General features: G+C 32.7%; 8 protein-coding genes across 16 annotated transcripts; 5 read left to right on the top strand and 3 right to left on the bottom strand.

Moving 5' to 3' along the window:
• The first annotated feature begins 11558 nt into the window (after positions 1–11558).
• On the top strand, positions 11559–51805 carry LOC132757506 (uncharacterized). The gene is made up of 14 exons (XM_060748812.1): positions 11559–11881; positions 14184–14430; positions 15432–15613; positions 15735–15906; positions 35520–35642; positions 39241–39363; positions 40757–40968; positions 41561–41606; positions 42026–42159; positions 42944–43069; positions 43870–43984; positions 44793–44927; positions 45766–45891; positions 47198–51805. Exons 1-14 carry the CDS (start codon positions 11834–11836, stop codon positions 47356–47358), a joined length of 1950 nt encoding a protein of 649 aa, XP_060604795.1. The 5' UTR covers positions 11559–11833; the 3' UTR covers positions 47359–51805.
• Positions 51806–53699: 1894 nt separating this feature from the next.
• Positions 53700–62057, bottom strand: LOC132757495 (F-box only protein 16-like). The gene is made up of 8 exons (XM_060748792.1): positions 61854–62057; positions 60100–60135; positions 59518–59724; positions 58288–58452; positions 57712–57878; positions 57192–57309; positions 55792–55960; positions 53700–55157 (listed from the first exon to the last, which is right to left on the bottom strand). Exons 1-8 carry the CDS (start codon positions 61923–61925, stop codon positions 55096–55098), a joined length of 996 nt encoding a protein of 331 aa, XP_060604775.1. The 5' UTR covers positions 61926–62057; the 3' UTR covers positions 53700–55095.
• A 15331-nt stretch (positions 62058–77388) lies between these two features.
• Positions 77389–78958, top strand: LOC132757505 (uncharacterized). Its single transcript, XM_060748811.1, has 2 exons — positions 77389–77556; positions 77861–78958. Exons 1-2 carry the CDS (start codon positions 77470–77472, stop codon positions 78956–78958), a joined length of 1185 nt encoding a protein of 394 aa, XP_060604794.1. The 5' UTR covers positions 77389–77469.
• A 6890-nt stretch (positions 78959–85848) lies between these two features.
• Positions 85849–104318, top strand: LOC132757494 (double-stranded RNA-binding protein Staufen homolog). 3 transcript variants are annotated; one of them, XM_060748790.1, is made up of 13 exons: positions 85849–86145; positions 86648–86858; positions 87979–88132; positions 88983–89203; positions 90211–90281; positions 90995–91219; positions 91806–91952; positions 92273–92419; positions 92946–92997; positions 94305–94394; positions 95243–95364; positions 96405–96586; positions 99137–104318. In XM_060748790.1, the coding sequence occupies exons 1-13, from the start codon at positions 85864–85866 to the stop codon at positions 99153–99155; spliced, it is 1923 nt and encodes a 640-aa protein (XP_060604773.1). In that variant the 5' UTR covers positions 85849–85863; the 3' UTR covers positions 99156–104318. The 3 variants fall into 3 exon arrangements, with proteins under 3 accessions (XP_060604773.1, XP_060604771.1, XP_060604774.1); XM_060748788.1 differs by having other exon boundaries at positions 91803–91952; XM_060748791.1 differs by lacking the exon at positions 99137–104318 and having other exon boundaries at positions 91803–91952; positions 95203–95364; positions 96405–96546.
• A 12587-nt stretch (positions 104319–116905) lies between these two features.
• LOC132757493 (innexin unc-9-like) lies at positions 116906–130961 on the top strand. 3 transcript variants are annotated; one of them, XM_060748787.1, is made up of 6 exons: positions 116906–117064; positions 120794–121094; positions 121556–122088; positions 122590–122701; positions 124937–125064; positions 130913–130961. In XM_060748787.1, the coding sequence occupies exons 2-6, from the start codon at positions 120795–120797 to the stop codon at positions 130944–130946; spliced, it is 1107 nt and encodes a 368-aa protein (XP_060604770.1). In that variant the 5' UTR covers positions 116906–117064; position 120794; the 3' UTR covers positions 130947–130961. The 3 variants fall into 3 exon arrangements, with proteins under 3 accessions (XP_060604770.1, XP_060604768.1, XP_060604769.1); XM_060748785.1 differs by lacking the exon at positions 130913–130961 and adding an exon at positions 127573–129035; XM_060748786.1 differs by lacking the exons at positions 116906–117064; positions 130913–130961 and adding exons at positions 117615–117754; positions 127573–129035.
• Positions 130962–132392: 1431 nt separating this feature from the next.
• LOC132757492 (uncharacterized) lies at positions 132393–148076 on the bottom strand. 2 transcript variants are annotated; one of them, XM_060748784.1, is made up of 2 exons: positions 147981–148076; positions 132393–134867 (listed from the first exon to the last, which is right to left on the bottom strand). In XM_060748784.1, the coding sequence occupies exon 2, from the start codon at positions 134677–134679 to the stop codon at positions 133078–133080; it is 1602 nt and encodes a 533-aa protein (XP_060604767.1). In that variant the 5' UTR covers positions 134680–134867; positions 147981–148076; the 3' UTR covers positions 132393–133077. The 2 variants fall into 2 exon arrangements, with proteins under 2 accessions (XP_060604767.1, XP_060604766.1); XM_060748783.1 differs by lacking the exon at positions 147981–148076 and adding an exon at positions 138924–139100.
• Positions 148077–154982: 6906 nt separating this feature from the next.
• LOC132757491 (solute carrier organic anion transporter family member 5A1-like) lies at positions 154983–251177 on the top strand. Of its 3 annotated transcripts, XM_060748781.1 has the most exons (14): positions 154983–155043; positions 168167–168217; positions 206965–207866; positions 217660–217980; positions 228328–228492; positions 229294–229374; positions 232536–232653; positions 234306–234498; positions 239810–239994; positions 241132–241196; positions 241642–241770; positions 243093–243202; positions 243859–249842; positions 250033–251177. In XM_060748781.1, exons 3-13 carry the CDS (start codon positions 207044–207046, stop codon positions 244102–244104), a joined length of 2436 nt encoding a protein of 811 aa, XP_060604764.1. In that variant the 5' UTR covers positions 154983–155043; positions 168167–168217; positions 206965–207043; the 3' UTR covers positions 244105–249842; positions 250033–251177. The 3 variants fall into 3 exon arrangements, with proteins under 3 accessions (XP_060604764.1, XP_060604762.1, XP_060604765.1); XM_060748779.1 differs by lacking the exons at positions 154983–155043; positions 168167–168217 and adding an exon at positions 172923–173169; XM_060748782.1 differs by lacking the exons at positions 154983–155043; positions 168167–168217 and adding an exon at positions 175745–175887.
• Positions 251178–253204: 2027 nt separating this feature from the next.
• LOC132757490 (uncharacterized) lies at positions 253205–269672 on the bottom strand. Of its 2 annotated transcripts, none has more exons than XM_060748778.1 (10): positions 269284–269672; positions 268145–268240; positions 266475–266653; positions 259810–260594; positions 259382–259511; positions 257485–258832; positions 256832–256983; positions 256153–256307; positions 255724–255833; positions 253205–255406 (listed from the first exon to the last, which is right to left on the bottom strand). In XM_060748778.1, exons 1-10 carry the CDS (start codon positions 269519–269521, stop codon positions 255252–255254), a joined length of 3348 nt encoding a protein of 1115 aa, XP_060604761.1. In that variant the 5' UTR covers positions 269522–269672; the 3' UTR covers positions 253205–255251. The 2 variants fall into 2 exon arrangements, with proteins under 2 accessions (XP_060604761.1, XP_060604760.1); XM_060748777.1 differs by lacking the exon at positions 266475–266653 and adding an exon at positions 264520–264698 and having other exon boundaries at positions 269284–269671.
• Between the last annotated feature and the right edge of the window lie 698 nt (positions 269673–270370).

Raw genomic sequence — 270370 nt, 5'->3', positions numbered from 1 at the left:
TAACAAGTGAATAAAATTTTGATAACTGAATATTCTCTCCATGAGTGCCCATGTGAAGTATTGGTAAGCACTATATGTATGACTAAGTGCTTGTATTATAACTAGTTTACTAGTATAGATTTTATGTTAATGTACATAATATTTAATTAAATGTTATTTTATATAGTTGTTACAGGATCATATATATTTGCATAAGTAAATGGACCATGAGGCCCTGTATGGGTGTCACTTCTTTTAGTTTTATGTCCCCTGCCGAATAAGAGATAGAATGTCATAATTCTTGTAAAGTGGTCAGTGTAAGAGATAACTCTGTTATGCATAATACCATATATGTCTGATGTAGTGGTCTCCCTTTTAATAACGCTACACACACGGTGATATGTCCATAATGGGGTACATGTGTATTACTATAATATACAGATTTACAGCTATACTACCCTATTTAACTGATGAGCAGGGGTAAAGTTTTGATCAAAAAAATTTTTTTTGTCCCAGATGTCTCCATCAGTATAGCATTTGCAATGAGATCGATGTTTATGTAATGTAGGATAGTCGGTCTAGCTATAATTGGCTGAAGTTTTAGATGCAATTTCAATTTTCCTTTACCCGCATCTCTTGCATGAATGTTTGCTGAATTGTACCTCTGATTAAGCCATTATTCATTTTTCGGGCCGATTCTCACCTTCCGGTCCAACTCTGTCGTGTAGTAATGTCTTATTACCGACGTTCACCGGCCCGGCTATATTAATGAGAAAGACTACATGGAAACATGTTCGCCGTGTCTTGACATGTGTCTATACTATAATTTTGTTTCATATTATATCTTTTTGTGCCCCACTTTAGGGGGGTGGGAGATTTAGATTTACCTTTGTCCATCCATCCTTCCGTCCGTCCGTTCTCTTTTGTGTCGCACATAACTCAAAAAGTATTTGACCTAGATTCATGAAACTTCGTGTTACTAAGTATTACAGCAATCATGGCAATAATCAATGTACAGTACAAACGCTATTACGAAAGATGACAGATAAGTTCACTGAATTGCTTTATTCGGAATATCAGTGAAATAACCGATCTCAGAGTCCATATAGTTTCTAATGGAGATTTTTGGTGGTCTACTACGACGTTAAGATGACCTGGGATATGTTTTCTAAGTGAAAACGAAGGAAAATCACAAAGATATATGATCATTAAAAAGTTTCTTTTGATCAGAGCTCAAAAACTATTTACATATTAAAATTGAACTAAACATTGATCAAAATCACTATGTACATGTAGTACTTAAAGCACGCCGACGCCGACTCTGTGTTACGTCGACGTTAACTTTCTCAATGTAAATCATCACATGTGCCGGTGGTAATTACCCATATTTAGCTTGTCCTTAAAACGTTACACAAAACTGTGCAAATGTTTATATTACATGTGAATACAGACCCAGATGCACACATAACAGTCGTAAAGTGTATCGGTCCAAAATAAAAGGTCTGTAATATACCATAAAAATATCTTGATATTATTTATTATCTTATCATACGTGATAATAAACCACGAACGGATTATACAAGAATGTTTGTTGTTGGTAAGTGTTAGCACTACATATCTACATGTATATACAAAGGATAATAAACTGTTCTGGAATAAATTAGTATTATTCATCATATAAATGTTCTTATAAAATCACTTAAAACTCTAATCGACTTTTTTCATACAAAAGTTCTATAAGAATATCCAAATGGTACATTTCTAATTTTATTTATTGATATTTGAAATAATTACGAATAATGTGCCAATCCACTAGCTCTGAATTATAATAGCCGTGCCTGTCAATCTCTTCTGTCATCTATTCTCCTTAAATGACTCTTACCAGTGGTAGATTTTTTTACAACAAATTAAAATATTTTCGAATTCTTAATTTGTTTTAATGCTTCCACACCTGTTAACCGGTTGCATGTAGAACGTCCAAAAGTGTTGCAGACTCTGTTCATGGACGGTACTGGAAAGTGCTATCAACCTATATACCGTCTACAAATTTAGAAAATATGCAGATGTGTTCATACAGCGGTCAACATATATATAGACACGCTGGTGACATTCCATGAAAAGCGGCTTGTGGCCCCCAAATAAATTCGTGTTCTTCGACTTGAACTTGAAAAGGTGAACATAATGCGCCACTTTAGAAAAAAACAAATTAAATAGCTAAACTAAACAAAATAGAATTTCGGAACATAACATGTGGCATCTTGAGCAGACTGAGACTTTTGCAGAATTTTTCTCAAATGCAAAATTAATTTACCGCAGACAAGGCACGTACATATATGATAAATTAATTCATATTTCATCTAGCTTGTAATTATAACCAGAGACGTCTGCACTGGGACCAGGTCTGCATGAGCCAATGAAATAGAAAGATGTTTACAAATTGTTATAAAATCATCAATAAAATCACGGAATTGAAGTCCGTGATAAAATGCTTTAAACGACTTTTTTTTTAAAAATGCTCGTGCTTAAAACATAGCTAACACATTACATTGTATATCACGGCTTACTATATGTCTCTGATATCAAAACCGTGATTATATTTCCATTTTAAAATATACAGATCCGAGACACATTCAACATTAATATAAATCTCTGAGGAAACAAACTGCACATTATTTTTTGTCCGATTTTTTTTTTTTTTTTTTTTTTTATTAACACTTTACCATTTTTCAATTTCATGATAAACCAATTATTGAAAGAAAATTATCATGTACCCTCGAGAATAGTCCAACTAATTAGACTTGTCAAGGAGACACCGAGATAATTTTGGACGGGCGCTGTCTTTAACGGTTTGACAGTAAGAAAAAAAAAGTCTGTAAAATGGGTCAAACCGTTCACGCCAAATTAATTAGGCTACCTCGAGAAGAACCTCAAACCGGATAAAATGAAAATATCCGTGATATCCCAAATAAGATGGAATGCAAAACTTGACACGATTGGGTCAGCTTGTTTGTATTGCGGATTTTCATTGGAGAATGGATCTGTCCCATTTGTTTACATAATAAATACATGTACACAGTAATGTGTAATTTGATGTAAGAAGTTGCCGAAAGAACGGATTAGATGAATGGATCTTTGATATTAATGTAGCGTTGGCTTTACACATTTACACTATGGACAAAAGACTGAAGGAAGGCGAGGTAAGACGTCCATTTTATTTATTACAATGATTAAAAATACGCCTTTTGCCGTTTTGGCACCGGCGAATGCTGGTTTGGAATTGTTTTAGGCTTTGTACACTCTAATTGATAAGATATGTACTTAGGTATTGTTCATATGCTGTACACTCCTCAGAAGATACAGGGGAATGAGAAAGATGATAGCCTTGTTAATGTATGTTTAGTTGTGGACATCTAAGCTCCGTTTCAATATTTCTTTTGTATGACTAGTTATCCGATAGATCATTGATTTTAATTCTCAAAGAAAAGTAAATTGTTCAAGTCATATATATTATGTATATGCTTGGTTAATGTAATGGTTTTGTTATGGCACCATGGATAATGGTCAGGGGTTTGTCTATGCTACCACCAGTATAATATACTGGAACTAGTCTTTGCTACCACCAGTATAATATATGGAACTAGTCTTTGCTACCACCAGTATAATATATGGAACTAGTCTTTGCTACCACCAGTATAATATATGAAACTAGTCTTTGCTACCACCAGTATAATATATGGAACTAGTCTTTATTTGCTACCACCAGTAAAATATATGGAACTAGTCTTTGCTACCACCAGTATAATATATGGAACTAGTCTTTGCTACCACCAGTAAAATATATATGGAACTAGTCTTTGCTACCACCAGTATAATATATGGAACTAGTCTTTGCTACCACCAGTATAATATATGGAATTAGTCTTGCTACCACCAGTATAATATATGGAACTAGTCTTTGCTACCACCAGTATAATATACTGCAACTAGTCTTTGCTACCACCAGTATAATATATGGAACTAGTCTTTGCTACCACCAGTATAATATACTGCAACTAGTCTTTGCTACCACCAGTATAATATATGGAACTAGTCTTTGCTACAACCAGTATAATATATGGAACTAGTCTTTGCTACCACCAGTATAATATATGGAACTAGTCTTTCACTCTTTGCTACTACCAGTATAATATACTGCAACTAGTCTTTGCTACCACCAGTATAATATATGGAACTAGTCTTTGCTACCACCAGTAAAATATACTGCAACTAGTCTTGCTACCACCAGTATAATATATGGAACTAGTCTTTGCTACCACCAGTATAATATATGGAACTAGTCTTTGCTACCACCAGTATAATATACTGCAACTAGTCTTTGCTACCACCAGTATAATATATGGAACTAGTCTTTGCTACCACCAGTATAATATACTGCAACTAGTCTTTGCTACCACCAGTATAATATATGGAACTAGTCTTTGCTACCACCAGTATAATATACTGGAACTAGTCTTTGCTACCACCAGTATAATATATGGAACTAGTCTTTGCTACCACCAGTATAATATACTGGAACTAGTCTTTGCTACCACCAGTATAATATACTGGAACTAGTCTTTGCTACCACCAGTATAATATACTGGAACTAGTCTTTGCTACCACCAGTATAATATATGGAACTAGTCTTTGCTACCACCAGTATAATATACTGAAACTAGTCTTTGCTACCACCAGTATAATATACTGGAACTAGTCTTTGCTACCACCAGTATAATATACTGCAACTAGTCTTTGCTACCACCAGTATAATTTATGGAACTAGTCTTTGCTACCACCAATATAATATACTGCAACTAGTCTTGCTACCACCAGTATAATATATGGAACTAGTCTTTGCTACCACCAGTATAATTTATGGAACTAGTCTTTGCTACCACCAATATAATATACTGCAACTAGTCTTGCTACCACCAGTATAATATACTGCAACTAGTCTTTGCTACCACCAGTATAATTTATGGAACTAGTCTTTGCTACCACCAATATAATATACTGCAACTAGTCTTGCTACCACCAGTATAATATATGGAACTAGTCTTTGCTACCACCCAAGTATAATATACTGGAAATTAGAAAAGTCCTTTTAAGCAATTAAGCAAGTTTAAGGTAAAAGTTATCGTTTCCTCAGACTACATGTGAGTTGTTCAATTCATCAAATTCAGTTCAAGAGGCAATTGTGAACAAACATCTATTATTTAACATAATTGCTTTTTTCACCTGTCCTTTGATTAGTTATAAGGAATCAACAAAGAGAAAAAGTTTTAAACACAAGAATTTCCTATTCCCATAGTACAACCCAGTCTTTGTGTATTTGCTTTTGTTACTATTGTATGAAATATAGAAATATATATTATAGTTAGAATGACTTAATTTTAATGACCGAGTCGTACTTACTTTATGGATTCTAATTTCTGGGCCAATTTGTTTGATTTATCTCAAAATGAAAAAAAAAAGGTTAATAATTCTTATCTAATCAGAGACTATTCACTGGACAATCTAGTATATGTACTGATCGAAGCTTAACTGATCAATACCAGATAGAGGTAAAGGTTAATTAGTAATTATCCATAAAAGATACTTGTCACAGATTTGATCCGTACAAGGAAATTGCTGTAATGGGCAATGTCATAGTTTGGATTTCTAACATCTTTTGTAAGTTTGATAGATTTCAGTATCATGCAGGGCTTCTATCAGGTTCCAAAATTTGGAACCTGATAGAAGCCCTGCATGATCCAAACTATGACATTGCAAATGTCTGACACTGAAAGTCATATTTATATAGGTAAAGAAGGAATAACATAATATTTTGGAAGTCACATCCAAAACCAAGGAGTAAATGACTCCCAAACTTCTACTGAAAGTCCTGATCATGATAATAGAATAGCCATTCTGGAGTCAGATTGTGTGAGTTGCTGACAATGCATTTTAGTATACTGGAAGTATCATAGGCAATTCAGTATAGCAGTCTAGCATTTAAAGTGTAAAGAGTCTGGGATGAAGACTTATAAATTGATTATAAAACAGAGTTATATACATTATAAATGGTTTTATTGTAGAGGTGTCTGCTATTGTATTTACATATCAGAAATCATAGGGGCCATCCTTGTCCATCAACAGTCTGTAGGTTTTACATGCCCCAAGAAACATAATTGGGACATATTTTGGTATGGTGTTGTCTGTCTGTTTGTCCATAGGTTGCCATAAGGGGAGCATTTACCTTAGGTAGTTTTTAGGTGTCTGCCTCTCAACCCTGGCATTGTGTGTTCAAGCCCTACTGGGTTCATATCCAATTGTTTCCTCAAATGTCACGAGAAACTGGTTCAAAGAAACATATTTAACCGTGGTTCAAATAAGCTAAAAACGTTTTACATAATCATTTAATGAATAATGTTGCAATTAAAGTATCACAAACTGTTACTCAAAGGCATATTTAATGCCCAAGAAACAAAATTCCTTCTTTAGAAAGGGCAAGCATGGGTTTTATAACATTATGGTTTTAGAGCATATTACATGCTTATTAGCTAATGATGTAGTTAGAACTGAATGTGAAATTATTTGTAATAAAAGTAGCAAAATCAAAATTAACAAAGTAGTATTTTATGACTGTCATACAAAATACTTATTCACCATTACTGTACTAATTGCCAAAAAAAGCAACAAAAGCAATAAATGGTTAAGCTAATTGGCAAATTAGTAACTTTTTTTGGAACTTTAAAAGGACACCAAAAGTAAAAGCTTGGAGAATTAAAAATAAAAGGCATTTCTAGAACATAATGAGCCTTTAAAGCTAAAAGCAAGTAATATACTCAACATCACTAATTCCGCGTCATCACTTATTTTACGGTAATGGCAATTATTTTTAGGTGACCAGTGTTAAAATTGTTCAGAATTGACATATTTTATTCAAACACCTTAACAACAAAATTTTTGTGTAAAATATTTTAAATCTATACATTTTTACATAAAACAGAACAACATTTTACAAACTTCTGCAAAAAGCAGAAATAGTCCGTTAAATTTGTGCATACGTCTGAAACAATCATCATTTTCTAAATGTTCTTGTTAAGTTACAATGTAAAGATACTTTAAATATTTAAAATTATGCAAACTAACATGACTGTAGAAATTTTTACTGAAACATAAAAAAGCTGAAATAAAAGACCATTGATGACATACAGTTTTTAAAACGGCCAACACATGGTCTACGTCTGGCTCATATAAACTGATTTTGACTAAATATATTGTTGTTTCCTTGTGTCATACAGTAGAAAATACATATATGTTACAGCTTATGACAATTTTTGTAATTAAGTTTTATGTGTTGTTTTCTTTCTTACTTCAAAGCTTTAAGTACCGTGAACTAAGAGGAGCACAGTATAAACAAAAGTTTCAAACTACAGAGAGAAAAAATTACAGAAAAAAACATTGATTCAGACGTCTATATATGATAAGCTTGCCTGACAACAAGTGATATAATACCTAAATTGAGGTCATTGACCAGCCAGGATATATGAGATATTGCCTTAAAGGATAAAAGGACACAATTTGTCCTACCAATTGAGGTCAATATAATGATGATTATCATGACAATTTATACAATCAATAATTTCTTTTAAGGACAAAGAATTCTTTTTTCTTGCACTAAAATAAAGTACTGGAACATAAAATTATAGACAAGTTTTGATACCAGATTTCTCGTTACAAATTAAAGTACATCCAGGCTGCTAATTTTATAAGAGTTTAAATTTGAAGTTGCAATCCCCCAGGAACTATAAATGGGCAACTCCAAATTTAGGAAACTAGTCCATTTTAAGAATTGAGGTTAAGCAACTCATTGGTGTCAGTGGATTAAATGGTATAACAGTTTACCTGATGAAATGAAAGAAAAAATCTTGTGAAAATCAGGAAACAGAAAATCCATGGCAGAATAATTATGTTTACGAACGTCAATGGTTCAGTTTCATCAGATACATTGTGCATGTACTTTAAAATTTTCTCAACACGTTAGATTTTATAGGCTCACTTTAGGTCTGTGAAGGTTTTGATGATAACTTATGATGTTCACAAAAATGGAAGAAAGTGCTGTGTAATTTTATATAGGAAGAGAATTATGGCTTCGTAACAACATAATTCTGTTACCAGGAAACAAAATATACCTCAAGTCTGACACTGTGAAAAATTAATTTTCACCGTCTTTATAAATTGGATCACACCCATTTTCCATAGGACTATTTGCCCTGCCACTCAGCAGATTCAATACTTTTCATTTATTAAATAAGTGTGAGGACTAATTTATCTACCGACAAGCATTTTCTCCCGTTTTTCTTCTTCATTTAATCAATCTATCAAATTACTGCAAAACCAAGAGAGACTTTTTGTGTTCTCACTAGCGAGGGTCTGTTACTGTATTCTCTTAAATCAATATGGAGGCCTCCGATTTCTTTATCCCCCCATAAAGAGGTGATAAAACTTCGTGGTCTTATATCTTTTGTTTAATTTTATGATAAGGTTTAAAGATACAGACAAAAACTGGGGAAATTAGTCAATAGGGAGTTTTAGGAAATGCTATAATTAGTTGTTGTATTTCTCTAAGACAAAAGACTTTGTTCTTGTAGCAAGAGACAAAAACTTAACAAATTCCAAGAGCAGTATATGATACATATGAGCTGCGTCACGACACAACCAACATAATGGGTTTGCGACCAGCATGGATCCAGACCAGCCTGCGCAGTCTGATCAGGATCCATGCTGTTCGCTATCAGTTTCTCTACTTGTTATGGGGTTGGTAAGCGAACAGCATGGATCCTGATCAGACTGCGCGGATGCGTAGGCTGGTCTGGATCCATGCTGGTCGCAAACCCATTATGTTGGTTTTGTCATATATATAGTTCCTTGGTATTGTAACAACTCTTAATCTGAAGACTAATATAATCCTCTGATCTACAACATTACGATATGTACCTGAAATTTTAAAATGATTGAATTCGATATAAGGTATACTTTAACACTGGTCATGATTTGGTTAAACCCTTAGAATATATTTCAAAAATGACATGCTTAATTTTTGGTAGTATCACTCAGGGTGGCTACCGGTATTCCATTGACTTTTGGACTAAGAGCATAAAGTTGCCAAGATTTGTAGTCCAGATTTTTGTCAATATCTGAATATGGAATATTATTTGATTTAACTAAACTGCTTTAAACCTTATGAAGAAATTTTTTTTGACTGGGTTTAACGTTGCACCAACACAGTATGGGTCATATGGTGACTACAGCTTTATTAGTGGAGGAAGACCTGAGGTGCCCCTCTGTACATTACTTCAGGCACAAACGGGAACCTGAGTAGAACCACCAATGTTCTGTAACCTAGCTGGATAGTTTTCTCACCAGAAGAATCCATAGAGGCCTAAGCGTGGCTCGAACCTAGAGCCACTTGGCCACATCTCTCCACCTTTATGAATGAAGCTCTTTTCTTGGGCTACCAATTTTATGTGATTATGTCTCCAAATTAAAGCTTTTACAGCTATATAGCTTAAGTACCAGTGTTTTTTTATAAAAAAATGGAAAGAAATAAATGTAGATCAGGCAAATTACTTGAACTACATGTACATTAAAAGCAGAATTGCTATTATGCATTATTAATAGATGTCTACACTTGCTGGTGTAATTGAATATATATTTGTCAAGAAATGGTGAATTTTGTGTTGTTGTTTTTTTCCCATTGAATGTCCTTTTAGATATTTATTATTTACGGACAATAAGTTACTGAATTGTTCATTTTCATTGCAATTACATATCTAGCTAGGGTTGTTATTGGGCCAAACCTCTAGCCCATTTTAAGGATTTTCTTTTCACATGAAAATGCTGCTTTGGCTGATTTAGCATATTATAAATTATTTAAAGCTGTGCAATATTGTTTTTAAGGAGTCGCAAAATCAGCATGGGTATCTGATAATATAAATTATTAAGCTCTTGCTTACCACATTGTAACATTTTGAGCTTTAATGACCTTTAATTCAAGCACATAATGACCTTTAGTTGAAGCACATAAATAGCTTCAGTCGGAGCACATAAAGAGTTTTATGTCAAGAAAATTTTGAGCTTGACACTGTACATGTAATTGACAAAATTAGCAGATGAAATGTTTGATCATTCAGGGATTTTTTCCAGGATTTTGGGAACATGACCTAAACCCATGGTATTGGGAATTTCAGTGGTGTTTTGTTAAAAATTTTGTAACTTTCAATTGGGAATTATTTCCTGTGGATTGGGAAAATAATATACTATTTTCAATTGGGAATATGACCCAATAACGGCTATAAAATCAGCCAAAAAAATTCCCTGGATCATTAGCACTGGTTACAATGTAGCTTTACCTAAGAAAACTTTGGGTTGTAAATTTAAATAACTTATTTATTACAGATCTGTCAAAATAAAATTGATTAAAATATGACAAAAAAAACCAACAAACAACAAAAGCCAATTCGCACATGAGGTGAAGGAAATCAGCTGGGAAGAAGTTTGTTTTTATAACTGGTCTGAGTGTCACAGCTTGTTTTATGCTACAAGAAATTCTCCTTTCTTTCACCATTTAAGTACAAGTGTTCCATTGAACCCCTGTAAGTTATGTTATAAAACAGAATATTGACTGGTGGCAGACTGTCACAGCTTGTCTTGGCTTACATCATCACATAACATTGGTTCTATTTAACTTGACATCTACCATTTTTGAGGATTAGCATAATTTGTAAGTGGTACCGTAACTATACTATTTAACTAAATTGAAATCTCCTGGTAAAAAGAATTTATAAGCTTTTGACTTTGTGGTTCAAGTCAACTTGACATCTACCATTTAAGAGTTTTGTAAGTCAAGTTTCATTGACTTGGCATGGAAAATAAGCATTTGTTTAAAAAAGGTTACATTTTACTGTGACTTAGTCATAGACATTTTGATGCAAAAATTTGTCTGCCAGTATTATAAGAGCCTGATCAAACTGCATGGATGTTATAGTGCAGGCTGATCTGGCTTACACTATACTGGTGGCAAAGACCGACCACTTTTGGTTCCTGAGATGGGTAAGCGCAAATGTTTGTTTACTTCATGCTGTCAACCAATCCAGAACAAAACCAATCAAAATGAGTCTGCAACATTTTTGGTTTACACAAATTCAACAGGTTAATGGTTAGGATTCCTGCTCATTTCTGACTTTATATGACTGTGCATTAATCTGACGTGAGCTTTTTATGTGACATCTAGCACATTTTGGTTTATACAGAATTTATTTTAGTTTGATTATATAGGAAGCTATAAGCTTATTGACACACTTTCAAATTCCTTCCTGGAACCAACCAGTACCTAGTTATGAGTGTAAAGTTTCTTTCTCAACAAAACAAAAACTTGCCCCTGATGGGGTTTGAACTCAAGCAGCTAGCGATCATTAGATTACTAATCCAGTGTGTTGTTACCACTGGGCCATTCTGCCACATTTTGACTCTTGTTTGATTTAGGTCTCCTAACATCACTCTCGTTTCTACAACCTGGTACAATACCCTTTGACGGGTTTATAAAAGCATGTTTGTAAAGTTATAGATTATAGATATTTCCTGACACAGGCAGGATTTCTTGTTGCAGTATAAAACAGTTAGCTATAATAGAGTGTAAGAAGTGTTCAATAGAAGAGAAGAGTTTCTTTCAACTGGATTGTTGGATTTTCAAAACATTAGTTTTAATGAATGTAGTACTTATACAATTCTCTTTGTGATAAACGTGTTTGGAATATTAATGAATTAAAATATGGCTGCACATTTTCACAAAAAAGGTGACATATTTGAAGAAGATGATGTAAGTTTTAGTCTAATGGTATATTGTAATAATATAAAGTATGGTTTTAACTTTTAAGCCCCCACTATATAAGTGTTAAGTTTAAGTGTCGTATTATAATTGCAATTAAACTTTGAATAGACCATTGTTATTTTAAGGGAATCCTATTGAACATTGAACTATAAATAGACCATTGTTATTTTAAGGGAATCATATTGAACATTGAACTATAAATAGACCATTGTTATTTTAAGGGAATCATATTGAACATTGAACTATAAATAGACCATTGTTATTTTAAGGGAATCATATTGAACATTGAACTATAAATAGACCATTGTTATTTTAAGGGAATCCTATTGAACATTGAACTATAAATAGACCATTTTTATTTTAAGGGAATCATATTGAACATTGAACTATAAATAGTTAATTTATTTTAAGGGAACTCTTCTGTACAGACCATCGTTATTTTAAGGGAACTCTACTGTACAGACCATTGTTATTTTAAGAGAAACTCTACTGTACAGACCATTGTTATTTTAAGAAGAACTCTACTGTACAGACCATTGTTATTTTAAGAGAACTCTACTGTACAGACCATTGTTATTTTAAGGGAACTCTAACTGTACAGACTTTATTTTTAAGGGAACTCTACTGTACAGACCATTGTTATTTTAAGGGAACTCTACTGTACACGACCATTGTTATTTTAAGGGAACTCTACTGTACAGACCATTGTTATTTTAAGGGAAATCTACTGTACAGACCATTGTTATTTTAAGGGAACTCTACTGTACAGACCATTGTTATTTTAAGGGAACTCTACTGTACAGACCATCGTTATTTTAAGGGAACTCTACTGTACAGACCATTGTTATTTTAAGGGAACTCTACTGTACAGACCATTGTTATTTTAAGCGGAACTCTACTGTGACAGACCATTGTTATATTTAAGGGAAAACTCTACTGTACAGACCATTGTTATTTTAAGAGAACTCTACTGTACAGACCATTGTTATTTTTAAGGAACTCTACTGTACAGACCATTGTTATTTTAAGGGAACTCTACTGTACAGACCATTGTTATTTTAAGGGAACCCTCTACTGTACAGGACCATTGTTATTTTAAGGGAACTCTACTGTACAGACTATTGTTATTTTAAGAGAACTCTACTGTACAGACCATTGTTATTTTAAGGGAACTCTTCTGAACAGACCATTGTTATTTAAGGGAACTCTACTGTACAGACTATTGTTATTTTAAGAAGAACTCTACTGTACAGACTTATTGTTATTTTAAGAGAACTCTAACTGTACCAGACCATTGTTATTTTACTGGAACTCTATGTACAGACCATTGTTATTGTAAGGGGAATCCTAATCAACCCATTTATAAGGAATCAAACGACAGTTTTAAGGGAACTAAAAGACACCTTGAACTTTATTTTCCTGCGAACATTTGTTCTATTAAGTTTGGTCAGGAAATATGGGTGTGCAGTAATGGCCCAGTAAAATAATTACTCTATTATGACAATTGTCATTGCTTAAAATTCGAAACAGAGTCAGTTTATAGCAGAAATAATAAGATATAATTTCATAGCTAAATGAAAGGTATCAGACAATGAAAATATCAAGGTCGAGAAATATTTCTGAAGATTCAAAAGTCTTATTGAAAAGAGATTACATAAGGTCAGCTGTTTTAAATTGCAGCTTTAGAATCTTCAAAAAATATAGTGATAAAATTTTCAGTTTTATGTAATTTTTTTTTAAGCAATTACTCAGTACTTCACAAAATTTGCCAGCTCAAGGGTGTCAGCTTTATGCACAAATCATTTTGAGATAGTTATCTGAATAATTAATTAAAACAAGTAACCCACAGGGATATGTCATGTTAAACAATCATAGTAAATGGTGAGAAAAAAAACACCATTAAACATTATAAGTTCAATACCATTGATATACAGGGGCTATAGTACTGAAACGCTGTAAAAGTGTGTTATTTTTTGTTTATATTTTCTCAGAACTTGTTCAGTCAGTATATAATTGTAACCAATTTAGTATACATTTTAATGAGGCATGAAATAATTATAAAGCAGTTATAAAGCAATTATGTACAAAGAAGGATAATAAAACACACTTGGATGAACTTATTAGTTCTTTTTTATTTTTCCAGATTGTAATTTCTTTTGAAATTGGTACATTGAGAATTGATTTTAATGAAAGTTAATAAATATGAGTGAACCATACTGTTGTGGTTAAACGTTTATAATCTAATCATCCGAACTGAATAGGAACATATTTTTATATAATGTTATTTCAGACATCTGCAGTCATGGAGAAGTTTGAAATTAAGATTGAACGCCCGAAGCCGGATCCTATTGATGAGATAATCAAACTTCTAAAGAGGATTCTAGAGTGTTGTTTATGTTGTGTGACCTGCGGGTGTTACCCTGGCAACAGCTCAAGCCGGAGGTCAAGTACGTTCAACGGAGATTCTGAGTTTAGTTCTGTTTTGATGGACAATGAAAGACAGGCTGTTCAAAATCTACTACTGTATTTAGAAGATGGTAGGTAACAATTTTCATCAGACTGATCCATGCATCAAGCTTAATTTAATTTATTTATTTGTTTGTTTGAAAATTGTTAATTGGCTATGACTTGTGTATGATCAAATATCAACAAAAAAATTGATTAAGACTCACGGTTGCCATATTGTGTGCGTAATATATTTGTCTGTTAAATTGTATGTTGCTTGACAACTCACTATTATTATTAAAGCAGAAATAAAATAAAAACGTCATAGAATAATCATTTTACTGAAGTTTTGGGTAAAACTTTTATGACTCATAAAATGAAAGACAGAAAATCTTCTAATTGTATATTAGACCCTAGTTCTGATAAAGATAATACAGCAATTTATCTACATCAGCCAAATCTTTTTGAAGAAAATTCTGCAAGAGATACAAATTAATTGAATTTGCTTTTTTAAGTTTTTTAAAATCTGCAAGAGATACAAATTAATTGAATTTGCTATTATATTAAGTGTTTTGTATGTACGTTATTATTGTTTTTGCGAGGAAAAAAGGGAAACCTTAATGGATTGAAAAATCTTTTTCGTGACTCGGCTTCTTACTTTCCTCTACAATTGGGGAACCCCAGAAAATCAGCTGCAAGTGTTTCTTTCCGAAAATCAGTAAAAAAAGTAAGTTTATATGTGGATATAAAAATATTGTTTAATGTTAAAGAGGGTTTTACCCTTTTCCCTTTTAAATATAGCAATGTTCAATGTCAACTGGCATTCCTTTAAGTGTATAAAGCTACTTTGTATTTTATATGTTGCAAAAATCATTATTTGAATTTTAATGTAGAATTCTTCCAAAATGCCTGTATGAAAAAAATATGTTTGTATATTTCCTTAATAGGGAATGACGTATGCAAAAAATGGTAACAAAACAATTAAAAACCCTTCTAAAAAAGCAGTGTGTTAATATTCCTGTATTCTAAGATTTAACTAACTCATTTTATACCCTTGTTATTAACCTTAATAATCTTATGTTAACAATTATAGGGTTTGGTGCAGTATCGCCAGTTATGTGTCAATGTGCCGTTAAACCAAAACAAAATTATTTCATGGAGACATTCTGTGTTACAACTTTTTCCACAAACGACCTTAATATTTCATTTAGGAGTGAGGGAGAAAATACTGATCGCAATCTGTTAACATCAATGTTATCCGAGGCCAAAATGATGGCAAGGATAAGAAAAGACAATAGCCTGTTATTCTATTCATTTATACAACTAAAAAATAAAGCCTGAAGGGAAAAATTTTGGTCAATGATTTAGTATGTGATATATTTGAAAGTTACAATAGAGAAACAGTCACTTTGAAATAATAATGATAAAATCATCATTTTACATTTCAGTGCAAATACCAATAACAAATGCCCTGGCAGCACCCCTCGTAGCCCTGCTGAAATCTTCAGATCCCGAAATCCTCAAAGCTGCAACTCTTGCCATCAGTAACTTTACTCTAAATGGACCAGGTAGATTAAAGTTTTTTATTTAATTTTAAGTGATACTTACAGCCATAAGGTTATAGTTTTGGCATTTTTCTACATCTTACATAATTTACCCCTTAACTGCTTTTTGGCACCAACTGCTTCTTGTATCCATGGGACAGAGTTGTCTGATCTTGCTCTGTACTGTATTCTATTCCCTAAAACTGATGAATCATTTTGTCCAAATTGAAAGATGATCTAGTCCATTTAAGATAATTATGTACCAGGTTAAGGATTAAGGTGAGTACTCCAGATGCTGTGCATGCATTATAATACAGACTTATGTGATCTAAGCAGAACCATTGTTGTAACTAACTGGGCAACTTCCCCACATGAAAGAATGAAACACCCCACAGTAAGGATTATAACAGGATGTATGACCATTACAGTACATGTGTGCCTTAAAACCACACACCAAAAAAAATTGTTCTTGTTCTTGTTTCTAAGTTTTTAGAAGAAAAATTTATCTTTTCAGAATTGATAAAATTTGATGCTTGATTGTTGTATTAAATGATTAGGCACTGGGCCTTTTTCACGTTGTTCAAACTACACTTCATCTCATTTTTGAGTACAACAATTACAGGAAATATTGGGAAAATTGTGTCAATTCAATGGAATCTATAAAAAACAATCTAAGTGAGGTGCAACAGCTTTAAAATCATAGTTTATTTGACATAAGGTATGCACATGTTTTTTGTAAAAATAAGTTTCTGCCTTATAAAAACGCTAATATGTTTATCTCGACATTTCGTTATCTCGATATTTTTAAGACGGTCCCGATGACTTCGAGATAACGAGAGTCGACTGTACTTATTTCAGTTGGGATTCCACATTAGTTACATTTAGGTAATTTTCTGTGTTCTTGTTTTTTCCCCTAATTCTCTATTGATTTATCAAATTGTCTGTGACTGCAATTGATTACTAAAGTTGCAAGATAATTGGTCAAACTATGTTGTTTTCCAGTTTCTGCTTGATTAAATTGTAATTAGACGAAAACCAAGAGAAAAAATTTGCTCCTTATCGATTTACTTCAGAAATGAAAATTTAGCTTACATGTATAAAGTGATTATAATAACAGTCTTCAAAAGGTAAAGTAAATTATGGAAAATTGAGGACTAAGAGATTAGCTTAAAAAGCTTTAAAAGAAAAGTTTCTCTGATGGAATAGAAATAGAGAATACATCCATGGTTGATTTCAGGATGAAGAAGAATTATCCGGTGAGCGAGAAAGTGTATCTTGGCGAGTATTAGCAAGCCAAGATTCAGTTTCGCAGCAAACCGGATAAACCTTATCCTATCCCGACATCAACTATGTATTTGATTTATCCTGCTTTTGTCTACTTTGATCAAATTGTAAGGTTATTTAAATGGTATCATTCATTACTTTTCGCCATTATTATTATATGATGTAATGAATGGAGATAGATAAGTTTATCCGGCAAGGCTTTATCCAGCTGATAATAAAGAGAGTAGCAGGATAAATATGATTAGCCTTTGCCTCCAGTATAAAGCCAGACCATTTAGAAAATACTAAAGAAATTATCTCATTATTCTCTAACAAAAATTCATTATGTGTTTTCTAATTGATAGTGACACAATAGTAAGTATATAGAGGATATTTGTTTAGTTCAGTGTAAGATCGGAATATATTTCACCAAGTGAGCACCAAAAGGTATATTTCACGAGTGGCGCAGCCACGAGTGAAATATGAACTTTTGGTGTTCACAAGGTGAAATATATTTCAATCTTACACTAAACTAAACAAATTTTCTTTTTATTGTGCCCCCACGTTAGTGGCGGGCATTTAGATTTACCCTTGTCCGTCCGTCCATCCGTCCGTCCGTCTGTCCGTCCGTCCTTCCGTCCGTCCGTCCGTCCGTTCACTTTTGTGTCGCACGTAACTCAAAAAGTATTTGACCTAGAGTCATGAAACTTTACAGGAATGTTGATCAGCATGTGTAGTTGTGCACCTGGGTATTTTCGTCTGGATATTTTTAGTATTTTCAGAGTTATTGCCCTTGACTTAGTTAAATTTTGCAATTTTCAACTTGTGTCGCATGTAACTCAAAAAGTATTTGACCTAGAGTCATGAAACTTTACAGGAATGTTGATCAGCATGTGTAGTTGTGCACCTGGGTATTTTCGTCTGGATATTTTTAGTATTTTCAGAGTTATTGCCCTTGACGTAGTAAAATTTTGCAATTTTCAACTTGTGTCGCATGTAACTCAAAAATTATTTGACCTAGAGTCATGAAACTTTACAGGAATGTTGATCAGCATGTGTAGTTGTGCACCTGGGTATTTTCGTCTGGATATTTTTAGTATTTTCATAGTTATTGCCCTTGAATTAGTAAAATTTTGCAATTTTCAACTTGTGTCGCACGTAACTCAAAAAGTATTTGACCTAGAGTCATGAAACTTTACAGGAATGTTGATCAGCATGTGTAGTTGTGCACCTGGGTATTTTCGTCTGGATATTTTTAGTATTTTCAGAGTTATTGCCCTTGAGTTAGTAAAATTTGGCAATTTTCAACATGTGTCGCTCGTAGCTCAAAAAGTATTTGACCTAGAGTCATGAAACTTTACAGGAATATTGATCAGCATGTGCAGTTGTGCACCAGGTATTTTCGTCTGGATTTATTAAGTATTTTTAGAGTAATTGCCCTTCACTTAGTTTCTCAAAAAGGATTTGACATAGTTATTAAACCTTATGGGCAGGTTGCTCAGCATATTTTAGATTTGCACCTGGGGTTTCGCTTGTGGATTTATCCAGTATTTGTAGAGTTATTTCCCTTGACTTAGTAAAAAGATTGACAGAACAGTGGCGCGGTGGGGGCACCCGTGTCCTATGGACACATTTCTAGTTATATATGCAAAGAAACGTTTTAAAAAGACATTTAACCTAATACTGAATGAAAAGCGTGCCAAATAATAATATAACGTGACGTCATTTACGACGTCACGTCATTAAGTTGGTTCCCAGTACTGTGCACGCTGGTATTTTACTGAAATAACGTAAGGGGCTTAAATTCAAAACAGTGAAATTATCAAAGTGGTAATTTCACTGTTTCAAACAGTGAAATTACCATTTTTATATCACTGATATATTTCTATAAACCACCGAAAAGCATGCAATAAAACCAGTATAACCAGTGTTTCTTTACGTTATAAAGCACCTTATTTTAATTTTAAAAAAACTTGATTGTACAACAAATTTTATGTTTGAATTTGATATATATATAATACAAAACTAAATTAAGATATACATTTAATGTAAGAAATTAACATTGCCGTTGCTTTATTATTTATGTGGCATCAGATGTCTAAGATGGTTTTGTGACGCTGTTATAGCTATTAAATGTCAGCGTGTAAAATTTGTCAACTCATGCTTGCAAAATCATTTTTGAACACCAGTTTTTGTTTAAATTTATGAGTGCTCTATTTTAACCCTTTTTAATGTCTTGTAATTATTTGCAAGTGTTATATAAACATGACTGTGTGAATCTGAAGTAGTTGCAGATTTTATTTATGTTTAAAATTATTTATACATGCATCATGCTCAAATTATTTTAATCATATAGTATGCAACATAAGAAAACATAGGCAGTTTATATAAAGACCACAGGATAAAGTCTTAAATACAAAATGTATTAATTTTTATTTTGAAATAACTTGACATGTCAAAAATTATTCAATTTATGTGATGAAATTCAAAGTAAATTAATGTTTTGGCCTTAATAACATTATTTTCATGCACCAGTTGATATTGTAACATGCAAATTACATTGGTTTTTGATAGTTTAAAGTTTTATCACATAAATTATATCAAAATATGACAGAGATTCCATTGAATCCTTTGAGAAAGTAAGCATGCTTAAATTGCTGAAAATACTTGCCCTTCTTAAATTATTATTCAAACCAGATGAAAGCATTTATGACATCTGTATGAAATTTTTCAAAATATGGACATCAACTGACTGAATAGCAAACAGTGCAAACCATACTCAGATGGCATCAGTATGCCAGCTAATCTTGGTCTACACTGAGTATTATTTGTTGCTGCCCGTGTGTAGACTATACAGAGTTAAATGTCATTTCACACATCCTGACGATGAGGCTTATGCTTTATCTGATGATTATGGTGAGCTTAAAGGGCCATGTAGTGATTTACTGGGTTTTTTTTTAAACATGACTTAGTGATCATTCAAGTATGCTGCAACCCTGTTTTAACGCTCATTTTAACCACATTATAGCAAGGTTTGATAAAATTACTGCATTACCCCACCCACCACCAATTCATATAACGCTGAGGATTTTTGCTTACCGTTCATTGAATATTGACATGTAGTCTTGTTTTTTCATGACTTTGCTTTTTAATGTGTTTCTGAATTTTCAACTGCTATTTGTGTTGCTTATTTACCATATTACACTCATTCAATTAAAGATTTATTGGGTTATATCAGTTAACTATAGTGTATCTCCACATCTCGGTTGTTTATTGAACAAGAGAAGTTTCCATGTAAAAGGAAATTAACAAATAAATCAAGCAATAAAAGATATGTAAAACAGAAAAAAACAAAAACAGTTTCTTTCACAGAAGTTATCGACAAAAGCTCAAACAAAATTGATAGATCAGTCACTACATTGCTTGGGTATTTTTGTCTTAATATTTATCATGGGTGTCTTTTAGTATCTTAGGCCGGTGCCACTGGGGTGTGAGAGACATTAATGTACCTTTTCATTATCAGACTCTATCAAACAGAGTCTGCAATCTTCATGTAATTTTGTTGTGAGGGATCACACTTTATACAGATTTTAATATCTGTTTAACATATTATTAATGTTTATTTAACAAATCTCTTAGGTTATATACTGAGTGTCTGAATCACTTGGTCCTAACCACAGTATGAGTTTGAATCCTGCCTGATACATGTACTTTGAATTCTTTCATTGGAGGAAACCATTTAGCTTATTTATGGAAGTTTGATGTTTATATCTAGGTGCGTGCCCGCTCATTCTTGAGATAATTCATGGAGCTGACAATGTACTGAAACAAATTCCAATCATTTGACCTTGATGACTAGTCCTGAGGGTTCCACTACAATCATTTCAAAGTAATAATGACTAGTGATGTTCCGATTGTCGCAAGTCGCCGATAATCAGTTACTGTTATGTAAAGCGACAATAATCAATTCACAAAAATTTGTTCCGCGACGTCGTCAAAAATGTTAAAGTGTCAAAGGGAATTAATTCTGACGGTAATTTTCTTTTAGGAACACCTCTCCGATTGCAAAAAAATTATCTCAGAGACAATTTGGAGTTATATAGGATCAATACGTGATGTAAACAATAGTAATATAATGTGATGTGAATGTTATTATTTGACATCCATTGGAAAATTAAAATCTATTTTGTAAAATTATAATTACATGTATATAGGGTTAAACCTGTGTTGAAAAGTGTTAAATGAAGTTCATATTACTGAATATAATCAATTGCCTTGGGAAGAAATGTTTCTTCCCTATTTCTTTTTAACACGACTTTAATCGAAAAGTTAACAATTATGTCCCATCCAATTGAACCAATGATCGATTGGGACAAATTTCATCTGATTTCCATCACTAATAATGACTATAAATTTGAATGTCAATGTCACTGGTAAAATCTCAGGCCAGCCTGCAGTACCATATATAATTCTTCTCAATCTTAACCTTTATTAAATTGACCTTTACCCGATGATCAAGGTCAAATTATTGAAATTAATGCGTAAATTGTCATATTATTTATAATTTATTACTAAATTTGATTTATTCTTGGACAAAGGAACACATATATAACAAAACTGACATGATGATAGATTCATATGTGACTTGACCTTTAATTGACCTTGACCTACAAGGTCAAATATTAAATTAGAATTTTATTTGTTACAAGAAAATTATGTTTTGTAGGAATACTCTTACTATTATAATATTCTTCCTCTGATGTGTTTGACGTACGTCACAAAAAAATGTAAAAAAGTAAAGTGTGGCTCCCTGCCAGGCAATGGCTTTTTAGCTCACCTTGCACAAAGTGCAGGTGAGCTTTAAGGATGGCCAACCAAATGGCGTCCGTCGTCCGTCCACATTTTAAATATTCTAAGGACATCTTCTATGATACCGCAAGGCCAATGTTAATGAAACTTGGCAGGAATACTCTTTGTATGAAGCTCTATCAAGATTGTTCAAAGAATTCCATTTCATGCAGAACTCTGGTTGCCATGGCAACCGAAAGAAAAATCTTTAAATATCTTCTTTTAAAGAACCGTAAGAGCTAGAGCTTAGATATTTGGCATGAAACATCTTCTAATGAGTGTCTACCAAGTTTGTTCAAATAAAAGCCCTAGGGTCAAAATTGGCCCCGCCCCAGGGGGTCATTGATTTTCCCTATATGCATATATTAAAAAGTTAAAAAATCTTCTTTTAAAGAACCCAAAGAGCTAGAGCTAAGCTATTTGGCATGAAACATCTTCTACTGAGTGTCTACCAAGTTTGTTCAAATAAAAGCCCTGGGGTCAAAATTGGCCCCGCCCCGGGGGGTCATTGATTTTCCCTATATGCATATAGTAAAAACTTAAAAAATCTTCTTTTAAAGAACCCTAAGAGCTAGAGCTTAAATATTTGGCATGAAACATCTTCTAGTGAATGTCTACCAAGTTTGTTCAAATAAAAGCCCTGGGGTCAAAATTGGCCCCGTCCCAGGGGGTCATAAATTTTCCCTATATGCATATAGTAAAAACTTAAAAAATCTTCTCTTAAAGAACCAAAGAGCTAGAGCTAAGATATTTAGCATGAAACATCTTCTAATGAGTGTCTACCAAGTTTGTTCAAATAAAAGCCCTGGGGTCAAAATTGGCCCGCCCCAGGGGGTCATTGATTTTCCCCTATATGCATATAGTAAAAACTTAAAAAATCTTCTTTTAAAGAACTCAAAGAGCTAGAGCTAAGATATTTAGCATGAAACATGTTCTAATGGGTGTCTACCAAGTACGTTCAAATAAAACCCTGGGGTCAAAACTGGCCCCGCCCCAGGGGGTCATTGATTTTCCTTATATGTGTATAGCAAAAACTTAAAAATCTTCTTTGAAAAAACCCAAATAGCTTGAGTTTAGATATTATACATGAAACATCTTTAAGTAAATATCTACAAAGTTTGTTCAAATAAAAGCCCGGGGGTCAAAACTGGCCCTGCCCCAGGGGTGTCATTGTTTTTAACTATATGTGTATAGTAAAAACTTAAAAAATCTTCTTTTAAAAAACCCAATGAGCTAGAACTTAGATGTTTAACATGAAACATCTTCTTATGGGTGTCTACCAAGTCTGTTCAAATTAAAGCCCTTGGGTAAAAATTGGCCCGGGGGGGGGGGGGGGGGGGGGGGGGGCTATATACAGGTGAGCGACCTCAGGGCCATCAGGGCCATCATGGCCCTCTTGTAATTGTTTATGAATGCATTTATTTATGCATAGAAATTACATTCAGCTTGTCAAAATAAATATGCAAAAATAGCTTCTTTAATATGCTAGTATAAGTTGTAAATGCAGTTATATTTTGCATTAAAATTGCAAAATGTCATAAAGATTGTGAGAATATTTATTAATTTATCACATTGAAGGTTGTGCACATTACCTGTAATGCAAAAAATAAAATGCACAAGCATATTTTTTTTTATTGAAATACACTCAGAGGCACGTATAATACTATAACCAACACTCACATTTTTCTGTATAAATTGGTTATTTGTGGACGGATTTTGTTCAAATTTGGACCATACAAATTTCAACATTTCATACTTACAACTTAGAATCTTATTTCATTGACAAGCAAATAGAAATAAAAATAACAAAACAAATACATTGTAGGCTACAGTAAAATGAAAAATCACAGAATGGTTGTAAAAATCGTTACAAAATGAATAATCTCTGAATCACACTAAATCTATGTTTTAATTGGTTATTATATGTTGTATGTCCTCCCATGATTTTTAACAATGTGTTAACACCTCTGTCTCATGGAAATGATGTTGTTTCTCATGAAGGTTTAGGGAATACTTCTCCATTCCTGAACAAGGGCTTGCTTGAGTTCCAGCAAAATTGCGAGGGGCTATACTGGTTGCTTTCTCACATGCCTGTTCAATGCATCCCACATTCGATGATGTTTAGATCTGGTGGCTTGGGAGGCAGAAGGAGTTGTTGACCATTCTTTCGCTGCAATAACTATCATGATGTTTGTCCTGTATGTTCTGTGCACCATCATTGAAGAATACCATTTTTCCTCCCAAGTCGCTAGAAAATCATAGAAAATGGACAATAAAGAAGAACATACATGTTTATCACTGTAAATTGGTTTAAAACTGACATTTATATAGTAAGTTCTACCAGCATCAAGCTTTCCTAACTCACAACATGTTCACAGTTGTGATAAAAAGGGTTGTTTATATCTGTGTCAAGTGAAACAACAACAACAAAACAACTGCAACTTTTACTTCTATGCATATTTAATAACTGTAAACAAATATGTTGATGTTTTTAGACCCATTTTGTGTGGGAGTAAGCTTTAAAGGATAAGATCAGGTTATATTATATTATATATGGATTGTGAAATATTATATCGTTTAATTTATGAAACCTACTGTAATTGGTCTGCATTTGATATGCCAATAAAGTTGCAAATGGCAATTTACTACAGAAGATCTAATATAAAGTTATAGATATAAAATGTGTAGGAAAATTAGGAAATGATTGTATTTGTGCAGTGCAACAGCAGGTCAGATTGGCATCATTTCTATAATACATGTACATGTGCATATATATTTCCATTCTATAAATGATAGCTGTGACAATTATATTGTCTTTGCCCACAGCAATATTTAAAATTTTCTGAAAGTGTTCACTTTAAACAGAAAATACTACATTATGTTTTTTTGATCAATATATGGAAGTCACTTTTCCAAAAGTCTTACATTAAATTTAAGTGGCATTGAAAGTCACTTAATTTCTATAAACCATAAAACTGACATGGATTTTGAATGTGAAATGAAAGAATATGAGTCATGATGAACTATGAAACATTTTCCTTTGTATATTCATACATCTAGGTCCAGAGCACAGTTCTGCTAGCTGACAGCTTTTATCAGTCTGTAAACCTATGGTGACTTTTTTGAGCCATTTGGTTGCAACCCTATGTCTGCTTGTGGCAACTAATTCTACCCATGTGACCAGTGCAGACAAAAACGTCACATCTGTGCCATCAGAATATGGTCTGCAATATTTGCTATTCCGTCACTTCATATACATGTTATTAATTATTTCAATTTTAAAAATTTCTCTAAATGTAATAAAAGGTTATATCCAGAGTAAAAGATGGACAAAACCATTTAAGATATTTGGCATTGTCATGGTAATAATTTCATGTCTTAAAGTTGAAAGAAGATGCTGCAAGACAAAAAGACAAATTTACATGGCTGCAAACAGCTTCGGTATATTACACAATTTTATAGATAAAAGTGACATTATTGATAAACTGTCTTATAAAATTTTCAAGATACCAGTATTTTCCGGTAGTATTAAATATTAATATCCAGATAAACTTATTACGGGTAATGTATTGTAATCATATAGAAAGATTAATGAGTTGATTAAGTACATGTACTTATAGTTGTCACTGTCATAACCATGGCCTATTTTGTTTGTGATCTGTATAAGTCTGTAGCCAGTGTTATTTGCTTGGTAAATTTTCGAATTTCTTGATACAAAAAGCTCTGTTTCACTAATTAAACAACTTACAAGTTACATGCTCTGCAACTGTATTTACAACTGTTACCAATAACTAAAATGATGTTTAAACAACAACACATACAGTTTTTCAAAATATTATTATTTCGTCATCGGTGCATTTCGGTGAACAACACCTTCATCAGGATAATAATAATAATGATGTAATAATTATCGGCGGAAAAATAACTAAAAACATTAAGATCATTATTAATATATTATTACTATATATAATACATTGTCTGATATTATAGTAATTTCAAAATACCATCTGCAAAAGCTGACATTTTATATCCATGTTATATGACTTGCAAGCATTACTATGCATGGAAACCTCAATAAAATTGCCACAGTAACAGTTGCTAGTAACAGATTGTCCTTTCAAATGTTTCTGAGTTAATTAACTGTAATTAAAGAATGAAAAAACTTCTATATTTATATGACTCATGGAACAGATGTGTACAGATATCATGCATGTAATTTTATGTTACTGAGTGCATTTCCTTAGATATTGTATCATGTACACCGGCAAGACTGACTGACTGTTTGACTTTGCTGATTTTTTTAACCCTTGACCTCCTGTAATTGTAAGATGGATAAGCCTTGCTTTTTGGAAGTTTTGGAGTCATATAGTAGTCCAGTAATTTCAGCATTAAAACTATTTTACACACCTCCTCTATTGTTTGTAATAAGTCTATATTTTTCGGATAGACCTGTTTAAACAAAAGAAAGTCCGTTATGAGGTCTATCTTTTGCACGTGCGCAGGTCTGTTCTAGTCAGAAAGACCTGGTCATGAAATGCACGTGAAAAAATAGACCTGCCTATGCGCAGACAAAGAAAACATGAAATGCAACAGAAATTAAAATCCTTTTAACTAAGCAATGATTCCAGCATCCCTATATTAAATCTGTCAATAAAAATAATGGATAGCATGTCAAAGTTAGGACACATTTAACATTTATTTCATCGCGTCATTTTTTTAAAGTAATAGTAATTCTGTCATTAAGTTCATAAAATAACAAAGTGGACGCTTTAAGTTTATATCTATGAAACTATATAGCAAAAAATCACAGCATTCTCTATAAATGAAGTTATAAGTGATTTAGTTTAAAACATTTTATGATGAACGATCATATTTTATTCTAGAACACTTTATATTCTGCTATAAAAAATATAGTTTCGGTTCATGTATCTCACACTTGCCAACAATATACATGTACATATGTAGGTCTTTCGTGGTCTGCTGGGTATCCACACATTGCCCTTCGGACAGTTGCCACCTCGGAAGTTTGCCTCCCTTTTATGCAATGGCAGTCTTTGACCCCTCATATCTTTGGAAGGGGTGGACATTTGCCCCCCCCCCCTCGCTGTTTTAAAAAATATTTTATTGTTGAATTGTTTGCTACCATAATTCATCGCCTATTGTCGAAATTTCGTTGTGCTGAAATACACAAAAACTCTCGCGCAAATTTGTGAAAGTCAAAATAGCATCCATAAATAAATAAAACTAATTGTTTCCATTGGCATACATAAAATCTGTACACGAGATGACAAGTGACAAGTCACAACGGCAAAAAAAAGGGGGGCATACGTCCGGGAGGCAATTGTCCGAGGGCAAATGTCCTAGAATCTGCATTGTCTGATACGAAATACTATCAACATAATTATTCATTCTTTAACATACCTTCTATTACAGATCTATTCACTTTATGAATGACAAATTGCACAATTAGCTTTTTTAAAAAATTTTATTTTAAAGGGGAAAGCAAAGTATATATTGTATGTAAGCAGAACGTTGATAAAAGCTTACCTGTATATGCGTTGTGTTAAAAATAATATTTGTGCATTTCATCAAATGCTTCAGATCAGCCATTGCTCAACCCAATACAGTTTAAACGGTGTGTAAGTTGGATATCGGCCTCGTACATCGATCTTTCTGTTTAGGAAAGACCTCGTACTCGGTCGATATCCTATACATATTTTGTCATAAACCAACATAAGTCTGACTGAATTATGTGCAGGGAGACTTTGTTCCACATAAGTTGCATAGTTTTGTTAAAAATTGTAACTAACATTGATCAACATTTCTTAATATAATGTTTCAAAATCTTAAATCATATTGTTTAAAACCACTTAACTCATATTGTTTTCTAAGATGCTCTTTGGCTTCAAAGATTTCTATAAATGTTTCTTGTTTGTTTCACTGATGCTCTTTGGCTTCAAGGATTTCTATAAATATTTATTTTTTGTTTCACCAATTCTCTTTGTCTTCAATGATTTCTTTAAATGTTTCTTTTTTGTTTCACCAATGCTCTTTGGCTCCATTATGATCTCTATAAATGTTTCTTTTTTGTTTCACCAATGCTCTTCGACTTCAATGATTTCATAACACATGTATAACACATAACTTATTGTACCTATCAGATAAATTGCATAAATAATGCAAAGAAAGGTTTTTTTCTGACACCAGAAGGATATAGTTACTGTCTTTCTGAATCTAGAGGATAAAGCTACAATCAGTGACTAAATAGCTCTTTTATCATTATTAACTTGAGATACAATCACTAAGAAGCTTACTATAAAGACAGTAAAATCTCCTGTGAAAGTTATACTTGAGCCATTTAAAAGACAAGACACAAATCATGAAGCCAGTAAGTAGTTACTGCTCAGTCAGCTTGATTGATTGTAACACTCTAGAACATGTTCTGCTAGGAAAGTGTTGATTGAGTATACTTCAAACTGATTGATTAAAATGTTCCTCTTGGTATAGGTAATTACTTGATTAATTAGGATGCTCTAGAACATGTTTCTCTTAACTTATTTAATATATGATTCATTAAAATACTGTATGGTATACATGTTCTGTTGACAAGCATTGTTTGAATACTCTAGAACATGATCCTCTTGTTATACCTTTAACTGATAAACAATACTTGGGATGGGGGACTTGTTTTGCTTGGCATAAGCACTGATTATTTTAAATATTAATATGATTTATTAATAATATATGACACTTTCCACTAGGATTTAAAATTTGACTGATTTGAATATTGTAGAACACTTTCAACTAGGCATCATAAATTGATTGATTTCTATATATGCCCGAAAAACTGTTGGCGAATATAATTGTTAAACATAATATACATAAATTGCATAGATTCTCATTTCTTAAACTACGCCTTTTTTGCCATGAATTTCATTCAAAAGTTCATAAATATTCAGCATCAAGCATAGTACTTTTTTAGCTCGACTATTCGATAAGAATAAGTAGAGCTATTGCAGTCACCCGAGCGTCGGCGTCGGCGTAACCACTTATGTTAAAGTTTTTGTAATAGTTCAAATATTTTCAAAGTCCATTGACATATGGCTTTGAAACTTTGCACACTTGTTCACCATCATGACCCCAACCTGTAGACAGGAGGAGGTAACTCTATCAAGCATTTTGACAGAATTATGCCCCTTTTTCGACTTAGAATTTACGTTAAAGTTTTTGTAATAGTTCAAATATTTTCAAAGTCCATTGACATATGGCTTTGAAACTTTGCACACTTGTTCACCATCATGACCCCAACCTGTAGACAGGAGGAGGTAACTCTATCAAGTATTTTGACAGAATTATGCCCCTTTTTCGACTTAGAATTTACGTTAAAGTTTTTGTAATAGTTCAAATATTTTCAAAGTCCATTGACATACGGCTTTAGACAGGAGGAGGTAACTCTATCAAGCATTTTGACAGAATTATGCCCCTTTTTTCGACTTAGAATTTACGTTAAAGTTTTTGTAATAGTTCAAATATTTTCAAAGTCCATAGACATATGGCTTTGAAACTTTGCACACTTGTTCAACATCATGACCCCAACCTGTAGACAGCAGGAGGTAACTCTATTAAGCATTTTGACAGAATTATGCCCCTTTTTCGACTTAGAATTTACGTTAAAGTTTTTGTAATAGTTCAAATATTTTCAAAGTTCATTGACATATGGCTTTGAAACTTTGCACACTAGTTCACCATCATGACCCCAACCTGTAAACAGGAGGTAACTGTATCAGGCATTTTTTTTACTATCAAGCACTAAGAATAGTCGAGCATGCTGTCCTACCGACAGCTCTTGTTAGTCGCCGGTAGAAACCGGCGACTATATTTGTAACAGTTTAATATTATACCTATGGTAGGAGAAGGCCTTAAAATCTGAATATAAAAGCAAATCAATTACTGAACAATTAAGGACCACAATTATTTTTCATAATCTTAAAAATTCAAAAATAAAGTAACATTGCTAAATGAAATGAAATATACAAATATTGACATCTTAAAAAGCAACATTACAATTTTCATAAAATGAATTAATAACGTATCCCTATGGACCAGTCATTGAATTTAGGGATACTTTTACTTTTTTTCTAAGTGTCTAGCGTTGCTATTTTATGATTGATAAATCATGAATGATATTTGAAATGACACATTTAAATTATTTGGTTGTTTATATCTTATAAGACCTATTATATTTCATTATTTTATCTAATTATAAACAGATTCTCCCTGTTCTATTGTAAGAATCACGTGACTACACGTTGTATGTCAGTGTTATAGAATCTATTAATAGTAACAGATTGCTGATAAGACATATGTAAGTAACTTGTGATTAGTTGTAAAACGGTATGGCGTCTGATTAGATGCATATGTATAAATAATTACAAAGTTATCTTTCATTAATCAGTTTCATATTTTATATCATTAGAAAGGTCTGTATACAATGTACTCATAATATTTGCACATTAAAGAATTAAATAAGTTTTCAAAACCTTTTCCTTTTTTTCTTGGTAAAGGGTTAAACTTGGCCCTTTCTGTCAACGTTCAATTAGTTTAGTTTAGGTTGATCATCACAAAATAGATTAATTCGAAAGAGGCACATTTATTGAAATAAATAGTGGTAATCGTCGTCTTCGTTATATTCCGTCCTTTTCCGTCGCGCAGGTTACCAAAACGGTATGACGGATGAATTAGATACATAATTAAGGGAACTAATAAAATATCTTTTTGTTAATATTTTTTCGAACTGAAAGGCAATTAAACGTTTACTATATCGTATGTAACGACAGGAATATTGATTTCAACTAAATAATTTATTTTTTTCGATAGCGCAAAAAAAAAAAAAAATAAAAAAAAATATGCAGATACCACTTTTACGGTAGAATTGCATTGTTTCATGCAATAATTAAAACATATATATTTTCAAATATTCGATGACCGTTGATTATTTGGCAGTAATTATCGGATTCTGAACTATACAAAACGGATTTCGATGTCTGGTATAACGGTATATGTATAAGGTAGAATTACAAGTAGAATTACAAGAATATCACTCACCTTACAAAATTAATCAAAATTATGAAATAAAAAAAGATGCTAGAAATGAAACACGATTTTTGATTTAATATCGAGATATATACTATCAATAAAATCTTTAGCATAAATCATAATAAGTTACGTAAACTAACGAAACACCTCCCGAAAATTAATGAGTCTCAGGCCAATATTGCCAGACAATACTTGCTTATTTAATAATCATTGCAGTTCCTTGACAATATTGCTAAGCAAGTTTGCTTTATATATGATGCTTTATTGTGAATAAACAGTTACTCAACATATTGTTCCTCTTTTCTTTATACTTGAACCATTACTTAAACTGATATTTTCTTATATTTATGATAATACAGTCATTTTCTATCCGGCGACTTGATGCTTTAGCATCAAAATCTCTACTTGTTTCTCTTGTAACTAATTCTGTTATTGTGGGCAACCAAGGGCAAATAACTGTTGTTAAGTACCACTAAAGCAAACTTGATTGGTTAAAACTTGAATACTGTTGCTAGAACATGTTCCACATGGCACAACTTTATTTTCTGTATATTAAAAATACTGAATTAATAGGTCTTGCCAAACTTAGTACAATTTAATACTTCCTTATAATGAAATTATGCAGTTATTGAAACTGTCAGTAAGTGTACTCTGAATAATTTCTTCTTTTTTTATAGTTATTGCCAAAACCATTTTTGAATTTTTTTCTGTTTTTGAAATTTTAAGCTAAATTGTACTTGAATTTCTGAATTCGTTTTTCAGTTTAATTTGATTCTGTCCGCAGCACGTCTTATCAGGAAGGCTGGAAGCTTTTTAAGCTAATTTAAGGGAGAAGATTCCTTGGAATCTTCAAGATTTATTGCTATTGTCTTTTTTTCTTAGCTAGTAAACACAATATTTCTTGTCAAGATACAAGGGGAAAAATATCACCTCTTCTTGATTCATTACATTGTTCATACAGTGTGCAACTTTTGATGTAATGTTTTATCAAGGGTATATAGATCAGAAAATTGTTTTTATTCTCCAGAAACCATTGCAATTTTGCTAAAAACACAGTAACAGTTGTCCAGAAATAATTTAGCAATTGATAGATTTTATTTGAAAGACAGGGTACAGACTGTTTATTAGAAGGATTTTATAATATCATTTTGTCAGGAGTGAAATAATTCAACATTTCTGACAGTGTAATTATAACAATATTGATTCTCATTGATAGTACAGAAGTAATCAAAACTATTAAAGAGAAAAAGAGAAAATGAGTGAACCATTAACCTATATAGGACACCAGTTTATTGATCAAATTTAAATAACATTTTAGTTCCTTTTTGTCTTAGTAAAATGTGCCCTAAATTAAACATTTTCAGTGTTTGTTATCTATACTGCCCTTCAAAGAAGTGGGGGTATTTTGTTTTGCTAATGTCGGTTTGTAGGTCTGTCTGTCAGTAGACCACATAGTGATTGGTCATAACTAGTAGATAACCCCTATTGATATCAGGGTCACTATGTCAAAGGTCAAGGTCAAAGGGGTGTTAAATGTCAGAATGGTTTTCGCTCATTATCAGAAAAAGTATTTATCACAAAGTCTTCATATTTCACATATTGATAAGTCATTATAAATGGGGTCACTAGTTAAAAGGTCAAGGTCTTTATATTTCAAATATTGATTGGTTAAAAGTAGTAGGTCATTATTTTTCTTTTTTCATAACTGAACACTTCCATGTACCTATCTATGGCAAGTTTCTATAACAAAATTACCAATAATGAGTCAAGGGCTAGAAAGGGGGGCATATGTGTCTTTCAACATTTCTTCTTTTTTTGTCAATATCCATGTTTTTCAAAAACCATCAAAGTTGTTCATTTAAACTTTTCAACTCTGTGCGATGCTCTTGTTTCAACTTAGAATCTTATCAACTTTGGTTAAATTTTGTGGTCCAGTAAATCAAAGATGGACTTCTAATTGGATGGGGTTTCAGACTCACTTACTTATGGTCAAGATCAATTAAATTAAGAATAGATTTTACCGCCTTTTGCTGCATTAGTAATATGTTAAACATTTAGTTGAACAACATTGTTAAGCATCTTTTAGTGTTAAAGTGCTAATATTGGTGTTAATTCTGATGAGTGCTATAGGGTCAACCATGACTCTCTTACATTAAATAGTCTGTAATGTTACCACTGAAATAGAAACTGTGACACGACATGTTAAGATATTGTTAGAAGATGAATCTGAAAATACTGTCAAAAATCAATATAGCTGTTTTAAGTTTTGTATTTTGTGATGCTAGACAAAAATTTCCATTTAAAGACTTAAGACATGGGTGCCTATTGAATATTTTATGGAGTCTAATATGCATAAAGGAAAACATGTCTTTGCTAACATAATGATAGAATTGCTGATATACAATGATAGAATTGCTTATGAACTTTGTTGATAAACTTGTAAAAGATGGAAATGTTTTAGACAATATTTTAGCTTCAGAGTTAAACCGAAAATCTAAGTGTCTGCAAATACCAAATCTATTTGTTTGTTTGTTTTGTTTTTTGTTGGGAGGGTGGGGGGGTGGGTTTGATGTTGCACCAATACAGTATAGATAGGTCATATGGCGACTTTCCAGCTTTACTGGTAGAGCTTCCAAAGACCTCAGCTGCCCTTCCGTACATTATTTCAGACAGGAACGGGTACCTGAGTAGAACTACCAATGTTCCATAATAACCTAACTGGATAGCTTCCTAGCTTGAAAGTCTCTGACGGAAGGGATTTGAACCCTCTGCAGTGGATGAGATGCAAATGGTTTGAAGTCAATGACCTTAACAACTCGGCCATAGACTTACCATAGCAATCATATACACTACTTTGGTATTGCATACACAATGTTAACAGGTCATAATAGCTCAAGTCACCTCATTATTGTAAACATCTACCCTGCAAAAGCTATATATTATGAATTGCTTTGAATTTGAAACTGTTTATTATGATTTTTATCTGTATAAAAATAACTGAATTTGCAATCCAGCAGTATAGAGCCTCTGATAAAATTGCATAGATATTAGGGCAAGCCTAACTTTAAACAGGTAGCATAGCTTTCTTTACCTGCTTTCATCAGTTGAGAGCATCAGGTCATTCACTAAGATTTGATCCTTTGGCCATGCTCAATTTCTCTGCAGTAAATGACCTTTGATATTTTGATATTAAGTCTAATGGTGATTTGTCTCTTTCACCACTGACTAAGAAATATAATGGACAACTGGAACTTCGGGAGAAATTGGTAATTACTGGGTAGTTATCCAGGAAAGTCAGTTAAGTTGACCAACCTCTGAGATATTGACCAAAAAAAGTGATAAAAACAACTTTAAACCAGACTAGCAGAAACAAACAATATTAACTAACTGTTTATGTTGGAAGGCAGTTCAAGGCGTCAGAAATGCAGCCAGTGTTTAAACCTTGAGTGATTGTAAGAGGCGAACATAATGGGTACTAATTACTTGAGTGTATGAAGTCTATGCATCTTTTAGCTCCAGAAGGTGAGGTAGTTTTGACCTTCTTGTGTTGCATTTAGTTTGTAACACTGCATAAGGTATAGCCAAAATCATCTTTCCTGTTTTGACATATGACCTGAGTAAATTGTGTTACTTTGACATAAAACCAAACAAATACATGTATTGTCCTTGCAATAATTTTTGAAAAGTAAAGAATCGTCTATAGAAGTCAAGTTGAATTTATTTTGCATTTTTTATATTAGTAATCTTCATTTATTGTATAAACACCTCATTTTTATAAGGTTTCCTGAGTGACACAATTTTCCTACTTCCTTGATGAAAACAAAACAAGACCAAAAAATTTAAATTAACTTTGTTTTGTGTCCTTGGGGATGTTAATTTCCTATCTTCCTTAGGCGTTTAGTTATGTTGCCCTTAATTATGTCATTATGTGCGTGTATTTTACAAAGTATTTCTAAGAACTGAGCTATCTATATATAAATACAACATATGTGTGACATAAATGTTTGCAATTTTCAACCATCAAGATGTATATTTAATTAATATTATAAAAACTGCAGCATATTCAATGTTAGCTAATTTGTGTTTTAATGCAGAATAAAATAGAAAAAAATGTACAGTCCCTAATTATAAGAAAACGGAACAATGGAAAATGTTGCAGGCTCAGTTTCAGATTTAGCTGGGTGAATAATTTCGATGTGTTTCAGTGCTGTTGGTCAATATGGCGGAACATTGTTGAGGATTGTCTTTGGGTTATAATCACTATATCTTGTTCTTTCCTGTCATGTGTCTGAGGCTTTAACCTACCACCAGTTATATTTGGCTGAAAAACTACAAGTAATATTTGGCTGAAAAAACATTCAAAGATCTTATGTATTTTTTCAAATTTAAAAAAACAAAATTATAATGTATGTATTTATTTTGTATTTCAGCTATTAATAGACTGATTTTGGTGGACAGCGGAGCTCTGAAATTGTTATTACCTTTATTGTACAGTAATTTAGTGGAGGTACAATGTAACGCATGTGGATGTATAACAACACTGGCAACAACTGGTAAGATTATCTGCTAATTATCCCCCGCCGATGGAATCGGGAGGGGGATATAGTTCTGGCGTTGTCTGGCGTTGTCCGACTGAAATGACGATGTGGGGTGAATATCCATGTTCAATCCGTACAGACGGTACTTGTGGGGAAAAAGGTTGCTTATGGGGTGCAAATACGTTGCTTATGGGGTTTTAGAGATCAAAGGAGATCAAAGAAAAAACCCCATAATGTCAACTCAGTAGGAACGTCCGTCCGTCCGCACTCGCAGGAGAGTAATTATGTGGCTAGAGGGACAATAGGTAACTGTTCTTTCTCTTTGATGTCATTCATTCCGTAATGCTTTTATGTGGCTATTTTCTTTTGTGTGGCTAAAAAGAACAATAGAGAGAACAATAGAGTAGCCACATAATTACTCTCCTGTTAGAACGTCTGTCCGTCCATCCGTCAGTCCGAATTTCGTTTCCGGAGTTGTTCTCTGCAACTACTGGCTGGAATTCAACGAAACTTTATGGGAATCATCAATACCAAGAGGAGATGCGCATATCGTCAGCTTGTTCCGGTCAGACACTTTAACTCAGAGTTATGGCCCTTGATTAGTTATGCAGTATGCATATAGAGTAAAATTTCGTTTCCGGAGTAGTTCTCTGCAACTACTGGCTGGAATTCAACGAAACTTTAGGGGAATCATCAATATCAAGAGGAGATGCGCATATCGTCAGCTTGTTCCGGTCAGACCATTTGACTCAGAGTTATGGCCCTTGATTAGTTATGTAGTATGCATGTAGAGTAAAAATCGTTTCCGCACTACTTCTCTGCAACTACTGGCTGGAATTCAAAGAAACTTTATGGGAACCTTCAATACCAAGAGGAGATGTGCATATCGTCAGCTTGTTCCGGTCAGACACTTTAACTCAGAGTTATGGCCCTTGATTAGTTATGCAGTATGCATATAGAGAAAAAATTATTTCCGCGCTACTTCTCTGCAACTACTGGCTGGAATTCAACGGAACTTTATGGGAACCTTCAATACCAAGAGGAGATGCGCATATCGTCGCCTTGTTCCGGTCAGACACTTTAACTCAGAGTTATGGCAATTGATTAGTTATGCAGTATGCATATAGAGCAAAAATCTTTACGGCGCTACTTCTCTGCAACTTCTGGCTGGAATTCAATGAAACTTTATGGGAACCTTCAATACCAAGAGAAGATGCGCATATCATTGCCTTGTTGGGGTCAGACACTTTAACTCAGAGTTAAGGCCCTTGATAAGTTATGCAGTATCCATATAGAAAAATATTAGTTTCCTCGCTACTTCTCTGCAACTACTGGCTGGAATTCAATGAAACTTTATTGGAACCTTCAATACCAAGAGGAGATGTGCATATTGTAGCCTTGTTCAGACATTTAAACTTAGAGTTATGACCCTTGATAACTTAGGCAGTATACAACCAGAGCAATAATAGTTTCCGTGCTACTGGCTGGAATTCAATGAAACTTTATGGGATACTAAAAGGAGATGTGCATATAGTCGCCTTGTTCCGGTCAGATACTTATAACTCAGATTTATGACCCTTGATTAGTTATGTAGTATGCATACATCTCATTGGCATTTCCAGATATTACTATTTAACACAAAGTTATGGCTCTGTTATTGCCCTGAATATTTATCAAGTTCAAAGAATATTACTGTTTATGCCATGATAAATATATAAATAAAGCCTCATTTTTTCAGTTGTTGTGTTAATAAAAACCAGTACTCGGCGGGGGATATAAATTCAACGAATTTGCTTGTTATCATTACACTGGTAACAACTGGTGAGATTTTCCCCTAATTTTCAAAACACTGGCAACAACTGGTGAGATTATCTGCTAATTATCATTACACTGGAAACAACTGGTGAGATTTTCCCCTAATTTTCAAAACACTGGCAACAACTGGTGAGATTATCTGCTAATTATCATTACACTGGAAACAACTGGTGAGATTTTCCCCTAATTATCAAAACACTGGCAACAACTGGTGAGATTATCTGCTAATTATCATTACACTGGCAACAACTGGTGAGATTTTCCCCTAATTATCAAAACACTGGCAACAACTGGTGAGATTATCTGCTAATTATCATTACACTGGCAACAACTGGTGAGATTTTCCCCTAATTATCAAAACACTGGTAACAACTGGTGAGATTATCTGCTTATTATCATTACACTGGTAACAACTGGTGAGATTATCCCCTAATTATCAAAACACTGGCAACAACTGGTGAGATTATCTGCTAATTATCATTGCACTGGTAACAACTGGTGAGATTATCTGCTAATTATCATTACACTGGTAACAACTGGTGAGAGTATCTGCTAATTATCATTACACTGACAACAACTGGTGAGATTATCTGCTAATTATCATTACACTGGTAACAACTGGTGAGATTTTCCCCTAATTATCAAAACACTGGTAACAACTGGTAAGATTATCTGCTAATTATCAGCGTGAGCCCTGTCTTAACAGAAAAGAGATTTGCTAGATTGCACAGACATTAAACATTTGTGGCATAGATAATTCTTTATAATTGTCACAAGCAGTCAGTTCAAAGTAAATGAGGTTTAACAGCAATCACTTATCAACACCACTTGGTCACCCTCTACCATGCAATGCTCTATTTTATTATTATAATATTGTATTTTGTTCATTGAAATTTCATCCAGACTGTACTGTTATAAGTTATGTTGATATCTTGTTGTTTGATCTTTATTCAGAATATTCATATCTACAACATGTGCATTAAAAGTCAGGGATTTTCATATGATTGTGAGATATATATTTCACAGTAGGTTTATTTGAAAGGATGATCACAATTATAGACAAATGAAGGAACTGTACAGTCTCATTGTTTTCAATCATATTCCATAGCCATATCTTGGCAGTGTTATAGAAAAAAACCCACCAGCAGTCGACTTATTACAGACAACCCTAATATAGCTTTATACCCTTTAAAGTGTACTTCTGTCATGAAGTAAGTGATGTATTTACGCTAAATCTTCTGTCAGACAAGAAACTTGTTACGTTGGAAGGTGATAAAACACTTCCAAGAAACAGGAGATATTGTGAAAATATACTCTCAACATGATGATATTTACCACTGGATTTTTCAGGATTTTAAGCATGACAACAAAGTATATAGTTTATCAGTTGAACTTCTTGAAAGATTACTGGCCCTAACATAGAACGCACTCTAACATAGAATATAATGTTGAAAGCACATTTTCACTGTTGAAGGCATTATGACTATTTTGTTACTTTAAAATTATGGATAGTTTAATAGCAAATATTTCTGACCAGAGTAAGTTTAGTTTGTATAATACTATTGAATAACATAGCAAAGTCACCTCCCTATTATAATGTCCAACATTTGTCCTGTCTTTACTTAACAGGAGAATACATACATGTATTTCAATTTTTCATTTTATAAACCAATGAGGATTTCTTTTCAGTAAAATTTAACATCTAAAAAGCTCTAACATGAGAATTAGGTTAGAAATTTCATATAAATATACTGTATATTATATGAAAATGTTATTTTTTGTTGAACTACAATTTCAGACACAAGTAAAAGATTGATTGCTACAGAAAATGGAATTCCAGCTCTTTTATTACTCCTGCAGTCAACAGATCTCAGAGTACAACGAAACGCAGCAGGATCTCTTCTCAATCTCACTCATATACGTAAGATTTTCTTCACTTTTTACCTTGATTGTAATATAATTATAGCCTTGAAAGGTGTGATTGGGTTTGGAACTTCTTTAATGCTTGAGAGGGAATTTAGCACTGTTATTGTGGAATAATTCAGATAAATTACTGTGTTTGAAAGAGAATTTTATGGCTACTATTGTATTTGAGAGGGAATTGAGAGGTATTATTATATTTGAGAGGGAATTGAAAGTTATTATTTATTTAAGAAGAAATTGAGAGGGAGAGGTATTTATTTTTTTTTGAGAGAGAATTTAGAGGTATTGTATTTGAGAGGGAATTGGGAGGTATTTTTGTATTTGAGAGGGAATTTAGGAGTGACAGAATCATGCTAATTTTACAACATCTACTTGTTTCTTATGAAATCATATTTATTGTTCAGGCTTTTTATTTTAAACATTATATTCATATTTAATAATACATCAAGATAAGGTAACATTTTATTTTTTAAAAAACATATCAAATTTCACATTTCATGAAAATTTGATACCCCCATCAAGATCAAGTTATATATAATTCCTAAAAAAAATTCAATCACTACTCATTAAGTGGTACTGATATAGACTTCGAAATATAGGTAATTGCTATCTAATTCTTGTTGCCATGGAGTTATTTGATTTGATGGATTTCAAAAATCAGATTTCAAATTAGTCAGTTTTTTACAAAAAAAAAAGTATGTGACATTAAAATGTTTTTTACCGGATCCCATAAAATATTTTTTTCAGTGACTAGATCAAAGTAGTCAGAAACTAAAACTTTCTTTACATGAAAAGTCACCTCTGCTTTAAAATAAGAGACATCCAAGGCAATTATTTGCATGACATCAGTCTTTCATGTCAATAGAAATTTAATAATTTTGTTAATTTGTGAAGTGATATTATGCACATCCATTAGGGTATGTAATGAGTGAACAGGTGAAAATCAGAATAAGTTTACATTTTACATTTTCCCCTTATATTTTATAGCTGAATAAGGGTTGTTTCCCCCAGCCCAAAATAGGTATATTTTTCCTTAATATGTTAAATTTCCCCTTTAATGCCCTGTACACATTCTTCGCCAGAACCATAACTTAACAACAGGTGATTTATATCAGCTAGTTAATAACTTCAATTGACTGTAAGACAGAAAATTGTCCCAAATAGATAGCCTCTGTTATGTACTATACATAATAAATTTAATTGAAATTGGAAATTTTGAAAAATATATCTGTAAATTCCATTATCAGTTGTTAGAATTTAATTTCAAGTTTTCCCCCTTTTCTGATGTATCGTGCTATATTGTCCCCCTTCAGAAAGCCACAAGTTGTTTTGAAAATTGGAAGAAAAAACATCATAATGTCACTTTAACAAATGTTTTACAATTGTTGCAGAGGAGAACCGGAATGATCTTGTCAATGATGGGGCAATCCCGATTTTGATCGGGGTTTTACAGCACACAAATGATAACGACTTACAGTATTATTGTAGTGCAGCTCTCAGTAATTTAGCGATCAACGAGAAACATCGAGCCATGATGGTTGCTGTCGGCTGCCACGATATTATTGAGCAAATGATTCGTCTTTTGATGACAAAATCAGAAAGGGTAACATATTTTATAGATTTGATGAAGGTTTTGCTTTATAACTGCTGTATGTTGATTTGAAATGGCTTAAAGACAAATCAATACAAAAAACAATAACTTTTGTTTAATCGTTATTGTTTAGATAATTACGTTTAATCATTGAATAACCAATATAAATTACGTATAATTGTTCAGTCTTTTAATTGAAAACAGATTACAATTTATGTAATAGGATTCAGGGGTTCTTAAATTTTGCTTAAGTTAACTTGCCTATAGACAAGTAACAGCTTTGATTTTACTTGCCTGTAACAATTATTTACATGTCCAGACAGTTTTAAGCATAAAAAACCAGGCAAGTTAGAAAGAAATATTTGCTTGCCCATACAGCAAAATGTACAACATGGACAACTCATATAAGTCTCTGGGATTGCTACTATACTAGTGTATAAGTTTTTATGTTTAAGACAATATTTACATTAGATGTCCAAAGGAATTTCAGCACCAAAACCCAGTGTCTTAATCAAGAAAGTATTATTATTTCTTTATTATTATTTTTTTAAGAACTATGTATGATAAACTGAAATATGATTTTATAATGTATCACTTTTGCTAGGTGAAGTGTCAAGCATGTTTTGTCTTGAGAAATTTAGCATCTGATGGTAAGTTGAAAACTACTAAATGTTTTCACACTAGATATTTCATAGCAGTCTCAACTCTAGCATCTAATTGGCTGATTTTGAAAATTTATTGAAAATTGTCAAAAAGGAGGGATTTGAGTCCAAAATGTTTAAAAGTGGGTGGGGTGTTTCATGTCTCAAAGGCCGAATGCTATTATGATATAATGTAGTATCAGTTTGAAATTTACTGGTGTAGGAAGACCCCGCAATGCCTGGCTTAATTGACTTTGTTCATAAAGATGCAGAACTTCAACAGATTGATCTCAGACATTGAGTCTAATGGTCATTTGTCTCTCATTACTTAAATAAAATATATATTGTCATTAAAAAAAGTTGTCATACATTTAAAAAGAGTTTGTTTAAAGTGACAAATTTATGTTTCTAATTTTTTCTATTTTCAGTTGACAATCAGAGTTTGATAGTTCAATATAAGGCATTACCTGCCTTACACAGGTGTATCAAACATTCTAAACGTGAAACGAAGTCTGCAGCGATGGCATGTATCAGAAACCTCTCCATTCATAAAGCTAATGAGGTAAAATTCTAAGCATTCTTAATGAGGTAACATTCTGAACATTCATAAAGCTAATGGGGTAACATTCTAAACATCCATCATGAGGTAACATTCTGAACATTCATAAAGCTAATGAGGTAACATTCTAAACATGCATAAAGCAAATGAGGTAACACTCTTTATTTCATAAAGCTTATAAGGTAATGAGGTAACACTCTAAATGTTCATGAAGCTAATGAGGTAAATCTCTAAACATCCATAAAGCTAATGAGATAACACTCTATATTTCATAAAGCTAATGAGGTAACACTCTAAATGTTCATGAAGCTAATGAAGTAAATCTCTATATTTCATAAAGCTTATGAGGTAACCCTCTATATTTCATAAAGCTAATGAGGTAACACTCTAAATGTTCATGAAGCTAATGAGTTTAATCTCTAAAGATCCATAAAGCTAATGAGGTAACACACTGTAAGTATATCCCTGTATAAACTTAGAATTCCATGCTGTTTGTTTATTTTTCTGGTTTTATGCTGATTCTAATGCAACTAATTGGCTTTTCTGGATAACAAACTATTAATTACTAATTCTTCTGTAAGTGACTGACTACTAATCCCTGTAAAGCACTTATGCAGAATTATGCTCTATTTTCTATGCTGCATTTATTTAACTTATCAGCACTGAGAGAAGTGGAACATTCTGTCCATGGACACGTCTTGTGTGTAATGTACTTTTAACATATGTGCAGCGTTTTTTTGTGTGCAGAAATAACAGATTTTTTTTTCTTTTCATACATTTTTTAAAGGGTCCAATATTATCTACAGAGATTTTGGGAGACATGTTTGATATTTTAACTGACTCTTCAATGCCGGAGGCACAAAGACATGCTGCTGGCACCATACGTAATCTTTCTGTGGGAAACCATATAAGGGTAGGTAACCTATAATGCATTCATAAAAGGAAGTAGATTCCATGGTATTTTCTTACCTGAAATTTCAATAATTTCATGGAATCAATCTTTAATTTATTTTGGTTAGATATTAATGCAATGTTATTTAGAATAAGTTATAAATCTTGATAAAAGTTACAAAAATGTTTCTCTAGAGGCACCTCTGTTGTTCAGTTTTGCCCACGGAAGTAAACCGGAAGTCTTTCAGCCGCAAAGGATTATGGTTTATTCGAAAGTCAAGAATTTAGCTTTACCATACTTGTGTAATAGATTGGCCCTGCTTTGGATGTTGGCTATACGTTGTGTGGAAAGAAAAGGGATTCATTAGAGACTGCATGACACTTATGTCATTAGCCCTCTTATAAGAGCCGTGTCACGACAAAACCAACATAATGGGTTTGCGACCAGCATGGATCCAGACCAGCCTGCGCATCCGCGCAGTCTGATCAGGATCCATGCTGTTGGCTTACAAACCCTATAACAAGTAGAGAAACTGATAGTGAACTGATCAGACTGTGCAGATGCGCAGGCTGGTTTGGATCCATGTTGGTCGCAAACGCACTATGTTAGTTTTGTCATGACGCGGCTCATATGTCATTGATATCCATAAATATATGGACCCTTGCAGTGTATGTATCACTGTAGGGAGGATGTTATCTCACTATGTTTCTATTGTAGAGAAGATTTTCAAATGGATTAAAAAAAAAGAAAATAACAAAGAGAATATTATTTTCTTTGTAAGAGGAAACTGGTATGTATAATAAATCCTGTTTTGTTGGCAGGAACTTGCAGAACATGGTTGTGTAGAGAAACTTGCGACAGTGTTACTGGATATAGAAACACGGATATTAGTTCTTACAGAAGTTACGGCAGCTCTGGCAGTCATGGCTGATGATGGTGAGTCTTAATTTGTTAAAAAAACTGAATTTTATGTATGTCAGTTAAACAGGAATTAATAATTGATATCTGTCTGAGTGGTGTTGGCTATTTAACATGAGTTTGGAGTTTTGCTGTGTAGGAATTGACCACAAAGGCTGTAGGCATTCTTAGTATGTTGTCATTATGCTGCTAAAGAATTGGTGCCAAATTTTCTTACATAATTTAATCAACTGATATGGATAAAACCTGTGGCGATGTGAGATGTTATTTAATCATCATATTATGAAAAGAAAACATAATAAGAATGAAAAATGTCAATAAAAATGTGTTATGATTGTTGCCTTTAAGATGCTTTGTCAACTATCTTATCAGAGGGTGAAAAAAACCCAACAAAAAAGAGTCACACCATACATGTAGTCCCGAACATGTGTTAATTGGCAGATTAACAACATTTTTTTTACTTCTTTATGTATAGTGACAAAATTACTAGGCCTGTTAGAATATAAATAAGAAATAAGATAACTAGTGTAAACAGCTACTTCAGAATATCACTGTTATTTCTACACTTTTTCAGTAAACTTCTGTTGCCACAAATTGTAATTTTTTTTTCTTGCTGGAAAACCTGTGAAAGAAATTGGGAAATTTCCATATGATCATCAAAGCTATTTTGATATATTTGAAAGTTTTAGTGCAGAGAAGTTTTGGTATACAGAAGAACATTAATTTCATATTTCTGCAGTATCTTAACAAGGATCAAAATTACAAGATGCAGATCTTATGTTTTTCTACAAATAATTCTTGTTTTATTTTGATTTTTTTTTTCCAGATCATGTTAAGCATCAGTTACTACTTATATTTGATGGAAAAATCTTTGTTAAACTGGTTACCATGGCAACGCTTTCAACAAATACTGAAGTCCAATACAACAGTGCGGGTATTCTCGGACAGTTGGCTTTGACAGGTAATCATTGCAACAAGTAGTGTATCTTTGTGATGGTAGTTTACCTTCCAGTAAGCCACATTGAATTTACCGAAGTTTAAGTCAGCCACCACATACTTTTTGGGGAAGCTTTCAAGCAGTTTAATAGTGCTAGTTGCATTTCCTTTCACAAGGAACTGATAACTTCTGTTCATGGCACAGCAGAGGTACAGTGTGAATGACAGTAGAAAGGATTTCATAATCAGTTACTACGAAAATGACCTGCACTGTCCGAGAATCAAATTAGGGTAGCCTGATTCACAGTGAAACAGAGTGTTTGACTGTGAATCAGGCTACCCTCTTGAACTAGTCAGATGGTCTTGACCATGTGATTATCTGTATCATTGCCTATATAAATTGTTGGTCAAAGTAAAGTTCAAGATCATGATTCTGGCATGATCTGCAATGACTATATTGCAAGGGAAACCCCAAGAGCTAGTTAAGGGCCTTGATTCTGTGATTAATGGCCTCTGATCCCTAACACACATTGATACCATCCATAAACAGAACTAAATGTTTTGGAAAAAAAAATATGATGCTATATTGGGGTGTTAACCATTATGCAGTCATTTTGTGCATGGGCAATTTGTTTTATATGCAATTTATTACCATATTTCTTTCATACAAACAATTTCAAAATATTCTTTCTTAAAGCTCAAACAATAAGTTTTGCAGGAGATAATAACTTTATTCTTTAAGTGATGTTAATTCATGAAGTAATAATCTTTTCCTCAAATAAAACAATATGTTATGTGTGTTTTACATATAACTTTGACTGATATATATGGTACATGTACTTAAAGAATGTGTTTATTTTCAGAAATTCCATCCCAGCTGAAAGTTGACAATATTCAGGGTATATTATTGTACATTGACAAATTCCTCAAATCAGATGACTCAAATTTTGTTCATATAGCATTATGGACTTTAGTGCAATTTTTAAAAGGTAGGTCAGATTTGATTTTCTACCAGTAAAATTATGTTGAAAACAAGTTTAAAAATCTGTTGTGTATTTGTATTTTCTGATCAAAGATCAGGAAATACAATGCTGACATTCAATCTCTGGCACAGCGCTTCCCGACAAACCTAACAACAAGTAGTTCTCAAAACACCTTAAAACTAGCAATGAAAAAGAAGGAAATATTTTTATTTTGTTACAAATATCCAACAAATTAGTGAAATTACAAGGCATTCAAAGTTTAAAAGTAGCTTTGGCTTATAGAATTGTCAATAATTGCACAATAAAAAATTACGCGGATGAATATCATTTTAATCAATGAAAATTGCTCAGCTATTTCCGTAAAGCTTCAGATTATTGTAATCAGAATTAATGAACATTTGTTATTTAGACTTTCTGAAAAATAAAGTAAGGCTGTTGACTCTTGGAAGGGACGAATTTAGGGCAGTCAACATCGATAATCAATTTCTACCATAAGTTAAGCACCCGATAATTAAATCCACATATACAAAATGCTATTTTTAGCGCTGTCGATTACCGAGGACCTATGCGCATATCACACAAATAAATCTGACTGTCAAGTAGTGAAATATATACATAAATTTAGAATAATATGGTTTTAATCAGACTGATTTCATATAACATCACCGTGGCCCAGGGGTTACACACTTATTTACAATGTGAGAGGTCTGAAGTTCAAATCCCAGTCGTGGCAACTAATTTTTTATTTAAGTGTCTTTTTAGCCTTTTTAACATTCTTTCTTAGAAATTAGCCAGGATATGCAAGGATTAAGTGTGGCTGTCAAAAAATCTAAAGGCAGTCAATGCAACTCGTTGCCCTGCAAGACGAATTGTAGTATTCCAAAATAAAACTTATACATACAGATAGACAGTACGGTTTTGATTGCAAAGATCAGAAAATACCACAGAGCTTGTAGCCCTTTGGTTTTTCTCTCTATTTCATTGAAGAAGAAAAAAATGGGGCTATTGTCATGACTCATCAGCTTTGATGTTGGTCAATCTTTTAGTTAAGGTCCATTTTGTCAGAAACTATTAAAAGTTTTAAATCTGTTGATGTTGATGTTTTTAGACATATTCTGTGTATGAGAGTAACTTTTAAGTTATAAAAATGAAATATTCCACATCAAATGCAAAAAGACGAAACATAAAAAAGTAACTAGAGACTATAGGTTTTGACAAATGTAGAAAAAAGTGCACTATAGGGCAGTTAGGGCCCGTTTGCTTCTTTTATAGATATGTAAAATTTAATTTTTGTCCTCCTTTCTTATTTCAGATCCATTATTTTTACAAGCTTTTAGAGAACATGGAATTGAGCATATTGTCAACAAACTGACAAGTTTGGATAATCTGGTCACAGTGCAAGAACTTGCTTCCAAAGTATTGATGAAATTAACAGGAGAATCTGAATCAAGCAACGCATCTAGCAGTGAATGAATCAAGTGGAGCCCCTTCCAAAATTGTTACTTTATTTAAATATTTATTCCTAAATGTGTAAGGAATTATTCATTATCTGAAACAGTTGATGGGATTTTGAAGATTGAGACATTATTTTGTAGTAATTTAAATGTATAAAAAATACTTGATTTTTAAAAACAAAGGTGGTGAGATCACACTTATGTTAAAGTATAGTGTATTAATTAATGCTTAAACTTTAAAAGTGACATTATGTCCATCCAAGGGTATATAGTGAGTGAACAGGTGAAAGTTAAAATGTGAAAAATTTCCTTTCAATCTTATAATTTTGAAAGACAAAAAACTCACATACTCCAAGGAAATTTCTAAAATTGTCCATCAGAATTCAATTTAAAAAGAGTGGGACTTTTTATATTTTTCGGCAAATTACTATTTCCTCAGAAACACTTTCCAATATCAACAGCTGGTCATTCAACATTATAATAGTCAATCTTTTGAAATATATTGTGAATTTATCTCCACCTGACAAAGAAAAAATTAGTATGATGTCACTTTAAACTTGATGAAAAAAAAATACTGTGATTAACCCTTGACTTGCCTGACACTATACTGGTGGGAAAGGCTCATCACAACAGGCTTCAGCAGAGCAAGGGTTAAATATACAGGTTGTCACCTTAGTGCTATAATTTGTTAACTCCTAGTAAATTTAGGACTTAACCCGGCTGCACTATGGTGGTGAGGTTCATTATATATTTGAATGAAGAAAAAATCTATAACAGGAAGAGGTTATTTTATTTTTTGTCTGACAGAACATTATTGCGTATGATTGTTAAGTATTGGTTAATATTTGTGTAACTATGTAATTTGTCACCTTAGTGCAGTAACGGTTTAACTCTTTATAGAATGTAATACCAGTTAACCAGTTAGTTCACTTAGGTGACAATATAGTTACAAATCATAAAATGATGACTTTTTTGTGTCTTAATAGGACTCCATGTAATTCAACTTTTACTCAATGTTGTGAACAGCGCTTTACATTATCAGTGCATTATTTGAAACTTTGCGCTCTTAAATTGAATTTCCAACAAAATATTTTGTTCCATTAATTCTATGTGTCAAACAATATACAAATGTGTGTATGTTTTACTGAAAGTGAATTATTTTATTATCAGAAGACCAGTTTTCACATTTGACTGAAGTGTTTGCTGTTGTCATAATCATATTATATTGAATGAAAGTAATCAGATAAAAAAAAATGGAAAAAAGGGAAGAAAAATGATGCTGAATTTTCCATACGGTTAACATGTAAATTTGCTGTGTGCTCTACTCAGATAATATTACTGCTTTGTGGGGGTAGGGGCCTTTAATGTTAGAAATATTATGTGCAGAAATAACAGGGGCAATATAAAGATCTGATGATGGTGATTGTATGGGTGTGATGGTAGAGGAGATATATAATGCACAAATGACAGAAGGAAAATGTTGGTCTGGGCAAAGATTACAAAAGTCATATGAAGTATGGTCATAGAGGTCAGACAACAGGGTAGTTTTGTAAGCTTTATGACATAGGGGTTATTTGGGTGTAGTTATAGAGGGGGTTATGCTGGTAATTTGAAATAGAGTGTGTATGACAAGATTGGTTATATAGATGTAATAACATAGCAGTTATGTGGGTCTAACAGAGATGTAATGTGGGTGTAATAACACAAGGGTTATGTAGGTTTATGTGAGATGTAATGTGGGTGTAATAACACAAGGGTTATGTGGGTCTATTGATAAAGGTGGAAATGCAGGTCATTTCATTAAGAGATAGGGTATGAGGATTTATAACTGATTAGTTGTGTGGCTGTAATGATATTGCAGATACTTGGGTGTAATGATAAATGGGGATATATAGATTATATCAAAAAAAAGTATGTGAATATTTGACTGATAATTCAGATAAAATGATAGAGGGATGATATGGGTTCAAAATGAAAGTCGTAATGCAAATTTTAAGTTAAATGGTTTATGTAGGGTCTAATCATGGGAAAGTAAGGCAAACCTGATTGACATGGAAATTATGCAGATTAACTTCAATAAAAATGTATAATACATTACAAAAAGATTCATTTAAGTTTCACTTTCCTGGTATATATGAACAATTTTTTCTTCCAATACTCATTTATAATTAGGAATCATCTCATCTTATAACATTCCTTTTGTTTTGATATTCTAACCAGTTTTGTTTTACATTCCTATATCATATACCAGTGATAATAAGGTTGTATTTTAGAATGTTTTTATAAGAAGATCTGACAATAATTGTTCATGCATTTTTTGTGTTCATTTTTACATATTTTTATACTTGAGTGTATACCTGATTATTTCCTGCACATTAAACCAGTTGCCTCCATTGTTTCCATTTATAGTAAACTCCATTTATAACGACATCGCTTATAACAATACACTAGTTATAACTTTATACCTCCTATAACGATGCTGTTGCCATGGTCCCGACTCCTGTTTTCAAATTAGTTGCATCTTGGACTTAATGGTAACTGCATATAACAATGTAAATTCTGCAGTCCTAAGAATGTCCTTATAAGCGGAGTTTACTGTACTATTATTTCTTATTTTTATTATTAGTGTGTATATTTTAAAACGTAACATACCTTCATGACTTTTTCTCTTTTTTTTTTTAAGAAATATATTTGTATATATATTATTAAGCGCAGAAAGTGTTCAAACATTTTTTTTTACCAAACCATTTTTTTTTTACATTTTTCATCTCTTATTTTTACATTTTTCTCCTTTTATTTTTAGCTCACCTGTCACAAAGTGACAGGGTGAGCTTTTGTGATCGCTTTTCGTCCGGCGGGCGGCCGTCGTCCATAAACTTTTGCTTCAAATGACATCTCCTCATAAACCACTAAGCCAATTTCGTCCAAACTTCACAGGAATGTTCCTTTGGTGGTCACCTTTAAAAATTGTTCAAAGAACTCTGGTTGCCATGGCAACCGAAAGAAAAAACTTTAAATATCTTCTTTTAAAGAACCCAAAGAGCTAGAGCTTAGATATTTGGCATGAAACATCTTCTAATTAGTGTCTACCAAGTTTGTTCAAATAAAAGCCCTGGGGTCAAAATTGGCCCCGCCCCAGGGGGTCATTGATTTTCCCTATATGCATATAGTAAAAACTTAAAAAAAATTCTTTTAAAGAACCCAAAGAGCTAGAGCTAAGATATTTAGCATGAAACTTCTTCTAGTGAGTGTCTACCAAGTTTGTTCAAATAAAAGCCCTGGGGTCAAAATTGGCCCTGCACCAAAGGGGTCATTGATTTTCCCTATATGCATATAGTAAAACTTAAAAAATCTTCTTTTAAAGAACTCAAAGAGCTAGAGCTAAGATATTTAGCATGAAACATGTTCTAATGGGTGTCTACTAAGTTTGTTCAAATAAAAGCCCTGGGGACAAAATTGGCCCCGCCCCGGGGGTCATTGATTTTTCCTATATGTGTATAGCAAAACTTAAAATACCTTCTTTGAAAAAATCCCAAATAGCTAGAGTTTAGATATTAAGCATGAAACCTCTTCTAGTGAGTGTCTACAAAGTTTGTTCAAATTAAAGCCCTGGGGTCAAAATTGGCCCCGCCCCGGGGGTCATTGATTTCCTTATATGTGTATAGCAAAAACTTAAAAAATCTTCTTTGAAAAAACCCAAATAGCTAGAGTTTAGATATTAAGCATGAAACATCTTCTAATAAGTGTCTACAAAGTTTGTTCAAATAAAAGCCCTGGGGTCAAAACTGGCCCCGCCCCAGGGGTGTCATTGTTTTTAACTATATGTGTATAGTAAAAACTTAAAAAATCTTCTTTTAAAAAACCCAATGAGCTAGAGCTTAGATGTTTAGCATGAAACATCTTCTTATGGATGTCTACCAAGTTTGTTCAAATAAAAGCCCTTGGGTTAAAATTCACTCTGCCGGGGGGGGGGGGGGGGTGAGAAGGTCATTGTTTTTCCTTATATGTGTATAGCAAAAACTTAACATCATGAAACATCTTCTAATGGGTGTCTTAATTCCAAGTTTGTTCAAATAAAAGCCCTGGGGTTTAAACTGGCCCCGCTTCGGGGCCTATATACAGGTGAGCGACCTCAGGGCCATCATGGCCCTCTTGTTACATTTTTCTGGTTTTTATTAACAATTTATCAACTTAACCTTTCACCTTCTAGATTAACCTTTACCAACAGTATATAGAGTAAGGCCATCTTTTCATACAGCCTGAAGAGACTATAAACTGTTGGTAGCGCAATCTTTGAATTTTGACATTAAAATCCGTTATAATGAACTCCACTGAGGAGCTGAAAATAGTGAGAGGGTAAATCTATAATAGGAATTTAGTAGGTTATAGGTAAAATTCATTGTGATTGTGTCTTAAATATCATATATTTTTTTCTTTTTCAAGATCTCATTTATTTATAGAAAATGAACATGACAATTGTGATTTTTACCCCAAATGGAATAGTTATGTTACTTTGGTATCATGTGATGATTGGAATGTTGTAATTCAATCACTGTTTGTCTGTATAGAACTTTTTGAGTTGTAGAAATATAAGCTTGTCCTTTAGATTGTAGAGGTCAATGCATATTTTCAAAATTTCTAAAAATTTATCGAAGCTTTTTATCTTCTTTATTTATCAACAGAATTGGTATTAAGGATTGGGAGTGTTTCTTGAGTTTTATGAACTGAACTGAACTCGTCTTGATAAAAAGTTATATTTATGACCTTCTATTTCTACATATTTTTGATAATGGCGATATTAGGATACTTACCGGTACACTACAAAAATTATGTAATCAAGGACAAAAGTGAAAAAATTTTTGTTGAATTTTATCATTATGTTGATTTTTCAATTAAACTGTTGGTATATCGATGATATATTTTTCTAGGAAAAAAACTTTCTTTTTATTAAAAGTAAAGATTTGTATTTCTTCCACAAGGAATGTTAAATCAAACATTTTGACTTGGTAATATGACCTGTTATATAAGTTTGTAACTTTATTTAATAAATGGCAAATACATGTATCTATAAATATATGTATAAGGCAATGGTACTTGTCGAATGGCTTAAAAACAAATTAATTATACTCAATTTTTTTTTTATTTAAACAAACATTAATTCACAAATTTTCAACCTATTGGTTATAATTATCTTTATATTCACTTCTGTCCAACAAAAATGGGTGTTTCAAATATGCAGTATTTTATGATAATTTAATAAATTAATGTATAAAATTTGAGAAAATGAGATTTATTTTTATGCAACAGAACTTTAATTCAGGTATGACTTTTGGTTAGTGCAATGTATTTTATATGTAGATGTAACTGTAGTCAGATAAATATTGTGATAATAGTATCATGTTTTATATGTAAAAATAAAAGATGTCCCAGATATCTTATATACTCTTTGTTTTTTATATCATGTTGTCCACATCCCAAAACCTGTATACTTGTTGACAAATTTTAGTGGGGGCATGGCCAAGTGGTTAACGCATCTGACTTGTAATTTTATGATCGCTACCAGCATGGGTTTAAACCCTGTCAGGAACAAGTCTTTGTTTTCTTGAATAAAAAACTTGACACTCATTTAAGCTCAGCACTGGTTAGTCCCAGGAACAGATTCAAGAGTGTGTCTTTAAGTTTATAGCTTCCTGCACAATCAAACTAAAATTTCGTTTTAGCAAAATAAGAATTTCCATATGGTTTCAGTAAAGTTTTGACAGTAGTATGATCAATATTTGTGGGTATACCAAGTTATGTAAATTTTGAAACTGGCATAATTATGCATCAATATGAAGCATCGCATAACTTGTAAATAATACCCATGTCATCCAAGCTTCAACATACAAAGTCACAGTAAGAAAGAAGATATTGTTTTGATGATGTTTAATCCGGTATTATTTGATGTAAACCTGTGAATTCTTGTAGGATTAAGTACTATTTTGAGGGGGGAGGGGTCATAAGTTGATGGTCAGTGTCACCAAAACCTAAATTGTGTTTCATAAAAAAAATATAAAAAATGAGGGAAAAAACTGTACACATCTGTCAATATTCTAATTACTGATATTAAGAATCTCTTGTCAGCTAACTGCCCTCCGGTATAGAACTGAAATACTGTTGTACTAAAAATTAACCCAAAAAAAGGCACAAAAATTTTCAATTGAGGAAGCTATTTGAGAGCTTCTCATATCTGAATAAAATGTACAAAGGGGCACCTGAAATCTTCCTTCACCATTAAAGCTGGAAAGCTGCCTGATGATCTTTATAGTGTCCTTGTGATTTTTTTTAACCCAAGGAAACCAACCAAACAAGAAGACAATATAAGTTTTAAAGCTTTTATAATTCCATCTACAAGTACAATGTAATATAAAATATACAGTTAAATAGTCAATGTGTATATCTGAATGACTTACTAAATCTATATACATGTACAAGAAAAAACAGCATGTAAAATATCACATTAAAAACCTTATTACATGTACACAAAATCCATACTTTACTACAAAATTAATGTATTAAAATAAAGCTATCCTTAAACTATATGCTTCCATAAGATTAAAATAATTTTTGAAAAGACACCAAAGACACCATAAAAATATATAAAAAGCCTAATAAATATTCCATATATCCAATCTATGCAACATTTTGCATGATTATGAAAAATATGCCTAATAATTGATTTATTTTTGTACCTTTACCCTGTGACTAATGCTTAGGGCTAGTTTTTAACATATTTTGACAACAACAAAAAAATAAAGTAATTTTAGAGAAAAGTAAATACCTAGAATCACTATTTGTATAATTTTTTTTGACATTGAAATACACAAACTCTTACAATGGACAGTTCTGAAGCCAGAACAAGTGATTTACACAGTTTCAACAACGACTGGGTTGTGACAGCCTAGTGCATAATGTTTAAATTCAAAGAAAAACAAAGTATATTCTGCCGAGGCCTTTGTTCACTTGCACTCTATCAGGATGGACAGATTATTTTAATGAAATATTAAAGGTTATAAAGCTTAATCTGATGAAATATTTTCATAAAATTGATAAATCATAAAATTGTATAGTCCGTTGATTCTCACAAGAGTTGTAACACACATGAATATTGAACATGTACATAAACAGAATAAAATGTTTCAGAACAAAGTAATATGCTGCTAATTCAAGTAGGGTTTTAACCGTTTAGCAATGACTTTGTGCATGCTTTACCGATCACTTTTAAAGAAATATATAAACATAATTATTTCTTTCATACAAGTATTTTGGATTTTTTTTAAAATTCAAACAAAAAATTGTGTATTAACTACAGACAGCCGATATATACTTTTATACATTTTAAAAACTCATTAACCTGTATAAAAAATACACAATGACTTTGAATGTAAATAAAACTCATATTATTGTGCACAACAATGAAATAAACAGTATAAAACTGGACCCATCTTTTTTATATAGACATTTTAAAATTCACTGAAACTTCTATTTATAGTTCACAAAAACATCTTTTTCATATGAAAAAGTAATTTATGCTGTACATTGAGTAAGGTTCTTTAAAACAAAAATTAAACTTTCAAACAAAATTTTTAAAATTAAACATAAGGTCATGAGTAATTTTTTTTTCTGACTGGTTCTATGTTGTTTATTTTTTTTTACAACATTTTAGATTCATCTAGAATAAATCACAGTCTGCTTCACAAAATTTGTGTACAGGGGGTCAAAGTTCATCATCTGAATCTTTTGGAACAGTCCATGGTTGCTTAGGAAACAGATCTTTTGCTGCAAAACAAAAGAAAACACATAAATAGGTAAGTCATGGAAACAAATTCTTAATCATCTACAAATTTGCAAGAGAAAATAAACAAGAGAGTCGTAATAATCCTTATATCACACATCTGATTATAAACTTATAAAGGCTCAGATTAGAAGACTTTTTTTACAATTTTACTACATATGTATACATATAAGGGAAACCTATATGCCCCAGTTTGGGGCTAATTTTGACCAAAGGGCAATAATTAAAACAACTTTGGTAGCAGTCCACTAAAATATAAATAACCTTTCACCATTTTGATTTCTGAGAAGTTCTTTACTTCATACAATTTAATAAAAATCCTCAAAATGGTTTAGGAAAAGATTTTGTTTATAGAAGTTGTGGATAATGACTGACTACCGTGGTTTAACAACTATACTTTATAAAATGCTGCAAAATATACAAATAATTGGCAACTAATTTTATGGAAAAAATGAAATCATGATCAATTTTGTTTTACATTTATATTCAATTTGAAATAAGACTACAAATTTTATCAACATAAATGATTAAACAATCAAATTTGTCTATAAAAAGTAATGATTCATAAGAGATCGAATTGTATATATTAGTGTTTTACAATGTAAGAAATAACCATACTGGGAGGGTCCCTTGGTGTTCTGGCTGAAATCGGTTGCCGCTTTGCTGGTACTGGGTGAGGTGGAGAATATACAGGAGCTGGGCGCATGACCCCTGTCGTCATGTCAACAGGCAAGGTGTTAAAACCATTCCAGTTGTTCAAAGGATCTGGTGAGCTTGCGATAAGTTTCTGTAAAAAATTCCGCATTTTTTTAAAATTAATTCAATGATATATCAATAAACATTTCTCAGAAAGATAAAACAATGATGTCAGCTTTATTAACATTAACCACTTATTCCTACCACAATGCTAACATGGACTTGTCCAGGTTCCCTCTTTGGAACTGTTTATTATCTATTTTGGCGATGTCAAGGGTAAAATTTGAAGTTATCAAATTATCAATATAGAGCCTGATAAACAGGCTGGCTTGTTGGCTATTTACCATACTGGTGACAAAAGCTCTTCATTTTCAGTTCCAACATTCCAAAGAGTTAAGTGCCAATGTGTAGTTATTGTAGTTATTTGCCAGCAGTCAGTGAACCAAGCACCCTAATTGTTATACCTTTTAGTATTCTTAATTTAGAGTTTCATTTTCCATGGAATGCATGCCTATCTTCAGTTGTATATAGGCAGTAACTTCTTATACATTTTAGTAAAATTTACTTTAGGAATTATCTGTTACTTCTGACAAGCAACATATCTAAGATCATAGACTTGGTTTAAATCCAGTCTATTTTCACCACCTTGAAACTATTTGCTTTCTGCAGGTACTTAGGTATTATCATTCTTATGTATAGAAACATGTTTGTTTGTTTTCTTTTCCTGATTTTTATTCAGATTTTAACACATTTTTGGTCTTATTTTGGCTGCCGATCCACCTAACCAGCTTTCCTGGATAACTAATATTTAAAAATTTCTCAGCATGATTTCTAAATCAGCAGTGAGATACAAATGACCATAAGACTCAAAGTCTGATATCAATTGTCAAAGAAATTTTGCTTTGCCCAAAGATTGAACCAGCCATTCATGGATAACTAGTCCAATGTTCTCCCTATTGAGCTAAGTGGGTCAACTACAGATTTAGAAATATGTTAATAGGTAATAATATAAAGAATGGATTACAGTAAGTATATACAGTAAATGCTTGTTTATCTTGTAATTAAGTATAATTATGATCTTCATAAAAATTAAACATACATAGTCATACTTTAAAGGATACAAATGTACATAGTGGTTTACATATAACATGTACCCTGAAATGTTGCCTAAAACTAGGAAAGGCAATCTTACATAGAAGTAGGAAAGGAAATCTTGCATAGAAGTAGGAAAGGCAATCTTGCAATATGCTAGACTTACAACTGTCGACAAAGGCCATTTTAAATTTGAATTATTGTATACATTTGTATATTTGGATACTTACTGTGTATGACTGAGATCTTCGAATTTCTGTATTATGAATATGTTGTCCCGTTTTAACCTTGCTTCTAGAATTACTAGAAATTTTCTTCCCTTCTGTTGCGTAAGATTTCTTCTTTCGTCTAAAAATTTTGATAAAAACTTTGATGTTATATATGTCATCATATGTTTAACACAATTTATATTTTAAAATGATGAATAGTTTACCATACATAAGCAATGCAAAACATTCTAGTAGAATGAGATACAAGATAAATGACTGAAATTTTAAATTGGTGATCCAACCCTTTTAAACTAAAGCACTGAGAATAGTGTGCACAGTGATAATTACTGCCTGGCTGTTTGTGTGCTACCAATGTCTAAATTAGAACACTGTAAGATTTCATAAAAAAATCAACACTTATCTTTAAACCCCATGGATACTGACAACTTATTTTGCCGATAAATTACATTCATACAGAGCATTTAGGAACAAGTAAATGACCCAAGAACTTGAAGAAGTTGACAAACAAATCATTACTTACTCTTTATTTACATCGGATACCACATCATCATTTTCCAGTACGTTGTATCTCCAGGTATCCTTGGGTACTGGGTCCGAGCCTCGCCATGGCGTCGTTTTTGGCTGCTTGGCAGACTTTGGGGGTCGTTTGTGCTCATTCACTTTTGACAGGTCTAATCTTGTATGTTTCTAAAATTATGATAAAAAAAACAAGAACAGTTCATTTCTACAAAATTAAAGATATTACAGAGACTTTTCAGTTAAATATAGAAATAAAATTAAAAGCATGTACATGGCTCAACCAAGCACATATGTACCATCATCATTCTGTGACCTTGCTTTCATGTTTTCAGCAAACTAACATGAGTTTTAGTAAAACTTAATAACTGCAAAAAAAAAATCTAGTTTAAAACAAGAAACTGTCACAATGTCTAAACCCTTACTCTGTTTAATTATGTAATGTAATTACTCTAGTACTACAATAAATTTAAAATATATTAGTGGATGAAGTGCAGGCTGCCTTGTGGTATATGTGCATTACTATTGGTTTTAGCACTGAAAGTGTTCATATAGGTTTTATCTACAGTAATAGAATTACTTTTGGAAACATTATCTGGAGTGTTTTGATATTTTCTATGTAGTTCCGTTTCCATACGCCCACTTCATACTGGCCAGGCATTAATGGTAAGCTCCATCCGAGTTTTACACACTTTGGCATCCACAACTGGTCTAATTCTGTCAAATATTTCCAATGCCAACACACCTATAAAAGAATGTAAGAAACAAAATAAATACAGCTGATGTAAATTACAAGAGACAATTAAATAATTATTAGTTACAATTAAAGATATACTATGCTCAAATTGATATTACATGATATTGTTAATTGCTTCACAGTCTCTTTGTAAATAATATAAGATAAACATGTTTTTACTTCACACAAAGTATATATGTTATGTTTTCAACTCTACACACTATAGGTGGTCACAATATGAATATATAGTGTCATTAAAAAAACTGGCAGCTTTTTCTAAGAAAAGACCAATTAGCTTTATTCATTCATTCTTTTATTTAAATTAGACAAATTCAGTAAGAATTATGAAGATTTCAATAAATTTATGTGGTAAAAATATTTTACTAAAGGATGAGCATTGCATATCTTTAAAGACTCTTTTTACCAATTAATACCTTTGAGTGATATATTACAACATCAAATACCATATACATTGTATACTTATATAGCAATTCTAAGACCAGACAACAGACAGTTCTCTGAATTTAAAACACACATAGCTCATTCACTGCATACTGGGATCAGTGTCCCTGTAAAAAACCATGATTTGAATAACCAAGGATACAACCTATTAACTTATGTTCTTCCATTAAGTTAAAAAAATTTGGAAATCAGAGACTGCAAAATGTTTGGCAGTGGAAGTCACATTATATAGGTAAAGAAGGAAAGGAATTGCATATTGTCAGTCACAAGCCAAAGTCAAGGAGTAAATTACTCCCAAACTTCCACTAACGGAAGCCCTGTCGAAGAACTACAATATATATTCTTTATTGCTTAACTTTAACCAAGTGTAAATCAGAAACTGAAAGAGCAGTATTATTTTGTTTCATCCATAATCTGGGCTGCCATTAGCAGAGTGAGAGACATGCATACCTGTTACCTGATGACCCAGAGTAAAGCTGTAAAGTTGGTAAACATGCATGCCAACAAAATTTGTAGGACTATACAGCATGTAGTATAAAATGTGTTTACATTATTTTAATCATCTTAAATAGGTGCTACTATGTGAATGACAAGAAACTAATTAATAATTACCTGTGAACATCTACTTAGACTTCTGGGATCTAAGAATGAGAAAATATAAATGGAAATAACTCTAGGCAGATGACGAGTGAAATCTCTTTTTAAGGCGGGAACATGTTCCTTTACGTAGTCCCGTATAAATCCTTTCTCTCGGATCTTTGATTTATGTATCAAATCTTCCAGTATCTGTTTCCTCTGATCGTGTGTCCATTTCTCAAACTGTAATAAGTTTTCATTTACAAAATAGCATTAAATTAAGTTTAAAAGGGGAATAACACCAAAATATAGCTTTCAGAGTAATGTCCCTTGTCTTACAACTGCACATTATCATAATAAATAAGTATTCCAATTCTTTTGATGCAAAATAATCAACACTGACAATCCAAGTTTGTGATAAAGAGTAATAGCCAAATTAAAGTAACTGATGGTAATGATTAAAAATCATTAATTTTAGTTTCATAGTAACTGTTAATTATAACCTGACTGAGAATGTTTGGCTACTTTATATCCAGATCAAGCCCTTCTTAATAGGTAATTTATAAAAACCTGAAGTCGATAAAAAGCTACTCAACAGAATGTAATATTTCTACATACCCACTTATTTATAAGAACTCTTCTTTCCTCAAATATCTGTAAATAAAACAAAACATTTTGAATATGCAGAAAAGGAAAGAACAAAAGCATGCCACATTTTTTTTTCATAAATTTATAAAAGATTTAAAAAAGGTCACGACTGAAAAATAACTCAATCTAGCTCTTTAATTTTTGCCCATAAGAAGTAATTACAGTAAAATCAACCATGCCATATTGCTTGCATAAGTCATGCTGTTATTTTTGATACATTGACTAAGCATTCAAAAGATAAATAATGCATTACAGAGTTCCCGACACTACTAAATTGGAGCTACCCTTCTCATTTCACAAAAACATTTACAAAGAAAATATAACTTTTATTTATTCAGTCAAAGAAATTAAGGCTAGAAAACCACAAGCCATTCCAGCTTGTGTTTCATATCTACTAGTAACAACAGGTATTTTAAGACCTAAAAATGTTAAACTTTTAAAGTGAAAATTTAAGACAAGAATTATGATTAATACATTGATGCAAATAGTCAACGCTCTGAGATGAGCATTTTTATGTCACTGATAGGTGACCTTTTTTAAAAATAGCCACATTGATAAGTTTCAGGCAAAAAAATCTGGATTAATGGACATGTAGATTATACAAGATAATGGCCAGGAGTTCTTTAATTCATGTTTCTCTCAATGAAAATCCGCGAAGTGGCCCCGATCTTTGATTTACCAGGCTATAGACTTCACATGTATAATTAAATGGAAATCAAATTTAAAAAAACAATGAAAATTATAGAGAGTTCTATACCTATCAATGAAATTTTAACTTAAGTGTCATATCTGGTTGGGTGCCGCCATTTTCAATGTAACTCAGATAAGATAATCTTTATTTAAAGTTGGTTACAATCAAACATAATAACACTTCTTCTTTCAGTATAGTGAAGGGCCACTGCTGCAGAATTTTCTCACTACTAGCTATATAAGCTATTTTCTGATATATAACAGACTCAAAGATAATAGGCAAGGTATTCTGATAATAGAACAATCGCAACCTTTCAGCTTAATACGGGGAAGTCAAAGACCGGGCCCGCGAAGCGGGTCCGGGCTTTGGCTTGCCCGGCTATAGACTACACGTGTATATTTAAAAGAAAATCAAATAAAAAACAATTAAAAAATATATAGAATTCTATACCTATCAATGAAATTTTCAGTGTCAGTTCTAGTCGGGCGCCGCCATTTACAATGTAAATCAATGATAATAGGCGGGGTATTCCGATAACGGAACAAATCTCAACTTTTCGGATCAATAATAATCGTCGAGTGTTCCGAGTGAAAACGGAAGCGGTGCATGTAATACCGAATGACACCTTTAAAACGGAAAGGAATTTTTCAACGACTTCCCCGTTCATAGGCTTTGCCTAATTTCATATTAATAATTGTCGAGGTGAAAACCGATGCGATGCATCAAATACCTTATGACACCTTTAAAACAGAAAATGTAAAATAAAAAATGAACAAAATTCTTAGACTGATTTCCCAGTTCATAGGCTTTGTCTAATTTCTTTTTATAATTAACGCTTTTTACTTAATTTGTTACCCACTAAAACCAACAGCGTTTTGTTTTACGGTTAAGTACCTGGGTTTTTCAAACGCATAAATGTGAAGCCACTCTTTCGCTCAATATATTTTCGAAAAATATATATGTATTTACAAACCCCCACCCACTTGTTTAATCAATAAACAAGCACAGGCACCTGTCAACTCGAAAATTTTACCTTATTATTTGTTTCTTCGTTACTCAGCGGCGTCCATGTACTTTTAGTTCGATTCTTAGCAATCATCGACATTTTTGTATTTCAATAAAATTACATAAATTTAAGTTAACAAGTAATAAATACAACCAAAACAACTAATTAGTGACAATTAAGCCGCGGTCAGCCATCTTGATGCTTATTTCCGTTGCTGTTCACGGAAAATGGCGTACTTTTACGAAGATAGGACCTAGTTACCGTCCTGTACCGTACCTGTACGTTTTCATATTCGGAGAGTAACGGGTTTGCCTGGGTCTATTATATAGTTTTTTGAAGTTTGATTAATCATATTTTAATGGTTAACAAAGTGAATAATGTTCTAACTAAAATTAAATTTTATATATTCTAACCTAAACTCTTGGCAGAATTCACTATTCAATACTTATAAAACCTACTACGTAATTGTGATTTAATTTTTTTTTAAAGTTATTTAATTTTAAAACATTTTATATTGCCCCAAAATCTGAACAACCAATATTGTTTAGTGTAGACTTTACTTTCTTAGTTCACTGGCAATGTTAAATACCCCTTTTTATGAAACTGTACATAGTGCAATTCTACAGAGCACATGCACTTATATTGTATCAGCTTTATAACCACTGACTAATTTACCACAAAGTTTAACATTCTTCAAACAACATCATTTTCAATTAGGGACTAATATTATCTCCTAAAACCATCACAGAAGGAGCCGACATATTGAGTTTAAGCATAAAGTTTGAGTATATATTTATAAAAATGTATATGATACTGAGAAATAAAAGCATTGTTTTCATACTTCTGATCCATATACCATAGTAGTGTCTTAACCATATTGCCAAACAACTGTACTTGAATATCAATAGGCAAACAAAGTTTTAAATCTTAGTTAAACTATTAAACATTGCCTTCGGAGCTTGATATGTCAAGGTTTTTTGTTTTTGTTTTATTAAATTAACCACTTAACATAAATTTCACACCTAAATAATTAAAATCATTTACAGCATCAAGAGTTTGTTAGACAGAGAAAGAAATACAGGTTCATTCTTAATTCACCACTTGATAATACAGCAACTTTTGTTTTATTAGCGTTTATGAGTAGTGTCACACTTAACAATATTGGAGCATTCAATTATAAGTGCCTTTTGAAAGCCAGCTTGACTTTAACAAACACAACAGCATCAGCATAATTATAATAGTTCATTTATCTAATCTGATAAAAAAAAGCACAAACCCTTCAAAATGGGTATAGATGGATACCGAAAATAAGCTATTTTCGCGAAAATAAGATCGCGGCTACGAAAATAAGATTTATTTTTTAAATAGTGCATTTATCTGTTGAAATAATTATGTAAAATATATATTTATGCATTCATTGAATGATTTTACAGCAAATTAAAATTTCAGAACCAAAAAAATATTTAAAAAAGTGAAGTTTGAGCCGAAAATACTATCGTACGAAAATAGCTCAAAATTGCTGTTAAAGCGAAAATAAGATCGGGTCTACGAAAATAAGATTTATTTTTTGATATAATGTATTAAAAACGTATTTTTTGTTTCTTAACAATTGATTTGTATGAATGAAATAATAAATTTCAGAACTAAAAGTATATTTTAAAAAAGTGAAGTTTCAGCCGAAAATACTATCGTATGAAAATAGCTTAAATTGCCGTGTAAATCGAAAATACGATCGGGTCTGCGAAAATAATATTTATTTTTGATATAATGAATCAAAAACTATTTTTGCTGTTATTAAATGATTTGTTTGAATGAAATAATAAAGAATAAAAAAATTTGTAATGAAATATTAGATGTTTGTGCGGCAAATATGGTAAATATTCCAAATTTACTATAGTAAGAACGCATGAACATATTTTACCAAGATGGCATCTACGAAAATATATATAAGATTTACATGGTTCATAACTTATATTAAAATAGTGTTAACTTTACTTTTAATGATTTTGCAAATAAGTTTTAAGAATGAAATGTTCTCTTATAAGACAAAAAATGTTTGTGGTGAAAAAGTATCAAAATAAAAAAAAAGAACTATTGCAAAAACAACCTGAAACAACGACTACGAAAATAAGATCTAGATCTATATAAGAATATGTACCGTACGAAAATAAAATCATAACAGTACTCTACGAAAATAAAATCTGTAAGGAAATAAAAGCTGTATGAAAGTAATGTTCATACGAAAAAAGGTATATACCAAAATAAGATTTTGCTGTAAATAGTTAATACCTGTATGAAATTATTTATTATTTATGAAAGAACTACATGTACGAAAATAAGATCTGTAAACAATTCAAAGTCAAAACCTGTATGCATTGATATTCGTACAAAAATAATTGAGAATATGATCTGTATGGAAATAATATATGTACGAAAATAAGATCCTATTGAAAATAAAACTATACGAAAATAAGATCTGTCTGTATTCGACTAAGATTTTTACAAATGAAAGATCTGTGAAAATGAAAGTTGCATGAAAATAATATCCTTACGAGAATAAGATACATATGAAAATAATATATGTAAAAAAATTCCTGTATGAAATTACTATATATACGAAAATAAGATCCTATAGAAAATGTGATCTATACGAAAAAAAAAAAAAGATCTGTAAGAAAATAATACGCACGAATATAAGATCTATATGAAAATAAGATCTGTATGAAATAATGTCTGTTTTTTACTAAGATTTTTACGAAAGTAAATTCTGTGAAAATAAAATCCTTGTGAAAATAAGATTTATACAAAAATAATTAAGATCTGTACGAAAATAATGTCTGTATATGAATAAGACTCATACGAAAATAATATTTGTATGATAATAATATCTTTATCAGAATGATATGAAAAACGACTCTATATGAAAATAATGTCTTTACAAAATAAGATCTTTAACGAAAATAAGATCTGTGTAAAAATATGTCTTAATTTTTGATAAAAAAATCTGTTAAAAATCTGTAAAAAATAAGATATCTATATGAAAATTTGATATGATTGGTGACAATGATAAATCGCCAATAAACACCTTTAATGAAGGGCTTTAATAAGTGTGTGTCAATTACGATAAGTGCGAAGAACCAATAATCCAATCATCGTATTAGCGCATTGATTGCTGCCGACAGTCATGTGCACGTGTCATACGTTGTGTCATTTTTTTCCTTCTCTCAAACAGAAATATCTTGTTTATGCATTATTTAATTAAAGTACTTAAAGCAATAAAGTTATATACTTTTCTTTTACTTAATATAGATATTATTTTCATATTAGAATCTACACGTATCTTCAATTATCTTTTATATTGCTAAAATTCATTTCCATAGTGATATCTTATTTTCACGTGTCACGTGATATTGTACACGGAGAACGTGGTTTAGAACGGTCCGATAAAATGTCAATTTTTACAACATTTCTAAAGGATTTAGTTAACAATATGTGGATATAAAGTAATTTCAGTATATGTGTTCTAATGTCCGATAAGAAAAAGAGTGAAAAAAGTGAACTTTTGACTGAAAAATCAAAAAATAAACGTGAAGCCACGTAAAAAGAAAAAATATGACAATACAAAATGGGGGGATTTGATAACGAAATATGGTTTGAAACAGCTTATCACAGATCCTACTAGGATAACAAAACGTACCCAAAAGATTATAGATCATGTTTATACAAACAGTAGCAGATATATTATTGAATCGTTTGTTTCTGATACCTCATTAAGTGATCATTATCCGATAGGTATTTCAAGATCAACGAAAGCATGTAATACCCGATTGATTAATGAACATAATTCGATTAAATATAGATGTTTTAAAAACTTCAATGAAATTGATTTTCAGGCAGACCTTGTTTTATCCGATCTTGAATTAGTCGAGCACATAATAAATCCGAATGAATCCCTTAGCTTATTTTACTCCATTTTAAATACTATCTTGAAAAAGCATGCACCAATAAAAGAAAAACGTATCAAACGTGAACACCGCCCGGAATGGTTTACTGATGAGATAAAATATCTTATACATGAACGCGATTACTATCATAAAGTAGGGAAACATGAACAATACAAATTGCTCAGAAATAAAATAACATCAATGATTAAAAAAAGTAAAAGAGATTTCTTTAACAATGCTATTAAAAATAACAAAGACCCGGCATTTTTATGGAAAAATTTAAAGGACGTTTCAAATCTAAATAAAAAAGGTTGTATTACAATGCCAGACAGACTAGTGACAGGTAATAAAGAAATTTACGGAACTGTTAATATTATAAATGAATTAAATAAGTATTTTGTCAATATCTCGAATGTCATACATAAAACAAAGTTTTCAAATACAAATTTTTCAAAATTGAAAGAAACTTTAGACCAAAAGCTAATACATCATGAATTTAATATTGAATTAATTACACCGTTTGAAGTAAAACTTATTATTGAAAAACTGAATATTAAAACATCTACAGGATTAGATGGAATTGGACCAAACATCATCAAATATTGTGGAGATTATATTACACCAATAACTGCATCAATTACCAATGATAGTATTAAATCTAATATTTTCCCAGATGATTTAAAAAGAGCTCGAGTTATACCTATTTTTAAATCGGGGGATAAGAATGAAGCAAATAACTATCGACCGATATCAATTTTGTCAACTATATCCAAAATATTTGAGCGCCATATTGCCAAACAAATACACTCATTCTTTGAAAAAACGAACATTATTCATAATAAACAATCAGGATTTCGTAAAAATCATTCATGTAATACTGCACTCATAAGTTTAATAGATACTTGGTTAAAAGATGTTGACAGTACGAAAATAAGATTTATTTATGATAAAATGTATTGAAAAACGTATTTTTATTGTTATTAAATAATTTGCATGAATGAAATAATAAAGAATGAAGTACTTTGTAATGAAATATTAGACGTTTGTGCGGCATACATGGTATAGAAAGTATAGAAAGAAGGCATGCGAAAATAACCCCAAGATGGCGATTACGAAAATAAGATAGATAATAACTTATAAAATTATATTGTATTACTTGCAAATAAGATTGTAAATTAAATCTTCTCTTATAAGACAAGAAAAGGTAGTGGTGAAAAAGTATCAAAATAAAAGCAAGAATTAGCTAGTGCGAAAATAACTAAAAACAACGACTACAAGTTTAAGATCTACTGCATATATAGAATATGTACGAAAATAAACATCTATACTGTACAGTACTCTACGAAAATATGATCCGTAAGTTTGAAAATTATGTACATACGAAAATAAGACCTGTTAGTAAAAAATACCTGTATGAAAAGTAATATATGTATGAAAATACTACATGTACGAAAATAAGATCCAATTGATGATCTATACGAAAATAAGATCTGTAAACAATTAAAATCCATATATATGAATTGAAATTTGTACGAAATAAGATCTAATTGAAAATATGATCTATGCAAAAATAAGATATATATACGAAAATGAGCTTTGTTAAAAAATAATACCTGTATGAAAATACTATGTATGTACGAAAATAAGATCTGTAAAAACAATTACTGCATGAATTGATATATCTGCACGAATATAAGATTTACTCGTATACGAAAATATGATCTCTGCAAAAATAAAATCTGTATGAGACTAAGCTTTTTACAAATATTTTTTATAAGATCTGTGAATATGAAATTTGCATGAAAAAAATTTCCTTACGAAAATAAGATCTAAACGAAAATAATACAAATGTATTAGTATGAACATAATATCTGTTTCAGAATGATACGAAAAAGAGTTCAAAATCTGTAAACAATAAGATATCTATATGAAAATATACAATACAATACAATACAATAGTTTATTCAACATTAAACATTTTACAATGTTTTTAGCATACAGAGTATAATATACAAAGAGAACATGGTTTACAGAAGAGTACATGATTATCAATTATGATTAATACTTAATTGATAATATTTTACTTTTGATACAAGAAAAAGACTGCTCATTTAAATATAAACTACAAGAAAAAAGACTGGTCATTTAAATATAAATTGAATCAGCTACACAAGGTTTCTGTTTATACCTCCCGCGCGTAAAATGAGATTCTCGTGCGCGTGTAAATACTTAAAATACTTCTATCTAGTAGTAAACCAACTAAATACGGGAAAAATCGTGAGTTAAACTAATTATAGATTGAACATGCTGTATGAACTTTTATTTACGCGTCGCGACTTAGATTCGCATAGTATATAAATTTAGCTACATTATAAATAGTTTTATTCGAACGTGATGATAATAGTAACTCAAGTTTCTTGATATTTGGCCAGTGACAGAAGTAAGGCTGAAAATATTTTTTTCTTAAATCACGATAAAAAGGACAAACTAGAAGAAAATGGTATTCCGATTCGATTTGATTCATATTACATAACCTACATAATCTATCTTCTCTTTGGATGTTATTATATCTTCCGGTTTCAATATTTAAGCTATGTGACGAAGTTCTAAACCTAGTTAATGCTATTCGGTATTTATTTTCGTAGATGATATTAAGGTATTTCTCAAGCTCGAATTCATGTTTATATATCGCGTATGAATTAAGTCGATTTGAATTATTAATTTCCCCATACCATGTTTGCATGTATGAATCATAAATTCTTTTCTTAATTTCATCAAAAGGAATGTCGATTTCAAATTGGTGGTCCCAAATGTAACTAAAACCATGGTTATATAATATAGTCTTGATTTGGTACGCCCAGTTATTTCGTGCGTAATGTCTATCAAAATCAGTGCCATGTTTAAGCATTAGAGATGTCTGTAAAATCAGTGAATTTGAGTTTTGCGATATTTTCATCCAGTATTTTAACATGATAGTAATCTTTGGCATAATTTCAAGGGCAAAACGCCCAGTTTCACCATATAGTGCCGATATGTTGGTTGATCGTTTAACGCAAAGTATTCGTCGTAAAAAATGTTTGTGTGTACAACTTCTATCTCCCTGGCCTTATGGTACCCTCCAAAGTTAAGAACTGAACCAACCAACGTGTCAATAAGTAAAATGTCTTTGAAAAAGTCAATTCTGCGTTATTAAACAAACGAAACAAATTAAATAAATTAATGCAAAGGATGCGTGCTGAGCAACACATTTTTGTGTCCTCGACCAATTGCCATTTTTAAAAAGAGTAATTCCTAAGTACTTAAAAGAGTCTACTATTTCAAGTTGTGTGTCATTAATATAAAAAGAAAAAATTGTGGTTCTTCCCTTTTCAAAGATCATGACCTTGGTTTTTGACGTATTTATTTTCAAACCCCAAGTATTACAATAAACAACGACGTCATTTAACATTGACTGTAAACTTTCAGGGGACATTGCAAACAGCACTTGATCATCTGCATATAGAATGAGAAATAATTTTTGTTCATTTAGACTAAATATATCATCTATGTCAGTGTTTATGTTTTGTATTATATCACTAACGAAGAGCATGAACAGCAGAGGCGAGCTCGGGTCTCCCTGCTTGAGACCGATATCACAATTGAAGAAATCGGAATATGTATTTTTAAACTTTACACATGATTTTACTACAGTATACATCGATTTGAAGACATTACCACTCATATCGTTTGAGCTGGTTTCCCCAAAAAGTGTTTTAAAATGATCACGTAGGTCATTAATATTAAGAGATTCTGGGTTGTCTATGACATTCTTATTTATTTTTTTCAGGGTTTTCCAGAAATTTCTAGGATTTTTCTTTGCTAGATCTTCTAGTCTTTTGCCCTCGTTAATTTTGAATTTCCGTTTCGCGATTTTTTTAACTTTATTATATTTTGTTCGCGCGTGCACAAAGTTCCGTCTGATATCATCATTATCTCTGTTACGCAGGAAATTATTTCGGACGCTATTGAACTGCTTTTTTTTTCGCGTAAACAAGCATAGTCAAACCATTTATTTTTGTTTTGGCGAGTATTAATTTTTTCTACGTTTGTTTGTTGTCTGAATACATCAGAAGCAGATTTTAAAAGTTCCGATGAAAATTTTTCAACAACAACATCTATTGGCTCTATATTTAAAGCGTTTGATAATTGCAAAAACGTATTTCTTTTATTATTTATATTTTCTGTAAAAAGACTGACTTTATTTTGATCCCATACAATTCTTTGTGTAGATGTATTATCAACAGAAGGTACTGACTGATAGTTTTTGTTTAAATTCTTTCTAGGCAAACTAAACGTTAAAGGCGCGTGGTCCGAAAATGAGTTGAAATCGAGAATTTCGAAACTCAATAATGAGTCGAAATCATGACGGTTTAATAGTAAGTAGTCTACAGTACTTTGCCCTTGATGTGAACAGTACGTGTAATCGCCCGTATCGCGGTCATGTGACACCCTACCGTTTGCTATCGACAAACCGGTTGATATACACAAATCCAGCAGACGACGCCCGTGCGTATCAATCACGTGGTCTCTGTTAACTCGTTCGGGTATATTTATTCGGTTAACAAAAGGGTCGTCTAAGTATTTATCAAAAAAAAATAGTCAGGCAAATCGGCGGTGCGACTATTAAAAATCGCCAGTTACGTATATTTTGCCTAATTCGTTATATTTCAAAATATCATTTCTAAATTTTCAAAAAAATCAAATTCCTCCTGTTTAATTACCTTAGAATTTACGGGAGGTATATACAAGTGACATATAAATACATCTTCATTAAATGAAAATAGTTCTTGACTTAATTTAATCCACATATATCCATATTGGTTCATTTCTGCTACAGTTATATATTTTTTAATATCATTATTAAAGTATAAATAAATACCGCCACTGTATCTACCTCTGCTACTGTTCTTTACCTTATTTCCACTAAGTTGAATGCAAGTAAATCCAGAAATATCATATCTATATAAGTCAGTTTTCGAAATCCAAGTCTCATTTAGAAACACTAAATCATAACTAGATATAAACGAAATAAAATCATTATCAGTAATATGTCTTATTAGTCCGTTGACATTCCACACAGTACATTTAAGGGTAACTCTTCATGACATCTCTAGTAATCACTACTCGGTTTGTATTCTAATTATTAATGAATAATTTTGTTCCGATGAATTTTACAGATTTACCGGCCTTTTTCGCCTCTTCCATTTTCGGATACAGCGGTCTTCTAGCATCACGCACTGCCCTAGGTAGTTGAATCCCGATCCCACGTGCTACATCCCTCAAGTCGTCTGCTTGATCGAAAGACGCGACCTTACACGTTCTCGCTGATGATTGTGTATAAAACGTGCTAAAATAGGACGTGTTTTTCCAGGCGAACGTTTTCCAAGACGATAGGGGGGTTTCTCAAACCCAAATGTTTCAGCGTCAGACAATTTCAACGTATCTCATAGCTCTTTTATTAGGTTTCCGCAGTCTCGTTTGGTTCCTCGGGAAATCCATAAAACAGAAGGTTATTCTGCAGTGACTGCATTTCTAGATTTATTAGCTGTTTTTCTCCTGCACCCCGCATATCTGAGTGGATTGTTTCTACAAAGTCTTTTTTATATTTCGGTCACTTCGTGTGTCTTTAAGTTCACGATGTATCGAATCATTGTCCTTAGACAAGTATTCACAGCATTTTTCAGTTTCAGTGATCCTAGTACCGAATGATTTCATTTTTGATTCTATGTCTGTCATTTTTATATTAATGGATGAAATTGACTTCTCAATTTTATCGATAGAATGAAGTTTTTCCTTTATCATTTTTACGTCATTTATGAGTTCAGTCGCCCATTGTGGTGGATTTGAAGGGAATCCAGCGCCTGGCGTTGGGAACCCGAACCCCATGGATGGCGCCGGTTCATTGCCCTCTAACAAAGGTAATAATAATAATAATAATAATAATAATGTCTTTATTTAAAGAAGGTTACACATTAAGAACATACAATAACAATCATATATATCTTATTTCCAAAGTGGCCTTCTGAAAAAGAAAACAACAACAACAACAGGACATGCATAGGTAGAAAAATGAATGTATAATATGTAATTTTTAGAATAGTACAACTCATATACTTTCGACAGGCACTCAACAATTTTTGTTTAAACATATATGTATATTGCATCATTCGTTCGTTCGTTAATTCGTTCGTTCATATATTTATTCATTCATTATTTCACTCACTCATTCATTCATATGAACATCAAGATATGCTTTGTATTTTTCTTTAAAACATTTAAGGTTATTAACATTACGAATATTTAAATGTATATTGTTCCAAATGTTCATGCCATAATAAGAAAATGTGTCTTTAATATAATTTGTTTTAGGTCTTGTCCATAATACAATATCTTTCCGTGACCTAGATCTTAAGTTATATATTTTGTTGTCGGATAAAGTCATCAGTTCTGTCATATACGTCGGTGTCATGTTATTTAAAGTTTTAAAAACAAGCACCACCGTGTGGTATTTACATCTGTCAAGGAACGGTAACCAATTAAGAGTTTCGAATAGATTTGTTGACGGAGATCTTTGAGGTTGCTGTAAAATGATTTTAGCAATTCGTTTTTGTAACTAACAAACATTATTTATGTAGTTTGTGTTTCCTTTACCCCATATAATACAACAATAGTCCATAATGGGCAATACATATGCATTGTAAAACAATAATTTCATATCAAAGTGCAAAAATACGATATTTTTTTCAATAAGGCAATTTTTCCGTTAAGTTTTTTACAAACATTGTCAATTTGCAAGTGCCATTTTAAGTTGTTATCTATGCAAATACCCAAGACGTTTTGATCAGTTACATTTTTAAGAGCTATTTCATTTATCTTAAGAATTAATTTTCTCATAATATTTACTTTTTGTCTTGTTCCTATTACCATACATTTTGATTTATCTGGATTTAAGGCCATATTATTTATTTTGCACCATTTGTCAATGTTATTTAAATGATCTTGAAGTTTTATTTCTACTTTTGATATATTTTCTCCGGACTCATAAAGAGTAGAATCGTCTGCGTATAAATCAATTTTCATATCATTACCAATGAAAGCTATGTCATTTATATATATTAGAAATAATAAAGGTCCTAATATTGAGCCTTGTGGAACACCGGAAATTATTTTCATTGTCTGAGATTGTAGATCACCTATCTTAACCAGTTGTATTCTGTTAGAAAGATATGACATAAAAAACTTAACGGCATTTTCAGAAAAATGATAAAGTTTAAGTTTATGCAAAAGTATTTCATGGTCAACCAAATCAAAGGCTTTCTTTAAGTCTAAAAATACAGTCCCTATAATTTTTCCACTGTCAACATCTTTTAACCAAGTATCTATTAAACTTATGAGTGCAGTATTACATGAATGATTTTTACGAAATCCTGATTGTTTATTATGAATAATGTTCGTTTTTTCAAAGAATGAGTGTATTTGTTTGGCAATATGGCGCTCAAATATTTTGGATATAGTTGACAAAATTGATATCGGTCGATAGTTATTTGCTTCATTCTTATCCCCCGATTTAAAAATAGGTATAACTCGAGCTCTTTTTAAATCATCTGGGAAAATATTAGATTTAATACTATTATTGATAATTGATGCAATTATTGGTGTAATATAATCTCCACAATATTTGATGATGTTTGGTCCAATTCCATCTAATCCTGCAGATTTTTTAATATTCAGTTTTTCAATAATAAGTTTTACTTCAAACGGTGTAATTAATTCAATATTAGATTCATGATGTATTAGCTTTTGGTCTAAAGTTTCTTTCAATTTTGAAAAATTTGTATTTGAAAACTTTGTTTTATGTATGACATTCGAGATATTGACAAAATACTTATTTAATTCATTTATAATATTAACAGTTCCGTAAATTTCTTTATTACCTGTCACTAGTCTGTCTGGCATTGTAATACAACCTTTTTTATTTAGATTTGAAACGTCCTTTAAATTTTTCCATAAAAATGCCGGGTCTTTGTTATTTTTAATAGCATTGTTAAAGAAATCTCTTTTACTTTTTTTAATCATTGATGTTATTTTATTTCTGAGCAATTTGTATTGTTCATGTTTCCCTACTTTTATGATAGTAATCACGTTCATGTATAAGATATTTTATCTCATCAGTAAACCATTCCGGGCGGTGTTCACGTTTGATACGTTTTTCTTTTATTGGTGCATGCTTTTTCAAGATAGTATTTAAAATGGAGTAAAATAAGCTAAGGGATTCATTCGGATTTATTATGTGCTCGACTAATTCAAGATCGGATAAAACAAGGTCTGCCTGAAAATCAATTTCATTGAAGTTTTTAAAACATCTATATTTAATCGAATTATGTTCATTAATCAATCGGGTACTACATGCTTTCGTTGATCTTGAAATACCTATCGGATAATGATCACTTAATGAGGTATCAGAAACAAACGATTCAATAATATATCTGCTACTGTTTGTATAAACATGATCTATAATCTTTTGGGTACGTTTTGTTATCCTAGTAGGATCTGTGATAAGCTGTTTCAAACCATATTTCGTTATCAAATCCCCCCATTTTGTATTGTCATATTTTTTCTTTTTACGTGGCTTCACGTTTATTTTTTGATTTTTCAGTCAAAAGTTCACTTTTTTCACTCTTTTTCTTATCGGACATTAGAACACATATACTGAAATTACTTTATATCCACATATTGTTAACTAAATCCTTTAGAAATGTTGTAAAAATTGACATTTTATCGGACCGTTCTAAACCACGTTCTCCGTGTACAATATCACGTGACACGTGAAAATAAGATATCACTATGGAAAATGAATTTTAGCAATATAAAAGATAATTGAAGATACGTGTAGATTCTAATATGAAAATAATATCTATATTAAGTAAAAGAAAAGTATATAACTTTATTGCTTTAAGTACTTTAATTAAATAATGCATAAACAAGATATTTCTGTTTGAGAGAAGGAAAAAAAATGACACAACGTATGACACGTGCACATGACTGTCGGCAGCAATCAATGCGCTAATACGATGATTGGATTATTGTTCTTCGCACTTATCGTAATTGACACACACTTATTAAAGCCCTTCATTAAAGGTGTTTATTGGCGATTTATCATTGTCACCAATCATATCAAATTTTCATATAGATATCTTATTTTTTACAGATTTTTAACAGATTTTTTTATCAAAAATTAAGACATATTTTTACACAGATCTTATTTTCGTTAAAGATCTTATTTTGTAAAGACATTATTTTCATATAGAGTCGTTTTTCATATCATTCTGATAAAGATATTATTATCATACAAATATTATTTTCGTATGAGTCTTATTCATATACAGACATTATTTTCGTACAGATCTTAATTATTTTTGTATAAATCTTATTTTCACAAGGATTTTATTTTCACAGAATTTACTTTCGTAAAAATCTTAGTAAAAACAGACATTATTTCATACAGATCTTATTTTCATATAGATCTTATATTCGTGCGTATTATTTTCTTACAGATCTTTTTTTTTTTTTCGTATAGATCACATTTTCTATAGGATCTTATTTTCGTATATATAGTAATTTCATACAGGAATTTTTTTACATATATTATTTTCATATGTATCTTATTTCTCGTAAGGATATTATTTTTCATGCAACTTTCATTTTCACAGATCTTTCATTTGTAAAAAATCTTAGTCGAATACAGACAGATCTTATTTTCGTATAGTTTTATTTTCAATAGGATCTTATTTTCGTACATATATTATTTCCATACAGATCATATTCTCAATTATTTTTGTACGAATATCAATGCATACAGGTTTTGACTTTGAATTGTTTACAGATCTTATTTTCGTACATGTAGTTCTTTCATAAATAATAAATAATTTCATACAGGTATTAACTATTTACAGCAAAATCTTATTTTGGTAATATACCTTTTTCGTATGAACATTACTTTCATACAGCTTTTATTTCCTTACAGATTTTATTTTCGTAGAGTACTGTTATGATTTTATTTTCGTACGGTACATATTCTTATATAGATCTAGATCTTATTTTCGTAGTCGTTGTTTCAGGTTGTTTTTGCAATAGTTCTTTTTTTTTATTTTGATACTTTTTCACCACAAACATTTTTTGTCTTATAAGAGAACATTTCATTCTTAAAACTTATTTGCAAAATCATTAAAAGTAAAGTTAACACTATTTTAATATAAGTTATGAACCATGTAAATCTTATATATATTTTCGTAGATGCCATCTTGGTTAAATATGTTCATGCGTTCTTACTATAGTAAATTTGGAATATTTACCATATTTGCCGCACAAACATCTAATATTTCATTACAAGATTTTTTATTCTTTATTATTTCATTCAAACAAATCATTTAATAACAGCAAAATAGTTTTTGATTCATTATATCAAAAATAAATATTATTTTCGCAGACCCGATCGTATTTTCGATTTACACGGCAATTTAAGCTATTTTCATACGATAGTATTTTCGGCTGAAACTTTCACTTTTTTTAAAATATACTTTTAGTTCTGAAATTTATTATTTCATTCATACAAATCAATTGTTAAGAAACAAAAATACGTTTTTTAATACATTATATCAAAAAATAAATCTTATTTTCGTAGACCCGATCTTATTTTCGCTTTAACAGCAATTTTGAGCTATTTTCGTACGATAGTATTTTCGGCTCAAACTTCACTTTTTTAAATATTTTTTTGGTTCTGAAATTTTAATTTGCTGTAAAATCATTCAATGAATGCATAAATATATATTTTACATAATTATTTCAACAGATAAATGCACTATTTAAAAAATAAATCTTATTTTCGTAGCCGCGATCTTATTTTCGCGAAAATAGCTTATTTTCGGTATCCATCTATACCGCTTCAAAATGGGTAGACATAAAGAATAACAAATTGTTAAACAGAATTAGAGAACGAATTTCGCTCTGAATGAGTACACCAATCCGTTTTTAGTACTTTATTACCTTCAGCTATATTTAGTATCTTTCAACCATGAAAAGTGACTGGTTTATTTTCGTACTCCCTTCCTGACAAACGCTTGGAATGTGCTCACAGGTAAATGAGCGTTTTATAAACTCAGAAATATAAATTGGTGGAGCACAGTCATATTATTCGGGAGCAGAACAACATTTCGCGTGTTCGACTGCACTTTTCTTTCATGTTTGCCAATAATTCATTTCTTATACAGACGTGATTTATAAAATCTGTTGCCTTGATATCACTCCGTGTAACTAAGTTCAATATACACAACTAAATATTTCTAAGGTTTGTTAAAAAATATAGTTATTTGATACCATATGAAAAAATGAAGTGGGTGGGGAGTGTTAACCACTGGGGCTTCTGTCATTTTTTATGCGCCTCCGACTTGGGACGCACATCTAGAGTAACTACTGTATATCACTAATATATAATAATATATTGATACAGCAATAACTCACATAACACATACTAAAATAGATACAAATTAAAGTGTCGGTTTCTTCATTTGAAGGAACATTTATCGTATTAACACCTGTTCTCGAACCTCACCTGATCTCGAACCTTTCATAAAAAAGTTGTTTACTTTGCTACGTAATTGCGTATGACGTCATCAACTCGTGTGCACAAATGTTTTGTAAACAACGGACGCAACTGCAGCTGTCAAACGAAAACAATGCGCAAGAAACAGGTATTTAGAATGAATATTTTGTTATTGTGAATATTTTTAAGTAAATCCCTATTACCTTTTTCAGCCCTGTCAGTACAATCCATTAAATATTGTTTAAAAGTATGTTTTAACAAAACAAAAGCACATAGCAGGTACCCCTTCCTTTCGGCTGCACATAAAGTCACGTGACAATCATGTGACAGCTAATTATAACCTCACAATAGCTATGATACAGTCCAGTTCACATTTCGTAGTTTGCCCATTTCACAGACTAAAAAAATTTTTTGCTTCATGGTAAGTTTTTATTTTTCCTTTTATTTTTCAGCTTCATCCAGCAAAAAGGTGTCTTAGAAATGGTCACTACTCACCAACTGCTCTCCAGAATGCTTACAAATTAGTCAAAGAGACTGGGATGCCTATAAAATCTGCAGCAAGGCAGTATGGGGTGCCACATTCAACCCTCAGAGATCGTGTGAAAGGTAGAATTGACCCAGAGACATTGAAGCCAGGTCCTGCCCCATTGTTAAGTCAAGAAGAAGAACTGAACTTTGTTGATCACATTAAAGCCATGGCATCCCTAGGGTATGGTTACACTATAACTGAGGTGATAGCAATGGCTAGTAATTATGCCGTTTGTTTAGGCAAAAGGACACCAGACAAGCCACTTAGTACAAAATGGTTTAATGGTTTCAAGGATAGATGGCCTGATTTACGTGTTGTAAGGCCTAGAGCACTTTCAAATTACAGGGCTGAATCTACCTCACAGGCTGTTGTTGATGAATACTTCATGAATTTGAAGGCTGTTATTGAAGATAATGATCTTATTGACAAGCCCGAGTGCATTTACAATATAGATGAAAAGGGTATTCAAACCGAACACACTCCTCCCTACATTGTATCTGGAAACTCAAGAACACCTGCAATAACCTCTTCTCGTTCTAATGTCACCACTATTATTGGATGTGGAAATGCTTTGGGCACACAAGTTCCACCTTTTTTTGTCTTTAAAGGTAAACGTTTCAATGAAGACCTTTTGAATGGCTCAACACCTGGTTCTGCTGCTAGTATGTCTGACAGTGGTTGGTCCAATTCAAGTGTTTTTCTACACTATATGGAAAAACACTTTATTAAGTACGTACAGAGAGGTGACAAACAGCAGCCAATATTAGTAATTCTGGATGGACATAAAACGCATATAAATGTTCCTGTACTGGATTGGGCTAAGAAAAATAATGTAATTATGTTCATACATACAAGCCATGTTCTACAGCCACTAGATTTTGGCTGTTTTTGGGCCCTTACAGGCAAATGTCACAGGTATCTTAGAGAAAATCCCTCTACTAAAGTAACTACTTTACTATGTTTAATGTTGCTACCATTGCATCAGAATCATACCATAGTGCATTATCAAGTGACAATTTGAGGTCATTCTAAAAAACCCGGAATATTTCCATTGGATAGTAATGCCATTAGTAAAGATCATTTTACGCCATCAGAGCCATACACTACTCCTGTAAAAGAAAAAAAAATAAATGATGAAAATAAATCAAATGCACAAGGATTTTTTCAGTTGGCAGAGGAAGTTATAGAAAAGAAAAAAGAGTTCAACCAAAATAAGAAAAAAAATAACACAATAAGTAGCATTGTAGCTGGTAAAGAAATCACAAACCCAGATATAGAGAAAGAAATAAGAGAGAAAGCAAAAAATACTGAAGAGAATGGAAAAGCCAAAGCTATCAGTGAAGTCCCGAAATCTTCTAAAAAAAGGAAATCAAAAGAGAACCAACATATTTCAAGTAAAACATTTCTTATGAATAATGTAAAATCAAAATCAAAACGATTGAGTATCCATCATGAACCAGTCCCTGGACCATCACACATTAACCTTGTTTATGACACTGATTCTACATCAGATGATGAAATGGAGGATGATGAAAAATGCTGTGTTTGCCACCTGTTTCAGCCCAAAGAACTCCATAACTGTGTGTCTTTAGTATTCACAAAATGGGCTCAGTGTGATTTTGAAGGATGTTGTCATTGGGTTCATTTGAAATACTGTTGCAATACCACTGTTGTTAGACGAAATGATACCTTTATTTGCCCATGTCATGAACAAAACACTGAAGAATAATCATAAAATAAGGAAAAAACTGTTTACTGTTATGTATTAAAGTTAAAGTTTATATTTTGTTATTTTTGGACCAGATTAACTGAACTGAACTGTAGTTTTTGGGACTGTATGGTAGAGGTTCGAAATTAGGTCATCTATATTTAGCGGCCATGACAGTTTTACAGAGAATGGTAGTGTTTTTTCTGGAAGGATTTGGATTAGTTTTAAAAATAAAATATCAACAAATACATGATAGAAAAGTGGAATAAAGGTTAAAAGGTGTGTTTTTAATGTGTTTTTCCTAAATTATTGTTTTATTGATTAAAAATGGCTCATCGAATCCTTAGAGGTTCGAGAACTGGTTTGTCCACGCTATCAGGTCTAGGATTTCATGATATTTATGGACAGTCTGTAAATTTTTGGACGATCCATAATTTTACAGATTTTTTTATCTGTAAATTTACAGACATGAAGTAAGAAAATAGCAGAAGTTGCATAAAAACTCAAAACCGCAGGTTAAAATGAATAAGGTTACGTATTATATGATTAAATGTAACAGTATGGTAAGATTCAGAACAATTTGATGACTTTCAATTTTCACTTTTAGCAAAAATTTCAAAATCATCATACAAAGATGAAACTCACCCCATTACCTTTGTAAATATAAACAATCAATAAAACAACTTGTCTTAAGCTGCGGATTTTAGTGTAAAACTAAAAACAGCAAATTTCTCATTGAATATCTGTAAATTTATGGATTGAAAAATCTTTAAAATTTTAGACTATCTATAAATTTACAGACAGTCCATAAATATCATGAAATCCTAGACCTGTTTATGCTTTATCAGGCTGGTGAAATTACCAGATCGGGCTTAAAATGAAAATTGCACATTTCTTGGAAAGTATCAAAGTTATTTTTACCTTTTTAAAGCATATTATTTCCTACCTAATTTGTGATGTATAAGAACTGAAATTAAATGAATTTCAGTTATTACACAAGAATATTTTGCCTTTGCTGGATTTTAAGCAGCTAAAATTTTCAAAAGTCCAAGAAACATGACTTTTTAAAATGAAGTTCCAATTGAATTTTGAGTTTTATATGATCAGATATATTCATTTTGAATGCGCCACCATGTAAATTATGCAGTTCTAATCTGTGTAAATTTTTTTTAGCAAAAACATTTAACCCCTGTGGGTGATGTGTGGTCAACAATTGTAATGCAATTAAAAATACAGCATACAATACAGAAATTTAAGGTGCTGGCGCATTAGAAGAGATACCCAGGATGCAAAAAATAATCCAGATTTGAGGAAAAAGGCAAATGCAAAAGATGTGTTTATGACTTAAAAAAATTGGACCATATAAAAAAAAAAAAAAGTGATGTGAAATCCGTATTACTCATATAATAAAAAATGTAACATTTGTTTAAGTCTATCTAATTATAATGCCTAAGATATATCACAAGTTTAAAAGCAATATCTTTGACTGTTTTTGAGAAATTACATTTTTTCATTTTAAGCCCGATCTGGCAATTTCACCAGCCTGTTTATTTATACATTGTTAGCAAACGTGTGCAAATCATTAATGCCAATATGATTAAATTCTACATTAAGTCTATTATTGTTGATTCAAAATTTTTCAATGTATACATTTGAGTTTGCGATAAACTACGTTTTAGCATGTTTTGCCTTACATTTTTTTCGGATAAGGTTAAACTGTTGAAAAATGTAGTAAAATTAATTCTCCAATTACAATTTCTATTTCAGACAAACTTTTATAGAAAGATTTTTTTTTCTATTAAAATAGCAGTGAATTTTGATGATTATACATGTATTACTGTATTTGACTATTACCATAATACTTTAACACTGTTTTGTACATATGTAAACAAAAACTTGTAAACTATGTTTTGTTTTGGGCTGGTGGCCTATGAAGCAATAAAGATATTGTATTGTATTGTATTGTATTGATACGATGTATGAAATTTGACAAATCAAGTCAGACAGCTGGAATGTCCAAAGCTAAATCATGTAAATGGTTTTTTGTGTCCGAGTGAAAATGTGAAGATTCTAATCAGGTTACAAGATACAAGAAACTTTATTTTAAGTTGGTTTACATATTACAAGAAACATTAGCTAATAAGCTATTTACCGACAATAACAAAGACTTAAAGCATACTTACTAAACATATAACAGATCTGAAAGTAAAAACATAAAAAACTAATAGAAATAAAAGTATCAATAAGATGATAAATTAAAGCAAAGTTTGATGACATTTCACAGTACATATTGTATTCAAGGTAGTAACAGTTTATAAAAGTAATAAATTGGACTGTAGTATAGAAATTTAAGTATGAATACATGTAAACAATGTGAAATAAATAAAAATAATTATAATAAAAATATAGAATTAATAAAAATAGTAATAAGTTATTAGTTAACATCAAGAAATTTATACGTAATTGAAGGTTTCCTAAAAAAAAATAGATAAATAAATTGACTTACTTATAAGAAAAGGTACATAAGAATTTATGATAGAACTAAAACAACATAAAAAAGAAACCCAAGATAAAAGCACAAGTCATGCAGGAGGTAACAAAACAAAAGGTTAACTAAAATTAAGTTGCATGCACAGCCTAATGGAAGGTTAGAATAAGGAGTTTTAATAATGAACAAAACATACAAATCAGACAGCAAAGATTCAACTAGCATAAAAATACAGGGTTTAAGGAAAATTAACACACAGCATTATAATCAAAGCATCATAGCAAACTAAGTAAAAGGGATGCACAAAAGCAAAGCAAACAAACAAAACATGTAGTCTAAGCATTTTTACATAAATTAAAATTAAGCAAAAAAACAAACACATAGCAAATTTACAGAGACATAGCACATTTACAACTTTGGTCACTCCAAACCTGGATCAGTCTCCCAAACTCTTTGTAGTTTTCAAGCTTGTGGATGTTATTAGGGAGACTGTTCCATATCTCGGCGCCTTCAAATCTAAAAGAATTCTTTTCCGAATGTTACTGCTTTTTGAGGTTGGGCACATACTTAAATTTTAAAGATAATCTATGTATCTGAGTGTAATAGCTATACTCTTTTCTTTTCTTTACACTTACGTTATTTTCAGGACAATCAAAATGAAACCTATTGTAAATACAACAACCTCAGCAAGTAAACAAAACAGCAGATCAAAAAAATAGTTTTTTCAGGACAAATGTACAAGGACAAGCTCCTGTCATTGGAACATTTCATTCCTACAGGTAAAAAAAAACAATTTCTCAAAAGAAAAAGAATTTTGTTGATATGGAGTTTTCATTATATTTTATTAATTTAAAGCAGCATGCCTCCAGATTCATGCTAATTTTCATGAAAATTTTGATAATGTGTTTAAAGCAGTGTTCAATCTAGAGCGCGCCGTTGCGCCATTGACCCCCTGAAAAAGACCGCCCAGCGCAAAACAAATTCAACTGTGCGCCCGATGGGCGCACTCATAGAAAATGCCCTAAATGACATTAGAATGCTTTCCTAAACCTGATTAAGTACATAAAAAAAGTTTCTTGTGAATAATATTAATAAATACTGAATTCAAAACTGAAGTTTTTATAGAAAAACAAGAGCATGTTGGTAACATAGTTACCGTACTTGGTAACCCTTTTAAAATCTTGATCGCTACGCTCTCTCGGCCGGGGTCTGTAAATACTATGTAGACTTGTTCTTCGTACCGTAACTATTACTTAATAATATATATTTGTGAAAAGTGCGAGTTAATTATAGAGAAGTGTGCATAAATTATTACGAACGCGCCTTCATCCAATTGAAAAAGTCTTAAAGATGGAGCTAATCAAACACGATTGGCTAGGGAGTGTCTGACAATTGATTAAATAAACTTTGATTGGTCTTTGGCTGGTCGGCGCTAAAACATTGTGCATATCATTAAATCAATACAGACATCTTAAGCGTGACGTAAGAACTGCTGCCCTGACAAAAGATCAAAGGTACCATTTATGTCAATATACAGTGTGGGGTTTTAACTGGTGGGGTTTTGTCTGTCTTCCCAATATACATTGTCTTAGCACCTGTTGACACTTTGTTTTTCGCTTGGATATATTGAGAAGGGTAAATGTTTTTAGCGACTATTGTAAGTTTATATTCTTCATCAACAAAGCTAATTGCAAAATATGATTTTCTTTTATATACCGGGCGCTGATTAAAAAACTGAACATTATTATCAAATATCCCTGCAGTAACATTAGAATAAGATTCATATGTTTCTTTGAACATTATGTCATCGTTTTTTTTTTACCAATCAGTTCTTTAAATTGAGCCTGTATCAACGCTAACACTTGTAACTCTCAAAAGGGTCAAAATATTGTCATTATTTTAGTGAGTTGATTGTTTTGGAATTTTGCAACCGTTTTTTGGTCTATATATGGTACGTGAACAAGTAACTTAAAAGATAAATACGTTATTTGAATTTGATGTTCTTTTCAGAGTGGGCCCCCTTTTTTCTCAAATGACCCCCTTTTGAAAAGTTTATGGGCCCGATGGGCCCCCTGGGACTTTGTTCTAAATTGAACACTGTAAAAGTATTATTTACTGGTTTCCTAGCAGTTTCTGTCCCCTAGCAGTTTTCCGGCCGTTTATCATTTTCGTCCAGTACAGTCTATTTTTACCAGTAAGGCATCCACGTTACTTCATCAATCGGAGAAACATTTGTTTTCTATGCTAAACAGCATTTAAAATAGTACAATGATTTATATGTTTTGAAGTTTTGCCTGTTATTAAAAATTACATAAGAGAACTTGCGACATTCAAAAATAAGCAACACCTGGGGAATTCTAGTGTGAATATCCATGCGCAATAACTAAGACCCCATTTTAGGTAAATCAATACTTCAGAAAATATTTTTGCAGACGACACGGAAAAGGTTGGGAAGTTCTGTTTGTCTGATAAAATCATCTTAATATTGCTTTGTAATCAAAACCTCTGAATAACGGAACTTCTAAATTCTGAATTCCGAACGATTATTTGTTAAAATTTGGGTTATATCAATTAAAATTTACTTCCACAATCCGGAAATTAAAAAAGGTGTGAAGGAATATTATACTTGTAATTGAAAAACCTTCAAAATGTCTGTATCATCCAATTAGCAGTACCCATCTATCTTGACACCTATTAGAATTACAACATGTCAAGCATATCAAACACTAGTTTAAAGTGTGAAAATTAAGAAATTGAGAAAAATAATGTGATGAAATGTAAAAATACAGGTAAATAACAGGTACTACATGTATATGAAATATACTAAAGGATAGATTGTGATTATTAACATTATGTTATTGTATTAGCAAATTCAATTAGAGGTGATAATGAAATTTAAAAAAGTAAAAGTCCTATAATTTTGCTATTTTTTTTTTTAGATTTAATCAGCTTCGTATATTTTTCATTATGTCTTACTATAAAACAGTTTAATAATTGTACTTTGTTTCTGAATTCCAGAAATTTCCAAATTCCGAACTTTTTGGCTAGTCCCACAGGTGTTCGGTTTTCAGAAGTTACACTGTACCTGAAAAAGTTTTGTATCCCTCCGTATACTGATTTTTATTTTATTTGTTAAAAAGTGCGATTTGTGGACGGAAACTGCTAGGAAACCAGTATGTTAAATAACCAAAGAAAGCAATTTACACATTATCAGTGGCATTTTAAAAACCCATGTAAATTACTGAAAAGAGGACAAAATGTGCAAAAAAAAGCCCTAACTGTATTAGTGATGCAGTAGAAATATAGTTATAAAAATACTGAAAGATCAGTCATTAATCATACATAACATGTAAATTAATACTTGAATGTTGAATATTTTTACTCTTGAATCTTGAATATTTTTACTTTTCCTAAATTCTAAGTACATTTTTCTCAAGTTTGATTTTATAAAAATATTTCCGCTCATCTGGAGGCATGCAGCTTTAAGGCCTTAGAAAAGGCTTAGAATAAGATATTAGAATTGTGTCATTTTGTTTTTGAAAAAGTTCGTTTTGTAAATTTATTATACAGATATTTAAGAAAATATTTCAATGGATTCATACTATAAACTTAAAAAGTTAATGCTCTCTGTCTCACAGAATTACCATTTGGGGTTGAAAAGATTAATTATTGACCAATTATGAAATGAATTATCTTCATTTGTATTACTATAATAAACTGTAATCACAAAATGCCTTCTGTAGGTCCTGTTACTATTGCAATGCCAGCAAAAACTGTAGCAACAGCCGCAGTTTCAGCCAATCCTCATCACTTCCCTTCTTCATTGTCCAATCAAAATGGAGTTTCTAGTCATGTGACCAGCAGTCCGCCACAAGACCCACCTACAACTTCAGTATTGACCAATGAGCAAGGCCAAGAAACAAATCAGCAACTGCAAGGATCGTCTAGTTTGGCAAACACTAAAGAGAAAACCCCAATGTGTCTAATCAATGAGTTAGCCCGTTTCAACAGGGTAAGTATGTAGAGCTAACATTTTACTTTGATTCATTAAGTGTTACTGTAGGTGTTATACCTTATGAGTGATAAGTGAATGAAAATTTTGGATTTAAAACATTAGACTGAATGGAGATCATGACTTCAAAGAAAATTTACAAAGTCACTTTTATTATATGATTTATGTATTAAACATACACAACATAGTTGTTGATGTTCAGAACTCAATTTGTATGAAATGCACTTGTGCTATCCTTATGTTTACTTTATCTGTTAATAAATGTAAATCATATTTTTAGTATTCATTGAAAAAAAAACACATAACCTAGTATTGCCCAGTATTACCTAGTTTAGGGAGTACTGCCCAGCCCGGGAAAACCCGGGTTTTCCCACCTGGGTTTTCCTTGGCGGTCAATCGTTTGCCAACCCTGCATTAGAGATCATGGATGACTCTAAAGCAAATATGCAAAGTCACTTTCATTATAGGATTAATGTAAACATTGTGTGAATAATCATTGTAGGTGACCCATCAGTATACGTTAGTTGACGAACAAGGTCCAGCTCACAAGAAGACCTTTTTCGTCAAGCTACAGATTGGTGATAAGGAGGAGTATTCTGCCTCGGGTCCCAGTATAAAGAAGGCCCAACATGCAGCTGCGGGGATAGCTCTAGAGAAAACTGAGTTCAAGCACCCACCTCCTAAATCAAGGAGAGGTGAAATCATAACTGAGGGTAAGAAATTACATGATACCAGTTTTGCTCTTAATCACTCAAGAACTGATAGAAAAAAAATATATGTATAGCTTGTAGGTTTCAAAGAAAAAGTCTGGCTATTACGATTGCTGCCACATCATTATCGGCATTGTCTTTTCACAAAAACTTAATTTTGTTTTTTAGTTTTAAAGTTATCAGTATGAAACTTGAAACGCTTGCTTATCATAACAAGAGGCAATTTTAAGACAATGGGCATTATTCTGAAAGCTGAATTTTTTGAGTTTTGCCCTTTTTTAACTTAGAATTTTGTAAAATTGCCTATGAAATAGAATTTTTTTTTTTTTAAAGTATAAAAGATATCAACATGAATCTTAGAATACTTGTTTGTAAAAATTAAGAAAAGCCATTAAGACAGACTGCTTGGTATTAAGAAAATCCATCAAGACAGACTGCTTGGTATTTAGAAAATCCATTAAGACAGACTGCTTGGTATTTAGAAAATCCATTAAGACAGACTGCTTGGTATTTAGAAGTCATGATGATAGAGGATGTTCTGGTATGAAAAAGACTGTTCAGTGGTTTTTTTCACCAAAATATTCGGCGAAATTCGGCCGCATTTCCCCCTCAAAATAGTATGTCCCCCACCCCCCCCTCAAAGCCTATAGGGCAGCCCGAATTTGCCTGCAATAAATATCTTTCTTTTTTTTTTTTGCAACTAACTGCCGAATAATGTTTTATTTAATGCCTGTATGAGTTACTGTTAAGCAAGGTTGTTTACAAATCGTTCTCTGGTATGTAAGGGGAGCTACTCCCGGCGTCCCAACAAGTTTAACATGCGATTCATCGATATTTTAGATCCGTATATTAAGAAAAAGAGACGTATTTTAAACTTTTTAAACTTCTAAGCTTCCCTTTTTCACCGCAAAGAAAACAATATAAAATAAGTAATCAAATAAAATTGCCCCTCCTATTACATTTTTCCCCCTCCAAACGGCACCAACCCCCTTCCCCCAAAAGTGAAAAAAAAACTGCTGTTTGGTATTAAGAATAGCCATTAATGTGATTGTACAGTTTGAGATTTGTTTACATAATGTGCTTGAACTGAGACACAAAATCAGAATGTGCTTTTGATTTTCAGTTGATGATATGATGTCTATTACACCAACAGTTGAACTCAATTCTCTGGCGATGAAAAGAGGAGAACCGGCTATTTATAGAAACATTGAAAACAGAAATCCACAGCCAATGTACTACCAACATAACTATGACTTCCGGGGCATGTACAATCAGAGGTATCTTGTATTTGAGTGACATTTTCAGGATTTTTTTTCCAGGATTTTGGGAACATAACCCATACCCATGGAATTGGGAATTTCAGCAATGTTTTGTAAAAACAATTGGGGGAAAAATGCATGATTGAAATTTTGCAGTGATTAAATGAATTCAAACAATCACTGTCTAGGATGGCATCTTTAAAGATGTAAGCACTATAACAGTGAAGTAGCTCTTATTTTCGAAGACTTAAGAATTTTTTTATTCAATATTTTTATTTTCGTTTGGGAATTTTTTCCTGTGGATTGGGAAAATAATATAATGAGTCTGTTTTCAATTGGGAATATGACCGAAAATCCGCTTTAAAATAAGCCAAAAAAATCCCTGATTTTTATATATGGTTGTTTCACTTGATTTCCCATTACTTCAGAAATCAGGAACTACACTCTTTCTGATAGTTAGATTTTATGGCTTTAAAAAAAGAAAGTATTGTAAAGTTAAAAAGGTGTATATGGGTGAAAATTTTCAAGATCATTCCTGAATTCAGGATTTTCAGATTTTGAAATGTGCTTTTTGGGGGATTTTAAAAACTTTCATTTTTCATTTATCAGGGCTTTTTTTCACATGTTGGGGAAGCAGCCCTGCCCTTAATTTTTACTGTATATTTGCAGAAGGGGAAGAAAAAAGTTTGTGTAAATTCAGTTTTTGTGGAAAACTGCATGATTTTAAAGAATTTTTCTTTGGGGAAGCAGCCATATAACGGCCCCTGCTATAGAAGGAAAAAAAGTCCTGTGACCATGTAGTTAGCTTAAATGTTTTATTATTATTCTCAATTTTTTAAAAAATACTGCATAATTGTCGTTATTTCAGGTATCATTACATGCGCCCTCCTAGATCGTTCTATGTTTCCCTGAAGGTTGGGACTCGTGAATTCATCGGTGAGGGTATATCAAGACAGACGGCTAGACACAACGCTGCGAAAAAAGCTCTAGAAATACTACGCAGTTTGAAAATACCAGAAAATACGGAACAAATTACGCAAGAAACCAATTTTAGTGTTGAACCTACAAAAGACGTTCCTGATGACGATGGTATGAGAATAGTTTTTGTAGAATTATCTCGGAAATAAACTTTTTTTAATCTAATAGATAGCAATTCTGAAAATATAAGGGCCACTTAACTTCTTTACCCTTAACACAAACTTTTTATGGTTTTATATCATAAATATGATGCTCAAATTAAGATTTATCAATTTTGCGAGTACCAAAAAGCATTATTTATGAAGATACTACCAAATTTAACATTTCATGTAAATAAAGGGAGGTAATAAAAAAGATATTTTCTATAAAGTCTAAGTCAAATTTTTCAATAAGAAATGAATGCATATATTCAAATGATTACATATAATATGTACAAATATTTGCTTCAATGTTTGAGAATTGTTTTATAAGCATAATTATATACATATATAAAATTTTATGTATGTGTGGTTTACAACCTCAATTACAACATACAGGATCTTTAAAGAGACAAAAGAATTTAAAAAAAAGAACTCCTGAAACTAAATATATACAATGTAATTATGTTTTTTGCATTTAATGAAACAAAAGTTGTTATTGCTAAATTGTTGTTAATATAAATGCATATAACATTGATGAATGGGATTAATTAGTGCTGCATATGCAGAATTCATGGTTTGAGAGGTAATATTGAAATTGATTTGAGTATTTGCGAGAAGAACTAATAATCTTCTGTTAACTAGTTTGATAGCTTCCTTTAATTGAAAAGTGTTCTGATCCAAAGTGATAAAGGGTACCGTAAGGGGTTGAAGTATGTCACATTAAGCACTTGACTAAATACACCCTAGAAAATTAGTTTACTCACCTAGAGGCATTCTGTTAGTTTGATTTCTTCTTTTTATGCTGATTTTAACATATTTTTGGTCCACCTTTCCTGGATAACTTAACTCGGTAATTAACAATTTCTCAGCAAGTGACTGAGTACTAATCCTACATGAATCTGAATCAATATTGAGATACAAACGACCATTTCACCTAGTGGCATGAGTCTTTGATTGTTAATCTTTTCTTTTTTACAGATGATACCAAGTCAGAAATTAGTTTAGTCCATGAGATAGCCCTCCGACACAATCTACCTGTGTCGTTTGATGTAAGTATATTATTATACACATTTTAAATACTTTGGAAGTGCACATCATATTTTGTCATTTATATTTCTTGAAATTTTTAGATGTTGATAAGTTACATATTTATTTTAACATTTGATGAAAGCTAAAAAAAATTAACCAGTATTGAATTTGCTGCCTGGAACTTCTCAATTCTGATGCTTTTGAGAAATGTTTTGTAACCCCAGTAAGGCTGGGACATATGATTTCTAGGTGAGAAACAGACACCTAGTATTGAAAAGACTTGATCAAATTACTTAATATAAGTATTTATTCAATGCCACATTCAGTGTGGGTTCGAATCTTGACAGGGACTTTGGATTCTTAAAGGTGCCTGTTTGGATTCGAACAGTATCCGAGGTCTTCCTCTACCAGTTAAGCTGGAAAGTTGCTGAATGACCGATACTGTGTTGGTGGGATAAAAACCTAATTAAAAAGAAAACAACAACAAAAAACACACATTTACATGAAAATAGACAGTTGTAAGTTAATGGTACGGACTAGAATGCTTGGCTGAAATGCAATTAAGCTCGACTGATGGCCAGGAATTTCAGTCTACCCAGGCAGCCAGTATTTTCACATCAAGTAAAACACAACTCATTTAACACCTTAGGGGCCAAAATGCCATTTTCAAGTATTGATGCCTACACTAGAAAATCTAGGCTATCTAATATGTCATAATTTAAATTGCTTGTAGGTGATACGAGAATCCGGTCCACCTCACATGAAGAACTTTGTAACACAGTGCCTTGTAGGAAGTTTTAAAACAGAAGCCGAGGGTAATAGTAAAAAGTTGTCAAAAAAACGAGCTGCAGATTTAATGCTGAAAGAATTACGAAATCTCCCATCTCTGCCTCCAAATATACCGAGACCGAAGACAAAACCTCCACCTACAAAGAAAAAGAATAGAAATCTAATCAAGGTTAGTAGTGATTGGATTATTGTTAGTTTTTATCCCCATTAAAGATTATACATTTTCAGTGGAGCATATTTTTGTCTGATTATCTTCCTGTCCCATTTTTTTACCCTTTGTGGCTGAGGGGTTGCCTTTAAGGGTTTAGGCATCAGAATTGCAGCCACCGTTTATCACGGCATGATCTTAAGAGGCCACTATAAAGGTTCGAATAACAGGAGTCTATGCATCTCTAAGCTCAAGTACTTTAAGTCGTTTTGACCCCTAGTGCCTAGAGTTGATTTAAGTTTGTAACATCTGAGAGCCAAAATTATCTTTCCTGTTTCGGCACCATATGATCTAAATTGTGTTGATGTGCCATAAATCAAACAAAACTTCTAGTGACACGTTTATTTATATTGACAGATTTCCTAGATTTTTTTCCCCATACATTGATTATAGTCATTAATAAAAAACTATAATTTCTGCCCAGTTTAAAATACTCAGTAATGGGGAGATTTCATTGATTTTAGATTGTACAAGAGTATTTTTTATGATTACGAGTTGTCTGTGTACATGTACTGTGTTGTTTACTCGATATGGTTGTTCTAAGCAGATGCAGAAAGCAGATCCTACGTATGGAGTGGGCATCAACCCTATATCCCGCCTTATACAGATACAACAAGCCCAGAAAAAGAAGGAGCCTGTCTACACATTACTGGCTGAGAGAGGTCTTCCTAGGCGTCGTGAATTTGTCATGCAGGTATAAAGTAGTTTTTTGAAGCATGTGAATTATCAGTGTTTAGTTCGGAAAGGGTGTTGCTTGTATATATTGATAAAGGCTTATTACAAGGAATATGTTTAAAATCTAGATGTTTTGATGGGGGGGGGGGGAAATGGTGATAAATTGCTAAAATAATGTGGTGTTTTTTTGTGTTTTATTTTTTTAATTTTTCTTTTGAAAATTGCTGTCAATACATATAGTTAAGGTAAATTTATGATGGTATTGTTGTCAAGACATTTCTTGTGTGGATATTTCTATTTTAACAATACTAATCATAACATGACTCTGTACTCATGCAGGTTCAGGTTGATGAGCAGACTTGTACCGGTGTAGGACCCAATAAAAAACTTGCGAAGAGGCATGCTGCCGAGGCCATGTTACAGTTGCTAGGTTACAATAAACCCTCACCACAACCTGCCAAACCAGCTATTAAAATGCAAGGAGATGTAAGTGTTCAACACTATTTTAAAAGCAGTAGTAGTGTTTATATGGGAAACACAAAAGGATTGTTATATTTAAGTGTTGTATAAATCATTTCAGCTACTATGAGGGGTGTCTGTGGCCAACTGGTTATGGTTGTTTACTTCAAACCATTTGTCTGTTACTACTGTGGGTTCAAATTCTTACAGGCACTATTGATTATTTCATGCGAGAAAGCTATCCAGCTAGCATATGGAATGTCAGTGGTTCTACTCAGGTGCCTGAAAAAAATGCACAGAAGGGTACCTATGGTCTTCCTCTACCAGTAAAGCTGGAAAGTTGCCATATTATCTGTACTGTTAAAGCCCAACCAAAACAGCTACTATAACTACAAGGGTTAAATGTAATCCAATTTAAAATTTCTGAAGGTATTATATATTCATATATCATAGTTTGTACTGCCTGACCACTTTCATAGTATAATTTATACACAGTTACTTAGATTATTATCTTGACTGGTTGAATACATACTAAAGATTGTTTATTTTTCAGACCAGTATGGGTGAAAAGAAAGTAACATTTTCTGATATTAATGATGAACAAGGTATGTGTTTGTATTTTTATCATGCTAAATTTTTATACTGGTCTTATCCTGCTTGATATTTAGAACTAAAGAGTTTCAATTTTAAAGCAGTTTTTAAAATGGAGAAAACCTTAGAGTTTAGTTGAAACATGTTTTGTTCTGAATTGATTTAAAAAAATATCATGCAGCTTATTTATAGTTTATACTATTTTTTTTTGTTCATTTGTATTGGAAGTTATGAGCTTATTGAAACACTCTTGAATCCGTTCCTCGGACCAATCAATACTAAGCAATGAGTGTAAAGTTTTTTTGCTAACGAAAACAATAGCTTGCCCCTGACAGGATTTGAACTCACACAGTCAGCGATCTTTGGATACAGCATATTTGTATTGCACTCAAGTCTATATCATTGAATAACCAGTACTGTATAAAAATAATTCGTTCCTGACCTGAGAAGGTCCTGAACTCATGATCTTCGGTTGAAATGCAGATACTTAACCTTATCATTTATAACATACTTTGGTCAGACTGCAGGAATATGATGGATGTACATAATGGACAGGTCATTAATGTCTGCAGATGATGACAATTATAACAATTGGCCACCATTAATGTCTTGATTTTTGTGCCGCCTTGAAAAAGGCGACATATAGGGGTTACTTTTGTCAGCAGCGTTGTTGTCGGCGTCTGTGTCGGCGGCACCCGCGTCCCCTTAAGCTTGTCCGGAGCATAAGTCAGTCATTATAAGTCGGATTGCTTTTTTATAATGACAGGAAGTGCAGTGCACAAGAACCGGTACTCTGCACTCCTTAATTTTTGAGTTATTGCCCTTTGTTAATTTTCATACTTTATTTTTGTCCAGGGCATTCCTCCTAAAGTATAAAAGCTATGGACTTGAAACTTCATAGGATGATAGATCTCATCAAGAAGAAGTGCAGTGCACAAGAACTATTACTCTATGCATTTCTTATTTTTTAAGTTATTGCCCTTTGTTAATTTTCATACTTTATTTTTGTCCAGGCCATTTCTCATAAATTATAAAAGCTATGGACTTGAAACTTCATAGGACGATAGATGTTATTGATAAGAAGTGCAGTGCACAAAAAATGCTGCTCTTTACTTTTTGAGTTATTGCCCTTTGTTAATTTTTCATATTTCATTTTTGTCCAGTCCATTTCTCTTCCGACTCGCGGACTTCTAGTTATGTAAAATAAAACTAATGTTATAAGACTTTGTAAACTATCTTAACAGTACAGTTTAGTGTAATAAAGTTATTTGATGAGTTGATAAACACTGTCTTAGTTTGATGTAAAAATTACAACTTTCAGGTCAGCAGGTTGTGAATGGTAGTAGACAGAAGGTGCCTGGCTTGTTGGTTCTTCCTGATAATAAACGTAATACATACAGTCATCTGAAAGGTTGGTATCTAGTTGGACTAACGTATATTTTGCATGTATGGTGGATATTACTGTCAATCAATAATCAATACACGTCAATTGGAAAAAGGATAATTTTGATTAATCAATTAAATGTATAGAAATTATGCAAACATGAAAATTCACCATAAACATATTGAGAAACCACTGTCTATGTCTAAACCAATGCCCTCATTATTTTATGGATATATTTCATAGCAGTGATGACAATAAAAAAAATGGTCAGAGAAAAATCATGCAATGGGCATTTATTTAAGAAGACACATCATGATTTTATGAAAAAAACATGTTTCTTTTTGCTTTTTTTTTACTAAAATCATTTTAACAGTTATGAAAATGAATTATACACAAGTGTAATTATTGATATATTGGTGTATCAATGATATTTGTCATGTGATATAGATATATCATGGATATGCTTTGTACTGAATCATTGACAGTTCTAATTATTAATGTAACGTTTTATTTTACCAACAAAGGACGTTATATAATTGATTTGATGAAGGATAGACAAGCACATTAATGATATTAAGTGTGGTAATTTTCCATGTGAATGTAGGTTTCTGACTTTGAAGTCTTCTATGTGAGGAAGCTATCAGGCTAGCTTGTTCGGATTTACTTATTACACTCCTATGGTGACCATTGCATAAAATGATGCAAAATGATGCTCCTAAGTCTTAAGTCTGCCTGTAAAAGCTTGAAAGTCATCAGATGATTTAAATTTAAAAGTTTGATAGTTCATATAAAATCTGATGTTTTATGATATTATACATGTAAGGTTATCATTTAGGTGTCAAAGGTCAGTATATACATGTATGGTTATCATTTAGGTGTCAAAGGTCAGTACACAGGTGGAGGTATGGTGAAAGCTACAAACAGAGCAGAACATCGTCTAAGGGATGTGTGTGGGAGAAGTAACATCGAGATCAAGTTTGATGAGTTTGCTGGTGCTGTAAGTTGTACAAATTTACTGTTATACACTGTTGTATCTTACATTAATGCATTTTTATACCCCAAAAATGAAGTTAGGGGGTGTGTATAGGAGTCACCCGGTGGTCAGTTGGTTGGTCGGTCGGTCCAGCGGTCCGTTGTATTTTCCATATCCGGAGCATAACTTGAAGACTAATGGTTGGAATTCAATACAACTTCATACAATGGTCAAGCACATTGAGAGGAAGTGCAGTGCACAAGAACTAAACTCCATCTTCAGTATTTGTAGAGTTATTGCCCTTTGTTCCTTTTCCTTGTCCAGTGCATAACTTAAAAACTAATGTTTAGAATTCAATCCTACTTCATACTATGGCCAAGCACAATGAGAGGAAATGTGGTGCTCAAGAAGCGTAACTCTTTCTGGACTTATTACAGAGTAATTTAATAAAACTTCATCAATGGTCAACCACATTGAAAGGAGATGCAACATACAAGAATCACAACTATCTTTAATTTGCCCACAGCCATAACTCTATTTCAATTATTTTACAAGGTATTCTGTTACTAGTTTAAGTTACTTCCTCATTTCCGAAGCAGTCTTGTAAGGGTATTAATCACATTTATTGATAGTTCTAGTTTAGGAGACCTGTGTGTAAGCAGTCTTACAAACAAAAATATGACTGCCCAGCAGGTTGCTATTATATTTTAAAAGATTGCACAATTTTTATGTGAATTTAGTCTAAATTACTTACTGATAATAATGAAACTGAATCTTAAACTTTGAACATTCTTTTCTCTTTTTTACTTACAAAACAAGAAAACAAAGCATATGAATGAGACAGATGTAATTTTCAAGTTAACATATGAACAATATTCCTCTAGTTTATTTCATTAATATAACCAATTTACGCATATAAGGAATATGATGTATCCACCAATAAAAAAAATCAGACAGATTATATTATACAGAAATGGATGGTGGATTTGCTAGTGAACACAAAGTTTAGCAATAATGATAACCAGAGATTAGGATGGTACTGAAATATGTTTATCTTGTTGTAGAATAATCCGAGCGAGTTTTTAAGTCGACTCATCATTGCCTCCAACCCACCACACACCCTGCACGGGTCCGGCCCCACCCCAGATGCTGCCCGAGATGCTGCTTCTCTTACTGCTCTAAAGATCCTCTCGGAAATGGGCATGGGAAAAGATGAAGTTAACGTGAATATGGCTGCTGGTGATGGGTAAGTATCTTGTGTTTTTATTGTGTTTTATTATGCCCCCATTTCGAAGAAAAGGGGGTATATTGCTTTGCACTTGTCGGTCCGTCGGTCTGTCGGTCCGTCGGTCCGTAGACCAAATGGTTTCCGAGTGATAACTAAAGAACCCTTAGGCCTAGGAACTTCAAACTTGGTATGGTGATTGGTCATGACCAGTAGATGAACCCTATTGATTTTGGGGTCAAGGGGTCAAAGGTCAAGGTCACATTGACCTTGTAAGCAAAAACGGTTTCCGATCAATAACTAAAGAACTTTAAGGCCTAGGAACTTCAAACTTGGTATGGTGATTGGTCATGATCAGTAGATGACCCCTATTGATTTTGGGGTCAAGGGGTCAAAGGTCAAGGTCACATTGACCTTGTAAGCAAAAACGGTTTCCGATCAATAACTAAAGAACTTTAAGGCCTAGGAACTTCAAACTTGGTATGGTGATTGGTCATGATCAGTAGATAACCCCTATTGATTTTGGGGTCAAGGTGTCAAAGGTCAAGGTCACATTGACCTCTTGGGTAAAAACGGTTTCCGATCAATAACGCAGGAACCCTTAGGCCTAGGGACTTCAAACTTGATATGGTGATTGGTCATGATCAGTAGATGACCCCTATTGATTTTGGGGTCAAGGGGTCAAAGGTCAAGGTCACATTGACCTCTTAGGTAAAAACGGTTTCGGATCAATAACTAAAGAACCCTTAGGCCTAGGAACTTCAAACTTGGTATGGTGATTGGTCATGACCAGCAGATGACCCCTATTGATATTGGGGTTAAGGGGTCAAAGGGCAAGGTCACATTGACCTTGTAGGTAAAAATGCTTTCCAATCAATAACTTAAGAACCCTTAGGCCTAGGAACTTCAAACTTGGTATGGTGATTGGTCATGACCAGCAGATGACCTATTGATTTTGGGGTCAAGGGGTCAAAGGTCAAGGTCACATTGACCTTGTAGGTAAAAATGGTTTCCGATCAATTAACTAAAAACGCTTAGGCCTAGGAACTTCAAACTTTGTATGATGATTGGTCATGACCAGCAGATGACCCCTATTTAGTTTTTGGTCAAGGGGTCAAAGGTCAAGGTCACATTGACCTTGTAAGTAAAAACAGTTTCTGATCAATAACTTAAGAACGCTTAGGCCTAGGAACTTCAAACTTGGTATGGTGATTTGTCATGACCAGCAGATTACCCCTATTGATTTTGGGATCAAGGGGTCAAAGGTCAAGGTCACATTGACATTGTAAGTAAAAACGGTTTCTGATCAATAACTAAAGAACGCTTCGGCCTAGGAACTTCAAACTTGGCATGGTGATTGGTCATGAGCAGCAGATGACCCCTATTGATTTTGGGGTCAAAGGTCAAGGTCACATTGACCTTGTATGTTAAAACGCTTTCCGATCAATAACTAAAGAACCCTTAGGCCTAGGAACTTCAAACTTGGTATGGTGATTGGTCATGACCAGCAGAGGACCTATTGATTTTGGGGTCAAGGGGTCAAAGGTTAAGGTCACATTGACCTTGTAGGTAAAAACGGTTTCTCATCAATTAACTAAAAACCCTTAGGCCTAGGAACTTCAAACTTTGTATGATGATTGGTCGTGACCAGCAGATGACCCCTATTGAGTTTTGGGTCAAGGGGTCAAAGGTTAAGGTCATGACCAGTAGATACTTGATAACCCTTATTAATTGTTTGATCACTGGGTCAGAAGTCATGCATAATAACCTTATCACATGACTAATTGGCTGCTGATAGGGGGCATACATGTTTTACAAACATATCTTGTTTAAATTGATTTATCTCTTCACTTGCATCATCCCAATCTACTTGTATTTTTCCCATATTTGTATAATTTCAATACTCTATGTGTGCAGCATTCTTAGCTCAACTTTGATATCGGATATTTTTTTACAGAGTATATGTTGAACTGTTATTTTTGTAACAAAAAGTATCATTTTAAATGTTCGTATTGATATATGAACATATATGAAGATATGCCTGCCATTCCAATTAAAAAAGAGACACACATATAATTCTATATTTCGTTCTCATATACAGATAGGGGGAAGTATCTATATTCTACAGTGCCATTTTTGTGTTGTCAGAACTACTCCTCAGATACTACTGATGCAATTTCATCAAAACTTTACAGGAATGATCAATACCATGTCTAGTTGTGCATCTCACCAACATTTTAGGTTCAATGATTTTTGTCAGAGATAAAGCCCTTTAATGATTTTAATTTTTAAAATTTGTCTTATACGACTTACGCAATTGCAATGAAAGTTTACAGGATTGATCTATAGCTCAGGTACTTGCACATATTACACAGGTTTTCTGGTTGAAAGATTTTTGGCCGAGTAATGACCCTTGAATAAAAAATGCATTTTGTCCTGTTAAAAATTTTTTGTGTCTCCTGCTACACAGTAGCTGCAACATGCAATTGGCTATCATGAGGCGACACATGTGATCACTGATCGCCTTTGTTGATAACAATTAAAATATTTTCTGCTTTGTTTTCTTTTCAGGCCACAGATAAAGGGCTAACTCAGAGATGGTCAAATTGAAATAGACGGGTCAAGAAAACGAACGTTTTTTTTCAGCAAATATTAATCGATCAAGACAATAATATGTATAAAATGCCATTTATGTATGAACTGTTTCACAGTTCAGCTGTAAATTGCGTTTGAGGAATATTTGCTAGGAACTGTTGGTTATTTTGACCCGTGTATAATTATGATGTACTATGAAGACAAGTAAAGTATATTTTAACATGGAGGAAAACTATATTGTGTGCAATACTTGAGACTTTATTTACAAATATAGTTAACAGATTGGGTATTTCAAATATATTTTTAGCGAGTATTTCACACGAGTGTGTGTATGAACAGTGTAAGGTGTTATTCTAAAAATAGTATCCACACAATTATTTTTGCATGCTTGTTATTGGGAGTGTTTCTAGAGTTAGCTGCGTGTTGATTTATTTTGTGTAATTTTGTTCAAATGTAAAGTACAAACTCATGAAATAGAGAAAAAAAAATACCAGAAATTATAAATTGGTATATCTTGACTAAAATAGTAAGAAATAGGAACCTACAATATTGCAGCTTTTACAGTGTAGATTTTTTTTCTCTACAATGTTGAACTGAAAACAGATTGTCAAGATTCCTCAAATGAGGTTTGAAATTACTTTATGGTACTGGAGTTGTTATTTTGCAATTGAGCCGCATCATGACAAAACCAACATAATGGGTTTGCGACCACCATGGATCCAGACCAGCCTGCGCATCCGCGCAGTCTGATCAGGATTCATGCTGTTCGCTATCAGTTTATTTACTTGTTATAGGGTCTGTAAGCGAACAGCATGGATCCTGATCAGATCCATGCTGGTCGCAAACGCATTATGTTGGTTTTGTCATGGCACAGCTCAATTATAATTTCTTAAGAAAATATGATATACTGTGAATTTATTTGATTTTGTGGGCATGAAGTTTCGTGGTTTTGTCATAAAAAACATTTTTGTGGCTTCTTTAATTGGTTGATTGACTTTTTATTCAGAAGAAATAAATCAACAAATAATGTAATGATTTTACAGCCGGCAAAATGAAATTTGTCAGATCTGAAATTCATGGACTGACCCAGACACGTAAAAACCATGAAAATTACTGCCCCACAAAAGATAATGATTTTACAATAACTGTGTAAGATATTCTATAGTTGTTGATTATTAAATATTAGGATAATAGATTTGTACTAGTAGATTACATTAACATATTTGAGAATACCCAATTGTTACATAAAATATTTAATTTTCCTTCATGTTACAATTATTTCCACCAACATTTATTGTGTGGTTTTTGTATTTCTTCATATAAACAGGAATACAAAAATGATGTACAATTTATATTTTTTTGTTTGTTGTAAATTTTTGTATTCTATGCCAGCTTATTGTTTTCTGAATACAAAAATCTTCAATTTTTTTTTTTTTACAAGACAAGAAGACATGTTATATTTGTCATTTAGTAAATTATCAGTGGTATCAGGGTATAGTTGTGGTATATTATAATGTGTACAAGGGATTCTGTGGCAGAATTGTATACCCTAGGTAGTGAACTTCAAAGGACCTGCCCCATTGTTAGTGTGGGTTTGAATTCTGTTTAAGATGTTGGATTATTTCATATAAGGAAGCTATTCTGAATTCACTTAATTTTGTGGGCATGAAATTTTATGATTTTGTCGAAAGAGACGAATTTAGTCTTGTTTTTATTTTACAGTCACCTAATTGATTTTTCCTGTCACACATTATAATACTACTCTTTACATCATATACATGTATATATTAATATGTACTTTGAAAATAGAGGCAAGCTTTTGCAAGTTTCAATTATAGATGATGCTTTCAGCTGCCTTGTTCTATATAATGCACATATTTTGATGTATTACTAAATGACAAAATGGTCTTCTTCTTTTTGTTTCAATGTTTTATTTATGACTGTTGGATGTCTTCATATTCAATCATTAAATGCTTCAAAGGTGCTCATTCACAGTGCTGTCAAATGTTGATTTGATTTTGATTTGATAAAGGAGGGATGGACTTGTTAATGATTTAATTTGTTTGAAACACCATGAGTGTTATTGAAATTTTTGTGGAAACTACAAATGAAGTTTTTTTTCTGGGTCTGTACTGCTGCATGTTTAACATCCAATTATTTTGTTAATGACATTATTCAAAACTAAATACCAGATCCAAAGTCAAAACTAGTGATATGATCCAAATTCTTAAACAAGTTCAGTTAAAAACATAAAGAGTGTAAGATTAACAAATCATCATATCTGATGCCGTGGATGAGCATCTTTCTTTTATATGCTATATGTTTGCAAATATCTAGTCTTTTTTTTAAGTCCCTTATTACTGTAAAAACTGCTCTTACAGTTGAGACAAAAAAAAATTAAAAATTTTCTCTGTCTTAGAAAAGATTACATATTACACATAGTGTTCTTTTTATGTACGTCTAACATAGCTGTGTTATGTAAGGTTACTTCAGATAAAATGACAAGTTCACTTGCAATGTGTTTTATAGATTTTGTCTTATTTACTTACACAAAATGTGATAATAGAATGAAATAAAACCATGGAGATTCATTTTTTTTTGTTCTACAAAGTTATTTATTTTTCTCTAGCCATATCTCGACATTGTAACATACTTCTACATGAAAATTATTATTATCATTTTATAAGCCTGAAAAAAATTCTTGTTAAAATATAATTTAAGTATCTAAATGTTTTAGGAGAAATTTTTATGTAGCATTGTTGGAAAATAGTATGACTGTTATGTAAAGTTATATTAAGAATGGGTTATTTTCCATATTTATTGTAAACTAACCCATTTTTTTGGCTTCATATCATTATATTATTTTTTTCTTACTAAATATCTACAGATGCATTTACAAATATTGTATTATCACAAAGGAAAAAGTTCATGTTTATTTTTCCATATTTAGATATATTTAATATTTAACTAATTTTGTTTGATATATGTTTGGTCTAATGATGTTATCCGGAACTTGGCAAATTTTGATTTTTCCAAGCTAGTCTTCCAGTAGCAACAAACTTTTACCATTACAGCTTCATAAAGCACTATTGCTTACAATAGATAAGTCATTGTGCGTCACTTATTTTCGAAGCTATAACTGTAAAAATTTGTTTGTACCCCCTGATTAGCTTGGAAAAACCCAAAATATTCTTATTTGCGGAGTAAGTCAGTCAAGGTTAACCTTTACCCTTGCCTAATGATAATTAGACTTTGCCACTAGTATAAAGCCAGGCCAGCCTGCATACCTGTACAGTTTGACAAAGATTTATACAATTGGCTAACTTTGTATTTCCATATAAATATCTCATAATTGATAATGGACTGTCGCCACCCCACAAAATAGATATGCAAACTTGACCAGTACTTTTAAGAAATTCAGCAGGTTAAGCGTCAACGAGTGAACTTTTTAAAACAAACATGATTTATCATTTTTGATAGTTGATATAATTAAATAACTGTAAAAGCGGATGTTTCCAAAAAGTTCGCGAATTTAAAATTCCAGACATTTCGCATGAAGAAATATTAGCCAATCATGTAAGGGTAGAATTTTAATGACAGATTGGTTGATATTACGCTAGAGAAAATTTTAGCGATTTTGTCAATTCATGAAATTCGCCAATATTTCCGTATCAGCAGCTTAACCACTTACACAGTATATGGTTGATGGCAAGGTACATTGCTGCCTGCCACAGATGAAGTTACAAAAAATACTTTTTTAAAACCTTTTTTACTTAGGTGTATTAAAAGCAATTGTGTTTTGTATCATGTTGGTTTCATAATTGTGTTTTCGGGTTGTATATTATTAAGATGAGTGATCAAGAATGCTTTGTTTTGTTGTGTGTCATGTGAGACTGATTATACATGTATATTAAATTTAACACAGCTGATCATTTACAGTACTAGCAGGTAACCATTTAACATAACTATATTTATAGTAAAATTGCTGAAGTTTCAAATTTAAAAATTGGACATGTCCATTATAGAATTTGTTTTTTTGTTTGTTTTTTTTGTTTGTTTTTTTTTTTTGGGGGGGGGGGGGGGTTAATGTAAGGGTTAACGTAATTAAGATTTTGGCTTTTATATGATATTTGTATGATATAATAAAATTGACCTTCAAACTTTGACAGTTACATTTGACACTGTGTAATTGAATAAATGTTAATATAATTTGTACATTATATGAAATTTTACAATCTCCCTTACTTTGAAAGATGTAACCCCCATCAGATTCTTACATGGTTTGTCTTTGAAAATGATCTGATGATTTCTATTATGCTTCCTCAGAATTTTTCGATAGAGCATATAGTTGCTGAGTTGTCTTTCCATCCGTCCGTCTGTCTGCCACTATAACTTACAGTTACTCATAGCACCTTGATTTATAAACTTATCCTTTAGATATTTGATGTGTTGGTACCTTCTGTGAACCTCGACCATAAGATGGGGTCACGGTCGGGGTCACTGAGGTTGAAAAATTGATTTTCACACTAAAGGTAGTGATTTTAGTTTTCAACAAAGTCCTATCTCTTGATTTTTAAAATTTGAACTATATACATGTATGTACATTGCATTTCTTCTTGTAGTAACACAGCTAGAATGAAAGATACATATCTATTCGAGTTTTGAAATGTTAAAGGCATTCACCTAGGTTTTAGTGGGGGGGGATTCGTTTTTCTTTTTTTTTAGAAAAAAAGTTAGTAATTCTTGTTATCATATTGTAGTTGAAATAATACGTTCCGCTAATGAAGTTGAAAATATGGAGTAATTTCTTGCTTAAAAGAAACATATTTTTTTTTATCTTGTTTGCCTTTATTATTATTCACATTATATTTCTTTGATTGAAGAAAAAAAAGCATGTGATTTTAAATTGTTTAATGTACAGTATACTACTTTTACACTTCAATTATATGAATGCAGAAATAAAAATGAGGATTTTTTTACATGTTTTAACAGTATGCTTCTTGAGTGAATTTATGTCATTTTGAATTAGTGTGTTACTTTATAGATGAATGTTTGTTAGATAAGTGTATAAAATAATTGTTTTATGAGTTAATGCGTGGGTTAATGCAATATAAAATAACATGTTTAAAAACAAAAATAAAAATAGCAATGCATGATATACATATAGTTAGCCTTATTTTTCTAAAAACCTTTCAGATGTTTTAGCACGGCCTTTGTGGCCGAGTGGTTATGATTACTGACTTCGAACCAAGTGCCCCTAAACAATGTTGGTTTGATTCCCATCAGGAGCTATGGATTATTTCATATGCTAGCTTGTGGAAGGTCAGTGTTTGTACTTTGGTGCCTGCTTGTGCCTTAAAAAGTGCACGGAGGAATTGCACGACTAAAGACGAAAGTCAATATGGCCCTTCTCATTTGTACCGGACTATCTAGGAAACCGAAGTGAACCTTCATGCTACAAATGATTGTTAATTCAGCTTAAAGTGTTTCTAGAAGCTAATAATTGTGGCCACTTTTACTTCTCCTGTCATAATTCTGTATAGTCGTTTTTAAGTTATTCAGGAATCCACTCACCCTTCTTTTGTTATCGTGCACTGATAATAATATCTTGTGTCAGAAAGCTGTCATTTTGCTTCATACACGTATGCATCTTCTCTTTTGAAACAAAAGTGTTTTGTTTTAAGGAAACTGTTGGCTGTGTAACTATTACACAAATATTTCTTCTAAATTGCATTCGAATTTTAAAGGGAACATCATTACAAAGCTTTAGATTATCTATATGTTATATAGATGATGTTACCTGACCACAAACTTTCAAATTTATGATGAGCAACGTTTTAATGTCTACCAGTTGATGGATCTAGTAGGAGAGCGTCCTTTTCATTTGAGAGAAACCCCGGGTCCCCCCTTCATATGTGAGAAACCGAGGGTCCCCCCTTCATATGCGAGAAACCGAGGGTCCCCCCTATATATGCGAGAAACCGAGGGTCCCCCCTTCATATGCGAGAAACTGAGGGTCCCCCCTTCATATGCGAGAAACCGAGGATCCCCCTTCATATGCGAGAAACCGAGGGTCCCCCTTTCATTTGCGAGAAACCGATGGTCCGATCCACATTCTGGCGGCCACACACAAAAAAAAAACATGCTGAGAATATAATACAAACAAAATGTAGGAAAAAACAACTAGGACTGATCAAGGTTATGAAGATTTCTAAGTTCAAACTCGATCTTGAATATTTTATTGGTCAGAGACCAGCAAATAATGTATTTTGACCACAGGGACTCGGCACAGTGTTGGGATAGTGTAAAAAGTAATTCTAGAAAAAATAAATACTGTATATACATGTATGATAGTCTATATATTATATACAGTATCTTTTTCTCTGTATATTATATAATTATACAGTATATATTTTTTCTAGAATTACTCTTTATACTATCCCAACACTGTGCCGAGCCCCTGTGGTTGATATTGGAGGATATTGTCAACCAGAGAACTGGTATATAACCCGAGAACAGGTATATAACCCCAACAGTCTAGTGTATTTGAGCCGCGTCACGACAAAACCAACACTGGGTTTGCGACCAGCATGGATCCAGACTAGCCTGCGCATCCGTGCAGTCTGATCAGGATCCATGATGTTCGCTTACCAACTCTATTACAAGTAGAGAAACTGATAGCGAACAGCATGGATCCTGATCCGACTGCGCGGATGCGCAGGCATGTCTGGATCCATGCTGGTCGCAAACCCATTATGTTGGTTTTGTCTTGACGCGGCTCATTTATTTTATTATACCGAAATACCAAAAACAATAAAGTTAACAAAAACATTTCAAGAATGATTTTATACATTTCTACATTAAGTTGAGACATTTATACAATTAGGCATGTGCTCTATCTTGGACTAACCATGTTACTTTCTGTCCAAGCCTCTACATTTTAACAGTACATATTTTAAACTATGAAATGTAGTTATGAAGCTTTGTGAACAATAATTTCTATCTATTTGATAGTGATCCATATGTTCACCTATTTTAAAATTTAAAAAAAAAATGGTCAAAGGGAATTAACTAGTGCAATATTAAATACGGAGGTATGTAGGTGTTATCTCTCTTACACACAAATAAAAACATTGTTAAGTTAAGCAAGAGTTATGATAAGGGTGATATAAGAAATATTCCCCGGGAATATATCTTAGGATCCGAACACATATGGCCACAGGCGTTTAAGGAAAAAAGGGCGAAAAATTAAATTCAAGAGCAAAAAAAATTTTTTATTTAAGCAACAATTTTGGAAAATAATGTTTTAAAGCCATGATCTGTTGAAATCTATATACACTGCTTGTTGAGAAAAAAACGCGACATTTTCAAAATGCACCAAATTAAACATCATTTTTTTTTTGTAAATGAAACCGTGAAACTTTATAATTTTTTTTTAAATTTTCTCTCTGTAAAATCAATTTCTATATTCACTTTATTATCACTTTTTCAATAAAAAACTTTTGTGTTATATAGCCAGGATTTGTTTGCAGTAATTCTTTGATCGATTGCACAAAACATTATCTTATTATTTGATTTTGATAGTGATACACTCTGCCAGATCACAGTCGGTAGATAACCTTATCATGTGGCTCGATACATCTGTTTTTCGTAAAATCGGCCCGTCTCCAGAACCTCACTTCCCCTCGGAGCGGAAACGTCGCAGAGAAGGCACAGGGCATTGACAGAAGATTTGATGACTTCGGATGGCGAAAAAAGACCAGAAATTGGACGCCGGTGTCCTGACTAATGCAAAAAGGAGTTGCCTTACAAACTAAGCAGAGTCGACGAGGATAGTGTACTAGAGTGCGTGAGCCCCTAGTATGAATAAAGGCTTGAAAGGCAGGTCCTTTGCTTGACACCAACAGCCCCTTTAAGGGCTTCCTTCTTTTCTCTTATTGTCTCAGGTTCCTGTACATTTAAATTCTCAGTACAGTGGATAATAAATAATAAATTTGGCTAATATACAATGTACCGTGACAATTGCATGGAGGTGAATTATCACTTCAAAATTAACATTTTAAGGGCATGGCTGGTGGCATGTCCGGTGTCCTTACTCGACAGCGAAAGCTGCTTTTTGTGCTCTATCAGGCGGAAGGACCCTTATTAAACATGGACCACACACACACGCAGACACGCACGCACGCGTGCGAGCCCACAAACACAACGTCTCCAGAACATTTTATATTATATGAAAGACCCTGCAGGAAGCAAGCTCATTCATGCAATCAATTATTTCTACTCAAAACGGAAATCTAGATGGATAAAAGAAAACAAGTGATTTAGGGTGAGCAGTGGTCTAGTATACAATAATTTACAATTATTCTAGTCAACAATATTTTTTTACCAACATGGATTATGTAAAAAAAAAAACAAAAAAAAAACTGGTAGGTATTTTTTATCACATTTGATCATTTGATTACGGTAATCACTTTAATCACTAAAATAAGGGTTGAGGGAATGAAGTGTCTTACTGATTTTCGGGGGGTGAATTGTCTTCAAAATCTGAGGGTTGAAGTGTCGGGGGGGGGGGGAGTCTTGTTCCCGCTAAAATGCGCCACTAGGCTGTATTAAACTTTTAACTGCTTATTTAATGTTTTATTTATACTTAATTAAGTTTAAGTTATTCCACCTATACATTTCTTCTTTTTATTTCTTGTACAAGTTTACGCGCACCTGCGCAAAAAAATTGAAACGGTGGGGCCCAGTGTAGATGCATGGTAGATGTACCGTTGAACATACCCCTGCATCTCCCCTCCCCTTGATAAATTTGTTTATCAGTCATTTCTCTTGTTTTGCCCCTCACCACTGTGGGCTTGAATCCCGACAGGGACTTTGGAGTCTTTTATGTGAGGAAGCTATCCAGCAAGCCTAAGGAACGTCGGTGGTCGTTTGTGCTTGAACTATTGCACGGAAGGACACCTGAGGTCTTCCTCCACAAGTAAAGCTGGAACGTCGCCATTCGACCTGTACTGTGTCGGTGTGACCTAAAACCCAAACAAACAAACAAACAAACATTGCTCTTGTTTATTTGTCAAATTAAGAGTGTTATCTTTGATAATGTAAAACGGAAGTATATATTTTGAAGTCCAAATCAATTATTATTGAAAATATGTATGACAATAATAGTCAATTTGTTTAAGTCGGTGCTAGGGGTGTGGACCGTAACTTACATCTACAATTACTGTTCATTAAACCTTCTCTATTTTGGCAATAAAAAGTAAACGGTGAAGTAAGCAAAGTCAACTTAATGTCAACAGGTACTATTTTGTAGAAATTTTGTATTTTCGGTTTCTACAATCAAAGTATATAAATAATGTACTTTTACTTTTAAATCTATGAATTTACTTAATTTATGTGTACTTTTACTTGATAAATTGGAAAAAAACCCTAGTTTAAGAACTAAATAACCCAAAATAGAAACAAATCAGAATAGTATATATAATCATGCGCGGTTTATGAGTCAAAAAAACTTATATTGGAAAACCGAATATTTGTTATATCATCTGCCTTGATATAAATAGTTTATTTATATATTTAGGATTCAAGTAGTTTTTAGTCAAATTTCTTACTAAGATTTAATTACACGTGAAATTTCCTATTTCATGGAAATGATGATATTTTGGCAAGCTATCAAAAACTATTAAAATATATTACTGCAATGAGTATATTTAAAACTCAATAATAACTGTTTTGAATATATGGTGGCTGATCTGTGTCATGTCGTATTTTACTTTAGCTTCGCAGAGCCTCCAGAGAAAAACACGAAAGGATCCCTTTGTCGTATTTTATCTGCGGGCACAAAATTACAACAGTGACCACTTTGTCGCACTTCCGCTCTGCGCGGGCGCCAAACGAAAACACGAAAATAAGACAAAGTCGTTACTTTGTCGTATTTTCGTCTGGCGACCCGGTAGCGAATTTATGACATGGCACAAATTAGCCACCATATGTATATCATATTTCACGAAGTTATTATCATAAAACTTTTCAACTGTGGTTGAGGTTATTGCTTTTGAACCGGCTTGATCGTGGGTTCGTGCCCTAATCGGGAAAGGGCTATGTTTTTATGTTACACTGGTACAGGTTACCGAGTTAAAAGGACGCTACTGATGTCTAAAAACCTAAAAACATAAGGTTTAAAATTCTTACATAAATAAGCTGGGGAACTTTAAACAGACTTATATGCAAAGATAGTTAAGAAATGTAGTCCGATTTGCATGAAAAGCGTAGCAACGCTTATCTGTTTTGGGTCATTTTTAACAATTTGAATAATTATTCTAGAAAAAGGAGTTTGCAAATGATCTAAAATTTTGCCAAAAGGTTATTGGTCTTGATTAACATCAAATGGAACATTTATCTCGTAAAATTATATATTTCAGTCCGCCATGTCAAAAAACTCAATAGAGTCCCTTTTAGATAATTCTGTCCCAGGAAAATTCTAACGCTAGAAGACTGTATAATAATAAATTTGATACCCGTGCATAGCAATATCAAAAATAAATAAAAAATAAATGTTTCGATCTATACAATTGTTATAATGTTATATACTTGCACAGTATTAAAGGTTATATGGTGACGTTCCAGCTTTAGAGGCGATGCCCTCATCGCACTGCATCATATGGGAGTCTGTAATTGAGCCTCATTGTATTGTTTTCATGTTTGCCACCTTATTGTTTGTCGTCACTGTTTTGTAACGTCCGTGAAATGAGTGGTGGTGGGGGCAGTTTTTGACTTGACTTGTACCTTCCACGGCTATACATCAGTATATCTGTTAGCTACCTGAAAAACTTCTTAACATGGAATTAAACTAAACATGATTCAATGCAACTTAAGTAAGGAAACGGTCGCAATTAAGTGAAGGTCGGGTGCTCATTTTATAGTTTTATATACACGGCTGCTCTGAATTCATGAAGAAATCTCACTTTTCTCTAAAGAAAAAAGAAGTTTGCAGTATAATCGTTATAAATATTTTTGACAGGTTATATGGCCATATATAAACGGCTGTTTGCAATATAACCCTCTCCTAGCGGCTCGGGCTATATTTACAAACGGCCATATAACCTGTCAGCAATCTTTATAATTAATAATACATATGCAACGTGACGTGCATGTGTAAGGAGCTGGAAGAGTTTATATGTGTCATGGGCTCAAGTGTCACTAGGTGTTTTGTGTAAAACTCGGTATCAAACTTACAGCTGTTAGCCATATTTATCCTACGCTTCTGTGGCGAATACCTACCGCTGCTGTGATGGACCAAGCTACGGCCAGTGTTTTTTAGCGCTTCTTAACCGAGCATAGTTCGACACGACTCTAAATGTGTGGTATAGGTGTTAAGTTACATTTTATTATCACCATTCGTGCCTACAATTTTAAATACCGGAAGAAAAAAATATCTGTGATTGACTGGCTTTCTTTTCATTAAAATATCTTTTAAAAAGATAATACGAACACGTAGATAGTTGGAAAACCAAATTATGTTATTGACACGTAATACAATAATCTGACACGAAATATTAATCAAAGCACAGAAGGCGCTGAATTTGTTTGGGTCTCAGAATGTCAGAAAGGTGAAGGTTGTGAGATTATAAAACAATTTGTTTTTGTATAGTGCCACCAATGCTTTCCAGCGTTTTAATTGTAGTAGATTGGCTATAAGACTTATTGCAACCATGATATTCAATGCAATGTTTATTTGACTTAAACAATTTGAAAAATAAAATGAGTTGCCTTAACTGGGATTTGAACTCCAGACCTCTCGCTTCCTAGGCCAGCGCGCAAACCCCTCGGACACGGTGAATTTATATGTTAACGGCCTCAAGAAAACCATATTATTCTAAATTAGAGTTTGTAACGACGTTAACTGTTGTTTAACACTTGTGTAAATAATCATGGCACTTACTATAAGCATGTATATCTATAAAGAATAAAACAATATTAGAAATCTTCCACCATTCGGGAATTATTTTGCTTGAAAATTAATGCGCCTGTCATGTGACCATATATACGCAGTGATTTTCCGGCATTAGTGTTACATATAAAGGGAAGTAGCCGCTTCAAAAAAGCGGACTACTTTCGGCATTTGCAATTAACAGCATTAGAGTCTGAAATTTCGCTACCATTATTTGTTTGGTCTGACGACCCAAACAAATAAAAATAGGTTTATGTCAAAGAGGACAAATTTCACATTTAGATACATGGGAATTTCTTTTTCTTCTTGATGGAAATGTCCTGTCAGATAATCAGATAATCAGATGATATTTTGGCGATCTATAAAATATATTATGAAAACTTGCCTGATAATGTACTGCACGAACACTAAAACCCCAAGATAAACTGATTGTTACGGCTTTTTGTAAATGTAAATCAAATTATCATTGAACTTTAAAAACATTAAATTGGAACGGTGGCCTAGTTGTTTGGATGAATGCCTTTGAACCGGCATGATCGCAGGTTCGAGTCCACATGGGTTACGGCAATGCTTTTTATGTTACATTGGTGCTGGTTAAGTACAGGAAGCTGCTCCGGAAGTGGTTAAACTAGGGTGTATAAGTGTTTTATAATCAAGCTATGATAAATATCTCTAAATGGAACAAATCATGGCTAATACTGACGCTAGAAAAAATAGAAATATTAAAAATGAAAGAACTCATCCGCCATCCAAAAGATGTCGAACCAAGCCGATACAAAAATGGGCATATGCTGACTTTCCCGCTAGAAATCAGGGACACGTAACCACCGTAAAATATCTGAGATAACTAGAGCCGCCGACTATCTTGTTGGCTAGTAGGATAACTTCCCCACATAGTATAATACACTGACGGTTCATGTCAATGTGGAATGTGTCCTTCTTAACATCAATTACTGCAAAATTACAGAAACTCAGTGCTCTGGATCTTTTATAAATTAGCTTAAATCAACTTATACAAATTTTGCAAAAATATAATGCTGTTGAACATTATTTGATTAACCATTATAAGCTCAAACCATATTATCTTAATAAAAAGAACTTTAATCCCATCTTGGAGATATCTCTATCGATTGAATAGAACCAGTTCATAACTTCATATACTGTAATATATCAAGCTTTTTTCCCCGAAATAGTCTTTGTGTTAGATTTATATATAAAAAATCATATTTGATCAAGATTAAAGTTTTCATTGATCAGTTTTATAATGTCGCCATTCCTTTGGCTTCCACGGCGAATTAATCTTAAAGTTGCGATGAATCCGTTTACGAAAACAAGGCCTCTGTTTCTGGATTATGTAACGACAAGATTTTTGATTCGTTGCAAGAAAAAAAAAGTCAATAATGATATGACACAAATCCCTCTATGAATAAATTATTCTATAATAATTTAATTATTATACATATTGCAGCACATTGAAACTAAGTATAGATTTTATAAAATGTTTTAATATAAAGTTTTGATTACGTTGGATTTATTGACAGAGCGCCAAGTTTTGATTTTTCAATTAATTCAAATTAAACATAGATTATCAAACCTAAACTTCAAAAGACGATTGTGAGGTCGATCACGTTTTAATAATCATAATAACTTTATCAGATCATGATACCATTCTCCATCAAACCATGATAACATTGGCTATTATATCAAGATAACATTGGCAATAAAGTCATGCAAAATTTAACAACCAAACCATGATAATATTGTTTATCACATAACATTAAACATCAAAACATGATAAGATTAATCATCAAATCATCATAAGATAAGCCATCAAATCACGATAACATTTGCCGTCAAATCATGATAACATTTACCGTCAAATCATGATAAGATTAGCCATCAAATCATGATAAGGTTAGCAGTCAAATCACTATAAGAGTTATCGTCAAATCATGATAACATTAACTGTCAAATCATGACGACGTTAGCCGTCAAATTATGATAACATTAGCCATCAAATCATGATACCATTAGTCGTCAAATCATGATAGCATTAGCCGTCAAATCATTATGACATTAGCCGTCAAATTATGATAACATTAGCCTCAAAGCATGATTACATAATCATCAAATCGTAATAAAATTAGTCATTAAATCGTGATACCTTTAGCTATTAAATTATGATAACATAAGCCATTTAATAATGATAAGATTTACCATCAGATCATGATAATATTAGCCGTCAAATAAGATAACATTAGCCACCAAACCATAATAAAATTAGACATCAAATCATGAAATTATTAGCCATTAAACCATGATAACATTAACCATCAAATCATGATGATATTGGCCATCAAATCATAATGATATTAGCCACCAAACCATGATAACATTATCCACCTAATTATGATAATATTGGCAAATAAATCATGATGATATTGGCCATCAAACCATGATAACATTATCCAGCAAATCATGATAGCATTAGCCGTAAAATCATGATAATATAAGTCATTAATTTATGATGTCATTAACCATGAAGTCGTTAGCAATCAAATCATTATAATATCAATCATGACAACAAACTAACTTTAACTTTAACAATTAAATAAAATCTCGTTAACATTATCTATCAATCATGATTGTAGTATCAAATTATCATTCTGTCAACTTTGTCTAATAATGTCAAATTTATTAACACCCTGATATCTTTATAAACTATTTGATAACAGTGTAAATATAATAACAAATATACGTTGGTCATGGCCAAACATAATAAATGAAAACACAAGATAACATGCACATAGATCTATTGACTTTTGTAGGCTTACTTTTTCTTTACTTATTGTCTACCTTTTTGCTGTCATTAGAATAAATTATGGTTATTATCACCAATTAGGGGTTGGAAAATGTGTCTAGATTTTAAGATATAGCAACGTAAGTCCTTGATCTATGATTTCTACTGAACATGATATTGCTACAGTATCATTATGTTATGTGTTAACAAATATATATTTCGGGGATTTGTAACGAAACGGTTGTAACTTTATATTATATATTATGTTACTTGTAACCATTTTGCTTTAACCCCTTGATTATTTTCACTTTAAGCTCATGCGCAATTGCGCATTATCCTATAAAGCTATACGCGTACAATTAAAAAAGCAAAAAAAAACAAAAAAACAAAAAAAAAAACATAAAAAAAATCACCACATTTCAAGCATCACCATATTACTAACGACGTAAGGGACATTGTTTTATACAGCGCAACATCTTTAAAGCGACCTTGTATAGAGCAATAACCTCTTTATATCAATAATTACTCCCGAAGTAAGCCCTCACAATAAAGTTAACCTCTCTACAACAACATCTCTCAATAACGACCAAAATACTTGTTTTCCAAAGAGTGTTTTTTTCTGCAGAGGTTGAGCTGTATTTTGATACATTAAATTACATGTACATATAATCGTAGGTTAACTATAGTCTAGATTAAGATACTTTTTTGTTAATTTTATCATGGTTTCAGCTGTTGAACATTTTCGAAATTACTGTCTTTGTTTACTAGACAGTATTTTACTTCTTTTATTACATTTAAAAAATTACATGAAAATTAGCATGAATCTTGAGTCATACTGCTTTAACTCTTACGTGAAAACCCATTTTTTTGCTGAACTTTTTTTTTCCGTGTAAACTACACAAGTCGTTGCAAACAATCTGTTTTTGTTATTTATTGATTTGGTATCGAGATAAAAATAAAGTCGTAGATACATGTATATAATATCATGTCTAACGAAGATCGCTTTCAAAATCCCGCTTTAAAAAGCGAGATAAGTTAATGGTGTAAAATAGGTATGACATAAAGATAATCCCAATATTCATATCACCTGTTTACTTGTCATTTTAAATTTAAAACCATGTCATTTATTGCCTTTTTTTACATTTATTTTTCTCCTATAAAAGGTATGATGAAATTTAAAAGCACACACACACTCGACTTACTTCCTGTTGCGAAAGTGTCCCTATCCAAATCTGATTAAATTATCTTAAAATAAATTGTGATGACATTGAACATTGCTAAGTGAGTGAGTGTATAGTTTAACTTTAATGCGCTTCGGTCGAAATCTTTGCTCTATATTTCAGAGCTATTTCATCAGATTTTGAAAAGACCATTTTAAATATGACAGAATTCAAAAAGTTTCATTTTTCTATACACTGGGATGACACAACAGAACACATATGATGGTGGCAATAAAAAGGAATGGCATGGCTAAATTACTCACTGCTAAAAACCGGAAAGGTCTATCCATGTTATCATTTGCCGCATTATTTCACAACTTCACAACGGCCCTTTAAACAATGTTTGTCATTAGAAAAAAAAAACACCTAATCCCGTGTATCCCAGTTTATATAACATCACCATAACTGTACCCTCCGTCACGTGCACTGTGTTTTAATTTTGACTATTTCTGTCATATGTCGCATTTCTGATACAAATGGTTTGACCCTTTTCCGAAGAAATGTCACATCATGGGCCCTAACACAGGTGCCAAACATTACATTGTAACAGTAATATTCTAAGATTGACACTTATATTCATCATCACCCTCGGTTTACTTTGAGATACAAATGGTGAGCTTGTTCCAATAAAAATGGTGAACTTGTTCCATCACGGATTGCAAATATGTTGATCTACATTGTATTAAGTTAGGTCAGCCTAAAATAAATCTATTGTTGTTCTTCGAATGTCAAAACTATTTCGAAGTTTTTGGTCAACAGTCAATGAATTCGTCTTGCTAATTGTCTTCCTCATACACAAATTAGCATGTACAAACCAAGCAAAGATATACATGGTTTGACTGCAATTCATTTTTGTAGGTAACTGTTGTCACCTTGAGGTAACTTTTCAACCTGAAAGTTCCTGGATGCAGATTTTCGGCGGCCTAATTGAGAATCAGCAATATATCTTACTTTCAACAATCCATTACGCTTACTTATCAGCAATCCAACGTCCGCTTGATATTAAACCAAATTCCGCTAGATATTAAACCGACCTACGCTTGATATTAAAATTATAGATATGTTTGATATTAAACGGACTTCCGAATGATATTAAAATCATAGCTCTGCTTGATATAAGCAATCTACTTCCGATTGATACCGGCAACCTACTTCCTTACTTCCGCTTCATATCAGCTACCGATTTGTGATAGATATCTGCAAGGTTTTCAACAAAGTGTTTTCAATATTATACCGTCTCGAATTTCCTTGGTGTTCAACCATTTAATAGGACAGCTCTGATTTCTTTTTATAACAATCATTACGGGTTGCATCTACTTACGTATATCTAATATGTAATATTAACAGATAAATCAGATTTGAAGAACAGAAAACATAATTATATATAAACCTTGTACAAAAAAGTAATATTTGTTATTTTCCAGGTGTCTATGTTGGAAGGGCTGCTCAACTCACGTTAATTTTATCTTAAATAAACTTATGTTCATTATTACGTTTGACTATCATTTTCAGCTACAAAATAATAAAATGAAGACATAATTATTAAAGTTTCCTACCCGAAAGAAAAAATCAACAGAACGTTTCCATTCACGTAAACTTGGGGTTTTTCAAGGACCCTAGAGTATTTTTAACATAAAAGTTTGAGTATGAACGCCAGAATTATAAACTGCGTAAATGTTTAAACACACAAAAATGAAGTACCCAAAATACACACTTAAACACTAAAGTCATATTACACTTAAGGGTATAATTGTTCATTTATTGTAAATTATTTCAATGTAAGAGAGATATGTATTCATTCACCCGACAGTGCGCGTTTTTTCGTTAATATTATCTGTATTCTAAAAATAGAATTTTGCTTGGCAACTACTTTCCAATTTTGTGAAATTCATTCAGTATTCATTTTGACATACGAGGGATAGGAATCTTTTGAAGTAGGTTTACGACTGATTATAGATGTTTAATAGTATTGTTTTATATTTATATTAATTAAGCAAATAATTAATTATTTAAGCAAATGATAATTAATTGAAAAAATATAAATTAAATAAAACATTTTTTTTAATTGTATGCTAAATTTGCTAATTTCGATTGGAAATCATTTTAAAGGAAAATAATAAAAGGTCTTCAAAAATATTTGGTTTCGTTTTTAAAACAGGAACTTAGATCTAATATCAATAAGTTATATCCACTGAAGTTTAATTCAGCTGTCTTTGTTTTTTTTGTGTGTGTCTATTTTAAGTCAATTAACTGGTTTTCAGTATTTTTTTTACAAAACAGTTATTCACAGACTAAACAATTTTTAGTTTTTGTATTATATAAACTTTTCGCCAGTTATTTAAGGTAATCTCGTTTATTCTTATAATTCTTTATTCACTTTAAGTACACTTTTGGGAGAAGTTTAAATATGACATATTAAAATGAGACACGTAAAACCTCTTTTTTTACAGCATTTAGTTTCACAATAACAAATATAAATACATCGTAAATAGTAGATACAAAATATAAGTTGGAATACCCGGATTGTGGAAATATTTTTATTAAACTATTTGCATTCGACAATCAAGATAAAAATACGGAGCGCAAATGTTGTACTATTTTCTCTCACTCTGAAGTATTATAAGGTTTGTAATAGATTTTCATTTATCTTTTTAATTCCATACCTCATTTTCATCATCATTATGATCATCTTCATGGTCGTGGACATCATCGTATCCACTGTCATTGACGTCATCATCATTTTTGATAACAATGTTAATATAAAACCATGATGATGAAAATGATGATAATCATAATAAATGATGATGAAAATGATGATGATCATAATAAATGATGATGATAATGATGATAATGGTGGTCTAAATTATAATACTAATACTAATACTACTGATGATGATGATGATGATGACACATGATGATGATGATGATTATGATGATAATGATATCTTAAAAATAATAATTATAATAATAAGAATGATGATGAAAAATAAGAATAAAGAATAAAGACTGTTAACGTTCATTTAATGCCGGTATTTTAGTTTCACTTTCGGATACGTCATTCAGATTTAATGTTAACGTAATCTTAAACCAGTAGTTGATGGTGGTAACTTCTTTTAAACCAACGATTCCTCATTTACATTATAGAGTAGAAATGAAAAGTAGAAATTTATTTTTTCTTCTTTTTTTTGTGGGGATTGGGGAATAAACTTTTTGAACTTGAAAAATACATATATTATATTATTTTATATTTGTAGAGTTTGAAGGTTTTATCTTTTAAATTATATAGATCGTTATCGTTAGCATATAATTATAATCTTCGTTGTCATCGTCGTCGTCATCAGTTTCTTTCTTTTATTATTTTTTTGTTTTGTAATAATCATCATCATCATCATTTATTATTATTATTATTATTATCATTATTATTATTATTACTTTTATTATTATTATTTCTATTATTATTATTATTATTATTATTATTATTATTATTATTATTATTATTATTATTATTATTATTATTATTATTATTATTATTATTATATATTATTATTATTATTATTATTATTATTATTATTATTATTATTATTATTATTTCTATTATTATCATTATTATTATTATTATTATTATTATATTATTATTATTACTATTATTATTATTATTGTTATTATTATTATTATTATTATTATTATTATCATTATTATTATTATTATTATTATTATTATTTTCATTATTTCTATTATTATCATTATTATTATTATTACTATTATTATTATTATTGTTATTATTATTATTATTATTATTTTTATAATTATTATTATTATTATTATTATTATTATTATTATTGTTATTATTATTATTATTATTACTCTATTATAAACATGTATGTATAATAAAATTGTATATTTCATAACACATTTAAAAGTAAATATCTGTTTACTTGTCTTGACTTTCGTTTTCATTCTTATACAATATTAATAAAATAAATTTACTATACATTTAACATTATCTTAAATTCATTCTTATGAAGACAGCATCGTACTTTACAGCATTAATGAACAAAGGAAAACAGAACTATAAAATACCGCTAAAGGAGGATTTCCAACAATTAGTGCATGAATCATTCTTGTATATATACATGTATATATAATATATATAACTAATTGTTATATTGTTCAGGTAAGGTAAGTGTTTAGGATTTGTATTGTCGTTTCATTAATTGTGTTAAGTATGTACGATGCATGTAGACTTTATTTTGAAATAACTCACTTGTTTCAAAGAAGCTCACATCTGACAGTTTTTCTTTCCTTGTAAGTCAAATGTATTGGGCGAAATTGAAAAAAAAAGTAAGACAAAAAAAAAGAGAAAAAAAAGGAAGATACGCCAGAAAAGGGTGGTGTTGAAAATAAAACAACGTCAGAGTGATACGGGCAATTTTGTAAATATAACGCTATAGATAGGGCAATGGTGAACACAAGCACGTCAGATTTGGGCAATTTAGAATACATTTTAAAAATCAAACACCAGCTGAAATTCACCAGAAATGATCGATTTTAAAAAATAAAACAGCTTTTTTAAGAGAACTGTGCGGACTGGAGACTAGGTTGGACTAGCCTTAAAATATCTTTGTTTCCCCATCAACGACCCATATCAGTTTGCTCAGGGCAGGGTAGGGTTGGCACGTGAAATTCATTGTGTATATTTTCATCTAGAATATATTTTGTTGTACGCATTACTTATATATTCATATTGGACTTAAAAAGAAGAAAATTGTTTCAATTTTTAGAATCAAAATGTCAAGGTTTATTTAATATACAACCAAATGAATATCAACAATGGAAAAAAGAAGAGACTGAAAGGACAACAAGATGTTAATATCAATGAGATTATTCGTCCGCCATTTTTTTTTATAAAAAACTTAACAATTACATTTTGTGGTAGGAGTAACTAGCGGGAGCTTCATTTTAGCCCTTGTAAACAAAAGAATGTGCGGCGGCGTAGCTTAGTGGTTAACACGTCGGACAAGTGATCTAAGGATTGCTGGTCTCATGGATCCAAACCCCGTCAGTCGCAAGCCGTTGTTTCCTTGAGGATTGCTCAGTACTGATTGGTTCCAGAAACAGAGCCGAGAGTGTGTCAATAAGATTATATAGCTTCCAAAGCAATCTAACTAAAATAAATTCGTATAAACTATAAAAGAATGACATTACAAAGTAAAAGTCAGTCCAATAAATGTTTAACAAAAATAAGTGGATGCAAAGACTGGCCAGGATTCAACGGGAAATGTCAAGGTCAAATGCAGAAATACAAATAGAATGCATTTGTTATTTTGCGACAACAACAACAGTTTCCAGTATAGATAAGATTGGTGGCGTCAATAGTCTACAAATTGAAGGCGCGGTTTTTATTGAGTAGTCAAAAGAGTAACTATTTCTATGGAATTACGATCGGGCAATTATTCTACAATTAATTTACTGGAATCACAAGCATTTAAATTCCCCTTTCTATGAACAAGTATAATGATGAAAGCAACAACAACAACTTTTAACAGTGACCGTCCTTAACGACCACGTTTTTTTATTTACACTAAGTTGATCTTTGCAGGCAGATTGAACTCTAACTTCACAAATATTAGGCAAAACATTAATGGAAGAAAATTATATTGCAGGATGGCTGAATTCTTCACTTCGTTACCATCTTTAAAGATATTTACGTCGAGTACTTGCGACGATTGGGTAGATCGACTTAACCATGGATACACGTGTCTGTTGCTGATTTCTTTCGCCATCTTGGTCAGCACCGCGCATTTGGTTGGTTCCCCTATAAAGTGTTGGGTACCAGCAGAATATGATGACGTTGACGAGAACACGAATCCGTACGAACATTATGTACATAATTATTGCTGGATGAAAAATACATACTACATACCGATGTTTGAATCTATACCCACAGACATCAAACAGCGACAGGTAAAGAGTATTCGTTTTTAAAGGAAGATACAAATGTATTTTCATTTTATTAACGATATTTCGGTAGCAATAATCCTGCTTAATAATACATTAGTTACTTCCAAATATACATGTAATCCTGATTCTTCACCCCAAGGAATAGCGGCTACCTTTTTCTACATTGGCAACAGTAAGTCCCTGGAATAAGTTTTACCACAAAGGGACCAGCAGATGGTCATACTTCCTACTCACCCCAACCGCAATCGCATCCTATTTGTTTTTAATCTGTATACGGTCTACTTTTTTTGTCGAATGTTATCAAAAGTAATGCTAAATGCAAAGCCCAACATATATTAAAACTCACCGATATAAGTATGACAAAATAAGTTAAAATATCGTTTTGTGTTCCACGATTAATATATTTATTAATTTGATTTACATGTTAATGATTTTCAAAATTCAAATTTATTCTGTAATTACAGGAAGAAGAAATAACGTATTACCAATGGGTCCCTCTAATTCTACTGATTCAAGCATTCTTTTTCAAAATTCCTTTCCTTCAATGGAAATTACTTCATACGAATTCAGGACTGAATCTTACCAACTTGTGCAAAACTGCAGAAAACACGCAATGCTCTTCGCCAGAAAACCGCAAAGGAGCCATTGAATGTCTCGTTTTTGACCTGGAGAAATGGATACAAAGGCGCCAGCCGTTTAAACATAATTCTGCAGAACGCGTCAAGGCGCGGTTGTCACACATTTGCTGTTTATATTGTAATAAAAGGGAAGGAACGTTCCTGACTGGACTGTACTTGTTCACCAAAATTCTGTATGTTGTTAATGTCGTTGGACAAATTTTTCTCCTGAACGCCTTTATAACTACTGATCATGGGAGCATGTATGGTCTGGAATGGCTCGGATCGTTTAGGACTGGAACTAAAGTCATGGAAAGTCAACGATTTCCTCGAGTTACACTTTGTGACCTATATATACGCCAAATGAATAACGTACAAACGTAATGTATACTTTTTAAAAATTTTCATTTATACTTATTCATGAATAGGTTATAAAAATCTGGATAAAGTGTGATCCCTTGGAAGCATTAATCACAACCTTAAGTCAGACTTAAGTGTAAGAATAAAAGTAAATCTTTGTTATAAATACGAATTATTTTTTCAATGTCAATAACAATACTGTTGGTTTACTTTTTAGGCCTCAGTTCAAAAGAACATCTGATAATAAACCTGAACTAATTGTAGGTTTGGAATTCTTCATATACACAGTCTTTCGCATCATATGTCTGTCAACTTAATGACTATCAAAATTTACTCCGAAATTGAACTTGTTTACTCATACCCTGGAATTAATATACTTTGGCCGTGAAGGCAAATAGTACAGTTTCAGTCATGAAAACAACAATGGCGTTTATTTAAGTATAATATTATATATGTGAGTGGAGTACAGTCAAAATATGTATAAACTCATAGACTCTCTATCTTTGGTTTTATTATTTCAGGTTTACAGTTCAATGTGTCTTACCGATCAATTTGTTCAATGAGAAAATATTCCTGTTTATATGGTTTTGGTTTTGCCTCGTTGCCGTACTTAGTGCATACAGCCTGATAAAGGTAAGCCTGTTTTTTACAAAATATATTAACCATTGTACAACAAAGATTCTGTGGTAGATTACTGCTTTGAAATCTGAAAAAAAACAACAAAACACTTTATCCTAAACGAGAAAGGAGCTTTATGTCCATGATGAAAACAATAACTGATAGGTTTTACAAGTGGTGGAACAGACGTTACTATCGAACACAAATCTTCGAAATATCGAAATATATATTTATAAACAATATTTCGTTATATCAGAAAGCTCCATTGAGGTCCAAAAGCTTAAAACTTTGAATTAAGAAATACAATATATACACAGAAATAGATGGACAATGATTATTCTGTGGTTTTTGCTAAAAGCTTTTTTCAATAATAGGTCACTTTGCACAATAAATAAGATTTTTCTGTGAGAGACTGACCTTACATGATGCAAACCTACAGCTAATGGTATAAAATTCTCGAAAAAAAAACAACCCACAGCAGACTCAATTGTCTAGCTCTTTTAAGATATGGCTGAATTTTTTCTATAATTCTTATGGCTTATTACATAGCTTGCTGGTATTTTTTAACATTTTATTCTTTTTCTACAATCAGAGGGAAACTATATGTAAGTGTTATGTACTTGGTAAAGGTGTTGTTGTGTGAACAAGTCAGTTTTTTTAATGTTGTTTGAATTTTCCATGACAGCTGATATTTTTCAAGCTTTATACGGGTTGCATTAATTATTTTGCATGTGTTCCACGGATATTTAGAGAACTTGTTGTTGTTGTTTTTCGCACGTGATACAAGCATGTTTTATCGCATGTTTTAGATCTGGTGGTAACTGGATAAGATGCAAACAAAAAATGCACAATAAATTATTTTTATGAGCACTAGATAAAGTATTGGTATAACTTGAGTATACGTGTTACACATATGCATGACTGTGCATGTTGCATGATAGATTGATGTATGTTTTTTGTTTTGCTAGCATTTTTGGTATGAATGTTGGTTTTTTTTACTAAACATGTTCGCACATTCTTCCCCTCGCCGTTTGTTTGCTTTCTTTTGTTTGCATACCCGTCATGAGGTTTATGGGTTTAAATTTTATTGATGTCGCAAATTTTTTTGTTTTGCATTTTATATAAATTGTCAGGTTATTATCCCGATTATGATGGTTTATAAACGTCCGGTGTTCAATGGCACATTGATTGTGCTTGATTTTAATTTAATCTAATTGAATGTGCATAAAAGAAACATGCTGAAAACCTGGGTTCCATTCACATTGAATGACAAAGATTATAGTGAATTGTTCCTTTCAGTAATATAATAATCAAGTATGCTAAAAGAAATGAAATAATCGCGCTCTAGATCTGCTCGATTTTTTTGGTTATAACAGGTGTAATAAGATTTCAAGGTTAAATGAGCTGTCTTTATTTCAAACCTAAAAACGACTTAAAATATAAATAAGAAAATAGCTTTCTATGGTGGTTGATGGCTGCCATTCGTGTTTTCGCCCCGCAACCCCGCCAAGCGAAAAGTCTAGAAATGGCGGGGGCGAGGAGCGAAAACACGCTAATTAGTGGGAGTCGGGGATGGGGGGGTTGGGCGAAGTTTAATAAGTAAATAAAACTTCGCCCAGCGATATTTATGAAATAAAACGGCGGGGGCGCGGAGCGAAAGCACGTTAATTAGCGGGGCGCAGGTAAAAGTTTTATTTATAAAACTTCGCCCCGCGCCCCAGCTAATTAACGTGTTTTCGCTTGTCGAAAACACGAATGGCGCAAATCGGACACCATAGATTTCAGTTTTAAGTTCGGTTCTTATATTTCAGCACAAAGTTTTATGTAGGATGCTTTGTTATTTAAATATTTATGCATCACTTCGAATGGGCCACTTTTGCATCTCAAATCAAATTAATGATGGTAGAGTAAGTTACCCAGCCGGAATAGAGGAAGTACAAACACCGACTTTCTATCCGTCTTTCTTTCTCAACAACTGAAATTTCACTCATTCTCAATTTGACATAGTACTGGTCCAGTACTGAATATATACATGTATAATTAAAAGAAATTAAGGGATCATGTCATGAGTCATTCTATTTATTTATTTTTCACCTAAGCTTCTGAAATTCTGCCTTTTAACACCCGACAGTGTGTTTGTAATAATTTTATTCTTCGCAAAATATATGACATATTTATTTTCTTTTTTTCAATTTTGCGTGGTTCTAGACACTTGTGAAGTTACCTGAACTTGTTTATACATGTTTTCAGTGGATGATCTTGGTTGTAATTAAGAAGAACAATTACGAATATGTTAAAAAATATCTGAAGTTGGGTGGAAAAGCGCTGCAGACGTCAGAGAAAGAGCTGTGTAAAAAGTTTGCCGAAAAATATTTAAGGTGAATATATTCTTATGCTTTAACTGACGGAAAAAAAACGTTGAATTGAACGCCAGAGTTAGGTTTTCGCACATAGATTTTATAGACCTCTTAATGTTGACATTAATTCGTTATGAGATCGTCATGTTATAAATAAGATTTTTTTAAAAAAATGTTTTGTAAAAAAAGGAAGACGTCAACAACAACAGCCCCTCAAAAAGACCCCCCCCCCCAAAAAAAAAAAAAAAAAAAAAAAAAAAAAAAAAAAAAAAAATAAATAAATAAAAAAATAATAAATAAATAAATTATAAAATAAATAAATAAATAAAAAATAGGGTTTTCATATGACTCAGTATAATTAGCTAAGTATTTTTTGGTTTTGGCGCTGATTGCCACCATTTCGAATTTTTGGACCGCGCCTTAATTTGAGATTTCCGCGTCCGATATTCTTTCAGTTTCGGTAAACACCTAAAACAAATTTTGAAAACATTATATGTAACATAAACCACTTCAGATTTCTTTATAAATTTGTAAATACAAAAGTTTTTGGCGGCTATCTTGACAGATCATCTTGGATTTATGACTCCACTTTTATATAAGGTTATAATTCACACAAATAACTTCCTTATGTAAAAATAGGACATCCCTCTTGCAAACAGGAACAAAGACCCTCCAGATATTACCTGTATATCAAAATTAAAATTTACGGTCTAGCATTTGGCGGCAACTGAATCTACCCATATGTACTGTCAGAATCTACCAATCTGTACTGTCGGTATCTATCCATCTGTGCTGTCAGAATCTACCCATCTGTGTTGTCTGAATATACTAATCTGTCCTGTCTGAATCTACCAATCACTGCTGTTTGAATCTACCCATCTGTGCTGTCTGAATCTACTAATCTGTGCTGTCTGAATCTACTCATCTGTGCTGTCTGAATCTACCCATCTGTGCTGTCTGAATCTACCCATCTGTGCTGTCTGAATTCACACATCTGTGCTGTCTGAATCTACTAATCTGTGCTGTCTGAATCTACCAATCAGGGCTGTTTGAATCTACCCATCTGTGCTGTCTGAATCTACTAATATGTGCTGTCTGAATCTACCAATCTGTGCTGTCTGAATCTACACATCTGTGCTGTCTGAATCTACTAATCTGTGCTGTCTGAATCTACTAATCTGTGCTGTCTGAATCTACTAATCTGTGATGTCAGAATCTACTAATCTGTGCTGTCTGAATCTACTAATCTGTGCTGTCTGAATCTACGTATCTGTGCTGTCTGAATCTACCCATGTGTGCCTCCGAATCTACCCATGTGTGCTGTCTGAATCTACTAATCTGTGCTGTCAGAATCTACCCATCTGTGCTGTCAGAATCTACTCATCTGTGCTGTCTGAATCTACCAATCTGTGCTGTCTGAATCTACCAATCTGTGCTGTCTGAATCTACCCATCTGTGCCGTCTGGTAATCGGCCAATAATTATTTTAAGATTTTTAATTACATGTATGGTAAAGAACAACCTAGTTTAAGATATTTAGCGTAGTGAAAAACAGGTTATTTATATAATTGTTTTCTTCGTTTCTAAATGAAATGCACTACATAAAATGCACCGACACATGACCTGTATTATAAACTATTGTAGAGATTTTGTTTCTGTTATGCGTTTTACCTCACGGGCACTTCCTGGTAGGACAGGTAGATTGTAGTTTGAAACAGCCAATTGCTTGCATATTAAGATGCCCGATTTTATATTTGTAAATAAAAGGCTTACATTCAAGTTACATAACAATTAAAGGGAGATTATCAGGAACGTTTAGAGCTCTTGTAGTTAATGGATAATAATTTGAGAGAGATCGAATACAATTTTGTCGGCTGCTATATTCCGGGACAAAAAGAATGTCCCAGCTATATTCAAAATTTTTGAAATTAACCTTTTTTTTAATTTGACAATGGACAGATACAATTGAAAGAGGACAAATTTAACATAGAAAATAAAGGAAAAGGAAAAAAGTTTCGTCTCTTCGATCTCAATTAACGTCGAAACTAGCAAAATATAGAAATGTCAAAATAAATATACAAGTACATACGGCATGGTTTTAATTGATTATCGTATTTTTTCGTCAACCATGATTATGGTTTATAATTATACCCTGTCGATTAAAATCAGAAGGGGATTTTGAAATTGCGTTGTCCGTTCGTATGTTCGTCCGTATCAAAATCTTGAAATATCTTTTTTTTAATTGTTTTTAAACATTGCAGGAATGTATATATGAATATGGAAATGAGAATCACCAAGTGCCATCAATAGCCACTTAGTTTCTGTTTAAAAACTGATTTATTTTTGACTTTTTTCTGTCTTTTTTTCTCTTCATATTTCTATGTACCTATACATCCTTATATTATTTTCTGTCTCTTTGTTGTATATTACGCGTACTTATTAGATCTTGTAAATAAAGGTAACTTAAGTTTCAGCTGAAATTGTTTACTTAACTTATTTTTTTCATGATTTGTTTTTATCATTTATACAGGGATGACGGTTGTTTCGTAGCTAGAATGGTTGGTATGAATTCTACCGACATGGTCGTAATGGACATGTTAACAGATGCATTTACTGACTATAAAGGGAGACAAAAACCCGACATCTCTGACTAAGATATCGTCTGAATTAACGTTCTTGAATAAAATAAAAATATCCATTCTTAACAAGAGAAATATTTGTGCACTTTTAAATCATAATCGCACACCATCAAAGCGTGTTTGACAAATATAGTAGAGGATTCTTTTGATATTTACCAGAAGGACACATGAAACCAGATATACATGTTGAAGGAACATTTCCACATTTTGTCATTGCAACAGTTCCACATTTTGTCATTGCAACAGTTCCACATTTTGTCATTGCAACAGTTCCACATTTTGCCATTGAAACATTTTGCCATTGATGAAACATTTCTACATGTATGCCATTAGAACATTTCCATATTTGCCATTGAAACATTTCCATATTTTGCCATTGAAACATTTCCACATGTTTGCCATGAAACATTTCCACATGTTTCCCAATGAAACATTTCCTCGTGTTGCAATTGCAACAGTTCCACATTTTGGAACATTTTGAAACTTTTCCACACTCTGCCATTGAAACATTTTGCCATTGATGAAACATTTCTACATGTATGCCATTAGAACATTTCCAAATTAATGACAAAAAAACATTTGCACATGTACCCATAAGAACATTTTGACATGTGTGCCATGGGAAGATATTTACATGAATGTCATGGGAATATTTTGTTATGTGTTAACCATGGGGATATTTCAGCTTGCTTGTCCACATGTATAACATGGGGAAAATTTTGACAATACTAATGTATGCATACGTAAACTTCGCCATAATAACATTTTTAATGTTTGTAACAATAATTTACAATGTGAAAACCTTATCGACGGAAACTCACGAAAATTGTCGACAGTATACGTATTATTGATGTATGTTATATTGTAATGAATTTTCAGAAAGTTCTTTTTTCTCAGTGACACTGGGTACGTACGTTACATCATAAGAAGATATTGCCATCGGGTAATTTATTTGATAAATAAAATGTAGGTGTAACAGAGGCATAATCAGCAACCTTCGGATGTTATGGGCTGAATAAATGCCCGATCTTATCAATAATTTATATACGCATTGTTTTATAAGTTATCATATTTTTTTATTATCCCGTGTGAAGAAATTGAATGTTACCATATGGCACACGTTCCACAATGCGACGGTCATAAACTTTCTTTAATATATTTCTCTTTTCGTCCCAAGAGTAGGCATGAATTTAAATTTTCTGACTGCATAATGCCCATAAACTGTCTTAATCAGTGTTTATTTATCAACACATTTCGCGTCTATAAATATTCGGAGCGCCTACAAAAAGTAGGTCGGCGAGTAAATCGTTAATAAAACAAATTATGAAGAAAAACAACAACAACAAAAACATCATCAACAAACAACAACAAAAAACTGTTGTTGAGCCACGTGCTATAGCGTTGTCCAGATAAACGCGACATAAACATGAATGGTTAGATTAACTCTATTAATTAAGAATAGTGTAGGCGAACTTCAAATGTAGGCCTTCTCATTGGACGGGCAAGTAGGGGGAAGAATAAACACAGTCTGTCGTCGCTTTTTCTTATAAACACCTATTACATGGAGTATATTACATATATTACGCTTCAATTGTCCAATAAGAATCCACTTTATTACCGACGTTTTATAAATGTGATGATATATTTTTGTATTGTGTGTTTTTGCATGGCATATATATTGTATATTTGCATTTATGTTTGTTATCCAAGGTGCTTATAATACTTGTTATGTGGTTGTTTATTGCTTATATGTTTATAGATCTGAAACAATAAATATATCGGAAAAAATACTTAGTATTACTTTTACACAAAAATAATTATTTTGTATAACCCATTGCATTTATATGAATCTGATTTTGAATTTCTTTTTTTTTTCCATACTACCTATATAATGCTTAAGAATATTCTTAAAAAGCTCTTGCATATGCATGTTTTATTAAGATTATGCAGACATTCTAATTTTTAAACCTATATATTTCTCGGAAATTTTGTGCCATTCAATTTCATTTTTGCCTATGCTCACAAATATCTTTTTTTCACTTATATAAAAATATACAAGAAAAACGTTAGATATAAATCAAACAACATCTGTATCACAAGCCAGTCACGTGACTATAGTGGCTGCTGTTGCAGGAATCCACATTAATTACTGATAAGTGAAATTATTATACAACGTACCTCAGGATATAGCCTTATGTGACTTCACATGGTGTTATTTCGATCTATAATCCGGGAAATGAATATCGACCGGTCAATATTGTTTTGCAATATTCCCCAGGGAAGAGTAATCTATATAGACTTACAATACGTGATGTTCTAGTTCTCTCCCCCGATAAAAAAATCTATTATGAAATTGCTCTCGGGCTCGGTAAAATAAACAATTGTAAACATTCGTGACTCGGTAGTCATTTTGTCAAGTTTTTCTCACTTGAACCAAGTGTACAACCGCTCCACGTCCTGTCCATTAATATACCACTTCAAACTCCATGTTGTAATTATCCTTTTATAATTTTCATGTGTTACTAAAAAATGTTAATACAATTTAAACTACTATTATATCTTTATAGATATCAAGAGTTCAAAACAAGAAGTTTTTCTCTTATTTTAAATGCTGGATTGAATTATTATGTAAGTAAAAGGAAAAGAAAGTTAACCAGAGCTTATAGAATGTCCCTTGACAATGATTTCCCAGGTACACATAATTTAGTACCCGATCATAACATAGCTCGTAAGACAATGAATGAAGAATGTACATTTTAGCGATTATTTATTGCTTTGTGTTAACCACTGTTGTGGAAAAATTGAGACAACAATTATTGTAGAGTAAGATTCTGTGTGTGGTTTCAGTATCTTTCTCTAAGATCTTCTGGAACATTTTCTTGGACTGATGATATTATCATTAATTCATAGGCTTGTTTGAAAGTTGCCGTAATGCTAAGAAAAAAACTTTTGGTAAAACAAAAAAAAACAACAAAAAAACATTGAAAAATTAACAATAAATATGGTATATCCTTTTTTTTTGGTAAGCATTATGTTGCACTAACAAAGTATAAGTCATATGACAACTTTTCAGGCTATAATCGTGGAGGAAGACCTAAGGTGCCTTTCCGTGCCATCATTTCAGTCACAATTAGGCATCGACGTTCCGTAAGCTAGCTGCATAGAAGAATCCGAAGTCCCTGTCGTATATTCTAACATTTAAGTTATAGTATTAATTATCTTCAATTTTAGACTGCTGGACTTCAATGACTGTAAATGGCGGTAATTTGTATATATTGTTTCCCAACAGAAACGACTTGGTAGAATAAAAGATTTAAAGACACATTAAAGGTAGAATATTCTTGAAATCAGGTAGGAAATGGCTTTTACCTATCTTTAAATGCTTACGACAATGTCAAATGTCATCAAGTGCCCATGGACTGAGCGGGTGCAAAGAAGTCGGTCGCAGCTAAACATCCTATTGTACCAGCCTTAGAGAAGCCTAGCAAATCTTTACTGCAATTTGAATATGGAGGGATTCTATTAGTACACCTGTCCGTGATGATATACCGGCTTCTAGATCACTCACTTTTTCACAACATCTTCATTTGCTACTCCTGTGGAATCACTGAAGTCCTTCTATTGAATGGTGGAAATCCCATGCAACAAATACAGAGAGTACAAAAAACACAACGTTTTCGTAACTTTAATGCTATAAGAAACTATAAAGAATACAAAAGACGGAACACTTTTGACTGTGCTTCCAAGTAGCCAAGGAACTTCGTCCACAAATTTCAGCATGTGCCATTGTGAGTATAACTATCTTGAAGAAACAAATATTATAGAAAACATTGAACAAGTAAAAGAGAATGGGGGAGGGTGTTATAGACAGTGAACATTTACTAATGCAACTAATTCGTTTTTAAGAAAATCTAAGTTGGGACATTTCTTTAACCATTCATATGTTTGTTGATTTAGTGTGTTAAATAACAACCAATCTGTCATTCAATATGAAATTCTAGTGCTCTTCAGAGCTGAATAAAGAAATATTGAAACATTGTTATGAATATAAAAGTTATTTAAACATGTCTGACCTAGCTTAAAATAACAAGTGTGTAGAATCAAAACCCGAGTTGAGATGGGCGAAAACCCGATTTACGAAAGTTGACCTAGCAATCGGCGCGAGCGCACGTCAATTTTTGCCAGCAGTTGATGTCAGCGCTCTTAATAATGAATGAAAGTAACCATCTACAAGTACCAACGTGTCTATAAATGAATACATGTAGTTTTAATTAAGAGTTGTATAATGTTTGTACAACTAGATTTATTTCGATAAATGATCACCATGTACAAATTTCAACGAGTGAGTGTCTTTACCATCCACCGTATTCTCCTGACTTGTCCTTTTTTTGTTTGGGTCCTCCGGGGCTCCTTTCCACTGGTTCTTGTTGCTGGGTCGTTTGGGGGTTGCGTTCATTGAACGCCACCTTCTCTTGTTGATCTTGTTTATAATATTTTTTGGTTACTCTTTGACGTTTTCCTCTTTCCTAGTCTGAAAAAACATATTGCGGGTCAGCGGTATAAGAGTAGAAATTGACTTAGGTCGGCCATGTTTAAGTTGTTGAAAGGTATACCTAAGGAGGACTATGTTAATGCATTTAAAAACTAGATTAAACGCCTGAAACTTTGTATTTCTGTAGAAGGAAATTATTTCGAAGAGTTAAAATAATAAAACTGTAAAATATTTGCTCTTTTGTTAAATTTATTGTCTATATTGCATTACATATTGGCCCACCGTCGTTTATAACGACAGCACACAAGTAAAAGATTTTTAAAAAGCATATCATGGCAATAAATGTAATGTCCAAGATAAAATATGACTTAAACATATTATAATGTCATTAATATCTCATGATAATTTCATTTATGAAACATTCGCTGTCAGTAATGACATTCATGTCAAATATGGCACAAACATGTCAATGATATAACACATAATTTTAAAATACTATAATGTCATTGATATCACATGAAATTTCATTGATGACATTATCAGTTTCAGTAATGAAACATTCACTGTCAGTTATGTAATGTATGTCAAATATGGCACTAAAATACCAGTGATAACGCTTACATTGTCGGTAAAATCGTTACACTTACACATTGAATACAATGACAATAAAATGAGACGTTCGCTAATAACACAAATTGTGATTGATAGAAATACAGTGTCTACGAACACGTGCGCTACATAGTATAGCAAGAGTCGTAAGGAAAAAAAGCGTTGATTGATATGTAAATAAGAAATGAAGGTATCAGTGTAAATTACGCAGATTTAGTGTCAATGTTAACACATACAACTTCAATGATGGCACATACGAGAAGAAACAATGCATATTCCTCATCATACCTCTCTGCTATCTTGGGCATATTTTGTTCATTAATCCCTGAGTTTTTTTCACAATAACTTGAGTTGGTAAAACTGTAAAATCGGCAGGCATTTCCAATGAGATATCAAAATTCTCCCAACTGTCGTAGTGCATATTGCGCCATTTTGCAATTTTTTCAAAGCATAAAAACCAAGGCCGGCCGATTTTAAAATCCTTTGCGAAAAGTTCTAGAATACCAGCATGTTTGGGTAAAAACGTGACATGACTCATACCAGCCCCGTGCATTCCAATAAAAATGTCTGTACTTTTCATCAAATTAAGTTGTGACGCCATTGGCAATGCCTCCATAAGCGCCGCCTTCACGCATGCGTCTGGGAAGGCTTTCATGAGGTCGTTCATAAGTTCAGCTTCATTGAAAATTTTCCTTCCAACATTTCCGACGACATTACGCGGGTGATAAACAGCGTTCCGTCGTAATATCACTGTTATCCTCGGTGAAGCACAATTTAAACTATTTGAAGAGTTTAAATTGAATTGCGAAAGAACAAAAGACCTAAATTCTTCCAAATACGGTACTTGCTCCAAATAAAAATCAGTTATAGGTCCTTTGTGTTCTTCTAAACCTAGGATTAAATTTTGGAATGTTATTGTCTGCTCCACATGACCAACCCTTATAGGTTTATTGTATACGATTGCCCATGCGTTGTCCAATTCAGTTCGAGGATGGCCATCCATGAATATAACAGATATATCTTTTGGCTGAACTCTGAAATGCATTAACAATACAAATATGTTGTATATATTTCGAACCCAATTATGCAAATTAGCATAGTCTTGTCTACGAACTGCAACAGCGTATTTTCCATTGAATTTCAAAGAAACATATTTTGCCTTTTCTCGTGACACTGAGATCAAATTCACAGACGACAACAAACGAAGATTATTTGATGAACTAAGTCTTGTTCCAATATTTGTCGTACATTCTATTTCAAAAAAGTTATCATCAAAGTTATAATCCTCACGAGCAATGCCTTGATTTAGGACGTTTCTTATTTCTTCCCCGCCCTTTGCCTGTGTCTCCTTCTCAAGCCTTCTTGACGGATACATCGTTACATCATGAAGAATTGCAAACATATCATTAAACACTTTAATACGATTATCACAGTAAGTTTTTGTGTTACCTTGCTTTACCCATGACGCGAAGGGTTCCTTGTCCAGCGAGTATTTTCCTGCGAAAAAGTTGTAATTCTTGGCACTTCCTTTATCGACATATGAACTACACGTGAGGCACTTGTCTGATTTAGAAAATTCAGTGTGAGGTCGTTTGATATTATCATCGCTTGTGTTTTGTTCGAATGTATGCGTTTTATAAGATTCATTTAACATGTTTAATGTAGTCTTAGTTTCTTCGCTTTCATTTTCTCTCGGGACAGAATCGCGATGTATGCTGTTGGTATCTCTTTTGCTGAGTTCTAGTTGGAGAGCTGATATAGTTTTAGCTAACTTCTCTTGGTATATACGTCCTTTCCTTTCAATATTTAGATCCGGGTGATTAAGATAAAATAAAACGGCAATAACGAGCAAACAAAATATACCTGCAAATTTTATAACTTTTTTAATGTTCGCCATTTTTCTAACGATTCGTGACCATCTGCTGAAATATTAAGCAAGCTTTTGTTTTCGTCATTTAAAACAAAATAAATCGCTAAAACGGATGACTTCCTATAGTGCTTTGTGGTTTATCGTCTGCTAGCTTTTGATGATGTCACAAGGAATGCCTTGGTTTTCATTATTTTCTGCGGCCATCATTCGTGATTCTGGAAAGACAATAAAACATTTTGTAATGTTTGTGTTTTAACTGTCACACTGTATTGTCAAATTTCTTAATATTTTATGGTAGTAGTTTGACTTCTAGAATCTCTCCAATCTAACCAAGGTCCAAATTTTCTGACGATGCTCTGTGCCTCTCCAAGCAGGCACGTACCGAAGTGTGACAGAGTAACTTGAAATCATATTTGTGAAAACCTTAAGTATGAGAGTAGGAAGAGATATGTTCCATAAAACTCGCATATATGAACTCTAAAGGGGTTTGAATAGTGCTTCAATCTCGACGCTAGACAATCTTCGTACACCATAAAGTGACAGTATGCGATATCTTTTTCGTTGTCAAGTTGAGTTGAATTAGTAATATATTCCATATAAGATTGACTATTATTATTATGGTGATTGACTAATAGCTGAGAATGAAAAAACGTGTATAATAAAATATCTAAATAAATTATATAAAGACTGTCCCACTCTTTTTATGACGATATTTTGTTTTAGAAATCCTTTGGTCTTATGAATTATTGATTATTTTTTCTAAGTAAAATATAAAATTGAATACAAATGCTAGGCTTTTTTTAGTTTTACCTTTTCACTGACCATTTGTGTACTTAGATGGGCATAATGTCACTTTAAACGAATATTTTTATAGGCAAATATATCCAGATTTAGCACCGTAACCTGTAACACCGCACTTTGGGGTCAAACGCACTTTGGGGTCCGACCTCAAAGTGCGTTACTTACTTTGGGGTCCAACCCTAAAGTGCGTTACGCACTTTGGTGTCAAAGTTTGACACCAAAGTGCGTTACACAGGTACATATGCGCTTTTTGATATCAAACAAACGGTCATAAAAATTCATTCAACAAGAACGAATTCTAATGATATTTTAAATAATATCATGTAGCTGTAGGCGAAATGTATTAAGTTGGCTAACAATAGCAGACGATTGATTATTTTAATTTGTTATATCTAATGGTTGCAATTTATTATAAATATGTTTTATATTCAATTAATTGTCTCATAGGATATTGGCTTTAAAGTTATAAGATATATTGATATTGTGTGTAACAATACATTAGAAAACATATCCATGAACTCGCGATAATTGTTGAAATTGCATGTCATACATATTTCCATCTAATTAAAATCCAGTTCCTTATACGATATGATCTGTTCAGTCTCATAAGAATGAATTAGATAAAAGTCTAAAACTTTTTCTGAAGATGACATTATTTATTGAAACGGTTCTAAGTTAGTCCTATAGTTAGTCCTATGACTTAGGATACACTTAAGACGCAGCCCTGCCTACTACTTGTAGGCCCTCACGAATGCCCTTTTACAATGCGACATTTCCTTAGAAACAGGTGGTCTTTCAAATTTGAGAAACATTGCAAGATGCAGTCGATTCTGGCACAAGAACCTTAGTATACAAGCAATAGGATAATAAACCGTCTCTTTTATTTATATGTGCTTTGTAACACCACACTTATGAGAAAAGTTACAAAATACAATGGCATGGGCTTTAATCCGCAATATGAAAATGTTCATCTGAATCGTTATTTAAAAAAAAACAGTCAGAACATAAGAGTCATAAGTTAGGACATTTTCTTTGAAACAAACAATGTCTCAGTTTTGGTCTTAAGACTTATTAGACTTAGGACTTTCTATGAAACACAACCCTGGACGACAATAACCCAAAAAGCGAAATTGTGTTTTTCAAATACTTACTTATCGTCATAACCAGTAGAAGAAGAACATCATTTATACGTATTTAGTCAATATATACGGTAGGTAATCCATGTATTTGTTTTTATTCTTTAGAAATGTCAACCATGTGTTTAATAATGTTTAAATAATGGATTAAGAGCATATTAGATGTTTTACAACTGAAAAATGTAGAACTGAACGTGCATTTATATGTTGTAATGGTAACAAACTGTTAACAAAGTAGTATTTTGACTTCCGTACAAAATACTAAATAATAAATTCACTATAATTATACAAATTGCCAACAGAACTAAACATGCAAAAGATTGTTCATGTGTATAGCAAAGGACTATGTTTTTTAAAAACTTTATAAAAAGATACCAAAAAATAAACAGTTTGTGAGAAATGAAAATGATATTAACATTTTTTAAGACAAAATGGGGCTTTAAAGTATCAGTTAAAAAGGCATTTGTACTCGGTAAACCTTTGTATAGTAATTTCAACAGATTTTAAATGTGTTGAAACAATAAATGTATACTTAATATAATTCGTAAGCTGTAATTTTTGTAGATACTGATAAATTATAAATTTTGAAGGTTATAAATATTTACAGTTTGTATGTGGCTGCATTTTTTTGTTTGTTAATGTTTGTTTGTATATAGAATTAGAATTTAGAATTTATTTATTTCATTTCCAATAGGCTAATAAGCCCATGAGGACAACATATTACAAACATACTATATATGACATGACAGAGTAATGCATGATAATGATAATGATACATCTCTTTTTCAAATATTTGAAATATAGGAGAAGGTTGAAACTCAACCTTAATATACGGTTTGTTTAGTTTTGCTGCTTATTCATTCGAGACAGAGATCTTAACTTATATTCTGCTGAAATGAAAAGTGATCAGCCTTAATCACTAGGTATAGATTGCATACATTACTGGATGAGTTAACTTAAAATTTTCTCTTGATATCCCAAAAATTAGAAATTGACAGAGTTGCAAGTCCATATAAGTCAGTATAATAAGTCCATATAAAAAGGATTTCAAGTCCATATAATACAGTGTTGGAAGTCTATATAAGACAGTATTGCAAGTCCATATCAGACAGTTTTGCAAGTCCATATATGACAATATTGCAAGTCCATATAAAATTAAGACAGTATTGAAAGTCCATATAAGACAGCATTGCAAGTCCATATAAGACAGTATTGCAAATCCATATAAGACAGTATTGCAAGTCCATATAATACAGTGTTGGAAGTCCATATAAGGCAGTATTGTAAGTCCATATAAGGCAGTATTGGAAGTCCATATATGACAATATTGCAAGTCCATATAAAATTAAGACAGTATTGAAAGTCCATATAAGACAGCATTGCAAATCCATATAAGACAGTATTGCAAGTCCATATAATACAGTGTTGGAAGTCCATATAAGGCAGTATTGTAAGTCCATATAAGGCAGTATTGGAAGTCCATATAAGACAGTATTGCAAATACATATAAGACAGTATTGCAAGTCCATATCAGACAGTTTTGCAAGTCCATATAAGACAGTTTTGCAAGTCCATATAATACAGTGTTGGAAGTCAATATAAGGCAGTATTTGAAGTCCATATAAGGCACTATTGGAAGTCCATATATGACAATATTGCAAGTCCATATAAAATTAAGACAGTATTGTAAGTCCATATAAGACAGAATTGCAAGCCCATATAAGACAGTTTTGCACGTCCATATAAGACAGTATTGCAAGTCCATATTAGACAGTATTGTAAGTCAATATATATACATTCAGCAAATTCAGGGTTTAGTAAAAACTCGTCTGCAGAGACGATAAGAATATGAAAGCGGTAAAATGTCTCAGGATTAATGAAATGTTATATCAAAGTGACATGCCCATTCAAAGGTATAAATAGTAAGAGAGCAGGTGATAGTCAAAGTAAGTTTACATTTTTCTATAATTCCCTTCAATAATATAATTTACATCGCATGGACAATTAATAACTCGCGAAATTTCTGTAAATATCCATGATATCCGATCAGCTGGACAGTCTTTGTATATTTAAGGCAGATTGATATTTTATCCTAAAGATTTTCAAGTATCAGTTGTTGGTCAATCACTATTTTAACACTCTTTTAAAATACATAGTCATTTCAGCTCAACCGATGAGCATAATGCCACTTTAAACTAGAGGTTAGTATCGGCCAGAAACAACCCATCTGTCCGCTCGCGCATTTAAAGAACTGTGATCTAAGATATCATTGTTATTCCACATATAACGCGTTTGTATAGCATTTATTATTACTTAAGTTTTAAAATGTCTTACCTGGTTGTTTATTCATCTTAAATCTAACCGTATTAGAACATTTATGTCCTTTTAGTTTAAACATATTTATTTCAATATTTCACACATTTTACATTTTATATTAATAAAATTATTACATAAAATTGAAAGGGATTAGAACGATAGCTCCTCTTCCTATGTCATTTTCTATACATGTGTGTTTCAAAAATTAGTGTACCCTGTAACAGATAGGTATCATGTTACATTCGTTTTGAGCGAGTACGTTTGTTTGCCTAGTCGTCTGCATAAATAGACCTATACTCAATAACAAAGAAACTTGACTACATGTTACAAGAAATATAAATTGACATATGAAACTTAAGGAAAAAAATGTTTTTAACTTCGTGTTTCTGAAATAAATAAATAAATATAAAATATAAATATATAAACAAGACAAACATAATCGTGAAAAAATAAAAGAAAACAACTCGGCTAAAGAACCTTAACACGCCCTACTGAAAGAAATCAGCGTAAAGTGAGCGGCTATATTATTTGCGCAAAACAAGATTTATTTAGGTGTTTCAGATTTTAAAATTACGATATGATTGATTGCAGGTTGGATAAGAGGAAAAGGTTATCATAAGGAAGATTTGTAGATCAGAGACAAAGGAAAGTGCAGGAAAAAAATGTAAAAAAAGGAAATGAGGCGGACGGGAATGAGATGGAAGAAGGAATGAGAGGGGGGGGGGGGAAAGAGGGAGGGAATGGAAAAGAGGAAAGGTAAGAGGAAGGGAAGGTAGAAGAGTGAGAACAGGACAGTAAGAAAGGAAGGGATGGAGGGAGGGAAAGAAGAAAGAAGATAAAATTATGGGGAAGAAAAAAAAGGAGTGTGAGAGAGAGATAAAGAACTGAGGTGGAAATGGGAAAACAGGGGAGGGGGGAATAATGGAAGAGAAAGGTGGAGGGTAGGGAAGAGGAGGAGAGAAGGGGGATTGTGGGAAGAGGAGGGGAGGGGACAGTCGAGGGGAGGTAATCCTTTTCGTATACCATTTCATATCCTTGTTAAAAGAAATCATTGACTGTATTTTCCCCGTGAATTGTATTTGCTAGAACACCACCTTTATTATATTATTTTCGTCTTCTTAGATGGCATTCACAATTAAAAAAACTACTTATTGATTCGGTTGTGTTAATTTTAGATAAAAAAGTAATAGTCAATAAAATATAAAACAGAACAATGCTTCGGCTTTGTAAAAAAATATTTTTTGTTCATTGAAATGCGAAACCAATGTAAATAACGGACAATTAAACAGCATGCATGGCAGATAATCAATTTTTTTCTATTCAAACTTCATATGGAGGCTTATAGTGAAACATTAAAAATAATGTACATGTATTGGTTTTTTTTAAGTCATGATTACACTGTAAAGATCATAAAGTAACTTTCCAGCCTTTACGGTACCTGAGTAGAACCACCGGCCTTCCGCAAGATAGCTGGCTAGCTTCCTCGTTCGTTAAGACGGGATTCGAGCAAATGCTTTGAAGTCAACAACTTTTACCATGGTTATATGCCCAATGGAACATATAATAGCCCTAAAGTGATTCCGATGCCTATTTATAGCCGTAAATGTGTTCCATCTTTCAATCTGGACAAAGCCATTCGTCGGGTTCAGGGAAGATTTCAAAATATTTTCTGACTGAATAGCGAGCAGTGCATACCATGATCAGGTGTTAATGGAGTGCTGACTTATTTTGCTGATCAGCACTGGTTGCATGGGTATAACCAGTTGCCGCCAGTAGGCTTGCATAATGTTAACCCAGAGAAATGTAGTGTGTTACGATAAGTGAGAGTATTCCGAATGTATTCTAACACAAGCAATAAGAGCAAAAAAAAAAAAAAAAAAAAAAAAAAAAAAAAAAAACAAACAATATAAATGTGATTTAAGAGATTTAAGATAACAAGTTTGCATTTCCGGAAGTGGTCTGTTTTCCGACAATTTAAAATAAGTGTCTTTCAATGCAGACCTGTGACCACCCCCACCCCCCCACAGTCCCGTATTCCTATGTGTTTACAAGATCATCAAAACAATGTAGGCTTACAAGCTACGAGTGCCGTAAACTTACCCATGCGACCAGTGCAGACCCAGACGTCCGGGGTGATCCGGGAACGACCGGGCTTCGACCGGGAACAACCGAAGTACATTGTATACACACCGGTCTCTCAAGTAAGACCGGTGTACACAATGACCGGAGTACATCCGTAACTCTAACGGCAACGTCCGGGAACATCCGGCATTCGACCCCGGATGGAATAAAATATTAAATACCACCGGGGTGGTCCGGGATGATCCTGGAAGTATAGCTTTGCCGGCTTCATCCTTAGCTTTGCCGGCTTCATCCTTAGCTCTGCCTGGAACGACCGGGGTTACAACGGGGAAGCACCGTAGCTCTGCCTGCACAAACCGGGGATGATCCGGGGCATGATATAACCGGTAGAGCTACGGTAGAGCCCCGGTGAATGCTGGCAGAGCCCCGGTGAAGGCCGGCAGAGCCCCGGTGAATGCCGGAAGAGGCCCGGAGAATGCCGCCAGAGCTCCGGAAGATGACGATGGAGCTACGGTTGATCCCGATAGAGTCCCGGCAATGCGCGGTTCATTTCAAAAGATTCACGACAATTTGCGATGATTTCACAAAACCCTTCCCATTTCCCTTTTATCCAGTCTTGCATAAGGATTTTCAGAAAATCATCATGAATTACTGTTCTGGATCAAGAGATATAATATTGAATAAAAATTATGTATCAATGCAATCATTTTTGCAAGTTTTCAATCTACCGAGGTTCTACCGGGACTCTGCCTGGATCGTCCTGGGCTCTGCCTTGATCAACCGGGGCTCTGCCTAAGTCAACCGGGGCTCCTCCAGCATCATCCGGGAACGACCGAGGAAGCACCGGCATAAACCGTAGCTTCATCAAGGCTCTGCCTGGATGGTCCGGAGCACATCCTGGGTGGATAGTTGGGAATTACCGTAGTGTTGCCGGGGTAAGTGTGACCGCAACAATAATTTCACCCCGGATCGTCCCGGATCATCCCGGTAACTTACCGGGGTGGTCCTGGGCTCTGCCGGGAGTAAGTGAGACCGCAGCTAAATAAAGATTTTTTCCGTTTTGCTTTGATTAAACATAGTAATCTTACTTCTGTTGACTTGCATTAACCACAAGCTCGGTTTATAACAACAACAAGTGTAAAATAATTCACCGCTTGAACCGGAAAAGAGCAGGACAAACTTGCACATCTTTGCACTAGTACTGCTTTTAGTAGCTCTTTTCGTTGCTGTTGTTATTAATTATATTCAGGACAAGAATGAACTACACAAATTTAGTAGGTTCAGAGTTTTAAACACGTTTTCATTGTTAGGAGTTTCTATCTTATATTGTCATTTCACATCATGGAAAAAACACAAGGACTTTTTTTTCTTTCTCTTTTTATGCAATCGACATCGTTCATTGCATACCAGTGACATCATAATTGGTTAACTTGTGACCATCTAAAAAAGATAAGGTGAATAAAGGTTGGAGTCATATTCCACCGACAGTCCTTTTTAACATATCAGGATTTTCCACGTCGTTTGGTTCTGAAGCGTACACTACAATTTTATTCATGTGTAAAATAACGCTAATAAAATTTGATATTTACACCTAACCGCTTATTTAAAAAAAACTGAAAAAAAAAGAGAAATATGAATTGATATGAAAAAAAAAAAACAACTAAAACACCGGAAATGATTTCGCCACTTGAAACGTGGTTTTTGGAAATGACGCATATAGGGGATAATGAATGAATAGATTTTTTACTGAATTAAAGTGACATTATAACCATCCAAGGGTATCTAGTGAGTGAACAGGTGAATATAAAAATAAGTTTTCATTTTGCCATAATTCCTTTAAATTGAATAATTTACTTGCCATAGACAGTAAATAATGCACAGATCAAAATAAAATTTCTGTAAATATCTATTAGAATTTACCTTTAACGCTCAGTTTATAAAAAAAGAGTGGGGCAGTCTTTTTATATTTTAGGCAGATTTATAATTTTATCCTGGGCATTTTCCAATATCAACTGTTGGACAAAGACCATCTATTGAAATATAAAGTCAATTCAGCTCAAACTGACTATGAAAATACGAGCATAATGTTACTTTAATCGAACGATTAATTTATCATTTCATTTAATAAGATCGATAAATTAAGAAATGATGCTTAACGAATACATGCAAAATACATGCATTATACATGTACATGTATTCTATTGATCACATTACTAAATTACGAACAGTTTACAGTAAAAAGGATAGTCCTTGAAATAGAAAACGGCGGCATAAATTCACGCGTGTGCTTACTTTTAAATCACATTTAGCCGCAGAAATCTATTCTTTTAATCCTTTAGAATTGCTAAACGTGTGTTGAATAATGTTTTAATGATGAATTTAGAGCATGTAAGATACTTGTATTCAACAACCGCTGAACATGCAGTGATGTGTTGTAAGGGATGCAAAATGTAAAAGTAGTATTTTAACTTCCATACAAAATATTAATTTTATTAAATATACCATTTTCCAACAGAGCAAAATGAGCAAAAAGATTGTTTATGTATATGACAAATGAGTATTTCTATTTGTGACAAGATATCAAAAATAAAAAAGAAGACCAGCTGAAAAGCGGAACAATATACGCTCGAATATAAGAAATTGTTTGAGTAATCAAAAATTATCTTTTAATAAGGGTATAGACCCAATCAAGAAACTTTTCTGAAAAAAATGTTTTATCTTAATTATCCTTATGATACTACATGACCTCCAGGGTGGAGCATTTTTTACCTTAGGTACATGATTCATAAAACTTTATAGAGGTCTACTAGGCGATGCTATATGCCAAATATAGAGGCATAGTATTTATCAACAAAAAGGTAAGATGCGTTTCCTATACCTTGATCTACATAAAGCAAATGACCCCCGGGGCAAGGCCAATTTTGACCTGAGGGTCATGAAGATCATAACTTTTGTAGAAATCTACATATTGATACTCCATGCGAAATATCTAAGCTCTGGGCTTTGTAGTTTCACACAATAAAACTAAAATGTGTTTTCCAGTATATGTTCATATAAATAAAATGCCCACGGGGAGGGCCGATATTGACCCAGGGGCATATTTGATATAGGTTTTGCAGATGTTCACAGGGCTATGAATGCTGCATTGTAGTTTCACAAAATAAGTCTGAAATGTGTTTTCTCATACATGATTATATCAACTATGTGACCTCAGGGTCGGGGGAATATTGATCCAAGGGGCATGATTTATACCACTTTTGTAGAGGCAAACAAGGCAATGCTACATGTAAAATATTCAAACTCTAGGCATTGTAGTTTTATCAAAATAGACTTGTGTTTTCCTATAAAAAACTATATAAACTAAGTGACCCCCGGGGCGGGACAAATATTAATTCAAGGGGTATGATCAATAAGTTATTTTGTAATCCACAAATTGACATTACATGCCAAATATTTTAAGCTCTAGCATCGTAGTCTCTCAGATGTGTTTTCCTATATAAGTCTAAAAACGTATATCAAGTGCCCCCTGGGGCCTGCCAATATTGAACCAAGGGGCCTGATTTATATATCAGTTTTGTAAAGATCAATATAAGGCAATGCTACATGCTAAATATCTAAGTTCTAGACATTGTAGTTTCACACAATGAAACTTAACACATCGTCTCATTATACGTAAGTAAAGTTTTAATTCATTTCTATCGGTTCAAAAGATACAGAGCGGACACGAAATTTTGATTCATACAAAATGACTAAGTGTGACCTTAACCCGAGGAAGGTCAAACCCGCTGTCTGCACATCGTCTCATTATGGTAAATATTCTGCCAAGTAGTTTTAATTTCCTTCCACCGGTTTAAAAGATACAGATACATTTGCGTTAAAAATATTTTTTAAAAATTATATCTATGTGTCTTTGCGGTTCGGATCGACTACAAGTTGAAGTTTTTTGAAGAACTTTGCGGTTCGGATAGAAATGTCCATCCCTCGGGCACCTGCGCATTTGCGGTAACGAAGAAGTTACCCTCGGGAAGGATATTCCGATCTGAACCGCATCATATGACAGCCTGATACGATCAATTTGGTAAAAAATGAAAATCCCGCATTTACCAAAGTAGTTTAACACCGCAGTTTCTCCTGGCAAAAAAATATAAAAATTATGGATGTTTAGATCAGTAAAATTATCAACACATTTGCCTCCATGAAAGGAAGACAACTGGACGGCATTGTTTAATTCATATTAAAGCTGTTACATTGTGGTACAATGATGTAGCTCTATTACTTCATTCTTTTGAAAATGTAAACAATGAACTTCTAGTGTTTGCAACATATGGTCTCAATATATAAATAATTATTGGATAAAATCAATTCGGCCTCGTTTTCGTTTTCACATACAGACTGTTCCTGAAGTAAAAAGGCCAACAGAATTGGTGATGGCTTCGTTCAGTATAGGTCTGGCTGTTACAAATGTAGCTGTCTACTTGTCAAATAGAATCCATTTTTTCCACACAAAATACAACCTATATTTAAATCTTTCACTGAACAGTGCACAATTCCAGTTAATAACACATCAACGCTTCTTGAAAAAAATACATGTTTTAGCGTTTCGGATCGAAATTCGGATCATTACAGACAAGTCCTTCTAATAAGAATACGCTTCATTACAATCATACAGCCGCTTTATAAGTTTCATGTTGATTCGTGATGTTGACAATTTTGCAGGACATTACCTTTCTCAAACGTTTATAATGTGTTATTTTATGAGATTTGTGAAAAGCTATAAAAGCTCTGTATTTAAGTAGATTTAAGGTTCATTGTGATTTATTGAGGACGCACAAACTCCGGGAAAAAAGGAGTTAAGATTGCTTATAATTATGTATCTATACGCCAATTTCGCGGAAATTGTTCATAAACCGGTGGAGAATTAAATCTGGCACATTTAGTAAACAATGCACAATAATGACGCCATTATATTTTGCAAATGGCATTTATTTTATCCTAAACATGTTTCTCGAATGTTAAATTGATTCAAACTGAAGTTAACAATGGCCATTTCAACGTAATTTCTGTAACACCTTTCTGTGATAAAATCTACAAACTTGTTATACCTTTTCCATATTCCACATCTGTCTAACAATACGAAAATTTACATTTTCAGAGTGCAAATACATGTATATGTAAACTTGCTGTGTTGTCGCGCGTTATATACCATGTGGTGCTTCACTGTTTTAAAAGGTATGAAACAGTAAAATTATATTTTCCCATAATTCTTTTTTGAAAATTCAAACAAAAATGAACCTGAGTATAAAATTAATATACACATTTATTTTTACATTATATGATACCGATTCCACTGCGTATTAGTACAAATGGAAGTATTCATGTACAAAATCAGGTGCCCCTTGATGGGACCAAAACGAAATCTGTAGTACAGAACCACAAAAAAAATCTAAAGAAAAATGTGACACAAAGAAACAATATGAGTACTAGTTTGATCGGGGGTTTGCGATGACTGTTTTCGATGACTGTTTGCGATGACTGTTTTCGATGACTGTTTGCTTGCGATGACTGTTTGCGATGACTGTTTGCGATGAATGAAACCATATTTTGAACATTTTCACGAACTTTGAGATATATTTAGAAAATAGATATCAGTTTTCAGTACATTGTTGTAGGTTAATGCATGGTTAGAGTTCAATCACGAATGCTGAAAGACCTGCATGGTTAGAGTTCAATCACGAATGCTGAAAGACCTGTGTGATTTATTACGAAGCATTTTAACGATAAAAGATGTGTTTTCATATCTGTTTTCCGTATACCACAATAACAATACAAGTTTATTTGAACTAGATTGCGTTTGCATTCCTTGATAAAGGAATATAATGTACATGATGTAGATATGGCGTCCCGCCCACTTTTGTATGCGCTTTTTGATCATTGAATTAGAATCTATAAATCCGGCATATTTAAAAATATCAAATCACGTTTCAAGTAATCCCAAAATTACTTTATCTGGGTGACATAACTTGAAGCCTGAACGTATGATAAATTTTGCTATTGGTATTGCGTTCCTGCCCTACGCGAAATGTAACATCCGTTACTCTATACGGTATATAGCGTGGACAACGACTCTTTTCTTATTGATAAGAATGTATTTCGGATTCTGCAATCTTTATTTTATTGAGACTTGATGGTCAGTGGGATTTTTTACTTGTCTGGAAATGGTTTTAAAACGAGTTTTGTCATTAAGATTAATTCCCAATTTGTGTTATTTTTTTTAATTATTATTATTATTATTGACAGTTGACCGAGGCCGAAGAAGCCGGGGGCTGGGTCTAACCATCAAGTACATGTGCACGTAATTCTGAACATTGCGTGCGTAGAATTGCGTTAATTCTTTCAGTCTTTCTATTGTTTCTATCGATTTATCGGCAAATTTGTGTACGTCAATTTTTACATGCGCGGTTACCTGTGCACTGACAATTTTAATTACATTTGGTTAGCCGACAATAAATTTTGCCGCAGTCCCAAAGAAAACCGCATCGACATTGATACAGTGTTTCCGCTGTTTTTCTCTAAAAAAATTTAACTTTTTATGGATGGTTTTATATACAGTATACATGGTAAATGTTGTGTATATTCCAACTAAGTTTCACGTCTCATGTTTTAGATAGCAATTTCAATGTCAAATTGCATTAAGTGAAAATATAAGTCAATATGAAATAGACTATCTTACATCTGACGTAAATAGTAGTTATGATTAATGTCATTTATTTTAATAACATTATATTACCATTTATTTTATTATAAATAAAATTTGCTGTTCAAATAAAAAGAACTAGCAGAAAGCAAAGTATAGTTAGAAAAAACAAATCGTGTGATGTTCAATTAATTAGCAAAATAATATAAAACCGTATATGTTGCAACAGGTAAGGTGATTATTTTGAAATTTCTCTTTTAATCTTTTTAAAGTTAAATATTAAAATATTTTAACTCTACCTGGAAAATATATACTCCGGTAAACATGTTTTAATCCATACTGTCCAAGAACTTTTCCAGTTAAGTATTGATTTCCATGTCTGTCGTGTTTTTTGTGAAAAGTATGGAAGGCCGTAGTGTAATTAATTGATCATTGATTTTATACATGTAAATACAGATGTACAGGTGTTATCATAAATAAAGCAAATTTCCTGTTTATTTTCGATAATGAAACAAGATTTTATGATTCAACAGCTATTATTTGTGTCATATATATAGGAAAACGCCGTCGTCACTTTAGCTAGAACCCTAGACCTCTGGATTGAGAGGCAGACACCTTTGTCATTAAACAATCCAGTGCTTGTACAATGACCTTGACATATATAGAAATTAGACAAACTATCTTTTTCTATTAATAAGGAGAAATACTAAGTTTGAAACAGGCTAGCCATTTGATATAATAAGATATTAGATGAACTGGATATTTGAGCTTCTCAATATGCATGTATATTGCATGTTTATATTTAAATCCATAGAATAAACATATATTTAAGATAACTGTGTTCATTTACTGTAATTCTAAATAAACTTTTCTTTTTACATATATCTACCTTTTTTCGAAAGACAACCTATGTTATGCAAACGTACGGGTTCACGTACGTACCGTGTTAATCTATACTAGCAGGTAAAGGTTGGTAGTGTTGATTGTGTATATTGAAGAAAAGAGAGAAATAACTCGCGACATGACCGAGTGGTTTACACGTCGGACTAGTAATCTAATGATCGCTAGTCACATGTGTTCAAACCCTGTCAGGGTCAAGTCGATATTTCCTTGAGCAAGAAACTTTACACTCAATGATCAGTGCTGGTTGGTTTCAGGAACGGATTCGAAAGTGTTTCTATAAGCTTATAGATTCCTACACAATCGAACTAAAATAAATTTTGTATAAACCAAAAGAGATATAAAAAAAATAAAACATTGCAGCGAGTGATACTTGTGTTTTATTTAGTATTTCAAAGCTATGTGTTTGTCATATTGACGCTTAAAAGGCAACGAAACAAATAAATATGAAACAGAAATTCTATGACAGTCTAAAAAATTCACAAACTGATTATTATAGCGATTTTATTAAACCAAGGGCAATTACTCCACAAATTCTGAATGAATATACAAGCAAACTACTAGGTGCACAATACACATGTTGGCAATCTTTTCTGGGATGTTTTTATGACTCTAGGTCAAATATTTCTTGGGGTACGCGCAACACAAATTGAAACTTGGCAGTTTTTACTAAGTCAAGGGCAATAACTCTGACAAAACTGAACTAATCTACAAGCAAAACCCCAGGGGCACATCTTCACCTGCTGATCAACATTCCTGTAAATTTTGTTGACTCTATAGAGCAACAGGTGACACAACACGAGATGAACGCACGGACGGACGGGCAATGGCAAATCTAAAATGGGTCCGCTTAAAGCTGGGGCACCCCCCAAAAAACAAAACAACAATAACAACAAAAACTGGCCCGATAAAGGTGTATGGACGTTGGCTAGCGACATAACTAAACACTGAACTCTAGCGGTAGTGAATTCGAGTTCTATGGACTATATTCTTTTTTTACTCTCATATCAAAAGGTTTTCAAGTTCTATCACCACTAAAACATTTATTGGCATGACTTTGCAAGTCTTAGTTCGCCAAGCAAGATTTGAGATATATGAAAATATATATGCATACTCCCCCCCCCCCCTGAATCAATAACATATTGATAAAGAGACCTTCTAGTCTGACTGGGTCGCAAAAATATTCCTCACCAGTTTCATATCTTTTATTTCTTTGCCACAACGCATATTAAGGAAATCTTATTTATTCATTTGTTTATCATTTTTTGTTACCGTATATTTTGAACTGTCAACAAACTTATACGGAATTTTCTATGCACGTCTGCAGATTAAGTGAAAAATACGATATCAGCTAGAATGTGTGAAGTTTTGGCACCAATTATGAACTAAAATTGACATCATTCCCTGGTGAGGTTATTTCACTAAATGACAATGTATATAACAAGTTCAAAGTCTTAACCTACACTGCATTAGTTGCTATTCATCTTTTTTAACATCACTGGTCTATATTTATCTACATCGACTAGTTCATTTTAAACATTATTCTTTTTTGTTTTCTTTTTGCGGATGTCTTTACCTTACACATATATAGATACTTTTATTTACTCCATATTTGGAGAGCGAAACATATTTACAATTATATACATTATCATATTATCTATATATAAACAACCTACATTTTTATTTCTATTCGATTATTAATCTTTGATTAAGTATTTTAGCATGTTAGTTATTCGAACCAAATTGTGGATAAGTAAGAAAAAAAAATACTTTCACTATTATAATGAGCATTGGTACAGACTGCTCTCCAGTTAAATGATCTTGTGTGAAACAATATTAAGATTCTTTACAGGAATCAAAAGTCTGCAAAAATGACCTATACTCCATAACGTACTTACTTATTAATTATTTGTATCTATATTACGTTTAATTTTTGCCAAGTTCCCTTATATCCACACGTCTAATCAGTATAGATCCTCTAACGTTACAAATTGTATCAAACTAAAGTTTAATGGTCAACATATCAATTTGTAAATTTTTTATAAAAATCTGTATAATTCAACACATAACTTTATTGTCATTCTGAAATGAACACTATTAATAACACCAAGAACTTAAAATTATATGCATGTAACTTGATGTAAGCAACTGTTACTAAAGAGTTCAACATCAATCTAACTAAAGTTCAGATCTACTTATTTCTAACACAGAGTAAAGCGTTTGAGGAGCTGGTTTAACCGGTTAAAATATAGTAAACGGAACCGGCGTTCCATAGAAATAATCCGAAATGTCATCTGCATAGTGAAAAGTCTATTAATTACATGTGAATAAATGAAAAGTGTGCTCTAAGCAAACGCTGTCTCAATATAAATCTGAGAAGTAAATATTTGCATATCATGTAAGTAAATAATTGGAGGGAAAATGCAAAGGGATTGATGGCACATTATATATTAACAAATATATAATCCACACACAGTTTTAACGGATATATTATCAATCACAGTCCCTTCTCTCTTTTGATTCTGTTGCAATAAAAATAATACAAATAAATACGATAAATAAGATTTAAACAAGGCATATGGGACCTAGAGATAGTGCCAATTATGTAATTCTTGCTGCTATGTCTTTATTAAATGTAAAAAAAAAAAGAAATAAGCAAAATTACGTCTTAATCATGTTTTTAAAATTGCTAAAGCCCAGTGCCCTTCATATTTGAAAGAAAATTTGGTACCTGTGAGAGACATCCATTCTTATTCAACTCGGGATCTGATAAATTTAAGGGTTCTAAGATGTTATGGGAAAGAAAATGTAACTTTTTTTCAAAAAGCAATTACTGATTGGAATTCCTTGCCGACAGCCATTAATATAATTACTAAGATAGGATCTTACAAAAGGTCAGTAAAGGTCTATGTAATAGAACAGTTACGAAATCATTATTAACTTCACTAGTATGACAAGATTTTGATCTTCATTTTTGTTTGTTTTACTGTTAGTAAATGAATCGGTAGACCTATAGGGTATATTGTTTTTGGTCTGTCTCCATGTCGATCTGTTTGTCTGCCACAAAACTTTAACTACAACCTCCAAACTTCACAGATTTGTGCATTCATCTGGATGAGCTTTCCCTACAAAAACCACTTAAATGTCACGGGGTCAAAGGTCAAGGTCATCAGTGTGAAGGCCCCCATGGGCATGACGTTCGTGCAACGTACACCTTGCTTTGTTATGGTACATGTACCGCTTAACAGGAATTGTACTTCATTTTTCTACACAAGCAATTTTCATTTAAAATGCTTAAATTATGACTTCAGTAGAAGATAAATATCTTAAAGTAAAGTACACACAACATGGTTTTTAGTTTTGGTCTGGATATATGAAACAATGATTAAAGTTGGAAAAAATGCAAAAACTAGTGGAAGGTGGACACTTACCGTTGACAAAAACAAGAAGGGACACAACAAGTGTCAACAACGTCAAAGTCAAAATTATATTGTCTTTCAGTTAAACGAGTTTTTATTTTAATATTCTTTCTATGAATTAATCCCATTTGATTGATATACATAAATATATTATTACATAATTATAAAACAACAACAAAAAAAACAAACAACAACAACAACAACAACAACAACAAAAATCGAGGTCTTAGTTATGTCATAACCGATTTCTTATTGGGATTGTTGTAATGTAAACATATAAGCGAAATATGAGCCGCGTCACGACAAAACCAACATAATGTGTTTGCGACCAGCATGGATCCAGACCAGCCTGCGCATCCGCGCAGTCTGATCAGGATCCATGCTGTTCGCTATCAGTTTCTCTACTTGTAATAGAGTTGGTAAGCGAACAGCATGGATCCTGATCAGACTGCGCGGATGCGCAGGCTGGTCTGGATCTATGCTGGTCGCAAACCCATTATGTTGGTTTTGTCGTGACGCGGCTCATATGTGAACTATGTATAAAAGCTGCACTAGCCCTTAATCTAACTCTAATCAATCAACCTATACAAGCTGTATTATATTCATAAAGAAAGCGAAAATTAACATTAAGATTCTTATATACTTACATGTAAAGTCGTTCTGCTGTTCTATGATCCACATTATGTGTATTGATTTTGCACAACGCAATTGATAAAGGGCCACTTTTAAATGAGAATAAAAACACCCCAACAACAACAGCAAAAAAAGGAAGTCACACAAAATAATAAAATGTAGATACATATTATCTAGTAAAGAAAACCTGGCGGGTCTATATAAAATGGTTCATTTAACAAATATCAATAGAACACAGTATCTTTTTTCATATTCAATCTATTTATCGCTTGGTCAGTCGAACATGTGGATCCACAATTTTATGAAGACAAAAAGAAGAAGAGATTTTACACCATTTACATGTAGTTCCTCTCGAATTCTCCTACATCTGAAAGGAAATATGACGTCAGTGATATTCAATTTTACAATCTTGCAATCTTGGACAGAGCATAAAACATTATATTTTGACCCTGTTACAATATAAAAAGCCTGCTTCAGATCAGAGGTAAAAATTTTGACCAAAAATAAAAAATACATACATTTGTATTATAATGCATATTTTGTTGGTCTATCTCCAAATAAAAACACGAAAAAAAAAACCCTATGGCAACAAATAAGACCAAAAAAACAAAAAAAACATTTCCAATTTGATTTTTACGTTCCTTCAATATAATCTATAATAAAAGCTGTCCTTTTCGTCCACATCTGTATATTTACAGTGTTATTCAATTAATATCACAAATTATTTTAGTATACCTCACATACAGCCTATTATGATGTCACCTGCAATATTCCCCAGGGGCGAGTAATCTATGTAGACTTAAGAAAACGTAATGTTCTAGTTCTCTCCCCTTCTTAACTTTTGTTATTTTTCAAAATAATGGAACAGTGAAAGATCCCTCAAAAGCAATGAAAAGTCTGTTCGCATGCTATGCTTCATGCCTTGATCTTGTTGCATCGGTTTATACATATATGAAAAAAACATGACTTGTAGCTTCAGTATATACGCGTGAACGGCAGTTCTAAAAAGAAAAAAAACATACAGTGCGTGATTTTTTAAGTAAAATCTTCTCGATAATTCAATATATCAAATACAACACAAAGTAATATTTGCAAACATCCTAACACAAAGAAATATTTGCACGCATCTTAGTATATGGCGTCTTTTAAGATTTTTCCTTATGTTCCGTCGCCATTTTTATTATTTCAAAGCCGATGTATAGGACTTGCAAGTGTTACAGTTTCTTGTTGACTCCAAATGCTTCGAACGGCATATTTAGTATGTAATATATCGTAAGCCTAACACACTTATGTTTGCTACTTTACAATGTTTTCAGTTCAATTTTACAATATTCCCTAGTCTGATCCGACTATGTCATCCATCGGCTAACGATGGCACAGGCCATATTCATATGATATCCACCCCTGTTTTGATGACTAACTATCTTTCACCATTAAATAATCTAAGCAGGAAATAAGCTTGTATCAATTACTATCTTACTATAATACAATAATAATTCATTTATTACATGTATTTTCTTCCATGTCATACCAAGGAAATATATATATGTTATTTTCTTTTCATTGTTGAACGACGATATCAAGATTCAAGCAATTAATGGAATGTGTAGGCTATATCAAAATTTATACCCGGATGATGATTATTAATTTTTTTGAAGACATTCATCTTGTGTTTTCTTTTTTCGTTCATCTTACTAGTCATCTGAGAGATTTATATATGTTATCTGCGTTTCTGGTTATCTTGATTTTTATTTAAAGTTCTTTTTTGAAAAGAAAAGTGAAAAAAAGAAAGCTGCATGAATAATTAAAATGGGGCCGGATAGACCAAAGACAGATTGACTCGGTGCAGATTGACTTGACCGGCTTCTTCGGGGCCTATCACTAGAAGAATAGAATATATAGTTAAACAAAGCACACGTGTATTAAAATAATCATACTTTATCAAAGTTTTATTAAAAAAAAAAAAACAACAAAAAAAAAAACAGGTAGATCTACTAACAATACTTGACTAATTTCAACAAATTCGGTGGCATAACTTTTAAGAACTAAATCTGCAGTCATTTTAGCTAAAAATTGTTGTTGATCAGTTCATATAATTTATGTAGATCTAACCTAAACAAAGTGTTTCGCGAAAAGGGCCGAATCTTCTTGAGGACGGAATGTCCTGAATTTTATAGAAACCATTTTGCTTACAGTACTGTAGTGCCAGAAAAAAAAACATATACCAACACAAAACACGCACCCACACAAACAAAGCAACAAAGAAAGATTAAAATGTATGCGGTGTCAAAAATGTATTTATACAATCATATTTTCCCGCCAAATTAAATCACCCCCCCTCTCCAATTAAAACAACTTCCGTAGCAGTCAGTAAGACGCTTGGCAGAAAAGATGCTGAAGTTTGTAAAAGGTAAACATAAGATGAATATTAATATTTTATATGTTTTTTAATCTTAAGTCATCGCCCGGAGAATATATTATATTAGTTTCACGCTTTTAAGTCAAAAATTTATAATACGAATGCCATATTTTACTTGTTAATACAGCGTAGATAATTTCATCCAAGTTGAAAGGCGCTCTTGAAATGATGAAGGGAATAGTAAGACTTGAATTAATGCAATATGTTGATAACTAGATTACATATATATGTACTCTTCTGATGAAAGAAAAAAGTAAGTTTCAAGCTAAGGATGGTTTAAGTTGTAATTTTCCTGTACTGTTGTTTTTAATTAATTATTTTGAAAGAAATTTGACATAAAATTATTCAACTCAGAGCACAGGAAACTGAAGATTGATGAAAAAAAATTGTTTCAATCAAGAAAAATGATTTAACCCCCCCCCCCCCCCCCCAAAGCACTTGGTCTTTAGACGGGTTAAAGAAGAGGGGTGATTTTTTATCAGGATTTCTCACAATATTTACCAGGATTTTTCATATTATAGGGGTTTGCTTTAAAATTAAACTGATCAAGAATCTGGCTGGCTTGGAGATTTAAAAACATAATTATATTCTTTCTGGACTTACGATTACATTAATATTGCAATCAACTAATTGTTGATAGCGTTATGCCCCTTTTTAAGCAATTTTTTTAGAGAAATTGGTTTCCACAGAATAACTTGTGAGGGATTTCAAGTGACTATGTTTATGTTTGGCATGTAAGTATGTTACATTTAAGTACACTGGTAAAGTTCACTTTAATACACCCATAAACACTTTCAATATGATCTACGTAAATAACCGAGGTATAGCGAGTAAAAAAATACGAGTTGCTTCCCTTATCTTCGAGTAAAATCGATATCGCTTATGCTAAAACAATACAAAATAAGCTGTTTTTAAACCGCTAGTTTGTTGTGATTAAATGTCCGATTTTAAAATGTATTACACCAATAGAAAGCTTTGGATCTTAGCTTCGTCACAGTATAAAATTCAACACATCTTTGGACTTCAAAGTATTTTAATTAACTGTTAAATCTACCATATGTCAGACCATTTTACATACGATTTATACAGTGAGATACGCAATCCGTATCTTTACTCGAAATTCTACTGATATGAATAGCCTGTCGTCTGCTAGTTCTGAAAGTGTTTATCGGTGTATTGAATCATTTCAGAGTTAGGTCCCTTTTTTAGCAATTTTTCTGTATAAATTTTAGGGTGTCCATTTGACCCTTGAAATGACTCTCTCACCCTTAAAATTTCCTAAAGATCAGTCTCAGATCAGATTCAGATTTGACCCTCAGGATTTTAACTGGAGGGTCAAATTTTGTTAAAATCATGGGGATTGATTACACTGGTAAAGTTCACTTTAATTGAATCATTTCAGAGTTAGGTCCCTCTTTTAGCAATTTTTCTGTATAAATTTTAGGGTGTCCATTTGACCCTTGAAATGACTCTTTGACCCTTAAATTTTCCTAAAGATTAGATTCAGATTTGACCCTCAGGATTTTAACTGGAGGGTCAAATTTTGTTAAAATCATGGGGATTTGGCCTTGTAGTGGTAAAACTTAGTCAAAATGACCCTCAGGATTTCATGGCTTAGTGAACACCCTGAATAATTATTGGTTTTCACAGAATAACTTTAAAAGGATTTCACTAAATGAGTGAATGTGTTTATATTTTTCATGAAAATATATTAAATATTAAAACACTGGTCAAGTATTATTATTGGAACCTTGATTTAAATTATTTTTTCAATGAAAATGAAATTAAGTCGTAATGTTCAATTATCTTCTACTACATGAACTAATATGTCAACATGTTACCTAGAGAAAAATTAGACTGTGTATTTAATATGAAACTGCAGCATCATTCTGCAATGCCGTGGCATATAGCAAATCAACTATGTGTGGGTGGGTCAGTTATGTAGATTATCAGGGTTCTCGGTGACGCTTATTTAGGTGTCCTGGTACGCATGTTTATTATAGCTGGACGCAAATATTTCAGAGCAAGGATTCCGCGTACGCTTAATTTTGCCTGGGGACGCATAAACATTACCCATTGTTAACAACCACAAATACGTCGGCGCGTGTTAGTCTAAAGGGAGGCGGTCATATGCACATCGACCAGTAAAGCGATTAGCCAATCAACGATAACGCTTTCGATCATTATCACGCAATAGAGATCAGACTAAAGTATACATGCGCTGTACATGTAATTACCAGATATAACACAAGATGATAATGTTTTATCTTTGATCAACAGTTGATTGGAAATTAGCAATTTACAGACAAAAGGATTAACTATTGACTATTTACGCCACAAGTTTAAAGACTGTTTTTTTCAAATTACAAATAAGTGTAATTATGAATTATTGTCAAATATTTTTGGCATTTTCTAGGCAAAATTTTGCTTTAGTTTTCATTCTTGCAAAAACTTTCTATAAGAATATTAAGAATTTAAGATATTGTGCGGAATTGCCAGGACAACAAACCAAAATACACATATATGCTTTTCTTAGATATTTAGATTCTATCCGAAAATTGATCCCGAACATTGGCGATTTCACATTCGCCAGAACCCTAAAATTTCGCAAAGGGCACAAAAATTCTCAGTTTCCAAGCCAAACATGTAAATGAATTGTTCCTTTGTTATTTAATCAACATTAAATCTTTAAATATCGATCTTCAATTTGCCCCCTTTTGAAGATACTTGCTAAAATAATTGTCGATCGGATGAATCTCTTACACACTGTGTGAAGCTGTACACGATTTTCCTATTCATTCCACTAACTGCTGCCTATATACATTTACGTTTTTTTTTAATATAAACTTTCGGTCTTTAGAGTGGACTTATTTAACCAGAATAAAATTTGATTTGGTATAAAAGTGAATAAAAAACGATTTCCACGTGTTGATGCAGGCCTAGACATTAACTTTTGAATGAGGTTGTCCTGTCGGGCAAGTAGTTTTTAAAACTACTTTTTTTTTTAAAACTACTTGCCCTGACCTAAGACTACTTGTCCTGACCTAAAAATGGTAAAAATGTATAAATCAGAAAAACAAACAAGCTCATACTGTACATTTATACTTCTTGTATTAGGTATAAATGTTAACATAAGGCAATAAACTGGACATATTGTTTATGAAATTGATTATTAGTTAGACACAAATATTTTTTGTATTTGGTAGTTTTTCTAAAACATCGGTTCATCTGTTTATTTAATGTGAATATACTACGGTCATGTACATTTGTTGATATAGGAAACAGAAGGAAAAATATGAGCATGCGCCGCGGTAAGGTAATTCCCCGTTCAATCATCAAGTCAACAGCCGTAAACGAGTCTTCGTTGACTAAGTTCATAATGTTGTTATATTAGATTAAACAATAAATCATTTTAAATGCAAAAACTTTATTTAACAATTATATTTAAAGATCAATATGATTATTTACATATTTTCAATGATATCTTTACATGCAAACATCAAAATTTAAACAACAGCATAACCCGGGAATTACCTTGTACAAAATTAGATATAGTCTATTATTAGAACGGGGAATTACCTTACCGCGGCGCATGCTCATATTTTTGCTTCCGTTTCCTATATCAACAAATGTACATGACCGTTGTATATATATTCACATTATTGATAATGATTCATGGTGTATTTTTGTTTTAAAGATGTTTATAAATGAAAAGATGTTATTTCTATTCATTTTGTACATGCATTTTGTCAATGATGCTTTTTAGCTCGACTTTTCTATGAAAAGGGGAGCTATCCTACTCGCCCCGGCGTCGGCGTTGGCGTCACACCTTGGTTAAGTTTTTCGTACCACCCCACTTTATTTCAGAAGTATTACAAGTATGGCTTTGAAACTTACCATACTTGTTCACCATCATAACCTCCATCTACAGACAAGAGTACATAACTCTGTCAAGGTTTTTGACAGAATTATGGCCCTTTTTTGACTTAGAAAGTGTATTGAGCTTGGTTAAGTTTTTTGTACCACCTCACTTTATTTCAAAACCATTGGAGGTATTGCTTTGAAACTGACCATACTTGTTTACCATCACGACCTTCATCAACAGACAAGAGGACATAACTCTGTCAAGGTTTTTGACAGAATTATGCCCCTTTTTGACTTAGAAAATACATTGAATATGGGTAAAATCCACTTATTGCCTTAACCCTTTGAGATATTGCTTTGAAACTTTTAATGCTATTTCACATCATTACCCCCATCTGTACGCAAGAGAAGGTAACTCTGTCAAGGATTTGTTTTAAAAATTAAGGCCTTTTATCGACTTAGAATCTTGGTTAAGTTTTTAGTACCAGTCCACTTTTTGACTGAACTGTTTGAGATATTAATTTGAAAGTTGGAATACTTGTTTACAATCATGATTCCCAAACATGTCCAGGAGAAGGTAATTCTGTCAAAGATTTTATTTGAATTATGGCCCTTAACTGTCAATGTTTTGTATTATAGGCAAGCACTAAAAAACTTAAAAAATCTAAAAAAATTCATTCCTATCCACTTGTTCACTTTACCATAAATTATGTCATATAAACATTGCTGTAATATTCAAGGGTATCAAACAACTAGTTATTTTTCTCTTTTTGTACTTGAAATAGATTTCTTGAAAAATATGTTATTATGTCATTTACCAAGGTGTTCTGAGTGACGTAAAAATACCTTATTCTCTCAAAGTGGGTTTAATACTATTAAATTTATTTAAGGCTCAACTCAGTTTTTTTTTCTTTCTTACCAGCCCTCTTTTGACTTAAACATTTCAAACTTTGCTGCAGTGTTCAAGGGTATCACACAATTCAGTAAAATAATTCTTCACTAAATATCTTAATGCTCATGGCCATTGTTCACTTTAAAAATACAGAGATTCTTGTATTGCCTTTTACTGCAAAAACTTTTTTTATTGGCAAGCAATAAAAAAGTCGAGCGCGCTGTCTTACGGACAGCTCTTGTTATTTTCACTTGCCTTGTCGGACAAGTGCTTTTCAAAATAACTTGCCCGGACCAAACTTTTAGTTGTCCCGGGCAGTCGGACAACCGTTAATGTCGAGCCCTGTGATGCATTATAATTTATTGTTTCATAATAAATATTTACAACAAACAATAATTATAATATGTAGTTCAGAGTTTGTTTTGAGAACTATAAACCTTGAAAGTCTCTTGAAGATTCAAAATATCAGCAATGCTATTGTGAGCATTAAATGACTTATCTGTAAACATATTAATTGCGTCGCACTTTTGGACTCCAACTTTTTCAGGCTTGGAAGTCCATGGACTCCATGTTTTAAAGTCCAAGTGAGAACCCTGGATTATTTATTGAAGTTAAAAATCTTCATTGTGACTGCACTACCAAGGTTGTTCAATTGGCCCAGTCCCAGGGTCATGTGTTTTCCTTATATGTATCATATATAGTGAAAGCCTCAAACTACACTTCCTTTAGATCTACTTCCAAATTTGTTCCAAATGATGACCATTAAATATTCAAACACTCCATATAAAAGCAGGGAAAGTTAAGACCTTAAAATTTGCTTCACTGTCTGGCATTAAAATATTATGTCTGAATAGAATCAATAGGTAGTGCAAGAAATATAACAAGAAGCTCTTGACAAGTTACATTCTTTGTAGTTACTGCCCTTGAGTATACTGAAAAAAGGTCAATCAGCAGTCCTTATTTACTAGTACTAATTAAGAGCCAATTTAGGGTAGACATTGATCTCCTATCCCCTCTCAAAAATATTACATGTTTTTCTCCTATTTCTGAAAATAAATAGCACCTTCTGAAGTAAATAAGAAGTGTTGAAAATTTAAATTATTGCCAATTAAATAGAATTTCTCTCAGTTTGCTTAAAGTTACAATGGCGACAAATCATCAGACCAAATCATTGGCCTGTAAAGTGGTGTTAATATATGTTTTCTAATCAGTTGCAGTGTTTTAACCCTTTCCCCCATGAGCATATTGTGAAAATGGCCGTTTTCACTGAAAAGCCTCCTGTCACAAGTTCAAACTGCTATGAAACTCTGAAAAATGCTTCAATACTAATCAAACTTGGCACAAATGTTGACTGGACCATTGCCTTTGTAACGACATGCTCAGTCTTAAATTTCCTGTTACCATGGCAACGAGGGGACATCTCAAAATTGCCAAAAATCACTATTTTGCCTCGATTTTTTCCATCAAAATTTATTTCAAAGTGCTGCAACTTCCCAAGGGATTGAGATAGAGTCAAAGGCTTTTCAGCGTTGGTTAAACGTTACATTATGGTCGACCTGGGGTCATTTTTAGCCTCTCACAAGTCCAAAATTTTCTTGGCGATGAGGGGGACTCCGCCCCCCTTCAAACCCCCCTAACAGAAGGGGGCACATCCCCCTTCTGGCGACCCCCTGATGTATCTTTTGGATGGGGGGCAGCGCCGAAAAAGTGCTCAATTTTTTTAGCAACATTTCTCAAACGAAAACTTATGTTTAGGGCCCAAATAGGACATTTTTTCACTATTTGAGGCCCCAAAAGGGGGGGGGGGTCGAAAGTGCGTTGTTTCGCGTATATATGTGGTAAAGGGTTAAATGGAAAAAGCTCTATTTTCTTTCCTATAATTTAAATTGTTTGTTATATGAAAAATAAATGATGTGAACCGGTGCATCCAGTTGTAATTTATTTTGAAATTCTGTGTTGCTTCGCCTTACAGAAAGTTTAAAAATGATGCAGTATTGGGGCACAAAAATGATAATATTAAAATACTGGGACACCAGACCAGTTCAACTTCAGCTTCAGATGACACAGGTAGGGATTGAATGAAGGTTTGGATAACCTGCCATAATGATACAGCCCAATGCATGGGATGTAGTCTAGAGGTTTTCCTTTAGGTTGATTAAGTTGATTTGGCATCTGAACTCTCAACATGCAATATCTTCATTCAACAAGGACAGGTTTGATAAAAGTTTGGAAGAAATGTGACTACGTAAAGAAAAACAAGGGGGAAAATTCTGAAAGCAATATTTTAACTAAGAATTTTCAACAGACAAGAGTAAATTATGCATGTGGTGCTCTTGTTTTAACCTCTGATTCTCTTCAATTAGCGCTCACCTTAGCCACATCAAACCCTTCTATGGTTACAGTGTAAGAAATTAGGATTTGAATCGACTAGCTGATCAGACTACCAGATTGGAATATACACTAGCCCAAAAGACATTTCACTAGCACGATTCATTTGTTCAAAACAGTTGTTTATATTGCCTCTGAAAAACAGTAGCCTGGTTGGGCTTGTTAGTGTGAAAAGTTGGTAGCCCGAGGAGAAATTAAGCAGTCAGGGGCTATCGGACTACTGCTAATTTCGAACACTGTGGTTATATGAGAATATTCACTTAAGTCTTAACTTAAATGAAATTGTCTTTCTTTCAATCTGGATAAAACTGTTTAACATTTGTAGGGAAAAATTTACAAAATCTTTACTGATTAATATTAGTGCATATCCTGATCAGACAGCACTTGTCTGCTGCTGACAGTAGGCAAAAAGGTTAGTCTAGATTTAACAGTCTAAGAGTCAAAGAATGGATATGGTATTTTACAACATCATGAGCCATGGCAAACAAATCTAGACAAGGCATTTTAATATTGAATGATATATATGCACTGCAGGCTAATATCCTAAAGTTTATTGTCTCTTACTATTTTAACATGATTGGCAAATAATATAAATAACCAATTATGTAAATGACTACTAATGCTTTTCTCTGGAAAATATTGCTTTCATGGTACTGTATCTACAGTCATAATTATACAACTTATAATGAATTTTCCCTCCTGCAGAAAGCATGTTAGGTTTTTTTTTTAATATAAATAAGCGTGTTCAGCTTATGTGCCTTCCTATTTGTACTAGAAATAATGCTCTAAGACATACTTGGTTTCTTATTCTGCCATATATATCTCAATGAATGCCATTTACAACTACTTACGCCTCACCGCTGTTCATGCTTGAATCCCGCAAGGGACTTTGTATTCTTTTATGTGAGGAAGCTATTCAGTTGGCTTACTGAAAAACAGTGGTACTACTCGGATACCTACTTGTGCCTGAAATAATGCATGGAGGGGCACCTGATATCTTCCTCCACCAGTTAAGCTGGAATGTCTCCATATGACCTCTACTGTGTTGGTAAAATGTGGTTCCAAAAAAAAAAAATCTCAGTACTCATTTAAGGTTGGGGATGGGGGTATGTGTCATTTAAGACAAAACAAAATATAGGACTGAAACATCAAATTGAATAATGCAACTATGACATTAGCCTTTGAATGATATTCACCTAAAATAGCATATTTTTTTTTGTTACAAGAAAAAACTAAGATGGTACTTATTGTCAAAAATCCAGTTTTATAGCATATTACTGTGTTTCTGGTTAACAATTATTAAGACGCTGTACTTTAATGCAATTTTAAGCTCATTTTTTTAGCTAGAAAATGAGAACATATTATCCCAGTTTGTATGATTGTTTCACATAACTCAATAAAAGGCAAATTGTTTTTCACAAAATTTTCCCTGGATAATCTAATGAATAACATTTAGTGCATATGCTTGATCTGAATTTTCCCCCAAATATGAACTAAATCTGCTGTCAGAATTGTAATTTATTTCACAAAAACCAATACAGCCAATCACAGGAGTGTTATTCTCTGACTATCTCAATTCTTATTGGAATGTGTTGGAACTGTCTTGGTATGTTATTGATTTATTTTGTGACGATGATTAGGATATACATGAATTGTCCAAGATAGAATGTAAACATGACGTGTTTTAGGTCGGAGAGACATTGTGATTCGTGTTAAAATCTCGGTTTTGCGTGAATGAATGGCTTTAATTTTGTGAATTTTTGAAATTAACGATAAGATTCAAAATTGATGAAGTTAAGAGGGAGGTAAGAACAGTGAAATATTTGTTATGATTCATGATGTATTATTGAATTTGTTTTATTTGATATATTAATTAAATATCATGTTAGTTTGGTTTTTATGATATTTATGCATAATTTATAAAAATATATATATTTTATCAAAGCATATGTTAAAAAAGACATAATTTTCTGACAGATTCTAATTATTGACATTTACCAGCCCTCAGCCTGACTTGGGTAATGTTCTATAGAATGGAATGATATCTTACAATGATATATATATTGATTGAACTTTGATTCATTATAGAAACCCTGCTACTTGATAGTGTTGTGAGTGTTGTCAGAGATATTTATTTCATAATAAGTTTTATAAATTACTATCAGAACGAGAAGTGTCATTTGGAACAACTTTGATTGGATTCTGACTTCACTCAAGCATTTCAAATGATCTTAACTTCATAATTGACAGAATTTTTGTCATAACTGCTAAATCTTGTAACTGGCAGAGAGTTGGTAAAATTGCTCATGACAGCGGCTGTTCTGGCAGGTTAAAGGTTTGTCTGTAAAGGTTGGTCAGTTTGTTTGTAATTGTATATGTGTGTGTTTGGTTTATTGACCCTCGCCACTGGAATGAACGATATGGTCGAGCATGTACATCATTGTAATTGTACATGTATGTCATATACATATTGTATATATGTAGGTATATGTGTGTGCGGGCGTGTGTACTTTTGTATGTATATGTACATGATATTGGTATCACAAGGTTAACAGTATGACATTCTCTGTCTTTGAATTTAACACTTAAGCCTGCAAGCCCATGGCCTGTAGAATTTTGACCGGGCCTTTAGAATTTTAGATGCAACTAGTCCAACTGGCCTGTAAAAATGAGCAGTCAATGAAGTTAGTATCTGAAAATCAAATGACTGAATTTCAAACGGAAAACTAAGTTATCATTAATTTCAGGGATAGTAGATGACCCCTATTGATTTTTAGGTCATAAGGTCAAGATCACTGTGACTTCAGATGTGAAATCCTGACTAGACTTCCATATGTCATAGGTTTGTGAAACTTAAATATTTAATTTATAAGCTGAATTACGAATTTATACATGTAAATACATGTAAATATGCCACTTTTGGCAAATGAAATAGGGGCATTGTTATTTCTAGTTTGATACAGAAAAGATTTCTTTTAAATTAAAGTGTCGTATAATAACCCCTTTCACTTTGCTTAGTACTGATATAGACTGAACCACTTGGGAAAGAGCAGGGCCTTTTTACCCTTCTGTACTGTAGCCGGTATTCGGCTACTTCCCCAAGCCAACTTACTACCTTTTTTCCCCAAAAAACAGTCTAAAATTCCCCTTCTTGCAAAGATTTTCCCTTTCAGAGAAATGTTACATCGAAGAAAAAAACTTGTTAACAAACTTTCTTGTTTAAAAATAGATCATTGTTTTTGTCCAATGAAAGCTAATTATTCAATTACCCACTAGAGGGATACCTCAAATCAAGAACCCTCACATGTCATACGTAAATTTTCTATAATTAGGAAATATGAGTTAATGTATTCTTAGGCAAATAAAAAGTTGCAATAAATTGATCTGTAAAAAAATCCCTGTAACTTATGTTGTACAGAAAGCTCCTAAAATAAGTGTGTTTGGGGGAAAATATGCAAATATATTATGATATTTCCCTCAAATGTATGATTTAAATAAGTCTTTATTTATAGTAATAACGGTTAAACTGCCAGTGGAAAATGTGATTTTTTTCCCCAAAAGTATTAAAACCGCACATTTTTTCCCCACAAAAAGGGCTTGGGCGCCTTCCCCAAAACTAGTGAAATGGCCCTGAAGAGAGAGACTTCACACAAAGTAATAGTCGAGGAAAATGTTATGTATGTTTAACAGATACATTATATAATCAGTTCAATAAAAACAAACGCTTTTCTTAAGCTTTCGACGTTTAGTCTTCTTCAGAAAAAATTGACGTTTACAACAAATAACAAATGACGCAACGTCCTTTTCTTTTTTTTCTTTCTTTTTTAAACAGATACATTAACACAGATAGAATTGAGTTTAGATAATAGATGGAGTACAATATGGATTTGATATGGATTTTTTGGACTCTGAAGATGAAAATTAGGCTTATAATTGATGAGATTAGATCTTGTATTTGAAAGTCAAGCCTGCTGTCATGGGACAATTCTTGTTTGTGTCTTGAAGGAGTGGCATAACATAATTTATAATATGACAAAAATGTAATTAAGTTTTGCCTGTTAATTGGTACCAGTGTAATTGTTACTGAGATAAAATTGGTACCATAATTAGTAATTACTATTGCCTGTAATTGTTTAATTGCAATAGCAATTATTCAATAAAATTTATTTTAGGGGACTTGAACAAGAATCATTGAAGTCTGCAAAAAAAATGTTTGCTAGAGAAAATTGTAATACCACTATTGTAATGCTCTAGGTTAATTTTAAATGAAATTAATATTCAGGCTATTAGAGGTACAAATTTTTAAATAGATTCTCTGAAGTTTATATACAAATACTGAAAGGTCAAGTTATAATTATGAGAGCAAATCATTAATTGTTTTGGTACAATTTAGTTAGTTGAAACATGACTGTATAGTTTAAAATTATATTTCTGATAATTGATGAAACAAGTTCAACCAAGTGGCTTAAAAAATTTTTTTGTCATCTGAGTTAGCTATCCAGCAGTCATGGAAGGTTGATGGTTCCACTTACTCTTTAAGTCATTACTCTAGTTCCTAAACTCTTGACTGAAATGTCATGTACTGAGGGGCACCAATTTAAATCTGGAAGGTCACCATAATATTATCAATATCAGTATGTCAAAGCAACTAAAAACCCATTCAAGCAGAGTATACATATTAGTTTAATGATTTTAAGAAGATTTTCATTTTTAGTCTATAAGAAAAAGAAACATGTCTTCTTAAAGCAGCATGCTTCCAGATTCATGCTAATTTTAATGAAAAAAAAATGAAAATGTATTTGTAATTATTATAGTAAAATATTGTAATGCGAACAGAAAAAGTATTTTTAACATTGCAAACAGCATTTACAATCCACATGAATTACCAAAATATAGCCCATAGTATGTTAGTCACAAAATGTTAAGGGACTAATATTAACTGACATCATGTTTTAAGATTTAAACTTGTATTTTTTAACTTGTATAATAAAACTTTGAATAATCATATGAGTCAAAACTATAGTGTCCATTTGAGCTACATGCACATGTAAATGTATATGCAGCTCTACTTTCAACTAAGCCTTTCAGAATTTATAAAAAGGTTAAAGAAATAGCCTATTGAACTATGATGGGAAAAATGATAAACAAATTTGCCTTGCTCTTATTGTTGTAAGATTTTGTATTCATTGGCATTTCTCACTGTAAGGAAATGATGATGAAAACCAATATTCTAATTTCTTGGTTCAATGAGTCATAACCCAAGTCTGCCTATCAAAATATTAGGCACGCCATGAGAAAAACAACATAATGGGTCTGCCATCAGCATGGATCCAGACCAGCCTGCGCATCCGCGCAGTCTGATCAGGATCCATGCTGATCACTATCAGTTTCTCTACTTGTAACAGGGTTTGCGAACAGCATGGATCCTGATCAGACTACGCGGATGCCCAGGCTGGTCTAAATCAATGCTGGCCGCTAACGCATTATGTTGGTTTTGTCATGACGTGGCTCATATCATTTTAATAGTAACAATTTCAATAGAATTGTTTGCTCATAGCAGTTATTACATCCTCTTGCCACCATTTTAAAGGTCATTCCTAATATATCATTAAGTTTAAGATAAGATAAAAATCTTTTATAAAAATTCTATCATCTTAATGAAAACTGATAAAATATATTCTACATGTTGGTGCTGTATAATAATATTATGCTGCAAGTATATGTTTATATATTATAAACCAGCTATTTATATTGATTTTTCATATTTTGTCAATTACATATTATAGAATATTGACGCCAAAAATAGCAACCACTTTTGGTAAAGGAGTTTATTAACTTTTTAGATTTTATCAAATTTCTAAAATGCCCAATATTTTTCTCAAATTATACCAGGAGCTTTTCCCTAGAATAGCTTGAAAAGATATTATTTTCACATAAATATTACACAAAAATATGTTTGATATTTTTCAGACTGTTGGCTAAAAGGGAAATGACTATAGTGGTCAAAAGGATTTACTTGAGGTAAGGCACAACAAGAAAGCATGAAAATTAGTAATTAATAGAAAACAATTTTAATTATATGGGATTAAGGTTGATAGAACATCTGACATTTATGGAACTCGGTTTGAATCTGATCAAGCCATTTGGGCTGCAGCATCCACTGTGCGAAATGCTGCCCTCCTCCATTGTTTTAAATGATTTATAGGGAAGTTGGTAGTTTTGATTTTCCTTGCAGGCCTTTTTTTCATAGGTTGGGGAAGCAGCCCTGCCCTTAATTTTTGGAAATTATACAGTATTTTTGCAAAAGGGGAAGCAAATTTTTGATGTAAATTCAATTGTTTGAGAAAACTGGAAGATTTTAAAGTATTTTTCTTTGGGGAAGCTGTCCTAATAAATGACCCTGCTATAGAAAGAAAAAAGCCCTGCCTTGTGTAGTATTGATACTGAATCCAGGACAGCTTTGTTGTGTTACCCTATTGCTAACCTTGAACCTTGAATTTTTAGCTCAGCTGTCACAAATTGACATGTTGAGCTTTTGTGATTGCTTTTCGTCCGGCGTCCGGCCGTAAACTTTTACTTTAAACAACATTTCCTCATCAAGTGCTAAGCAGATTTCATCCAAACACAGGAATGTTCCTTTGGTAGTCAACTTTAAAAATTGTTCAAAGAATTTAATTCCAAGCAGAACTCTGGTTGTCATGGCAACTGAAAGAAAAAAATAAGAATATCTTGTTTTAGCAAACCTAAAGAGCTAGAGCTTAAATATTTGGCATGAAACATCATCTAGTCAGTGTTAACCAATTTTGTTCAAATAAATGCCCAGTGGTCAAAGGCAAAATTGGTCCCGCCCGGGGGGTGGGGGGGGAGGGTCATTGTATTTCCTTATTTGTATATACATATAGTTAAAAACTTAATAATCTTCTTTTAAAAAACTCAAATAGCTAGAGCTTTGATATTAGGCATGAAACATCTTCTAGTGGGTATCTACCTAGTTTTTAGCTCTCCTGTCACACAGTGACAGGGTGAGCTTCTGTGATCGCTTTTCGTCCGGCGTCCGTCCGTCGTCCGGCCGTCCGGCGTCCGTCCGTAAACTTTTTCTTTAAATGACATCTCCTCATAAACCACTAAGCCAATTTCATCCAAACTTCACAGGAATGTTCCTTTGGTGGTCACCTTTAAAAATTGTTCAAAGAATTTAATTCCATGCAGAACTCTGGTTGCCATGGCAACCGAAAGAAAAAACTTTAAATATCTTCTTTTAAAAAACCATGAGAGCTAGAGCTTAGATATTTGGCATGAAACATCTTCTAATGAGTGTCTACCAATTTTGTTCAAATAAAAGCCCTGGGGTCAAAATTGGCCCCGCCCCGGGGGGTCATTGATTTTCACTATATGCTTATAGTAAACACTTAAAAAATCTTCTTTTAAAGAACCCAAAGAGCTAGAGTTAAGATATTTAGCATGAAACATGTTCTAATGGGTGTCTACCAAGTTTGTTCAAATAAAAGCCCTGGGGTCAAAATTGGCCCCGCCCCGGGGGGTCATTGATTTTCCCAATATGCATATAGTAAAAACTTAAAAAATTTTCTTTTAAATAACTCAAAGAGCTATGGCTAAGATATTGAGCATCAAACATGTTCTAATAGGTGTCTACCAAGTTTGTTCAAATAAAAGCCCTGGGGTCAAAATTGGCCCCGCCCCAGGGTGTCATTGATTTTCCCTATATGCATATAGTAAAAACTTAAAAAATCTTCTTTTAAAGAACCAAAAGAGTTAGAGCTAAGATATTTAGCATGAAACATGTTCTAATAAGTGTCTACCAAGTTTGTTCAAATAAAAGCCCTGGGATCAAAATTGGCCCCGCCCCGGGGGGTCATTGATTTTCCCTATATGCATATAGTAAAAACTTAAAAAATCTTCTTTTAAAGAACTCAAAGAGCTATGGCTAAGATATTTAGCATCAAACATGTTCTAATAAGTGTCTACCAAGTTTGTTCAAATAAAAACCCTGGGGTCAAAATTGGCACCACCCCTGGGGTCATTGATTTTCCATATATGTGTATAGCAAAAACTTAAAAAATCTTTTTGAAAAAACCCAAATAGCTAGAGTTAAGATATTAAGCATGAAATATCTTTTAGTGAGTGTCTACAAAGTTTGTTCAAATAAAAGATCTGGGGTCAAAATTGGCCCCGCCCCGGGGGTCATTGATTTTCTTTATATGTGTATAGCAAAAACTTAAAATCTTCTTTGAAAAAACCCAAATAGCTAGAGTTTAGATATTAAGCATGAAACATCTTCTAGTAAGTGTCTACAAAGTTTGTTCAAATAAAAGCCCTGGGGTCAAAACTGGCCCGGCCCCAGGGGTGTCATTTTTTTTAAATATATGTGTTTAGTAAAAACTTAAATAAAATCTTCTTTTAAAAGCCCAATGAGCTAGAGCTTAGATGTTTAGCATGAAACATCTTCTTATGCGTGTCTTCCAAGTTTGTGCAAATAAAAGCCCTTGGGTTTAATTGGCCTTGCAACGTTGGGGGAGGGGGGGGGCGGTTGGGGGGCCTATGTACAGGTGAGTGACCCCAGGGCCATCATAGCCCTCTTGTTTCTAATAAAAGCCCTTGGGTAAAAATTGGCCCTGCCCCAGGTGGTCATTGATATTCCTTATTTGTTTATAGTAAAAAACTTACAAAATTTTCTTTTATAAAACCCAAATAGCTAGAGCTTAGATATTAAGCATGAAACATCTTCTAGTGGGTGTCTGCCAAGTTTGTCCAAATAAAAGCCCTGGGGTAAAAATTGGCTGGCATTGATTAAAAATTTCCTTATTTGCATATAGTAAAAACTTAAAAAATCTTCTTTTAAAAAACCAAAATAGCTAGAGCATAGATATAAAGCATGAAACATCTTCTACTGGGTGTCTACCAAGTTTGTTCAAATAAAAGCCCTGGGGTAAATGTTGGCTCCGCCCCAGGGGTCATTGTTTTTCCCTTTATGTATATAGTAAAAGCTTAAAAAATCTTCTTTTAAAACCCCCAAAAAGCTAGAGCTAAGATATTTAGCATGAAACATCTTCTAATGGGTGTCTACCAAGTTTATTCAAATAAGGGCCCTTAGGTTAAAATTGGCCCGCCCCAGGGGTCATTGATTTTCCTAATAATTATGTGTAAAGAAAAAACTTAAAATCTTCTATTAAAAAACCAAAATAGCTAGAGCTTAGATATAAAGCATGAAACATCTTCAAGTGGGTGTCTGTCAAGTTTGTTCAAATAAAAGCCCTTAAAATATCTTCTTTTAAAAACCCCAAAGAGCTAGAGCTTAGATATTTGTTATGAAACATCTTCTTATGGGTGTCTACCAAGTTTGTTCAAATAAAAGCCCCTGGTTTAAAATTGGCCTTGGCCCAGGGGCCTATATACAGGTGAGCAATTTTGGCCATCATGGCCCTCTTGTTTTAATGTACTTGTCCACATTATATGTTTGGAACTGTCCATTACCAAATCTAGGGGTAACAAATCAGAATGAAAATTTGAAGTCGGTTAAGTCTACAGCGTCATTGTTGTAATTGTAAATGCAGTACCGTAAACTTCAAAGATTGAAATTAACTATAAACAAATCTGGGAGGAGTTGAAGTCTGTGCATAACTTGCCTTCATTTCGTAGCTATGTCTTGTCTTGTTTTAGATTTAAAGGTCAATGAGATATGTCTTATTAAAGTAAAGGAAAACTTGTTTGAGTGACATTTGTAATTACAGTCTTCAGTTGTTTGTCTTTATTTATTAGGTAAAAATGTAATAACAAGTCATGGCCAAGAATTGTCATGGAAAGAATGAAAACAGTTTTGACATGTGCGATAAGTTGGCAGTAAAATTTGTAAACATTCTTGTAATAATAAAAAGTGTTATGTATATTATATAAAAATTTAGTTTTTTGTCTGTTTGGCTTAATTCAATAGTATCCTCAAAGGCATGTTGAATATCTTTTAACAATGTTTAAACTTCCATGGTGAAAGTTAACCTACTGCCCCACCTCCAGGCCTCTTTATTGTATTTCAAGTAAGTCTGCAGTCACCGCAGTTGGCCCATAAATTTTCAAGTAGTAATAAATTTGTGGGTAGCTTTAGTGTTTTATTTATTTACAAGAATTTAAAAAAGAGGCTGGCATTAAATTCAGTGGAAGTCAGAGATTCAGCAGTTTCTGTAGGTGGGGATGGGGGTGGCGTGCTTACTGTTGGAACTGCATTTGTATGGCACTTAAATTATTATCAGTACATCATCAAATAACAGTATCTTCCTTAAAATGATACATTCTGAAAGCCAAAAGCAGGCAAACAGGAGACCCAACAGTCGAGAAATCATCCACTTCATAAACCTCAAAAATATCTCAGCATTGCGTTTTAATGGAAAAAAAATATGAAAAAAAAATCTGGTTAAAACGGTTTCAAATCTTATATGTCTCTTTCTTTCCCAGTTGAAATATATCTCACTGAGAGAAAAACAACAACAATGTTGTATAATTATTCCATTTATTACATCTAACCTCAGTACAAAGTCCTGTCTGTGTTTCTTTACATAGATATGACCCATTTATTAGACACGCCAACAATTAATTTACTATCCTTTGTTTTCAGTTTGTCAGTCACTTTCACTAAATATATGTTTTACATTACTGTAAATAGAGCATAACATCCTTATAATGATTATAAAGGGAGGTAATTATGAATTCTCTCCCCTGAAGGCATTACCTGTCATGAAGTTACCTTATCAGGTCTTTATTTTATATAAATAGTTTAATTTATGTGTCACAACATACATATGTAACATGCATCAGCTCTAATGTACAAATGTTTATTGATCCATCAGGTGGTTTGAAGTTTTCGACAGATTTTACATTTTTTGTTGGTGAAGTGAAGTAAAAGGATTTTAAAACCGTATTTCAATTCAGTCATTCCCACAGGACGAATTAAAAGGATTAAAATAGTAAGTTAATTTTGTGTTAATTGAATTTTATATGTAATTAGGAGAAAAATTAAGAGAGAAAAAGAGAAATAAATGATGTTCAACTTAATTAAGAGAAGTTAAATTTTAAGTGAAGGATGAAAAGTGATTGATAAATTTTGTTGACATGATAGTATAATATTTGATGATGTTTAAATTTGCTGTTTTTTTAGCCTGTTACGAACAATTGTCTGAGTTTTGTATGTTCATTTGAAAGCTTTAAGTCATGAAATAAAGTTGAATGAGAAATAAATGAGTTGTAACAACTGGGAAATTATGAAATTTTTGTTATCAGTAACTTCACTTCAATTTGGGAAATAGTCATGCATTCAAATTATTCGGGAATTGGGGAATAGATTTGTTAAGTTTACCTGATCTGTAATTATTGTACAAGTAAATGACATAAAAAACACTGAATTAGTGAATAGAAAAAAATCTATATCCTAGTGAAGATTTTTTATTTAACAAACAAATTTCACCAGACAAAAAGTAGTAAATTTTGTATGACGTATATATTATGTATGCAGGCTTTCATTTATTATGCAGATGTTCAAATTACCCTCATTAATATTCATGAAGATATTAATTTCTATATTTAGCACACCAATTGTAAACTCAATTAATATATAGTCCTCAACTATTGTGATTGACCTTCATGAGTTAATTAAAGAATTGTTTTTCTGTATTGACCGGTCAGGAGAGAAAGACAAATGCCAGTAGTCTTAGTTATGATTGAGCCGGGATAATCCAGCATCTCAGTCTGACCAGAACCCTTAAATAGTCGGTTCACTACTGTTGCTCAATTTTCGTATTTTGAATGTACTGTCTGAAGCATTGTCAATAAATATCCTTCATTGTGAGGGGTCAGTTCTTCACCGTCACAGAGGTCTTAGTATATAATTATAGTAACTGCCAAAATTAAGATATTTTGTAATACATGTATCTCTTAATATTGGTTATAAATTTGTTGAGAAATTGCACATCCCTTATTTTTAGGCTAACAGTGTTGATATTCATCGCTTAGAATAAAAATAAAATTTATAACATGTAACATATAACTGATCGTGATTAAAAAGCACTAAGCATAATTTTAAAGGGATACTCAGGCACAAATAATGGCAAAAAATATAAAAATGAATTTTCCTGTACTCAAAATCACCCTAAAATGACATTTCTAAAGCCCCAACATGAATTTTTCTGTAATAAATTCTATATATTTTTGGGTTTGAAGTTTAAATATATCTATAATAATGTTTGAAACGAAATTTTGACGCGAACTCAGAAATCACCGATAGTTTAAAAAAGCAAGTCATGCGATTTGAACAAACGCCTGGAAGTTACAATAAACAAATATTGTGGATATTGGGTATGATTGAAACAAGTCTAAGTAATGTGGATTTGGAACATGTTTTTTTAACGTTTCCAGAGTACAGAGTGACAACTATTGTGAAATTTAGCGCTCTAAAACCTGACCCCACGCGGGTCAAGTTTAGGAAAAAACACCATTTTTATTCTTTATATGGAGAAAAGGTTTTGTTCCTTTGACTGTCTAGTGTATTCATTTTTAGGACATTTACAGAATAATGAATGAAAATTTCAAAACTAAGAAATGAAAATTTTGCCTGTGTCTCCCTTTAAACATAGGTTGGTAAGGTAAAGTTTGGACATTGTTAAGGTTGAATAATGTTAAAGGATGCCCTGGGCAGCAAACAATCTTGTCATACTTCAAATAGTAAAGGACTGGTCTGACATTAAGGTGAAGGAAACCAGAATTTTTTCATCAGACCAGAAAGAGATTTTTATGAGGGAATTTTATTACTTGTATATGTCCATATATATCTTCGTTTTCGATGATAAATCATCAGGGGACATCTGGTCAGCCACTGAATGAAAGGTCACCGAACCTGCTCGAAAAAGTTGAATGACGATTTGTCGGTCTGTCTGTTGTTTTTTTCTCTCCTGGAGGCTTGAAAAATGGATTTTGTTACACATAATTATTAATTCTGAAGGCCTGAAAAAGGTTTTTTTTCTTCCAGAGGCTTGAAAAATGGATTCTGTAACAAAAAATTAGTCTCAAGGCCTGAAAAAATGGATATTATTACATTATTTTTTGAACCAAGATTCTTTTTGTGGCCTAAACAAATAATTGATCATATTAAAATTTGTTAATACACATGATTGTTCTCAATAAACCTGGAAAAAATAAAACATTTTACAAGAATGGTTTGATAATGATTTATATTCAAAAGCATATTGACAAAATCTACAATATATATTTTTGATATTTTGATATGATTATTTTAAAGACTGCGAAAATGGATTTTACTGTATCTATAATTTTTAATATAATAAATGATATTAATTCTTATCTGATGTAATTAATTCAGAAATCTATATTTGAATCAGTATAAACACACTAGGAAACAGGATGCTGATTTTAAATAAGGATTAATACAATTTTCCCTGTTAACAAGTGAGTTCGGAATGATTTTCAAGTGTTGTTTGTTTATCGAGGAAATTGAAACTACGGTACTTTCAGTTTGATTATAGAAAGCAGGATGGTTCTGATCAACATGCCTTCTGATGAGGTACATAAATTATTTTGAAAGTTTTAAAAAATAGAAGGATATTCATTAAATGTGTGTAGATTTTTAAAGTGGGAATTATTATTAAAGTGGATGTTAAGTTGTTATAATAAATGTAAGAAATGCACTTCCTTGTAGGTTTAAACTTTGTTTGTTTGACAATTGTTTATATATAGAAAATTGGAAAAATTGGCGGGGAGGAACGGAGCAACAGGATGTTTATACTTAAGTTTTTAGCTGGTCTAATTAAAGAATAGGGAGAGCTATTAAATGTACTCACCAAGGCATCAGCATCACACTTTGGTTATGTATTTGTGTAAAAGTTGCTATCACCAGCTTCACACACATGTTCAGTCTGTGATTATCTCCAGGACACAGGTCCCGTAACTCTGAGTTACCTTTTTACAGAGTTGAATTGGAATGCAAAAATGTCAGTTTACTGTGGCACATTACAGTTAAAGGGATATTCAGGCAAAATAATGACAAAAATATTAAAATGATCTTATGTACTCAAATCACGCTAAAATGACTTTTCTTGAAGTTTCAGCATGAATTTCTTTTTAAATTCTATATATATTGGGTTTGAAGCGTAAATATATCTATATATGTTGAACAAAATTTAGACGCCAATAGAATCACCAAATGGTTTTAAAACAAGTCAGGTGACTTAAACAAACCCTTGAAGTTACAATAACAGATATTGTGGATATTGTATGATTGAAACAAGCCTAAGTCATTCATTGCTCTAACCTGACCCACGCGGGTCAAGTTAGGAAACCACCATTTCATTCTTTATATGAAAAAAAGTTTTGTTCCTTTGACTGTCTAAATTATTCATTTTGAGGGCATTTACAGAATAATAAATGAAAAATTCAAAACTAAGAAATGAAAATTTTGCCTGTGTCTCCCTTTAAAGGGACTCCACTGCTTTTTTTTGTTGTCATGGGACTTGATGTATTTGTTTGAGATTAAGTTTTATTTAATGTAGGTCTTGACTAGTAATTTGGGCTAAAAGCGATATCTCTTTTTTGGTGGCAGAGGCTTTACAATTCTGTAACATAAGGATTTATTTTATTAGTTATTGTATTAGTTAGCAATTACAGAAAATAAATTGTTTTCTGTTATTTATTACAAGAATGTTAATTTTACTATGTCAAGGTTGTAGTCCAAGAAATTCGAAAAACTTTTGAAAGTTGTTACATAAAGGAACAGTTTGCTTATTTAAAGACACATAAAACTTAATATACAAAAACATACCACGCCTTATTTGTCAGGTAGCTATCTGGGTCCAAAAGTTTCACATGCTTACATTATTGTGTTTTCAAAAAAATAAGATCATTTTTTGTTAACAAGAATTTATTTTAACTAAAAATGATATTCGTTTTCTGTATCCCCCGAGGTACATAATGCACATTTCTTTTTGCCATATATAGATGAGGAGAGAATTTTCAATTAAGGAAAGTGTTCATCTATTCCTGAGTAATGTTATATTCCAGAAGTTATTTTTCATTGGTTTGGATCATTTTCAGTATTGCAGATGAAAGGGGAAGTATTTTAGTTAATTAAACAGACAATGCCTCTTTTTCTCCAGCTTGTTTGTTTCTTTGATGGTTTTTGACACCCATATTTTACTACAATAATGGAACTGATGTCTGAATATTTCTGACAGAGGCTTCAAATGATTGTGGCCAGACAGAAGCATGTTCTTGGTACGATATCATCATTAGATAGCATCCTCTTAATGTGTACATATAATCTGAATTGACCTATCCCTTTACCTTTGTGGCTGAGGGGTTGCCTTTACGGGTGAAGGCATCATAATTGCAGCCACTGTTTAACACTATTTGTTTGTAAGAGGCGACTAAATGAGTTCCAAATATCAGAGTCTATGCATCTCGTAGCACCAGAAGGAGATAAGTGGTTTTGACCCCTTGTGTTGCTTAAAGTGTGTAACACCCGGGTTTAGCCAAAATCATCTTCCCTGTTTCGGTGCCATAATGACCTAAACTGTGTTAGTGCGCCATAAAACCAAACCAAAACAAACTAGACTCAATGGACATGTCCTCGATCAATTTTATTGTAAAATTACACCCAACAAATTAAACTTGCCTCGTATGAGTAATATTTTCTGTTAAAAAATATCACCATACACACTTCTTGTAAAACGTCATATTTTAAGCTAGGGAGCAACCATTAAACATAACAATAACAACATAGGTCATAGACCACCAAATTTTAAATTTTCTTAGGATTTATAATGGACACGTCGTCGATCAGCTAATTTTGACATGATAATGTAAAAAAATATTTAAACTAGTACCTGTATGACAAAATTTTGAGTTTATATTTAAAAGAAATGTGAATAAAATAGAAATGAATTATTTGAGATCTTTTACTGGGATCCATGCGTTTATCACCTCCATATGACTGATAATAATCTCTCTTGCAACATTTTTTAAAAATAATCAAGAACGAGGACAGCCTCTTGATGCCATGAATGTTGCATAATTTATCATAATTTGTTCATTCGCAGGCTTTAACATACACTCTTCCCCAAATTTTGTAATATAACCCTTGTATTTCCCATTGATCAATGGTTCTGTACAGTGGTGTAAGGAAGGCCTAATTCAATAGCTGCTTTACGTATGGAATAGCCCTGGGTCACAAGATGTTTTGCCTCACTATATATTTGATCTGGGTGGGTCCTCTGAGACCTAGGCATTGCTGAAAATATATAATTGAGTGTCACCAAAGGGGAAAAATATAGTGGTGTAAAATCAAGGGAAAAAAACAGTAAAATATAGTGGTTTGTAACCTATGTGTTTTTCTATCCTTTCATTTACTATTTTTTTACTTTTGATATTATGTAAAATTATCTAATTATACTTAGGAAAGCGGAAAATATGTATTTTGGGCAAAATATGCATATATTTAGCATCTTTTCTTAGTGGCTGATCCCTGACCTAGATTACTGTAGGAAATCGACCCACCCCCTTCCTGGGAAAAGAGCTAAAAGCTTACTTAATTTTATTATGTAGGAAAAAAATTTGTATAATTATCAAAAGTAGTTATTTTTTGTCATTTTTATATATTTTGTATAAACATTAGAGCTAAGGAGAAAAGATGCATTTACTTTTTTATTGGGTAATTTCTACTTTCACTTTGCCATTGTTTTTAGAATCGTCTGCTGCGTGAACTTTGACCTCACATAAATACTCTTCAGTGGGAGTTTAGTAAATAACTTACATGTGTTGGAAAAACAAAGCAAAGAAAGTTCGTGTTTTATCAAGTTTATTTGAAAAAGATAAAAAAAAAAAAAATTTTGATCGAGGACCTGGCTGATCGAGGACGTGTCCAATCACCTGAAACAGCAAATGATTAGCCTTTGCTGGCCAGCCTGGTGCAGACTCAATTCTATTGGTTAACCACCTTTCAAATGTTCAGCTTGATATATTCCCCCGCTTGATCATGTTCTGTTCCAAAATGGAAGCTTCACAAGTCAATTTAAGAAATTCAATCGAAGTTAACGGTTTGAAGATTGAAATTAAAGTGAAAACCGTAAAAGATAAAAACAAGTTTGTACTTTAGCTGTTTACCTCTAAAATTAGTGCTGTTACATCAAGATGCCGCAACAATATATAAAGAGAACTAAAAAATAGGTTCGCCAGCATATTTGTACAGTTTGACCCGTGAGACATAATTGTTTGCTTCATTATTTTAGCATTTTGATGAAATTATGAAAATGGACTACTGCTGATTCAAAATAGGGAAGCCCATTAACAGATAAACAAATTCAACAGATAATAATGCAGCATAATATCCGGCCAAGGGTATTCTGTAGTGTGACTATGTATTGTCCTTTGGGAATCAGACATGTAATATGTGATTAAAAATTTATAAACATGTGGGCAACTTTTAATGATGTAGAGCTGGAGAGTCAGAGAGTTGGTAATTGCATAACACACCTTTTCTAGCAGTTTTATCATTATTTAATGTGTTCTCCCCCCATCAGATAACATTTACATCATCAGTTATCACTGGAATTGAAGTGCTATCAGGGTAACAAGAATATAGTGACTTCCTAAGTTGTTTACCACTTAATTAAAGATATATCGTCATGTAGACTAGTACATATGGCTGCTGCTGTAAGTTTTCATGTTTATCATCATACTTGATACTGTATGTTATAAGGTACAGTAAAAACTCGCTAATGAGACCAATGAAGGGACTTTACAAATCTGGTCTTAATAGCGGGTTGGTCTCATTAATGAGTTTGGCCAAACAGAAAACTAGGCAATATATTAAGGGATACCATATACTGTACACATGTTTAATTCTGGGCTAACCTATTTCAAATGAGAAGATATAAAGCATACACTATTATTTTTTTATTTTCATTTATTTTCTTTTACTTTTTAACATTATAAAAAATTTTAAACTTCTTTAGAGGTACAAAATGTATTATGAATGTCTTTAAACACAAACATATTTTTACATTCTTGTTAAAAGAATGACACGACTTACTCTATTAAATCACCATTTTACTACAAAGCACACCGAACAATTAACCTTTAATTATTTTCACAGTTTTCATCGCCGATAACAACTTGAAAAACCTAATCGTATTTGTTTAAAATTATGGAACGAAAGAGATAATGATAGCAGCAACACCTCTAAAAAACTTATTGAAAGTTTCCTGTTCAATATTTTGTTGTTTTAACCCCCCAGTTATGACATAAAAAGTGTGAAATTAAGAAATTATCGGCAATATTATTGATCGTTTCCGGGTTTGATACAAAGTAACCTTGACCTCTGCCGTAAACTGGATGTCGTTAAATGTCGTAAAACTAGATCAACTGTTGTTTACATCACGTGTCAAAAAGATTTCAGCAATATACACGCATGTCAATATCAAGGTGAGAAAGTGCCCGCGGTCGTATATATGGGTTTCCAAATGTACAGAATTTACGAAATGGGACTGAATTTACTGGTCGCATTACGGAATAACGGGGTGGTCTCAAAATCGGGGTTAGCGACCATTAAAATAAAGAATAAAAAATTCGGGTCTTTAAAAAATCGTTCGTATTAGCGGGTTGGTCTCGAAAACGGGGTGGTCGTAAAGCGGGTTTTTACTGTACATTGTAATCTATTTTGCATTATTTGAGTTATATGTACCATGTCTATTGTTTAATGTTTAATAAATTAATCTGCAAGTTCTTATTCATTATTTATATATAATTGGTAAGCAAGACTGTATGCACTAACGTTAATTGATAGGAACTGTAGCAGCTATGCTTCTCTTTCAGCTAAATGTGACTAAGTCATGACATCATGACTAATGTTTTAATATAATTATGTAAATTTATACAGTACCTTGTCTGCTGTGACTATGACAAAAGTACTGAAATTATTTTCTATTCCCCCATACATCAGTCTGTTAAGTAGGTTATTTTATAAGATCCTCGTGAACTCACTGTGAGGTCAGATTGACCAGTCTGCTTTACTTATATATTATACCAAGGTACTCGGCTGAGAGCTTAGGTTTTGGAAGGCGATATCTACTTAATATACCCGTTGTTTGCAATAACATATACTTAACAACTACAATATGCTTGCCATACATATCCCTTCCCTTACCATTTTGGCAGTTAGTACCAAAATAAAACCACCGCAATGGCCAGGCTCTGCAGGATAAGGCATATTTAAAGGCAACAACATTGCTCATTTTTCTGCTCTCCCACGCCTAATATTTACTGGGAACATAATAATTATGGGCAATTGTTTCAAATACCTGTAATTGATAGGTGCATTGAAGCACATGAAAGCACAGTTACATACATGCTTGACCCATTGGAATAAATTCTGCACAATACATGTAATTATAGTACTATTTTAGAAATAATGCTGATGCAGCAGTTTTTAGAAATTTTGCAGCTCTGATAAATATTTGTTTACATCAGTTGAACCTGGATGTTTTGCCTTCAGGAAACTTTACAGTGTCCTCCACTTGAACTTTTGAAACCCACTCGAACTTTTGAAACTCGCTATATATTCCTGTGAGCTAAGTACATTTGATTGGTCTCTGCTTGAAGTATAGATTAAGAACAGGTGTTTATGTTCAACGTGGTCTTATATCTATGTCAAGTTCATGTCAATGCTATAATAACATTCTTCCAGCAACATAATTTACTTTTGCATAAATAATGAGGACTGACAACCTATTATCACTGTTTAACAGAATTAGATTACTTGTGAGGTACTTTAGTCACATAGGTCTACAAAAAAGTACATTTAATTTATCTTCATATTATCAGACAAAACAAAATTGATCTTTGTACTCAGGCTTCCCATGCAGTTTACATAATACAGAATGATGACCTGTCAAAAATAGAAACACTATCAATTTTGCTCACTTAAATTGCCTTTTTAGCTCACCTGTCACAAAGTGACAGGGTGAGCTTTTGTGATCGCTTTTCGTCCGTCGTCCGTTCGTCGTCCGTCCGTCGTCCGTAAACTTTTACTTTAAATGACATCTCCTCATAAACCACTGAGCCAATTTCATCCAAACTTCACAGGAATGTTCCTTTGGTGGTCACCTTTGAAAATTGTTCAAAGAATTTAATTCCATGCAGAACTCTGGTTGCCATGGCAACCAAAAGAAAAAACTTTAAATATCTTTTATTAAAAACCCAAAGAGCTAGAGCTTAGATATTTGGCATGAAACATCTTCTAGTAAGTGTCTACCAAGTTTGTTCAGATAAAAGCCCTGGGGTCAAAATTGGCCCCGTCCCAGGGGGTCATTGACTTTCCCTATATGCATATAGTAAAAACTTAAAATCTTCTTTTAAAGAACCCAAAGAGCTAGAGCTAAGATATTTAGCATTAAACATCTTCTAATGGGTGTCTACCAAGTTTGTTCAAATAAAAGCCCTGGGGTCAAAATTGGCCCCTCCCCAGGGGGTCATTGATTTTCCCTATATGCATATAGTAAAAACTTAAAAAATCTTCTTTTAAAGAACCCAAAGAGCTGGAGCTAAGATATTTAGCATGAAACATGTTCTAATGGATGTCTACAAAGTTTGTTCAAATAAGAGCCCTGGGGGTCAAAATTGGCCCCGCCCCGGGAGTCATTCATTTTCCTTTTATGTGTATAACAAAAACTTATAAAATCTTCTTTGAAAAAACTCAAATAGCTAGAGTTTAGATATTAAGCACGAAGCATCTTCTAGTAAGTGTCTACAAAGTTTGTTCAAATAAAAGCCCTGGGGTCAAAATTGGCCCCGCCCCGGGGGCCATTGATTTTCCTTATATGTGTATTGCAAAAACTTTAAAATCTTCTTTGAAAGAAAACCCAATAGCTAGAGTTTAGATATTAAGCATGAAATATTTTCTAGTAAGTGTCTACAAAGATTGTTCAAATAAAAGCCCTTGGGTCAAAACTGGGCCTCTACCAGGTGTGTCATTGTTTTTAACTATATGTGTAAAGAAAAAACTTGAAAAAATCTTCTTTTAAAAAACCCAACGAGCTAGACCTTAGATGTTTAGCATGAAACATCTTCTAATGGGTGTCTACCAAGTTTGTTCAAATAAAAGCCCTGGGGTTTAAACTGGCCCCGCTCCGGGGGGCCTATATATACAGGTGAGCGACTTCAGGGCCATCATGGCCCTCTTGTTTAACTCAGGGTCATGTTCAGAAAGAGAAAAGATGTGCATTTCTAGAAAGAGAATTGAATTGACTGGGTTAATGTCAACAAATTTTGATTGCTATGGCAACAGATGTGGGTGCTGAATTTAAGAAACTGGTTGGCTGAATGAAACAAAAGGACAAAACAATAGTTTCTTTTGGTTTGTTAGCTAGAATATTTAAAGAATAGGGAGGGCTGTTGTACTGGCACACAGACATTTTTGTCATATTTTGATTTTTGCTTGCAAGTTTGTATCTCCAAAACAACATAATAGATCGAATCTTCACTTACATATTTGAGAGCATAATTGGAGGTCAATGTCCAAGGCCCATTACCCTAACATCTATTTTGGCATAATTATGGCCTTTTTGTAACTTAAAATATTCTACATTAATTATTAAGGCTTAATTTTGTTTTACTATCAATTTTACATTATCAAGGCTTTTGTTTTACTATCAAGCACTGAGAATAGCCAAGCACTCTGTTCTACTGAAAGCTCTTGTCCTTAAGGAAACTTGTGACGTATGTAGAGGACATAATGTTGAAAATCTGCTCTTTAGTGATCATTGCTATGGCAACAGATAGCCAAAGCTTGGACACCAAGATAGTATGAAAAATGCTTGAAATTTTTCATTAGATGTAAACCATTGCAAGCAATTTGTGACTTTAAATGTGCCATTGTGTATTTCACTTTGTTTCTATGGCTACAGAAATGGTTGTCATGGCAACAAATAACTATAAATGATATTTTTTGAGATGATTATAATATAAATTCAAACAGTCTAGGTATTTTTATCTTTAAGTTTCTGGCTGATGGCAGTGAGGTCAATTATGAAAAGTCATGATTAGTGTTGTTATGCCAACAGAATTTTATTTGGTTGCTATGACAGCAAATACTGTGTACACAAAATAAAGCAATTTTGATAAGTGTTCAGTGGGGTTCTGCAATTACCAGAAAAGCTTTTAATGATTATTTTTATGGAAATGAATGGAATATGTATAATGTTTAAACTTAGACTTTTCAGGTTTACTGATTTGGTTGTTTGTACTACATCAGTGATTGCATTTGCCTAATATTAAGCAATTAAAAGGGCAGTGCTTACATATTTGATGCTTTTTCAGATCTCAAAATCAATTCGATACTTTAATGAAACCAAAATGCACCATCATTTAAGTAATTGCCTTACATTCCAAATTAAAATAGTGATATTATGATAAGATGGGGAAATATTCTAAAGGTCTTTAACACTTGTTAGACTGTATCCTGAACAAAGCAGTGAAATAATAGGTAATTCTGAGGGAAACATTACATTTGGCAGAGTGGTAATTTTCTTGTATTGATTGAGGCAGTTTTTATTGGCTGACCACCAATAGATATTGATGATTGGATGGCAACCTGAGAATCCTTGAGAGTTTCTAAGCTGTACATATCTGTCATAACTTAAGTATAGATCAAACAAGATAAAGTGGCAGTTGTAATATCCAACTAGCTTATGGAATGGTTGGTGGTTCTACCCTGTTAAGAAAATAGTCTATAGATATGTTATCATTCAAATCAGGGATTTTTGAGGCTTATTTTAAAGTCGATATTGGGTCATATTCCCAGTTGAAAAATTATTTTCCCAATCCACTGAAAAAAATTCCAAATGGAAAGTTACAAAATAAAAATTTTTAATAACAAAACTTAACTAAATTCTTTGAAAATAAGGGCTTCTTCACTGTTATATATAGTGCTTAAATGTTTGAAGATGCCATCTTGGACAGTGATTCTTTGCATTCATTTAGTCACTGCAAAATTTAAGTCATGCATTTTTTTCCCAATTTTAAACAAAACATCGCTGAAATTCCCAATTCCATGGGGATCATGGTTAGATTCCTAAAAACCCTGCATATGTACATATACATTATTTGTAGTGTAACAGACAGCCTTTTGCAATCATTATAGATTCAAAAAGCCAGACTTTCATATTTCTAGTTATCTTAATTATTAAGTTGTGCTGCCTTCTTTATAATTACTATCCCTTTCAATTGATGACAAAATTGGTCTATAATTTTAGAGGAAGAAAAGTTGGCATTATCGAAAAATACGCAATTTTGGGAGGAGAGTTATAATAATAGAGGGGAGGGTCAGAGTTTGGAAATTATGTATTGATCTATTAGGACTACCTAATTATCTTATACCATTAGTACAGCTGGTATGTGATATAGTTGCTCTGATGTTTATTGTTTTTATTAGATATATTGTGTAGTCGGAACTTGATGGACATTATCAGAAAGTGGAGGTCAGTCGTGGATTTTTCTGTCTTACATTCAGGTCGAATGTTCTTTATTATTGTGTTGTTTTTTATCATGTTATCGAGAGTTTATCCCCTGATAGCTGTGATACTGAATAATATTAAATTTGTTATAATGAAACCATTCAAGGATACAGTATTAAGTAATTTGGTAGTTGTAGATTACATGTTAATTTGATGCAGTGACTTGGAAATTTAATTGACAATTTTGCTAAGATTGTTATAGTGCTGTCTAAGGTATTTTGTTGTGTGTTTGTGTGTAAATTGGTATAAATGACTCAGTGTATTAGAATTGGAAATTTACCAGAAATGTTGTGAGATGTGATTTAAATTTTGTTATGTTGTAAATAATTTATTGCATTTCCGTTTTTAAATTTAGCTGGTAGTTAAAAATATATGTGATGTGATCAGAAAACTTCTACAGGATGTCTGGAAAACAAGTCGGAAATTTAAATGCATGTGTATAAAATTCTGGGAAGGGCTGAATCTAATGTTGTAAGAACTTATTGCCCAACCCATTTGCATTTTGATATATACTGATATGTTTGTAAACATGTATTTAATGCAATAGAATGTTTAAAAATAAATGAAATTGTTTAAAAAGAAAGACGGAAGTTTTAATGGATGTTTGTTGCAAATATGTATGAAATTGTTTTTATTCTGATTTTTAAGGCCGATTTCACCACATTTATGGTTTTATCTTGGTAGTTGGTCCTAAAAAGGTTTGAACCAGTAATAACAAATTTCTTTGCAAGTTACCAACTTAACTAATCATAATCAACAATCGCCCATTAGGTTTTATGTCCAAGATAAATTGTCATTGAGAAATTTTACACCTCATCGAGGATCAAACTTGCAGCCCTTTGATTACAATCCAATTATATTCTATATATATAATATTCTATGTATATTCTCCTTCCCCATACACCATGCACCTAATTCATTAACTCCCATCTACTTAAAATATAACTTGTAAATTGCCTAAAAAAAGGGATAATGAATAACAATTAATTTTATAATTTGATTTATATGTTATTATATTCTTATTACTAATATCTCAAGATAATTATTGTTCTGTTCACTGTTGTTTTTATTGGTAAATAACTATCCACTATGCATTTAGCAATTCTTGTCTTATTATAATAATTATGAAATTCTAGATTGAAAAATGTGGTACAAAATCTTTTACTAGATAGTAAGTTATGATACAAAACCTTTAAAGATCTTCTGTTGTTTGACCAGCAGACAAGCTAATTGGCTTTAACATTGTAACCTCTTCCATGATTGAATTCTTTATATATAATCATTTTTTATACGCCCGTTTGAAAAACGGGACGTATTATGGGAACGCCCCTGGCGGGCGGGGCGGGCGGGCGGCGTCCAATTTTGTCCGGAGCATTTCTCCTACATGTATGGAGGGATTTTAATGAAACTTCATAGAAATGTTCACCACTATGAGGGGCAGTGTCGCGCACATGAACCTGGGGCCGTATTCATAAAGCATCTTAAGTTTTAAGGGAAAAATGTCCTTATCTTGAAGAAAACTCCCTAAGGTAAAATTTTCCCTTAACTTTGAAGTCAAAAATCCCTTAAGTGAATTCCTTAGGCAAGAAATTCCTTAACTTAAATTTTATCCTAAGGCGAAAATTTCGTTTAATATCAGTTTTTCTATTTGTAATTACCGACTGGAGAGCACTGACTGTGCTAAAAATAGTAACAAAAACAAGATGGCTGACCTACTGGTATCGAAGCAGTTTCCGATAAAAATATGAGGTTATTGAAAAATTTCTCAATAACAACGTCTCCAATTTAAATAAACTTTTGATATGACAAAATACAGGTCATGCATTGTTATTGTAAATAAAAACCGGATTCCTGAATAAGACATGCGCATCAAAAATGGGGCTCCAACGGGAGGTGTAAATTAGCCGTAAATTGCCTCGCTACAGAAGCAGTTTCCGACACTTTTTTTTAATCATTGATTTGGCGGGTTTATAAATCGGTATCGATGTTTTTATTATAATAAGACTTTTTAAAGGCCTCTTTAGACAAATAATATTGCTTTATTTAGGGTTTTAATCGTAATAATTCAGAAATATTGGTAGACTTAATATGACATCTGCAGTGATTTTTACCGAGATTATTATCAGACCGGTTCCGGCGCACTGACCAGTTCCGAAACAATCAAAGCGAGCCATTCACGTAAACCGACAATAAATATAGAAAATATCGAAAATATTCACTGGTTTTGTAGTTTATTGACATTAACAAATAAATAATTAAATCATCATTCTATTTCGGCTTCTTATTTATAATTTTCGTCTGATTTAGGCAAAAAATGCTAAATTTCATCTCGCCAATCTCATTGGTATTGGTATATCGGTACATATTATAATGTAAACTGAAAGAAAGGGACACAGTTTATATATTGAAGGAAAAGTTGTTATCTGCCTTACAACTTCATCCAAAAATATTTGCAAAAATATAACATAAAGATATTCATACCTGTTTAAACTAGGAGACCCTATTTAACTACATGTAGTTCCGAAGCATGTATTTTTAATAAAAAGGATTTCTGTCAATGAACACTTTTCCATGTGTTCTCATCAGAACTAAAATGTTATTTGATAATGGAATTTATGAAAGAGTGTGTAAAAAAAGTGTGCCAACAACTTTGTTAAGATAAACATATTTTGAAGTAAAAGCATAATCATTTATTTAAAAAAGCGCTAACTGTTTAAAATAGTAGGGATCGAGTCTTTAAGATACGCTATGCTCTTATTTATGGAAAGCACATCTACGTGTAGTGTAATTGATATACATTTAACCTCTGCATGAAAACTAAATGATAAATAACATGCAGAAGAAAGAACAAATAAATATCGATTTCTATGTCAGTGTTCTAAAAATTGTTGTTAATATATTTGTTTTAATTTATGGATAAAATCTGGGACAGAAGATCGTTCTGTCCCAGATAAAATAACAGTAAATAATAAGATTATCTATAGAAAGTATTTATCACTAATGGACTGGAATAAATATTGTTCGAGCACAATCGCAAAACAAAAACTTATTTTTTTTATCTTGACTATGTCACGATTTTGTGATACGTACGGCCAACTGGGCAGGTGCTAGGGCTTGAGGGGGGATACTCCGAAGAACAAATTTTCGTTCAGCGAGTTTTCCGGTGTATTTTGCACCGTATAAAATCTGCAACTAGTGAATATTATTTTGGGGCATATGTAAATAAGTTTTACAACGATCGTGCATCATAAACTTGATTAAGGGTAAAAGGTTGACTTTTAAAGGTCGTATATGGTTAAGGACAGTTGTCATATATTATCGTGCAAGAAAAGAAGTACGAAGATTGTGTTCACACGATGGTTAAAGTTAATCAATGGGTCGATCATATGTGGTTCAAACAGTACATTTATAAGTCAATCACTTTCGTTTAGCAATTATTTGTATTTTGTTCAAACTAATTTATTTACAGCAATGCTCTTGCATTTTGTTCGCAAGAGTTTATCTTACACAGCGCAGAGTCTGAGTTCATGTTATTTTTTTCAAAACACATCGCCGTCGTTTTCTGGTAGTATTGAACTCCCCTCGGCCATAACTGAACCATGTAAGTTTTAGTAAAACTGCCGTGTATACGCAATTTAATGATAAGATTGTTCAAAGGTAGGTCTGTACTTATTCTTGTACTCTTCGTAGGTTTTTAATATTACAAATGGTTTGTTGGTAATATTACAAATGGTTTGTTATGTGCACCGGAACTGGTAAACCTCCGGAACTGGTGAAAACAATCAAGATTAAATGAAGCGGTGTTCTTATTAGAAAAAAAGGTTTGAAGTGGAATCGAATATCTACTAGCAAGTACAATGTACATTAATTTTTGGTCTTTGAAACAATTTGTTAATTTGTATGCAGACAGCGAAAGTTGAAAACCTGTGTCGGAACCGGTCAAACAACTGTACGCATTTTAATGTCTATATTTTGAATACAGACATTTTTGATGTGAACATTTGTACAAATTAAATATAAAACAATTTTAAAAGAAAAGAAAAAGAAGAAAAAAAAAGAAAACTTGTTAATCATTAATTTTTTTTATCACGGTCATTGGTCAAAACTAGACTTTTTACATTTCACGGACATATCGTATGCTTGTACCACGAGTGTTATTGCATTCATGAATTCATAACACATTAATTTCAAGTACGAAAATATATAAAAGAAATTCTGTAAAATTATTCTAAACACCCCATAAGGTGCCCCATAATAAAAATAGCCTTCTGTACGGGAAACAACCTACTGTAGACTATAATAAACAGTGTTGCCTCCCTTGGTTAGAAGGTTTCCCATTTCTGTCATTTTTGCTTTTATTTCAAGATTTGTTGATTAAAAATGTCAACAACACATAGCTCTAGCTTATATTTATTGACTATTATGAAATTTGAATGATTATTAGCGACTTTTGAAATGTCGTCTGTAATCGCTGGCAAAGGGGGCAAACTTGTCTTAATTTGTGCCTAATGGAGTTATCCTTGGCGCATGCGCAACAGTAGCACGTGAAATCCCTCATGCGGAAAATGTAAACACACCTGCTTGTAAAATATAAAGGTGAGAACGATTATGTTTAATGTTTATTTTAGACTGAAGAAATTCTGTCGAACGTTTCCTTGAATAATATTGTTCTGAAAAAAAACTCACCTTCAATTTTGAAGAGTTTCAGTAAAACGAAAATAAACGTATTGTCGGATACTACTAGCCGACGGATACTGCTTCGATACCAGTAGAGCAGGAAATGCGCGACGTTTCAGACCTTTTCATGGATATTTTTTGTATATCATGGAAATATTCGGACAGTCATCATATGAAGCAGGCAGAGGAAAAAGATTGTGGGTTTAACACTAGTGGCATGGTTTGAGACTGACGTTTTTAAACATTATCAGTTTCATTCGCATGTTGTTCTTGTTTACCTAACTAGCTTCGAAATTTTCCGAAAATACAAAGTGAAAGTAGGGTAAGTGTTTACTATTTTAGTAAAAAATTTACCGATAAATTATGCCGATATGATTAAACATACGTAATAGCATGTTTACTAAAGAACCAATGTTTCACTCCTAATTGATTTTCTTGACGATGCATTTGACAATTTTTCTGAATTTCGAGACGGAGTCAATAACTCAAATTATTCGTCCCCTAAATCACTTCGTGCACATTTTGCCTGTTTTTGGTAAATTGTTGGAAGCTGATACTTTTTTCTGAAAAAAAAAAAACATCCTGGTAACAAATTAAGAAGTCGTGTAGCAAGGGGGTTATTGGACGATTGCCAAAGTTTATTAATTTTAAACATCATCAAGTCCAAGGTACATGTAGATCTATATACATGTACATCATACATGTAGCCCGCCATGTTTAATATTATCTTGTCTCTTAATTTTGTTTATAATTATTTACTTTTTTTTTGCATAGTTACAAGAACAAAAAGTTAGATATACATACCATATATAAAAAGGTAATTAATGTTTTAACAAATACAATATCATTTATGCTTTAATACAATTTGAATTTACATATACATGTAATAGATAAATTAAATTATGGACTTCAGTATGTTAGCTTATTCTATTTTGACATTTAAGACATAGGTTACTATCATTTATTGCATGGTTTACTGCCCTAGAGAATAAAAACTCCAACAAAAAAAAAATTCCTTAAAATCGTAGATTTCATATTATATGAACCCCTTTCGAAATTCCATTTTATTTAGTTCCGCCCATTGTTTTCTGGTTTAGGGCACACAGATTTTTTTTACCACGGGACCATATGCCGCTTTTCATGGAATGGCACTTACATGTCACATTGAAGGTTCCATGATGACCGCCATATGAACACATCTGCAGATGTTTCAAAATTGTACCAGTTCATGTTAAATGTTGAATTCTGCTTAAGCCGGTGCTAGGGGGCATGAACAGTGGTTTGCACTTGTCAGTACTGTACATGAACAGGCTCAGTCAAACTGAGCCTGTAACATTTTCAATTGTGTTATGTTGGGCTTTCTTCAGGGATTCTTATTTTATCCATTTTATTTCTGTTAATATATCTGCTTTTAATTCAGCTGTTATATCTGCTTTTAATTTATCATATATATAAATAAACAAGCTCATATCAGCTTTGTCTGATAAATTGATATCAAAAAGACAATAGTATGTTATTCTCTATTGCAAATTTAAGTAATTGATGTTAATTCATTTGGTATTTGATTAAATTAAGATCTGTGACACAAGGGAATAAAATAAATGATGAACAATTGTTTTAGTATGACTGGTCTTAGTTAAATTAACTGAAGGAAAAGGACATAAACATTTGTAGTTTTCATGTTTAAATTGAACTGAAATATTACATTGTAGATTTTTTTGCAAAGCTTCATTTCTAGTTTTGGGCTTTTTTAAAAGTAGATATTACTTTACAGTAATCTAAAATTTATTTAGCTTTCATTTAATATTGAGAGCACCTGAATTACTGTGCATACCAGCCTTTACACATGATACTGTCTAAACCTGTAATTTTAGTTGTCAGTATTAAGGGAACTGAGCAAAAATAACCACCATAGCAAAATGGTTAAAATAATAATTGCTGCTTGCATATGGTTATTATAATCAGATGCCTGTGCTGTAACTTTCTTATTTGATACAAATATCTTTGAAGCCATGAAAACAAAACTGTCAATGTATTACAGTGATCATGAAAACAAAACTGTCAATGTATTACAGTGATCATGAAAACAAAACTGTCAATGTATTACAGTGATTTTTTTCCAATTTTAAAAACAACCTGTGGCTTTCTGAAGGGGAAAATATAGTGTGATAAACCAGAAAACAGGGAAATCTGACAACTGAAGAAATGGAATTTACCCACACATTTGATTAAATTTTCAATTTCAATTCAATTTAACATGCATGGTATATAGCTATTTATAGGGACATGTTATTGATATAAGTCTGCCAGGCTATCTATAGGGACAGCTGTCAGATATAAGTGAGATGCTGTTAAGTCATGGTTCTGGTAAAATAGTGGGCACAGGGCATTTAAGGGGAAAATATTTATTAAAATTTTTTAGGGAAAATATACTTATTTTGGGCTAGGGGAAACAGCCTTTATTCAGCTGTAAAATGTAGGGGGGGGGGGGGGGGGGGGGGGGAATCATTGTATTAGCAATCCTTATGCCTTTCCTTGTTGATCTTGTTTATCATATTTTTTATGTTTAATTTAATGTCAAAGTAATGACTTCAGCTTGTGTTCGCACAAATAATATCTTTAACTATTTTATAATCACTGTCATTCCAAGTATGCCAGATTCCTTTCACTAGGAACAAATTGACAAAAAGAAGTAAAATTAAGTATGGGCAAGTATGCCAAATACATAGACTCTTATAAAGGATTTTACACTATAAACTGACTGCAATTTTCCTGTGTATACCTATACAATAGCCAATTTTATATTTATTAATTTAAACACATAACTTATTTTAATTTACAATTTGCCCTACAACACATAGAAGACTGGAAATTTTTTGTTTGTTTTACCCATGCCGGACTAATTCTCAAAAAAACTACTGCTGCTGCAATTTCTTTCAAAATTTACAGGAATGATCAGTACCAAGTCTAGTTGTACATATCATTGGTTTTATTGTTCAATAAGTTTAGTTGGAGTTATGGCCCTTTAATTATATTTTATTTTTTAAATAAAACAAGTGTTTTGCCCCGTTCATGATTTTTGGGTCTCCTGCTACACAGTAGCTGCAACATGTGATTGGCTATCATGAGGCGACACATGTTATCACTGATGGCCCTAAATGTTATTAGCTTAGAAAATATTCCACAAAAAACCTGACCAAAGTGGCTACTGCTTTAGTGTTAATGAATGAATTTTCATACATGGAATAACATTCTGTGGATTGTTCTTTTAGGATGACCTGACCTTGAGTAACAAATGACCTTGTCCTTTAAGGTCAAATAACTGAATTTTGCTCTCTTCTTTCTGTAACTGGCTACAAATTTTGTATTAATGAATTGTCTTCATATTTAGACTGAATAAACCATTAATGAAGATCAAATTATCTTTGACCTTGACTTTTAAATAACCTTAGCCTTAAAGATGCAATTACTGAATTTGTTAATTGTTTTTGTTTTGAATGGTGATTAAACTTTGCAATGAGTATATGGAAATTATTAAAAAATTACAATGCATCTGTGTGTCAAGTTTCATAACTCTGACTGTTTGTCTTTTTTAACGTAGAAAATATCACAAAAATGTACCAAAAAGGCTAAATTTTAATTATTAATGAATGAATTGTCCTTGTAGATAGACCTTCAAGATGATGAAACTTACATTAATCTTAATTAAGTCATAAATGACCTTGACTTTCAAAGGTCAAATTAATAATTGATTTTTTTTGTGATGTAACCCGACTGTCCCCATCTCAGGAACCAGTAAGCAAATATTTACTTGAACTTGAAATATCCATGCAATATCACAAAGAAACCTTTATCTTTAATGGTGGGTAAGAATATAAATCAGTGTGAAAGTTTATAACTTTATTTTACAAAATATATTGAATTCAGGATGAAAGTTTTATTTCATGAAGAATGAGTTCATGGATTTATAAAAGTGATAAAAACATAAAGAGTCTTCCAAGATTATCAACTGATGTAATAAGTATTCACACTTCCAAAGATTATAACTTAGTTATGTTGTCACTTAGTATTTACACTTTTCAAGATCTCCAATAGATCACTTCTGTCTGTAATTGCAATCACACTTTTTCAAATGATGTCACTTTTTCACTATGGCAAGGATATCAATACCATATGTTAGTATGTTGTTTTTTTTTCAAATTGTCAACAAATGTCATTGATTTCACATTTATAATGAGTACGACGTTTCATTAACTAAGTCAATGGCCAATAAAAAAATTCTGTTTTGTTGTTTATTCCTTCTGTTAATGAGAGTTTCCAAACCAATCGTCAATATCTTGAGTATGCTGAAAAAAAAGCAAATGTATTTTAATACTTAATTAATGTTAATTTAAACAAAAAAAAAGTTTAAAAAATCAGAAACTGAAGTTGTGAAATAAAATGCAAATGACTTTTTTTTGTGCTGAATACTAAGAAAGAACAAAAGTATTTTATCATTTGCAAGTACAAACCACCTGTCACCTGACAATGATCAATGTCAAACAGAACCAAAGGCAATATTTCAGAATAAGAAACAGAACACAATTATCACTTATGTTAGAATATATAGGTATTAGTGTAAATATCTAGGTTGCTCAAAATCCTATCCTAAACAGTTCCCATCAAGCTAAATATTCCTGTCTGTACTAGGGCTGTCATTGATGGAAAATTTTGTATTGATATATCAAGAGACAAATATTGAAAAAAATATCGACTTTGAAAGTAGATAAATGAAAACATTAAAATATACACTATGAATTGGGACCATGGTGTTTTGCATGCTTGTATTAGACATTACAAATACTACAAACTAACAGAAAGTTTTTTCTGTAATTTTTGTCACCGACATATTTAACAAAAAGTTAGCCAAGAAAACTTGAAAAAAGTGACGTCTCTTATTAGGCAAAATAGAGAGGTATATACCGGTAAATTAATTTTAGCTTTTATTAGTCCCCTACCGGTTTAACCGGAGGGGACTTTAGGTTTACCCTCCGTCCGTCTGTCTGTCCGTCCGTCTGTCAGTCCGTCCACAAAACTGGATCCCGCGATAACGCAAAAAGTACTGAAAATATTTTTATGAAACTTCATATATGGATATATGGCAGTATGGAGATTATGCACGTCTTTTTCTTTTCTTCCTATGTTGAAAATTTTGGTTGCTATGGCAACAAATAGTCTGAAAAAATGGCAAAATTAACACATAAACTGGATCCAGTGATAACTCAAAAAGTACTGAAAATATTTTTATGAAACTTGAAACATGGGTAGATGGCAGTCTGGAGATTATGCACATCTTTTTCTTTTCTTCCTATGATGAAAATTCTGGTTGCTATGGCAACAAATAGCCTGAATTTCAAGATTTCTGATTTAAATTTTTAAGCTTTTTCACTATAAGTTCTTTATTAGTCCCCTACCGGTTTACCGGAGGGGACTTTAGGTTTACCCTCCGTCCGTCTGTCCGTCTGTCTGTCCGCACTCACAGGAGAGTAATTATGTGGCTAGAGGGACAATAGGTTCTCTTTGATGTCATTCATTCTGTAATGCTTTTATGTGGCTATTTTCTTTTGCGTGGCTAAAAAGAACAATAGAGAGAACAATAGAGTAGCCACATAATAACTGTCCTGTGAGAACGTCCGTCAGTCCGTCCGTCAGTCCGTCCGTCCACAAAATTGGATCCGGCGATAACGCAAAAAGTACTGAAAATATTTTAATGAAACTTGATATATGGATAGATGGCAGTATGGAGATTATGCACGTCTTTTTCTTTTCTTCCTATGTTGAAAATTCTGGTTGCTATGGCAACAAATAGACTGAAAATATGGCAAATTTTACACATAACCTGGATCCCGCGATAACACAAAAAGTACTGAAAATATTTTTATGAAATTTGATATATGGATAGATGGCAGTATGGAGATTATGCACGTCTTTTTCTTTTCTTCCTATGTTGAAAATTCTGGTTGCTATGGCAACAAATAGACTGAATTTCAAGATTTCTGATTCTAGTTTTTAAGTTTTTTCACTATAAGTTCTTTATTTCTTAAGGTATTTTCTTCAAACTTTAAATATAAGTTGCTTGTCATCAACCACATTATATGTGACAAGGTTTACAACTCTAGCACAAAATTTATCAGAATTACCTCCCTTGAACTTAAAATTTTCATGAAAAAAACATTGTTTTTTTTTTAATAACTTCTTTTTCTGAATGTATCTACTTCAAACTTCATATAAATGTTTCTTATTATCACTCAACATTAAATTTTGTGAGTGTTCAATACTCTAGCAAGACTATTTCCAGAATTATGCCCCTTTTGAACTTAGACTTTTTTTTGAGAAATTGGTAATTTTTACTCCAACTTCTTCAATCATGATAGGATTTTAAAAATGTTATATTTTGATAACAGGGATGTTTAAAAAATAACTTTAGAGTGTCTTTCAGTCCGTCTGTCTGTACATAAAAACTGTTTCCTATGATCACTTTTAAAGAACTTTTTCAACAAATTTACTTAAAATAGGAACCTAAGTGAATGGCCAATGGCCCTTCAGAATGTTGCTTGGGCTCTTACCGGTAGGGGACTTATGGATTGCTTGCAATACTATGATAATTGCTTGTTTCTTAAGGTGTTTACTTCAAACTTTAAATATAAGTTTCTGGTCATCAACCACATCATATGTGACAAGGTTTATAACTCTAGCACAAAAATTATCAGTATTACCTCCCTTGAACTTAGAACTTTTATGAAAAAAAAAATGTTGTCTTTTTTAAATAACTTCTTTATTTCCTAATGTATCTGCTTCAAACTATGTATATGTGTTTCTTATTATCACTCAACATTTCTGAGAAGGTTAAATACTCTAGCAAGACTATTTCCATAAGTATGTCCCCCTTGAACTTAGATTTTTTTTTCGAGAAATTGGTATTTTTTACTCCAACTTCTTCATTCCTTATAGGATTTACTTTAAAATCCCACATCGTAATATGACAAGATTGCATAAAAATAATTTCCTTACTAGGCAGGGAAACTTAACACATTACTGTGAAATAAACAAACTTAGAACTCAAAAGATTTAAGTTCATTCATGTCATTCATTCACTGGTAAAATTGAGATCAGAATGTTGCTGGGGTTCTAACCGGTAGGGGACTTATGGATTGCTTGCAATACTATGATAATTGCTTGTTGATATTTGAAAGTGTGTATCGAAATTGTATTGGATGATATAGCGATATTTAATGACAGCCCTAGTCTGTACTGGTAGTCGGTAAAAAATTTTTATATTAACTAGAAATGTGTCCATAGGACACGGGTGCCCCCAACGCGCCACTGTTCTGTCAATCTTATGACTCTAGGTCAAATTTTTTTTGAAAACTAAAGATCCTTTGCAAGAACTTTACAAATACTGAATAAATCCACAAGCAAACCCCAAGGTGCATAAGTATACATGCTGACCAACATTCTTGTAAACTTTCAGGCCAACAAGTGAAATACTTTTTGAGCTATGCATGAACAAGTTGAAAATTGCAAATTTATACAACTGTAAGTCAAGGGCAATAACTCTAACAAAACTGAAAAAAAATCCACATGCATAGCTTCACAGTGATGTGAATCATTATTCCTGTAATTTAGTGATGTTGATCATTATTCCTGTAAAGTTGGTTGATTCTAACTCAAGCACTCAAGGAACAAAATTTAATAACAACATCATGAAATGGTTTTTACTAAGTCAAGGGAAATAACTCTACAAATGCTGAATAAATCCATAAGCGAAACCCCAGGTGCAAAACTAAATATGCTGAGCAACTTTCCCGTAAGGTTTAATGACTCTATGTCAAATCCTTTTTGAGTTACATGCACAGTCCCTTGAAATTTCAGTTACCGAGAGTCAACTGTATTGTAAATAAATATTGTAACATCTGAAATTTTGGCTGCATGCGGGGCCATCCGTGGCGTGACGACACATTTCTAGTTTATTTTCTTTTTATTAACTTAAATATTTTATACTAATTTCAATTAAAGTGAAAGTGATATAACTAATTAAATGATCATTCTATTGAAATGTTTAAACCTTCTTTGATGTATATATTAAGTAAAATACATGTATATAATGACAGTACCTTGCTTAGTGGTTTGAAAGCAAAACAATAATACAAATGTAACTGGCAACACATAGCATGTGATACCGGTAAGTTTACTTACATGTAATTTGTTAGTTACATGTAGGTAAATACAAATTGTTCTTTTTTTAGCTCGACTTTTTTTTTTTGAAATAAAAAGTAGAGGTATTGCTATAGTCGCGGCGGCGTTGCCGTTCCCTTCCGCAAACTTGTACCTGGATCATAATTTTTTTATTTCTTGGTGTATTGTCTTCATACTTGGCCACAACAACCCTTGGGACAAGACCTTTCAGTAGACTACACTAACCTTGACCTTCATCCATAAATGACCTTGACCTTGAAGGTTAAATTACTGAATTTTCTCAAATTTGTGCATTAAATGACCACGTGTCACAACCATGTGACACCACATGTGCTACCACCATGTGACACCACGTGTCACCACCACCACATGTCACCGCCGCCACCACCACGTGTCACCACCACTACATGTCACCATGTGTCGCCACCACCACGTGACACCACATGTCACCAACACGACGTGTCACCACCACATGACACCACCACGTGTCACTGTCACCACCACCACGTGTTGTGTTAATAATAACTAGTACTCGGCGGGGGATATAAATTCAACAAATTTGCTTGTTTGCTTTTAGAGAAAGTAAAAAGTCGAGCGTTGCCCCCGCCAGGCGGTCAGGCTCTTGTTATTTATTACAATAAGTGGATAAAAAATTTATGTAGATTTCATTCATTCATTTCTAGTCATTTTATGTTTACTTATTTATTTATTTATTTATGTATATTTTTATCTTTCATAAAATATTATTTATTTTACATACAATATTATTTAGTCCCTTTTAAAATTAAAAAGTTATTAATAAAATAATATTAAAAATAATAAAAAATTGGATGAGGGGTGAAGTGCCCTACTGAATTGGGGGGGGGGGGGGGTGAATTGTCTTGAGGGTTGAAGTGTCTGGGGTTGAAGTGTCTTGCTACCCTTCAGACAATAAAGCTCTATTTTAAACAGTAAATATAACCCTAGTCGCTAGTTGCATCATGTCACATTACTACTTTTAAATTTTATAATATTATGCTTAAATCCCTTTTATCTGAGTGTATACTAAAGAAATACATATAAACTTACATCTACTTACCGGAAGTTTTTAGAAGAACAAGTCCTGAATCCAGGTGAATGATTTGTACCCATCTTTTTCTTGAGTGTATATTTGTAAATTGGAGGTTTTTAACTGTTTTGAAACCTCATCAGCAGTGTATTGAATATAAATCTTCAATTTTCTTCCATATCCTCTTATTATTACTTGATTGCATTAATTATAATGTTGACTTTTGTAGATGTCAAACCGTTCCGAAATATCAGTCCGAGCACTATTATACTTCTAGCTCTCCGATTTATCGCATGCTCCCAACAACAATGTAAGGATTGGGCTATCCAGGATAAAACTATTTCTTCTGTCAGACAATAAAAAGTCAGTTCCGCATTCGTAACATAACTACTTCATACAATAAAGCATTTATTTAAGTTGTAAAAATATTCAGAAAATTGCCTCCACTGGCACGGAAGTTGCCGGTTGTTTCTAAATACGGCTAATATAGGTACGAATGATTTTCATCGGATAGGCCTATTATGATTGAAACTGCGTTGATTCCAAAATGGAAAGTAGCTGGATTTGTTATTTGAGAAAGGGAATGAACAAATCGTCTGCTAGTCGGCCATTTTATTTCTTCATTTTTATCCCTTAACTTTTTCCCTTAAAAGTTAAGGGAGCACATGGGGTACCTTAATATTTAAGGGGAAAATCGGCCAAAATTAAGGAATTTTTGTCCTAAGGAGTTTTATGAATAGCAACTAAGGAAATTCTTAAAAAGTAAGGGAAATCTTACGTTTTTTAAGGGAAATCTTAGGATCTAAGGGAAATTTTTCCCTTAGGAGCTTTATGAATACGGCCCCAGGTCTCTAGGTCAAAGGTCAAGGTCACACTTAGAGCTCATTGAAAAATGCTTGTCCGGAGCAAAACTTCCACATGTATAGAGGGATTTCAATATTACTTGGCACAAATGTTCACCATTGTGAGGCGGAGTGTCGCGTGCAAGATTCAGGTCCTTGCGGCCAAGGTCAAGGTCACACATAGAGGTCAAAGTTCAGATAAAAATATGAAGATGTGTATATGGACCATTTAGTCATCATTTATTGAGGGATTGTAACACAAATGGTCATTATCAAGACTATGGCTGTGATACATATAAGTTAGGTCAATATATACAAGGTCAAGGTCACTAAAGATGATGAAATATCCAGATTTTGTAAATAGAATTTAATCAAAGGGGGACAACAAAGTTATTACTTTGTTCATAAATGACTTACACAATTACTCCCCTTGATCTACTTTCACTTTCAATTCTTAAAATAGAATTTAATCAAAGGGCATAAAATAATCCTCTTTCTTGGACTTGAGTATGTTCTAAAGAATGTAACATTTATTTACACATGTTTCATTCATTGGTCAAGATTCTTAACTGTGATAACTATGGTGTTCTGTAGACTTGGTATTTGTTCATAAAGATCATACAGTAATTACCTTATCAAATGTAAATACTTTCTCATAGAAATTTAATTATATTTTAATTTTCAAGTAAATATCAGTTCAGCTCTCCTACATGTATGGAGGGATTTTCATGAAACTTCATAGAAATGTTCACCACTATGAGGAGCAGTGTCGCGCACATGAACCAGGTCTCTAGGTCAAAGGTCAAGGTCACACTTGGAGCTCATTGAAAAATGCTTGTCCGGAGCAAAACTTCCACATGTATAGAGGGATTTCAATATAATTTGGCACAAATGTTCATCATTGTGAGGCTGAGTGCCGTGCATAAAATTCAGGTCCCTGCAACCAAGGTCAAGGTCACACATCCTGTGCATATCTTCCCTACTGATTTGTTTTAAGGTTCATTTAACAACACAGTGCCAAGAATAAAAACTTGCTTGCTAGATAACACTTATCCATAATGCCCCCATCTCCATCTAAAGCTTTCGTAAACGGGCGTATTTTGTGACTATGGCACCCTTGTCCCATTTTCACAATCATATTCATTGGATAGAGTCCTAGTTTATTTGTAATTCTATGCTACTTTTATATAGAAGTACAATATATATAAAGATGGTTCAACTAAATTCAGATCTGAGGAGAAGTATAAATTTCATTCAGCCTGTAGAACTCTTTTAGTATTTAATGTGGCCAGATTATTGATTCCTGTTGAGCAGGTTTATATCAAGGCTTAACACCACTTAAGAGCCTGGCCATAATCTACTTGCATGGGTGCTAGTAAGCCTAAAAGATCTGGGAAAATGGTGATCCATCTGAAGCATTAATGAAATTAATGAGTCTATACATGAAGGATTAATGAAAAGGAGCCACATCCCTCACATCCCCTAACATTGGCTTGAGGGGTTGAGGGGTACTCAAAATTTCAAAAGTGGTACTCAATTTTCAACACACAAAGGGCTGGAATAAGTGATCCCTTAGGACCAGTACTTGCCCTCCTTCAAGTGCTACCTACCTTCTAACTGTTTGTGAGTCCTTGCCAGCCCTAAAGAGTCTCCCTTCTAACTGTTGGTGGGTCCTTGCCCTCCCTCAAATGTACCCTTAGTCCTTGCCCTCCCTAAAGTGTACCCTTCTAATTGTTGGTGAGTCTTCACTGTTGGTGAGTCCTTGCCCTTACTGTTAGTGAGTTCTTACCCTCCTTCAAGTGCACTCCTTGTAACTGTTGGTGAGTCTTGCACTCCCTCAAGACCACCCAGGTTCTTACTGTTGAGTCTGTGCCCTCCCTCAAGTGTCCTCCTAAGTTTTGGTGAGTCCTTGCCCTCCATCCAGTGGACCCCTTCTAACTCTTGCTGAGTCCTTTCCATCCTCAAGTGTTTGTCGTCAACTATTGTTAGTCCTTGCCCTCAATGTTGGTGGGTTTTTGCCCTCCCTCAAGTGCACTTCTTGTAACTGTTGGTGAGTCCTTGCCCTCCCTCAAGTAGACCCCTTCTAACTGTTGGTAAGTCCTTGCCTTCCCTCAAGTGGACCCTTTCAACTATTGCTGGTTCCATGCCCTCCCTCAAGTGTTTCTGTTGGTGATCATGTGTTTCGCTTCTAACTGTTAGTGAGTCCTTGTGGGAAAAAAAGAAATGAAGAATGTAATAGGAAATTATTGGATACACAGAACAATGTACCTCCATCATAGAACACTCAATTATATGCTGTTTGTTGTCTCTTGAATGGAATGTTGATTCTGTGATAACATGACCCTGACACTTGTCTGATATGTTTGCCCATATACATGAGAGACAAACAAAAGAAGAGGTCCTATAATGAATCTGATTGTGCCAAAAGATTCTGGGAAATGAAAAATGAATATAAAGCCTGTTGGGAATAATAATGACCTGAATAATTTTGTTTGATGCCAGTAGTGGGAGATTGTGTTTTTGTAGTTCTAATCGACTTTCTCCAGAACTACGAATATTTTGGGTTTCTTTCTTCTAATTCGGGGGTAAAAAAATCCTAAAACTTGTATAGTTACAACTTCAAAAATAAGTGCAACAGGTTGACTAATCTGATGTAAATGTCAGTGCACCACGAGTGGTTTAACTGGATAACAGCTGTTGTATAGCAACTTTTCTTTAAATTATAATTTGTATTTGCTTTTCATTTTCCATTGTCTGTTATATAAGGTACAACAAATAAGCAAATAGAGTAACAAAAATATTTGTTGAGTTCAGGTTTAAAAATCACGACTTTCCAGTTATTATCATTGTGTGACGATTTGCCAGTTATTATTATTGTCTGAGGATGTCAGCTGAAAACCCCCATGCCATGCCTTATTTCAGGCATGTGTGGCTGATAAGTTTCTAAGAACAGTTATGGTTAAATACAGTGTTTTGCATTTAATTTACCCATTGCTACCATGAACACATTTGGGTGCACATTTACGTAAGAAATATCCCTTGCTTTAGCAATGTAACCTTTCATTTTTGCCATTTAATGTATTATTTGGTGACCATCAAAGGTTCTGTTTCACTACCTAAAGTTATATCAGAAATCTAACCTAGACATTTCAAATTGAGAGGAAGGAAACTTTACTTATTGATCATGTACATTAAATTTGAGTCTGTTCAAATCTATCATTTATTTGTTAATCTTCACATTTTGAAGCCCTAAGTAGGATTTTAAATCTTTTGATTTATCGTTATATTCCATTTGTCTTATATTATCTGTCTGACTGTAACAGTTTTGTTTGAATCTCGTACATTTAAGGTGTCTTAGCTTCAGACATATTCAGTCTTTAAGTACTATAAGAAATGTTTTAAATGTCAAGTTCTAAAAGGTTGTAAGATTGCCAGTTGTCTCTTGTAGGCAGAATGTAGGCTTTAGGTCACTAAGTCAATTCTTAGTTTACAAATCACTTTGAAACAATGAAGAATTATTCTACTTTTTGCTTATGTAGAGTATCATTTGGAAGTCTTGGGAGGGACTAATAGGTGTAACCTACTCCCATAGCTTAATCAAAGCACAAAAGGCGCTGAATTTGTTTGGGTCTCAGAATGTCAGAAAGGTGAACGGTTTGCAAGATTATAAACCAATTTGTTTTTGTGAAGTGCCAGCAAAATGCTGTTTCCAGGGTTATAACATGTATAACTGTAGTAAATTGGCTGTAAGGCTAATTCCAACACTGATATTCAATTCAATGTTTTTTTGGCTTAAACAATTTAAAAAAAAAAACAAAAACAAAACTTGAGTTGCATTAACTGGGATTTGAACCCCAGACCTCTCGCTTCCTAAACTAGCGTGTAACCCCTGGACCACTGGGAAGTTATAAGAAAACAGCCTGAAGCAAACCACATTATTCTAAATTAGGGTTTGTAATTCTTATTAATTTCAAATTAAATTGAAATTGATTATTGATCATCAACTGCCTAAAGTCGTGCCTATCCTAGAGTCAATATCGTTACTTTATTTTTCAGAAAGTCTAAATAACAAATGTTCATTTAGGCGATCACAATAATACGAAGCTTTACTGAAATAGTCAAGCAATTTTCATATATTAAAATGATATTCATCTGCGTAACAAAATTATTTGAATCTATTGCCTGTAATTTGCAGAAATGTTAAAGAATTACACAATATTAGAAATCTTTGACCAATCGGAAACTATTTTTTCTTCCCTGAGAAGGTTTGAAAATTAATGTGTCTGTCATTTGACAGCATGGGGACCAAAGGTGGAACCTTTGCAGACAAGTTTTTTGGACTTTTCTCCACTTTAATGAATTTTGAACCGTATGCCAACACATTTTTGGACTTCTCCCCTTTGAAGAACTAACCTTTGCAGACACATTTTTTCGACTTCTGCACTTTAATGGTTTAAAAAACAGCTGTAATGAGGAAACAAATTGTCGCATTTCATCCATTTGGACTGATAATCTAAAATAAAAGTACATCCTGAACATTTCTGATATTTTTAAACTATAGGAGTAGACTAGGTAATGTCTTCTATATGTGTTGAGATTATTGTAATTCTAGAAGTAATTCCAGGTTTTATAGCAATATCAGTTGTCCTCGCTTCTGACCACATTATAAAATTCTCTGGTCTGTAACATATAGACAGACTTGTCAATTAGGGAGAGGCTGTCACTGTCAAGGGTATACTATAGATTTGTTTTTTGGTTTGACACAAAGATTAATTTCGTATTTAATAGCAGCCATTTCCAAGGAGACTTATAGTTATTAGATTTTTTTTCCGCACAGGATGAAGGAATAAAGTATACCAATAAAACTGCTGTTATTTATGATGGTATACAGTATAGGGTTTTTTTCCCAGGATTTGGGAACATGACCCATACCCATGGAATTGGGGATTTCAGTGATGTTTTAAAAATGCATGACTGAAAATTTGCAGGGATTAAATGGATGCACACAATCACTGTCTCTAAGGATGGCATCTTCAAACTTTTAAGCACTATAAACAGTGAAGAAGCCCTTATTTTCAAAGATTTTTGAGTTTTTTATTAGTTCACCTGTCACAAAGTGACATGGTGAGCTTTTGTGATCGCTTTTCATCCATCGTCCATCTGTTCATCATCTGTCCCTCCATAAACTTTTACTTCAAACGACATCTCCTCATAAACACTTAGACAATTTCATTCAAATTTCACAGGAATGTAACCCTTTGGTAGTCAACTTTAAAAATTGTTCCCAAGCAGAACTCTGGTTGCCATGGCAACCGAAAGAGGTTCAAATAAGGGCTCTTGGGTAAAAATTGGTCCTGCCCCAGGGGGTCATTGATTTTCCTTATATGTGCATAGTAAAAATTTAAAACATCTTCTTGTAAAAAACCCAAAGAGCTACAGTTTAGATGATAACTTAGCATGAAATATCATCTAGTGAGTCTTTGCCAAGTTTGTTCAGATAAAAGCCCTGGGGTCAAATATTTAAGATTTATATATTAATAACTTTCTACAGAAATAAACTAGAATAAAAATTTGCAAAAGTAATCCCTTTAACTTAACCTTAAAGTGACAATTGTCACAAGTTACAGATAAAACCATTGATTCAGATCATTCTAAGATGTAATAGATATATCAATATAATGTTTTTATAATGTAAACAATACAGATATTAATATATATGAAAGAATGCCTAGGTCAGTTAAATATTGGCATTTATGGTTATAGTAGTAGCTTTATACAATAATGAATATTGATTGGTTGTTCCATTATGTAATGTATAATATACTAATACAGCGTCTTGTATCAATTTTTATAATTTAGGTTAATATTACATGTATAAAGAGGTATGAATAAAGCGGCCAATAGTGAAAGAATTAATCAGCTATTTTATAATACTCGCTCACATTTAAACAGTGGTGATAAGAACATTGTTTGTTGAAGAAAGAATCTGTGTAAAGAATTGAAAATTTCAATTTTTTTATGGATGTTTAAGGTGCAATTAAATTTTAGTCACTTTTGAGTTCTCATTTTGCATAATGAGGATATTTGTTTTGTGTGTTACAATATTGTCACTGACAGCTTATGAAGGAATAAAGGATAAGCAATCTTTAGGAAGATAAAATAAAAAAATTATATAATAATCTTCTGTTACTGTATTGCACTTTCTTTTGACATCAACATTATAAGAACAATGTAAAGTTGCTCTGCTGTGCAGTCTAAGTAGAGGGTCAGTATGAGCACTGGTCATTGTATGACAAAAGAAGCAGACGTTTAGCATAGTTTGGAAAATATTAGTACATTGTATATACATTGTAAATGTATTCATGACATTCTAATCTATGTTTTCAGGTTGATCTAGAATGACAGGAAGATTAAGGTTGCTAGGAAACACATCTTTAGTTGGATAAGTTACGTAACAGTGAAAGCGATGGCCACACCAGCAAGACCAGATTATATTGACCTGCCGTGTAAAAATAAGGTCGTTTTTTCTCCTCTGTCGGAGTTGGACATGACGTCCACACCTGGAGGTCAGAGTCTAGGTCAAAGGTCATTAGGTGTAGAGAGTTCAACAAGTGGATATTCAGTTAGTAGTGCCTCAAAGTTGTTAAAAGGTGGTACAGAACGCGATATTATCATAGACAACCAGTTATGCCAGATTCCATTGTCTGCGGATGATCGACAGTGTGGAATAGGGAAATTCCGGCCACAGTGTATTCAGTATTGCGCAAATATAAAATTATTTGTGATTTTTATGTGCATTTTAATAACAATGTCAGGAACTCTGTCGACAGGGTATCTTAACAGTGTGATAACTACGATCGAAAAACGCTTTGAAATCGGAAGTTCGATATCAGGCTTAATTGCAGCGTCTTATGAATTTGGGAGTTTAGTTGCTGTTGTATTTATTTCTTACTTCGGAGGACGACGTCACATACCCCGCTGGATCGGGAAAGGTGTGATACTGATGGGTTTTGGTGCTCTTTTGTTCGCTCTACCACATATCATTGCTAAAAAATATACAGTTCATCAAGGAATTATATCAAATAGTACCGATGAAAACATTTGCAAGATTGTTGGATCAAAACGTTCTGATGAAAATTGTATTGACAAAAATGCTGGCAATCTTACATACGTTTTAATTCTAATAACAGCGCAGATATTGATAGGAACTGGTGGAACCCCGATATTCACCCTCGGCACTACATATATCGACAATCACGTCCCTAAAGACAAGGCACCAGCCTACCTAGGTAAGCTTTGACAATAGACTCGCACCGGAATTAAGAAAACTTTAAAAAGGTTTTTTCCAGCTTATATCCCTATCGCAAACAAACAAAACTTTTACAGTTACAGCTTCAAAAATTAGAGCAACAGGTTGGCAAATATGTTGTGACCAATACTGCACTGTGAAGTTATAATGGTAAAAGTTTGTTTGTACCGGGGGATTAGTTTGGAAAAACTGACATTTATCAAGTTCCAGATAACATCTATTATTATTGTAACCTTTGCAAAAAACATCTCAATAATGAAGACACCAAATTATCTGATAAATGTATACAAATCTATAAATTTTATGATAAAAATTCATTTAACAGATCATTAGTGATGAAAAATATCTATGTGTGAGATAAGTGTATAACTGCCAATCAGTAAGAAATAACTAGCATCTGTAAATCAATATATCAATTTTGCATGGATTTTGCCAGATTGCCTTTTCATACTTCAGGCGACATGCAGCAACTAAAACAGAGGCTGATTTTCAGTTTTAATTTAAATCAGTTCACTAAAATCATGCCTGAAATAATACACTGAGGGACACCTGAGGTCCTCTCTGCAGCAATAAAGCTGAATGTCGCCATTACACTTATAACCCAACCAAACGAAAAACCCTTAGGAGTGCCAATATTTCCCACAGACTTTGTAATGGCACTTTACAAATGTTGCTATACTTCAATAGTGTAATATATCAATTTGTTTAATGTACTTGTTTTATAGAAATGATTTTTTAAATTTCAAGTAACAAATTTCTCTGACAACACAGTTATGATCTTTACAAAATTTAATTTGTCAAACTTTTGAGGAAGAAAGTGGTTCACAGTCCCTCGGGTTGTTTTTCATAAAAATTATTATAAAGCAACTTGTTTGTTTAAATTGTTAAACATATCTTTTAATCAGAATTTGAATAATTTTCCTCGTTTGTGTTTAACAATGTGTACACTCCCCCTTTTAAGCACAACTATTGAAAGAATAGAGAGAGCTATATAATTTGTTCTCAACCAGGTGTCAACATCACATTTTCAATAAGTTTTTGCGTGCAAGTTGGTATCTTTAAAACTACTTAGGTCTACATCATCTTCTGTTAGGTTTTTGCTTGCAAGTTGGTATCTTTAAAACTACTTAGGTCTACATCACACTTCCGTTAGGTTTTTGCTTGCAAGTTGGTATCTTTAAAACTACTTAGGTCTACATCATCTTCTGTTAGGTTTTTGCTTGCAAGTTGGTATCTTTAAAACTACTTAGGTCTACATCACACTTCCGTTAAGTTTTTGCTTGCAAGTTGGTATCTTTAAAACTACTTAGGTCTACATCATCTTCCGTTAGGTTTTTGCTTGCAAGTTGGTATCTTTAAAACTACTTAGGTCTACATCACACTTCCGTTAGGTTTTTGTGTGCAAGTTGGTATCTTTAAAACTACTTAGGTCTACATCATCTTCCGTTAGGTTTTTGGTGCAAGTTGGTATCTTTAAAACTACTTAGGTCTACATCATCTTCCGTTAGGTTTTTGCTTGCAAGTTGGTATCTTTAAAACTACTTAGGTCTACATCATCTTCCGTTAGGTTTTTGCTTGCAAGTTGGTATCTTTAAAACTACTTAGGTCTTAATCACACTTCCGTTAAGTTTTTGCGTGCAAGTAGGTATCTTTAAAACTACTTAGGTCTACATCATCTTCCGTTAGGTTTTTGCGTGCAAGTTGGTATCTTTAAAACTACGTAGGTCTACATCATCTTCCGTTAAGTTTTTGCTTGCAAGTTGGTATCTTTAAAACTACTTAGGTCTACATCACACTTCCGTTAGGTTTTTACGTGCAAGTTGGTATCTTTAAAACTATTTAGGTCTACACCACACTTCCGTTAAGTTTTTACGTGCAAGTTGGTATCTTTAAAACTACTTAGGTCTACATCACACTTTCGTTAAGTCTTTGCGTGCAAGTTGGTATCTTCAAAACTACTCAAGGGAATGGGTTTAAACTTCACATACTAATTGAGGTCAATATTCAAGACCCATAACTATTTATTAAGATCCTTTATGAACTAAGAAAAATTCTACATTATCCAGACTTGTTTTACTATCAAGCACTGACAATAGTAAAGCACGCTGTCCAAAGTACCAACAGTTCTTGTTATTAGGAAAAATGTTCAATGGGGATTTTGTTTAGTTGATGACCTTGATGTTATCATTTTGTGAATGGAATAATTAAAATTGATGTTTCACAATAAATCACCAAGTGTATTAGATGATAAATTCCCCTAGCTGAATGGAGTATAATTGCTCTCATATTTCTATATCAAAGCACATAACCTTCTCAATTTGTGTAATGGATTTGCCCTCTTTTGAATTTTGAATAGTCCATTATCAGCTATGGGTTCATCAAGGTTAGCCCATGTTACAGTGTAGTGGTTTGTCACAGTGTTAGGTTGTTAGGAGTGGTCTGGCTGCAACAATTTTAAGTTCCAGCAGGGTAAGGGTAAAAAGGTCAACACTTATATTTTCAAACACAATTTTCAGTACAGTAATACTTTCAAGTCTTTCATTTCACACTTTTTTCAGAGCGTCTTAAAATTCACCATGTTTCCACTTCAATAACTTTTCACACTATTTTCAATTAAACTTTTCAAACTATTTTCAATTAAACTTTACACACTATTTTCAATTAATTCTCTTCAGATCTTGTTTCTAATGCAATCACCCTTTTGCTTACTCAGATTTCATAGTGTTTTTTAATGCAATCACTTATTAGAATTGCCAATTTCTCACTTTTTTTTTGCAGCCCTATATTTCATAATGTTTTCAATGCAATCACTTTTGCAGTCCCAGATTTCTTCCTGTTTTCACTACAATAACATTTTACAGTCTTAGATTTCACATTGCTTTCTATACAATATACAGTCTCAGATTTCATAATGTTTTCAATGTAATCACTTTTTGAAGTCTCAGATTTCATAGTGTTTTCAATGCAATCACTTTTTGAAGTCTCAGATTTCATAGTGTTTTCAATGCAATCACTTTTTGAAGTCTCAGATTTCATAGTGTTTTCAATGCAATCACTTTTTGAAGTCTCAGATTTCATAGTGTTTTCAATGCAATCACTTTTTGAAGTCTCAGATTTCATAGTGTTTTCAATGCAATCACTTTTTGAAGTCTCAGATTTCATAGTGTTTTCAATGCAATCACTTTTTGGAGTCTCAGATTTCATAGTGTTTTCAATGCAATCACTTTTTGAAGTCTCAGATTTCATAGTGTTTTCAATGCAATCACTTTTTGGATTCTCAGATTTCATAGTGTTTTCAATGCAATCACTTTTTGGAGTCTCAGATTTCATAGTGTTTTCAATGCAATCACTTTTGAAGTCTCAGATTTCATAGTGTTTTCAATGCAATCACTTTTTGAAGTCTAAGATTTCATAGTGTTTTCAATGCAATCACTTTTTGAAGTCTCAGATTTCATAGTGTTTTCAATGTAATCACTTTTTGAAGTCTCAGATTTCATAGTGTTTTCAAAGCAATCACTTTTTGGAGTCTCAGATTTCATAGTGTTTTCAATGCAATCACTTTTTGGAGTCTCAGATTTCATAGTGTTTTCAATGCAATCACTTTTTGGAGTCTCAGATTTCATAGTGTTTTCAATGCAATCACTTTTTGGAGTCTCAGATTTTATAGTGTTTTCAATGCAATCACTTTTTGGAGTCTCAGATTTTATAGTGTTTTCAATGCAATCACTTTTTGGAGTCTCAGATTTCATAGTGTTTTCAATGCAATCACTTTTTGGAGTCTCGGATTTTATAGTGTTTTCAATGCAATCACTTTTAGGAGTCTCAGATTTTATAGTGTTTTCAATGCAATCACTTTTTAGAATCTCAGATTTCATAGTGATTTCAATGCAGTCACTTTTTGGAGTCTCAGATTTCATAGTGATTTCAATGCAGTCACTTTTTACAGACTCAGGTTTCATAATGATTTCAGTGGAACTTATTTACAGTTTAAGATTTCAGAATGTTTTCAATGCAATCATTTTTTGCAGTTTAAGATTCCATAGTGATTTCAATGCAATAACTTTGGAGTCTCAGATTTCATAGTGTTTTCAATGCAATCACTTTTTGGAGTCTCAGATTTCATAGTGTTTTCAATGCAATCACTTTTTGGAGTCTCAGATTTCATAGTGTTTTCAATGTAATCACTTTTTGAAATCTCAGATTTCATAATGTTTTCAATGCAAACACTAATTGGAGTCTCAGATTTCATAGTGATTTCAATGCAATCACTTTTTACAGACTAAGATTTCATAATGTTTTCAATGCAAATTGCAGCAATTACTTTTTGGAATCGCAGATTTCATAATGTTTTCAATGCAATCACAATTTGGAAAGTCAGATTACAGAATGATTTCAATGCAATCACTTTTTACAGACTCGGATTAATTTTAATGCAATCACTTTTTACAGACTCAGATTAATGCAATCACTTTTTACAGTCTCAGATTACATAATGTTTTCAATGCTTTTTTTGTCCGGAGCATAACTTTAAGACTAATGGTTGGAATTCAATATAACTTCATACATTATGGTCAAGCACATTGAGAGGAAGTGCAGTGCATGAGAACCATAACTCCATCTTGACTAATGACAGTTATTGCCCTTTGTTACTTTTCCTTGTCTGGAGCATAACTTGAAAACTACCGGTTGGAATTCAGTAAAACTTCATGCAGTTGTCTAGCACATTAAGAGGAAATGCAGTGCACAATAATTATAACTCCATTTTGACAAATTACAGAGTTATTGCCCTTTGATACTTTTCCTTGTCCGGAACATAACTTAAAACATATTGGTTGGAATTTAAAACAACTTCATACAATTGTCAAGCACAAGAACTATAACTCTGTCCAGAGTAATTATAGAGTTATTGCCCTTTGTTACTTTTCCATTGCTTTTTTCTTGTCCAGAGCATAACTTGAAAACTACTAGTTGGAATTCAAAACTATTTCATACTATGGTCAAGTATATTGAGAGGAAGTGCAGTGCACACCAACCATAACTCTTTTTTGACTAATTTAAAAGTTTTTGCCCTTTGTTACTTCTTATTGTCCAGTGCATAACTTGAAAATTAATGGTTGGAATTCAATGAAACTTTATATAATGGTCAAGGGCAGTGAGATGAAGTGCATTGCACAAGAACAATAACTCTATTTGCACTAATTACAGTTATTGCCTTTGTTACTTTTTTTGTCCAGTGCATAACTTGAAAACTAGTAGTTGGAATTCAATACAACTTCATACAATGGTCAAGCGCAATGAGAGGAAGTGCAGTGTATAATAACCATAACTCAATCATCAGTATTCATAGAGTTATTGCCCTTTGTTCATTTTCCTTGTCTTTCTGGACTTATTACAGAGTAATCCAATAAAACTTCTTCAGTGGCCAACCACATTGAAAGGAAATGCAACATTGAAGAACCACAACAGTTACTATCTTTAATTGCCAACAACCATAACCCTATTTCAATTCTTTACAAGGTATTCTGTTACTAGTAACATCCTCATTTCCGAAGCAGTCTTGCAGGGGGGTATTAATCACATTTAGTGATAGTTCTAGTTTTATTGGATAACAAAATGAAATTTAAATATAAAGTTTGTCAGCCAACAGTATAGATCATGGTCTGATTACTTGGATCATTGCACTTTGCAAGGCACTTTACTTGTGGTGGCAAAAAGACTTATTACATTGGAGTATCTTATCGATTTATTCAGGGAAATAATTGATAAACACATACTATATTGTCACATATCAACATACATACAGTTTAAAACACACAAAAAAATCAAGAAAAATACAATTATAAAATTAAGTGGAATGTTTTATGTTACACTAGGATTTCCCATTAAGCTATTATATATTACTTAAAGCTTATTTTCAATCAGGGTCCTGTCCAATAAATGTTGAAATAATTTAATAGAATATCTGCTGAAAGAATACTTGGCAGGCAATAGGGGTGTAACAATACAGCAAAAACCGTATTGCAATATATTGCCATTTTGCTGAAGCGTATTGCATTATATTGCAATACGTATTGTCGTGTATATATGTTTTGATGTAAAGATGGAGTAACATTTATATATTATTATTATATGTATATATTTTTAGTAGAAACTTAATAAAAATGTAAGGAATAAATAGAAAGTAGTGTCACACAATTTGATAAACAAAACTAGTCGCGTGTAACCTTTCACATCTGGGCCGCTTATGTAAATTATGCGGCCGCTTATTGACTTTTAAGTGTACTAGTTGTCGGATACTTTTATCTTACGTTGGCGCCAACAAAATTTGCCAATTAAAGATTTTATGTGAAATTTGTACAAAATTAGAAGGCAATTAATTGAAAATTATGATTTTTATAAAATACCGGTTTTCCAAAAATCATACTGCGGTTCGAAATTCATTTTTTCATATTGCAATATATCGGTATACCGGTAAACCGTTACACCCTTAGCAGGCAATATCTTGTTTTGCACCTTTCTCAGCTAGCATGAGCTCTGTCCAGTGTGTATATTGTCTGTTGTTCATAGTTCCACCTTGATAATGATCTATGTGTATTATGCAAGAATTTTGACCTATTAACATAGTACATTATGCAAGTGTATTGACCTGCCACCTGTAATGGAGATGTACATTGCCAAGAACTTTCCCAGGGGAGACCACTGCAACTTCATTAACAGATTCATCAGATTTAATCATTTAAATGAGGGAATAATCAAGTGTTGTATAATCTGCTTTAGTCAGTAATATAAAATCACATTATCCTACTGATTTAAGTTGAACATACCTTTAATAATTTTAAGCATAATTTAACTGAAATTACACTTACAAACTCACATAAATTCAGTCGGCCATATTGGCCGAACATAAAAGAAAACTCTTTCTAATTATACCCTCGAAACGAAGTTTGGGGGGGTATATAGGAGTCACTCGGTGGTTGATCGGTTTGGTCAGTCCAGTCGTCCGTTGCATTTTCCTTGTATGGAGCATAACTTGAAGACTAATGGTTGGAATTCAATATAACTTCATACAATGGTCAAGCACATTGAGAGGAAGTGCAGTGCACAAGAACCATATCTCCATCTTTACTAATTACAGAGTTATTGCCCTTTGTTACTTTTCCTTGTCCGGAGCATAACTTGAAAACTACTGGTTGGTGTTACTTTTCCTTGTCCGGAGCATAACTTGAAAACTACTGGTTGGAATTCAAAACAACTTCATACAATGTTCAAGCACAATAAGGGGAAGTGCAGTGCACAAGAACCATAACTCTATCTAAAGTAATTACAGAGTTAATGCCCTTTGTTACTTTTCCATTGCTTTCTTTTGTCCGAACAATGACCTGAAGACTAATGCTTGGAATTCAGTATAACTTCATACAATGGTCAAGCACATTGAGAGGAAGTGCAGTGCACAATAACCATAACTCCATCTTGACTAATTACTGAGTTATTGCCCTTTGTTACTTTTCCATGTCTGGAGCATAACTTGAAAACTACTAGTTGGAATTCAAAACAACTTCATACAATGGTCAAGCACAATAAGGGTAAGTGCAGTGCACAAGAACCATAACTCTATTCAAAGTAATTACAGAGTTATTGCCCTTTGTTACTTATCCATTGCTTTCTTTTGTTCGAACAATAACTTGAAGACTAATGGTTGGAATTCAATATAACTTCATACAATGGTCAAGCACATTGAGAGGAAGTGCAGTGCACAAGAACCATAACTTTTTCTAAAGTAATTACAAAGTTATTGCCCTTTGTAACTGTTCCATTGCTTTTTTTTTTGTCCGGAGCATAACTTGAAAACTACTAGTTGGAATTCAAAACAACTTCATACAATGGTCAAGCACAATAAGGGTAAGTGCAGTGCATAAGAACCATAACTCTTTCTAAAGTAATTCCATCTTGATTTATTACAAAGTTATTGCCCTTTGTTACTTTTACTTGTCCGGAGCATAACTTGAAAACTACTAGTTGGAATTCAATACAACTTCATACAATCGTCAAGCACATTAAGAAGAAGTGCAGTGCGCAAGAACAATAACATCATTTGACAAATAACAGAGTTATTGCCCTTTGATCCTTTTCCTTGTCAGGTGCACAACTTAAAAACCAATGTTTAGAATTCAATGAATCTTCATTCAATGGTCAAGCGCAATGAGAGGAAATGCAGTGCTCAAGAAGCGTAACTCTTTTTGGACTTTTTACAAAGTAATTCAATAAAACTTCATCAATGGTCAACCACATTGAAAGGAAATGCAACATATAAGAACCACAACTATCTTTAATTTCCCACAACAACCATAGCTCTATTACTAGTAACTTCCTCATTTCCGAAGCAGTTTTGCGTGGGTATTAATCACATTTAGTGATAGTTCTAGTTTTGTCTAAAATTCCAACATTTTTACATTTATTCAATTTTCTTCTATTTAAAAAGAACAACAACACAATTTTGTGTTAAAGCGATGTATATTTCCTTGCAATTTATGTAATGATTGTTGTGGTAAACATATGAGTTTTAAAGGTAAACAATTGGAATTCTTGAAACAAAAAGTAAACATTCATTTCATATCTACACCCACACCTACTATAATTGTGATGTCCACTGTTGTTTATATCAGGCATCATTGATCTTTTTCTAAATGATAAACCCTTCCTGATATTTCAATATCAAGTTGCGTCTGGCACTGACTTCCACACTATTGAAATAATTCAAAGGCGTAAAGTGAAAATCTGTAGGTGAAACATCACCCAAGATAGATGTGACAAGTCATGATGTGACAAATTTGAAGTGACTTGTTTTAGATCTATTGTCACATTAAAGATGCCTCCAGCTGTTCTAAAGTTTAAATATGTTATTTTTAGATAAATTGTTTCATATAATTGTCAAAAAATCAAAAGAATTAGGGTGGTAAAAGAAATTGGCCAATGATAAATACATAAACAATAACAAAACAACCCCTTGATATCTCTAATCTACCAGTCAGCTCTCTATATTTAAATGACAATTCGTTTACCTATTTTTTATTGTTAGAAACTAACACACTGACAAATTTTATAAATAGCTCTCGGGACACTGTTTTGTAGAAGGTTGATTACTATGATATAATGCACTTTTCTAAGGTAAAAGTACTGAAATACTTAGTTTGAAACAGCACAGAATTGTTTTCCAGTGAAAAAATCAAAGCTGTAATTTGACATTAATTTAGGAGTAACCAGGTAAAGTATGGTAAGTTAGGACATGGACAGGGATGTGATGACAAGTTGGACATAGGCATGAGACTGGTTAGGATGTGTTTGTTAAAAAAAAAGATTTCAGGCAGACTGTGACTAGTTGTGCCCAGGCAGAATGTGACAATCAGCCCTGTTCTTGTAGAAAATGCCTAACTAGAAAATGATGTTAGAACTTGTGTTTTCATATCACAGTGCCTTCAGATTAACTGACCTTGCATTAGGAAAAGAACTCTACAATAGCTATTGTTTCTTGGCAAATGCCCAACTTGTTGCCAATAATATTATTGTATTATATTCTGAAATAAAAACATCTAATTAGTAACTAACTCTCTTATTCAGGATTAATTGCAGTTTGACCAACATCTTTATTGATGGCTTGTAATTTTAACATTTAGATTCTTTTACAATCAATGTACAGTTCCATATAAAAGATTATTATTTTATTTCAGTCTCATCAAAGTGAGTCTCATCATTAATTTCTTTGTTTTTATTTTCAGCATTCACTTATGCTACTGGAGCTTTAGGGCCTGTTGTTGGATACGCCCTTGGTGCGCTCTTGTTACAGTTCTATGTAGACGTATTTAGCTACAAAGTGGACCTTTCCCCGGCCCATCCCAGGTGGATCGGAGCCTGGTGGGGCGGGTTCATTATCTGTGGTGTGGTACTGTTCTGTATAGCCGTGCCGTTCCTGATGTTTCCACAAGTGCTAGTGGAGGAGAAGAGGAAAGTGCTCGAGAGCAAGGCTCGGGAAGACCTGCTGAGTCCGAGCACCGCGGAGGGCCAGACAAACAGTGAGGATTATGGGAAGGATGCTAAAGGTAGGTAGAGGGGTGAGATGTAATCTCACATATATTACCATGCATGCTACCATAAGTTTACAAATTAGTAACTACAGTTAAACTTCGTTCACTCGAACTCGGATCGCTCGAATACCTCCCTTCGCTCAAACTCATCGCCCAGTCCCGGCAAAACTCCTATATAATATATATTGTTCTACCTCGGATCGCTCGAACACCGATCGCTCTAACTCTCGAACCTGATCTCTGGTCCCTTCGGCAGATATATAGTGAAAATCACACCTTTTCTGTCGAACACAAAAATACAAGTCGACATGTCCTAAGTAAATGACAGTCGGCGACACATGTTTTTAACACCTCGTGATTATGACAAAGGAAATTAAGGTAAATTGATACAAAATAAGAGGTGTTGTAACCGATTTGTTTGTTACAATAATATTGTTTATTTGCCGTTTATGGTAACGATAAAAAGAAAATAACTTGTGAAATAAGTGAAATATGCAAAGTCAATAAAGAATGACGTTTATCCGGACGGCTTTAATTACAACCGTAGTTCATGTAACATGAATTGTAATAGTGTTGTGTATTTATAGAATGATACTTGTACCTGTGTTTATTTAAGTAAATGACTACAAATAAATGCTGCTGTAGAACTTTTTCTTAAATATTTCATTAATTTATTTTTTTTAAATTGTTCATCAAGTTTGGTCTGATTGCCCAATCGAACTCAACCAATTACAAGATGCATGAATATAGATTAACACAACATACCGTTAATACTTAATTGAAAACACTGGGATAATAATTCTGAATATGACATATTCGACGAACAAATGTACTAACAAACAATTATATTTACGTATTTATCATCCGACCAATGTATGCTATAAACCTTTAGACAAATGATCAAAGTAATAATAGTTCGACCTCAGTTGGCTCGAACTACCGATCTCTCGAACAAATTTGCACAGGCCCTCCGAGTTCGAGCAAACAAAGTTCAACTGTAATTAACCCATTACATGTTTTGAATAGATTATAAAGGGTTGTTATAGAATTTCTTCAAAAAAGACCTTCTTTTAAAGCATAGTACATGTACTATGATTTTGTAAAGTGTTAAGAAAAAGAAAACTCTTAAGATGCAATATCACTCCCAAACAATTTGACAATTATGTTTATTTTTAGCTCATCTATATAACATGTAAACTGGAAGCTACCTTGTTCAATTAAGAGTTGCTGTTGCCATGTGCTGTCAAGTTTAGAGTTTTAGCTTAAACATAATTATAGTTTTAAAATATTAGACCTTGCTAGACTTACAGAACTAGCTGCATGAACAAGATTTAATAGGGAAACAAATCAGGTTGTTTTAAAGAACAATCTTAAGATTTTGTCACATCCTTCTAAATTATATACTTTACAGACAAAATAGTGAGAGATTGGCATGTTTCTTGGATAGGCTTTGTCCTTGAGACCATGTTATTACTATTCATTATTTCTAAGCCCTACATACTATTTTCCCAGAAATCCTTGAAAATAAATATCTGTAAATTAATAGACATGATATATAGATCTAGTCTGGAATCTTCTATAGATTTTCAGATACTTTGGAAGAAGTTTGAGGGATAAAAGTTTAATTTAGTGTCAGGTCAATGTCACCAGTATAATGCCAGGTCTATGCCACCAGTATAATGCCAGGTCTATGTCACCAGTATAATGTCAGGTCTATGTCACCAGTATAGTGTCAGGTCTATGTCACTAGTATAGAGTCAGGCCTATGTTACCAGTATAATGTCAGGTCTATGTCACCAGTATAGTGTCAGGTCTATGTCACCAGTATAGTGTCAGGTCCATGTCACCAGTATAGTGTCAGGTCTATGTTACCAGTATAATGTCAGGTCTATGTCACCTGTATAGTGTCAGGTCTATGTAACCAGTATAATGTCAGGTCTGTGTCACCAGTATAGTGTCAGGTCTATGTCACCATTATAGTGTCAGGTCTATGATACCAGTATAGTGTCAGGTCTATGTCACCAGTAGTGTCAGGTCTATGTTACCAGTATAATGTCAGGTCTATTGTCACCAGTATAGTGTCAGGCCTATGTCACCAGTAAAGTGTCAGGTCTATGTCACCAGTATAGTGTCAGGTCTATGGCACCTGTATAGTGCCAGGTTTATGTCACCAGTATAGTGTCAGGTTCTATGGCACCTGTATAGTGCCAGGTCTATGCCACCAGTATAGTGTCAGGTCTATGTCACATGTATAGTGTCAGGTCTATTGTCATCAGTATAGTGTCAGGCCTATGTCACCAGTATAGTGTCAGGTCTATGTTACCAGTATAATGTCAGGTCTATGTCACCTGTATAGTGTCAGGTCTATGTAACCAGTATAATGTCAGGTCTGTGTCACCAGTATAGTGTCAGGTCTATGTCACCATTATAGTGTCAGGTCTATGATACCAGTATAGTGTCAGGTCTATGTCACCAGTAGTGTCAGGTCTATGTTACCAGTATAATGTCAGGTCTATTGTCACCAGTATAGTGTCAGGTCTATGGCACCTGTATAGTGCCAGGTTTATGTCACCAGTATAGTGTCAGGTCTATGGCACCTGTATAGTGCCAGGTCTATGCCACCAGTATAGTGTCAGGTCTATGTCACATGTATAGTGTCAGGTCTATTGTCATCAGTATAGTGTCAGGCCTATGTCACCAGTATAGTGTCAGGTCTATATCACCAGTATAATATCAGGTCTATGTCACCAGTATAGTGTCAGGTCAATGTCACCAGTATAGTGTCAGGGCTATGTCACCAGTATTATTTCCGGTCTATGTCACCAGTATAGTGTCAGGTCTATGGCACCTGTATAGTGTCAGGTCTATGGCACCTTTATAGTGTCAGGTCTATGTCACCAGTATAGTGTCAGGTCTATTGTCACCAGTATAGTGTCAGGCCTATGTCACCAGTATAGTGTCAGGTCTATGTCACCAGTATAGTTTCAGGTCTATGTCACATGTATAGTGTCAGGTCTATGTCACCAGTATAGTGTCAGGTCTATGGCACATGTTTAGTGCCAGGTTTATGCCACCAGTATAGTGTCAGGTTTATGTCACCAGTATAGTGTCAGGACAATGCCATCAGTATAGTGCAAGGTCTATGCCACCAGTAAAGTGTCAGGTCTATGTCACCAGTATAATGTCAGGTCTATGTCACCAGTATAGTGTCAGGTCTGTGTCACCAGTATAGTGTCAGGTCTATGTCACCAGTATAATGTCAGGCCTATGTCACCAGTAAAGTATCAGGCCTATGTTACCAGTATAATGTCAGGTCTATGTCACCAGTATAGTGTCAGGTCTATGTTACAAGTATAATGCCAGGTCTATGTCACCAGTATAGTGTCAGGTCTATGGCACCTGTATAGTGCCAGGTTTATGTCACCAGTATAGTGTCAGGTCTATGTCATCAGTATAGTGTCAGGCCTATGTCACCAGTATAGTGTGAGGCCTATGTCACCAGTATAGTGTCAGGTCTATGTTACCAGTATAATGTCAGATCTATGTCACAAGTATAGTGTCAGGTCTATGTCACCAGTATAGTGCCAGGTTTATGTCACCAGTATAGTGTCAGGCCTATGTCACCAGTATAGTGTCAGGCCTAGGTCACCAGTATAGTGTCACTGGTCTATGTCACCAGTATAGTGTCAGGTCTATGTTACCTGTATAATGTCAGGTCTATGTCACCAGTATAGTGTCAGGTCTATGTCACCAGTATAGTGTCAGGTCTATGATACCAGTATAGTGTCAGGTCTATGTCACCAGTATAGTGTCAGGTCTATGATACCAGTATAGTCAGGTCTATGATACCAGTATAGTGTCAGGTCTATGTCACCAGTATAGTGTCAGGTCTATGATACCAGTATAGTCAGGTCTATGATACCAGTATAGTGTCAGGTCTATGTCACCAGTATAGTGTTAGGCCTATGTCACCAGTATAATGTCAGGTCTATGTCACCAGTATACTGTATTTCAACAGAACAATGATTTAAATGTTAGCTGTCAACTTGTGCATTGGTGCCTTTTGATCAAACTCTTTATGTGGGACTGCTTAATATTAGTTATTTGATGTTTAAAATTCTAGTTATTACAAATACAAATTATGGAAATTCCATTGCAGAAACATATAGCATGGCAAAGATTGAAAAGCTTGCACTTATTATAAATTAAAAACAAGAATATGTTGCAGGTGTGTTAAAAAGAACAATTAAAGATACATCAATGTATATATACTTGATAATGATACAGTCTAAATTGTTTCGTGTTTAATGTCTTAATTACAAAAGAAATAATGAATTACCTAATTTGCACAACATTATCTAGCAAGTCTTCAATTTCAATTTCAAAGAGAAATAACAAAAGGTTTGTTTCAGTAATGTGTAAAACAATATACATTCATCAATAAGTTGGTAACACTGTAAAGTGATATGTTTCTCTGGATCTATATCATTTATCTTTGTTAGGGATGTAAAACGAAGATGATCTAACTATATCTCAATTATTTAACAGATTGCCTGCTTGAATTTTAGTAAATTAATTAACTTTGACCATGCTTTGAACTTTGGAACATACTGCTAACTTTTTTATTAGCTCACCTGTCACAAAGTGACAGGGTGAGCTTTTGTGATCGCTTTTCGTCAGGCGTCCATCCGTAAACTTTTACTTTAAATGACATCTCCTCATAAACCACTAAGCCAATTTCATCCAAACTTCACAGGAATGTTCCTTTGGTGGTCACCTTTAAAAATTGTTCAAAGAATTTAATTCCATGCAGAACTCTGGTTGCCATGGCAACCGAAAGAAAAAACTTTAAATATCTTCTTTTAAAAAACCCTAAGAGCTAGAGCTTAGATATTTGGCATGAAACATCTTCTAGTGAGTGTCTACCAAGTTTGTTCAAATAAAAGCCCTGGGGTCAAATATGGCCCCGCCCCAGGGGGTCATTGATTTTCCCTATATGCATATAGTAAAAACTTAAAAAATCTTCTTTTAAAGAACCAGAAGAGCTAGAGCTAAGATATTTAGCATTAAACATCTTCTAATGAGTGTCTACCAAGTTTGTTCAAATAAAAGCCCCGGGGTCAAAATTGGCCCCGCCCCAGGGGGTCATTAATTTTCCCTATATGCATATAGTTAAAACTTAAAAAATCTTCTTTTAAAGAACCCAAAGAGCTAGAGCTAAGATATTTAGCATGAAACATGTTCTAACGAGTGTCTACCAAGTTTGTTCAAATAAAAGCCCCGGGGTCAAAATTGGCCCCGCCCCAGGGGGTCATTAATTTTCCCTATATGCATATAGTAAAAACTTAAAAAATCTTCTTTTAAAGAACTCAAAGAGCTAGAGCTAAGATATTTAGCATGAAACATGTTCTAATGGGTGCCAACCAAGTTTGTTCAAATAATAGCCCTGGGGTCAAAATTGGCCCCGCCCTGGGGGTAATTGATTTTCCTTATATGTGTATAGCAAAAACTTAAAAAACCTTCTTTGAAAAAACCCAAATATCTAGAGTTTAGATATTAAGCATGAAACATCTTCTAGTGAGTGTCTACAAAGTTTGTTCAAATAAAAGCCCTGGGGTCAAAATTGGCCCTGCCCCGGGGGTCATTGATTTTCCTTATATGTGTATAGCAAAAACTTAAAACTCTTCTGTGAAAAAACCCAAATAGCTAGAATTTGGATATTAAGCATGAAACATCTTCTAGTAAGTGTCTACAAAGTTTGTTCAAATAAAAGCCCTGGGGTCAAAACTGGCCCCGCCCCAGGGGTGTCATTGTTTTTAACTATATGTGTATAGTAAAAACTTAAAATAACTTCTTTGAAAAAACCCAATGAGCTAGAGCTTAGATGTTTAGCATGAAACATCTTCTTATGGGTGTCTACCAAGTTTGTTCAAATAAAAGCCCTTGGGTTAAAATTGGCCCTGCCAGGGGGTGGGGTGGGGAGGCCTATATACAGGTGAGCGACTTCAGGGCCATCATGGCCCTCTTGTTATCTGTTCAATAAAAACAAATGTTTTTCATAGCTTTCGACAAAAATTATTACTCTTCTTCAGGATATATATCAGAAATGAACAACACTGTTTTGTTGTTGGTTTTTAACTGCTAAATATTCCAAATTTAATTGTAAGGGATTTCAGTACTAAAATAAATGAAATATAGCCACCAGAACAGTCAAATTGCAAAGGCTAATAATCACTTTATGGTAGACAGTTAAAAAATATTGCTAACAATGTGCTTTAGGAATTTTTTAGCAATAGTTTAAATAGTATTTTTTGGCACAAAAGTTGATGATGTTTTTAAGTATCTTTTATGAAAGGCCTAATAGTATATCAATAGTAAAGACATTAGTAAAGCCTCCTTACATTGTGGTGGTTATGATTGTGCCTGATGGAAAAATGAATGGTCTTGCAATTACCTACAGACTGGTTTTGGCATTTTGAGGGTAAATTGTTTGTAGTTTATGGTGACTGGTTTTTGCAATTCCCTCAATGGAATACTTTAATTCTGTAAACCAGTCAAAAGAGGTCCTTTTGATAATCAATAAGAATCAATATCAGTAAAATTGGATGGAAAGCAATTACTGAAATCTATAAACCTCTTTGGTGGATGCTTCTTTTATGATTAAATGACATGCATATTAACCTCAGGTGACTGGTTTAACACTATTTTTTTTTGCACTTTCAATTCAGTATATTAGTATCACAAGGAAAACAGCTTTAAATTCTGGAACCAGTCAAAACAATATTATTGCTGCAGAGGACCTTAATTCTATTATGAGTAAATAGCATGGGATTGAGAGCAATTATTGGAATATATTACTTCTGTTTAACCTTTTATACCTTTTACACTCTTCCTGGATGCCTACAATATGATAAGATGACATGCATATGAATGAGAGAACTGTTCTCAACTGGATAATCTTCCACTTTTATATCCCATTGTTAAGCTCATAGATTTGTGGTTAAGATATGAAATGTAATCATGCCATATTTGTTTAATAGAAACCTGCCTTGAATAAAGAACTTGTTTATTTATCAAAGGAACTCAGAGGTTTAAAAGCCTTAAAACATGATAAGTATGAATTTCTTACATATGTCAAGTTGGGGCACTTAAAACACAACAAAAGAAAATGAAGAAAAATACTCAGAAATGAATTGATAATCATATTTTTGCGCTATTATTATCCCAATTTGAGTGAAAAGCGACGCTGCAACGTTTTTCATTTTTCTGTTATTTTTCACAATAAGAATTATTATTTTGGAAAAATGGAGTGAGCAAATGATCTGAAATTTTGCAGACAAGTTATTGATCTAGACTTTAACAAATGGTACACTAACTAAACTAAAATTATTTCCAGTACCAGCAAAATCATCAGTGGAGTATGTATAATATGCCATCCTGCTTACAGCCAGGAGTGAACAGTTTGCATGGCCAGAACTTGCTGAGAGTTTAAATTCCTCATGAACTATGATTGAGCTAAAATTTTACTCAGCTTGAATATTGAAATTCTCTGAATCTTAACCCATGTGGTTTCTTGTGCCTTAAATAACTCAAAAGGTGGCATTTTGTGTTAAATTGCTCTGCTGTCTGAGGCTGTGTGACAGGTTGGTGGCGGCCAAATAATTCAATGCCCTTAATAGAATGTCAAAGTAACTTAAAACCAATCTTGCTTAGTATAGAGAAAAGAAGAAACAGCAAATTGCTCACAATCTGTCGTCCTTGCCCATTGTATTGAAATCTTTGTCCATGTAATTGAAAATGCTATATAGTTTACCAAAGTACCTAAATTGGCAGTGAAAAACAAAATCACAGAAATGATTTATTGGTAAATAGAATGGAATGCACTTGTATATATAATTATGCCCACAGACATTCTTTAGCAGATTTAACTCTGTCTGTCCTTAGAGTATTATTAAGTTTATCCACAAATGCTTTCATTTCTCTGTAAATTGATTCTAGCACTCTTGGGCACTGATTTAATGGAGGGATAATAGGAGGTTGAATTAATATTTCTAGAAATTAAAAGCTGCTTTGGGTTTTGAAGTCATTTTAAGGTTGATAAGCTCCGTAAATTTTCATCATTTTGAAGGTTTTATGGTTTAGACTGTATGAATATGGTTAAGGCATTGCTTCATTTATATGATTGCGTGAAAGGTGTATTAGGGTAATTAAAAATGTATGATATTGATAATAAAATAATGTGGGTGATTTTTAATGATGGTATGAAATGTATATTTTAAGTAAGAAATTTTAACCTATGCTAGTGTTTTAAAATGTATGATATTTTTTTTTGGTAAATTGAAATGTATGCTGGTGAGTGCAGGTATTAGTTATATTTTGACAACAGGGAACGTGTTTTAATTTTGCCTATGATACAAAAAGAGAAAGAACATCAAAACACTTGGCAATCTGATTTTATAATACTGGGAGGCTATGCTTGTGTTTCGATGCTCTTTCTATTACTTGCCCAATGACAAAGCCACTGTAGATTTACAATACAACCTATAGGTGAACAAGTAGAGATTTTGATGCTAAAGCATCAAGTCGCCGGATAGAAATATGATTGTATTATCATAAATATAAGTTAATATCAGTTTAATGGTCCGAGTATAAAGAAAAGAGGAACAATAAGTTGAGTAATGTTTATTCATTAACATGTTTTTATTTACATGCCACAATTATATCTTTCTTGCTGAGAGTTTTATGCAAAAAAAATATCTTATGTTATAATAAAATATCATATTTGAATCAAACTTGCTTAGCAATTTTGTCAAGAAACTGTTATCATTATTAAATAAGCAAGTATTGTTTGGCAATATTTACCCGAGACTCAATAATTTTCGGGAGCTGTTTCGTTTGCTTACATAACTTATAACTTATTATGATTAATGTTAACGATTTTATCGTAAGTATAATTACATGTATAATTATATCAATTAATACTGCTCGATGGCCTAGTGGTAAGTATGACAAAGTTGTAACCTACATGTAGTAGGCGCAAGTTCGAATCTCGGACAAATCCTGTGTGTAGTTTTCATAAATTGATTTTTATTATATCTTTTAACTTTTGAAACATAAGTTGATAAATCTTGTGTTTCATTTCTAGCACTTTTTTATTTCATAATTTTGATAAACGGTCAAGTTTTGCAAAATACAAAAAGTATTATAAAAGAAAACATAAAAAATCACTTTATCGAACCTACAGTCTTCAATTTGAAACTAACTTTAAATCTAACACTTTGTCATCGAGGCTTGTAAAGCAAGTGATATGATTATGATTCTATTTGTAATTCTACTTTATACATATACCGTTGTACGTATGGTTTTCTTCAGCATCCGGTAATTACCGACAAATTATTACCGATCATCGAATATTTGCAAAGTGACTATGAAAATATATATGCTTAATTATTGCATAAAACAATGCAATTCTACTGTAAAAGTGGTGTCTGCATAAACAAATCATTCTTATGCACTATCGAAAAAATATATCATTTAGCTGAAATCAATATTCCTGTCGTTACATACGATAAAGTTAATGTTTAAATAATTGCCTTTCAGTGCGATAAACTATCAACACAAAGATAGTTTATTCGTTTTCTTCGATTCCGACCCCTACCGTCATACCGAGATTTTTCATACAAAATTAATTTGATTTGCACTTTACCATTCACATGTTACCTGTATATCTATCTTATCAGCCATTTAATTGTTACTATTAATAGATTCCATAACAATAACATACAACGTGTACTAGTAGTCACGTGATTCTGGGAGAAACTGTTTATAATAAATAAGATAAAAAATAGAATAGGTCTCATAAGATACAAACAGCCAGATAATTTAAAAGTGTCATTTCAAATATCATGCATGATTTATTTATCATAAAATAGCAAGGCTTGACACTTTAAAAAAGTAAAAGCATCCCTAAATTCAATGACTGGTCCATAGGGATACGTCATTAATTCATTTTATAAATATTGTAATGTTGCTTTTTACGATGTCAGTATTTGAATATTTCATTTCATTTGGCAACATTATTGTATGTTTGAATTTTTGAGATTACTGAAAACAATTGTAGTCTTTAATTGTTCAGTAATTGTTATGCTTTTATTTACAGAAATTAATGCCTTCTCCTACCATAGGTATAATATTAAACTGTTACAAATATAGTCGCCGGTTTCTACCGGCGACTAATCATAGGTTTTACTGTATATCCAAAACTTTGTACAAAACTATTTATGACAGTCATACCAGCAATTATTCAAAAGCCTCGACATTCTTTAACCTTGTACTATAACCTTGTATGATTTTTTTCTCCAGACATTCCAAAGTCCATTGCAAGTCTGCTGAAGAACAAGATCTACCTGGTAACAAGTTTTGGCATCTGCTGTGAAATCTCTATAGTTAGTGGATTTGTAGTTTTCCTGCCGAAATATATTGAGACGCAATTTGGGACATCTAAATCTGAGGCCTCGCTTTTCACAGGTACAATCTTTTGTCAATACTTACCGTTAGCAGTCACTAGATGTTATCGGAAATGCGCAGAATGAGGGGTTTACTGAGCTAATCTCTCCCCTGTCCCTTTATTTGGGTAAAATTATTGCTAAAATTGCTAATATGGGAAGTAAAAAAAGCTGGGGTAAGTTCAGATTTTTGGGGAAATTGCAGGATTTGATAGAAAATTTCATTTGGGTAGAGGCTTTTTATTGGCCTCTGTTCTATAAGGAGGAAAATCACTGATAGGGGGGGTTGAAATGATTGATTTCATATGCTGGAGAAATACCCTTGTGATGTTATATAATATGATTATTGTGATAACTTATACTGGTATTCTTGAATGGCACAAACATGGTGATAAATTTGATGCGGAAATTTCAACTATTTCATTTCACAATATTCCAGCTTTATTGAGTTTATTCTCATTTTGCCGGCTGAGACATTGATTCCTTGGAAAATGAGCCACGTCATGACAAAACCAATATAATGGGTTTGCGACCAGCATGGATCCAGACCAGCCTGCGCATCCGCACAGTCTGATCAGGATCCATGCTGTTCGCTTACCAACCCTATTACAAGTAGAGAAACTGATAGCAAACAGCATGGATCCTGATCAGACTCCGCGGATGTGCAGGCTGGTCTGGATCCATGCTGGTCGCAAAACCATTATGTTGGTTTTGTCGTGACGCGGCTCATTATAGTATCAATGTTCCTGTTCTTAGCTATGTTTTAATAGGAAAATAGTCTGTACATATAACCAGATCTTTATTTTATGTAAATATTTTATAGGTGGAATAGCAATACCTGGTGCTGTTTTTGGAGTGCTTATGGGAGGATTCCTGCTGAAGAGGTTTCAGATGGGACCTAAAGGTAAAAAAAGACAGTTCCATTTTTCATGCTCTCAGCATTTAGCCTTTTATCTTCCTGGCATTTCAAATCGAATCTAACCTAGCAAACAGTGCAGACGAAGATCAGTCAATATTTATTTTGTTTTGTTTTTTTGGCTCAAAATGCTGGATGGTTCATAATGTCCAGGTTGAAAGATGGTCATGAAGTCCATTTCTAATATTCAGCGTGGTAAGAGGTATTGTCACCTTAGTGCTGTAACTGGTTACTTCCTAAATACCACTTTTATAGAAGTTTTTTTGCTTTTATGGTAAATTAGAAAATAAACAACATCCAGCAATGCTTGTTCCTTGTGATAAGCATTTCACATGCTCTCAAAAGTTCATAATGAGAACAGTTTTAAAATACAAATTTTGCTTTTTCTTCAGAACAGTTATATTTTAATTTATTTCTGAGTTGTAAGAAAATGTCTTTATAACAAGATGACAGTTCTAAACGCCATCCTTCATTAGGTCTACATTTGTAAGGGAAAATCCTTGGGCTGTTTTCAGACGTGATACAGAATTAATTTGTTCCTAGCTTGGGCATATCTTACCAATTTCAATAAATTGGTAAGAGCTATAAGTTAATTATTTTTCAAAATAGGAAGATTAAGGCTTGCAAATTTGTCAATATAACTTTAATTATTCGTGCTGATTGCGGCAAGGTACATGATTAATGTTAACAATAGATTCATAGGGAAGGTGTGACAATAGATTCATAGGGAAGCTGTGACAATAGATTCATAGGGAAGCTTTGACAATAGATTCATAGGGAAGCTTTGACAATAGGTTCATAGGGAAGCTGTGGCAATAGATTAATAGGAAAGCTGTGACAATACATTTGGCAATAGATTCATATGGAAGCTGTGACAATACATTTATAGGAAAGCTGTGGCAATAGATTCATATGGAAGCTGTGACAATACATTTATAGGAAAGCTGTGGCAATAGATTCATATGGAAGCTGTGACAATACATTTATAGGGAGCTGTGACAAAACATTAATAAGGAAACTGTGACAATACATTTATAGGGAAGCTTTGACAATAGGTTCATAGGAAAGCTGTGACAATAGATCCATAGGGAAGCTGTGACAATAGATTCATGGGGTCCCCCCAGCTATGTCAATAGAATTAGATTGGTTTAAACATATTAATTTAAGCTCAATTGCGAAACAAGTATTTATGACTTTTGAGTCTGCCTCCTGGAACCAACCAGTTCTGGTGTCATATGAAGAAACATGGTCTTGGCCTGAGTAGGGTTCAAACCCATGATCTCTGGGTTGAGAGGCACCTGACACCTGAACCACTAGGCCAGATGTCTGTCTGAAACTTTAACATTTTATTTATTATTATGATCAATGGGTGGCCATGTCAGAAAGGTAAAGGTTGTTTACTTCAAACCACTTGTCCTTCACCACTGTGGGTTCGAATTCTGAAAGGGAATTTGGACTAATTCCTTCATGTGAGGAAGCTATCCATCTAGCTTAGGGAACATCGATGGTTCTACTTAGGTCCCAATTCATGCCTGAAATAATGCACAGAAAGGAGACTGAGGTTTTCTTCCATCAGTAAAGCTGGATAGTTCCCATATGATGACATATACTGTATTGGTGCAATGTAAAACCTGACCAAAAAAAAATAAATTTAAGATCCTTTTTAATTCTGTTAGTGAAATAGTGGACAGTTCTGAAAGCGCTATTACAAAAATATATAACATAGAAAAGGAAAAGTGCATTACAAGGCAGTCAAATGTTCATTTAAAAAAAGAGCTTAGAAGTTTGTAGAGGTAGTATTTATCTTTATTAGATAAATTGCCCCGTTCATCTTTTAGAGATGAGAAAATGTGCAGTGAAAATACATTTAAGGAAGGCGAAACATTACATCAGGACCTAGTTAAATCTCTGTCTCTCTCTCTTTCGTGTATAGACAGTTTCAATTTTCTAACTGAATGATTGCATTTAAATGTTCCCAGGAGTAAGGAAATGTCTTGTAAGGTGATGGAATGGTTGTAACAAAATTCAAGAAAGCTGTTGACTTTTCTGTCTATAGTTTTCTTGGCTAAATCTGCTGAGACAGCATTTTTTACTGACAGTAAACAGAAATTAATTTGATGTTGTTTTCTGTGTTGGAGTCCTTGTCATATTGCATTCTGATGTGTCACATGGTGTTACAAAAAAAAAGTCTTAGCTATAAGTAAGGTCTTAACAATTAAGTTGTCTGTGGGTGCTATACTCTCAAAGGATAGGTAGAGTTGTCTAGCTTTTAAATTTTTTTTTACAGAGTTTGTTGTGGATCGGTCTGTGTTGTTTTTTTCTGACAGTTTTCTATTGTAATGAGCTGTGTACTGAAATGAGCTGGAATCTGTTTTAAAGTATTTTTAACTCCTGATGCTCTGAAGTGTGACTGAGCCTATGATAAGCTCAAAATCTTGTTTATCCTATAGTTATTTTAAGGGTATATCCTATAGTTTTTTTTACATCATTATGCCTTTAACCTTACTTCCTTCCCTGACACTTAAGACAGTTGACATCCAATATTTCCCAAAGTATCTGAAATAATTGACAGAATGGTCTAACCACTTCTGGACGCATGTAATTATATTCTCAGCAATCCTATTGAGGAATATTGTTTTCTGGTTGAGCGGTCAATCAGCCTGCTTGTCCATCGAAATATCCATGTTCTTAACAAATGAGTCAGGAATATTCTACAAACTTAAGCTCAAATTTGCATTAACATTTCATCCAGTTCATGTGATTTTCTTTTAATTCTGAAAGAGGATCTCTGACTTTTGTGATTGTTTTGGACACAGCAGTATTGATTTCAGCTATTTAGTTAATATAAGAACACTTCCATTGCCTGTCTATTCTCAGCAAGTGGGTCACAACTTCTCTGATTATTCAGGAATCAACATCCAGTCTTGACATTTCATAATTTGTTCAAATTGTGAATATTAGCCAAAATGAAAATCTCCTGAACATTTCCCAATCTACAGTGTCAGCATTTACATTTCCTGTGTAATTTAGTTCTTGCTAGACCTGTTTAATTATTCATTAAAATTTTACATTTTTTCAGGTCCAATTAAGTTTTTTATCTTGTTAATTAACAATTTATTTATTCAATTAACACTATTTCACTTTTACAGGTGCGATACAGCTGACAATCTTGCTTGATCTTTTAGCACTGATTGGATGCGGATTTTTCTTTTTCCTTGGCTGTGACAATCTAAAAATTGCTGGAGCCACATTGCCTTACTTTAACAGGTAAGATTAATTTTCTTTACACCATACAATTGTAATGTAACAAAGCTAGGCATTAAATTTGCTGGCCCATTCAGTGAAATAATTGACTTTGAAAGATATCTACTAATGTGTTCAGGAAGATTTGTTTACTCATCGTTGGATACCAAGGGTTGAACCATTAGCATTTTTCAGCTGTGCTATTTTTGTCCAATATCCAGTCGATTTGAGGTGACTGTCAAACACAGATTTTTCATTGGTTGCTTCTTGAAATGACTAAAACCAATCAAACTGCTCGTTCTTTATGATGTTTGATATTACAGACAAAAATATGGCAACAAATTAAATTCAGCTGTAAAAAGTTCAGTATTAAAAATGTGAATGATTTCCAGCAATAAAAGCATTGAAAATTTACTGTTGCTGAAAAAGTTTTTACTTGCACCATTGAAGAATACAGATTTTGTTAAATGCTATTTCATTGGTTGATATTTTACGCATATCAGCGCAAATCAATTCATTTTACCCATGGCTTGATTAAATGTTTATCAACTGTGGGTATTTGACGGCAGGTTTACTAGGCTATGCTATATATTGTTTTAACAATATGGTAAACAGTCTATAACCTTGTGATTAATTTTACTGACTTAATGCAATGTGACTTTGCACAAAGTACTTGTTTATGTTGTTAATGTACTGTCACTTCCTATGTTTGTAGAGATTAGTGTCAATAAAGAAAACAAACTGTAAACAATGTCTTATTTACTGACAATCAAGTTTTCCCAGAAGCTATATAACTAGCTTTTGAGACGTTGGTGATTGTACTCGTGTACAATCTGCAGAACTTTTCCTTGTTTAGAAATTTTAGCTTGATGAATTCTGGCATCGAAATGATACCAGCATCCAACAAAGTAAAGGTCACATCTACTACTGTAAAAGAGGTTAAATTAGCGACACGGAAATATTGTCAAATTTTGGCGTAGTGATGAAAATCGCTCAAATTTCCTCTAGCCCTAATATCAACCAACCTCACAGTAATAAAATTCTACCCTTGCATGATTCACTAATAATAACTCGAGTGAAATGCCTGGAATTTTAAATTTGCTTACTTTTCGACAAATGCAATATTTTTGTTCCTATAATTTCATAATTGATATGATTCAGACGATTTCCAATGGAAATACTATAACTGTCTGTTGCGAGGTTGTGTGTACTTAGGTTGTTTTTTCGGGGAATGCAATAGTTTTGTTCCTATAATGTCATACTTGAAATGATTGTTATAAAATCTGGTTAATTGTCAATCTGGTTCATAATTGAATTTTGAAGCTTTTAATTTGGAATAGACTTATGATGGGTTAAGTAATAGTTATAAAAGCTGATAAAAAAAAATAAGAATTACTTGAAAGGAGGGGTGCAAAAAAACAACATTAGATGTATATGAAACATGAAAGACATGAAACTATTGTTGTTAGGTCTATATGGTATATGGCAAGTTGTTCCAATATATTAGCTAGAATAGATTTTGGAATAAAGACAATGCCAATAAAATTAAATTAATTGTATAATTAGCTATAGGAACATTAATTTTTATATTTATGAATAAAAAGCTTAGTTAGATATTATACAAAAAGATTTCAGTTTAGTTGAAACTAATCCTATTTCTAAAATTTTACTTACAGTTCTGGTTATAATCTAGTGGAAGATTATGAATTTGAAGCTAACCTGACATCTACGTGTAACATGTACTGTGATTGTTCAAACAATGACCTTGAACCTATATGCGGCATCAACGGTTTGACCTACTTTTCACCATGTCATGCAGGCTGCACGCAGTTCAACACCAATGAAGTGGCACCCCATGAAAAAATTATGGTAAGTCTTGTTTGGATTAACGCTCACTTCATTTCCGTATAACAAGAAAAGAAGAAATTACAATCATAATTTTCCATTTCTATTATTAGGCTTTTTACTTGTCAATGACTATTTGGAGAATAGTTGGATCTGTTTTACCCACCTTAGCATTTTCATTCAACTCTAAAGTTTGCAATCATATTTATTATTGTAAGTGAAAACTGTTGATAACTCTTAATAAGTATGATTGAAGACTTCCCTAAGAACTTCTTAGGTAAGGATGAGCATACATAGCAAATAAAAGACTGAAATAGTGAATAAAAGACCGAATAAAAAACTGAAATAGCAAATAAAAGACTGAAATAGCAGATACAAACAGAAAAGACTGAAATAGCATTACAGCAAAGAATGAAATAGGAAATAACAGACTGTAGTAGTGAATAAAACACTAAGACAGCAAATAAAAGACTGAAATAGTGAATAAAAGAAAGACTGAAATAGCCAATAAAAGACTGAAAATAGCAAATAAAAGACTGTAAGATCTTTAACCTTGCACATTGCCTTCAGGGGTATAAGACTGTAGGTCACAGAGACAAACTTATTAGTAGCCGAGGACCTGCTAGGATCTTCTTTATTGTAAACTTAGTAAATTTTCTGGATATAACTTAAACTAAAGATACTATGAAGCACTGAAATTTGTAAAGTACATAAATTTTTGTCTTCATCTTTTTGTGTGTGTGAAGTTAAGTCCCAAAACAAGATTCCAAAATAGAAATCAAGAATGTTTGTCTCCTGATAAACACGAATATCACTTTAAGAATAGAGTATTGCCAATTTAAGAAAATGGCAAGTAAAAATTCTGGAAAATTGTCACTAACTGGTAATTCAGCTGAGCACAAAGGTCAGGGTGACATTTTAAAATCATGAGAAAAAGTTTTGATTATACTTCCAGTCTTTTATTGAACATTAGAGGATCTGATTTAAGCTGCAATAGCATGAAACTAATGAAATACCATCTTTGAAACTAATTTATGGCTTACTATTTGTGTCCTGTAGCGTCACAGATGCTCGGCAAAATGAATTGTCATTATACCTCTTTGCTAAATTTATTTGACCCGGGTCATGACAAAACCAACATAATGGGTTTGCGACCAGCATGGATCCAGACCAGCCTGCGCATCCGCGCAGTCTGATCAGGATCCATGCTGTTCGCTTACAGACCTTATTACCAGTAAACAAAGTGATAGCAAACAGCATGGATCCTGATCAGACTGCGCGGATGCGCAGGCTGATCTGGATCCATGCTGGTCGCAAACGAATTTCGTTGGTTTTGTCATGGTGTTGGTTCTCTTGTTAATGACAATTTTAGAACAAGCCAGTTACCCTGCTAAATTTTTTATGCAAAGGTTTTGCCCAGTTTTCGAGATAGGAACAGTCCATTCAAACTTTTAGGGATTTCAATATCACAATGCAAAAAAATTAACTGCCAACAGAATAGCCATGTTAGATTGATAAGGTAAGAAACTAGCAAAATGCTAACCAAAATATTACTTTATCACATGCTCATGCTGTTTTTGTGACTCAGTAAAAGTATTGCATGGCTGTGTGTATATTTTGATGTGAGGTCATTTGTGTTATATAAACATAGTGTAAAGACATGCTTAATGTTAGTGTTACACTATAGTGACTATAGTGACACTACTATAAGGTGTGTATGTGAAAAATGATTCTTTTAATGCCACCCCAGCATCTGCGATGCGGTGGCATATAGCGATTCACCTGTGTGTGTGTGTGTTTGTTTGTTTGTTTGTGTGTGTGTGTGTTATATAGATTATATAGTGAACTTAAAAAATCTTCTTGTGAAAAACCACTTGTCCAATTTCAACCAAACTTGGCAGGATTGATCCTTGGGTGAAGGGCTTCCAAAGTTGTTCAAAGAATTTAATTCCATGCAGAAATCTGGTTGCCATGGCAACCAAAAGGAATTATAAGAATAAATTTAAAAAATTTTCTTGTAAAGACCAAAAAGGCCTAGAGCTTAGATATTTTGCATAAGGCATTGTCTGGTAGACCTCTACCAAGATTGTTCAAATTATAGCCCTGGGGTCAAAATCGGCCCCGCCCCGGGGTCATTGATTTTCACTATATGTACATATAGTAAAAACTTAAAATACCTTTTTGTAAAGACCCATAGGCCTAGAGCTTAGATATTTTGCATAAGGCATTGTCTGGTAGACCTCTACCAATATTGTTCAAATTATAGCCCTGGGGTCAAATCAGCCCTGCCCCGGGGGTCATGGATTTTCACTATATGTACATATACATTTAGTAAAAATTTAAAATACCTTCTTGTAAAGACCCAAAAGGCCTAGAGCTTAGATATTTTGCATAAGGCATTGTCTGATAGACCTCTACCCAGGTTGTTCAAATTATAGCCCTGGGGTCAAAATCGGCCCGGCCCTGGGGGTCATTGATTTTCCTCATATTTACATAGTAAAAACTTATAGTAAAAACTTTAAAAAAAATTTCTTCTAGCAATTGACAAATGCTAGAGGTTAGATACTTTGCATGAAACATTGTGAAGTGAACCTCTAGCAAGAATGTTCAAATAATAGCCCTGGGGTCAAAATTGCCCCCGCCCCGGGGTCATTGATTTTCAATATATACATATAGTAAAAAATAAAAAAAATTTTATTGTCTGAAGGTACAAGGCTTAGAGCTTTAATATTTGTTAAATGATATCATCTTTAGGTACTCTACCAAAGTTGTTCAAATTTTGCCTCTAGTGTCAAAATTAAAAGTGAACTTTGATATCAGCTGACCTAGATTTTGACAAAGTGTATTACATGTTGTCCTTTGATGCAGTCATGAAATTTTAGGCTCTGTGAAATATGACCTTCACCACCAAATTCACTAGACTCAAGTGCATTGATATATTCCTACTCTGATCTTTTATTGAGTTAACAATAGATTTAACCACTAATCTGATAATAAGAATTAGATATGCATTATGACAATCTTCAATTGTATAGAAACAAAAAAATCTGTTCCTACACTACTATTTAGTGTTGTATTATTGCGGTGGCATAGCATTTTTCTCAAATGCAATCTTGTTTACTTTAAAGATCCTGTATGTTGTTATTAAGGTTGTAACCACACTTAATTGAAATTTTATATATGTTTATAATCATGCTTCTAAAACAATTTTCAAACCTTGAAGAATATGTAAAATATGTAATGCAAATATTTGTCCACATTATACATGTCTATATTCATTAAATAAATGCATTCATTTCTTAATGAAAAATTTGACTTAGTCTTTATAGAAAGTAAATTTCTAATTAACTCCCTTTATGAACATGAAATGTAAATTCAGTAACATCTTTACAAATTATGCTTTTCGGAACTTACAATATTGATTAATCTTCCTTTGAGCATTATATTTATAATATAAAACCATAAAAAAAATTGAGTTACAGAATCAGATTTTTGGTATGAGGTAAATGGAATTTATATTAGGTTCATTGCTAAATTTATTGAACTCACTGAAATAAAGTATTATTGAATTCACCAGAGGCTGACATAATATAATTTTATTCAACTTGTTCAATGAATTCAGTATTGAATTGATACCCTCTATTTAGAGATATTAAACAACATGCTTGTCTGTGAATATTATATGAGCCGCGTCATGACAAAACCAACATAATTGGTTTGCGCCCAGCATGTATCCAGACCAGCCTGCGCATACGGGCAGTCTGATCAGGATCCATGCTGTTCGCTATCAGTTTCTCTACTTGTTATAGACTTTGTAAGGGAACAGCGTGGATCCTGATCAGACTGCTTGGATGCGCAGGCTGGTCTGGATCCATGCTGTTCGCAAACACACTATGTTGGTTTTGTCATGACACGGCTCATATGTCATAAACCAGTTGTAAGAAGCTGAGAAGTTTTTGGGAGAGTGAGACTTTATTGTAATGTACTAAAAGAGCGTGATCAATATTTCTTCATTATTGTGATTAGAAAGAACACTTAACAACACCAGAAATCTAATTGATATAATTGTATAATTAGTTCTGATGATCCCATTAGCAGGGTTTTGCTTTGTCTCTCTGAGACTTGTCTTCCATGTTTTTAGTGATCAAGCTATCTAGGTAATTTTGATGTTTTCATTGTGCCTGTTTTACTTGACAAACAATTTTCCTGTCCACACTCTTCTTTAAGATTGAACCAGCTGAGTTAGGGTAAATGAGTAGCTAAGTTACTCCTGAGCTGACAAAAATAAGATATGGTCAATTTTTTGATGACAGCCTTTGATCACAGCTGGCATGAATTATATTCTCTTAAATTAAGGTAGTCTTTGATTTGAACTGTGACATGGAGATATTATTTTATATTGGGTTTTATGTATAAATGATAGATCTTTCTGTAGCACAATATGAGCACTGTGTTGCCATGGTGATGTATAAAGACCTATCAACGTAAATTATGTGTCAGTCTTTGCCTGTCTATCTACAGTTGTATAGTTGTTTAACTTCAAAACATTTCATGTTTGCAATGATGTATAGATTTGTATCTTAAAAAGACATTTGAAAGTTTGCAATGATCATCCAATATATTTCTTCAACAGTTACAGGCTGTAAAGTAATTCTAGTAACTGCTTCAATAAAAATAATAAATCTATAACTCTTATAGTTTTGAAATCTATGATCTCAGAAGGGTCAGAAATGATTTTCTGAGATAAAATAACTTATTTAAGCTGCTAAATAGCGCTCAACACCTACTGTGAAAAGTACAAAAATTTAAAAAGGTCAGACTCCTAGTGGCTGAGGGATTGCCTTAAAGGGTTAAGACTCCCCCTCATGGCTTATGGTTGCCTTGAAGGATTGAGGCATCAGAATTGCAGCCATTGCAAATCCCTGCATGATGGTAAGAAAGCTAGGACTATAAATTGGCTCAAATTATTAGAGTCTATGCATCTCTTAGTTCCAGCAAGTGAGGTGCTTTTGACGCCAGTGTTGCTTTAAGTTTGTAAGTTAGCCAAAATCATCTTTCCTGTTTCCTGTATAACATAAATTGTATTGGTGGGCCATGAAATTAAACAAAACAAAACAAATAAAAAAAGACCAGATCCCTCATGAGCCATGCAGACAAAAAGTAATTGGTGCAAGTTGCAAATTATGTTTGATTGAGAATAATAATGTTCAGCATAAGTTTATTGGTAATAATACTGTAGAATTTTCTGACCAAGAAACCAACAGCTAGTGTAGTGTAATAGTTTGACTATTCTTAATAAAGCAAACTCTAACAGATTCTGCATTTTATTTTTCAGAACTTCACAGGATGTTCTTGTATCTTAGGTGACCATCTAGCGTCCGAGGTGATCATGTCTCCAATGGCTACGAGTGGTCCATGTAAATCAACATGTAAAAACCTTCTACCATTCCTCATATTACTTGTGTTCATGACATTCTGTGTGGCTGGTACACAAATGCCTATATTAATGGTTACCCTCAGGTAAGTTTGAAGCTTTCTATATTATTTTGTGTACTATTTCGACAACTCCAAAGTTTTAAGCTTTCTGATAGAAAAATGTTAATTTGCCCATTGTTAAGTTGTGTTCATATTAATGTTATTTGCTATATGTGTAAGCTATACAGATAGGTTGAGGCTGGTTATGTCAGGGTTTTACTTGTGTGCCTGCCTTTTGGTGGTGGTGGTGTTGGTAATTTTCACTCCGAATCACAACAGTAAGCCACATTGAATTCACCAGAGCACAGTTCAACCACGGTATCGTTCCAGCAGTTTACTAGTACTAGTTGCCTTAACTATCGCAAAGACCTGAAACTTCTGTACATGCCAGAGCAGAGGTACAGTGCGAATGACCATAAAAAAGATTTCATGATCAATCACAATGAAAGTGACGTGCGCTGTCTGGGAATCGAACCAAGGTCACCCGATTCACAGTCCAACACTCTACCTATTGAGCTAACCAGACAGCTTTTCCTGCCTTTTACTTATATAACTGTCTTTTATAGTCTGAGATAATGTACCATGTGGTCATAATAAGAAAGCTATGTTGTTCCACCAAACAAATTTAGCAAGCTGAAGTCCATTTATTTAGTAAATCAGTAAAACTTTGATCTAATCCTCCAGTAATAAATATGTAAAGCTGAGGGTCTTTCACTACCAGAAAAGTTGGAACAGTACTCCACTTGTAAATCTGAAATGCAGGGTCTTCCTTTACTTTAAAAAAATAAAATCTGCGGACTTACTATGCTTATATATTTTGAAAACTGGAGTCTTAGTTTACCACTCAACTGTTAATCTGTAAAGAAAACACCTAACTGGGGTCTTACTCTACCAGTAAATCTGGAAACTAAGGTCTTACTCTACCAATAAATCAGAAAAGCTGGGGTCTTACTTTATCAATAAAGCTGGAAAGCTGGGGGTAACTCAGAAAAGCTGGGGTCATTCTCCATCAGTAAATCTGGAAATCTTTGTTTTTGCTCCACCAAATAAGTACTGAAAATTAGGTTTTACTCCACCATTCCACATGTGATAATGATGCAATGACTTCAATTTAAGAAGCAAAATGGTTTGATTAAATTAGAATATAAAAAAAATATTTAGTTTTTTACTGTATAATTGTAGGTCAGTGAGAGAGGTTGAGAGATGTTTTGCCCTGGGTATGCAGTTTGTGATATTAAGACTTTTTGGTAAGTTTCTTATACACATTTAGTAAACCTTTAGAACTTTTAGTAAACTGTAAGTTTATATATCAATTTGTACAATTGCCTGACTGTATAATAAAATGGACATGTCCACCTTGCAATTTGCATAAGCAATTAAACCTTGCTATAAACTGTTTTTAGAAATTTGAGAGATATGAAAATTTTGTAATCTAATCTGAGAGACTGCTTTATAGTAATTTGGTAATTAAAGAAAAAGGCCAACACTGTAGATTCTAGTTGTAATTTGGTGGTATGGATGTGTTTAGATTGAAGCTTGCAGTAAAACGGTTTAACAATTACATGTGAAATGCAGAGTGAAATTCAAAGATAATTTGTTTATTTTATGCTTACAAACTTAAGAGACTGTGTATGAAATTTTGAGCATAGTATTTCTTTAAAGTTTGATTTTTTTTTTTTTGGTCTCTTTCAGCATATATACCTTCCCCAATGGTGTTTGGACATATCATAGACTCGGCCTGTTTATTGTGGAGGGAAAAATGTGGCGGCAATGGTTCTTGCCTGTTGTATAACATAGAAATGTTCAGATACAGATATGTGGGTAGGTATTATAATGATATCATATAGATGCACCCTTACCCTGCAATATATCTTACACATGACAATTTTACAATCTGAACTCAACTATTCATTATTTTAAAGGCAAATTATGCCTCAGAATCAAATATTTTTTTTCTTCTTTAGAAAGGGCTAACGTGAGTTTTATAACGTTTAAATAATTGTTTCAGAGCATGTTTGATGCTTACCACCTAAGAATGTAGCCCTGAATGTGAAATTATTTGTCATAAAAGAAGCAAAATGTAAAAAAGTACATGTAGTATTTTGTCCTCCATACCAAATACTAAATCACTTTAATCATACTAACTGCTGAAAAGCAGCAGAAGCAAAATATGGCTCAGATAATTGGGCAATGAGTTACTTTTTGGAAACTATATAAAAAAATAAAATATTTTTAGAAATAAAAATAAAGATGTGTCTGGGACATAATGGGACTTTAAGGAAAATTTCTAAAAAATAGTAACCGCTTCCATGATCGAGGGGTTAGAGCCGATGACTTCTAATCCAGTTACCTCTCTGGCAAGGGTTCGATCCCCGGGAGATACTTTGGTAGTTTAGCGCAGAGTAAGGTAGTTTAGTACTGGTGTAACTCTCCAGGAACGATGGTTAGGAAACTACCCGCCTATATCACTAAAATACTGTTGGGAAAAGGCGTAAAATGAAACAAACAAACTTACTGAATATTGGGAATGCAGATAAAGATCAGTTGGCATGGATGTCTAGAGTGATATTGGTCGGCACTGGACACATGAGAAGATTCAGTTGCCCCTAGGTGGTTATGAGTTGTACTTAGATAGTGATGGTAATTTGCCATCAGCTTATGTACATTAAAATAGGCATTCCATCTCGTAACAACTGCCCACAGGTCCCCCCACCCCCATTCCACAGTAAAATTGATTGTTATTTAGCTAAATCTTATTATACAGTGATATACAGTGATATAATAATATATACACCTTTGAAATAGTTCGGTTAGAAATACACATGTGTTAAATTTGAAAATTGTTTTGAATTGTATTTTGTGTTGCAAAGCTATAAAGTATCTGTTGGGGATTTTTTGGCCCAGTTTAGTATCTCACTGGCTTCCAGCGATTTTGCCCCGCAATTTGAGCAATGGCTAGTTATATTGCTAACTAGACATTTTGTGCAAACATTTAAAAGTTTTACCAGTAAGGCTCAACGATCATTATATGACTCTGATTTTCTGTTTCTCATCCCTAGTCACAATGCCCCCATATTATTTATAATCTGCTCATAATTGTTTGATATTTACATTATTAAAAAAAAATATGTTAATCTATTCAGGAACCTCTGCTGTATTGAAGCTTCTAGGCGGGGCCTTATTCAGTATAGTGTGGATTCTGATCCGGCGTAAAAACAGAAGAGAGAAAGATAAACACAACAAAGGTCTCAGTGTAAGTATAGATTAGATTATTCCTTATATAGCAGTATTTATCTCCCTTGATAAAATCAACAACCATTTATATAATATTTATTATAGATAAGATATGAAATGTAAGCTATGTAATAGAAAGAGCACCGAGGGGGTGTAGCCACCCGAGTATTAATCAAATTGCAGACTGTTTTGATGTTCTTTCTCTTTTTGTATCATAGTCAAACATAAAAACACGTTCCCTGTTGTCACAATATGAAACCCCAGAAAAAAAGGAACCAATGAACGAGCATCTGAATATGATATTTCTGTCGCTTTCCCGTTCCCTTCCATCACAATAAGTAAACCCCAGGAAAAATGAGCCAATAAATGGGCATGCTCTGGATTGAGGGTAACTAATATGTATACAATTAAACTCTGACACATTTCCAACAGAAAGGTCCTCAAACTATGATACAAGTAAACATTTGATTCAGATTATTGTTAATTTTTAAGAACACATTTTTACAGAAAAAATATTTTGATAGCACCTATATAAAAAAGTTTCTTTCCAGCTTATATGAAAATGAAAGAGTTACGAAAGTTTTTTTTATGCAGTAGAAAGAATGTAAGACATAAAATGCTATGACCTATGTCCTGGGTGTTTTGAGTCAACAACATTCATTGATCCAATTTCAGGTTGGTGAAATGATGAACTCTGTTGTCTCCATCAACAAACTTGATCTGTCAAGTAACCCAGAAGCTAGATGTAAGGGAGGTAACTCTGCAGATGGAGCATCTGATGACTCGGATGATGAGGCAGATTTCAAGCTTCCAGTAGCCACAGATCTGGAACCAGACGACTTTGAATTTGAGGGTAAAGTTGAAGAAGTTGAGAGTAAAAATAGACCGAAGATTGATAAAACCAGGGAATCAAAACTTTAAAAGAGTTATCTCACGTTTTACAAAGCATTTCATTTGTTCTTAGTTAAGTGCAATAAACTTTTTTTACTTGTTGTAATGAAAAGAATTCACTCTCAAATCCAGTTCTTTTAATTTAGGTACTTTGGTGTAATTTATTTTACAATACCAACCAGTCATCCTTACAACTAATTAAAGATGTATATCCTTTATTAGATTATAAATAGATTTTATAAGTTCTATAAAATGGATTTAATATACATATAAAAAGATTTTATAAGTTCTATAAAATATAAAATATCAGGATGTAAAATTAATGCAATAAAAACTTTATCAGTTGCTACATATCTTTTTAAAAATAATAATTTTGACATAGATATAATTCCCCATAAGTCAAATATTATACAATAGTTTTGTTTTTCTTCAGATATATGAAGTTATGAAATATAAACAAATATAGATATACTTTTTTATCTTGTCTCCTGTACTTATATATTGATCAAAATTTACAATTCTGGAGAAATGTTTACAAATCTTAGATTGTAGTGTTTTGTACACCAGAATGTCCATATACAGTACATTTAGTAGAGTAGTTGTATTTGATTTGTGGAGAAAAAATATTTTGGGAGTCAAGGATGTCATCTTGATTTTGTACATATGTAAATAAAAAACAATTTTATAGTGTGATATGTTAAGATCATTATAAATCATTCTTTATAATGGTTTGATTTTCTTTAAATTTGTGTTTGTTTCCTTTTCAAAAACATGTTTTCTTATAATTTATTTTTATAATCTTTTGAAAATACTGATTTTTTTTAACGTTTGATTTTATTACTTTATTCTACTTCAGTTTAACTTTGATTTGAATTATGTTTTGTTTGTTTCTTTTTTGTAGAAAAAACAACAGCAACAACTCTTCATTTTCTTTATAAAGTCAGATTTTATTCAATTTATTTTTTACTGATGGAAATTAAAGGTACAAAAAAAGTTTACACTCAAGTAGCTGATATAATTATATGGTATATAAGATTTTAATTGTCATTGAAACCAAATAAACCTTATTGTGAAAACACAACAATTGTCACTGACATTTAATTACTTTCACAGATAGTAGACTAAAATCTACTGTTCATTCTGAAATTATTTCCATTTTTCTAATCGCCCAAGATTTGTAAGATAAGCATAGTTAGATGGTTGGGAGAGAAATCGTCTCCTTTTTTGAAATATTCACAAACTTTGAAATACTTTTACTTAAACCATCTGTACCGACTTTTCTCTGATTAAAATTTCTTTTTAAGTTTTCATTCTTTAGAACCAATTTTTTCTTCTTCTTTTTTTTTTCAAAATTTTTCTTTTTTTCTATAAGTTCAGTTTAGCAAGGTTTCATTTCATTATATTGACATAGAACCATAACCTGATAAAAGATTCCTTCCAGATGAAATTTCAAGGACCACATTTCCAATGATGTTTTATATCTTGTGTATATTACAATTTTTATTGACCTTTTTGAACCAATATGCTGTGACTATTATATATGTGATATATTTGATGTATAATTATATATGTGTGTGTTTTTTTGGTTATTTGAGTTCATATTTTGTTCATTTTTCGTCATTTTGAACATTTTTATGGACATAAAGATAAGTAAATATATGTCTTATGCTTGAAGGTAGTCGTGCTTTTTTTAAAAAAAGGTGAAATCATTTAGAATGAATTTTGCTTATCAAAAGAATGAAAATTTTTGCTCTCCAAAAATAAAAACATATATTTCTTGGTGTGAAATTTCACCCTGTGTAATCAATATTTTTTGTAAAAAAATATTTAACAGGTTATATAACTCACTATAATTAGTTATGCTTATATAACCTGAACTGCCATTGTTTATAAATGGTCATATAAACCCTAGAAAGTCTTTATAAAACTCTAAATAAAATATTGCACAGTGGCTTTATTTTGATTGGAATGAAAATAAAACAATAATTTTGTAGCAAGCATGTACATGGTGTATAAATAATATAAACATCACAATCGTCCAATGAGAATCATTGTTACATATTCAATGTTCATTGTCATATTAAAAAGATAGAAAGAGTAAGAGAGATAGTGCTGTGGAGTTGTGAATGTATAAAGATGAAAATTTATGTTCACGATACTTTGAAAAGCAACATCAGGATCAAACTTCATATTTCATAAACTTCTCCTTGCTGTATACTGCAAGGTTTTATAGATAATACAAATTTGATTGTGCACTTGAACTGAAAAACGATATTAAAATTTCAGAAGATTTTCTTCCTTTTTTTTTAGTCAGACATTTTTGACAAGTCTCCCAGTTTAGAAAGAAAACTTTCCAATTTTAAATGAGCTTACCAAACAGTTATATTTTTTGATAATTTTTTAAATTTTTATTAAGAATTATTGGTCTGTATGCATAAAAGCAATATTAAACTGTTACAAAATCTTAGGTTCTCCAGCTAAAACTCAGACCTTCCAAACTAAGCCATCTTTGCTTGTATAGACTTCAGACACTTTGCAATAACCACCTTTGACATCACGGGAGGTTTTCATCCTTAATTATAACAACATCACTGATACAAAGAATTGTTCCTCTAATGACTTCAGAGTAGTGAAAACTGAATAAGGAACAAGTTTGATTCTGATCTTGCATTTTATTTTGTGAACATGGAAGATTTATATATGTATAGTTTGTATTGACCATGTTGTTTGTATAAAAATATTTGATATTATTCATATATTTACCCCAAATCAATGCAATTTCTTTAGATGTATCAAAATTTATGTTACCCTGTTTAATATAACCAGAATTTATTCATGTTGAAATGATATTTTTTTTGATACTGTATATATATAGATTGTTTGAAACCTGTTTGTTTTCAAAATTTGAAGAAATGTAAGTTAAGTTTGATATATTTACATAACAATGCAAAATGTATATGAATCAAAAATGGCAAACAGACCAAAGCCTACACATGTTTATTCTTCTTTTTTTTTTCTTTTTTTTTTTTGAAAAAATCTGTATTTTTTTTAGTACATGATAAATACAGAAACATAATAAAACAAATAACAAGGGTGTGAAAGATTGAAACAAAAAAGAGTAATGTTTGACCTAACTGAGAAAGTGTATGAAAAATGACAATTGCATAAGAAGTTCCAGTTCAGGTCTCCCTGCCTGCCCTCTTAAAAATATTTTTGCCTTTCCTGTTAAGCACAGGGCTGCCGATTTTCCGCGAATCCGCGGTTTTCGTGAGCTCCTGGGTCATTTTTGAGATCGATGTAAATTCGACAAAGACAATAAATTCATTCGTCATATTTTATACAGTACCCAAAAACGGGCACGCTTCGGCTTTTATCGTTACGCTAGCCGCCTATGGTACGTCTGTAAGCGCTTTTCTCATTGGTCAAATCAAGTCTTTTCCAGCATTCTATTTTAGAATAACCAATCAAATTACAGTTGACATTGTCCCTCTTGTCTGTTGTCAAAATGTCGGATATTTGTTTTGAGGGCTGATGAAAACCTGAAGTCCAACTAAAGTGTCTCTGAATGGCTTTAAAGGCAACCAAGGAAGTCAAATTTAGAGTCCAGGAAATTGATTTTAGGGCATACCAAATCATCAGAATCCAGGAGCTTCGCCCCCTGGGCCCCCCGCATATTTTCCGCTGATTTTGCAATTTGCTGTTGGCAGCCCTGTAAGCAAATATAAGTCAAAGTTTGTTAAACTTTCTAGGAGCAGTACCAATGCCCATTAGACACCCTTTCTGATTTTGAGGTCATAGAATCGAGGTGGTCAAGGTCATAGTGGTCTTTATTGTGTAATCTTTAACAAATAAAAAAAGAGTGTCTCCAGTCATTATGATGTTTGTTAAACTTGTTACTTAAAATGATATTTAAATATATATTAGTTATTTATAAAACTTGATCTTTATGAAACTATGACAGGCAAATGAAATCTTGCCATAAGTATCTCATGGACACGTTTCTTGTTTTTGTTTTATCCACTTGTCAATTGTATAGTATCTCATATATTTCACCTTTGTTTAAAATTTTTTCGCATGTAAATTTAAAGTGATAGTAAACTTTTTATCAGCACTTTTAAGTATTTCAGTTTTATGTCTATCTTGCAGACATATCAAACATATGGAGGCCTTTGAGCATACATTTTTTTATCAGGCCTAATTTATTTTACCTTATGTTAGTATTCAGGTCATAGTTTTATTTAGGTTTAATTCTTAGCATTTTGCCTAGTTGTTCTGATATTGGTGCAACAATTTATAGGTACAGCCGTTTATTGCAAAAAACAAACAAGTCTGTGTTTTGCAATATGGATGGACTGTGTAATTATATCACAATATATTGCAATTTTGGATTGATCATATTGTTGCGCCCCTATGTGATGAACCATGAACATACTTAGTCATATTTTGTTATTATGTAATGTTGTATATAAGTTTGTTATGTATGTGTTATTTTGTTATATAAATGTAATTTTGTTATGTTATTTGTTGGCAATCTCATTGTTGATTTTTTCATAGTTTTTGAACATAATCTTGCCATTTTTAAAAAAGGAAAATCGGAATCATTGTGTTTTTTTGTAATCTATTGTGGATATGTTGTCATAGTAACTCTTTAAAATGGTATGTAAAAAGTTGAAATGTGGTGTAATAATGTATTTGTTTCATTTTGTTAGATAAAGGATCAAAATTTGAAGTCAAGGATTTTTTTTTATTTTCGAGTCTTATATTTTCCTGCATCAATTTAAGTGCTTAGTTGAATTTGCTTTTAGAGCCAAGGTTAGGTATTTGCATACAGTTCTAAAATTGTGTTTTAATTCATATTAGTTAATTGATAACAAATATTGTTGAAAGTATCCTACATGTCCTAAAGACGATAATAAAATTTGAATGTAAGTGTAACGTCACATTGTTAAGTCATTCAAGCAATTTACTAGTGCTGAAGAACAAAACTGTATCCAGTAAGATAAGTCATTTGTAAGTAATTAGTATTACAAAGAACATATGTAAATAAGTATTGCAAAAAACATATGTAAATACTTAGTATTACAAAAACATATTTTGCCCTGTGTTCTTGAATTCAGTCATTGATATTTTTAGCTGTGTAGTTGAATTAATGCATTGAAAATTTTGACTACTTACTTGTGTTTAGTCATTGATATTTTAGTTATGTATTTGTATCCATTAATTGATATTTTTAACTGTGTACTGGATAACAGTCAGTGGTATTTAAGCTGTTTACTGGATAACAGTCAGTGGTATGGACCTTTCCAGTGTTTACAGTTTTATGTAATTGGCTAACATGTTATCCAATTGCTACACTGAGATAATACATAGTCACTGGTTGACCTGGTTTGCACAAAATAAAACAGGAAAGGTCCATTTTAGCTGTGTACTGGATAACAGTCAGTGGTATTTTAGCTGTGTACTGGATAACAGTCTGTAGTATTTTAGCTGTGTACTTGATTACAGTCAGTGGTATTTTAGCTGTGTACTGGATAACAGTCTGTGGTATTTTAGCTGTGTACTTGATTACAGTCAGTGGTAATTTAGCTGTGTACTTGATTATAGTCAGTGGTATTTTAGCTGTGTACTTGATTACAGTCAGTGGTATTTTAGCTGTGTGCTTGATTACAGTCAGTGGTATTTTAGATGTGTGCTGGATAACAGTCAGTGGTATTTTAGCTGTGTACTGGATAACAGTGGTATTTTAGCTGTGTACTTGATTACAGTCAGTGGTATTTTAGCTGTGTACTGGATAACACAGTCATTTTAGCTGTGTACTGGATTCATTGGTATTTTAGTTATGCATTAGATAACAGTCATTGCTATTTTAGCTGTGTACTGTATAACAGTCATTCGTATTTTAGCTGTGTACTGGATAACAGTCAGTGGTATTTTAGTTGTGTACTGGATAACAGTCAGTTGCTATTTTAGCTGTGTACTGGATAACAGTCAGTGGTATTTTAGTTGTGTACTGGATAACAGTCAGTGGTATTTTAGCTGTGTACTGGATAACAGTCAGTGGTATTTTAGCTGTGTACTGGATAACAGTCAGTGGTATTTTAGCTGTGTACTGGATAACAGTCAGTGGTATTTTAGCTGTGTACTGGATAACAGTCATTGCTATTTAAGCTGTGTACTGGATAACAGTCATTGCTATTTTAGTTGTGTACTGGATAACAGTCATTGCTATTTTAGTTGTGTACTGGATAACAGTCAGTGGTATTTTAGATGTGTGCTTGTTGATAACAGTCATTGCTATTTTAGTTGTGTACTGGATAACAAACTGTTCTTGTATTCAGTCATTGATGTTTTAACTCTGCATTAACTCATTTATATTGTTTAGTTGTCATGATGATTGTTGACATTTGAGAACAAAGATTCAATTAAGCATTAACCCTTAATCTTTCACTTTATATATTGTATACCTTACTTAGCACTTGTAAATAAACCAGACCATGTGATAATTGTCCTAACTTAGCGGTTGTTAAAAGTGGATCTCAACTGAAATACAATGATGAGTAAGAAAATTGCATACTTTATTTGAATTGGTTTATACATAACTCCGTTTGATTGAGACACGTAAAGCCTAACATGAAAATATTCCATAAAATAAAATTAAAAAACAGGTCTGAAATAAGCAACCTTTTGACAAAATTGTATTTTGAAAATGGAAGGATATTAGTTTATAATTGTGTAACATGTTCGAGAAAATATTCATTGACGGAAATGCTTTGTGTTTGTAAATATCTGTTTGTGACATTTTATTGGTAGATAATGTGAATCTATATTATTGTAAATTCTGTTTGATGAAAATCTTTAAAGACAACAACTTGATATATACATTCTAAGCATTTACTCTATAGAATTTGAAGTACAGTGTATTTATTTGTCAGTTAATAATGTCAAGGTCTGAAAGAGTCAATTTGTAGTGTGGTTTTGGTAAGATAAGTTTGAATTTGCATTTAAATGTTTTGAAAATTATGATAAAAAAACATTCTGTGTTGATTTAAATATGTGATGCCAAGTTGTTACTTGTTGAATCAAAATAAACACCAAAAAGACAAGCTCTTTGTTGTTGTCCATAAAATTTAGCAAACCTGAGCACAACATGCTGGTGTTGATCCTGGCCTCTAAGTTATAAAGCATAATTCTTAGCACTGTCTCGAATCTCAGAATTTCCATTTATCGGTATTCATTCTTTGTTGGATTTTAACCAGAGAAATATCTGAGGTCTGAGTTTAAGCTTGGAAAATTTCTTTATAACTTTGGCTCGGTCGTGATCGCCTTCTGACCTTGTTGGTCTCAACAATTTCTTTAAGCAACATGCTTAAACCAATGATTGTATTTTGACAAACTGAATAATCTTTGATGGAACCTTTTTCAAAGATGTTCAACATTCATGGTTGGTTGCACAAAATGGGTTTCAAAATGCAAATATTGAAATTCTTCTTGTCTGAAAGTTTCGGATCTGGAGGTCCTCTACAAAAATTGACCACTTCCTTCTCGGGTTAAAATTTGCCCCCTGCCCTTTGGGTCGTGGGTTTCCCTTATACATGTATGTATACTATACATGTAGAAACTAGCTGCCCATGTCCTAATAGAAGTCAAGGGGAGTCGCCCTTCAGAGTAGTTTAGGACATCTAGGATGGTACTAAGCCCGACTATGCAATGACTTGACAGCCTGACAGGCAAGTCATTTACTTGGCATCAACATTTCCTTGCCTATTGACTGCTATGCAGTGATCTACTTGCGCATCAAAATTCATGTAATTGGCTAACACTCTGGACATTGTAATGAAATTAATTATCACCATTATTCTTCAACAGTTTTAACGACCTTATTACAGATGATAAATAAAAGAAAACAAATAAGTTATTTTGGTATTGTGAATAAGTTTTATGAACATCCTGGAATTATATATGTTGTCGTAATATTGATTTGGTTTGAAGTAATTCATCTTCATTTTTTTCCATGTGATGTGAATAGTTTGTCTATTGTTTAAATTTTATTTATAACATCCATTATAATCGCTAGTTAATTGTTATTTATGGCATAACAACCACATCCACACAGCAGTAGTCCAGTGGTAGGACGCGCGCTTAGGGATCGAGAGGTCCCGGGTTCGAACCCCATCAGGGGCTCTGCTAATTTCCTTGAGCAAGAAATTTACCTGCGATTGCTTCACTTCACCCAGGTGTAAATGGGTACCTGCGAGGGTGGTATAATTCCGTTGAGCCAAAATGTCGGCTGCACTAAGCGGAGTTAAAAGACTCCCCAGGGAGATTGATAGATAGATACCAGTAGCCCGATGACCAGGGGTAATAGCTGTAAAGTCGGTGAACGTGCGTAAGAATGAAACTTAGACTATAAAATGCAATTACTTTACTTTACATCCAATCTTTTTTCCATTTTTATAAAGTTCACTTTTATCGTTACAACAGCAGTCGGTTAATATTCGGTTAAAGCATTAATATGCACCACAAAAAACTCCGGCACATTGTCATAAAGTTAAACTTCAACATGTTTCTTCACTGCTAACTTATGTACTGTAACGGTACATATCATTCCTTTATTTCTGTACCATATACATGTATATAATCCTTTAAACAATAATTATCAAAATGCTAAAATAGATAACATATCATTTTTATACCACACACATGTACATTATCATTCAAAAATAATTTTCTAAATGCTAAAATAGATACCAAAAAAACAACAAAAAAAACAAAAAACATATCTAAACAAGAAGTAACCAATGAAGTTCTATAAATGAATCATTCCAAAAAAAGTGTCATCTTAGATTTATCATCGATGAAGTGATAAGTTGAACCAATCAAAATGACTTAATTTGGATCAATGGCAAGGTAAAGCTTCCATAAGCCAGTGGCATAATCATATTTTTTTTAATCCATACAGAAAATGTGAAATAAATATATCAGATAGACATAAACAAATAAATAGCAAATCAGAAAGAAATTAACGATAACAATCTTCTTGTTGTCGTATATTTGACGTAATCGTCATCTGGTTTGACCAAATTATAATTAAAGTGTGTGGCATGTTAATTGCAATAACAACGAAGTAAAGTAATTTTCGTGGAATAGCAACATGTATTTTATTTGTCTTAAGCATCGCAAGCTCATTCATATAAACATATCTTTATATAAAACAAGACATACATGTACGTTTTAAATAAAAAGTACAATTTACAAGAAATACATAAATATCATTAAACAAATTTAAAAAACAAACTAAAATACACATACACGCACGCACGCACGCAGCGCGCACACACACACACACACACACAGAAAATAGAATAAATGGCCACTGGTTAATTTTATATAGAAAATGTGGCCTTTTTTTACAGTGCAATGACTCCTCTCTAAAGACAAAATGAGTTCTCAATAACCCCCCCCCCGGCCGTCACACCCCTCCAAAATATAATCTATTTTTATCATGATTTACAAGTCATTTTAATATTCGGTATGTTACTTCTTTTGCTTAGCAATAGTCTTAGTTTGTTATTGTAATAAAAAAAAATGTTTCGGAAATATTTTCCACGTATGGCCGCGGTAAGCCTAGATATATTAAAATAAAGTTTTTGAGGGGGAAAACGGGAAATGAAATCCATGAGCAGTTATGAGAAGCTTGTGGTGAATCTGCTGTTTAATATAATACAGTTTATAGATGGATTAGGCGATCTGCAGATGGAAAATTTGATGTTTCCGATGACCCCCATAGCGGACGGCCGGTTGAGGTTACAGGCAAGTTCCATGTTGAAAAAGCTTGGGACCAACTGAATGAAGATCGGCGATTAACATGCGAGGAGTTAGCTGAAAGTCTTGGTATTTCTGTTCGGTAAATTCCTGCAATTCAGACACGTCATTTGCGAATGCACCGAGTTTCTGCAAGATGGGTGCCATATCATCTCACGCGGGACCAAACGACGGACCGGTTAGTGATTGCAGAAAATCACTTAAAGAGATGAAAATGTAGGCGACCGCATTTGTGGCAAACGATAAGAAATGACTTCGTAGCTATAAGCCCGAATTAAAGTCACACTCCTCCGAATGACACACGTAACGGTCGTCAATGCCTGAACAATTTCGACGAAAACAATGGAACCTGAAACAGCTCGTAATTTTAGCCTATGATAATGCCGGTGCATTGGCGTCGGATTGGACATATTATTATTAGTAGTATTATGAAACATTTTTAAAAGAGAAATTAAGACCAACTATCAGGAAACAATTCATGACAACGCAACTCCGCATAAATCACACCAAGTGACGTCAAAAAATCGAAGAATATAACTGGGAAGTGTTGCCCCATCTCCACTTATTCGCCAAACATGAGTACCTGTGACAATGTCTTTTTTCCTAAACTCAAAATGCCACTCAGGGGCGTTAGATTTAATGACTTAGAGAGACTTAAAGTTGCCGTGGCCATGGAGCTTCAAAGTATCACACGCGGCTGCCTAGCAACCGGAATTGCCGATCTTCCGAGCAGATGGAAAGCGCTTGTAAGGGTTAGTTACTTTAAAGGACTATAGATACGGTAGATGTGAATCACTTATAGTTTTCTTAAAATAAGGCCATTATAAGAACTTATGGAATGACCCGCGTACCAAGCTTTTTTACAAGTTCTTTCGAAAAGATACACAAAATTCGACATTATATTCTTTTCTATCAACTGTATATTCTGTAAATTGTCGTTTTCTACCATTTGTCCATTCTTTTAATTGTCGTATTCTATCAAATATTTTTCGACGTTATGTCGTGCACCGATATTCTATCAACACTGGATATCAAATACTGCGTTATAGCATGTAAATCGAATATAAAATAGATGCATAATGATTTTAAATATTCAAAGTGGAAAAGGCGTTATTAAATGAGTTAGATAATAATTTATTGTGTTTCATATTGCCACTTATCAAATACTGCAGTTTTACACTACCAAAGCCGAGTAACAAATATAACATTATAGCATCACCAAGTGCGAAAACATTCATAGAATGTAATTCCCTACACCATTCTGATAACACTACTACATCCAGCCCTCGAAACAGTGTCAAATATTTAGTTCTAACATTACACAATTTGTACAAAAAGTACACAGTAGTAAAATGTTATGTATCAGTAGTTTGGATGTCTGGTGGTGCTGTCCTTGATGGATTCGGGGAGCAAGCCGGAATGGTAGCAAACTCTTCACTTCCGATTGCTTCCTCTCTCTGCAACTTGTGTTCAACGTTTGGGGTCGTTGGCGTTAGGTATATTTCACTGGCTGAAATTTCAGGAATGAACGTTTTGAAAAGCTCTGATCACAGTTTCAAGCTAAAGCACATTCTATCTACTCTAAGATAATCGTAAAAAAATTAAACCTAACAGCCAAATTCTCTTACAGAATGATTTTTGTTGCTTCTTCTTTGTCTAATTTGTTGTGTACAGAAAAAATATCAAATGCTAAATTGATGATATTTATGTAATCTATATCTCAGAATTTCTAACCGATAGAATGAATACAATGTTTGTTGGTATCACAATTGGCACGCTTAAATTAAAGAAGCCAATTAGATAAAACATACACAAAGAAAAAGATACCTCGTTTGCGTGTTTCCCTCAGTTTCATCAAACATATCACCAATATCAGAACAGCTATTAATGCGATTGCAAGAAACACCCCAAGAACTATCATTCCAACATTCAACGACCTAAAGCACAACATACGTCAAAGTTTAATATATTTTCTTAAAACATACTTTCAACAACCGATATTTGCTTTTCTTTCTTTTTTGTGATGGTATACTGATTCTTTGATAGTCTTTTGTAATATGTTAAACTGATTTAAAAATATAAAGTATATAAGGGCATATAAAGTATATAAGAGCCATGTCTTTTGACCAGACCTGAATGGTTTGACTGGTCATTTCATTCGTTTTAACAAAAGCAAACAAATGTCTAGCTATTGACAAATTGTAGTTTATCAAATAAATGAAATAAAAACAAGTATAACACGCATATGTTACATACTCTTTTTCTGTGTCTTTTTCTGGACTTTTGTCAGACTGTAAGCATTCACTGCACGCCGGCTCGCTTGGACATGTTGATTCAATCGGGTTACCACTTGGATTCACAATCAGATTTTTCTCAAACGTAAATGTTCCTTCCAATGGAAAACGCCCGACCTAAGAATGACATAAATGTATTCCCAATGCATACATACTTAACTGGGGTATGTTTGATTATTCAATCAGAAGAAGAAACTGTATGCAATTGATATTTATATTGAAAACTTTTTTGTTGTGACAGAATCAAACCGCCCTTCATTGATATGTTTGTACAATGAATAGCATTGTACGCTTCGCTTGTAATGAATAAGATAAAAAAACATAGATGGTGAACATGAGAAATCTTTTAAAAATAACAAAAACCCACATCTAATAAACGTTTATTTGTAATGCATTATTTTTGCGACTGGTCCTGGCTTTGCCTCAGCCTTTGTCAAATTATCCGTAAATTATCCGTGAACAGGACGTGTTCCAAAAACTGAGTTTACTGGACGGTCAAACGTTATGTTTTCTTTTTATTTATTGAACTCGACAATACGTATAACATTTAATTTGCAAACTACCGGAAATGGAATTGTCTTAACAGACTGCGCCTGATTTCACCTCAAAATAAATACCTAACAGTAAGAATCAATATATACCTCAGTGTAAGTCAAAATTTGTGGGTCATCGTCTTTTTGAATGTTGTAAATTCTGTAGCCAATATTACCATTTCCGTTGTCACTGAAAACTTTAATCTTGTTTCCTGATCCATCCAGATCAAGCTTCGTATCCTTAATCGCTTCAACAAAACCTGTCATCATAAACAAGGCATTTATTGTAACAGTTTTCTTCTAACAGCAGTTGATATGAAATCAACTCAATGCCACGGTCAAATTATACAACGTACCTTTAAATGGCATGTCAACAAATCTAACAAATTTATGATGGAGATTTTATACATTTTTTCTTCATAAAGGGTCAAGAGTGTAACTCCATTAGGCCCTATATTCCCATGATGATATTTCGTTTCTTTAAAAGAAGCCTATACATGCATGACGGCACAAGATGTAGGGTTTAACGTACCTTTCGACATCTAGAAAGCATGCATATAACTGGGGCCTTTTCTTATAAAATTATGTCAACATCTGTTTCATTTTTTAATACACACCCACCCTCCCCCCACACAAATTATACACATTTCAAAATTGAAAGCAAGCTGATCAGAAAGGCAACTTTTGTGACGATTCATTCTGTTAAAGTTTAAATCTAAATTTAATACAAAAGAAAGCTTCATGCGCTTTAAAACATTTACCCTTTGTATTGTCCGTGAATTCTCCGCAAAGAACTTTCGTGCTTATGCCACACTTGTCTCTGAGAAAATTATTGCCGCCAATTAGAAGAGATTTCGTTGCAACATAGGCGGCAGTAGCCCAAGAATCCAACGTAAAGTCGCTACCAAAGATGTTGTCATCATTTAAAGAGCACATCTTATTCTTTATTTTGTCAAAACTTAGATCAAAGTAGCAATTTCTTTTCTCTTGTAGATATAATGTTGACCATGGATTCTGATTAAATGGCTTTGGAGTGAGATTATAGATATGCGTGCGCAACTCATTATCCTCATACATTTCAAGAGAAAGCGTAAAAGAACCCAGAAGATTTTGTTTACTGTCCGTTTTCAAAGGATCCCGTTTCCGGGCCCATGCTTCAGAACCAATAAACATAAATTCTCCCCTTGTATTAATCTGAGAAGTCAAGGCTGACATCACAGGAACTATGCGATGGGACCGCAGAAATATAATGACAATACGTGCGTGAGTGTACAGCCGCAACTTTTCAAATATTCCAAATCCACTATCAGTTTCGTCAACAGCAATTTCCTGAACTACACAAATTTTACTTTTAACTGCCTCCTCTTTAATTTTATCCTTCCCTGCTTCACCATATGCGCCAGTGCTATAAACAATCTGAACATAGTTAGACTCAAGCTCTTGAATAATTTTAATTATAGCTCTCGCTTGGGCATCATCTGGAGTAACAACTCTCATAAAATAAGGATATTTAGATCTATCACTGAGCACGGGACTTGTTGAAGCAAAACTTAGCTGTACAAAATGTAATCTTGACAGTAATTCTGCCACAGCAATGCTAATACTGCTTCCTATATCACCAATAAATCCTAATATTCTGTTATGAAGATCTATAACAGACCCGTCTGCCTTTTGTACGCCATTATGAATAAGTTTATAAATCTTCCTTTGAATAATGACTGGATCGTTACACGAGTTTAAAACAATTAGACCAATCTGTAAACCGGGAAAGAAGCCAGAAAAATCGCCGGTTTTCGCATTGACTTTCTTCACAGCAAATCTTATTGATTCAGCAGTTTGGTATCCACTGACGATACGAATTTTTCCACAACCGTCTCCAGAGGTACTGTCACTATCGAACACTGCAATCACACCCACAACATATATATCACCTTGCTCAAATATGATACTTTCACGTAGCTCTTCAATGTTGATGCACTCTTTACACTTTGTATCAACCATGCACTGTGCCTTTCGTACATTTGGCCATACTAGCTCCTCGTTATTGATTGTGTAGTCTCTAAGCTTCTCTTTGTTTATAGTTATGTCGTTATCTAAACGATCACTGACCTTAAAATAACAACAATTATATTTCTTATCTCACATGATGAAAAAAATTTGGTAAAATATATTCGGTAAATGTCGTCTCTCCAAATCCGTTTCAAAATAACTGTGATTGAAACTTTCTGGATTTTGATAAATTATATTGAAAGTGTTAGTTCCTTTCTAAACCACGCCGTATTTCATTACGTCAAAAATGTAATCTGGAACAAACTTATCCAAGTATGCAAAATCTAGAAATGTTTTCTTAAGATTTTCCATAGCAAGGCAGATAATGCGATATAACATAAACAGTTGGCTACAACGATCAACTGATGAGTTGGGAAATAAGCACCTCAACCGTCTATTTAAGAAATCCTTCAGAAAAAAAGAACCATTTAAGAAACATTTACTGATCAAAATTACTGAAACACATATATAAACATTCGACATAACCTGTTTATCTTGATTGCGTCAGATGCAATCATCAACACCAATCCCTCAATAAACCTGGACAATATAATCAAATGGTAAATAATATAATTGTAGATTTGTTGAAAATCTTTAAAATAAAACCACCTTTATCAGATCAAATTCGGTAGAAAGTTCATCATTCTTCCGGAAATTGAACACATCATATAACGAAAGATCTTTCTGTTGAGTTTCTGTGCTGTTTAGTTGAAGCTTACGGTCTGACAATGACGGTAATCTGCAATACAAATACATGTATATCAGTAGAGTGATGCGGGGATGATCTTTAATGGGATCATCTTTAAAAACTTTTTGGAACTGATTTAGTTTAAAAAGAATTAAATTTTGAGTTATTCCGTATGTTTCCTTTTAGCATCCCCATAATCTTTTGCACCCACAATTCGTATATACGAATTGTATGTCTTATTATGAAGCAGATAATTTCATAATTGTAATATCGTATTCATTTGTAAACAATGAAATCTATTTCTGAACATAAAAAGAGAAAAATGCCTGCCGTTATACAACTAACTTACTTCCATTGAAAATCCTTCCCAAGGTCTATGTTAATATTTTCTAGAACATTTACTAGGTCGCCCGAACGAAAATTCGTTTTAAAACCATCACAGAATACCGAGGAAGGGCAGTATTTGTTATGGAGTTCTCTTGTCCCCTTAACAAGGGCATGCGCTGCAAGTATGGCATACTGCACGTATAAAATTTGCGCTTCAAACACTTGGTTATAATCACTCTCTGTCAGTGGCGTAAAATCACAGTTTCTTCTCTCACACTCTGTGATTTCATAATATACTTCCATTAGCCAAGGGTTTGTCATAACTTCCTTTTCAAAATACGTTTTGTTTGTGAATATTGACCGCCAATGGGACGTGAATTCAATGCTTTCCTGATAGTTAGGTGCAAGAACAAGAGATCCTTTTGACGACTTAAGCGTCGACCCAGAATTATACTGAAACACGCTTGTCTCCATGTTGATACCTTCCGACAACATGACAATAGGATGTGATGTAAAGCCCGTATTTTCTAAGGCAATAAATATAGAACGAGCAAATGAACTGGGACCAATGTAAACTATTCCATTTATAGATGCTCTATTGCCGGTACCGATAGTAATGTCGCTAATCAAGGAGTTGAAAAAATCTCCACTAGTTTCTACCGGGATAGCGCTATTCATAGATGTACAAATACTCTCTTCGTTTGCCCTCAAAATGAGACGATTGCTAGCATCCCGACCGTAAGTATCGTTGACATAGATGATTGCAATTCTGTTCCATTCGAGAGATTTCATTGTCTTGATCATCACCTGTTAAATACACGTGAACACATGCAATAGCACTAAAAAGAAAAATCTGAAATAGAGATGATACTCGGAAGCAGCCTGGGTTATGTAGTGTATTGATCAGCAAACTTAACCGGCAATCTAGATAGCCGGTTTCTATACCTTGCTTTACCAGGAAGATAATTTATATTACTTTTTATTTATATATATTTTTAAAAAAGAAAGTCATGAGCGTGAATTTACATACATAAGTCGTAATAATTTCTTTCTTCCGCTCATATGTTGGCGATATTGAAATACAAACATAAAGGTTTAGCCATGCATTAGATAGCATACAAACTTTGCATTCTACTAATAGCATAAAATATACAAACGAATGAAATTGTTGTGTTGTTATGATGAAAGATGTTTGTGCTTGTTTATGGAGATTATCGAAAATTTATTTTCTAAAGTTGTTCTTTTTGTACCATTAAGTTGTACTACAAGGATAACATATTTCAAATTTGTAAGATTAGAAGATTTTGCTCCAATCAAAGCTTGTCCTACACATATTTAAAAGACAAATTTTTGAGCTGTTAGTCTCACGAATGACACACTGGGAGTGTTTCAAAAGATAATGCATTAGCACTAAAATCTCAAATGACACATATATAATGACGCCAAAAGATGGAAAAACTGAAATCTGTGAATTTCAGTGGCCATTTTGAAAATAAATAGTTAGTAGTTCTTGCCATTATAAAAATAAAATTTTAAGAATAGTTCTTAAATAAAATGTAAAGGATATTACTTGCCGTTATAAAATGAAATATAAAGGATACTTCTTGCCATTCTAAAATAATTTTTTAAGGATATTTCTAAAATAAAATGTAAAGGATAGTTCTTACCATTATAAAACATAATTTTAAGGAGTTCTAAAATAAATTGAAAAAGATGGTTTTTGCCATTATAAAATAAAATGTACAGGGTAGGTTTTTTTTAACTTTTTAGTTAAATGGTTAGATATTTAAGTTCTGTTTAACTATATCCTTTCTTCAATAAAATAGTTTACACTTTGTTAAGATCTCATTATATTACTAGGCAATAAGTACGCACTTTAAATAGAAAGACGCACCAAAAGAACGGAACTTATCAGGTACCCTCAGTTTATGCTGTTCAATAAGTGTCTATTATTTTGAATAATCATTAATGTGTCCAATTGATATAGTGTTTATAATTTTCATATACATTTGTATATTATTCGAGTTTTGTTTTTTTTAAATATAATTGCCTACTGATTGCGTAGATGTCGGAAATGAAACATGACTTGTTCATTTAGGTACATACATATATACATGTACATTTAATAGTGTTCCTTTTTTTAAAGATTGATAACCATTGCTAAATCTATCCATAGATTATTCTGTGAATTATCACAAAAGCATTTAAACGTAATAAAGATTGTTTTTCGAATTTTCAGTGTTGTTCCCAAGTATTTCCTATCCATTATCGTTTTATTTCTTTTTGCAATATTTTATATGTGATTCTTTTCATGAGGCCGTCAAAAACGAATATGATAACACAATTTATAATGTCAAACGTAAAAACAAGTAATAGGGACACCTAAATAAATACTGTAAAATAGAAGTTGCCCTACTTTGAAGAGACATCAATATCAATATGCTTATAATTTAATTTCTATTTTCACATTTGTTTTTTAGCTACAAGAAATCATTATGTCATTGTTGTGCAATTCTATATGCATAGAATTACTTCGGTCGATTATCTTTTGATATCATTGTTTGTTGTTGTTGTTGTTTGTGCAAATAGCGAACGTGAGGTAAGCATTGATTTTGTTTGCATAAAGATGTTATTTATTCCGTTTTTTGTTTTTTGATGTTTTTTTTTGTGTTGTGCATACAAACTTGAAATTCGTCATATTTAACTGCAGGAAATAAAATCTCTATTTTGCTTAAAAGAGTAAAATGCAAAAAATAATGAAAACTTAAAACAAAAAACACCAACGGAAAGATACGTACCATAATGCTATATTTTAAGTTGAAGGTTCAATGGTCTTTCAGAAGATTTAAATCAAGTCAGTTATTTGGTTGAGGTAAACATCCAATAGAACAATTAGACAGATTTGAATTTAAACATTTTTTTCTTTTAAAAGGTTGAAATGTCAAGGAAAACCACTAAATGGCTTTACAACAGACATAATTACAGATAATTTTCAAATAAAAAATGAATAAAGAAAGAAAAACAGGGCAAAAAAACAAAATAATTATTATTTTAATAGTGTGATATTACTTTGGCAGAAAAAATAAACCCCCGTGCTTTCTATAACGTATCCGATTAATATTCGAATGCTTTTTTTTACCAATATAAAACGGAGAAGAACAACGAAAAGAAAGCGATGTCAAGAAGAATATAAATAAAAGAAGATAAGGAAAGAAAATTGGGAGCAAAAAAGGGGAGAAGAAACAGTTGAAGCAAAAGAAAGCGAAAAAGAAGTAGGTGGTATAGCAGAAATAGGAGGGTGGCAAGATGAAAAAAAAAATCAAAATGGGGTGAAATAATAGATACAAAAGGTGAAGAATATGTAGCAGGATCAAAAGAAACGAAGAGAATAATAAAGAAAAGAAACATTATACCGGGGTAGATGCGGTTGAGACAATGTAATTGTGATAAAACGTGCACGTTTTGTGGGGATACAATTTATGTTATTAATATTTTATCAATATTCTTTAGTGCTCAACATAAAGTTATCGAATACTTAACAATGAATGTGTAGTTGTGTAAAAACTACCAACAACATCAAACTAGTTATAACTATGATAACCCTTTCACCATTATCATTTTGAAAACATAATATGTTAACAATAGTCTTTTTATAGTCACTTTTTGAAAAGTCATCTTTTTATATACATCTTTTAATCATTTTTTATATCAATATTGTTTTTATTATGATTCTCATTTTATGTTGTTCTATCACAATGCCATTCTTGTGCATTATAAATAAATATTTATCATTATTTCTATAACGACTATATTTATTATGTTTCAACACTTGTCTTCAATCTTCAATACTGTTTATCTTTATTACCTCTAATGGTAACATTATTTTTTTCTACCTAAAATGAACAAAAAACAAACATAACATTTAAATAGGTCTGAATTATGATACCTTATTTAAAGAGATAAATATGATTATCTCATCTAACATTTTGACATTTACCCCATTTCATCTTATACTTCATAAACACACGTTCCAAACACTTTATTAAGATGGCACCGATAAAGCATTGATAAAAGATATTTACAATATTGGCCGATGTTATCGAAGGGATATCGAGTTTCCTCTGTAAAATAATACCCTACATTTCGGATTGAACCTGTCAATCAAATATAACGGGTTTTCAAAACAAGAATAATCAGTATTCCGTAAATATGTTATTTTGACATTAAAGGACCTTGTTGTACAATACAACACTACCACATATAAAAAATGAATGAATAAATAAATAAATAAATAAATAATTTAATTAATTAATTAATTAATTAATTAACTTATGAAAGGGTAATTGATTGAATGAAAGATTTATTAATTGATCGATCAATTGATTGATTGATTGAAAGAATGAATAATTAAATAAATAAATAAATGACTGACTGACTGACTGACTGACTGAATGAATGAATGAATGAATGAATGAATGCTCCTTTTATAGAAATCATTTAACCTAACATACCTGCACATTTTGTTATATATTTTAAAGTGTGGTGACATTGATTTGTAGCTTTTATTACCTTACCTTATAACTGACATTTTATAAGTCGCATACCGTAATCGGAACAATTTAACTAAAATAAAAAAAGTGTAAATGCTAAATGATAATGATGACTGAAAATGATGATGATGATGACAGTGATGATGATGATGATAATTATAATTATGATGGTGACAACATACCTCAACTTGTACGTCATCATTCGGAACGACTCGCACAAAGTTCGGATATTTTTCAGTATCTCCAAGCCGTGCTGCGGTAGTTGAAAATCCCACCTGAACTAAACGACTCTCCTTTGTAACTGAGCTTAGAATCGGTGAAATAGCTTCTGCTTCAGAACTAAATTCAGGACCAATAACTCCTGAAGACAAAAAAGAAACCAATACGGTAAGTGAATGTGATCAGTTTATATATGTTTACAAACGATGATATGTTGATTTCTATTCATTATTTTGACTCAATATGTTTCTCGAAGAACAGCAGCTTATTGCGGTTACACTGTGTACATATACTAGTCTCTATATATTAACATATTTTGACATGTTATATATATCCTATTAACAGATTTTGTAACAGGTTATATGGCCTATTAACATATTTTGACATGATCTATGGCGTATTAACAGATTTAGACATGTCATATGGCATAATAAAAGATTTTGACATGTTATATGGCATATTAACAGATTTAGACATGGCATATTAACATATTTCGACATGTTATATGGCATATTAACAGATTTTTGACATATTATATGGCATATCAACAGATTAAGACAGGGTATATGGCATATTAACAGATTTAGACAGGTTATATGGGCCTATTTATAGGTCAGTTGGAAGATCTTGTCCAAAGGGGCATTGTGTCCAAATATGAACTTATTCCACTTACTTATAAAGAAGTTAATTATGACCAATGTGAATTAATTCCACTTAGCCTACTTATAAAGAAGTTATGACCAATGTTAAAGTTTTTGGATGATCTAGAAGGTCATTCAGGGTACAAGGTAAAAAAACCAGATCAGTTTGAAGGTCTTGCCTAAAGGGGTGTTGTTTCAAAATATGAGTAGAATCTGTATGCTAATAAGGAAGATATGACCATTTTTTAAGTTTTGGGACAACTTGACCTTCAAGGTAAAGGCCATTCAGGGGCCAAGGTAAAACAATACAGATCCGTAGGAAGGTCTTGTGCTAAGGGATGTTGTGTTCAAATATTAATCAAATCCGTTCACTAATAAGGAAGTTATGGCCAATGTTTAGTTTTCGGACAGATTGACGGACTGACAGACGGACAATTCAAAACTAATATGCCTCCCTTTGGGGTATGCACAACATCTTGCAAAGAAATGTGGCTATGTAAAACGTTTTAATTGCTTTGGTAGATTGAAAATTATATTTTCACCATCTGAATAACATATTGAAACCATACACGCACTGCGCTTGTCTTGCTCACAACGAGGTTATGGTGCTCACAACGAGGATTAAAGCAAAAAGGGGTATATCTTCGTTTCTATGAAGACTTTCAGATTATAATTTACGCTGAAGACTTGTGGGCATCTGTTTTATGTTAGAATGCACAAAACGTCACCAGAATCGACGTTTTCAATGTTTAATTAGGTCCAAAGAGAAGTTGTCTCCAGTTTTCCAGCTATCCCGAGTGACTGCGTCGCACGGTATTTCCATCAAATTGTCCACCAACAGGCAATATCTTTACATGTGCATACTCGGAAAACACATCGCTAGCTAACTGCATTCCGATATTTTTATATAAATGTCTGTAATCTTAGAAAATTATGAAAAACTCACCTTGCTTATCGTGCTTCACGTCAAAGTTGGATGCTCACAACGAGGAACGGAAGTTGCTCACAACATTTTAACCGATGGACATTTTTCACTCGTTGTGAGTTAAACGGGCGTGACATTTTGTTATACATTTTAAAGTGTGGTGACATTGATTTGTAGCTGACATTTTATTACCTTACCTTATAACTGACATTTTATAAGTCGCATACCGTAATCGGAACAATTTAACTAAAATAAAAAAAGTGTAAATGCTAAATGATAATGATGACTGATGATGATGATGATGACAGTGATGATGATGATGATAATTATAATTATGATGGTGACAACATACCTCAACTTGTACGTCATCATTCGGGACGACTCGCACAAAGTTCGGATATTTTTCAGTATCTCCAAGCCGTGCTGCGGTAGTTGAAAATCCCACCTGAACTAAACGACTCTCCTTTGTAACTGAGCTTAGAATCGGGGAAATAGCTTCTGCTTCAGAACTGAATTCAGGACCAATTACTCCTTAAATTGAGACAAAATGAAGCCAATACGGTAAGTGACTGTGATCATTTTCAAAATATAAAATGCAATATAGTTATATATGTTTACAAACGATGATATGTTGATTTCCATTCATTATTTTGACTCAATATGTTTCTCGAAGAACAGCAGCTTATTGCGGTTACACTGTGTACATATACTAGTCTCTATATATTAACATATTTTGACATGTTATATATATTCTATTAACAGATTTTGTAACAGGTTATATGGCCTATTAACATATTTTGACATGATCTATGGCGTATTAACAGATTTAGACATGTCATATGGCATAATAAAAGATTTTGACATGTTATATGGCATATTAACAGATTTAGACATGGCATATGGCATATTAACATATTTTGACATGTTATATGGCATATTAACAGATTTTGACATATTATATGGCATATCAACAGATTAAGACAGGTTATATGGCATATTAACAGATTTAGACAGGTTATATGGGCCTATTTATAGATTTTGGTATGCTATATGGCATTTCAACATATTTTATCAAGCTATATGTAAAATAATGTAGTGTTACACGAGGACTAAGGCGAACGTTAGTGTAATAAATATAGTTAATTGCTGTTTATGCGTAAACTGTCAAATATATTTTAAAGAATTTATAATAATGTACGATTTAAATGAAATAAAAACGAATATATTTGCAGCTTCGTTGTAAACCAGCAAGATTTGCCATTAAACTGATATTACAAACACGCAGTATGAAAATACCTCGGATGCGACTTTTGTGAAGAAACACGCCGTTTTTTGAACAAATAATGCTATGTAAAGTCACTTTAAATAGTTGATTTAAGTTATAGTTAATGGCTGCGACTGTATAGTGTATTTCATAGAGCACATTTACGAACATTAATTTAAAAATTATAGCATAACTTGATACGCTTCACAAATCAGGTACATTAAGTTGAAACATCCATTAATAAAAACTGAAATGACATATCGTTAAAGAATCACACCAAAATATTTGAAGGTTTATGTCGGAAATGTATAGAATGAATTTATTGCGTAATAAAGATTTTCTAAAACCGCACTTTTGATCTATTGTGATGAATGCATTATGCTTCAAGAATATAATTTGGTTAAAACAATGGTTGGGAAAGCTCAATGAAGGGTAAATCTGCACAGGAGTATGGCACAACATTGACTTTGATGTATATATTAGGTGTTATCTTGAATTTACTATATATCATATTAATGTTGAGTTTTCTTATGTAAAGAAATATTTAGTTATCAGCATATCTTGGCACTAGAAACGATGAAATAAACAAATGGCAGCTGATGTGAGAAGAGGGTACCTCGCTAACGCAAGGGCGAAGGTTCTACCTAAATTTCCCTTCGTGCCTGATAAATGCATATATATTATGCATTACTACTTAAGTTTAAATAATAAAAAAATGTCTATCAGACACTAAAAATTTACATAATATGACTAGTTACCTAGGATAGTTTTATTTGTAAGCGCCTTGTTCATCAGTTTGATGGAAATCTCAGATGCTTTGCTCACCAGACCACACGTTTCATGCCCTTCGAAGCCTGTAATTTACATATGAGCCGCGTCATGACAAAACAAACATTATGCGTTTGCGACCAGCATGGAACCAGACCAGCCTGTGCATCCGCGTAGTCTGATCTGTTCGCTATCAGTTTCTCTTGTTGTTATAGGGTCTGTAAGCGAACAGCATGGATCCTGATCAGACTGCGCAGGCTGGTCTGGATCCATGCTGGTCGCATACGAACTATGTTGGTTTTGTCATGACGCGGCTAATATATTTACGAATTTACAATATACATATAAGTGTGTACATAGATAATTCTAATACTCAAAATGTTATGAATTTAACAACCCGTAGATATTAGACAAAAGACAATAATATGGTTTGAAGTTCCATTTTAGATTATCCATATCTGAATGATTCAAATAGAAAAAAATGTTATTCTGGTCAGAACTGGCCATATAACACAATATGTATACATGTATTTTTTGTTCTTTAGAAATTTATCATATATTATGCTGATTATAAGAAACCATATTTGCAAGAATATACGCCAAAAATACAACAAATAAATAAATAAATAAATAAATAAGTAAATAAACTAACCAGTTAAATAATCAATTTATTTATTTATTTCAAGCTTTGTATTTTGTAATTTATCAATTATTTTTTTAAGAATCAGCAAACGAAGAAAGCTAATTAAAAACCAGTTTCAAGGCTTGACTAGTAAATAACAAAAAATAAACAGGGTAAAGTAAAATGTGTCCGTTTATTTTAAAAGACCAAAATAGGCAATGGAAAAACTTTTCTTATAATTGAAATTAAGGGACACAAACAGAATAATTAACATTAACAGCAACTGTATTATAATGCAGGAAAAAACGAACTCACATCAAAAATTAAAAAAAGGATCGTTACAATAAAAATAATTATACAATGATGTTCAGTACGAAATTACGAATTACGAACGAGCATTTCATAATTAAGACAGTTATTTATTCTTTCTAACCTAAGTGTACAGTAAAAGTCTCGTCTCGGTATAAGAAAAAAAGGTTTTGTAAATTAAACTTCAAACATGCCCACCAATTTTAAAAGGAAGTTTGCCATATTGGTTTAATCCTTCAATGTACCATTTCACCGCCTCTGACGTCATCACAGAGGCAGCGCTCAGGCCTAATCCGCACGAATCCCCTTCTGGTTTGTGCACTTGGAATAATCCGACAATTGTTAAATCCCCATTTACATTTATTACCTGTAGATGAACCCTTTCAACAAGAACAAAAACTGTCAAAAACGGCAGCAAGAAAGCGTAAATGTTCATATTTATGTTAAAACAAGATGATCGAGTAAGTTAAAGTAGAAAATCAATTTATTTGTTTTTCTTTAAAATTTCAAATAGAATAACGCGTTTGCCATAAAGCAGTATTACGATCACAATAACGCAATTTTATACAAATTACTGCTTTTCTATTCATTTGAACGCCGGGTATCAAGTTACAAAATGTATTTATATGAAATTATTACGCGTAGTTTAAACCAAACATTGTAATAATGAGCAAGTTAAAAGTAAAGAATTTATAAACTATGTTCATACATTCTAAGCGATATACATATGATCAACATAAAAATCAATGAATACAAACTTTTCTATTTATATGAAACTGAATTTACGGAAAATAAGAATGTTAGATACAAAAAACGGGTTATTCGCTTTATTCCAACGAAACACTGACATTGTAGACAGAAACTACTTGGCTGAAAATTGACCATAATTGTAGTGTTGTTGTTGTGTTGTTGTTGTGTTGTTGTTGTGTTACACTTGAGTCAAACTCGACATCATTTTCCCTGCATTAAAGCTCAATATCTATATGCGTCAGTTCAGTGAATATAATTTGGATTGTTATAGTTTTATAATGACTAGTATAAGTGGAAACAGACAAAAACTATATCTGATTGATGGATTGTTTTTTTTGTGAACACAGAAATAGGTTTCAAATTACATTGCATATCTGAGTATATAGGTCTGAATTGTTAGATTATGATGTATCTAAGAAGTTTTTACATAACAATTTATTTTGAAGAAGATCTGAAAGCAGGAAGAGCCGTCAAAAGAAGTGAAAACAATAGTTAAATAGCGAAAAGTGCTGACTCTGACCCGTACCCATTTACT

Source organism: Ruditapes philippinarum, unplaced genomic scaffold (genome assembly GCF_026571515.1).
Source record: "Ruditapes philippinarum isolate M1 unplaced genomic scaffold, ASM2657151v2 ctg1267_1_1_1_1, whole genome shotgun sequence".
In the NCBI taxonomy this organism is placed as follows: Eukaryota; Metazoa; Mollusca; class Bivalvia; order Venerida; family Veneridae; genus Ruditapes; species Ruditapes philippinarum.
This window is presented reverse-complemented; position numbering and strand designations above follow the sequence as displayed.

Bases quoted from the DNA above. Each gene is read 5' to 3' on its own strand.
- LOC132757506 (XM_060748812.1), top strand. From the start codon at position 11,834: ATGGCTGCACATTTTCACAAAAAAGGTGACATATTTGAAGAAGATGAT. The intron at 35,643-39,240 runs GTAAGATTATCT...CTACAATTTCAG, and splicing joins AACAACACTGGCAACAACTG to ACACAAGTAAAAGATTGATT. The intron at 40,969-41,560 runs GTAACATATTTT...CACTTTTGCTAG, and splicing joins TGATGACAAAATCAGAAAGG to GTGAAGTGTCAAGCATGTTT.
- LOC132757495 (XM_060748792.1), bottom strand. From the start codon at position 61,925: ATGTCGATGATTGCTAAGAATCGAACTAAAAGTACATGGACGCCGCTG. The intron at 57,310-57,711 runs GTAAGTAATGAT...CAAAATTTTTAG, and splicing joins GTATCCGATGTAAATAAAGA to ACGAAAGAAGAAATCTTACG. The intron at 55,961-57,191 runs GTAAGTATCCAA...AATTTTTTACAG, and splicing joins GAAGATCTCAGTCATACACA to AAACTTATCGCAAGCTCACC.
- LOC132757505 (XM_060748811.1), top strand. From the start codon at position 77,470: ATGACGTCATCAACTCGTGTGCACAAATGTTTTGTAAACAACGGACGC. The intron at 77,557-77,860 runs GTATTTAGAATG...TTTATTTTTCAG, and splicing joins AAACAATGCGCAAGAAACAG to CTTCATCCAGCAAAAAGGTG.
- LOC132757494 (XM_060748788.1), top strand. From the start codon at position 85,864: ATGCCTTCTGTAGGTCCTGTTACTATTGCAATGCCAGCAAAAACTGTA. The intron at 86,859-87,978 runs GTAAGAAATTAC...TTTGATTTTCAG, and splicing joins AGGTGAAATCATAACTGAGG to TTGATGATATGATGTCTATT. The intron at 90,282-90,994 runs GTAAGTATATTA...AATTGCTTGTAG, and splicing joins ATCTACCTGTGTCGTTTGAT to GTGATACGAGAATCCGGTCC.
- LOC132757493 (XM_060748785.1), top strand. From the start codon at position 120,795: ATGGCTGAATTCTTCACTTCGTTACCATCTTTAAAGATATTTACGTCG. The intron at 122,702-124,936 runs GTAAGCCTGTTT...ACATGTTTTCAG, and splicing joins GTGCATACAGCCTGATAAAG to TGGATGATCTTGGTTGTAAT. The intron at 125,065-127,572 runs GTGAATATATTC...TCATTTATACAG, and splicing joins TTTGCCGAAAAATATTTAAG to GGATGACGGTTGTTTCGTAG.
- LOC132757492 (XM_060748784.1), bottom strand. From the start codon at position 134,679: ATGGCGAACATTAAAAAAGTTATAAAATTTGCAGGTATATTTTGTTTG.
- LOC132757491 (XM_060748781.1), top strand. From the start codon at position 207,044: ATGGCCACACCAGCAAGACCAGATTATATTGACCTGCCGTGTAAAAAT. The intron at 207,867-217,659 runs GTAAGCTTTGAC...TTTTATTTTCAG, and splicing joins CAAGGCACCAGCCTACCTAG to CATTCACTTATGCTACTGGA. The intron at 228,493-229,293 runs GTACAATCTTTT...AATATTTTATAG, and splicing joins TGAGGCCTCGCTTTTCACAG to GTGGAATAGCAATACCTGGT.
- LOC132757490 (XM_060748778.1), bottom strand. From the start codon at position 269,521: ATGAACATTTACGCTTTCTTGCTGCCGTTTTTGACAGTTTTTGTTCTT. The intron at 258,833-259,381 runs GTGGTTTTATTT...TGTTATTTTAAG, and splicing joins CCGAATTTGATCTGATAAAG to GTCAGTGATCGTTTAGATAA. The intron at 256,308-256,831 runs GTATATATTGAT...TGTCATTCTTAG, and splicing joins AAATTTTGACTTACACTGAG to GTCGGGCGTTTTCCATTGGA.